The 288,358-nt window shown below is 42.9% G+C and overlaps 1 protein-coding gene and 1 pseudogene across 1 annotated transcript, besides 12 other annotated features; both read left to right on the top strand.

The window, feature by feature from the left end:
• Positions 69,906-70,618: an enhancer, noted in NCBI's record as "OCT4-NANOG-H3K27ac hESC enhancer chrX:132571583-132572295 (GRCh37/hg19 assembly coordinates)". NCBI's record gives its function as "activates a minimal SCP1, AML or CMV promoter by ChIP-STARR-seq in primed H9 embryonic stem cells {active_cell/tissue: H9 hESC(primed)}" and the evidence as "EXISTENCE:reporter gene assay evidence [ECO:0000049][PMID:30033119]".
• Positions 73,243-73,794: an enhancer, noted in NCBI's record as "NANOG hESC enhancer chrX:132568407-132568958 (GRCh37/hg19 assembly coordinates)". NCBI's record gives its function as "activates a minimal SCP1, AML or CMV promoter by ChIP-STARR-seq in naive H9 embryonic stem cells {active_cell/tissue: H9 hESC(naive)}" and the evidence as "EXISTENCE:reporter gene assay evidence [ECO:0000049][PMID:30033119]".
• Positions 90,283-90,822: an enhancer, noted in NCBI's record as "OCT4-NANOG hESC enhancer chrX:132551379-132551918 (GRCh37/hg19 assembly coordinates)". NCBI's record gives its function as "activates a minimal SCP1, AML or CMV promoter by ChIP-STARR-seq in naive H9 embryonic stem cells {active_cell/tissue: H9 hESC(naive)}" and the evidence as "EXISTENCE:reporter gene assay evidence [ECO:0000049][PMID:30033119]".
• Positions 91,945-92,445: an enhancer, noted in NCBI's record as "H3K27ac hESC enhancer chrX:132549756-132550256 (GRCh37/hg19 assembly coordinates)". NCBI's record gives its function as "activates a minimal SCP1, AML or CMV promoter by ChIP-STARR-seq in naive H9 embryonic stem cells {active_cell/tissue: H9 hESC(naive)}" and the evidence as "EXISTENCE:reporter gene assay evidence [ECO:0000049][PMID:30033119]".
• Positions 92,684-208,070, top strand: GPC4 (glypican 4). Its single transcript, NM_001448.3, has 9 exons — positions 92,684-93,367; positions 168,832-168,990; positions 183,637-184,028; positions 196,750-196,915; positions 202,019-202,149; positions 202,255-202,401; positions 203,312-203,448; positions 204,832-205,007; positions 205,104-208,070. Exons 1-9 carry the CDS (start codon positions 93,208-93,210, stop codon positions 205,304-205,306), a joined length of 1,671 nt encoding a protein of 556 aa, NP_001439.2. The 5' UTR covers positions 92,684-93,207; the 3' UTR covers positions 205,307-208,070.
• Positions 140,373-140,873: an enhancer, noted in NCBI's record as "H3K27ac hESC enhancer chrX:132501328-132501828 (GRCh37/hg19 assembly coordinates)". NCBI's record gives its function as "activates a minimal SCP1, AML or CMV promoter by ChIP-STARR-seq in primed H9 embryonic stem cells {active_cell/tissue: H9 hESC(primed)}" and the evidence as "EXISTENCE:reporter gene assay evidence [ECO:0000049][PMID:30033119]".
• Positions 156,862-157,363: an enhancer, noted in NCBI's record as "NANOG hESC enhancer chrX:132484838-132485339 (GRCh37/hg19 assembly coordinates)". NCBI's record gives its function as "activates a minimal SCP1, AML or CMV promoter by ChIP-STARR-seq in primed H9 embryonic stem cells {active_cell/tissue: H9 hESC(primed)}" and the evidence as "EXISTENCE:reporter gene assay evidence [ECO:0000049][PMID:30033119]".
• Positions 195,235-195,734: an enhancer, noted in NCBI's record as "H3K4me1 hESC enhancer chrX:132446467-132446966 (GRCh37/hg19 assembly coordinates)". NCBI's record gives its function as "activates a minimal SCP1, AML or CMV promoter by ChIP-STARR-seq in naive H9 embryonic stem cells {active_cell/tissue: H9 hESC(naive)}" and the evidence as "EXISTENCE:reporter gene assay evidence [ECO:0000049][PMID:30033119]".
• Positions 200,369-201,283: an enhancer, noted in NCBI's record as "OCT4-NANOG-H3K27ac-H3K4me1 hESC enhancer chrX:132440918-132441832 (GRCh37/hg19 assembly coordinates)". NCBI's record gives its function as "activates a minimal SCP1, AML or CMV promoter by ChIP-STARR-seq in naive and primed H9 embryonic stem cells {active_cell/tissue: H9 hESC(naive and primed)}" and the evidence as "EXISTENCE:reporter gene assay evidence [ECO:0000049][PMID:30033119]".
• Positions 202,297-202,797: an enhancer, noted in NCBI's record as "H3K4me1 hESC enhancer chrX:132439404-132439904 (GRCh37/hg19 assembly coordinates)". NCBI's record gives its function as "activates a minimal SCP1, AML or CMV promoter by ChIP-STARR-seq in primed H9 embryonic stem cells {active_cell/tissue: H9 hESC(primed)}" and the evidence as "EXISTENCE:reporter gene assay evidence [ECO:0000049][PMID:30033119]".
• Positions 242,560-243,083: an enhancer, noted in NCBI's record as "NANOG-H3K27ac-H3K4me1 hESC enhancer chrX:132399118-132399641 (GRCh37/hg19 assembly coordinates)". NCBI's record gives its function as "activates a minimal SCP1, AML or CMV promoter by ChIP-STARR-seq in naive H9 embryonic stem cells {active_cell/tissue: H9 hESC(naive)}" and the evidence as "EXISTENCE:reporter gene assay evidence [ECO:0000049][PMID:30033119]".
• Positions 257,132-257,715: an enhancer, noted in NCBI's record as "NANOG hESC enhancer chrX:132384486-132385069 (GRCh37/hg19 assembly coordinates)". NCBI's record gives its function as "activates a minimal SCP1, AML or CMV promoter by ChIP-STARR-seq in primed H9 embryonic stem cells {active_cell/tissue: H9 hESC(primed)}" and the evidence as "EXISTENCE:reporter gene assay evidence [ECO:0000049][PMID:30033119]".
• Positions 269,357-269,516, top strand: RNU1-115P (RNA, U1 small nuclear 115, pseudogene; annotated as a pseudogene).
• Positions 271,627-272,452: an enhancer, noted in NCBI's record as "OCT4-NANOG hESC enhancer chrX:132369749-132370574 (GRCh37/hg19 assembly coordinates)". NCBI's record gives its function as "activates a minimal SCP1, AML or CMV promoter by ChIP-STARR-seq in naive H9 embryonic stem cells {active_cell/tissue: H9 hESC(naive)}" and the evidence as "EXISTENCE:reporter gene assay evidence [ECO:0000049][PMID:30033119]".

Below are 288,358 nucleotides of genomic sequence, written 5' to 3'. Positions count from 1 at the left end.
TAAACCTTTTAGTATATACAATTCAGTGTTTTTTTTGTATATTGACCAGGTTGTAAAACCATCAGCATTAAGTCTAGAACCTTTTTGCCAACCCCTATGAGAAACTCTGTACCTGTTAGTAGTTGCTCCCCATTGGCCCCTGACCCCCATCACTTTGCCAACTATTAATCTGCTTTCTGTCTTTATGGATTTGACTATTCTGGATATTTCATATTAATGGAGTCATATGACATGTAACATTTCGTGTCTGACTTTTTTCACTTAGGGATAATGTTTTCAAAGTTCATCCACACTGGGCCAGGTGGGTGGCTAATGCCTGTAATCCTAGCACTTTGGGAGGCCGAGGAGGGTGGATCATTTGAGGGCAGGAGTTCGAGACCAGCCTGGCCAACATGGTGAAACCTAGTCTCTACTAAAAATACAAAAATTAGCTGGGCATGGTGGTGGGCACCTGTAATCCCAGCTACTCGGGCAGCTGAGGCAGGAGAACCACTTGAACCTGGGAGACGGAGGTGGCAGTGAGCCCAGATTGTACCACTGCACTCCAGCCTGGGCGACAGAGTGAGGCTCTGACTCATAAAAAATAAATAAAAACAAGGTTCGTCCATGCTGTAGGATGTATCAGTACTTCATTCTTTGTATGGCTGAATAATATTCTATTATATGGATATAAATGTTGTTTATCCATTCATCTGTTGATGAATACTTGGGTTGCTTCCATCTTTTGGATATTGGGAACAGTGCTGCTATGAATATTTATATACACATTTTTGTTTGAACACCTGTTTTAAGCACTGTTGGGTATATGCCTAGGAGAAGAATTGCAAGGTCGCTTGGTAATTCTATGTTTAACTTATTGAGGAACCACCAAATTGTTTTCTGTGGTGACTACACCACTTCACACTCCCACCAGCAATGTATGAGGGTTCCAGTTTCTCCACATCTTGGCCAACACTTGTTTATTTTGTTTGTTTGGTTGGTTTGTTTGTTTCGTTTTTTGAGACAGGGTCTTGCTCTGTCACCCAGGCTGGAGTGCAGTGGTGCAATCAAACTCACTGCAGCCTTGACTTCCCAGGCCCAAGTTATCCTCCCACCTCAGCCTTCTGGGTATCTGGGACTACAGGCATGCACCACTATGCACAACTAGTTTTTGTATTTTTAGTAGAGACGGGGTTGTGCCATGTTGCCTAGGCTGGTCTTGAACTCTTGGGCTCAAGTGATCCACCCGCCTCAACCTCACAAAGTGCTGGGATTACAGCCATGTGTCATAGCACACAGCCTAACACTTGTTATTTTCCATTTTAAAAGTTCTAGCCATCCTAGTGAGTGTGAAGTAGTGTGGCATTATGGTTTTGATTTGCATTTCCCTAATGACTTATAATGTTGAGCATCTTTTCCCATGCTTTTTGGCCATTTGCATCTCTTCTTTGGAGTAGCCCTATTTCTTCATGAAACTCCTCTCTGTCTCCTTGTTTTTCTCTTACCACTCTCTTGCCCACCCCATCTTCTTACTTCCCTTCTTCTTAGTCTCCTTCATGGGCTCTTTGTACTCTGCTCACCCCTCAAATTTGATCTCCCTTGGAGTCCTCTCCTAAGTGGTTTTTTGTCCTCACTTCACACACTGTCTCCAGGTGATCTCATCTTCCCCATGGCTTCATCTCTGTCTCCAAGTTGGCAACTCCCAGATCTTCATCTTCAGATCATTTTCCTGGGCTCCGGGCCCATATATCCAGTTGCCTCCCAGATGGCTCCGCTTGGGTGTCTCACAGCACCTCACACAATCAATGTGCCCAGACAGTACTTACCCCACTCCCACAAGTCCAGACCCACTCCTCTCCTACTCAGTCACACAGGCCCCAAACTCTGGAATCTTCTTTGGCTCCTCATTCCATATTTCTAGTCAGTCACAACAGCCTATAGATTCTGCTTTGGATGTTTCCAAATAGACCATAGGCCCAACAAAGGCTTAAAACATTGAATTATTTTCTGGCCTAGCACTCTAGGCAATAAAACACTCAAATAGAGCACGGTCATAAAATATTTGCAACTTGCCCAAGTGCTTGACTTCCTAGGTCATGTAGGGAGGTAGAGACCCTGTTTCTGGGCTCACTTTCACTTTTCTCCATGCCTGCTATCTCTTCCCTGGTCCATGCCCTCATTATCTCTCACCTAGACAACTACAAGACCAATTAGGAGAGTCTCATAGTTGTCTAGACAACTACAAGACCAATTAGGAGAGTCTCATAGTTGTCTAGGTGAGAGATAATGAGGGCATGGACCAGGGAAGAGATAGCAGGAACGCTGTCTCCTAACTGTCTCCCTTGGTCCTGAAATCTATTCTCTATACTGACAACAGGATAACCTTCCAGAAGCATAGCGCTGATTATGTTGTACACATTTTTGAAACCCTTCGATGATTCCCCTTTGACTATACCTACTGGCCAAATCTAAACTCATAGGCAAGTATTGAAGGCCCTTCATGATCGGGCCCATACCTACTCTTCCAGACTCTTTTCTAGTGCTTCCAGCCATGTTAAACTACCTGCCATGCTGAGAATATACTAAACTTTGTTGCCCTCTGACCCTTTGCTCATGCTCTTGTTCCATCTGTCTAGGAAGAGCCAGCCTTCCCGATATAGTTTGAATATTTGTCCCCGCCCATATCTCATGTTGCAGTGTAATCCCCAGTGTTGGAGGTGATTGGATCATGGGGGCAGATTCCTTATGAATGGCTTGGGCCATCCACTTGGTGACAAGTGAGCTCTCGCTCTGAGTTCACACAAGATCTGGTCGTTTAAAAGTGTGTGGCACCTCCCTATCCACTCTCTTGCTTCTGCCCTGGCCAAGTAACATGCCTGCACCCACTTTGCCTTCCACCATGATTGTAAGCTTCCTGAAGCCTCCCCAGAAGCTGAACAGATGTCAGCATTATGCTTCCTATAAAGCTTGCAGAACTATGAGCCAATTAAACATCTTTTATTTATAAATCACCCAGTCTCTGGTATTTCCTTATAGCAATGCAAGAATGGCCTAATAGACTTCCCTTGTTCCCTTCCTGTCCCACTGCTCCAACAACTAACAAATGTTTCATCTCCAATATCCAGTATAAATATAATCTCTGTGAACCTGGATTGAATTTTCCTGGACAGAGGTGGTCACTCAGTTCCATTTAGTTCAGCTAGAATGTCCTCACCTCCTGTTACATGTCATGCAATATTCAGTATGAGGGTACAATAATGATAAAGTATACAGGCCCTGCCCTGAAGGAGCTCACAGTACAGTGGGGGAGGCTGCATTAAGAAAAAAATAACACCCAGGAGTGGTGGCTCATGCCTGTAATCCCAGCACTGTGGGAGGCCGAGGCAGGTGGATCATTTGAGGTCAGGAGTTTGACACCAGCCTGGCCAACATGGTGAAACCCCACCACTACTAAAAATACAAAAATTAGCCGGGCATGGTGGCTGAGCCAGGAGAATCACTTGAACCCGGGAGGCGGAGGTTGCAGTTAGCCAAGATGGTGCCACTGCACTCAGCCTGGGTGACAGAATGACACTCTGTCTCAAAAAAAAAAAAAAAAAAAATCACAGGGCAGTGTGCTGTGATAAAGACTTGTATAAAAGGCAATGGAAACACCTAGAAGGGGGCCAATAAATCCGCCCAGAGGGGTCAGAAAAGGTACAATGGAGAGAGGAAATGTGATCTGTATCTCAAAAGAAATTTTAAAATGACATAGACAATGCAAAAGGAAAGAGCTTTAGAAGGAAAATCCTGACTTTGATTTGAGACACGTTCAGTTTGACGGACCTTTGGAACATCCAGAAGATGTTGAGTAGACAGTTGGCAACACTAGGGCCTGGAACTGAGGAAAGCGTTGTGAACTGAAATATAGATTAGTGAGATGTGCTTACATCTCGCTAATCTCATGGAAGTAGAAGCCTCAGGTGTGGAGGGAAGGAAGTCTTGGGGAGGAGGTTGATCGCATAGATGGCCCCTTTAGCCTGGTCTGTTGCAGCCTTACCTCTCATTCCCTCTTTGTGTAGCTCAACAACTAGGTTGAGCACAATTCAAAGGCAGAGACTAATGATTGCTCGCATCAGCATTTCTTCATCTCCCCCAGCACCTTATTTACTGTCTGGCACAGAGTAGATGCTCAATACCCATTGGTTGAATATTTGAAAAATAGTCACTAGCCCAACATTGTGGCACACACCTGTAGTCCCAGCTACTTGAGAGACTGAGGCAGGAGGACCGCTTGAGTCCCAGAGTTTGAGACCAGCCTGGGCAACATAACAATACTCTCATCTCAAAAAAAAAAGGGGAAAAAGGAAAAGAAAAATAGTTGCTGAGGTGAGGTGAGCTGAGCTGAGGTGGAGGGGTATGTCAAGTGGCTACAGCTGTAGGAAAGGAAGGCCAGGCCCTAAGATGATAATATTAGTAGTTGATTTTGATAGTACTATTAAGTGTCTCAGAACCTTTGGGATGGGACACAGAAGAGGTTTGAGGGAAAGGGCTCAGTGGAGAGAGGAGGCATCAGGAAACAGAGGTGGAAGTTCCAGTCAAAAAGCTTCACAGGTCAGGCGCAGTGGCTCACACCTGTAATCTCAGTTCTTTAGGAGGTCGGGGCAGGAGGATCATTTGAGGCCAGGACTTTGAGACCAACCTGGGCAACAAGGTGAAACCCTGTCTCTAAAAAAAAATTTAAAAATTAGCCAGACAAGGTGGCACATGCCTGTAGTCCCAACTACTTGGGAAGCTGAGCTGGGAAGATCACTTGAGCCTGGGAGGTTGAGGGTTGAGGCTGCAGTGAGCCATGATCATGCCACTGTACTATAGCCTGGGTGACAGAGCCATACCCTGTCTCCCCTTACCCCCTGCAAAAAATAAATAAATAACCTGAAATTTGGATTTTTTTTTTAACCAAGTCCAAGTGCCCTTCCTTCCCAGTTTCAGGGATTCCGAAGAGTCTGATTGTTATACAAGGGGTTCTGTCTTAGAAAAACCTGAAGGCTGACATGTGTCTAAGGTCTGCACTTTCTATAGCAAGCAAGGCACTCCCTTCTCTCCTCACAGACTCATCAAGTCCCAAGCAACACATAAGATGCCCCCACCCAAGCCAGCTATTTTTAACAATGTCCTGTCCACAGCCTGAGCTAACCAAGTGGATCAGATGCTACAGCTAAGGGCAGGGGAACCTCTCCTCCGTGGTGGCCACTGATCCACTAAACAAATGCCAATTACAGGTCACTTGCGATTATCAAAAGTGACTTCTATTGGCAGTGACTGCTTCTCAAGGAAGGGCAAGGTGTGGGGCCCTATTATTACCTCTCAGCAACACACACTGGATCATTAAGAAAGTGGACCATGACAATTTACTGAAAAACGTGTTCTATTTTACAAATTTGCTTCATTCCTTCTGCTGGCTATTTAAGCAAGAAAGGGAGGACATGCAAGAGAGTCGGAATGGGGGTATAAAAAAAGACAATTGGAAGGAAAAAATAAGATAGAAGGCAATTGAGAAAGACAGAAGGGGCCAGGTGTGGTGGCTCACATCTGTAATCCCAGCACTTTGGGAGGCTGAGGTGGGTGGATTGCTTGAGGTCAGGAGTTTGAGACCAGCCTGGCCAACATGGTGAAACTCTGTCTCTGCTATATATATATAAAAAAAAAATAGCTGGTGGCATGTGCCTGTAGTCCTAGGTACTCGGGAGGCTGAGGTGGGAGGATTACTTGAGGCCGGGAGTTCCATTTCAGCTGGAGCAACATAGCAAGACCCTGTCCTTAAAAAGAAGGGTGGGGAGTGGGGAGAAAGACAGGGGTTAGGCCACAAGGGATGACTGAAAGGGAGAAAGAAATCAAAATGGAAGGTAGAAAGGTAAATGGGTGTAGTAGAGAAAAGGAGATAGAAAGATATAAAAAAGGAAAAGGGGAAAGGATGCAACAGAAAATCAGAGTATCAGCCATGCCAACATCCTAATTTAATTGAGGGGGAAATTGAGGCCCAGAGAGGGGAAGTGATTTGGCCAAAGTTTTGCTGCTGGTTAATGCTTGAGCTAAGGCTAGACCTCAGGTCAACAGACTCCCAGGCCAGGAGTATGTCCATCAAAGCACAGTCAGCCTACACTCCAGACTTTCTGGGCTAATTCTGACATCATTTCTCCAGGCCCGATGTTGTATGATAAATCTGAATGTAAGAAGGAAAGCAGAAAGCCCCAGACCCCACCAGACCAAGTCCAGGCAATTGAGAGACAGCATAATCAGAAGCGGAAACCTCAGGTCCATGAGGTACTGAAGAACAGTGGGGTGCCTAGAAGGGGCTTGCTGGAGTCCCCAGGTATACCCAGGCAAAGGGACTTAGCCCCTGAGGTTGTCCAAGGATCTCTTAGCCAGAAAAAGGAAGCTAAACCACAAGCTGGATATCTGTTCTTCCTGAGAGCAGACCTACACATCCACTCCCAGTTCCAAGCACAGACACAGAAATCAGAAAATGCTAAAGGTTCCTGGGAAATCAGAGGCAAGATGGGTAAAGTCTCCCCAACCTTAAGCTGACCCTTGGCTCACTCTGGGCGGGGCTTTTCACTCTGCCAACTCTGGACTAAAAGAGAGATCCAGGCCACTTCAGGTTTGTCTTTTTTGTCAGGGCCCCTCAAACCTGATTGCTGCAGAAAGTATTATACTTCATGGTTGCCCCAAAGTACTTGGCCATCCACTAGGAAGCCCAGCCTTAACTGTGCCCCTCCCACAGATTCTCAAACTTGTGACTGAACTTTGCCAGGACTGGATATAATTAGGCACCGAACCAGAGGTTCCCAAAGCCTGCCATATGCCTACATATATACCCACACACACGTGTCAAAATGCTTTTGATCCACAAATCTGATATAGAAAATCTGCTTATAATGAAGTTTCTTAAAAAGCCCTATTCTAAGAAGCATTTATCTTCTTCAGTGGTAAATCTGGATTTAATTCCCATTCAGCCTCATCAAACCATATAAGCAAGTTTCCACAGTCTCCTATTGTTCTGGTCTAAGGACCCTATGTGTCTCCCTTTAGTTCAATCCCAACCCCTGGGCTTAGAGTGGGATGCTCTGGGGAGGTCATTGTAAATGTGTTTTAAAGGGTCACCTGACAAAAAGGAAGTGCTGTGAATAAGCACTGAAGTGGGCTAGGCACAGTGGCTCACACCTATAACCCCAGTACTTTGGGAGGCAGAGGCAGGAGGATCACTTGAGGCCAAGGCAGGAGGGTCACTGGAGGCCAGCCTGGGCAGCATAGTGAGACCCAGTCTCTAAAAAACAAACAAACAAACAAACAAACAAACAAAAAATTTAAATTAGCCAGGTGTGGTGGTGCATGCCTGTGTTCCCAGCTACTCCAGAGGCTGAAGTGGGAGACTCACTTGACCCTGAGAGGTTGAGGCTGCAGTGAGCCATGACTGCACTCCAGCCTAGGTGACAGAATGAGACCTTGTCTCAAAAAACAATAAAATACAATAAAAAATAAAAAAAATAAAAAAGTACTGAAATGTCCTAGGTGGAAGAAATATCTGAGTGCAAGTCTAGTATAGTGACTAGCTCACAATACATGCTCAATAAATATTTACTGAGTAAGCTGTAAGGGTTCTTTGTTATGAATTAGCCCAACATCATTTTGCCAAAACACAGAGAGAGGAAGTGACGTGTCCAGGATTATATAGCTGGCCAGCAACAGAGCCTTCACTAGGTCATGGGTTGTTCATATAAACAAGGAGTTTAAAACAGGACCCTTCTAGAATTGTAGTCTCTTAGAATTGTCAAAGTGCTCTCCTTGGACCTGTTGTCCAACAAGCTGAAACAGACCTGCTCATAACTGCCACCCACTGGTTTTAGTCCTGCCCTCTGGGACAAGACAGAAAATGCCAAATCCTTCTCTTTGATAAGGATTTGATAACAGTCAACATAGCCTCTCCAAATAAATCCCTGGTTGCTTCAAGAGTTCTCCATGTGACACTCCTCTGGATTTCTCAAGGTCTCTCTGATAGATGCCTCTCTGCCAGCCTCTGGAGACAACTTCCCTTGCCAGTGCAGGGACATGATGGACTCCTTTCCTCCTTCCTTTAAATGTTATTTAAACATGTTGGCTGTTTTAGCAGTCACGTGGCACTGTCCACCCTTATTTAGCCCGTCTGTGGTCAGTTCAAACTCCCAAGGTTTTTTTTTTTTTTTTTTTTTTTGACAGGATCTCACTCTGTCACCCAGGCTTTAGTGCAGTGGTGCTATCGCAGCTCACTGCAGCCTCGACCTCCCGGGCTCAAGCCATCCTCCCACCTCAGCCTCTTGAGTACCTGGGACTACAGATGCTCGCCACCATGGCCAGCTAATTTTTGTATGTTTTGTAGAGATAGGGTTTTGCCATGTTGGCCAGACTGCTCTCGAACTCCTGGGCTCAAGCAACCCGCCCACCTTGGGCTCCCAAAGTGCTGGGATTATAGGCATGAGCCACCGCACTCAGCCGCCAAAGTCTTTTTCATATGAACTGTTATCAAACTGTGTCTCTCTCATCTGGTCTTTGCACAACCAAGTATGTGTAAACTATGCAGACTACTTTGTGTTCTACTTTCAAAGTTTCGGTCACTGAAGTAAAATGCCATCAAACTCCTCTGGGCCAGAAAGCCTAGATCTAAATGTTGAACCTCGAGTTCAATGTTCTTCCTCATTAGCTTTTTTCTACCTTATGTATTTTGATCTATACAAAAAGTTGAATATGGATAATTTCTACAAACTGCTGGAGCTTAATGGTTTAAAAGGTAGCATAAGCCCGGCACAGTAGTTCAAGTCTACAATCCGAACACTTTGGGAGGCTGAGACAAGTGGATTGCTTAAGCCCAGGGGTTTAAGACCAGCCTGGGCAACATGGTGAAACCCCTTCTCTACAAAAAATGCAAAAAATTAGCCAGGCGTGGTGGTGCATGCCTGTAGTCCCAGCTACTTGGGAGGACTGAGGTGGGATAATCACCTGAGCCTAGAAAGTTGAGGCTGCAGTGAGCTGTGATCACACCACTGCACTCCTTCCTGGGTGACAGAGTGAGACCCTGTCCAAAAAAAAAAGAAAGAAAGAAAGAGAAAGAAAGAAAGAAAGAAAGAAAGAAAGAAAGAAAGAAAGAAAGAGAGAAAGAGAGAAAGAAAGAAGAAAAGAAAAGAAAAGAAAAGAAAAGAAAAGAAAAGAAAAAAAGAGCATGGTGTGTTGGAGCATGTGAGTGTTGGGATTGGGATACCTGTATGCCAGGCATTGTGAAGTGCTTTATATACATTAGCTCCTTCTCTCCAATAGAGGTAGTATTATTATCCCTAGTTTCTGAACAAAGAAACTGAGGCTTAAGACGTTCCACTGTTATTAAGGGGCAGAGGCAGGATTTGAACCTAGTTCTGACCAACACCAAGGGTCAAGTTCTTTTCATCATACTAGTGGTTCTTAACCTTGACTGCCTTGACTGCACATTAGAATCACCTGGGGAGCTTTAAAGCATCCCAATGCCCAGGGCCCATCCCCAGCCAATTAAAACAGAGTCCCTGGAGGTAAGGTCTGAGTATGAGTAGGTTTTAATAGCTCCCCAGGTGATTCTAATATACAGCAGTAAAACCCTACTTTATACCATGCAATTTCCTAGGTACATTAGTCTGGCATAGATGTGAATGCAACTATTAGGCTCTATATTTTTAGCACTGGTTGCTTCAAAAGACAAGGCTGAAGTTATTTAAGGCACTAACATCAAACAAATGGTGATGGCGAGACCTCAACCTGCTGCTCCCTGTTCTGATAGGGGAGTGAGGGCAGCCACTCCGTTCTAACTTCTACCCCTGGAAACTTCCACTGTTCATTTCCCTGAATCATGTGCTTTCCCCCTGACCATTTTGAGTTCCAAAAGACAGGCCTGCCATGCACGGTGGCTCACGCCTGTAATCCCAGCACTTTGGGAGGCTGAGGCGGGCGGATCACCTGAGGTTGGGAGTTTGAGACCAGCCTGACCAACATGGAGAAAGCTTGTCTCTACTAAAAATACAAAATTAGCCCAGCATGGTGGCGCATGTCTGTAATTCCAGCTACTCGGGAGACTGAGGCAGGAGAATCGCTTGAACCCGAGATTGTCCCATTGCACTCCAGCCTGGGCAACAAGAGGGAAACTCTGTCTCAAAAAAAAAAAAAAAAAAAAAAAAAAAAGACAGTTCTGGCCTAACTTATACAGGGTGAGCAGACTACAAGTGGGCCCTAAAGATTCTTAGCTGCGTTCCTTTGACTTATGACAAAAGCCTTAGGATTTACCTTCTGAGCAAGCTGCACAAGGTGGTGTCCGAGAGGTTTCCCTGGGGAACTGAGGCTCCGTATAAGTTCCTTCCTGTATTCCTCTGGCTGGCCCTTATATGGGAGAGCTCCTTATAAAATGTCTTAAAAATTAGAAACGGACATGATGCAACTGAGAAAATAATTTGTATATTAGCAGGAGGTGCAAATCCCCGAAGAGCCCATTGAAAAAATAAGAAACTCCGAGTCAATGGGAAGTTGTAAAACCTAGCACTGTGAGAACAAAGAGCCCTAGCCATATGGAATAGCTTATCAGAGGCAGGGCAACGGAGCCCGCGTGAGAACGGCTCAGGCTCCAGAGAGGGACACCTAGATCTGTTCAAGGAGGCGTCAGGAAGTGTCGGGGATGGTGAAAGAGCTGAAAGATGTGATTAAAGTAAATCCTCCAAAGATGGGAAAGTTCGGCTAAATGGCTTCTTCCTGTTCTTAATATGCTTTCTATTTTTCCTGGAGGCAGGAGGGGGGCACTCTGGGTAATTTGCTGATTGCCCATGGCTCCCTGTCCTCCCTCCAAGGCTGGAGTGGATTCTTTTGTCTGCAAATCCTGGATGTGTGCTTCCCCTATTACAAGCAGTAAGGGCTATGTGAATAAAATATGTGTCTCTTAGAAACCATAATATGATCCTAGAATCAAAAAGAGCCTCTTCTCACAGCTTTCCCAGAGCTTCAACAGTCATAACCACTAAGCAGAAAGGGCTTCACTGGGGCTGTATCCACACATAGATCAAGCACTGAGGAGAGTGAAAGCAGTTAGATGCCTAATGTAGGCTAAATACACGTAGTCCCTTGGAAGACTGTGGAAGAAATATGGGACCATATTTCTTTTCTTTTTTCTTTCTTTCATCTTTCCTTCTTTTTCTTTATTTTTTTTTACCTTTCCTTCTTTTACTTTTTTTTAAATCTTGAGACAGAGTTTTGCTCTCTTGAAATTTACTTCTTTTTCCCATTTATTACAAGCCTCTTATTCTTTTTTCTCTCTAGTTTCGTTAGGCATTTTATTTTATTTTATTTATTTGAGACAGAGTCTCACTCACTTTGTCACCCAGGCTGGAGTGCACTGGCATGATCTCAGCTCACTGCAACCTCCACCTCCCAGGTTCAAGCGATTCTCCTGCCTCAGCTTCCCAAGTAGCTGAGATTACAGGCGCCCGCCACCACTCCCGGCTAATTTTTTGTATTTTAGTAGAGACAGGGTTTCACCATGTTGGTCAGGCTGGTCTCAAACTTCTGACCTCAAATGATTGCCTGCCTCGGCCTCCCAAAGTGCTGGGATTACGGGTGTGAGCCACCGCACCCAGCCTCTATCTTTCCTTCTTTTTCTTTTCTTTTTCTTTCTTTCCTTCCTTTTATTTCTTTTTCTTTTCTTTTGTCTTTCCTTCCTTCCTTCTCTCTCTCTCTCTCTCTCTCTCTCTCTCAGCCTGAAGGAGTCATCTAATCCCCACAGACCTCCATTTCTCCTCACTCTGCGTGGGCAGACGCCACCTAAGAGAGTCTTGAAAGATAAACATAATGTGTCAACACACTCAAAATGTTTCCCTCACATGGAACTCATCTCACGCTTCTCTCTAGCACTGGAGCCATGCGGCATTTCCATGGGAAGAAAGTCTCAAAATAGCAAGTAATAAACAGAGCCAGGGAGCCTGATGCAGCTCTACCCTGTGCCAGCCCTCAGCCTGCTCCCTCCAGAAGGAGCCGACTCTTTCCATCCCGGTAGAGCCAAGCCAGGCTACAGGGCCAGATAATCAACGGCAGGTGTCACACCCCATAATAAACCTCAAGGAAACAAAGACGATCATAGAGAAAACTTAAGGTTCGATTGCTCAAGGAGCACTGTTGGCTGGCACGTTACAAAGAAGCCCCACACGTGGGACTGGATTGTTAAGTCCCAAGTGCCCTTGGATTGGCAAGGAAGGTGAGAGTCAGAACGGAAGGGGCCCCAGGAACTGGTAGATCAGAGAGGCTCCAGCCAGGAGGGACTGGGCTGAGGCAAATGCTATGTTTATTCAGCTTACAGCTTTCATTTTTCCTAAGTGATTTAAATGAGTTAAAGAAAAAAAAAAATCATTCTACTGGATTGAGTCCATCTCTAAATATTTGGGACACACGCTGAAAGGTTAGAAGCAAACTCCTGCAAAGAAATGATTGCTGGAATGAGGGAGTTGGCTACCAGAGGAGGCCTGGGACGAAGGCCAACAATGACCCGAGAGAGAATCCAGAGCAGCGAAATGATCCATGAAGTTTCTTGGCATTTTTAAGCACTCCTGGAAAGAGAGAAGCTCATCAACTTCACTGAAGAATCTCCAAACAAATAGCTCAACTGTCTCTGTGTTTCCCAGCCTCAGAACTGGGCTGGAAAATTCAACTGCCAGTATTGAAATGCATATTTCAAGGCTGGGGCTTTGTTCTGTGGTTTGGGGTGCTTCAAACAGTTTGACCTAATCTTCAAGGTTACAGGAGTGCCAGGCATTGTCTGAGGAGTACAGTTTTTCTCGGCCCTACCTGTACCTACATTCTCCCTCAGCCTACATTGTTGTGTAGAACTGGATTTGAGTCAATTATCTGTCTCCTCTGTCTCAAAAACAGAATGGAACAAAGCAAACAGAACAAGACAAAACAAAAATCCTATCGAAAATACTCAAATTAGGGATTGACTGATTTTCTAGCAGATGCTTCACAAGGAAAAGAGGGTAGGGGGAGGAAGAGGAAGAAACAGTACATTCAGCAACTGACTAGAAGCTCAAAGATAGAAAATGTATCAAGAGCTCATTTGCAGCAAGAGTGATGACTCACACTTGTAATCCCAGTGCTTTTAGAGGCTGAAGTGGGAGGATCACTTGAAGTCAGGAGTTTGAGACCAGCATAGGCAAAAAATTAGTGGGTATAGTGGTGCACGTCTGTAGTCCTAGCTACTTGGGAGGCTGAGGAGGGAGGATCACGTGAGCCCAGAAGGTGAGGTTACCGTGACCTATGATGGTGCCATCGCACTCCAGTCTGGACAACACAGTGAGACCCTGTGAAGGAAAAGAGAGAGAGAGAGAGAGAGAGAAAGGAAGGAGGGAAGGAAGGAAGGAAGGGAGGGAGGGAGGGAGGGAGGGAGGAAGGGAGGGAGGGAAAGGAAAGAAAGAGAGAGGGAAAAAGAAAGAAAGAAAGAGAGAGAGAGAGAGAAAGGAAAGGAAAGGAAAGAAAGGGGAAAGAAAAGAAAAAGCAAATTTGCTATTTTGGAGACCTTGGACCACTCGTTCACTTCATTATAGGAAACCTGGTGTTCAAGTGGAGACCCAGACTGAGGCCAGCTGGAGAAAGAGGTGAAGACAGTGATGGGAATTATTTTCCTATAATTAGGGGCCCAGATGCTGACCTAGGATCCTGTTCTGGGAGTCAGGGCCGAGTTGAGCACAAGGAATGAAGTGGAGCTGGTACAAAAAGGAAAACAAAGAAGGGGGCTCAGGAATGAAGACAGAGCTGGACCCCCACTGCAAATCAGTGTACAAGTCAGAAGGTCTGTGAAAAGTAAAATTGGTGGGATTGCAGAGATGCAGAGAGATTGGCCTCTGCAGACAAGGCTCTGCTTCCATGGCCCCTACCCATGTCCAAGGATAAAAGTGCTGTGAAGGATACACTGGTTATGATAGTAACATCAGCCACATATGTTATTACATGTTGTATATACTGAAGTTTATACTCCCAACCCCCCAGAGAGAGATCACAGTCCAATCTGGGGGAGAAGTGCAATTCCAAAAGCATCTAACATAAGACTAGGAATGGAGGGGCAGGCATGAAGGCCTACTCACCACCATTTCCTAGAATAAAGCAAAGCATTACTCTGGGGCTATTTTTATGGCAAGAGGCTCATGCGCACCTTTAATCCTTGAAGGAGCAAGATGAAACACCTTTCACTCTGTGTTCCAAAGCCATGCTTAAAAATTACTTTAAATCTTTTATGAAAAAGGATACAGAGTCTTACTTAGTGCACTTTCTAAATATTTCTTCTACTGAAGTAATTTGTAAATGTTGCAGGGTGTTAGAAGAATAGGCTTTAACGAAGAAAATAAATTGTGTTTTTAAATCCCAAGGAGCATGGAGCTTGCAGGCACCACTGGAAATATCTGATGGGAAGGGAAAGTTGCTCACTTCTTCCAGGCTAACCAAGAGTTTGCCACTTCAGATTGGGAAACCTTTGGCCACAGGGTTTTGGGTTTCATCTCCAAAGCCTCTAGGGGAGACAAATGCCTCTCTTTGGGGTTCAACTGTGTGTTAACAAGGAGCAGGTGAGAGAATGACTCACATAGCCGAGTGCAATCAGCCGGCTCTCCACTCTGCCTTCTCTGGATCACAGTATCTGTCTGTGTAGACTGAGAGAATCAGACTAGAGCAGGGCTCAGCAAACCCTTCCAGAAGGAAGGAAATCGCACAGGTAATACAGACCACAGACATCCCAGCATATTCTTCGTTACCTCTTCATTTGTTAACAGCCTTATTGGAGATAGAATTTGCATATTGTAGTGCACCCATTGGCGTTTTTGTATATTCATTATGTTGTGCAACCATTCCCACATGAATTTTAGATTTTCATCACCACGCAGACCAAACCAAACAAAATCCTACACCCATTAGCTGTCACTCCCATTTTCTCCTATCACCCCCAGCCCTAGGCAACCTATAATCTACTTTCTAGGTTTTATTTATTTATTTATTTATTTATTTATTTATTTATTTATTTATTGAGACAGAGTCTCGCTCTGTCACCCAGGCTGGAGTGCAGTGGTGTGATCATGGCTCAACCTCCCAGGCCCAAGCGATCCTCCTACCTCAACCTCCCGAGTTGCTGGGACTACAGGTACACACCATCATGGCCAGCTAATTTTTTTTTTTTTTTTTTTTTTTGGTAGAGACTGGGTTTTGCCATATTGTCCAGGCTGGTCTTGAAATCCTGGGCTCAAGCGACTCGCCTGCCTTGGCCTCCTGAAGTGCTGGGATTATAGGCATGAGCCACCATGCCCGGCCCTCACTGAGGTTTTGATTTGAATTCCCATAATGATTCATGATGCTGAGCATCTTTTCATGTATTTATTGACAACTTGTTTATCTTCTTTGAAGAAATGTCTATTCAAATCCTTTGCCCATTTTAAGACTGGATTATTTGTCTTTTTAATGTTGAGTTGCAATTTTTTTTTTTTTTTTTTTTGAGACGGAGTCTCACTCTGTCACCCAGGCTGGAGTGTAGTGGCGCAATCTCGGCTCGCTGCAACCTCTGCCTCAGCCTCCCAAGTAGCTGGGATTACAGGCATGCTAATTTTTGTATTTTTAGAAGAGATGGGGTTTCACCATATTGGCCAGGCTGGTCTCAAACTCCTGACTTCAGGTGATCCACCCACCTCAGCCTTTCAAAGTGTTGGGATTACAGGCGTGAGCCACTGTGCCCGGCTGTAAGTGTTCTTTATTTACTCTGGATTAAAATCCCTTATCAAACATATGATTTGTAAATATTTTGTCCCATTTTTGGGTATTTAAAAAATCCTTTAAAATGTTAAAAATCAGGCCAGCTGTGGTGGTATGTGCCTGTAGTACCAGCTACTTGGGAGGCTGAAGTGAGAGATTAGCCTGAGCCCAGGAGTTTGAGTCCAGACTGGGCAACATAACAAGACCCCTGCTTTTTGGAAAAAATGTAAAAACCATTCTTAGTGCACAGGTCTACAAAAACTGGCCACTGGCTAGATTTGACCCATAGGCTATAGTTTGCTAAGTTCTGGTCTAGATCATGGGTTTTCAATTTATTTTTTAGTGATTTTAGCAAACACCTGTTGTTTTACCTGACTAGGTTCCCCTTTTCCTGGTAAACAAAACAGAACAAAACCTTGCATTTTCTTTTGGGAAGCAGCTTCTCCCCCATTTCATGGTGTCTTGGTGGGACTGTCAATTGATGATTTCTTGTCTTTCTCTGGCCAAAAGTGAACAGCTGAACTAAGATAAGCCATTCTCTCTCCAGGGATAGTAAATGTCTAGCAAAGTAAAGTTGCAAAGGGGGCAGGAGCAGTTGAAGCTGATTAATATCAGCAGGAGTGGCCTAATGAATCTGTCACTGAGTTCCCACAACTGAGATCCCCAGAGCTGCCCCATTCCTACTTTTTTTTCTGAGACCAAGTAGTCTACTTTTCCCTTCAACTACTCCCATTTCCTTCTAATAGTATATTTCCCCCATTCCCTTTGCTTGTTATCCAGAGTAAATTTCTATTGCTTGTACCTGTAAGAAACAGAAATCAGCCCCTTCTCCCAGCAAGACCCTACATTGAGCCCCAATCTATACAAGACGGAAAAGTTGGGTAGCTTTGGTTGAACAGGGGTGGGGGCCCAAATACCTTCCTGCTATGCCCCCCATTGTGATCCCTGAGGCATCTCCATGTTACTATGGAGCAGTTTGAAAACCTCTGGACAAGTTGCCACGAAGTTATCTTCCAAATCTGGTACATTAAGATTTGATGAGTCTAAGAAGTCAATGACAGACAAGAAATTGGAAGGCAAAATATGTCTTCTGATTAGTCGGGAGCAGTTCTACTAATGGATCTCATAAAAGAGGAAAAGTCAGAAATGCAGAGACAGGCTGGGTCAGAGGGCTTTTAAGTAAAATGAAGCTGCTGAAGGAGGAAACTATGAACAAGTTAAATTTTAATCCAAAAGGAAGCAGGTAAGAATATGAGCTAAGGGTTTCTCTTTAGGGGGCAATAAAGGAAAACACAAGCAATCCAAAGAAGTATGTACTTGTTAGTAGGGAAAAACTACCAAACTAGACCTTAAGTCTACCTGTCTCTTTACTGATTGTTATATAGAAGTATCATCTTTGCCCAGAAATAAAACCTCACATATACAGTCAATTGATGTTGGACAAGGGTGATAAGCCCATTTGATGAAGAAAGAATCATCTCTTCAACAAATGGCACTGGGAAAACTAGATATCCACAGGCAAAAGAATGAAGTTGGACCCTTATCTTTCATCATATACAAAAATTAACTTAGGGTTGAGTGAGCTGGCTCACACCTATAATTCCAGCATTTTGAGAGGCCAAGACGGGCACATCGGTTGAGCCCAGGAGTTTGAGACCAGCCTGGGCAACATGGCAATACCCTATCTCAACAAAAAACACAAAAATTAGCCTGGCATGTTGGCGCACTCCTGTAGTCCCAGCTACTCAGGAGGCTGAGGTGAGAGGATTGCTTGAGCCCAGGAGGCAGAGGTTGGAGTGAGCCAAGATTGCACCACTGCATTCCAGCCTGGGTGACAGAGTGAGACCCTGTCTCAAAAAATAAATAAATAAGTAAATAATAAAATAATAATTAAAAAATTAACTTAGATCAAAGACCTCAATTTAATAGCTAAAGCTAAAAATAACTCTTAGAAAAACACGTAGGGGAAATCTGCGTAACTTTGTTGGTTTCTTTTAAAATGACATCAAGAGCACAGACAGCAGCAATGAATTAAACTTTACCAAAATTATAACATTTGTGCACCAAAAGACTCTATCAAGACAGTAAAAAAATGACCCAGAGATGAGAGAAAGTATTTGTGAATCATCAGATGGGGGTTTAATATCTAGAATATATAAATAATTATAACTCAAAAACAAGAAGACAAGGCTGGACGCAGTGGCTCACACCTATAATCCCAGCACTTTTTGGGAGGCCAAGGCAGGTTGATCACCTGAGGTCAAGAGTTTGAGACAAGCCTGACCAACACGGCAAAACTCCATCTCTACTAAAAATACAAAAATTAGCTGGGCATGGTGGCACATGCCTGTAATCCCAGCTACTAGGCGGGCTGAGGCAGGAGGATCGCTTGAACCTGGGAGGCAGAGGTTGCAGTGAGCTGAGATCATGTCATTGCACTCCAGCCTGGGCAATAGAGCAAGACTCCATTAAAAAAAAAAAAGGACAAATAGTCCAATTAAAATGTGCAAAGGACTTGAATAGACCTTTCTCAAAAAAAATATGCAAATGGTTATAAGTATATGAAAAGATACTCAACATCATGAGTCATCAAAGAAATGTGAATACAAACCGCAAGGACACAGCACATCACACCCACTAGTATGGCTATAATCAAAAAAAGAGAAAATAATAAGTGTTGGTGAGGGTATGGAGAAATTGTAACCTTCTTACGTTGTTGATGGGAAAGTAAAATTGTGCAGCTACTGTGGAAAATAGTTTGGTGGTTCTTCAATGTTAAACATAGAATTACCATATGATCCTGCAATTCCACTGCCAGATATATACCCTCTCCAAAATTGAAAACAACGACTTAAGCAGGTATTGACATAGCAGTGTTAGTTGCAGCATTATTCACAATAGCCTAAGAATGGGAACAACCTGAGTGCCCACCAAGAGATGAATGAATAAAGAAAATGTGGTATACACATACAATGGAACATTATTCAGCACTAAAAAGGAATAAAGTTTTATTTTATTTTATTTTTGAGACAAGGTCTCTCTCTGTCGCCCAGGCTGGAGTGCAGCGGCATGATCTAGGATCACTGCAGCCTCAACCTCCCTGGCTCAGGCCATCTTCCTGCCTCAGCCTCCCAAGTAGCTGAGACCACAGGCACATGCCACCACGTCTGGCTAATTTCTGTATTTTTTTTTTTTCTGTAGAGATGGAGTTTCACCATGTTGTCCAGGCTTCCAGGCTTGTCTTGAACTCCTGAGCCCAAGCAATCTGGCCGCCTCGGCCTCCCAAAGTGCTGGGATTACAGGGGTGAGCCACCGCACCCAGCCGAAAGTTTTAATATATGCTGCAACATGGATGAGTCTTAAAAACATTAGGCTAAGTGGGCCAGGTGCGGTGGCTCATGCCTGTAATCCCAGCACTTTGGGAGGCTGAGGCGGGTGGATCACGAGGTCAGGTGATTGAGACCATCCTGGTTAACATGGTGAAACCCCGTCTCTACTAAAAATACAAAAAATTAGCCTGCCCTGGTGGCGGGCCCCTGTAGTCCCAGCTACTTGGGAGGCTGAGGCAAGAGAATGGCATGAACCCGGGAGGCGGAGGTTGCAGTGAGCCGAGATCAAGCCACTGCACTCCAGCCTGGGCGACAGAGCAAGACTCCATCTCAAAAACAAAACAAAACAAAACAAAAAAACAAAAAAAATTAGGCTAAGTGTAATAAGTCAGATATAAAAGGCCACATATTGCATAATTCCACTTATGTGTAATATCTAAAATACTAGAATAGGCAAATTCATAAAGACAGAAATTAGATTACAGATGTCCAGGGGCTAGAGGGAGCAAGGAATGAATTATTGCTTAATGAGTACAGAGCTGCTGTTCGGGATGATAAAAATATTTTGGAAATGACAATGGTAATATTTGCACAACATTGTGAATGCAATTAATGCCACTAAATTGTGCACTTAAAGTGGCTAAAATGGCAACATTTATGCTATGTATTAATATTTTTATCACAATAAAAGAAAATGAAGAGGAGTCCTCTTTAACCCACATGTAGTGAATGTAATGGTGAAGAGGACTTGGGGGGTTAACGAGCAAGTTCCTAGGTCAATTGGATTAAGAATTTCTAAATAAAGAAAAGAGAGGAGCCAGGTGAGGTGACTCATGCCTGTAATACTAGCACTTTGGGAGGCCGAGGTGGGTGGATCACCTGAGGTCAGGAGTTCGAGACCAGCCTGGGCAATGTGGTGAAACCCCGTCTCTACTAAAAAATACAAAAATTAGCTGGGCATAGTGGCGGGCGCCTGTAATCCCAGCTACTTGGTAGGCTGAGGCAGGAGAATCTCTTGAATCTGGGAGGTGGAGGTTGCAGTGAGCTGAGATAGTGCCATTGCACTCCAGCCTGGGTGAAAAGAGTGAAACGCCATCTCAAAACAAAAAACAGAAAAGAAAGTAAGGTGATGCTGATTATGAGGCATATACATCAGAAAAACAAGAATTCCATCTGCAGAAAGAAAGAACAGAAGACCCATGGCATGTCTGGGACCCCCACTAACCATCAGTCTGGAGGCAGTATTTCCAGTACAACAAACCCAGCATGAGGTCCCTCAAGTGCTCCTAGTCCAGTCTCTGGAGAACTTGCCCTAAGTTCTTTTGACAGAGGGACACTGTAAAACTTAAAAGGTAAAGCTACTGGCCGGGCTCGGTGGCTCACGCCTGTAATCCCAGCACTTTGAGAGGTGGGCGGATCACTTGAGCTCAGGACTTTGAGACCAGCCTGGGCAACACGGCAAAACCCTGTCTCTACCAAAAATACAAAAATTAGCTGGGAGTGGTGGCACACACCTGTAATCCCAGCTACTTGGGGGGCTGAGGCAGGAGAATCGCTTGAACCTGGGAGGCAGAGGTTGCAGTGAGCCGAAGTTGTGCCACTGCACTCCAGCCTGGGCAATAGAGCAAGACTTTGTTGAAAAAAAAAAAAAAAGCTACCATTAAACTCAGACAAGACCTGTGAGACCAGACCAGTAAAAGGTGGCAGAAAGCTCTCGATCATCAGTTGGGGAATCCACTCTTATCTGATCTCAGGAGCATCACAAGAAGGCATTGGCAGGACATATCGTGAGACCACAGAACTGCTGTGGCGCCAAATTTCATGGCCTCCAAAGGGGAATGCGAGCCACTCAGGGTCCATGGGAAAGTGACAAGCCCAGGAGTTGACCTTCCAGATATGAGACTGGGTGGGGCTCAGAGCCATATGCCCTAAGCATGGATTGAGTCTGTATATTAGACAAGCCAGCACCTTTGCCAGTAGGGATGCTGTGAACATGTTTAACACTCAGGTCCTGGACTGTCCCATGGTCTTAGATGCCCTGGACAAAATGAATTACTGTTGGGGAAGCAGGGGATGAGTGCGGTGGCTCACACCTGTAATCCCAGCACTTTGGGAGGCTGTGATGGTTAATACTGAGTGTCAACTTGATTGGATTGAAGGATGCAAAGTATTGATCCTGGGTGTGTCTGTGAGGGTGTTGCCAAAAATAGATTAACACTGGAGTCAGTGGGCTGGGAAAGGCAGACCCATCCTTAATGTGGGTGGGCACCATCTAATCAGCAGCCAGTGCAGCTAGAATATATAGCAGGCAGAAAAAAAAAATGTGAAAAGGCTAGGCTGGCCTAGCCTCGTGGCCTACATCTTTCTCCCATGCTGAATGCTTCCTGCCCTTGAACATCAGACTCCAAGTTCTTCAGTTTTGGGACTTGGACTGGCTCTCCTTGCTCCTCAGTTTGCAGATGGCCTATTGTGGGACCTTGTGATCATATGAGTTAATACTTAATAAACTCCCGTATGTGTGTGTGTGTATGTGTATATATATATATATATATATATATATGTGTGTGTGTGTGTGTGTGTATATATATATATGTGTATATATATATGTGTGTGTATATATATATGTGTATATATATATGTGTATATATATATGTGTATATATATATGTGTATATATATATGTGTATATATATATATGTGTATATATATATGTGTATATATATATATGTGTATATATATATGTGTATATATATATATGTGTATATATATATGTGTATATATATATATGTGTGTGTATATATATATATATATATATATATATATATATATATATCCTGTTAGTTTTGTCCCTCTAGAGGACCCTGACTAAAACAGAGGCTGAAGCAGGCAGATCACTTGAGCTCAGGAGTTCAAGATAGGCCTGGGCAACATGGTGAAACCCCGTCCCTACAAAAAATACAAAACTTAGCATGTGCCTCTTTTTTTTATTATAGCCATACTAGTCCCAGCTACTGGGGAGGCTAAGGTGGGAGGATCACCTGAGTCCGGGAGGTGGAGGCTGCAGTGAGCCATGATAATGCCACTGCATTCCAGCCTGGGCAACAGAGCAAGACCCTGTCTCAAAATAAAAAAGAGTTACAGTTAAATATTTACTTAAAAATATTCATTTTAATCTGTATCTCGCATGAAACACACACTGTTACATATGGCTCACAAGACCAAGTGAATCAGTCAGTAGCTATTCGGCTCCCTGCCCCCTCAGTTTCCCCTTCAGCCAGGGTCCACCACTTAGCTATTCACACCTACCTGTGCTGGGCTGTCCACAGCCTGTGACTGGTTCTTGTAATACCAAGGAGTATAACAAACTTTTAGACAAACCTAACATTTGGTCTAAGTTCTCTAGGTCTTCTCATTGGAGTCTTGTGTTTCCTGACCTTCTACTGTGTCCCACCCCTGGTCCCCGCCCATAAAGCTACTTCCCATTTAGCATATTCTTTTCAGTTTGGAGGATGGTTCCCATATGCCCACCTGCTTTCAGTCTCACTGCTCACCCTCACCACCAGGGCTTGTGTAGCCCTTGATTTGGGCCTGCTGGGCTTTGCTCTACTGCCTTATGTACCCATATTGCTCTGCATCTTAGCTCTAATCTACCCACTTGCCTGAGGTCCCCAGATCCAATGTGACGAAGTTTCATCTCTCCCAACCCATCCTATGATCAACAGTTGCGTACTGCCTCAGCTCTGATAAAAGATACCTTCTGATTTCTAATGGAAATGAAATCAAACTGTAAGCTCAGTCCTTTCAAGTAGAAAATAGATCGCTTAAAGGTTGTTCCAGGAAGCTTAAACTTATAAAATGATCATGAACATCCCCAGAATACATTTTATGCCCAGTTACTTTTGGAGCTAAATGGGGTCGCAAAATGTTCACTGACAACAGTAATGACTTATCCCAATAGACAGATTCAACCCATGCTTAGGGTTCCTGCAAAGCACAGACACCCCCTTTGCTTTGAAAGCACCCCAAAAAAGTAGTTGAAAGCACTTCTGATTTGGTTGCTCAAAAATACAATTGAGGCAGGGCACGGTGGCTCACACCTTTAATCCCAGCACTTTGGAAGGCCAAGGCAGGTGGATCACCTGAGGTCAGGAATTTAAGACCAGCCTGGCCAACATGGTGAAATGCTGTCTCTACTAAAAATACAAAAATTAGCCAGGTGTGGTGAAAGGCTTCTGTAATCCCAGCTACTTGGGAGGCTGAGGCAGGAGAATCCTTTGAACCTGACAGGTGGAGGTTGCAGTGAGCTGAGATTGCACCACTGCACCACAGCATGGGTGACAGATTGAGACTCTGTCTCAAAAAAAAAAAAAATGGCTCTCCCTCTCCCTCTCCCTCTCCCCCTCCCCCTCCCCCTCCCCCTCTCCCTCTTTGCACAGTCTCCCTCTGATGCGAGCCGAGGCTGGACTGTACTGCCGCCATCTCGACTCACTGCAACCTCCCTGCCTGATTCTCCTGCCTCAGCCTGCCGAGTGCCTGGGATTGCAGGCGCGCACCACCACGCCTGACTGCTTTTCGTATTTTTTGGTGGAGACGGGGTTTCACCATGTTGGCTAGGCTGGTCTCCAGCTCCTGACCGAGAGTGATCTGCCAGCCTCGGCCTCCCGAGGTGCCGGGATTGCAGACGGAGTCTCGCTCACTCAGTGCTCAATGTTGCCCAGGCTGGAGTGCAGTGGCGTGATCTCGGCTCGCTACAACCTCCACCTCCCAGCCGCCTGCCTTGGCCTCCCAAAGTGCCGAGATTGCAGCCTCTGCCGGGCCGCCACCCTATCTAGGAAGTGAGGAACATCTCTGCCTGGCCGCCCATCATCTGGGATGTGAAGGAGCCCCTCTGCCCGGCCGCCCAGTCTGGGAAGTGAGGAGCGCCTCTTCCCGGCCGTCATCCCGTCTAGGAAGTGAGGAGCGTCTCTGCCCGGCCTCCCATCGTCTGGGATGTGGGGAGCGCCTCTGCCCCGCCACCCCGTCTGAGATGTGAAGAGCGCCTCTGCCCGACCGCGACCCTGTCTGGGAACTGAGGAGTGTCTCTGCCCCGCCGCCAACCCGTCTGGGAGGTGAGGAGCGTCTCTGACGGGCCGCCCCCTCTGAGAAGTGAGGAGCCCCTCCGCCCGGCAGCCGCCCCATCTGGGAAGTGAGGAGCGTCTCCGCCCGGCAGCCGCCCAGTCCGGGAGGTGGGGGGCAGCCCCCGTCCGGCTGCCGCCCCGTCTGGGAGGTGGGGGGCACCTCTGCCCGGCCGCCCTGTCTGGGAAGTGAGGAGACCCTCTGCCCGGCTGCCACCCCGTCTGGGAGGTGTACCCAACAGCTCATTGAGAACGGGCCATGATGATGATGGCGGTTTTGTCCAATAGAAAAGGGGGAAATGTGGGGAAAAGAAAGAGAGATCAGATTGTTACTGTGTCTGTGTAGAGAGAAGTAGACATAGGAGACTCCATTTTGTTCTGTACTAAGAAAAATTCTTCTGCCTTGTGATCCTGTTGATCGGTGACCCTAACCCCAACCCCGTGCTCTCTGAAACATGTGCTGTGTCCACTCAGGGTTAAATGGATTAAGGGCGGTGCAAGATGTGCTTTGTTAAACAGATGCTTGAAGGCAGCATGCTCGTTAAGAGTCATCACCAATCCCTAATCTCAACTACCCAGGGACACAAAACACTGTGGAAGGCGGCAGGGCCCTCTGCCTAGGAAAACCAGAGACCCTTGTTCACATGTTTATCTGCTGACCCTCCCTCCACTATTGTCCTATGACCCTGCCAAATCCCCCTCTCCGAGAAACACCCAAGAATGATCAATAAATACTAAAAAAATTAAAAAAAAAATGAAGCAATCATTATGGGAAAACCAGGAATTTGTTGCACTTATTTTCAGTTTAATGTTGCTTTTAGTTGATTTACACAGACTGTCAGGAGACATCATAATCTCCTCCATATCTGGGGTCTCTGAAGGTTTTTATAAGATACTGGATGGCCACTTACAGAGCCCTATGGATTTCCCATAGTCTTTTTGGAGGCCACTTAGACAATGGGGACAAGGGAGAAAAAAACTGAGTTCAAAAATGGGTGAGGTCCAGGTTGGGACATTTGCTTTAGGCCTTCTCTTGGGTAACATGGCTGAATCATTTAAATTCAAAGCTAAAGCTAAGGCTAAGACTAACAGACATCCAGGTTCAGGTTTCAGCGAGTCACAGACAGGCAACTTCAGTTCAAAGAAAAGGCATTTGGCTCTATTTTTTTTCTTTCTATAAAGAGCTCTTATGAAGAGAAAGTTAATTTCTGTGACTCATAAACAGAAGATTTCCAAAGCTCCATAAGGTTTCTATGCAATTAGGTCAGGATAACTTGATGAGAAAATAAATAATTCCATGTTTCCTACGAGTGTATCCATGTACATAATGTACACTCCGTAAGAGCAGGGTTCAGGAACAGTGCTGGTTGGCAAGGAAAGAAGAGCGCTCATTCTGATTAATAACTAGAGCATCTCCATGTGTACCAGGGCACCCAAACTAGACTTTGTCGGGGATTGGCTGCTGGCCACATGGCAAGAGCATTTGTGATATTGCCACACACCCAGGAAACAGCAGCTCCTTCTCCAATCCATAGGCACCAAGTTGGGCTGCTAAAAATATATGGAGTTAAGCAATCTGGAAGTTTCTGGGTATGGAAAAACCGAGAGACCCTTTGCATTAGGAATAGCAAAGAGCAGATAGTGCCCTCTGGGCCCTCACAACATCAGGATAGAAAATGGAGAATCAGAAAGAAACACTCAGGCAAACATCCAAGAAAGGCTCCAGTATTTACACACTGTTTTACTTGACTTCTACATGTTGCTACAGCATCATAGGGGAAGAAATCCTTTCTGCAAACATGAGAAATGTGACCTCCAAAGAAGATGTTAATTGTACACATTGGTTCAAAGAAAACTCTAATTGCAGCATCCCCGGTACTTTCTTCTTATAAGTTGTTTCTGAAGATGATGCCAATAGACAGTGACCCTGAAAGCTCTGGGGTGACTGCACCCAGTCTCCACTCAGCTCAGGAGTTCAGCCTGCTCCTTATCTCTGCTGCTACTCTCCTAGGACTTCTAAGGAAAAGTACATGAGAGGCACCCAGAGTTGCCTAACTCTGGGTGCCCAAAGAAAGACTAGCACAGAGAGACTAGGAGCTGAGGAAGACAGGACAGCAAAGGGAGGAGGAAGCATAGCTTTATCCACTAAGGATGGATCCCACACCCAAGTCCTGCCCCAGGCCTGAGAACAGAGGTATAGGAGGAGAAGTCCAAGCGGTCTAGGGCTCTGCCTCCACATAGCCACCTGAGCCTCTACCATTGATCAGTCAAAGGTCCACTCAGGCCTCTCCTCTGAATTCCAAGCTCACCTATCCAACCACCTAATCAATGTTTCCATACAAATATCAGATAAGGTCCTCAAACATAACGCATCAAAAACCAAACTTTTTTCCATTAAGAGACAGAGTCTCACTATGTTGCACAGGCTGGTCTCAAACTCCTGGGCTCAAGCAGTCCTACCACCTCAGCCTCCCAAAGTGCTTGGATTACAGGTGTGAACCACTGTGCCCAGGCTAAAAACCAAATTCTTGACTTTTGTCTACCTCCTTCCCTAACCCCATCCACCATCTTCTCAATCACTCTTAATGTGACTCTATTCTTCCACTTGTATAGATCAAAGACATGAGCTCATCCTGGACTCCTGATTTTCTCTCAAATCTTACATTCAATCATCAGCAAATACTGTTGGTTCCATTTTCTTTTCTTTTCTTTCTTTTTTTTTTTTTTTTTGAGATGGAGTCTCATTCTGCTGCCCAGGCTGGAGTGCAGTGGCACAATCTCAGCTCACTGCAACCTCTGCTCCCCAGGTTCAAGTGATTCTCCTTCCTCAGCCTCCCAAGCAGCTGGGATTACAGGTGCCTGCCACCGCACCTGGCTAATTTTTGTATTTTTAGTAGAGACAGGGTTTCACCATCTTGGCCAGGCCGGTCTTGAACTCCTGACCTCGTGATCCACCTGCCTCGGCTTCCCAAAGTGCTAGGATTACAGCTGTGAGCCACCACACCCAGCCGGTTCCACTTTCAAATGATCTCCAGAATCTGACTACTTCTCATCTCCTCCCCCTCTACCACCCTGGCCTGAGCCATCATCAGCTCTAGCCTGCATTATGGCACTAGCGCGCTCTGAGCTTCCACCTTTATTCTCGTACACTCTATTCTCCATGCAGCAGCCAGCCCGATCCATGTGAATTGTAGAGCAGGGCATGTCACTCTTCTGCTCAGCACCTTCTTATGTCTTCTCATTCCATTCAGTCAAAGCCAAAGTCCTTACCATGGTCAACAACCTCCCCCGCCCCAATCTGACCTCCCATAGTGCCATCTTATACTGCTTTCCACCTCACCCATTACATTTCAGCCACAACTTCCATATTATTCCTCAAAAATGAGGCCAGGTGTGGTGGTGCCAACCTGTAGTCCCAGCTACTTGGGAGGCTGAGGCAGGAGAATAGATTGAACCCAGGAGGTAGAAGTTGCAGTGAGCTGAGATTAAGCCACTGCACTCCAATCTGGGCAACACAGCGAGACACTGTTTCAAAAAAAAAAAAAAATTGCCTAGCACACTTACTTTAGGGCCTTCGCTCAGGCTGTTTTCTCTTCCTGGAATGCTCTTCCCCACTCCAGATCTCCTAGGCTGACCCCTTCTCCTCCTTCTGGTCTTCATTCAAATAGTGCCTTGTGTAAATGACTCCCTGACTCCCCTAATTGAATTTGCAACCCTTTCCCCAAGTCTCCCTTTCCCTTCTCCCTGCTTCATTTTTCTCCATAGTGATGATAATTTATCATTTAGTTAGTTTATTATCTGCCAGAATGTAAGCTTCACGAGGACAGAGGTTGTTACATGTTTACTGTGGTATCATCTAGCACAGAGTTTGGCACAGAGGAGTCACTCAGTATTAGTTGAATGACTGATAGAACCTAGCCTCCTTCTCCCTCCTCTTCCCTGCTTGCATCCAGCTCCTCCTTGGTAAAGCTTTTATTCCTCCGGTCTGTTTGGGCCTTGAGACGGGAAAAGTAAGGCTTTCTTCTCTGCAAAAAAAATATTTCTGGCCACGTGAAATAAGGGAAGGGAAACCCATCTTTCCCCCTGAAATACTCCTCATTATCTTCCTGCAAAGCCAGCCCTGACAAGAAACTTGGGTGGGATGGTCACCATTATTTAGGACAAACCATACCTGGGAAGGGCTGAGATGAGCAACTTCTGGGACTCCATTCAGAGGGTTCTAGGTTTGGGAAAGCCAGCTCTGAATTCCCACACCATTTTCCCACTCCCAAATCTCCCTCACTGCCTATTGCCATGAGTCTGTAAATTCTCTTAGAGAATGATCCTTCTCTGTTTTGTTCACTGCTGTGTCCCTAGTGCTTAGAGCACTGCTTAGAGCATAGTAGATGCTCACCGGACGTGGTGGCTCACGCCTGTAATCCCAGCACTTTGGGAGGCTTAGGCGGGCGGATCACAAGGTCAGGAGATCAAGACCATCCTGGCTAACACAGTGAAACCCCATCTGTACTACAAATACAAAAAAATAGCCGGAAGTGGTGGTGGGCACCTGTAGTCCCAGCTACTCGGGAGTCTGAGGCAGGAGAATGGCGTGAACCCGGGAGGCGGAGCTTGCAGTGAGCCGAGATCACGCCACTGCAGTCCAGCCTGGGTGACTAGGCGAGACTCCATCTCAAAAAAAAAAAAAAAAAAAAAAAAAAAGAACATAGTAGATGCTCAGTAAATATTTCTTGGATGGATGAATGAATGAATGAACTGTGAAATGACCAAGTATATAGGGGTTAACTCGCTACCTGCCTGACACCTAATCACAGCTCTTCCTACCCTTTTCTCTCCCATCCTGTAGGTAATCTGCCTTGGCTCCCTTAATTCTCTTCTGTTTGTGTTCTGCCTTGTACTACACCATTTCCATGTCTCCTTCCTATTCCTAGTCCCCGCCACAATCCCTGCCTGGACTTCCAACACAGTTGGCAGTGGCCTTGAGATATCTTTCCTTGCTCTTTCTGTAAGTGGGACAGATCTTGCTTCCTTGAGTGCGTACTATGTGCCAGGTGCCCTACTGAGTGCATTAAACTCATTTTCTTTAATCCATAGAACAACGATGGATAGATGTCTCTAAACAACATCAGCTCCCTTCCAAATGACAGAGGATCTGTGCCTGCTCTCTGATTGGGCCTCATCCTTCAGGACAAAGGAAGAGATGCTTTCTCTGCGCTTTGCACAATGAATGTTGACTTAGCCCACCGTCAACACAATCCCACTTAGTGCCTTCAAGAGAAGTCTCTCAGAGTCCCATTCACTCTACTCAGGGTAAGGCCCAAGTACTGACTTCCCAGGATGCCTTGCGCTGAGCACACCTGAATGATGACCCACAGAAGAGCTGAGGCCTGGGTTTCAGCTGCCAATTGTAGCAAATTTCTCCAGAACCCAAACTCTCACCTTGCCCTCTGACAATCAGGCCCGAGAGACCTACATCATTGTACAGTGCATGGTCTGTATATTTTGTCTCAAAGCAAGCATTTAAAAATCCTCGCCTGGGAATGGAGTGAAAAGCATTTATGGAAATATTCAAAACATGCATCTCTGTTCCTCAATGAGAACCAATGCTGAGGATGTGACGTTTATAGGACATGTCAGTAGAAAAGATTACTTTTCTTAAAATACATTTGTTAAATGATAGGTCAAACAGCAAACGGATGGGAACCTACAACTGGGAGACATCACGGGAAGAGGGAAATATGATTTTTATTATAAACATATGCATTTTATTATTTCTCCCAGTGAGGATCAGGATTGGGAATCTGCAGCTGTGAAAGGGCAAAAAGAGAGCAGTATTTTTAGACCTGTCACTTTAAAATATACCTTCTCCTGCTTTGCTGCAGCACTTCTCTAAACAAGGCCCTTTAGGAGCCTGAACATTGCGAGAAGGAATACACATATAAAACAAACAGCTGGGAGGCAGTTCCTCTTGCCCTCAAAAACACCGTCTAAAATAGAGCTTGGTTTATCACCACCCCCACCCAGGCCCAGCTCAATTCCCAGGCTCAGGCCGTTGGGCCACTGTCCTCCCCATTTTGAACCATGGCAATCATCAGTGTCTCCCCCATCTCCGGCAATTGCAGTCCTCCCTGGCACTAGATCCTGTTGGTTCTTTCTCAGGAAGTCTCTTTGAATGAGCCTAAACATGAGAAGCTACTGCTTCGTGGGGCCTCCTAGGTGCCTTAGACACACTTCCTTCCAGGTCACTTTTACCTTCTTAAACTTGTGGCTAGCTTCTCTCACCTTGCTTTAGCTCTGGGGATCCAGTGGCTTCCCTAGGAGGCAAGCAAGAGGGTTAGCCCCAGTTTAGAGGGAAGGAAACAGAGGCTTCTTGCTCAAGGTTACACAGCTCATAAGTGGTAGGTACATGGGGTGGTGGAGGGAATTTGAATCCAGGTGTGTCTGGTTCCAAAGCCCTTGCTTGTGCCATAGGCTGTGCTGGTTCTCCATTCTCCCAGCCCTAGCCTTGGCCAAGCACTGACCACCGTGGGTCTGCATGGCTGCAAAACCCTCCACTCAACTCCTCCAAGTCTTGCACATAAAGCCACAGGCATCTGCCTAAAAGGCTTCTTTCTTTACATCCCTGTCATTCTGCAGGGTCTTCTGTATTGCTCGGGGATCACATTCCAAAGTCCTCATCCTGCCATATAAAACCCTCCCTGACCCACTCTTATCTCCAACTTTTCTCCAACAATTCCCCTCTCACTTCACCCTCTTTGACCTGGCCAGGCCACAGAGTCTGGCCCACACTGGTCATGCTCATTCCTGCCCTGCCATCTTTGTGCTGTAATCGTCTGCCTGGAATGCCTTTTACTCTCTTTATCGCCTTCCCAAACCTTCACAAATGACTCCAAAAAGATGAGAGCCCTCTCGCACCATATAATCCACTGCTTGGGCCTGTGCAGTGTTACAACATCCTTCTAGTTGTGTTGTATGTCTCTCTTCTTTCCCCAACAGACTGGTGTACTGCTTTTCCTCATGTCTGGCACCATATTGGGCACAGAATGGATGCCTAGTATTTTCTGGCCTGTTTTGGCTTGATTCGATAAAGTGCCATGTTAAAAAGGGTATCTCCAAGGAGGAGGGTTTATGGGAAGGGTTGTGACCTGTATGAAAGCAACTCCTTTGTTTGCAGTCAGAGTTGGCTATTAGAGAACTGAAAGCACTGGATCAGGCCTTTGTTTTTCTTTTCTTTTCTTTTCTTTTCTTTTCTTTTCTTTTCTTTTCTTTTCTTTTCTTTTCTTTTCTTTTCTTTTCTTTTTTTTGAGACAGGGTCTCGCTCTGTCACCCAGGCTGGAGTGCAGTGGTGCGATCTCAGCCCACTGCAACCTCCACCTCCCAGGTTCAAGCGATTCTCGTGACTCAGCCTCCTGAGTAGCTGGGATTACAGGCACGTGCCACCATGCCTGGCTCATTTTTGTATTTTTAGTAGAGACGGGGTTTCACCATGTTGGCCAGGCTGGTCTTGAACTCCTGGCCTGAAGCGATCCACTTGTCTCGACCTCCCAAAATGCTAGGATTACAGGCGTGAGCCACCATGCCTGGCCTCAACCCTTTCAATCAAGTGATTTGGTCTGTTTGGTCCCTTAAGTCAAGCAGTGGCTTCTTCCCTGTGGCATCCAGAACCAAATCCTGGAGCAAGTGGGAGAGACAGGCACTTTATTAATGGCATGTCATCGCCTGCATGGGACTGCTCTGCCAGCAAGAATGCAATTTCTCCAGCCACTTTGCAAATGACCAAATGATGGGTTTACTCAATCTTTCATGCTGCCAGGCTCAACATTTTCATTTACTTCTTTCATTACCCTTGGCATGGTTTCCATACTGGGGAAGGCAGAACTCTCCCAGGCTCACATCTCCCTAGGGGCTCTAAAAAATACTTTGCCTTAAAATTAAGATCTTTGGTTCCTAGGAATCTCTACCCTTACCCCTGCCCACCCACCCAGGGCACTGGCAGGGGTCTCAGGCCTGTGGAGAACATTGAAGTCCACATTCACATTTTGGTCCTTGTTTTTCAACCATTTCCTAGTGAAATACTATCATTTGGAGAAACAGTTCTGTCAGGAAGTCATTGCAGGCAAAAATCAAATCCACAGCACTCCACACAAAAACAAACAGCCTGCAAAGCCCTTCAGTGGGACTCCAAGAACTGCCATTTGGAAGGGAGGTCAGGAAGTGGAGCGTAAACATCTGGTGTTCTAAAGCACTGGCCTGGGGGCTGTGTGCAGATGTGAGAAGCCATGGGCTCCATGGTTTGGCCTCTGAGTACCTTCTCTTTACTTTTTCTCAGGACAGATTTTTGGCCACCAGGGCACTGAGTCACCCAGACCTCAATTAACACTGGAAATGCTACTCAAACAGATGGACTATTTATCAAGGTGATGGTCCATTTTCACTGACTACTTCTAACATTTCTTTTTAAATTAGCCAACTTGCTAATTGGCTTAGCATTTCTTGGCATAATTGGTGCTAGAAGGTCTTTGGCTCTTTGGAAGGTCTTTTCTTTAAGTCATTTTTCAATTCACGCTGGCTCCATGGGCATTTTGCAAGAATGGATTAACTTGGTACAGTCGACACCTTTTTTTCATGAAACTAGTGTGAAAACAAGCACTTTGGCTCCTGGAGTGTCTCAAAAAGAAGATGATGTTAACAATAGTAGATTTTCTCAAAACACCTTTCATTGAAAGGCCTTGGCATGTTTTACAAAAGTTAACTACTTACATCTCCCAACACACCTGCATCCTAAATCAGAGCCATCCAGATAGCTCTCCCTGGATGAAATGTAGTCCCATGTAGAGTCAAATTCCCAAGTGGAATCTGTAATTGCTGGAGTTGCAAGTTGATGGACAGTTTTTGGTTAACATCCAAAATGTTGCTAACACTGTAATGGGATCTTCACTGGGGGTCCCATTGGATCACAACCTCCCCCTTTCCCCCATCTAATTGGAAAGATGATGCTTCTAGGCCTGTGTGTCTCAAGTGTAATCTATGGTCAATAAGGTACCATCACTTTTTCACTGGCTGGGTTAACATACAAAACAGGACGCTGACCTGATGGCTGAGTGAGGATATTGGCCAGCACAAAAAGCAGATAGAAGGTAGAAATGAAGGCTGACGGAAATCATCCTGACTCAGCTGCTAAAATTTCCCCAGATGTTAACTAACAGAACTGGGAGTTCTACTCTACCATACTGCCAGCAGAAAGGAAGTGGCTGGATCCCAAGAGCTAAAGCAAGCTGAGAGGCTGGGTGCGGCAGCTCACTCCTGTAATCCCAGCATTTTGGGAGGCCAAGGTAAGAAGATCACTTGAGCCCAGGAGGTCGAGACCAGCCTGGGAAACATAGGAAGACCCCCATCTTTACAAAAAAAAAAATTTGGCAGTGTGGTGCACCTGTGGTCCCAGCTACTTGGAAGGCTGAGGTGGGAGGATCACTTGAGCCTGGGTGATCAAGGCTGCAGTGAGCTATGATCATGCCACTGCACTCCAGCCTGGGAGACAGGGCAAGACCCTATCTCAAAAATTAATTAATTAATTAAGCAAACTGACAGAAGCCAGCCACAAATATAAGAAGATAAAAGTGACCAGAGGAGAGGCAAATGAGAAACCTGGCTGAAGGACATCCATACCTCACATGGCCTCATTCCCTCTTCCCATCATTTTATTTTTTTATTTATTTTATTTTATTTTATTTTATTTTATTTATTTTATTTTATTTTATTTTATTTTTGAGACGAAGTCTTGCTCTGTCGCCCAGACTGGAGTGCAGTGGCACAATCTCAGTTCACTGCAACCTCTGTCTCCTGGGTTCAAGCAATTCTCCTGCCCCAGCCTTCTGAGTAGCTGGGATTACAGGCATGCACCACCATTCCTTGCTAATTTTTGTATTTTTAGTACAGACGAAGTTTTACCATGTTGGCCAGGCTGGTCTTGAACCCCTGACCTCAAGTGATCTGCCTGCCTCAGCCTCCCAAAGTGCTGGGATTATAGGCATGAGCCACCGTACCCAGCCCCATCATTCAATTTAATAATACACCGGGAATTCTCTGAGTCCACTTTACTCTCCACCTAAAGGTGCTTTCCCTGTCACCCCTTTAACAAAATTGTAAGGCTCAGGAAGTTCAGCATGAAGTGAATTCCTAAAATGCTGGCCCAACAGGAGTTGCTAGATTTGCTTGCTTATTTGTTTATTTGTTTGTTTTTACCATGGCTTTCTCTCCCAGTAGGAATCTTGACTTACTTGGTAGCTGACCTCAGTAATGCCTTCAATGCTGCTCTGCAATTTTTTTTTTTTTGTCCCTAGTCTATGCCTCCCATTAACCACAGTGACTAATCCAAGCTTTACTCTTCTTCAAGTCCCCAGCCCCACCTCTGTCTTCCTCACTCTTAGCAGATTGACTTGTCCTTGCAGGGAAAACACATGCCATCCAGTGTGAACTTTTTCCTTCCTTTCCCCTGAGTATCAGCAAGGAGGGTCCCTCTTCAGCTCCAGAGTCTTGATGTCAATCCTTTCCTCTTCCTGGGACTTTGTTACAATCACCCATCGTGTTTACCTCCTGTGTCTTCAAGCTTTCCCTCTCTGCTTGCTTTCTCCCTCAGCCTATAATTATGCTGAAGCCTCAATTTGGGAAAGGTCAGCTTTTTCCACATGCCCTTTATTTTTATTTATTTATTTTTTTGAGACTGTGTCTCACTCTGTCACCCAGGCTGGAGTGCAGTGGTGCAATCTCGGCTTGCTGCAACCTCTACTTCCTGGGTTCAAGCGATCCTCTCACCTCAGCCTCCCAAGTAGCTGGGATTACAGGTGTGAACCACCAACGCCTGGCTAATTTTTGTAGAGATGGGTTTTCGCCATGTTGGCCAGGCTGGCCTCGAATCCCTGAGCTCAAAGCGATCCACCCACCTCGGCCTCCCAAAGTATTGGGATTTCAGATTTGAGCCCCTGCACCCAGCCTCCACATGCCCTTTAAATGAGGGGTTCCACAGGGTTCTAGCCTAAGCTTGCTCACAATATCCTTATTGATTTTCCTCCACTCCCACTTTTCAAATGTCTCCAACACACCAAATAGCCCTCAAGTATTATGAGCTCCAGACCTATCTTGCCAAATGTCTACTGATGATAGCTCCACCTAGATATCCCACAGGCCCTTCAAATTCAGGCTGCCCAACTTGAAGACATCTTTCCCACCTTCCACTCTCACCCTGTTTCTTTATCTGTTTTCCCTCTCTCAACTGCTGACACCAGCATCCATCCAGGCACGTGAGTCTAAAACCTGGGCGTTATCTTTAATACCTCTCTGCTTTTCCACATTTCATTGGATGCCTAGACTTGTCTATTCTATGCCCTCAATATCACCATCTGCCAAGTCCACTCTCTCTCTACATTTTAGTAGCCATTTGGTTATGTCAAGTCTACCTGCTTAACAACTCCAGTAGCTTTGTTCTATATTCACCTCCCAATTGCACTATTTTAACAGTCACCTAAGTGGCCTCCTTGCTTCCTATAGATCCCTCCAATTTGTGTTCTATACTGTAGCCAGAGCAAGCTTCTCCTTTCCCTGGACTAACCTAACATTATCTTCCCTGTACTATAAGTCATGACTTATAATAGCACATATTATAAGTTATAAACATCTGTTGTTTATATGTAAATGAGTCCCCCCCCAGGTTGTGAGCTACCTGAGGAAAGCCTTGCTCTTTAATTTGACTCACCTTTAATTCGAGTAAATGAATGTGTACAATTCTGTTTGGCTACATCTGGTGGAAGGACAGCCGTAGACACTGTTGCCATACCTACCAGAATGGCTAAAATTTTCAAAGCAGACAATACCAATTGTTGGAATAAATGAAATATCTTCCATTGCTAAGCAGAGGATAAATTGTTACAAACACATTGGAAAACTACTTAGCAGTTGTATATATCCCATGGACAAGAAAGTTCACTCCTAGGTATATTGCCAACATAAATATATACACATTTGTACCAAAAAGATACATAAAAAACGTTCTTATAGTACTATGAATAACAGTTTTCAACTAGAAAAGACTCAAATGACTATTGCCAACAGGATGAATGCTATATACCACTGAGGAGGAAATTACAATTTCTATAAACAAAAAATAGAAAAATCTCACAAATATAATGTTAAATGAAAGAAGCCAGACACAAAAGAATATACACTATAGGATTCCATTCATATATGGCTTAAAGATGGGCAAAATTAATCTATGGTGTTAGCAAAGAAGGGAACAACAGACACTGGGGTCTACTTGAGAGTGGAGGGTGGGAATAGGGAGAAGAGCAGAAAAAAAATAACTATTGGGTACTAGGCTTAGTACCTGGGTGATGAAATAATCTGTACACCAAACCCCTGTGACATGAGTTTACCTATATAACAAACCTGCACATGTACCCCAGAACCTAGAATAAAAGTTAAAAAAATTAAAAATAAAAGACAAACCTCAGCAAAAAAAAAAAAAGGTTAAAAAATTCTATGATGTTAGATGTCAGGTTAGTGACCACCTTTGGAGGGGAGTAAGTGACTGACGGGAAATTATGGGAACTGCTGGGATGCGGGTAGTGTTCTGTTTCTTTATCTAGGTGATAGCTACAAAGGTGTGTTCGGATGTGAAAATTCATCAAGCTGACACTGAGGATTAGTATACTTTTGTGTGTATGTTACAGCTCATTAAAAAGTTTTAGCCAGGTGCAGTGGCTCACGCCTGTAATCCCAGCACTTTTGGAGGCTGAGGCGGGCGGATCATGAGGTCAGGAGTTCGAGACCAGCCTGACCAACATGGTGAAACCCCATCTCTACTAAAAATACAAAAATTAGCCGGGTGTGGTGTCACGCACCTGTAATCCCAGCTACTCAGGAGGCTGAGGCAGGGGAAGCACTTGAAACTGGGAGACAGGAGAATTGCTTAAAACCGGAAGGCAGAGATTGCAGTGAGCCGAGATCACGCCACTGCACTCCAGCCTGGGCGAAAGAGCAAAACACTGTCTCAAAAAAAAAAAAAGTTTTAAAAAGTGTACCCTGAGCAGCCGACCATGGTGGCTCACACCTATAATCCCAGCACTTTGGGAGACCGAGGCGGGCAGATCACGAGGTCAGGAGATCGTGTCCATCCTGGCTAACACGGTGAAACCCCGTCTCTACTAAAAATACAAAAAAAATTAGCTGGGCATGGTGGCGGGCGCCTGTAGTCCCAGCTACTCTACTCAGGAGGCTGAGGCAGGAGAATGGTGTGAACCCGGGAGGCGGAGCTTACAGTGAGCCGAGATTGAGCCACAGCACTCCAGCCTGGGCGACAGAGCGAGACTCTATCTCAAAAAGAAAAAAAAAAAAAAAGTGTACCTGAGCAACATTAACCATGCTCCAACTTTTTTTTTTTTTTTTTTTTTTTTTAATGGAGATGTGATCTCACTATGTTGCCCAGGCTGGTCTTGAACTCCTGGGGTCTAGTGATCCTCCAGCCTCAGCCTCCCAAGTAGCTGGGACTACAGGCATGCACCACTACACCCAAAGAAACTACTTTTTTTTTAAGTTCTTGATAACATTCTGCTTCTTGAGAAGGTTAAACCAGCCCTATCCTTCAACTTATTTTTTATTTGTATATATTTTTGTGACAGTGTCTTGTTCTGTCACCTAGGCTGGAGTGCAGTGGCACCATCATGGCTCACAGCTCCCTCGACCTCCTGGGCTCAAGTGAGGCTAATTTAAAAAAAAACAATTGTGTAGGCCAGGCATGGTGGCTCATGTCTATAATCCCAGAATTCTGGGAGGCCAAGGTGGGTGTATCACTTGAGCCTAGGAGTTCAAGACCAGCCTGGCCAACACAGTGAAACCCCGTTTCTACTAAAAACACAAAAATTAGTTGGGCATGGTGGTGTGTGCCTGTAATCCCAGCTACTCAGGAGGCTGAGGCACAAGAATCACTTAAACCTGAGAGGCAGAGGTTGCAGTGAGCCCAGATCGCGCCACTGCACTCCAGCCTGGGCAACACAGTGAAACTTGGTCTCAAAAAAAATTTTTTTTTTGTAGCGACAGGTCTCCCTATGTTGCCTAGGCTGGTCTCAAACTCCTGGGCTCAAGGAATCCTCCCGCCTTGGCCTCCCAAATTGCTGGGATTACAGGCATGAGCCACTGTACCTGGCCGCCTTCAACTTCAGAGGAGGAACAGAGGAACTTCAAAAGTCCCTCTGTTTTGAAAACTTTTATGTATTCCTTTTATGAGTTGTCTCTTGAAATCCTCTCTTCCATTTCACAACTACTGCTTTCATCTTTTGTATGGTATATTGCTGTTCTCCAAACTGTTCTCTCTGCCTCACATTTGTTTCTTTCCCTCAACACTCAGTTTATCCTCTGTACTAAAGCCCACATCTGATCACATCCTACTTCTCTGCTCAAAATCCTTTAGTGGCTCCCCTTCACAGAACAAGTCACAACTGATCAGAAGATGGAGGCCTGAGAAAGGGACGAGTCAGTGAGAATTCTTTGCAACTCCATGACCTTGGGGGATGGTGATATTCTGAACAAAAATATGAAAGGCATCCTAGCTACTCAGGAGGCTGAGGCAGGACAGTCGCTTGAGCACTGAATGTTCAGGCTGCAGTGGGCTATGATTGTGCCACTGAACTCCAGCCTGGGCAACAGAGCAAGACCCCATCTCCAAATATGGTGTGTATATATATATTTAGAGATATTTATATATATATTTGATATATATATATATATTTAGAGATATTTGTTATTTTAAATAGGCAAAGACATGAACATATACTTCTCAAAAGAAGACACATAAGAGGCCAATAAACATATGAAAAAATGCTCCACACCAGGCACGGTGGCTCATGCCTATAATCCCAGTACTTTGGGAGGCCGAGGTGGGCCAATCACTTGAGGTCAGGAGTTTGAGACCAGCCTGGCCAACATGGGGAAACCCTGTGTCTACTAAAAATACAAAAATTAGCCAGGCATGGTGGTGCATACTTGTAATTCCAGCTACTTGGAAGGCTGAGGCAGAAGAGTCGCTTGGACCAGGGAGGCGGATGTTGAAGTCAGCCAGGATTGCGCCACTGCACTCCAGCCTGAGTGACAGAGTGAGACTCTGTCTCAAAAAAAAAAAAGAAAAAGAAAAGAAAAGAAAAGAAAAAATGTTTCACATCACCACAATGAGATACCATCTCACACCAGACAGAATGGCTATTAATAATATATATATATATATATATATATATATATATATATATATATATATACACATATATATATATGAGGCAAAAAGATGAGCTCAAACATACCAAGTTAGACGTTGGTGGCTCACAAAATTGAGTGGAGAATCCAGGTCTAAATATCTGATCAAAGAGTCACCATTTGAAGCAAATGGATAGGTAGGGAAGAACAGTGAATACCTTAGGTCAAATCTATCCAAGGCGAGACTTCTGAAGAACAGGAAGTGGAATTCTAATCAGGTAATGTGACTCTGAAGGAAGTTATCCCCGGCGATGATTGATAGACCCTGAAAAGTCAGGTCAATGTAGCAAACATTAGCTGTGCTCTCCTCACTCAGTGCTCCACCCTTCACCTCTTCAGGACCAACAGCTGGTGGGGCCACCTAGGAGCCACAGTGACACCCAGTGTCCTGCAGAGCTGCCTGTGTGGCCTGCCTAGTCCACCGCAGACTCCAGGGCTGGTACTTCTTCCCATTAGTCTCTAATAGCCAGGAGTCAGCAAAAGAAACCACAGCTCAATGCCAAACCCTCAGCTCCTCCCCAGGTGGTTAGGACTGATAAAAAGATACTGTTCCCTCTATTCTATTATGCCAGCAAGGGCAGGGGACTGAGGCCCTTCTGTGGATCTGGCCCTCAGAAGTAGCACCTCTCAGCACCATTCCCTTTTAGATCAAAAGTCTCACTTTTCAATTTGTCTTCTGTAAGCTCTCTAACCCTTTATTCTTAAACCCAGAATAGCCCTTTTTCAATGTTTATTATATATTGCTAAATGGAGGGAGTGAAGTAGGTTACAACATAATATCTATAGTGTGCTCCTCTTTTATTAATAGTATGAGAAATATTTATTTCTATGCTTATATAAGTACATTTGAATATGTACACAAGAAAAAAAACTAGAAAGTGGCCAGGTGCAGTGTCTTTACTGTAATTCCAGCACTTTGGGAGGCTGAGGAGAGCAGATAACTTGAGGTCAGGAGTTCGAGTCCAGCCTGGCCAACATGGCAAAACCCCATCTCTACTAAAAATAAGAAAATTAGCCAGGTGTGGTGGCACACACCTGTAGTCCCAGCTACTCAGGAGGCTGAGGTACAAGAATCACTTGAACCCAAGAGGCAGAGGTTGCAGTAAGCCAAGATCACACTACTGTCCTTCAGCCTGGGAGACAGAGAGAGATTGTCTCAAAACAAAACAAAACAAAAAACTAGAAGGTATCTTTTAATAATGAGATTATGGTTGGGCACTACTCTTGAGGCTGAGGCAGGAGGATCACTTGAGCCCAGAAGTTCGAGATCAGCCTGGGCAATATAGCAAGACCCTAACAAAAAAAGAGAGTAAAGTTTCAAGATACAAAGTCAATGTATAAAAATCAGTAGCATTTCTGCACACCAATAACATTCAAACTGAGACCCACATGAAGAACACAATCCCGTTCACAATAGTTGCAAAAAAAGTAATATACCTAGGAATACATCTAACCAAGGAGGTGAAAGATCTCTACAAGAAGAACTACAAAACACTGCAGAAAGAAATCATAGATGATGCAAAGAAATGACAAAACATTCCATGCTGGCTGGGTGTGGTGGCTCACTTCTGTAATCCCAGCACTTTGGGAGGCCAATGCAGGCAGATCACTTGAGGTCAGGAGTTTGAGACCAGCCTGGACAACATGGCAAAATCCCATCTCTACTAAAAATAGCAAAATTAGCTGGACATGGTTGCATGCGCCTGTAATCCCAGCTACTCGGGAGGCTGAGGCACAAGAATTGCCTGAACTAGGGAGGCGGAGGTTGCAGTGAGCCAAGATCGCGCCACTGCACTCCAGCCTGGGTGACAGAGTGAGATTTTGTCACAAACAAACAAACAAACAACAACAAAAACAAAAAACAAACAAACAAACAAACAAACAAAACCAGAAAACATTCCATGCTCATGGATTGGAAGAATTAGTATTGATGTAATGGCCATACCTCCCAAAGCAATCTACAGATTCAATGCTAGTCCTATCAAACTACCAACATTGTTTTCCACAAAATTAGAAAAAAAGTATTCTAAAATTCATGTGGAACCAAAAAAGAGCTCGAATAGACAAAGCAATCCTAAGCAAAAAGAACAAAGCCAAAGGTGTTACATTACCCAACTTCAAACTACACTATATGGCTACAGTAACCAAAGCAGCATGGTACTGGCAGCAAAACAGATACATAGACCAATGGAACAGATTGGAGTCCCCAGAAATAAAGCCATGCACCTACAGTTATCTGATCTTTGACAAAGTCAATAAAAAGCAATGGGGGAAAGGACTCCTTATTCAATAAATGGTACTGGGATAGCTAGCTAGCTATATGCAGAAGAATAAAACAGGACCCCTACCTATCACCATATAAAAAAAAAACTAACTCAAGAATGTTTAAAGACTTAAATATAATACCTCAAAGTATAAGAATCCTAGAAGCAAACCTAGGAAACACCATTCTGGACATTGGCCTTGGGAAAGAATTTATAAGTCCTCAAAAGCAATTGTAACAAAAACAAAAACTGCCAAGTGGGACCTAAATTAAACTAAGGAGCTTCTGCACAGCAAGAGAAACTATCAACAGGGTAAACAGACAACCTACAGAATGGGAGAAAATATTCACAAACTATGCATCCGACAAAGCTCTAATATCCAGAATCTATAAGGAACTTAAACAATTAAACAAACAATAAGCAAACAACCTTATTTTAAAAATAGGCAAAGACATGAGCAGACACTTCTCAAAAGAAGACATACAACCAGCCAACAAACATTTGAAAAAATCCTCCATATCACTAATCATCAGAGGGATGCAAATTAAAACCACAATGAGATACCAACTCACACCAGTCAGAATGGCTATTAATAAAATGTAAAAACAAACAAACAAACAAACAGATGGTGGCTAGGCTGTCGAGAAAAGGGAATGCTTATACACCATTGGTGGGAATGTAAATTAGTGCAGCCCTCGTGGAAAGCAGTTTGGAAATTTCTCAGAGAACTTAGAACTACCATTTGACCCAGCAATCTCATTACTGGCTATATATTGAAAAGAAAATAAATCACTCTACCAAAAAGACACATGCACTCATATGTTCATCACAGCACTATTCACAATAGCAATGACATGGAATCAACCTAGGTGCCCATCAGTGGCGGATTGGATAAAAAATGTGAGACACATACACCATGGAATACTATACAGCCATAAAAAGGAAGAGAATCAGGTCCTTTACACCAACATGTATGCAGCTGGAGGCCATTATCCTAAGCAAGCTCATGCCAGAACAGAAAACCAAATACTGCATGTTCTCATGTATAAGTGGGAGTTAAACAATGGGTACTCATGGGCATAAAGGTAGCAACAATAGACACTGGGGACTGCTAGAGAGAGGTTGGAGGGAGGGGCAAGTTTTTCAACTAACTATTGGGTACTATGCTCAATATCTGGGTGGCAGGATCAATCATACCCCAAACCTTAGCATCACGCAATATACCCAGGTAACAAGCCTGCACATGTACCCCCTGAATCTAAATTAAAAGTGGAAATCATTTTAGAAATAAATAATAAAATAATACTGCAAAAAATTTTTTTAATGTAAAAAGAGAAGAAAAATGAGATTATGGATAGTTTTATGTTCTTCTCTGCATATTTCTATGTTGTATGATTTTTAAATGGGTATATATTAATTTTATGACCAGGAGTAAATCCCCCAAGGTCATTTTCATTCAAAAATTGAAGAATTTTCACCTTCAGTATGGAGGAATATGCTGGTAACAGAGCAAGCCTTCTGCAGATCGATAACAACTCAAACTTTGAAGAAAATATAAAAAGAAAACAAAGAAAGAAACCTAGAGATTCTGAAGAATGAGAGAAAAAAACAGCCTTTCGATGGGAGCTGAAACTGACAAGAAAGGACTGGCATGGGGTGGGTTTCCCTTTGTATGGCCTTTAGCTTAAGTGCAGACTACATGGCACAACACAGCTAAAATTCTAACAGAAAATCTACCATCTTTCTAGCCTAAAGAACCAGATAACAGAATCTAAGGTAACTATAGCCACTTGAACTATGCTGGGGGAATCCTAGAAAGGAAAGAGACAGAACAAGAAAGGCCCATATCCTGTGCATAAACTCTGCCAAGGTGTTTGGCTGACCCCTTCTTTTTTGAGCTATACACGCCTGGAGCAGACTCAGATCATCACACAGCTAAGGCTAAAAGATTTAATAATTGAGCTGATGTCCACCACAGGTGAGACAGTTTGCAGTCTCAGAGTAAAAAAGTTCGTTGCTTTTAAAAACAAACAAAAAAAATCAACATTTTTGGAGGAATATGACTAGAATCCAGAGTCTCAAGCTAGCAATTACTATGTCCAACATGCAAAAAGAAATTGACATTAAAAAAAAGGAAAATGTGACTCACCGTTCTCAAGAGAAAAAACAATCAGTTAAGATCAACTCTGAGATGACCCAGATATTGGAATTATCAGTCAGGGTCTTTAAAGAAATTATTGTAGGCCAGACGCATTGGCTCACGCCTATAATCCCAGCACTTTGGGAGGCCGAGGCAGGTAGATCACTTGAGGTCAGCAGTTTGAGACAGCCTGGCCAACATGGCAAAACCCTGTCTCTACAAAAAATACAAAAACATTAGCCAGTCATGGTGGCACATACCTGTAATCCCAGCTACTCGGGAGGCATGGGAATCACTTGAACCTGAGAGGCGAAGGTAATAGTGAGCCAAGATTGCGTCACTGCACTCCAGCCTGGGTAATGGAGTGAGACACTGTCTCAAAAAAAAAAAAAAAAGTTATTGTAACTATGATCAATGAGATAAAGAATAACATGCCTGATTGTGCCACTGCACTCCAGCATAGGTAACAGAGCAAGACTCTGTCTCAAAAAATAATAACACACTTGGACCTTCCTATCAGGGACCATGCTTATTACCTGGGTGACAAAATAATCTGTGCACCAAACTCCTGTGACACGTAATTTACCTATACATAAAACCTGCACATGTACCCCCAAAACTAAAAGTGTTTTTTTTTTTTAAGATTAAAGGCATGGAGCTGATGATTCATAATGCACTAATTCATAATAGTGTATTGGTATTTTGATTAAAATAAAATACTTGGCCAGGAGTCATGGCTCATGCTTGTAAGCCCAGCACTTTGGGAGGCCGAGGTGGATGGATCACGTGAAGTCAGGAGTTCAAGACCAGCCTGGCCAACATGGTGAAACCCTGTCTCTATTAAAAATACAAAAATTAGCTGGGCATGGTGGCATGTGCCTATAATATCAGCTACTTGGGAGGCTGAGGCACGAGAATCACTTGAACCTGGGAGGCAGAAGTTGCAGTGAGCTGAGATCACGCCAGTGCACTCCAGCCTTGGTGACAGAGTGAGACTCTGTCTCAAAAATATAAATAAATAAATAAATAAAATACCTAATTAAACTAGAGAGAAAAAAGAATAAGAGGCTTGTAATTAATTGGAAAAAGAAGTAAATCTCAAGACAGAAAATAGGAATAAAAAATTAACCAAATTCTAGAACTGAAAAATACAGTGTTTAGGTGGGGGTGGGGGAGACACTAAATTGACTTAATGGCAGAATGGAAAAGATAAAGGGTCAGTGAACATGAAGATAGATTAATAGAAATTCTCTCATCTGAATCTGAAAAGGGGGAATAAAGATTAGAAAAATAAAATGAGCAGTGCTCAGATCTTACATATGGCTGGGCAGGGTGGCTCCCGCCTTTAATACCAGCACTTTGGGAGGCCAAAGCAGGAGGATGGCTTGAGCCCAGGAGTTCAAGACCAGCCTGGGAAACATAGTGAGAGACCCAGTCTTTACAAAAAAAAAAAAAAAATTAGCCTGGCATGGTGGTGTGCTCCTGTAGTCCCAGCTAAATGGGAAGCTGAGATGGGAGGATCACTTGAGACTGGGAGTTCAAGGCTGCAGTGAGACATGATCATGCCACTGCACTCCAGCCTTGGGTGACACTGAGAGACCCTGTCTCAAAAAACAAAAATTAATCTTGCAAGTAGCAGAGAAACAAAATATATGCCAGGAAATAATGATTCAAATGACAATGGTCTCCTTATCAGAAACCATGAAGACTGGAAGACAGTGGAACAACACCTTTAAAGTGCTGAAAGAAAAATTATCAACCCAGAATTCTATAACCAGTGAAATTCTATAACCAGTGAAATTCAAGAGTGAGTCCTTCAAAGATGTGAAGCAGGTTCACTGTGCCCTGATTACCACTTGTCTGAGTCTGGTGAGACAGAACATCCACACGTGCAGCAAGTTACAGGAAGAGTATTTATTACTTACAGATGAGCAGCAAGTGACAACAGAAACCTAAGTTTCATTGAGATCTGGCTCCCCAAGGCTCAGGAAGGCCACTCAAGGTAGATGGAGTCTCAACTGCATGTGCCCCACTAACACTGCAGCTGAGGGACCCCAGAAAGCATCCCACCCTGGGTTTTATAACCCGGGGTATCGTGACACACTAAAGTGTTGAAGGCCATCTTGTTTATAAAGGGGACTGGAACAGAGCCCTGGCTGTTCTGGCCAGCCCCCTTTATGGCAGGACACTGCATTCCTAGCACATTTTACAGTTATTCTTGAGAACTAGAAGCAAGAGAAAAGGGAGAACTGGGAATTATCTAAAGAACTTCCTAGTTTTACCGGGCGCAGTGGCTCACGCCTGTAATCCCAGCACTTTGGGAGGTCCGAGGTGGGTGGATCATGAGGTCAGGAGATGGAGACCATCCTGGCCAACATGGTGAAACCCCGTCTCTGCTAAAAATACAAAAATTAGCCAGGCATGGTGGCGCATGCCTGTAGTCCCAGCTATTCGGGGGGCTGAGGCAGGAGAATCACTTGAACCCGGGAGGCATAGAGGTTGCAGTGAACCAAGATCACGCCACTGTACTCCAGTCTGGGCGATAGAGCGAGACTCCATCAAAAAAAAAAAAAAAAAAAAAAAAAAAAAAAAAAAAAGAACTTCCTAGTTTTTTAGATGAAGGAAATATCAGAGGGAAACTCACACATTCAGGAAGGAATAAAGAACATCAACAGCATCCAAATATAAACTCTGTAGTCAGAAAGTATTTATTTAGTCAAGTGTCTAGATATAAAATGCTGGAAGGGGTTTAAAGGACTTAAAGAAGGAATCAAAAGAATTTATCAAAAAGACAGGGCTCACACGATATCAGTAAAACCACAAGCAGTTTCCTGATATAGAAGACAGAATATCTCTGTCTTCACTGTTAATATGTGGAGGCTTAAACCAGTGTGGCTGAAGGAGACTTCTTAAAGCTCGTCCAGAAGGGATTCTTTCATACATGCCTCAGGGAGGCCTTGCCTCATGATATGTGGTCTGTACTGGGATAGCTACTTCTCTCTTCAGGGTCATTTGTTTCCTAAACATTAAATTTTGCTCTTGCACTTGTCTTCATGGGATATACATGCACCCCTACTAACACCCATAAACCTCTGGATATATCTAGGTTTTAAAGTGTAAATTACATATAGAACTCAAATTATTAATAAATATAGTCATTAGCTGGGTGCAGTGGTGCATGCCTATAATCACAGCTACTCAGGAGGCTGAGGCAGAAGGAAAGTTTGATGCCAGAAATTCAAGGCTCTGGTAAGCAATGATCATGCCTGTGAATAGCCGCCGCACTTGAGCCTGAGCAACATAGCAAGATCCTGTCTCTAAATAAATAAGTAAAGTGTTTGTCTCACTCTTGGAAATTTCATTCATTGAAAAAAACTAACAAGAAGCCCTGTGTATGAGGGTATTCAGTTTGGTATTATTCTGAGTAGTGTGAAGCTGAAAACAAGCATTCCCAATAAGAAGAGAATGATTAAGCAAACGACTGTCCATTAATGGAATAGAAGATTAGGACACTATCAAATATATGTGAAAAATTAGTAACAATGTATAAAAACGTGCATAATCTTTTTTTTTTTTTTTTTTTTAGACGGAGTCTCACTCTGTTGCCCAGGCTGGAGTGCAATCGCATGATCTTGGCTTACTGCAACCTCTGCCTCCCGGGTTCAAGCAATTCTCTGCCTCAGCCTCCCAAGTAGCTGGGATTACAGGCGCCTGCCACCATGCCTGGCTAATTTTTTGTATTTTTAGTAGAGACAGGGTTTCCCCATCTTGGCCAGGCTGTTTTTGAACTCCTGACCTTGTGATCCACCCGCCTCGGCCTCCCAAAGTGCTGGGAATACAGGCGCGAGCAACCGCACCAGGCCAAAAACGTGTGTACTCTGATGTTCATTAACAGAAGCAAATTACAAAATTACATGTCTATCATGATCATGACTATGCACATACAAGCATTCATTCATTTGAGAAATCTTACTGAACATTTAATGTGTACCAGGTGTTGTGCTATGTGTAGGAGATATAAAGCTGAGAAGACATGGTCCCCTTCCTCAAGGAGGTTCAGTCTAAGTGGAAGACAGTCATGGAAACAAACTGAAAGGTGTTCTCATTCACAAAATGCTTTTGGAGGGTGGAAGGAACATTAAATTCTGCTGAAGAAGTAAGTGAAAACTTCACAAAGTTGGTACGACATCTGCGGACAAGAATGACAAGGAATATGAAGAAAAGAAATCAGTTGTATTAGGGTGGTAAGGTGATGTGTCATTTATTTTTCAAATTCTTTATAATGTTAAATGTTTTTATAATTTTAAAATATTTTTAAATGAAACATTCTATAATATATCTGGCCACCATGGAAAAGCTTTATGTTTAAATAAACCTCAATTATATTGTAAAAGAAAATAGTTTTTTTGTTTGTTTTTGTTTTGTTTTTGTTTTTGTTTTTGAGACAGAGTCTTGCTCTGTCGCCTAGGCTGTAGTGCAGTGGCACGATCTCGACTCACTGACTTCCACTTCCTGGGTTCAAGTGATTCTCCTGCCTCAATCTCCCAAATAGCTGGGATTACAGGCATGTGCCACCACACCCGGCTAATTTTTTGTATTTTTAGTATAGATGGGGTTTCACCATGTCGGCCAGGTTGGTTTCTAACTCCTGATCTCAAGTGATCTGCCTGCCTTGGCCTCCCAAAGTGCTGGGATTACAGGCGTGAGCCATCATGCCCAGGCAGAAAATAGACTTTAAAAGAAAATTTAGAAATGTTCTCTAGAGGGGCTGGGCGCAGTGGCTCATGACTGTAATCCCAGCACTTTGAGAGGCTGAGGCGGGTGGATCATGAGGTCAAGAGATTGAGACCCTACTGGCCAACATGGTGAAACCCTGTCTCTATTAAAAATACAAAAATTAGCTGGGTGTGGTGGCGCACACCTGTAATCCCAGCTACTTGGGAGGCTGAGGCAGGAGAATTGCTCGAACCCAGGAGGCGGAGGTTGTAGTCAGCCGAGATCACACCCACTGCACTCCAGCCTGGTGACAGAGCGAGATTCCATCTCAAAAAAAAAAAAAAAAGAGAGAAAGAAAAGAAAAAGAAAGAAAGAAAGAAATGTTCTCTAGACATCCTCCCTGCCCCCCTTAGTGGGCAGCAGTATCGCCAGCTCCCCAGCATGACACCACACCTAAAAGAAACACCCTAGGCTGGATGCAGTGGCTCACGCCTGCAATCACAGCACTTTGGGGGGGCCAAGGCAGGAGGATCGCTTGGGGGGCCAAGGCAGGAGGATCGCTTGAGCTCAGGCATTTGAGACCAACCTAGGCAACATAGCGAGACCCTTGTCTTGACAAAAATTTTTCAAAAATCATTTAATTAGCCAAGAGTGGTGGTGTGCACCTGTAGTCCCACCTACTCAGGAGGCTGAAGTGGGAGGATCACTTGAGCCCAGGAAGCCAAGGCTGCAGTGAGCTAAGATTGTACCACTATACTCTAGCCTGGGCCACAGAGTAATACCCTGTCTCAAAAAGAAAATAAAATAAACACCCTAGATGGCAGCAGATTTAACTCCTTGCACTGGGGTTACTACTGATATTATGGAGTCCTTGTGCTTTTGTTTTTTACCTGAAGCTAGGAAGTAGCTATGCCAGCAGAACTCTTCAGATTCCCATGGGAGAATACCAGTTTAGTGGATTAAATGGTGTTTCCCCCCCAAAAAAAACATCTCTATGTCCCAACTCCTAGAACCTGTGAATGTGATCTTATTTCAAAAATGGGTCTTTGCACATGTACTTAAGCTAAGGATCTTGAGTTGAGATCATCTTAGATTTAGGGTAGGCCCTAAATCCAATGACAAGTGGCCTTATAAGAGAAAGGCGGAGGGATATTTGGGACACAGACACACAGGGGGAAAGGCCATGCGAAGATGGAGGCAGACATTGGAATCATGCAGCTCCAAAGCAAAGAATGACTGAAGCCACCAGAAGCTGAAAAAAATCAAGAAAGGTGTGATAGTTAATTTTATATGTCAACTTGGCTAAGGCAGAGGGTGCCCAGATATTTGTTTAAACATTATTCTGGGTGTTTCTTTGGGGTATTTTGGATGAGGCTAATGTTTACATTGGTGAACTTTGAGTAAGGCAGATTACCCTCTATAATGTGGGTGGGCTCAGCCAGTCAATTGAAGGCGTCAGTAGAACAACAAAAAATGGCCTCCCTGAACAAGAGGAAACTCTCCAGAAGGCTGACTTCTGACTTTGTCTGCATCATCAGCTATTCCTGGTTTTACAGAAGACTGCCTTCAGACTCAAACTAAAACATCACCGGGGCTGGGCACGGTGGCTAACGTCTATAATGTCAACATTTTGGGAGGCCAGGGCGAGGGATTGCTTGAGCCCAGGAGTTAAAGACCAGCCTGGGAACCATAGTGAGACTTTCTCTTTACTAAAAATAAAATTAAAAAAAAATTAGTCGAGTGTGGTCGTGCACACCTGTGATCCCAGCTACTCAGGAGACTGAGATGGGAGGATCACTTGAGCCCAGTAGGTCAAGGCTGCAGTGAGCCATGATGGCACCACTGCACTCCAGCCCAGGCTACAGAGTGAGACCCTGTCTCAAAAAAACAAAACAAAACAAAAACATGCATGACTCCTATTGGTTCTGTTTCTCTGGAGAACCCTGACTATACAGAAGAATTCTTCCCCTAGAGACATCTGAGGGAACCACATCCCTACCCACACCTGAATTTCAGATTCCTGGCTTCTAGAACTGTGAGAAAATACATTTGCATTGTTTTAAGCCATCCAGTTTGTGAGAATTTGTCATGACAGCCCTAGCAAACTAGTATAGCTATCACGGCCTCTGACTTTTCAAGGATCCAGACCAGATGACTTTTGGAACCTGTTTAGAAACATGGACTTCCCTGGGTATTTTTAAACCCAACATATCAGTCAGGGACACGTTTAGGAGTGAGACAGCATGATGTCATGCAAATACCCGCATAGACCTAGGCTCAAATTCTGGTGCCAGCACTCCCCAGTTGGGTGGGCTTAAGAATGTTACTTGAAAAAAATAACCCCATCAAAAAGTAGGTGAAGGACATGAACAGACACTTCTCAAAAGAAGACAGAAGACATTTATGCGTCCAATAAACATATGAAAAAAAGCTCATCATTACTGGTCATTAGAGAAATGCAAATCAAAACCACAATGAGATACCATCTCATGCCAGTAAGAAAGGCAATTATTAAAAAGTTAAGAAACAACAGATGCTGCAGAGGATGTGGAGAAATAGGAATGCTTTTACACTGTTGGTGAGGGTGTAAATTACTTCAACCATTGTGGAAGAACAGTGTGGCGACTCCTCAAGGATCAGGAACCAGAAATACCATTTGACCCAGCAATCCCATTTCTGGGTATATGCCCAAAGGATTTAAATCATTCTACTATAAAGACACATGCACACGTATGTTTATTGCAGCACTATTCACAATAGCAAAGATTTGGAACCAACCCAAATGCCCATCAATGATAGACTGGATAAAGAAAATGTGGCACATATACACCATGGAATACTATGCAGCCATAAGAAAGAATGAGTTCATGTCCTTTGCAGGGACATGGATGAAGCTGGCAACTATCATTCTCAGCAAACTAACACAGGAACAGAAAACCAAACACTGCATGTTCTCACTCATAAGTGGGAATTTAACAATGAGAACACATGGACACAGGGAGGGAAACATCAAACACTGGGGCCTGTCGGGAGGTGGGGGGCAAGGGGAGGGAGAGCATTAGGACAAATACCTAATTCATGTGGGGCTTAAAACCCAGATGATGGGTTGATAGGTGTAGCAAACCACCATGGCACATGTATACCTATGTAACAAACCTGCACGTTCTGCGCATGTATCCCGGAACTTAAAAAAATAAAAATAAAAATAAAGGATGTTACTTAACTTTTTTGAAACAACTTCCTCATCTAAGCAACAAGGATACTCCTAATTTGGGGGGTCTTATAAGAAATAGAATGAGCCCGGCACAATGGCTCAAGCCTGTAATCCCAGCACTTTGGGAGGCCAAGGTGGGCAGATCACCTGAGGTCAGGAGTTCTAGACCAGCCTGGCCAACATGGTGAAAACCCTGTCTCTACTAAAAATACAAAATGAGCTGGGCGTGGTGGCTGAGGCAAGCAAATGGCTTGAACCCAGGAGGCAGGGGTTGCAGTGAGCGGAGATGTGCCACTGCACTCCAGCCTGGGCCACAGAGCCAGACTCCATCTCAAGGAAAAAAGAAAGAGAGAGAGAGAAATAGAGAGAATGTAGATAAAGTGCCTGGCTCATAGAAGTGATGATAAATGATGCCCCTTTCTCTTCTTTTTCCCCCTCCTCTTCCTCCTCCCCTTCTTCTCTCATATGAAAGCTCTGTAGACAGTGCTTCTTCCAACCCCATCCAGCCTGATGTCCCTTGACTCCAACCAGAATGCCTTAATCCATGGTTCCTAGCATGTGTAGTGAGCACCTCATTCCTGCCTCTGCATTTTGCAAGCTTTTATCCCACCTACCCAAATCCTCATTCTCCTTAAGGGCCCAGCTCATGTCTCCCTGCTCTCCAAAGTTTTCGGTTGACACTCAGCCCATAGTTCTCCCTCCTTGCTCTAAACTCCAAAAGTACACATTTTCTGAACAATTCCTTTGACTCTCAGTGAGTACTACCTTACGTGGCTTCTCTTCCTCTCTGTGCAGCCAGTTCCCAGCATGCAATTAGGCACTGTTTGGGAATTGGAAACCATTTCCCACAGAAACAATGTTATCGATAGTGGTCAGGCTAGCAAAAAGCATGCTCGATAATCTATTGGGCTTTGAGCTTCTGGAAAACAGGCCCCACAGACATTCCAAGTATTCTAATCATGATCCATTATGCATAAAGAGAAGCAATAGAGACGGAGACGGTGGCCCACTGTCCTGGCTGCACCATCTGGCATAGCTGCCTCTGTCTTCTGCTGCCAGGCAGGTCCAGGACAAGACGCCCCAGATGGGTGGCTAAAGGTGTCTAGAGAAAGGGAGGCCACCAGCTCTGCTAGGATACTGGCCCAGGATTGACCCAGCCTGACAGACAGGAAGGGCTCCCCCAGCTCCCAAGGGAAGCGTTGGGCCTCCTCACCCTTGTGTGGCCTGGAGGTCTTGGGGCAGACTGCAGAGGGACTCACTCACATTAGGCCAAAGTGAGCCCGGGTGTCTTCCCTGGACAGAGCTGCCATTTCGCTGCTGACATGAGTGGGCAATCACTGCCCTTTCAATTGGATGAGGCTTAGTGACTGGCGATCCTTCCTGGTACAGTTCAGGGTTCTATGCTCTTCCTCTAGCCCACAGGAAATAAGGAGCAGCCCAGCACTTTGCCTGGAGCCAGATAGACTGAGGTTTTAGTCTGGGCTAACCCATTTAACTACTTAGTGCCTGCTACCCAATCCTCAAACTAGTCACATGAGCATCACCTGGGAGTTTTGTAGAAAAGCAGAATCTCAGCTCCCACCTTTACACCTACTCATTCAGAATCTGCATTTTAATAAGATCCCCAGGTGATTCGTATGTGCATTAAAGTTTGAGAAGCAATGTCTTAGTTGCTGAAAGCAGGGTGGAATGAAGCCTAGATTTGCAATCCAAAGACTCGGGACAACAACAGTGGATTCCAGCCTTGGTCCAAGCATTAAAAAAACCCAGAAGCAAAGCTGGTGTGAATAAAAGCCAAGTTTCCTGCAGCCCAGCCCGGCCTCCTAGAAATCCCAAGAGATGGAGTTTCCAGCTGGGATACGCGAAATACTTCCATCTGTAATGTGTATCCATAAACCAACAACTGCCTGTATTTGTATTTTTATTTATCTCACCTTCTCAACTAGACCGTAAGGCTGAAAAGCCAGGAATCATATTGCATGTGTATGACTGTATGTATAATGGAAGAAAAATGGAATATAATTAATGAGCACAGGCTCTGATGTAGGCAGACCTGCCTCCTGAACCCAGCATTTCCACTGACTTAATGTGTAGGCTTAATGATGCTACTGGTCTCTCTGAGCCTCAGTTTCCTCATCTGTGCTACTACTACAGTGATAACCTACCTCTCAGGATGGTTGGATAATGAAATGAGTCAACATCCAAAATATACCTGGTAAATAACAGGCACTCAGTAAATGGTCACCCCTTGTCCTTTGAGTCTCCCCACCCACCACATTGCAGGCCAGCATATTTTACATATTCAATAAACACCTGATAGAAAGGCATACGGAGTGGTATAATGGATATTGGAGATGCAGAAGAGGGTAGGGTTGGAGGAGGTTGAGGGATGAAAAACTACCTATTGGGGGCAGGGCGCGGTGGCTCACGCCTGTAATCCCAGCACTTTCGGAGGCCGAGGCGGGCGGATCACGAGGTCAGGAGATCGAGACCACCATCCTGGCTAACATAGTGAAACCGCGTCTCTACTAAAAATACAAGAAATTAGCCGGGCGAGGTGGCAGGCGCCTGTAGTCCGAGCTACTCGGGAGGCTGAGGCAGGAGAATGGTGTGAACGTGAACCCGGGAGGCAGAGCTTGCAGTGAGCCAAGATCGCGCCACTGCACTCCAGCCTGGGTGACAGCGAGACTCCGCTCAAAAAAAAAAAAAAGAAAAAGAAAAAGAAAAACTACCTATTGGGTACAATGTACACTATTCGGGTGACAGGTGCACTAAAATCCTAGACTTGACCACTATACAATTCATCCATGCAACCAAAAACCCCTTGTATCCCTAAAGCTATTGAAATAAAAGAGATTTTTTAAAGATACCTGTAATTAATTTTGAGGGCATCAGATTGTTGATCAGTTATTCCAATGCTGTTTATTGAAATTTTCCGTGGCGAGGTGCAGTGGCTCACTCCTGTAATCCCAACACTTTGGGAGACGCAGGTGGACAGATCGCTTGAGTTGGGGAGGTCAAGGCTGCAGTGAGCTGAGATGGGTCCATTGGACTCTAGCCTGGGCGACAAAACGAGACACTCTGTCAAGAAAGAAAGAAAGAAACAGAGAGAGAGAGAGAGAGAGAGAGAAAGGAAAAAAAGAAAGACAAATTTCCCCTTCCTCTCTGTCCGCTATTTTTTTTTTTTTCTTTTAGACAGAGTCTCGCTCTGTCTCCTAGGTTGGAGTACAGTGTTGTGATCCTGGCTCACTGCAACCTCCGCCTCCCAGGTTCAAGGGATTCTCCTGCCTCAGCCTCCTGAGTAGCTGGGATTACAGGCACACACCACCACGCCCGGCTAATTTTTATATTGTTAGTAGAGTCAGGGTTTCACCATGTTGGCCAAGGTGGTCTTGAACTCCTGACCTCAGGTGATCGGCCCGCCTCAGCCTCCCAAAGTGCTAGGATTACAGGTGTGAGCCACTGCGCCTGGCCTCCATCCTCTACTATTAAACTAATTTTTTATCCTTTTTTTTTTTCAAGACAGGGTCTCGCTCTGTGACACCATTGCCTTGGTGCGATCGTGGCTCACTGCAGCCTTGAACTCCAGTGCTAAAGTGATACTCCCACCTCAGCCTCCCAAGTAGCTGGGTCTACAGTGTGCCCCAATATGCCTGGTTAACTTCTGTATTTTTGTAGAGAAGATGTTTCGCCAAGTTGCTCAGGCTGGTCTCAAACTCCTGGACTCAAGCGATCCTTCTGCCTCGGCCTCTCAAAGTGCTGTGAATACAGGCATAAGCCACCACACCTGGCCTAAATTATTTTTATTATATTAGATTTACTTTTGAGTCAATCTATCATGTAGTTGTTTGCCAGGTCTGTTTCTAAATTCATACTCTTTTAACTAGTTTGTTTGCAAATAAAAAATCCAGAAAATTAAATTTATTTAGAAAATTTTTAAAAATTAAATCTGTTTATTATTGCTGATGAAATATGGAATCATTTTGTTGAGTTCCAAAAGTCTTGTGGGATTTTTATTGTCATTTCTAGTAACCTTATACATTTTGGAACGTTTGCCAGTGTTACAATATTTTAGTGTCTTATACTGTGTTACAATATGTACCTCTCTTATTATTTTTATGTAGATCACATAATTTTCTCATTAAAATATTTCCTAGGTGTTTTTACATATTGATGCTATTGTGAATGAAATCTCGTTTTATATTTTCTAAACCATTACTGTTTGGCTATTATAAGAGCTTCATAGATTTCATATACACAGCTCGTTTCACATAAAAACAATTTTATTTTGAGAAACTTAGCAATTTTAAAGTTATTTGATTTACCAGTGTTAAAAAGAATAAAAGAAAATAAACACTTGCTAAGTGATTGATCACATGAATGGTCCTAAATAAAACTAAACTAAATAAATAACTCTTACTATTAAAAAAAAAAAAAAAAAAAAAAAAAAAAGGCTGGGCACGGTGGCTCACGCCTGTAATCCCAGCACTTTGGGAGGCAGAGGTGGGCGGATCGCCTGAGGTCAGGAGTTCGACACCAGCCCGGCCAACATGGCGAAACCCCCGTCTCTACTAAAAATACAAAAATCAGCCGGGCGTGGTGGTGTGCGCCTGTAATCCCAGCTACCCAGGAGTCTGAGGCAGGAGAATCACTGGAACCCAGGAGGCAGAGGCTGCAGTGAGCCGAGATTGTGCTACTGCACTCCAGCCTGGGCGACAGAGCAAGACTCTATCTCAAAAAACAAACAAACAAACAAAAAACCTTAGCTAAATTAAATTTAACAGAGTTAGGCTGGGCATGGTGGCTCACGCCTGCAATCCCAGCACTTTGAGAGGCTGAAGCAGGGGGATGGCTTGAGTCCAGGAGTTTGAGACCAGCCTAGGCAACTTGGCAAAACCCTGTCTCTACAAAAAATACAAAAAAATGAGCCAGGTGTAGGCCGGGTGCAGTGGCTCACACCTGTAATCCCAGCACTTTGGGAGGCTGAGGTTGATGGATCACCTGAGGTCGGGAGTTCGAGACCAGCTTGGCCAACATAGTGAAACCCGGTCTCTACTAAAAAAAAATACAAACATTAGCCGGGCTTGGTGGCCGACGCCTGTAATCCCAGCTACTCAGGAGGCTGAGGTAGGAGAATTGCTTGAACCCGGGAGGTGGAGGTTGTGGTAAGCTGAGACCCTGCCATTGCACTCCAGCCTGGGCAACAAGGGCAAAACTCTGTCTCAATAAATAAATAAATAAATAAAAATAAAAATAAATAAATACATAAATACATAAATAATTTAAAAATGAGCCAGGTGTGGCGGCATGCACTTGTAGTCCCAGCCACTCAGGAGGCTGAAGTGGGAGGATCTCTTCAGCCTGGGAATTTGAGGCTGCAGTGAGTTGTGATCATGCCACTACACTCTAGCCTGGGTAACAGAGCAAGACCCTGTCTCAAAATAAACAAATAAAAATTAACAGAGTTTAATTGAGCAAAGAACCATTCATAAATTGGGCAGCTTCCTGAGCTAGAGAAGGCTCAGAGACACTCCAGTGCAGCTATGTGGTGGAAGAAGATTTACAGATAGAAAGAGGAAAGTGGCTGGGCACGGTGGCTCATGCCCGTAATCCCAGCACTTTGGGAGGCTGAGGTGGGGGGATCACGAGGTCAAGAGATCGAGACCATCCTGGCCAACATGGTGAAACCTCGTCTCTAGTAAAAATAAAAAAAATTAGCTGGGCATGGTGGCATGTGCCTGTAGTCAGTCCCAGCTACTCGGGAGGCTGAGGCAGGAGAATCGCTTGAACCCAGGAAGCAGAGGTTGCAGGGAGCCGAGATCGTGCCACTGCACTCCAGCCTTCCAGCCTGGTGACAGGGCGAGACTCTGTCTCAAAAAAAAAAAAAAAAAAAAAAAAAAAGAGGAAAGTGACATACAGAAAACAGAAGTGAGGTACAGAAACAATTGGATTGGTTATAGCTCAGTGTTTATCTTATTTGAACATGGTTTGGACAGTTGGACCCCTTTGGCCAAAACTTGGTGACTGGCACAAGAGTAGGTTACAGTCTAGTTACAGTTTTATTTAGGTTATAATTTATTATGAGCAGAGAAACCTTTAGGCTGAACTTAAAATACGTAAGGAGGCAGCTTTAGGCTAAACTTGATTAACATTGGTTTCTTACTGTTTTTCCAACTATCAAAGTTAAATCATTTTTGTTATGGATACTTCTGAAAAACACAAGAAAGTATAGTGAAAAATCCTTAAAATGTGATATAATACCACTACCCAGGAACATAACATGTTGATGCTAATGTTTTGGAGTATTTCCTTCCAAATTCTTTATTTTTTATTTTTATTCTTATTTTATTATTATTATTTGAGACAGAGTTTCACTCTTGTTGCTCAGGCTAGAGTACAATGGCATGATCCTGGCTCACTGAAACCTCCGCCTCCTGAGTTCAAGCAATTCTCCTGCTTCAGCCTCCCAAGTAGCTGGGATTGCAGGCGCCTGCCACCACACCTAGCTAATTTTTTTGTGTTTTTAGTAGAGGCGGGGTTTCACCATGTTGGCCAGGCTGGTCTTGAACTCCCAACCTCAGGTGATCTGCCTGCTTTGACCTCCCAAAGTGCTGGGATTACAAGCATGAGCCACTGCGCCCGGCTTTTTTTTTTTTTTTTTTTTTGAGAAAAGGTCTCACTCTGTCACCCAGGCTGGAGTACAATGGCATGATCAGGGCTCACTGCAGCCTCGACCTCCTAGGCTCAATTGGTTCTCACACCTCAGCCTCCCTAGTAGCTGGGACTACAGATACATGCCACTGCACCCAGATAATTTTTGTATTTTTTAGTAGAGACGGGGTTTCACCCTGTTGCCCGAGCTGGTCTGGAACTTGTGGATTCAAGCAATTTACCTGCCTTGGCTTCCCAAAGTTCTGGGATTACAGGTGTGAACCACCGTGCCTGTCGCAGATAAATATATACGTGAAATAGAAAGAATATGAATATGAAGGTAATAATAACTGTTATAAGTAGCATTTCACACAAAAACGTGGTCTCTGAATAAAATGGGCTTTCCTTGCTGAGCGCTGATGAGTGTGGGGGTTCTGGAAATCCAGGCCTTGACACCAGTTAGGCTGAGACATTTCCCTGATTCCATGGGTAGCCTCTGTTACTCAAATCTCCAAGTGATGCCCGTGCTTCACAGCAGTACTTTCAAAGACTATACACAGAATAAAAAGTGGTGACATCAGAAGACATTTGAGTTGGTGACCAGTCAAACACAATCTGTTTCAAACCCAATGGCATTTTTTTTAGGGAAATAATGAGGAATTGAAACGAGGGGTTAGGAGGCAAGTGCCTTTGAAACCTTAACTCTGGCTTTGTCGGCCACAGACTCTCTAAACCGGCCAGAGTTTCCACTTTAACTGGGAGAGAGAGAGGAGGCACTTGAAATTGAGTAAGAGACACATTCTTTCATTGATCTAGGGGAGGGTAAAGCATGTTTAGGCAAACAGAAAGCTGCAATCTCACATTCATTATACTGGTCCTAAGAGGAGTTGGCATCCTGAATGAGGTTTTGGCAAAGCTCTAAGACACCAGGTCTTCAAACAGCTGAGGATTTAGACATCAGAATCTTAGTGAGGCCTTGCTCAGCAGCCTTTAGGGACAATCCATTCAGATTCCAGCTGGGATTATGGCAGCCCCCAGCCCCCATTCCCACAGGAATGTGGAATGTGGGCCACTCTTTTCTGTGGTCTTTCTCTGCCCAGGCCTGATCCCCAGAGTTTCATCATATGAATAAGTGCGGGTTCCCTTTCCTCCTTTGTCCAAATCTTGTTCTTGATTCCAGGGGTGCTTAGGATTGAAGTAGAAAGGCATGGTTTCAAATCCTAACTTCTGCCACTTGTAGTCTATATGAGGCCTTGGCCGTGACACTAAACCTCTCTCTGCTCCTGTTTCCACATCTGTAAAATAGGAATAACAACAGTAATTCTCTTCTTGGGTTATTGTGAGAATTCATTAAGATAGCATCCAGGGGCCTGGTGCTTTTAATACCAGCAGTTTGGGAGGCCGAGATGGGAGGCTGGCTTGAGCCCAGGATTTTGAGAGCAGCCTGGGCAACATAGCAAGACCCTCTATCTAAAAAAAAAAAAAAAAAAAATGTAATTAGCCAGGTGTTGTGGTGTGCACCTGAAGTCCCAACTACTTGGGGGGCTGATGCAAGAGGATTGCTTGAGACCAGGAGTTCCAGGCTTCAGTGAGCTATGATCATGCCACTGCATCCAGCCTGGGTGACAGAGTGATACTGTGTCAAAAAAAAAAAAAAAAAAAAAGCCTCTATAAAGTACCTGGGCATGGGGAAGGTGATCAATAAATGAGAGTTAGATTGGAGTGATCCCTTCCCCCTGAACCCGATACAGACCCTGTCCTTTCTTTAACAAATCTGAAATTCACTTTTTCATCTCTTTGCCAAATCCTTGATACTGATTTCATGTCTGGACCCCAGCCTCTTTTGCTTCCAATTTCTCCAAGCAGCTGCTTCTAGATACAACTTTCTCACACCTGCAGCTTGGACCACATCAAGGGGCTAGGCTCCATCATGGGCCCCTCCCAAACCCATCTCCTCCTCTGTCCTGTTCATTCACTCCATCTGCTTTGCCATTCCTCCTTTAACATCATTACTGGGAAAAACTCCCAGTTTTTAGTCACTGAGACTTCTTTCTTCATTCAAATCCCACTCACTCGTGTCAAGAAACTTGCTTACAAAACGAAAACAGAAAAAAAAAAAAAACTGTAATAAAACTCAAGGGGGGTGGGGGGGGCATTCCTCTCACAGAAAATGAAAAGTTACCCTGAAAAAAAAAAACGAGCCAGGTGTGGTGGCTCACGCCTGTAATCCCAACACTTTGGGAGGCCGAGGCAGGTGGATCACCTGAGGTCAGGAGTTCGAGACCAACCTGGCCAACATGGTGAAACCCCGTCTCTACTAAAAAATACAAAAATTAGCCGGGCACGGTGGCGGATGCCTGTAATCCCAGCTACTGGGGAGGCTAAGGCAAGAAAATCACTTGAACCCAGGAGGCAGAGGTTGCAGTGAGCCAAGATCATGCCACTGCACTCCAGCCTGGGCAACAGAACGAGACTCCATCTCAAAAAAAATAAATAAATAAAAATAAATAAAATAAACTCTTTTTTTTTTTTGAGATGGAGTCACGCTCCACCGTGCCCAGCTAATTTTTGTATTTTTTTTTTTTAGTAGAAATGGGGTTTCACCATGTTGGCCAGGCTGGTCTCGAACTCCTGACCTTGTGATCCGCCCGCCTCGACCTCACAAAGTTCTGGGATTACAGGCTTGAGCCATCGTGCCTGGCCAACAATGAACATTTATAAGGAAAAGATAGCCTGTGCTAGGAAGTATGTGATTAAAGGATACTCTCAACCACTGGAGATAAGAGGATATATTGGCTCCACTCTTTGGAAGGCATTTGGGCATGATTTATGGAATGATAAACACGTACTGTCTGGGTGGGGAGGCTCACATCTGTAATCCCAGCACTTTGGGAGGCCAAGGGGGGAGGATGCCTTGAGCCCAGTATTTTGAGGCTGCAGTAAGCTGTGATGGTGCCACTGCACTCCAGCCTGGGTGACACAGGGAGATGCTGTCTCTAAAATCTTAAAAAAAAAAAAAAAAAAAAAAAATTCCTACCCGTTTAAAACCAAATCTCAATTCCTAGGAGGCAACTTTAAGGAAATAATAAGAAATTTGAGTGAAAAGCTTTACGCTAATATATATTCATTGTAGTTATGATAGAAAACATTAGAAACCATCTAAAAGACCGACAACAAAAAAACTGTAAAATAAATGATACTGAATCTACTAGGTGTAGTCTGTAGATACTAAAATAATAATATGGCATGAGCCTGGAGTTCCAGCTACTCATGAGGCTGTGCCCGGGAGGATGGCTTGAGCCTGGGAGGTTGAGGCTACTGCACTCCAGCTGGGGCAACACAGCGAGACTCTATCTAAAAAAAATAAGTACATCAAATAATAGTAACTATGAAGCCACTACATAGAAAAGTTTATAATAATTGTGAAAAGCAAGGTACAAAAAAGTGTGTGTGTGTGTGTGTGTGTGCATGTCTACACATTGGGAAAGGACTTAAAAAAAAAAAACAGCAAAATACTACCAGTGTCTGTGTTTAGGAGTTGTAATTATGAATAGGGAGGGTTTTTCTTTTCTTTTTCTCTGCTTTTCAAAGTTTCTGTAATGTGGTTATATTCCTGTTATAAATATATATATAAATTATATGTTACTTTTATAAATACATATATCTGAAACCTCCCTGGAATTAAGGAGTTCTGAGCAAGGAGTTCCTTTCCCAAAGAAGGACCACCACGCAGCAGTTCTCTATCCATGCCAAGTTAGTCAAACCACCAAGGAACTAACCGCCAAAGGGATCCTATTTTTGAATCCACTAGTCTCAAAGCCAGAGACTGGAAGGTGGGCAGGGTCTGTGCCCTTCTTACCTGGGAAACACTAGCTAACTCTTGGGCTTGCAATGAAACACCTGGAGGGGCGGAAATGAGAGGCCAAGAGGAGCTCTGTCCCCGGGGCAGCCCTGCGGCTGGTGGCTGCAAAGGAAAGACCAGGCAGTCTCTTTTGCCTTAAGACTCGCTCCATGGCCGCCTTGAAAAAGGGAAGTTTATGTAAAGTTAGGGAAGAAAAAACTGTGTAGATAGGTTCTTTAAGAGATAGCGAATGGGGGCAAATACTTCCCAGGAAGAAAGTTTCAGTGGCAATTTGGAGAAATGAAAGAGACAATTCAGGTGTGTGTGTGTGCTCTTGCCGCGATTGGGAATTAGAGATCTTTCTAAGCTTTGGACTGGATTTCGTAGACAAAGGAACTGGATTGGGACTAGCGTGTTTTAGAGCTGGAACAGATTTAAAGAGGAAGTTGGCAAGAAACTAAAGTTTCCTGAGTGCTGCCTACTATGTGCCAGACGCTTTAAAAACATTATCCCTTTTCATCCTCAGGGTAGCTTAATCCGGAAGATACTATTGTCCTTGATTTACAGGGGGAAGAAATTGAGGCTCAGAGAATAATTGTCCGAGGTTACACAGGGGAGAGTGGTAGAGCCAGGAGGGAGACCTCCCGCTGTCTTGACACCAGAGCCCAAGCCCTTTCCTCTAGGTCTAGGCCAACTCCTTTCTTTGGATTTGAGGAAACTGAAAGCCAGGGAGAGTGAGTGATTACACCTTCCTGTACAACTCATCAGAGAAAAGGAAGGTCTTGAAGCCAAGTCCTCTGATCCCCAGCGCCATGCTTTTTCCACTACTCCACAGGGCCAACCACCCACCATTGCCGGGAGGCTTCTGTCTCACCTGCTGCATCTGTTGGATTATCCTTTCTGGGACAACTCCTGGATGATTGGGAAGCCCAGGTTGATGTCTCTCTGGGTTCGTTGCTATTTGAGGCTTTATTGTTATTAACATCAGTTTTATTTTTATTTCATTTGATTGTTCACTTCTGTATTTCCTCCCAGGCGGTTAATATTTGTTGAAAAACATTATCTGTGAAATAAAGAACATGTAACTGAATACATAAAAGCTGTTTGCCCCGGGGCTTTATGTTTGAAACTGAAGTCTGCACAACCATTGAGTGTATTATCTGGATGATATCTAATACCACCACTTTAGAGTGTGAGAATGAAACCTTTTCTTAAAAGGAAAAAATTAGAAAAGAATATTGACCTTCCTAATGTTTCCCAGCACAAAGAAATCCATCTACTGTAGATTCCAAGACAGACCAGACCAATATGTTGACATGCTGGGCTCAGATTTCATTCCTGAAAATCTGGAACCTTATGCTATATAAATAACATGATCTTTTCCTTCGTTCAAATCAAGAGGAGAAACAATTGCTGGCAGATCTCAGGGTTTGCCCTCCCCCTAACTGTCCCCACAAGTCCTAGCTTGCTACCCACAAGTCATGACTCGCATATTTTCATTTGACGAGTTTTGAAACATTCTGGAAATCATAGGGAGAAAGAGAACCAGATCCTCCTGAGAAACAAAGGGGAAAAAATGGAAACAAAAAAGAGCATAAAGGAAAATGTCTTACATATATAAGTTTATATTGAAATAGTTAATGGGACTTGAAAGTAAATTTTCTAGGGTATATAGCCTTGTCAGCTATAGAAGCACTGTTAGATCCGTCTTCATTTTTCAGAAGAACAAACTGTTATAGAGAAGTTATGTGCCCAAGGCCATAGAAGGAACTGGCTAACATGAACTTCTGGTCAAGTTCTTACTTCTCTGGGTCAATCAGGTGATCTAAATACCACATTTTGGCCGGGCATGGTGGCTCACGCCTGTAATCCCAGCACTTTGGGAGGCTGAGGCAGGCGGATCACCTGAGGTCAGGAGTTTGAGACCCCAACTCTACTAAAAAAAAAAAAAAAAAAAAAGCTAGACGTGGTGATACGTGCCCGTAATCCCAGCTACTCAGGAGGCTGAGGCAGGAGAACTGCTTGAACCTGGGAGGCACAGGTTGCAGTGAGCCGAGATTGCGCCACTGCCCTCTAGCCTGGGCAACAGAGCAAGACTACGTCTCAAAAAAAAAAAAAAAATCAAATAAATAAATGCCACATTTTAATCTTAGTAGAATTTTTTTTTAATTTTAATTTAAATTTTTTTTTTTTGAGATGGAGTCTTGCTCTGTCGCCCAGGCTGGAGTGCAGTGGTGCCATCTCGGCTCACTGCAAGCTCCACCTCCCAAGTTCACGCAATTCTCCTGCCTCAGCCTCCCGAGTAGCTGGGACTACAGGCACCCGCCACCACGCCCAGCTAATTTTTTGTATTTTTAGTACAGACGGGATTTCACCATGTTGGCCAGGATGGTCTTGATCTATTGACCTCGTGATCCACCCGCCTCGGCCTCCCAAAGTGCTGGGATTACAGGTGTGAGCTACCATGCCTGGCCCCTGATCTCCTTATAAGGAGTATTGGTTTTCATTTCCCAGGAGCATTAGGATAATAGTCAAAGGCCATTGTTGCCTGGGCTTGTCCCTCATTCCCACCCCTCTACTTCACTTCCACTCCGCCTCATGCTCCCACTTCCCAATATAAGGCCTAGTTTTCCATGAGTTATGAGAGCAACAACTAACTGAAATTCTCTCAGGCATTTCAAGATATACTAGGAGATCCTACCTATCCTGCAAAAATAGCAGCTTTTAAATGGACTAGTTTTCTTACAGAATGACAGGAAAAGCTGGGATCCAGAAAGATGCATCAAGTCAATCACAACCTTAAAAGTAGTAAGATTATGTTTTCAAGAAATACAATTTTATTACTTTCAATCATGCAGTAATAGTAACAACTAACAAAGTACTGCCCAAAGAGCTTGGATTTACCTCTTTGAATGGATATAAGAAAATAATATGGAATATTCACATTACTGTAAGCACAGATTTCCAGGTAGGAGACTTAAAGACATTTGGTCTCTTTAGTAAGGCCAACACACTTTTTTTTTTTTTTTAAGAGATAAGTCTCATTGTGTTGCCCAGGCTATGTTGCCCAGGCTGGTTTTGAACTCCTGGGCTCAAGCAAGCCTCCCACTTCAACCTCCTGAGTAGCTGGGACTACAGGGAAGTATCACCGGGCCCAGCTTGTTAACACACACATAATAGAACATTGCTTTTTTTTTTTATTTTTTATTTTATTTTTTTTTTTGAGACAGTCTGGCTCTGTCACCCAGGCTGGAGTACAGTGCTGCATCATCATAGCTCACTGCAACTTCAAACTCCTGGGCACAAGTGATCCTCGCTCACTACAGCCTCCCAAGTAATTGGGACTACAGGCATATGCCGTCGTGCCCACCTAATACTTTTATGTTTTGTAGAGATGGGGTCTCAAACTCCTGGGCTCAAGCAATCCTCCCACCTCAGTCTCCCAAAGCGCTGAGATTATAGGTGTGAGCCACTGTGTCTAGCCAAACTTTGCTTTTCAAAACTATTTTCATGGATATCCCAAAGCAGCACTATCCAGTAGAACTTTCTAAGACCATGGAAATATCCCATATTTGTGCTGTCCAATATGGCAGTTACTAGCCACTTGTAGCTGCTAAGCACTTGAAATGTGGCTAGTCAACTGAAAAGCTGAATTTTTTTATTTTGCTTAATTTTACTTAAATTAAATAGCTACATGTGGCTACTGGTTAGCTTATTGGACAGTTCAATTCCAAAGTAAACCTCGGCCCAGTCAAGGCTTTAGTCACCCTGCCACCTAACGATAGTGACCCCTGGAAAGCCTCCTTTTAGCAAAGCAGTGTTCAAAAAGATTAATATAACCACTTTCCTGAAAAGTTTGAAAATAAGAGAAAGGGAAAATAATCCACCATCCCTAATCTCAGGATTACAACTCCCATGGATACACTTTGGTGCATTTGTCTCCCAGCTATGCCCAGCTTACTCATTAGGATCTTGAGCGTTTTGTCAGTCAGAAGGACTTCACAGGGCAACAATAGACTTGTACTCTTCACTGGGCCCCGGTTCTCCTCAGGGGCAGCCATGGCTGGTTAGCTGTGGCCTCCTAAGAGTGCTTCAGGAGTGCTGAGCAGTGGGGCAGCCACCATGGCATCCCAGTTTTGACTCACCAGTGGAAAGGGTCCTCTGTGTGTTCCAGTCTCATGTCCTGTCCTACCTTCTAACTTCCAGAAACTCTCCTGAGGAGATGAATTCTAAAATTGTGGAGCTAGAAAAGTTTCTAGCAATGAGCTCATTCAACCCACTTAGAGGACAGATGAAGACACATGGCCAGAACCTGAAAGAGATTGGATGTCTGACTCTTGACTCCCAGTCCAGTGCTCCTTCCACTCAACCACAGATCCTTTCAGCAGTCTCCCAGGTCCAGTGGCTGGGGCCCACACCTCCTGACACTGCCATGGCACAGCTGCCAAGGGGCGAAAGGAGAGGGGCAGCATGTAATGCCATTATTCTCTCCCAAACATTCTCCCTGCTCCATTTGCTCAGCAAAGAGCCAGTGCCCCACAGCTGTACCTAGCCTATGTCCCCCAAGAAGCCCCAGCCAGATAGCAAGGCCACCATTGTCTCTCCCCACCACCCACAGCCATGATGAAAGGCTCTGTCTGCTTGTGTCCGCCGTTCCCTTCTTTCTGGCTTTCTCAGAATGGCCAGGCGGAAAATCTGATCCTAGTTCTTTCCCACACAGGAAAGAAAGGCTCCCACAATGGACGCAGCCTCCTTATAGGGTGCCCATGGCATGCCAAAGGGAGGACCATGCTCCTCCAGGATGCCGGCTCTAGCCCTCGGTCATTTGCCCACACTCTCCTGACCCTTTGGGGGATTCCTCTGGCTAGGGCACACGTGCATGACTCTCCTCCCTATCCCCTCCTGCTTTCTCTAAGAGCCCTGGTCGTCACGTGGCCTCCAGTAATTTGGAAGTCAGGACCCTATTGCTACCTTCCAAATCCCCTAGCCCCATTTGCTCCCAGTAAATTTAAACAACTGCATGAGTGGGTCTAAACTCCCCTTTGTGCTATAATTAGGCTGGAACAAGGCTCACCCCAGGACAGAAATACTGTACGGGGCGGGTTATAGACTGCTGCTGGTCCCCACAGTAGGGAAGAAGCGACCTTTTGAATAGGAGGATTAACACATTAGCACATAGATTCCTGCTTCCGGGGAAGGCTGAATTCTAGGATAAGAGCTCCAGCTTTTATGTGAGCAGGGAGGAAGGGGGGAGCAATGCACACTAAAGACTTTGTGTATTCCTGGGTTATCTGGGGGGTAAACACAAGAAGAATCCGACAGGCACCATCCAGAGGGGCAGGGCAGCTCAAGACCCTCCCAGGCTCAATGTTGTGAATGGTGATGATAGGAACCCTGGAACGAAAAGCATCTCCCGTTGTCTCCTTGTTCGTTCCTGACAGGCAGTGCTGGACACCTGGAATGCTGTGGCGAAGCCCAGAGAACATGGGCACTAAAGTTAGACACACAGGAGTACCTGGAAAACCAGCTGCGTGACCTTGGGCTGGTGCCTGCCCCTCTCAGGGTGCCTCTGTTTCTTCCTCTTTACAATAGGGGATAGTAACTCTATCTCATAAGGTTGTTAAAGAGGATTAAATGAGATAGCATAAGAAAGCACCTAGAAACAAACAAGTAACACCTGGCAGGCCCTCAACAGATGGTAATGCCTCGCCCTCAAACATACTCTCTGCCACCCCCATTGGCAATGATTTCATCAGTAAATTCCCCCACTGAATCACATCTTTGACTCTATTTCCAGCTACACCCCAGGACAGTTGTCCTATTACTCTCCCCTCTTTGTGCATTAGTTATACGAGGCAGAGTAGAAGTGACTGTAGCCACCAATCCTCCAGTTTTCCTTCAAAGGGCTCAGCCTTGGAGCATGGTTGGGCTAAGCTGGTGATCATCTCAGCCCTGCCACTCTCAGAGGAACACATGAAGAAGTCCTTCAAGTCCTCAAGGGCCATAGGGGAGGTGGTAGCTGGAAGGGGATCCATGCGGCAGCCCCTGCCCTGTGTACCCCATCATAGAAGCTAATTGACATGGGCCCTGAGCCAGCAAGAGAGGAAATAAACAATCAAGGGGCCGGGCGTGGTGGCTCATGCCTGTAATCCCAGCACTTTGGGAGGCCGAGGCAGGCGGATCACGAAGTAAGAAGATGGAGACCATCCTGGCCAACATGGTGAAACCCCGTCTCTACTAAAATTAGCCAGGCGTGGTGGTGCATGCCTGTAGTCCCAGCTACTCGGGAGGCTGAGGCAGGGGAATTGCTTGAACCGGGGAGGCAGAGGTTGCAGTGAGCCGAGATCATGCCACTGCACTCCAGCCTGGCGACAGAGCAAGACTCCGTCAAAAAAAAAAAACAAAAACAAAAAACAAACAAAAAACAAAACAGCTTTAAAAGTATTCCCTCTTTTATTTTTTATTTTTTTAATTTTTTTTTTTTAGACAGGGTCTCACTCTATCACCCAGGCTGGAGTGCAGGGGCACAATCGACCATAGCCCACTGCAGCCTCAAACTCCCAGGCTCAAGTGATCCTCCCACTCAGCTTTCTAAGTAGCTGGGACCACAGGTGCATGACAGAGTTAATTTTTGTATTTTTTTATAGAGACAGGGTCTTGCTCTGTTGCCCAGGTTGGTCTGGAACTCCCAGTCTCAAGCAATCCTCCTGCCTCAGCCTCCAAAATGCTGGGATTACAGGCATGAGCCACGGCACCTGGCCTTTCCCTCTCTTACAAGAGAAGGAGAAAGAGGAAGAGAAATCTTAAAAAAAAAAAACAAAAAAAAAAAACTTTAAAAAACTTTGAAAGCAAAAGAGAACCTGATAATAATAAAGTCTTTCTCAAATCTAACAAAACATCAGACTCAAGAAAGTATCTGGGTTTTTGAGTTACTAAAATCATAAAGACCGATCCTGCACCTCTGGGTTAAGATTTGGAGGTGGAAGAAGACATTCAGACCCCAAACCTCCAGGACAGTCACACCTCTGTGGCTTTTTAGAGATCAGGCAGTGTGCAAAACCATATGAAAGTATTGGAGAGAAGCCTCCCTTACCCCCCATAACAGATCTTCCTTACACAGAACAGCACAGGAGGCCAGTTCATTTTTATGGCTTCTGCTTTCTGTTTAGCTCAAGATTAGCAGATAAGGTGAGAGGACAAGTCATGAACATCTGTAGGCCTCAGTTTCTTCATCTGTAAACTGAAGGTGGGTAACAATACCTGCTCTGGCCACACTCCAAGGGGACAGTGCCATCTAAGATTTCTGTTGAAATCTTAACATTTAGCCAGGCTTAGCTAGCACAGTGGCTCACGCTGTAATCCTAGCACTTTGGGGGGCTGAGGCTAGGGCAGGTCGCTTGAGTCCAGGAGTTCAAGACCAGCTTGGGCAACATGGAGAAACCCTGCCTCTACAAAAAAATACAAAATAATTAGCTGGGTGTGGTGGTACACGCCTGTAGTCCCAGCCACTCAGGAGGCTGAGGTGGGAGGATCACCTGAGCCTGGGGAGGTCGAGGCTGCAGTGAGCCATGATTGTGCCACTGCATTCCAGCCTGGGTGACAGAGTGGGACTCTGTCTCCAAAAACAAACAAAAAAAAAGAAAGAAAGAAAGAGAAAGAAAGAAAAAAAATTCTTGTTTTTTTCTTAGAACAAGAAAGAAATCTTAATATTCATTGAGCACTTATGTTCCAGGGGTGTGCTGAGTCTTGCTGCTTTGATTTTGGTCCAGGTTCTTGAAAAGGCTTTGCAAATTGTAAATAGATTACTCCTCCCCTCCCCCAAGGTAAAGTATTATTATTGAAAGTAGTATTCAAAAGTCCTGAACGCTTTCTTTGTAATGAATACTCATTTGAAGGCTGAATACATTTAAAGCTTAGATGGAACACAGGATAGCTCTAAATCTGCCTCTTTAAACGCACATGTCCAGGTTGTGTCAATCAGGAGGGAATGGCTGAATTCTGCTTTGTGAATAGCCACTCTTTCTAGGGAATGATGATTTGTGTGGGGTCACAGGTCAAGAATGCTAATTTCATGTCTTTTGCTCTTACAGTACCTTTAGGGGACTGGCAAGCTAGTGAAAAATGGTTTGTAGTTTTGTAAACATGTTGTATTTCCTTGCCAAGCTTGCTTGGTGGCAGATCTTCCTTGGGGCAGAGGAATGGACTTGCCTTGGAGAGTTGCTGAACAGATGGAATGCAGGGCCTGCCTGGCACCCGGAAAGTCCAACACCAGAAGGAAGGGCCAACACCTGGAGTGTCCAATTCCCTGAGGGCCAAAGCAGGAACATCTTAACTTACTCCAGGAAGTGCTGGGACGGGAGCCACGCCCCAAGCAGGAGACCAGCTTGGGGGCTCCTACTTTGATTTCTAGAGAAAGAAATCCACATACGAGAGCAGGGTCTGGCAGTGGCCCTGGAGCCAAAAGCCACTGAGCTTAGGATGTCAGGGTCTCACATGTAGTCGCTTTGAATCATGAGCAGTCGGGGCTTTGGTTTCGCAAATTTTGGCAAAGAAGCAGGATATGTGGTTAGAGAGACTAAATCAGAAACTTAAACAATTCCCTGCTTGGAGAACTCATTACCTTAGCAGGCAGCCTATTTAAATTGTAACGGCTCTAATGGGTTCGAAAGCTCTTTCTTAGATAGAGGTGAAATCCGCCTCCTTGGACCTTCTCCCCTTTGTTCCCAGCTCCGCCTTTAGGAACCACACGGATTAAATCTGTTTCCTCTTCCCCCAACAGACCTCAGCAATGTTGTTTTCCCACTCTCAGATTTGGTTGGGCACCTGCTATGGTCATATTCAGTTGGTTAGATGTCTTTCCATCCTTAGGATTCTATGTAGGGAGGTAAGTGATCCTAAGCGGGATATGACAGTCCCTAAGTCACATAGTATCCCAGTGGCTCTACTAGGAATGCCTCCTTACTCCAAGTATGCCCTCTTCTATCCCCTGCAGACAAAAAGGCTGCCCTGAATTTCCATTATCCACCAGACAGACAGTTGTGCTTTTTTTTTTCCTTGAGTCGAAGCCTCCCTCTGTCGCCCAGGCTGGAGTGCAATGACACGATCTCAGCTCACTGCAACTTTCGCCTCCCGCATTCAAGCGATTCTCCTGCTTCAGCCTCCTTAGTAGCTGGGATTACAGGCGTGTGCCACCATGCCCGGCTAATTTTTTGTATTTTTAGTAGAGACAGGGTTTCACCATGTTGGCCAGGCTGGTCTCGAACTCCTGACTTTAAGTGATCTACCTGCCCCGGCCTCCCAAAGTGCTGGGATTACAGGCGTGAGCCACTGTGCCTGATCGACAGTTGTGCTTTGGCTAACCTGGGAAATGAATCCCTAGCCAACAGAGGCAAATATCATATAAAACCCCATAGAGTCAGTGCCTCTGCTGTGGCGGTAGGAGCAGTAATCAAAAGGTGTTTACAGTATTACATGCATTTTAAAAGGTCGAGTTTTTCAAAATATACACCCACCCTCCATCTGCTTCACCCTCACTCCCTTTGGCTCCCATCACTCTTAACAGGCAGTTTGCTGTCAATTGCACAGAAGGTAATCTGAGCACATGCTGTAGAGGCAATTACATGTAATCTACTGGTGGAGATGACTGAGCCACCCCCGGTGCCACCTCCCCCAAACCCCCATCTCCTCACTGCCTGGCTTTCCCTCCTGAACTGCCCTTGGCAGCCTTGGATTCCGGTTTCTTTGGCTCTGTCTGCACCAGCCAGCCAGCCAACCAGCCAGCCACAGTCATCAGTGAATGCCACTTAATACAACTTAAGCTGGAGCTTCTAACTAGCCTGTTGACCATGTCTCCAAGGTCAGCCAGCAACTTCTGTTGAGGCCCTGCCCTGTGCTAGTCTCTGTGAGAGCGAGAGGGAAACAAAAGAAATCAAAGCCAGGGGCCCTTGTCTCCCATGAGTTTACAGGCCTAATTAGCGATCTCCAAGCGGCTCTCTTGAGAAAAGCCTTAAGGACACTTACAAAACAACTTACAAGTGGGTATAATAGGGAGGGGAGTGAGCCTAGGGGAGAGTCTAAGTTCCTTGAGGGGAGGGCCCGGCCTTTGTGTCCTCCAGGGAAGGGCCTCTCCACTTCCTCATTAACCTTTTGTCTGGAGCAATTACAAAGAACTTTAGACTGGCCAGTCACTTTCTCTTTCTCTCTGGTCTCAGGCTCAAGGATCAAGTTGACAAATATGGGGACTTCATTGACTTCAGATGGGGGAATTTCAAAATCTCGCCAAGATGACTGAACAGGCCTTTGATGTAATGTATATCCATTTGGAGCTCAGCATTCCAGTCAAGGGGAGGAAGGATAAAGCTTTCCTCTTGAGCGTCCTCCCCCATCATCTTCTGCTTTAATATAATAATAGAAGTACTCATAATAATAGCAGCTGCTAGGCTAGGTATGGTGGCTCATGCCTGTAATCCCAGCACTTTAGGAGGCTGAGGTGGGAGGATTGCTTGAGCTCACAAGTTCCAGACCAGCTTGGGCAACATAGCGAGACATCATCTCTACTAAAAACAAAAATAAAAATAAATAGCTGGGTGTGGTGGTGTGCTTCTGTAGTCTCAGCTACTCAGAAGGCTGAGGCGGAAGGATTGTTTGAGCCTGGGAAATCAAGGCTGCAGTGAGCTGAGATTGTGCCACTGCACTCCAGCCTGCTGGGTGACAGAGCAAGACCCTGTCACAAAAAAAAAAAAAAAAATTTTATATCTATACATACGCTTCTAATTATTGTATACCTATTCCATGTCGGGCACTTTACCTATATTATCTCACTTAATACAACTTCACATATCATTATTCCAATATAATTTTTTTAAGTTAAATGACAATATTCATTATTTTTATTCTTTTTTGAGACAGGGTCTCACTCTTACCCAGGCTAGAGTGCGGTGACATGATGTCGGTTCACTGCAGCCTCAACCTCCTGAGCTCAAGCAATCCTCCCACTTCTGCCTCCAGCCTGTAGCCTGAGACTGAGGCAGGAGATTAGGGTCTGGAGGCAGAGAACCTAAGGCCGTTTCACACTGACTTCCTAGAACAATTTAGTTAGAAAGGAAAACCCTAACTATCCACTCCTGAGTAACAAAAGGACCAGAGGCTACTCTCTTTGCAAAGCCCCGCCTTTTCTGCACTGGCAGATGGGAAATTGAAAGAAACTTTGTAACTTCACTTCAGCCTCTGATTGATTGCTGTATCCAACCAATCACACTGATTGCAGGCCAAGAATTCATTTGCATAGAAGTGCAACGTTGTAACTTCACTTTAGCCTCTGATTGGTTGCTTCCTGCAACCAATCAGATGTTTGCATAGGAGTGTGTCCTTTGTAACTTCACTTCAGCAGAAAGCAGAATGTAGAAAGCAGCCAATCAGAATGATTGCAGGCCACCACTTCATTTACATGGAGTGAACACCAGGTGGCCAATGGGAAACCTCTAGGGGGTATTTGTACCCGAGAAGATTCTGTATCTGGGGCCCTTAAGCAGCTGCTCTGGCCTGCTCCCACCCTGTGGAGTGTACTTTCATTTTCAATCAATCTCTGCTTTTGTTGCTTCATTCTTTTCTTGCTTTGTTTGTGCATTCTCTCCACTTCTTTGTTCAAAACGCCAAGAACCTGGACACCCTCCACCGGTAACAGGACTACAGGTCATCTGATTTTTGTTGAGAAAAGGGGATTCGCCATGTTGCCCAGGCTGAGATATTGATTATTTTCAAATACAAAATGTTCATTATGTTAAATGAACATTTTGTATTTGTTCAAAAACAATAATCTGCAAAAACAAGAAGGCATTCTTCCACTTGGCTTGGCAGTGATGAAAACTTACCCAGTGTTCTGAGTCCAATCTGGAGCCCTTCTGTGAGGTGGTGAAAAGAAATTCGAAGAGGGCCCTGAAGAAAACACCAAAGGCATGAAAAGTTCTGAATATACCAGTGAGATCCTGCTGTAAGACTTCTCATCACAGCCCCATTTCCCTATAGCAAAATGCTGTCTAAACCTCTAGGCAGTGGCACGTTTATTTAAAGCAATGTTTAGATCAACAGAAATTGAGATAGTCCCTGCATGTTTTTTCAAAAAAAAATCTGTATGACCCATTAGGGTAAAAAAAAAAAAAGTGGCGTAAGCTAATATTTACTAATATTTATCATCTGTACACTATGTTCAAGATACCTTTAATCTTCACAGCCAACTTTTGAGGAAGATATTATTATTATTATTATTATTATTATTATTATTATTATTATGAGATGGAGTCCCACTCTGTTGCCCAGGCTGGAGTGCAGTGGCTCAATCTCAGCTCACTGCAACCTCCACCTCCCAGGTTCAAGCAATTCTCCTGTCTCAGCCTCCTGAGTAGCTAGGATTACAGGTGTGCACCACCATGCCCAGCTAATTTTTTTTTTTTGTAATTTTAGTAGAGGTGGGGTTTCAAGATGTTGGCCAGGCTGGTCTTCAGCTCCTGACCTCTGAATGCTGGGCTTACAGGCGTGAGCCACCACACCCAGCTGGAAGAAGATGCTATTTTTATTCTCATTTTACAACTGAGGAAACTGAAGCCTAGAAAGGTTAAGTAACTTTCCCAAGGTCACATCTGGACAAAATGGCAGAGCAAGGATTCAAACACAAGTTTGTCCAATCTCAAATCGAATGTCCTTTCCATTACATCACATTGCCCCCTTTCAGTTAATGAGAAAACCCAGACTAGGAGAGAACTGAGGGCCAATCTCAGTTTATCCAGCCTATCCTCCATCTGTCGAGCCCCAGGCAGAGTACTGAGCTGCTCCTTATCTCCTGTGGGCCAGTGGAAGAGCCCACGGTCCTAAACTGCAATAGGAAGACTCTTCAGTCACTAAGCTTCACCCCATTGAAAGGGCAGTGGTTACCCAGGCTTGAATTGGCACTGAAACAGCAGCCCTGTCCAGGCAAGACACCTGGGCTCACTTTGGCCTAATGTGGGCGAGTCCCTCTGCAGCTTGCTGCCACGAACTCCAGGCCACACACAAGGGTGAGGAGGCCCACCCTCCCCCGGCAAACCCCGTGGAAGCTGGGGGAGCCCTTCCTGCCTGTCAGGCTGGGTGAACCCCAGGCCAAGTTCCCAGCAGGGCTGGTAGCCTCTCCCTCTCTAGGAACCTCTAGCCACCTGTTTGAGGTGTCTTGTCCTGGACCTGCCTGGCAGCATAAGACTGGATCTGGCAACTCCCTGAAGCCCCTTGCAGTGCAGTGAGACAGCTCCCAGAAAGCTCCATGGCCCTGAGGGCCAGGTAGCCTCGCTAGGGCCAGAGAGGAAGCTGAGGCTGGTCCATATGATATTCAGCCCAGGAGGCAGCTATGCCAGACGGTGCAGCCAGAACAGTGGGCCACCGTCTCTGTCTCTATTGCTTCTCTTTATGCATAATGGATCATGATTAGAATACTTGGAATGTCTGTGGGGCCTGTTTTCCAGAAGCTCAAAGCCCAATAGAGTACTTGAGTTTCTCAGTCAGTCTCACACACAGAGGCACACACACACTTTAAAGAGCAGGCCAAAAAGTGTTATAAATAAAATTCTAGAACATGAGTGGGAGGAATAAACAGGAGAATTTCACTGTAAGAGATGAAAATGCACCAACTCCTTGTGGATGGCTTCCCTCTGACAACCCACAATTGTGCTATTAATCTGAAACAGGCCTAGATATATTGTTGCTTTGCTCAGGTTTCTCCTTCTTCTCCCTGTCAATACATGTGTTAAAGATGGTGTAAATACAGTTAGTTTTCCAGATAAAGCTAACCGTAAGAGAAAGAACGTAGTCTTCATTGGCACAGTAAGAATATAACCCAACTGGTCACACATCATCAAGCCTGCTTTCCTTCCAACCACACAGGGTTCTACGCTGCCAACCCCTAGGTTCTGCTCACTTCCTCCTCTCACTCCCTCTGTGTCCACTCTTCCTCCAAGCTAAAGTGTCTCCCAGTCTCCTCTCTCTGCCCATCCTCAAATGTTCCTCATCCTCTAGGCCAGGAATGTTCAATCTTTTTGCTTCTCTGGGCCATATTGGAAGAAGAATTGTCTTCGACCATGCATAAAATACACTAACACTAACGGTAGCTGATGCACTTAAAAGTTTTTTCAAAAAAAATCGCATAATGTTTTAAGAAAGTTTATGAATTTGTGTTGGGCCGCAAAGCCTCCGTGGGCTGCGAATTGGACAAACTTGCTCTAGACCTTTATTCAAGGCATTCTATTTATCTGGTATGCCCTCAGCCCTCTTCCTACCCCTTCGAGGCCTCTCTGGTATGAATAACTCCCCTTGCCTGAGCCCATCCACAGAAAGCCCAATGACCTCACCCCTCCTCTGACCATGAGGACCACTGGCTATCTGAATCTAACACACACTGCCTGCCTTGTGAATTAATGTTTAGGTCTCCACAAATAGTGGATGCTCTTGCAGTACAGGCCAGGGCTGGGTTTTTTTCCCTAATCATAGTATATGCTTGTGACGTGACTTTTTTTCAAAACTTCAAAAGCAAGGTGTTGTCCAGGAGTTGATTCTGGTTTTGATGACTTTAACTGAAACATCATTTGTCTTACTAAATGGCTGTGTACATGATTCATAACTCCTGTGACAATTCCTATATCAGTTTATTCCTCCCTCCTTCTTCTCTCCTCCTTCCCACCTCCCACCCCCAGTTTTTTGGCTAGTGTTCATGGTGGGCTAAATGATTCCTATTTTTCAGGCCAAGGTAGCATTTTCTAAAATAACACAAGAGCCAGCTCCATAGCTCTAGAACTTCTTTCAACTCTTATGTTCCCCAAGCTAGGAAATACACAGAGAGGTTGCTAGCAAGTAGAAAGATGTTTTAGTTAGGAATCCACAAATTAGAAATAAAAGAGTTCATGGAAAAAGACTGGTTCTGGAAGGCTCAGAAGAACTCTTAGAGAATCTGTTAAATCATATTTTTGTCTGCTGTTTGTAAATGTGACTCGCTTTGAAACCATCTGTTATGCAGTCCTTTGGAGAGAGCTGAGAAGTATTTAAATCTGGGAAAATGAGTATATTTTTGTATCTACCAAAGAAATGTTTTAATGGGTCCCTGCTGCATGTTGTCCGGTGCATTCTTTGAAATGTGATTTTATCCAATTGTCAAGTAACATTTAGAATGGAATTCAAGGAGGGGATGTGGCAGTACACAGTGCACAGAGGGGCTGCTGCAGTTTGCAGTGTAGTATGCTTTCACGGAATGAACAGAGGGCCTGCAAGGCAGGTGGTACAGCAGTGTTTCTTCACGGGTGCAGAGTGGGGTCAAAGCTTTTGCTGCTGCTCTCTCAGTTTAGGGAAGCAGCCATTCCCCAGGTTGGGGGAGGACCTAGGACAGCTGCTCCTTAACCCCTAGCAAACAGTTAGCTTTGTGCAGCCAAAATTGGGCATTGCTGACAGCTCCGCAATTCAACCTTTATAACATTTCTGTTTTCACTACTGCCTTCGGTCCCTATGGCTAATATCACCAACTGAGCAGTGCCCAAGACGTCTAAATTACTGGTGTAGCAGCAGCTGTTACAGTAAGGAATTCGAAAATCATCGAAAAGGCTTCCTCATGTTGTATGGAGAAGGTAGACTCAAAGAAAAACTCCTTTTTCCAAACACCTGTAAGATTAATTTACTGGTGTTGCACACATGCTGTTGTGGACCATCAATTGTCTCTTGGTGGGGCATGTCTTGGCTGCCCAGTAAAATTGTAAGCCTTTTGAGGGCCAGGATCATGTCTAGTGCAAAAATTGAGTGTCAGAGCTGGACAGAACTTCCAGAGTTCAAATACCAGAGATGAGAAAATTGGGGACAAGAAAGTGGTAAGTGGCAGAGTTAGAACTGAATTGGAAGCCATAGGACTCACAGCCCAATAATTTCACATCATGCCAACCTCCAACATTTGCTACTGACAGACTACTCAATGACTGCCCCACAGAGGGAAACAGGATAGAACTTTCACTTATAACACCCAGACACAATCCATGAGAAAGAAAGTGTGTCAGTCATGCACAGTGGCTCACACCTGCAATCCCAGCCCTTTGGGAGGCGGAGGCAGGAGGATCGCTGGAGTCCAGGAGTTTGAGACCAATCTAGGCAACATGGGGAGACCCTATCCTTACAAAAATAAAATAATAAAAATTAAAAAAATTAGCCGAGCATGGTGGTGCATGTCTGTAGTCCCAGCTACTCAAGAGGCTGAGGTGAGAGGATCACTTGAGCCCAGGAGTATGAGGCTGCAGTGAATTATGATTGTGCCACTGCACTCTAGCCTGGGTGACAGAGACAGACTGTGTCTTTCACTATTTTAAAAAAAGTATATCAACAGGCCAGGCACAGTGGCTCATGCCTATAATCCCAGCACTTTGAGAGGCCGAGGTGGAAGGATTGCTGAGGTCAGGAGTTCAAGACCAGCCTGGGCAACATAGTGAGACACTGTGTCTACCAAAAAAAAAAAAAAAAGATCTGCACGTGGTGGCATGCACCTGTGGTCCCAGTTACTCTGAAGGATGAGGTGGGAAGATCACTTGAGCCCAGGAGGTTGAGGCTGCAGGGAGCCATGATCCTACCACTGCACTCCAGACTGGGTGACAGAGTGAGATCCTGTCTCCCCCTGTCAAACAATGTATGCTAACACAGGGCACGGTGGCTCACACCTGTAATCCTAGTACTTTGGGAGGCTGAGGCGGGCAAATCACCTGAGGTCAGGAGTTCAAGACCAGCATGGCCAACATGGTGAAACCCCATCTCTACCAAAAATATAAAAATTAGCTGGGCATGGTGGTGGGTGCCTCTAATCCCAGCTACTTGGGAGGCTGAGGCAGGAGAATCACTTGAAGCCAGAAGGCGGAGGTTGCAATGAGCCAAGGTTGTACCACTGCACTCCAGCCTGGGCGACAGAGTGAGACTCCATCTGAAGAAAAAAATAAAACAAAAGAAAGTATGCTAATACTACAAATAATTGAAAATTGATACTCAAACAATACACATGCACAAATGTTCACAGCAGCTTTATTCACAATAATCAAAAGGTGGAAAATAGCCCAAATGTCCATCAATGGATGACTGGGTAAATAAAGTATGGTATTTCCATCCATACAATGGAATATTATTCAGCTATAAAAAAGAATAAAGTATTGATTCATGCTACAACTTGGATGAACCCCAAAACATTATGCTAAATGAAAGAAGCCAGACACAAAAGGTCAATATTGTATGACTTCACTATTATGAAACGCCTAGAATAGGCAAATTGATAGACATAGAAAGTAGATTAGAGGTTACCAAGGGTTGGTAAGAGAAGGAAATGGGGAGTTATTGTTTAATGGGAACCACATTTTTGTTTAGGGTGATGGAAATGTTTTGGAACTAATTAGAGGTAGCAGTTGTACAACATTGTGAATGCACAAAACACTCCTCAATTGTTCACTTCGAAATGGTAAATTTTAGGCCCCACAGAGGGAAACGGGTAAATTTCACCTAATTTTTTTTTTTTTTTTTTTTGAGATGGAGTTTCACTCTTGTTGCCCAGGCTGGAGTGCAATGGCACAATCTTGGCTCACTGCAACCTCCGCCACCCAGGTTCAAGTGATTCTCCTGCCTTAGCCTCCCGAGTAGCTGGAATTACAGGCATGTGCCACCACGCCTGGCTAATTTTTTGTATTTTTAGTAGAGACGGGGTTTCACCATGTTGGCCAGGCTGGTCTCAAACTCCTGACCTCAGGTGATCCACCCACCTCGGCCTCCCAAAGTGCTGGGATTATAGGTGTGAGCCACTGTGCCTGGTCTTCACCTCAATTTTTTAAAAAGAAAGAAAATATTTTAGCACCTTAGTTCATTGGTCTAGGCCATGACAACTGCTGATTGCCTCAAATGAAACAGGGTCTTACTGGGATGCAAATAGTGTTGGAAAGCTGATGGTCAGAGTACAGGCTTTAATATCAGAACTGGGCACAACTCTCAGCCCTGCCACTGACCATCTGGGTGCCTATGGCTAGGGATTTAGTCTCCCTGATCCTCAGTTTCCTCCTCTGTGAAATGGGGACCACTTTAGAACTTACTCAGGGGGAAGTCACAAAGATTAAATAATGCATGGCAAGTGTTCAAAAGGGGATACATAATATTTTTAGGGAAGTGTATAGCTGACAAGAGTTCAATAAAGAATAGCTATTATTAAGGGCCGGGCGCGGTGGCTCACGCCTGTAATCCCAACACTTTGGGAGGCCAAGGCAGGCGGATCACAAGGTCAGGAGATCGAGACCATCCTGGCTAACACGGTGAAACCCCGTCTCTACTAAAAATACAAAAAATTAGCTGGGCGTGGTGGTGGGCACCTGTAGTCCCAGCTACTCGGGAGGCTGAGGCAGGAGAATGGCGTGAACCTGGGAGGCAGAGCTTGCAGTGAGCCGAGATCATGCCACTGCACTCCAGCCTCAGCGACAGAGTGAGACTCTGTCTCAAAAAAAAAAAAAAAAAAAAAAAGAATAGCTATTATCTATTATCTAGGGTCTAGCAGCAACCTCTTATACCAGCCTTAAGGAAACATCAAAGGAGTCAAGCCAGTATTGGGCCTTCACAGTGCAACAACTAACAGGAATCAGCTCAGAGTAGAGAACCACCTCAATCAGTTACCTTTAAGCAGTCTGACAGCCAGGCACCCAGCTTCTTCTGACTAGTAAAGATGGGCCACGCCCCCAACAGGATGTGTAGCTGTCATCCCTGACTTTCCTCTCTAGTTCCCAATTAAGGTTTTGTTGTTGTTGTTGTTGTTGTCGTAAATGGAGTCTTGCTCTGTCACCCAGGCGGGAGTGCAGTGGTGCGATCTCGGCTCACTGCAACTTCCACCTCCTGGGTTTAAGTGATTCTTTTGCCCCAGCCTCCAGAGTAGCTGGGCTTACAGGCCTGCACCATGACGCCTGTATAATTTTGAGAACAGGCTGGTCTGAAACTCCTGACCTCAAGTGATCTACCTGCCTTGGCCTCCCAAAGTGCTGGGATTACAGGTGTGAGCCACTGAGCCCAAGCCTAATCAAGTTCTACATTTACCCAATTTCCACTTGGTTCTGCATTCTTGGCTCTGTAGCTGGTAATGTCACCAGTTCCATTCCATGATGCTGTGTACATACAGTCACTTCTCATTATTGATCCTCAGCTCTCCCTCCAGAACTTGATTGCATTCACTCTTCCAGCTCTTCTAGCTTCTGAGCATCCTGCGCAGGCTTTGATAACTCAGCACTGTGTTCTAGTCATCACCCATTACCCGCACTCGCTTGAAAGTCCCGAGATGACAGATGTAGAGAGCAGCTGCTTTGGTAAATGTTTGAGAATTACACAAGAAGAAAGAAGACTTTTGTTTAAGTGAGTTGAGATATGATGCAGGTAAAAGACAGGAAACTTTAGGCACGTAAGAAGAAAGCAAGTAAAAAAAATGATGGCCAGGTGCAGTGGTTCGTGCCTGCGATCCCACACTTTGGGAGACTGAGGCAGGAGGATCGATTGAGCTCAGGAGTTCAAGACCAGCCTGGGAAACTTAGTGAGACCCTGCCTCTACTAAAAGTCAAAAAAAAAAAAAAAAAAAAAGCCCGGTGTGGTGGTGCCCACCTGTGGTCACAGGTACTTGGGAGGGAGACTGAGGTGGGAGGGTCGCTTGAGCCTGGGAGGCTGAGGTTGCTGTGAACTGTGATCACACCACTGCATTACAGTCTGGGTGACAGAATGAGACCCTGTCTCTATAAAAAAGAAGAAAAAGAAGAAAAGTGAGAGCTTTCACTGTCCTGGTAAGCTGGCTAAATTTCGTATTTTTAGTAGAGACGAGGTTTCACCATATTGGTCAGGCTGGTCTTGAACTCCTGACCTTGTGATCCGCCCGCCTTGGACTCCCAAAGTGCTGGGATTACAGGCATGAGCCACCGCGCCAGGCCCTCTGAGAATTATTAAGAAAATGTTGGATAGAATTATCATCGAAAGTCAGACTGGGTGAGAAAAGCTTGCATATATTAGTAGACAGGGACATGGGAAAAGCCAACTCCCTCGTGCTGGTGTACAGCTTGGATTCAGCTACACTCTTGGAATGTCTATCCAGGTTTCATAGTTTCCTTCCTCATTTGAATGCGTTATTGTTGTAGCAGCAGTAACAGCAGCAGTTCCGCAGACATTGCCCATCAGTGTTAGAAAATGACAAATGTCAAACCATGGCTGACCCTCTCTCCAACTCTTTTTATCTGCGGTATCTCTTTGGAATAAAAATGCCTGCTCCCTGCTGGGTCTTCTTAAAAATGCATATTGTCTCTTCACATAAAGGCAAGGATGATGGTGCTATGAAAAAGTAAGAAAAAGAAGAGGAGGAGGAGAAAAGAAGAAAAGGAATTCATTCCAACTCCCCAGGTTTGAAGTGCAAGTCCAAAAAAACCTGTTGGGCTTAATTGGCACTTCATTAAGAACATTTTCATGTCCATTTAAAAAATTCTGTTGCTTTCTGTTTTTGTAACTCAGTTTTCTGATCCTCACTGAAGAGGAGCAAGTTTCATGAAGTTCAGGGCCAGAGTTGGGGGAGGGTGCCCTTTGGCTCCCTGGAGCCCTGGGAGAGTGAAGCTGACACCAGACAGCTTGTCCGCTTTTCCAAATGGGGTAGAGAATGAATATAAAATGCAATGTGCACTACCACATGTCACTAGGCATCCTTTGCAATCTTGAGCCATAAATGTGCCTGATACCTGGGAGCCCTTATTCTCATATGAAATCCAAGTAGAAGAAGCAAGGTTGGAAAACACCATTGCTACAGCAACTGCTTGAGTCAGACCTCGTGCTTTGCCTCTGACAGCCCTTTACAGGCTTGAGATTTTGAAAAACAAAAAAGGAAAGGTCAAGTTTGAGGTGGATTGACTAGAATGCCAAGGCCCCTTCCAGATCTCATATTCCCATAGCCTCTGCTGTAATAATGTAAACTCCCTGCCTCCATCCTGTCTCTTTTTGCCTGTGCAATTTTCTCATCAGCCAGGTGAGATGTGGAAGAGTAATAGAAACACGTTTGAAAAATGAATGTTCCAGAAGTGACTTCAACAATCTAAGAGCCAATTCGAAGTGTCAGTGTTTTTATTTAATCAAAAGAATATGGCCGGGCGTGGTGGCTCATGCCTGTAATCCCAGCACTTTGGGAGGCCGAGGTGGGTGGATCACTTGAGGTCAGGAGTTTGAGACCAGCCTGACCAACATGGTGACACCCTGTCTCTACTAAAAATACAAAAATTTAGCCAGGTGTTGTGGCGGGCACCTGTAATCCCAGCAACTTGGAACGCTGAGGCATGAGAATCACCTGAACCCAGGAGGTGGAGGTTGCAGTGAGCTGAGATTGCGCCACTGAACTCCAGCCTGGGTGACAGAGCCAGACCCTGTCTCAAAAAAAAAAAAAGAAAAAAAAATTAGTTGGGCGTGGTGGTGGGCACCTGTAATCCCAGCTACTCTGGAGGCTGAGGCACGAGAATCGCTTGAACCGGGGAGACGGAGATTGCAGTGAGCCAAGATGGCACCATTGCACTCTAGCCTGGGCGACAGGCAAAACTCTGTCTAAAAAAAAAAAAGAAAGAAATAATTTTATTTCCATGAATGAACCATTTATGTCCAGTGGGCAAATTAGAGAAGGAACTCTCCCCCAATTACACTGAAATGCGCTGCGATCTAATCATGTACAACAAGCTAGAGTAATGAATATCTATGGCAACCATTCTGCCATCACATGGAAGTGTACTCACTGAAAAGTGGGTTTTTTTTTTCAGTAATTAGAAATGCTCTTTATAAATCAGACTATAAATTATAGCTTAGGTGCAGGGAACATTAGCCAGCTCTCTTCCTATACTGCCTTTGGTCTTTGTTCTCCTATGAGCATGGGGCATGAGATGTAAATTTTATAAAAGCTGCATACTTCATGCAACCTTTGTCCCTGTAGTAAAGTATAAAATAATATCACTTATATTATTATCACAAATAATAATGCAAATACTAATCACTTATATGATTATTACATAAGAATGGCCATGTTACTCTTTGGGCCTCAGTTATCTTGTCAGGAAAATGGGAATAATAAGAAACACCTTCTCTGTAGTGAGAAGGTCATATTGTATGAAAGCAATTGAAATCCCTTTCTGTTCTACAACACAATAATTAATAATTCAATGCTAATTATGGACCAATACAGATGTAATTCAGGAGCCCTGATACAAAATTATTAGATCAATTTACTATCATACTAAATAGCATTTAGTGCTGGCAGGGCTGGGTGTGAGCAAAATGCGAAGTACGTGGAATTTATAACAACCATAATAATAATAATAGTAGCTACTATGTATTGAGCGCCCGCTTTTAGGCCCCATGAGAGACAGGATTTTGTTTTATTCATAACTATATCTCCAAAGCCTAAAACAGTGGCAATCCTCAGTAAATACTTGTTGAGTGAAGGAACGAGTAATGGATAAATAAATGAATGCTTTGTATCAGGCAGTGTGCTAATTGCTTTCCAATTACTTCGAGGTATATGTATTTTCTACTCTGTGCCCGGTGCTGAGGGTACAAAAATGAGTTAGGCATGCTTTGGGCCAAGAGGGATGCCCTATATATGTATCTATCGCTCTATCTTTCTATATTTTTAATCCTGATAGTGTAGGTGTGACACACGAGAAAAATAAGGCTCAGGGAGGGTGTTACTTATCTAAGGACACACAGACAGTAAATGGCAGAACCAGGATTTAACTCTGTTTGCTTGGCCCCATAGCCTCTTTCATTGGGTAACACTGCCTTTCTTCTTTCCTTCTTTTTTTTTCTTTTCTTTTTTTTTTTTTTGAGACAAGGTTTTGCTCTGTTGCCCAGGCTGGAGTGCAATGGTGCAATCTCAGCTCATTGCAGCCTCAAACTCCAGGCTCAAGCAATCCTCCCACCTCTCGAGTAACTGTGACTACAGTCAGGTGCCACCATGCCCAGCTAATTTTTTCTTTATTTTTTGTAGAAACAAGGTTTCACCATGTTGCCTCTGCTGGTCTTGAACTCCTGAGCTCAAGTGATCCGCCCACCTCAGCCTCTCAAAGTGCTGGGATTACAGGCATGAGCCCTTGTGCCTGGCCGTATTTATTTTTTGCTCTTCATACAGAATCCCTGGATGAGGAAATGTTGGGCCTTCGTCTCTTTCTTGAGGAGACTGCAACTTGCCACTTTTCAATCCATCCTATGCCTCCCGCCCCTTCAGATCATTCTTTCCAATGTACTACTTTGATATCTCCCTCTCTGCTTATAAATCTTCAGTGTCGATAGGCTCAAGATGGCACTGTGACCCCAGGATAATGTGCCTCCATTATCTGGCAACTTACTTCATCATAGTCTCCCAGATGAACCTGTACTCACTCAAGATAATGCCTTCACGGGCCTCTGCTGGCCTCCCGTTCCCCACCCTGGCTCTCTGCCTAGGTGGACTCCCCTTCATCCCACAAGGCCTCAAGGGGTTCCTACCATCTCCAGTCTTGTATCCACCAGCCTTGTACTGAGTTTGATGTTTTCCTGGGCAAGTTTTGGGCTTCGGGTATAGTATAAAATGGCTGTTTCATCAAACTGGGACTCAGAGGATTTCAATTTAAATTTCTGAATGTGTTTCCTCATCCATAAATTAGGGAAAATATGACATACTTCACAGATAATACATGTGAAAGCAATTCATAAACTCCACAGTACTAAACCAATATCAGTTATTATTGTGATATTGTCTTCCCATGAAATACTTTTTAACCAAGGAGTATGATGCTTATAAATGTTATAGGAAGATGGATTTGGGGATTCTCCCTCGGTGGATGGATGCAGAGGAGCATTGGAGGCCAGATGATCTGTTAGGAGGGTGGCTCTACAGTCTAGACAAGAGGTAATGGAAGCTGGATAGGGGTTGATGGTTGTGGAATGGAAAGGAGGATGCAATAGATCCAAGTGATTGAGACAGTTAGGCAACTACAGCACTGGGAGCCACTGCACAGGCACAAAAACAAAAGTAGGGTGCTGGGGACCTACAGTTGGTGGTTAAATCTGTAAACACGAAGGAGCTCTCTGAGGGAGAAGGAAAGCTAGAGCAAATTTCAGGCAGTAAAGAAAGAATACTGAAGGGATATATGGAATTGGGAGACAGGAATGAATTTACTCACATCAACTCCTTCCAGGTGGCTGATCCTTTAATTACTGGCACTTCTGTAAAAATGTCCAGAGTGACCAAGAAAGAAACCAGCCTTCATAAAAAAGAGCAAACTGGGATTGTTACCAGTGAAGGGTGTCCAGATTCTTGGTGTCTTGAACAAAGAATTAGACAAAACACACAAACAAAGCAAGGAAAGAATGAAGCAACAAAAGCAGACATTTATTGAAAATGAAAGTACACTCCACAAGGTGGGAGCGGGCCTGAGCTTAAGGGCTCAAGAGCTTAGTTACAGAATTTTCTGGGGTTTAAATACCGTCTAGAAGTTTCCCATTGGCCACTTGGTGTACACCCCATGGAAATGAAGTAATGGCCAGCAATCAGAGGCTGAAGGGGAGTTACAAAGATTACACCCTATGCAAACGTCCATTTGGTTGTGGAAAGCAACCAATCAGAGGCTAAAATAATGTTACAAAGTTACACTTCTATGCAAATGAAGAGTTGGCCCCCAATCAGAGGCTGAAGTGAAGTTACAAAGGTTACACCCTATGCAAAAGTCTGATTTGTTGTGGAACGCAACCGATCAGAGGCTGAAGCAAAGTTACAAAGTTACACTCCTATGCAAATGTCTGATTGGTTTCAAAAAGCAACCAATCAGAGGTACTTTCAATTTTCCATCTGCTACATAGAAAAAAGGAAGGGGACTTGCAAAAGGTGTAGCTTCTGGTCCTTTTGTTACTTAGGTGTGGAAAGTTGGGTTTTTCCTTTTGACTTGGTTCTAGGAAGTCAGAGTGATTCAGCCTTAGGTTCCCTGCTTCCAGACCCTATTCTCCTGTCTCAGGATGACTGGCATACATGCATTGCCTTATATTTGCCAGTGTCTTTCTCCATGTATATATGGGTCCTACCTCCCTAAACAGGCTGTCAGATCCTCAAAGGCATCTATCATTTAAGTTTCTGGAACCTTCACAGAACCAACCTTTGTACAAAGTAAACAGAAGATACTGCTTGGTTGCTTGAAAGACAGGCATGGGGCGAGGGAGGAAAGCTACTGGGTGAAATCTGGGCTGAATCTGTCAAACAAACTTTTAAGAGTTCTGAAGCAGTCACTAACATTTAAAAATCAGGAGGTTTCAAATACAAATGTAGGTCTTTTATTCCCCAGGGAAACTGCCCATCTGGTGAACCTGTACTCTTTTAGGCAATAGGCATGCAAATAAAAATAAAGCCTAAGGCCAGGCGTGGTGGCTCAAGCCTGTAATCCCAGCACTTTGGGAAGCCTAGATGGGCAGATTGCTTGAGTCCAAGAGTTTGAGACCAGCCTGGGCAACATGGCAAAACCCTGTCTCTACAAAAATATAAAAATTAGTGCAGTGGTGTGTACCTGTGATCCCAGCCACTTGGGAGGCTGAGGTGGGACCATTGCTTGAGCCTGGTAGACGGAGGTTGCAGTAAGCCGAGATTGCACCACTGCACTTCAGCCTGGGCAACAGAGCAAGGCTCTGTCTCAAAAATAAATAAATAAATAAATAAATAAATAAATAAAGCAAGGCTAGAAGACATCTTGGAGGCTGGTAGTGGAGGAACTCTCAAAGAAAATGTGGCCTCTGCTAAGGAGCAAGTGTTGTAGTCATTTTATGCAGACAGTGCTTTGGAGGCCTAAAAGGAGGAGGAGGGGCTAGCTCTGCTTGGAGGAATCCAGGAAAGCTTTCCAGAAGATGTGACTTCTCAGCTGAGTCTTGAAGGATGAGTATGAAAGAATTGTCCAGGAAATGGAGGGGAATGAAAGGATAGCATAAGAAGGGGCAGGGTACAGGTAGAGAAATCCATGCAGGACGGAGAATGATGACACATTCTTGTGGGGCCAGAGCACAGGATACAGGATAGGGAAGGGCCAGTAAGAAAGTTGGAAATGTAGCCTGAGCAAAATGGTGACACCCTGTCTCTACAAAATACAAAAAAAAAAAAAAAATTAGCTGGGCATGGTGGCATGTGTCTGTAGTCCCAGCTACTCGGGAGGCTGAGCTGGGAGGATCGCTTGAGCCCAGGAAGGTGGAAGCTATACTCTAGCCTAGGCGACAGAGCCTGCATCAAAAAAAAAAAAAAAGAAAAAAGAAAAAGAAAAAAAGGTGGGGGGGCAGGCACAGTGGTTCGCACCTATAATCCTAACACTTTGGGAAGCCGAGGTGGGAGGATCACTTGAGCCTGGGAGTTCAAGACCAGCCTGGGCAACATGACAAAACGTCTCTACAAAAATCAGCCAGAAGGACATTGTCCAGAAGATGTTGTCAAAGCCTCACTCTGATGGCTGTGTGGGGAATGGGCTGGATACAGGGAAAGACTAGAGGGCTGCAGGCCAACATCTTACCCTAACTAAGGGAGGGAGCTCCCTTCCTTCCTTCTTTTCTTCCCTCCCTTCCCTTCCCCTCCCCTTCCCTCCCCTCCCCTCCCCTCTCCTCTCCTCTCTTCCCTTCTCTCTTTCCTGAAACACGGTCTCATGCTGTCACCCAGGCTGTGGTGCAGTGGCGTGATCACAGTTTACTTCAGCCTCTACCTCCCAGGCTCAAGCAATCCTCCTGCCTCAGCCTCCCAAGTAGCTGGGACCACAGGTGTGCACCACCATGCCTGGATACTTTTTATTTTGTTGTAGAGACAGTCTCACTATGTTGCCTAGGCTGGTCTTGAACTCCTAGGCTCAAGCAATCCCCTTGCCTCGGCCTCCTAACAGATATGAGCCACTGTGTCCAGGCTTGGTTCTTCCCAGCCCCATATTTGGAAATCAGGGTAGCTCCCCAGCAGGCCATGAGAAGTGTCCTCAAAGCTGAGAGAGTAGACCTGGCTCAACCAGTTCTCTTGGATTGGAGGACAGAAGCATGGGAATGCATTCTTTGTTCTCTCTGCCCACCAGCAAATGTACCCTCCCCCTCCCAGTGTCATATCAGGGGAAACTCCTGACCTGGGAAAAACAAGTATACCATTAGTGCATTCTATCTAAGCAAGCCTTTGCACACCGTTTATAAAACTGTAAACTCCTTTTGGCTTATACATCTTCCCTTCCTCTAGGACTGAACATTGTCAGGCACATAGGAGGTGTTCAATGAACATTTATCAATCTAAAACAAAGATACTTCCACAGGACCTTGGCAGTTGTACATTCACTGCTGACAGTAAAAGAGACCCAGAGCACTGTGTTCTCTGACCAACAACAACAACCACAACAAAAATAGCATGGGATTTGGTCAGAGGCCTTAGATTTCAGTCTTGGTTTAGCCACCCAAGAGCTCTGTGGCTGTGGAGAAGCCACAGAACCTTGCTGAGACTTGGTTTGCTTATCAATTAAAAACAAACAAACAAAAAACAAAATATTCTAAGATATGAGGGTGCACCTGGAAGCACTGTGCAAACTTGTAAAGTGCTATATGAACAAAATGTGGTATATCCGTAAATGGAACATTATTCAGTCATAAAAAGGAATGAAGTACTGATACATGTTACCATATGGATGGACCTTGAAAACATGATGCTAAGTGGAAGAAGTCAGACACAAAAGCCCTGTATTGTATGATTCCATTTCTACAAAATGTCTGGAACAGGCAAATCCATAGAGACAAAGCAAATTAGTGGTTTGTAGGGACTGGAAGGAGAAGAGAATGAACTTTGAGTGCTTAATGGGTATGTGGTCTCCTTTTGGAGTGATGAAAATGTTCTGTAACTAGTGGTGATGATTGTACATTATGATTGTACTAAATGCCACTGAAGTGTGCATTTCAAAATGGTTAAAATGATACCAAATTGCGTATGTGTGTGCTTTTTACCACAATTCTAAAAAGCAAAAAAAAAAAAAAGTTATATGACGGTTAATCAGCCTGAGAAGTCATCGATTTTTGCAGTCAACATGCAGTCTCTATTTTTTGGCGTTGAGAGAACTTACAAGGAGTAGGTGCATCTCCACTAAGAAGCCTCTTCTGAAGACAGCAGGGATGGGAGTGGGAGAGGGAAGAAGGAGTTCTGGCCCATCTGAAAAGAAAGCTTCCCTTCTGGATGGTATTTGTTTCGTAGATTGCCAGTTGTTCACCCTGTTTGTATTTAAATGAAAGGAGGCTTTGAAGTGGGAGCCGCCTCTGAGCACGGCTTGGGGTTCCTGCCTCCCTTGGTAAAGTTCAGACTTGTCCAGATCTGTTTGTAGCCAGAGGTTACTGTTTCTGGTGGAAAAGGCTCAAGTTTGGGTTAATAATACATTATGAGGAAGAGCAGGAGTAAACCTGGGGAGGGCGGGGGCGGCGGGGGGGAGCGGCGGCAACGAATGAGTTCCTCCCAGCCTTGGTGTGAGAAGTAGCTTTCTGATTTGGCCTTCATGGTTCAGGAGTATCATTTTCTCTCTTACGGTCACTGGCTTCCATTTTATAATAATGCTCGTTGCATCTCAGAGCATATTCTCCTTGGTGAAGAACATCTTTAAGTAAATGTATCAATCAATGAAAATTAAAAGTGCTCAGCTAAGCCCTAGCAATGCCTTCAGGACTTGATGGTTACCAGTTTAAGGAAAGTCTTGAAAATGGCAGGAAATTCAATTGTAGTTGAGTTTGCACATTAAAAAAATTGCTCTCCTAGTTTCAGAGTTAAATATTCAGCCAGCCCACAGAAATTGGAAGTCACAGTTATAGACGGGTCACAGTCTGTTCATGTTGATAGTCTGTTAACAAAATGTAGAAGAGTCTGCAAGCAGGTATTCAAAATAACAGCTCCTCATAGCCAGCCATGTCAACGTGGTTTACAAACAACAGTGGAGAAAGTCTCAACAAACCCTCTGAGGGTGATAACTGTAATGATGGTTCGTATCTTTGCCCTATGTAATTTTATGGGAATTGAGAGTCTAGCCAAATAATAAGTTCCAGCCCTTTTTATCTGCCCAGTTCCCAGCACACTCCCGAGGTGTCTGAGGCACTTCTCAACCCAACCTCTTAAAGCAGATTGTAACAATAACAACGGTAATGACAAGTTCCCGAGCTGCACAGTTCCCTTCATTTAAGGAGCGCTGGGAGCTTCAAAAAAACACTCATTAATGGAATCTGACAAAGCTTGCAAGATGGGAAGTCTCTCCCATTTCCAGTTTTCTGGTGGAAAAGTGGGGACTGAGTCCCAGAGGGGTGTCAGTCTCTCTCAAGGGGCTTGAGGGGGTAGGGGGTTTGGGAGTCCTGGGCTACCATTATTCCATGAAATTCGAGAGTCAAGAGTCCCGGGTTCTGGACGCCCCCTTCCCCGGCGTGCTATTTACCAAGTCGCTTCCCATTTCTGGGCCCCAGTTCCCTTAATAGAAGGAAGGGTTGGGCCAAATGGTCTCCAAGATCTCTGCGGTCAACCCTGTCTTTGCCCCCTCACCTCGCGGTTGGGGGTTTCTCCCGCTTCAGAGTTCGGTTAGACTTGTAGTAGAACCGGGTCGGGGGTGGGAGTGGCGTCGAGGGGTTGGAGTGTTGCGGATGCGGGAAGGAGGATGCCTGATGGGGTCCTGGACAAACTGGTGTTTCACGAGTACCGTCCTATGGGAAGCAGGTCTGGGGAGACCAGGTGAGGCTCTAGGACGAGCTCGGAGCCCCAAATCCCCCTGCTGCCTGCAGCGAAACAATGCGAGTAATGTGCCTTCCCCGCCCAGCCCGGGAGCTGCGCGGATAGGAGCGTCCGCGGGTGCGGGATGGCAGCGGGGAGGCGGATATCGCGGCGGGAGGGCTCCGCGCGGCTTTTGCCCATAGGCGGCGGGTCAGGTGGCCGCGCGCAAGAAGGCCTGGGGCTCAGACATGGGCTTCGGGACAAGTCCCAGGCCGTCCCGTTCCCCAGAACCTGGGCCCTTCAGCCCGGAGTAGTTGGCCTTCCCTTTGTGGTTGGGGGGCGGTGGGCTGGCTCCCCGCCTCCGAGGAGGAGGGGAGGAAGGAGGAGCCGGGTGGGGCGTGTCACGCGAAGGAGCGCCGGGCGCCCGGTGCGGCCCCCTAGGAAGTGGATTTGGCCGCTCCGGATCCAACCCGGCTTCCAGGTTTTCTCCCGGCCCGGCCCAGCGTGCTCCCGCCTGTCTCCGGCCCCCCCACGACGCCCGCCCCCTCCCCCCGAGTGCCGCCCGCTTGGCCAAGTTTGCGGAGCGTCGCCGCGCACGCCGGCCAGTCAATCAGCGGCAGAGCTGAGAAGGGCACAGCCGCGCGGCGGAGGGCAGAGTCAGCCGAGCCGAGTCCAGCCGGACGAGCGGACCAGCGCAGGGCAGCCCAAGCAGCGCGCAGCGAACGCCCGCCGCCGCCCACACCCTCTGCGGTCCCCGCGGCGCCTGCCACCCTTCCCTCCTTCCCCGCGTCCCCGCCTCGCCGGCCAGTCAGCTTGCCGGGTTCGCTGCCCCGCGAAACCCCGAGGTCACCAGCCCGCGCCTCTGCTTCCCTGGGCCGCGCGCCGCCTCCACGCCCTCCTTCTCCCCTGGCCCGGCGCCTGGCACCGGGGACCGTTGCCTGACGCGAGGCCCAGCTCTACTTTTCGCCCCGCGTCTCCTCCGCCTGCTCGCCTCTTCCACCAACTCCAACTCCTTCTCCCTCCAGCTCCACTCGCTAGTCCCCGACTCCGCCAGCCCTCGGCCCGCTGCCGTAGCGCCGCTTCCCGTCCGGTCCCAAAGGTGGGAACGCGTCCGCCCCGGCCCGCACCATGGCACGGTTCGGCTTGCCCGCGCTTCTCTGCACCCTGGCAGTGCTCAGCGCCGCGCTGCTGGCTGCCGAGCTCAAGTCGAAAAGTTGCTCGGAAGTGCGACGTCTTTACGTGTCCAAAGGCTTCAACAAGAACGATGCCCCCCTCCACGAGATCAACGGTAGGTGGGCACACCCGGGAGGTGGGCGCAGAGACCGACACTTCGGGAAGGGAGGCTGCAACTCCCTTCCCCCGCCCCGCCGCCCCCTGCGCCGGACGCAGGTACACTAGAGGGAGAAATGGGCAGTCGAGAGGGCAGGAGCGAGCGAGCGAGAGAGCCAGGCAGCCCGGGCGCAGGACGTTCCCCGCGGGCGCAGCGCTCCCCCCTTCCCAGCACTGCGAGCGGAGGGGCGCCGCCGGGTTGCCCAGTGCGACTGTCGCGCTCCGCTCCCCGCCTCCGCTCCTCCTCTCCCCCCTGCATTATTCGCCGTCCCGGGAAGCCCCTGAGGACTGTGGCCCTCAAAGTGCGTGTCACCGGCTACTTCTCCTTTTCCGGGTTGAACTCCTTATAGGACGCCCCGCTTTGTTGTATGGGTGAGGAGAGGCCGGGTGGGGGTGGGGGTCGCCAGTGGGGTGTGGTGGAGGGAAACGTCCCGGAGCTTGCTAGATTCTGGGGGTCGCAAAACGTGGAACTTGAATTGATGTTTCATTGATGTTCTTTTAAAACTCTCTCCCCGCCTCTCTTGCACCGCTGACAAGGATTAGGAGTTTTAGTAGCCGCAACCGCTTCAGAAGTCGCCTTTAAAAAGCAAACGACTACCCCCACTCTCCACCCCTCCAAACCCTGACTTTTGGGAACTCTCCTACTTTCCGGAAGGTATCAGACCAGAGGAGTATTTTTCCCCTCTTTCTTTTTTCTTACCTCATTTTAAGGGTTAATTGCACTTTCAATTACAGACCTTTGAAAGGACTGATTACAGGAAACCTGAATCTCAGTTTGGAGATGGTTATGCAAATAGAGACGGCTTAGCCTGTGAGAAAGTTCACCGGATTTTGGCGCCGGTGGGGTGGGATGGGGGGTGTATGGGGGTATTTGTGAAAGCCCCTCTCGGAGCGCTGGGGAGGCAGCGTTCGGCGGGTGCCCTGCGTCCCTCCCAGCGAAGCTGGCGGCGGTGTCCGGCCGGGTCCCCTCCGGGTCGCACTGTCTTCTTAGCAGCGGCCAACTGTTGCGCGCAGCCCCGCCGGCCGCGCAGGTAGCCCGTTCGCCCTGGGGGCTCAGAAAGCACCACGAATCTAGCTGGCTGGTGGCCAGCGTAATCTAACGGAGGAGTGAGAGATTCGAGCCCGGGGGGGGGGCTGAGCCTCCACTCCGAACCTTTCATGGAAGTGAGTGGAGCGCGCCTTTGCCTTGCCGTGCTGGTCTCCGGGTGGGGCGGGCAGGGGGCCGGCAGCCAGCAAAGGAAATACTGTAATTTCAACCAGGCGCTTCCAAAGGCTTAGGAAGATTTGGGGGTCATTTTTTGGAAGGGCTATTAATAACCTTGGAGATTAAGTGCAGTCATCAATTACATATTAATTACAAAGGTAATTGAGGGAAGTTGCTGGGCACTTTTGGAGTGTAACTGGCGTCTGTCTAGAAATAGAAGCGAAGAAATTGTTGGAGCAGCCCAGGCGCCCACTGCACCTTGGCAGTTACCAAATAACATGCTCACTACTGATTAGACACTGTTTGCCCTTCAGCTGCCTGTCTTTTGGGGAGCTCAAGTATGTCCTCAAAGCGGCACGATTTTATTGGTTGTAGAGCCCTGAAAAGCCCTCTTTCTTTCCCTTCCTCCTGCCCCGCCAGAAAAAAAATGAAGTGAACCACCAGCCGCTGAAGCTTGGGGACTCTGCAGGTCAAACCTGGGGTCTTTGTGCCCTGCACAGTTTAGGCCTGGGCACAGCGGAGATGATTGGCGTGAAGGTTACAGTTGTCATTCCCACATTTTGAAGGGGTAGATGCAGCTCTGCACTTAATGGGAATGTGACAAGGTTTCATCTTCTGCTCATGCAAACAATATGTGCCTTTGATATTGACTGCAGGCATTCAGCGAGTGGGGTTGTGAAACTGCCCTCCCCAGTTTCCCCAACTTTGCTCTGTGCAGTCTTTCGCTGTGGCAGGGCATCTTCCCCAGCCAGCATCTCAGGAAAAAGGAAGCTTGAAGGGTGCTCAGAGACTCTGTGCTAGGTGTTCCCTTTGATTGTCATCATCCCCAGAAATCACCTGAGGGATATTTTGCGTATATGTCTATCTGGACATTCCCCCATGCCAAAGATAGGGGAGTTATTAGTGACCAGCAGCAGGAAATGGAAGCTAATGTGCTCACACCCAAAACATTTTATTCTTTTTGTCTTGTCCTTCATCTCCCTCCCTGGGCTGCTGCTTTTATTTCCCCTTTTGAATGACCTACTGGACTGCATTCTCCTGAGGAACAAAGGAAGTGCCTTTTTAGCTGGAATCCTTGGAAGACCACCAAGGACTTTAGCTCATGCAGTGCAATTTCGCACCACTTTCAACAATAACAAAAATGCATGACTGAATGGCTCAAAAATGTGGAGTGTTAGAGGCATTCATTTGAGTCTAGGACACTGTCACAACACAGACAGACCCAAGTAAATACCTTTAGACGGCCAGTATAGAAACAGGCGTAATCTTTACCATCACCCTGGCCTCTCCAGATGCATACATTAGCCTTGTCTTCTCTGAGCTACACTCAGATAATTTTGGTCATTTTTTAAGGGGGATAGTCAATATAGTGACTTGTATTCAGCCTAGGTCTGGATGGATTAATTGCCAGGCACTTTGCCTGGGATGGGGAATGTGCTTTTTTCAGTGCAAAACACCCAGGATCATTTTCCAGGTGAAGTATCACAAAGTCTGGGTACCTAGCTCATTGAGCCCCAGGCTCAGCCCAAGTTTAATGTTTTATTCCAGATGGCCTTGCACTTGCCTTCTAGAGGTTTGAACAGGCTTTAAGAATACTCCATGTTCTGGAGGAGTCTCAGTCTTTATAGATCATAGTTAGGATCATCTGATGTGCTCTCAAGGGTGTCAGGGAGTACATCATGCTGACAGGGCTTCCAACTGAGGTCCTGCATTGCCTGTCTGCTTGACCCCTGTACTTTTCAAATAATGCTGAGTCCAGGTGCCATGATCAAAAGGGATCTTTAACACAAAGATTATGTTTTTGTTCAGCTTTCAATGGCCATGTACTTTTGGAGCGCCCACTATGTGCAGTATCCTCTGCTCAGCATTGTGGAGACAGCAAGAAAGGCAGGAGGGGCTTCTGCCACCAGGACCTTTCCTATTAGTAAGGAGATAAGCCACGCACACACAAAATTAGAATACAACACAGTGGTGATAAGTGCCATACAAGCGATACAGATGACGAGAAGGGAGTGCCCAGGCATTTCAAAGAGAGAAGGGATTTAGGACTCTAATACTATAGAATATTAACTGGGTAAAGCTAGTTCACTAGTAAAAATGAAAATACTAATGAAGATAAGTTTAAAAATCTAACCATTTTCATTATGCCTCCCTCCATAAAGACAAAGGTAAAGGGTATGCAACAATGGGCATTTTATTACTCATCTATGTTGAAATTGTTTTTAAGAGTGAGGCAGTGGGTTAGAAGCATTCATGAACTTGCCAAAGGTCCTCTTCACAATGACATTGAATGATACTCAGAACTTTGTGCCCTAGTTGCAGTTTTGGAGTTTTTATTTCTTGTTCCCTTCTGTGTTCATGAGCAATGCACCTATGATCATGTGCTCACACACACATACATATGTACATGCACAAAGGATTCCAGGACTCCTATAAGCTGTTATGACTACGTGGAAAAAAAGTACGTGTGTATGTGTGTTGGAGAGGTAGCAATACTTTCTAATAGTGAGTTGATTATATATGACACACAGCATGTGTCTTTAAGATTTGTATTCCGCCTTCCCCACCGTAAGTAATGTGTTGGATTTTGCAATGAATCTGTGATCTCCTGTTTTGTTGGAATCATCAATTTGGCTCTGTGTTTCACTTGGGGAGGGTCGAATTGAGCCACAGGGCCTATCACTGTAGAAATTGTCCCAAGTAGTTTACAGGAGGTATCTTCTGGACATGTTCAAAAAAGAATTTAGTTAAAGTTCTGGCTTATGCAGCTCAGTCTCTGGTTAGAACATATAAATATAAAATGTCTGATTCAGCATAATTACTGTTTTCCTTTTTTATTTGATTCACGTTGGGTTGCATGCAATTTCAGGATTAACTGGAGACTAGACTGAGGAATGAAAAAGGAAGTTTTTTGTTATGTGTACAAGGGAAACAACATTGGCGTTAATCTGAGGCAGTTGGAAGTGAGTCTCTCTGGCTCCCCAATGACATTAACTGTTTTAGCACTGAGGTTTTTTTCTTATTTATGTTTTTAAAAATGTATTTTGGCCTCATGATAAGAGTTCGTAGCTATTGAATGCTTTCTCTGGGCCTGGCCCTATACCAAGGAACTTACATGATTGTCTCATTTAAAACCCACAACAACCATATGACATCAGAATTATCATCTCCATTTTATAGACAAGAAAACAAATTCAAAGGGATTATGAAATATGTTCACAATCTTATAGCTAATGAATAACAGAGGTGGGATTTGAACCCAGGTCTTATCTGTTCTAGAGTATAGTTCATGCTATGTTGTACAGATAGTAAGACAAGAAAGTACCTTCTCTATTCCCATAGAGGTTGTTGAGATATAAAGTATGGGAGGACCCTCAGCTAACTAGTAACAGACCATCATCAAAACGGCACAATTTTCGTGTTATAGTGGAGAGGATCCAGTCACATCTTTTGTAGACAAAATGTCAAACCCAGACATAGACAATCTAGTGTTAATGGTAGAAGGAATATAAATTGTATTTCCTGGACAATACAATTGAGCCAATGAGGGTTTCTGAGGGAGGGGAATGTCGTCAGTCAAGCTGTTTTAGGAAGATAACTAGTGGCTCTTTGGGTTAAGGGTTGGCGAGGCAAGAGATAAAGACAGGGAGGTCTGTCAGCAGACTCTTTTTAAATAGTTCTTAACTGGTCTACCTGCCTCTTGTCTGTCCCCCCCTCCTAAATCCCTGTTCTATCCTGAACATCGCCAGCTTAATTTCCTTACATCACTGCTTTGATTAGAGTTATTCCTGTGCTTTGAGCTTCAGTGGCTCCAAGCATCTCAAATGATACTTCTTTCATTGAGTCACTTCTGAACTCTCCAGGGTTATGTGCCCACTTCTTCCTAATTCCCTGTTGGAACCAGTCCATGGTCTTTGTACATAACTGCCTTGTATTATAGTTAACTGTGTGTGCAGGTACGTGTTTGTCTTCTCAACTGGAAGCAACTTGAGGGCAAAGATGACAACTCCTCGTCTTGTCTGTGGGTAGCAGTACCAAGTGTGGTAGGTCAGTGCAATATTTGTTAAACAAGTGGGAGAATAACATAGCCAATTCTATTGTGTTCTCTGTCAGACACTAGTGCTACAATGAGATTATACTGCCTTGATGATAGATTGTCATTCCATGGTCTGTTGATCTCCTAGGAATCTTTTGGATCTAAACACTTTTTTTTTTTTTTTTTTTTTTTTTTTTTTTTTTTAAGGCAGGGTCTCACTGTTGCCCAGACTGGAGTGCAGTGGCGTGATCTTGCCTCATCGCAACCTCTGCCTCCCAGGCTCAAGCAATTCTCCTGCCTCAGCCTCCAGAGTAGCTGGGATTATAGGCATGAGCCACTACCGCCTGGCTAATTTTTTTTTTTTTTTTCCAAGATGAAGTTTCGCTCTGTTGCCCAGGCTGGATTGCAGTCGCGTGATCTCGGCTCACTGCAATCTCCACCTCCTGGGTTCAAAGGATTCTCTTGCCTCAGCCTCCCGAGTAGCTGGGATTATAGGCGTGTGCCACCATACCCGGCTAATTTTTGTATTTTTAGTAGAGACGTGGTTTCACCATGTTGGCCAGGCTGGTCTAGAACTCCTGACCTCAAATGATCCAGCCTCCCAAAGTGCTGGAATTACAGGCATGAACCACCATTCCAGGCCTGTATCTAAACACTTTGAAGTGAAATAAATTTAAAGTAAATATGCATATGTTGGTATAGCTTGGAGAACGTTTTTATTCTTTTGGGGGAGTACTTGTCTTTACCACTTCATTAATAACTGAATGCTTATAGGATTTTTTTTTATTTTTTGAAACAGAGTTTCGCTCTTGTTGCCCAGGCTGGAGTGCAATGGCACGATCTCAGCTCTCCGCAACCTCCGCCTCTGGTTCAAGCCATTCTCCTGCCTCAGCCTCCAGAGTAGCTGGGATTACAGGCATGCACCACCATGCCCGGCTAATTTTGTATTTTTAGTAGAGATGGAGTTTTTCCATGTTAGTCAGGCTGGTCTTGAACTCCTGACCTCAGGTGATCCACCTCGGCCTCCCAAAGTGCTGGGATTACAGGCATGAGCTACTGCACTGGCCAGGAATTTTTCAGAAAGATTCAGAATTGTTTTTCTTAATGCCTTGAGATACACTTCTTTAAAGAATGAACAGTTGAGACTGTTGTGATTAGGCAATTTAGAGCAAATTTACCACATGCAACTGTTCAGTGTGCATCAGTTACCTTTTAACATAAAAAAACTCAAGTTTATTGTCTTTACCAAGAAGAACACAAGCTTTGAAGGGTATCAGAATATTTTATATAAATAAACAGACATACTAAAATACAAACAGGTAAAAACTAGCATTTTCAAATCTACTTGGTTAAACATCTGTTGCTTACTATAGAGAACATGAAAGTGCAGAAAATGCATGAAGCGATTCCATCCTGGAGGTAATTTGAAATATTATGTTTAAGTTCTGATGCATTTAATTCAGCAATCTGGTGGGAGAGAAAAATCAAAGAGCTGCATCAGCCAGGTATTCAACTTTTGAGAAAGAAACTCTAACAAATGTTAGAAATTAGGGGAAAAAACTGAATGGGAGAGTTAAAAAAGTCAATAACCTCCAGGAAGCCTGGAAACTATGTAAAAACATCTTATTGGAAGCCCAGATAAATGTGTGCCAGACATCAAAAAGACCAACTGCTCGGGGGAAGAAAAAAAGAACCCGGCATGACTAACTGGCAGAGTAAAAGAGGCTGCTTCAGGGAAAAAGGCATCTTTCACAAAATACAAAGAGTTTAAGCCAGAAGAGGGAAGTCCACTAGGTTTCACAAGGCCCAGGTACAAACTAGAAATTAAGTGGGCTGACAGAGAATTGAAGTTGAATCTTGCAAGGGATTTGAAAGATGGCATGTGTGATAATAATGGTGAAAAGGGTGGGTTGAGTCCAACCTATCTAGGGAGAAGCAATATGGCTTCTTTAAGGGTAAACCATGCCTGATTGATCTCTCGGGATTCTTTGTGTGGAAAAAAAAGCATGAGGATACAGGGAAGCAGACATACATCATTTAGGTTTTTAAAAATTATGCAATGGGATTCTAAGGCAAAGAATATTCAGAAAATATATTTACTTTGAGATAGGTGGGGATAGTTGGACAGAGAGGGAGAGTGAGGGAGGGAAGAGACTCCACTGTTGTAGATGGAGTAGTTTACATGGAGAAGACATGGCTTGTTAGGATGAGTAGTTCTAGCCTAACTCTGGCAAATTTGTTGTCAAATACCTTTGGTGAGGTTCTTCCCTCTTTGAAAAATGGGGTGAAATTGAACCACCTGGCACCTGAGGAGCTTTTAAAATATACTAATGCCTGGGTACCACCCCATACCAATGAAATAATACTTTTTTCAGGAAGGACTAGGCCATGATGGATGGATGGATGGATGGATGAATGTGTGTGTGTGTGTGTGTATTTTTTTTTTTTGAGATGGAGTCTTGCTCTTGTCACCCAGGCTGGCGTGCAATGGCGTGATCTCAACTTACTACAGCCTCCACTTCCTGGGTTCAAGCGATCCTTCTGCCTCAGCTTCCCGAGTAGCTGGGACTACAGGTGTGTGCTGCCACACCCGGCTGGTTTTTTGTATGTTTAGTAGAGATGGGGATTCACCATGTTGGCCAGGCTGGTCTTGAACTCCTGGCCTCAAGTGATCCACCCACCTTGGCCTCCCAAAGTATTGGTATTACAGGCGTGAGCCACTGTGCCTGGCCCATGGTAGTTTTTTTTAATTTTCTTTTTTTTTTTTTTTTTTTTTTGAGACGAAGTCTTGCTCTGTTGCCAAGGCTGGGTGCAATGGCATGATCTCCACTCACTGCAACCTCCGCCTCCTGGGTTCAAGTGATTCTCCTGCTTCAGCCTCCTGAGTAGCTGGAATTACAGGAGCACACCACCACTCCTGGCTAATTTTTTATATTTTTAGTAGAGACAGGGTTTCACCATGTTGGCCAGGCTGGTCTCGAACTCCTGACCTCGTGATCCGCCCGCCTCGGCCTCCCAAAGTGCTGGGATTACAGGCGTGAGCCAGCATGCCTGGCCTAGGTCCCTTCCATCTCTGAGATTCTATTATTCTAAATTTTCCAATGAGATTCATCACAAAATGTTGTTTGAGATAAAGCCTTTAGTTTAGAATCAGTGCATGGTTGTTTTAATTTTGGCTAACTTGGATTTAAGAGAAAGGTGTGTCAAACATGGAGGAAAATGTTTTCAATCAAGATATAAGTGTGAACCACAACTGAGTGCTGCTTTGCTGCAGGTAGAGACATAAGACAAGCACAATGAGAATACTTTGGAAAGAATTAGAACAGAATCCAGCCTTGCTGTCATTTATTGATTAAGTGTCAACATGCTAGGTGATATTTCTTCCCTTTTTCTTTATTGGTAAAATTAAAATAAATCTCTTTATCCCTTACTTTAATGTCCTCTTTGCCATGTGTTTATTCTCTTCAAGTATCTTATCAAGAAATAGAAGTACAGTAAATCCCTAGGCTTCTAGCTGGTGCAACCATCCAGAACACAGCTGGGAATGTGGAAGTAAGCAGAAAAGCCAAATGATGGAAACAGCTGTCATAAAGCCCATGCATTCTATGTGGAGAAAAGGCCTTCAGAAATTTATTATCAGCAATCATTGAATGGCTCCTGTATCCAGAGCAGTATGCTGGGTGCAGGGGATTCCAAGAGGTGTCAAGCAGGAATCAAGCTTTTGAGGAACTTGCATTCAAATTAGGTAGATAGGGTTTATACGTGAGAAGATAAAATGCTTTGGTTATCCAGTTTCCCAGTCTATGGCAGATTAGAAGTAGCAAATGGTATTGGTTGGGGGCCGATGGGAATCACAGGAAGGGATCGTGTTAGAGGCAGGTAAGACTTGACATCTGGAAGAAGTGAGAGAGGACAGTTGGAGGGTGACCAGAAGCTGAATGGGAGAGCCAGAACTTGCTGATCTTGGCAGTTTGAGATCTCCTAGAATGGGCGAATGCTCAAAGCCACCTTTGTAACCATAATCATCGAGGGCACTAGTATATTTCATTACAGTATTAAATAATGGTGTTTGGCTTATTCTGATTTAAAAGTTCAGAAAGTACATTTTAGAAAGAGTTCCATTACTGGGCACGGTGGCTCACGCCTGTAATCCCAGCACTTTGGGAGGCCAAGGTGGGCGGATCACCTGAGGTTGGGAGACCAGCCTGACCAACATGGAGAAACCCCGTCTCTACTAAAAATGCCAAAATTAGCCAGGCGTGGTGGCACATGCTTGTAATCCCAGCTACTCGGGAGGCTGAGGCAGGAGAATTAGTTGAACCCGGGAGGTGGAGGTTGCAGTGAGCCGAGATTGAGCCATTGCACTCTAGCTTGGGCAACAAGAGTGAAACTCTGTCTCAAAAAAAAAAAAAAAAAAAAAGAGTTCTATTGGAAATATTCAAAATATGAAAACTACCCTTAAGGGGGAAATTTAGTTAACTTACACATTTACCTATCTAGAGCACCCAGTTTCCCAACAGTGCTGGATCAACAAGGAGTCAATCTACGTGTCACTTTGTCTTTTTATTTTAAAAAATGTGTTAAAAATTGTATATTATTAATTCAGTGGCTTTTTCACCTCAGAGCTTGTGGTTTATGATTTTGTTCCTCTGCACCTTTTTTTTTTTTTTTTTGAGACAGGGTCTCACTCTTTTGTCCAGGCTGGAATGCAGTGGCATGATCTCTGCTCACTGCAACCTCTGCCACCCAGGTTCAAGAGATTATCCCTCAGCCTTCCAAGTAGCTGTGATTATAGGCATGCACCACCACGTCCAGCTAATTTGTATATTTTTAGTAGAGATGGGCTTTCACCATGTTGGCCAGGCTGGTCTCGAACTCCTGGCCTTAAGTGATTCTGCCTTGGCCTCCCAAAGTGCTGGGACAGGCGTGAGCCACCACGCCCGGCCCCTCTGCACCTTCTTTTTTTTTTTTTTTTTTTGAGGCAGAGTCTTGCTCTATTGCCCAGGCTGGAGTGCAATGGCGCATTCTCCACTCACTGCAACCTCCGCCTCCCGGGTTCAAGCGATTCTTCTGCCTTAGCTTCCTGAGCAGCTGAGATTACAGGTGTGCCCCACCACGCCTAGCTAATTTTTGTATTTTTTAGTAGAGACGGGGTTTCTCCATGTTGGTCATGCTGGTCTTGAACTCCTGACCTCATGATCCGCCCACCTTGGCCTCCCAAAGTGCTGGGGTTACAGGCGTGAGCCACCACACCTGGCCCCTCTGCACCTTCTTTTGAAAGCCCTCTAGAACATCTAGGTTCAACTTAGTTTCTGATACTGTACTACCTGCTGTGGTCAGTTTAGGGAACTGAGTTTTGACCTGAAGTCAACAACAGTTGGTTCCTCGTTAAGGGTGACACATTTGAATACTGGTTTCCCTTGTAAACATTTACCAAACTAGGTAAATGTATAATCATAAGAAACACTAGAAGTTAAGGATAGTGTCTGACTATGTAGCTATTTGAACCTTAAAAAAAAGCAAAGCTTGGCTGGGCATGGTGGCTCTCGCCTGTAATCCCATCACTTTGGGAGGTCGAGGCAGGCAGATCACTTGAGGCCAGGAGTTCAAGACCAGCCTGGCCAACATGGTGAAACCCCTTCTCGACTAAAAACACAAAAATTAGCTGGGGTGTGGTGGTATGCACCTGTAATCCCAGCTACTCGGGAGGCTGAGGCACAAGGATTGTTTGAACTTGGGAGGCAGAGATTGCAGCAAGCCAAGATCACACCACTACACCCCAGCTTGGGCGACAGAGTGAGACTCTGTCAAAAAAAAAAAAAGGCAGCTCTATGTGCCCTATCATGCCAGATCTGAGAAACCATGTATCCCCAGTTCCTAACATACTGCATGGCATGTGGTAGGTGCTCAGGAACGTTAAGCATGACTTTTTGTTTCTGTACTCATTCCAGGACGAGATATTTTTATTCATATCTGCTGTGCTCTTACTCTATTCTTCTAAAATTCATATGTTGAAATCCTAACCCTCAAGGTGATGGTATTAGGAGGTGGAGTCTCTGGGAGGTAAACCCTCATGAATGTGATTAGTGCCCTTATAAAAGAGGCCCCAGAGAAAACCGTTAACACTTGCGCCACATGAAATTACGGTGAGAAGATGGCCCTCTATGAGGAAGCATGCCCTTACCAGAACCCAATCTACCAGCATCTTGATCTTGGACTTCCTGGCCTCCAGAACTGCAAGCAATAAATTTCTGTTGTTTAGAAGCCACCCAATCTTTGGTATTTTGTTTTAGCAGCCCAAACAGGCTAAGATAACCCTTTTTAAATCTAATTATTTTAAGCTATCTCATTTATTTTTAACTTTTGCATACATTCAGTCCTAGATGCCTAAGTAAGGAAAGGAAAAGGAAAACATGTTTTTTTACCCCTTAACCTAGAGCGTGGTGCTCTTTCTTGGCTTGCTTGGAGGTGGGCGCTTAGTATTTCATGTGGTTTGTTTTAATCCCGGTAGACAAATGGTTGCTACTTCTTACGCTGTCTGTTCCAGACATTAGCAGGAACTTGGCTGTGCCTGCAGAGGTGCTTTTTCTTTCTTTCTTTTTTTTTTTTTTTTTTCCTTTTGAGACGTAGTTTCACTCTTGTTGCCCAGGCTGGAGTGCAATGGCATAATCTCAGCTCACTGCAACCTCTGCCTCCTGGGTTCAAGTGATTCTCCTGCCCCAGCCTCCTGTGCAGCTGGGACTACAGGCACCCGCCACCATGCTCGGCTAATTTTGGTATTTTTAGTAGAGACGGGTTTCACCGTGTTAGCCAGGCTGGTCTCGAACCCCTGACCTCAGGTGATCTGCCTGCCTCGGCCTCCCAAAGTGCTGGGATTACAGGCATGAGCCCCCACACCTGGCCTCAGAGGTGCTTTTAGAAGAGGCTACCTTTGCCCCTTTTTGTTGCATCAGCCTTTCTACTAGGTGCTCACTTCCGTCTTCTTCTCCTGGAGGTTTGGGTCAGGACTTGATCTCTGCATCATCGCAACCATTCTTTTCATGCTAGTCCTTTCTTTGCAAAGCCACTTTGTTAGTTTGGCTTTTGCAGGCCTCTTAAAGCCTGTCTTCTTTCTTCTGTTCACCTTCTGCCTACCAGAGCAGGCTGGAAGTGGTTTCTTTTGGACTGTAGACATTTCCTTAGTTCACCAAACCCTTGACGTCATCATCCCAGCAAGCATTAAGCCACCAGAATATTTTTTTTTCCTTCAGTTATTGTTTCTATTTCACCACACATTTGTCTCCATTGAGTTTTCGGTCTGGTGTTTGGTCAGAGATGAAAACAAAGCACTGTGTCCTTGCAAACTGCAGTGTAAAGCATGTGGTTAGCAGTTACTACTTGCAGTGGTCCAGTCTGAGTGGGAGTATCATTTTTCTTGGCAGTGACTTCACAGAAAGTCCTGTTTTTTGGTGCCAGAGTAAGCAGTCATTACATTCCTTACAATTTATAGTCAAATTATTATCTACTATTGTTTAAATTGCCTTAATTATAGAAGATTTCCCTGTGCTAAGATTTTAAAAAGCAAAATAAGACAACTTTTTACCAATGTACTTTAGAAATGGTCCTTAAACATCACCTGTCACCAGGATGTTGGAGGCTATGGTAAGGATTAGTTCTTTGTGTTTATGGGGAGATTTTTTTTAAAGGGGAGTAGTGAAATGAGTTCACTTTAAACTGAATTTGAATTAAATGCCCCCAGCTGGCTGGTTGGTTAATGTTCTGCCTTGTTGTTTACCCACAGTTTGGAACTAACTTTTCTTTCTGCCCTCTCAGATCTGATGGGCCTGGACACATTCTGGGAGGCTCTTCTGGTATGAGGTCAATGGATTATTAAGCAGTGAGGCAGTCTTAGAAGATGTTCGTGTATTCTTTAGGTTGGAGAGCAAATGATGAAATAACAACCTTCCACAATAAGGGACTGCATCAATTTTCTTGTAATCTGAATAAAGATTTAGGTGACTGGATGGGATATGTTTCAGCTTAGCTAATGTTTCATAATCTCTACCTTTGGGCTCTGCTTTCAAGATATATGTAAAATTTGTCATCTTACCATCTCAGTGACTACTATCCTGGTCTCACCCCTCATTACCTCTTGCCTGGATTATTGCAGTCGCCCATATCAGTTCCCCTGCTCTAGCTCTCTGGCTCTGGCTCTCCCCAGCCTGTGTTCTCAGCATAGCAACCAGTGTGATGGTATTCTCTTAAACTTAGATCGTATCACTCCTTTGCTCAGAATGCTCCAATGGTTCCCCATGCCAGCTAGAGTGAAAATCAAGGCTTATGAGCACATCTGCCTTCTCCTGTGCCAGCCCACGAGGTCTTCTCTTCTCAGGCTTTATCTTTATCCAGGTCCCATCCCACTCTAGCCATGTTGGTCTCTCTGTTTTCCTTCAAGCACACCAGGCACGTTCAGGGGCCTTTGCACTTCTTATTTTCAGTGCCTTGAACACCCTGCTGCCAGATAGCAGCATGGTTCACTCCCTCACATGTTTCAGGGCTTTGATTACCTATCACCTTAATAGAGAAGCTTTTCCTGGTCTCTGTATAAAATAGGATACTCCCACCCCCCCACCCCCTGCAGACACACACATATATTCATATACTTCGTCCTTCTTCCTCTCTGCTTTCTTCTTCTTAGTTATCACCACCTGACCTGTGGGCAGGGGCTTTGCCTCTTTTATTCACTGCCCTATACCCAATGCCTACCACATTGGCTAATACTCAAAAATGTTTGTTGAATGAATACATGAATGAGTACTCCTTGCAAATAGGTTGCTCTTAGGAAAAAAGCTTTCAGAGGGCATAGTTGACTCTTTAGGACTTGTGAATATGAGATTATACATATGAACTCCCATCTGTAGAAAGGGGGTGCCTAAACTGGATTCATTCATTCAGCAGATATTTAGCAAGTGCCTATTAATTGCTAGGCGCTGGGGATAGAACAGTGAATAAAAAGGATACAAGCCAGGTCTCACACTTATGGAGCTCACAGTCTAAATGGTGAGGCAGACATTGATTCAATAATTCTGAAAATTGGTAATTAGTTACAGTTGTGATAACTACTTCCAAGGAAAAGCCCTTGGTCTTGGATGTGGGGTAAGGGAATGGCAATCAGGGCAAAGCATAGTTTTCTTGAACATTATGGGCCTATAAGGCCTTCTCATTTTCTAGGAGTAGTGCTTTTTACATCATCACAAGCTCCCGCCCCCAGTGAATGGCCAGGGTTTGTGTTTCTGGCAGTGGATCCTGAGATGAGTCCTAGAGCACTTGTGCAGTAGTGCAGGGAAGATAGGCCCGAGTTATCTTGGCTTACATGGAACACTTTCTCTGGTTGCATATTGTGAACAAAAGTTCTCTGAAAAGGAATTTGGAGGAAAAAGACTTCATTCCAGTGAACAGTTTGTAAACTGGGGAGACACATCCTTCAGTGTAAAACAAAAGTGCACATTCCAGAGACCAAAGAGAGGATTCTGGTTTCTGGTTGTTTTTGTTTTGGGACAGAGTCTTGCTCTGTCGCCCAGGCTGGAGTGCAGTGGTGTGATCTTGGCTCACTGCAGCCTCTGCCTCCCAGGTTCAAACAATTCTCCCAACTCAGCCTCCCAAGTAGCTGGAACTACAGGTGCACACCACCACTCCCTGCTAATTTTTGTAGAGATGGGGTTTTGCCATGTTGGCCAGGCTGGGCTCAGACTCCTGGCCCCAAGTGATCTGCCCACCTTGGGCTCCCAAAGTGTTGGGATTACAGGCGTGAGCCACCGAGCCTGGCTGGATTCTGGTTTTAGTGCAAAAGTTCCCACCTAGGTTCCTAAGCAAGTGTTATGCAAATGAAAGACTGAAATTTGCTTAATTCCAATTGGTTGACTCAGCTGGGCCCTGATTGGTTGATACAAGTGAGCCCTGATTGGTTGGTACAGGTGAGCTCTGATTGGTTGCTTCAGGGGAGTTCTGAAAGTCCCAAAGTTAAACGGAGGTGGGTGTTTTCAGGAAACTCAGAGGAAGTATGTCACCTTTAGCTAGCAAATGACCACTTGATTCTATTTTAAATTTAGGCCTAGTTAACCACTTGGGATCCACCTTGAAGGATTGGCTCTTTCAGGTTCACATTTGTTTACAATACTGTGGCCATCATTTTAAGGATTGGGTTTACAGGGGCACTGGAAAATGCAAAGTTAACGCTTGTGTCACTTTGCACTGTTGTTTTCTGTCCTCTAGGTGGTCTGCAAAGGTACCAGACAATTAGTGCTAAAGCCTTTAGGCTTTTATGAAAGGTCTGAGTCCGCTCTCATTTTCATAGAGACCACAGAAATACTGTCATTTGATTGGTGGGTGGCTCAAGATGAAGCCCCCTGGCCTTGCAATAGTAAAACTCTGGTTTAGCAAAATATGGATGGAATGCATCTGTCAATTGGTGACAAGATTCCTTCCCTTGCCAAGCCTTTATCAATGGTGACCGAGTGGGCAGGTTGTCTCAAGGAGAGGAGGGTCCTGGCTGTGCAGGGAGCAAGTGCATAGGCTGGCCAGGGAGATTAGGATTGTAAGCAAATGCAGCCTGAGTGATAAGTCTTAGCAGTTATCAAAACAGGATGGGAAGGAGCCTTCCTTGCCACATGCTGCTGCTCTGAGAACAGAGTCTTCCGTATTTCAAGAAAGATTGTTTTTTCAGAATTTTAGATGAACACTGTGAGATAGGTCCCTATTTCTTTTTTTTTTTTTTCTCTGAGACAGAGTCTCAGTCTGTCACCCAGGCTAAAGTGCAGTGGCACAATCTTGTCTCACTGCAACTTCCACCTCCCGGGTTCAAGTGATTCTCCTGCCTCAGCCTCCCGAGTAACTGGGATTACAGGTGCTTGCCACCACACCTGGCTAATTTTGTATTTTTAGTAGAGGAAGGGTTTTACCATGTTGGCCAGGCTGGTCTTGAACTCCTGACCTCAGGTGAACTCACCCGCTTCAACCTCCCAAAATGCTGGGATTACAGGCGTGAGCCACGGGGCCTGGCCAGTAGATCCCTATTTCTTAGTTTGTTCAGAAATTCAAAGTCCTAATGAGGAACCCTGAGGCTGGGGTATGTATAGAGACACTAGCTCGGATGCCTGACAATTTTACCTAGAGGTACATGAGTAGCTGTGACATCCCAGTGTTTCTGGGTTACAAGCAAGTATTTTTAGCTATTTTCTAATGTGGACCCCTCTTCTGAAGGGCATACTACATAGCCATGACAAAGGCTGAAGTCCCAAGCTCTCCATTTAATGCAGTGAACTGACTGCATTGTTGTAAATTGGGAGCAAGTTTGTAGGCAAGGGGCAAGTTTGCTTAAATATGAAGACTAAGGTGAGCCCTACTTTAAATATGAATTTAAATATGAAGATTATGGTATATGCCCTATTTTAAATAGTATAGGCTTACTATATTTTGTTTGTTTGAGACCGAGTCTCTCTCTGTCACCCAGGCTGGAGTGCGATGGGGCAATCTCAGCTCACAGCAGCTTGTGCATCCTGGGTTCAAGTGATTCTCCTGCCTCAGCCTCCCAAGTAGCTGGGATTACAGGTGTGAGCCACCACCACGCCCAGCTAATTTTTGGATTTTTAGTAGAGACAGGGATTCACCATGTTGCTCAGGCTGGTCTCGAACTCCTGAGCTCAGGTGATCTGCCCGCCTTGGCCTCCCAAAGTGCTGGGATTACAGGCGTGAGCCACTGTGCCCAGCCTCAGCCTACTATTATTATAAGGGTAAGTTTTCTGATTAAGAATATAAGTGTTTAATTTCTCTTACAATGGCTCTAATGATCCATATGCTAGGAGGCACTCAGGGTGTGGGCTGAGCTGCATGAGCTTATGATAGGGCAAACCAATCTTTATCTAAACTTAGCTTTAAGTTTATGGGTATGTGATTGTCTCTGCTTTATTTTTATTTTTACTTTTTTTTTTTTGAGACAAGGTCTTACTCTGTCACCCACCCTGGAGGGCAGTGGTGTGATCACGGCTCACTGCAGCCTCAACCTCCCAGCCTTAGATGATCCTCCCACCTCACCCTCCCAAGTAGCTGAGATCACAAGCACACACCACCATGCCTGGCTAATTATATATTTTTTGTAGGAGGGAGTTTTGCCATATCGCCCAGGCCAGTCTCGAACTCCCAGCGCAAGTGATCTGCCTGCCTCGGCTTCCCAAAGCGCTGGGACTAGAGGCGTGTGCCACCACACCTGGCTAATTTCTGTATTTTTTGTAGAGATGGGGTTTTGCCATGTTGCCCAGGCTGGTCTCGAGCTTCTGGGCTCAAGTGATCTGCCTGCCTTGGCCTCCCAAAGTGCTGGGATTACAGGTGTGAGCTGCTGTGCCCGGCCTCTGCTTTAGTTTAGAAACAGATAAAGCATTTGCCATTTTTTTACCAGTAATCTTTTAGTGTTTCTCTTGGAGTGCTGAGATTTTCTTGGTTGCTTCTAAGCTCAAGAGTGAAGTAATATACAATGAGATTCTGGGGATAAGCATGCTTCTCTCTCTGCTGGGTCTGTAATGAAAGGTTTGTTAAGCAAATAAATGGTGTAAATATTATATCAGGAAATGATTAACACCTACATAGGGAAAGAGACTATTCCCAAACACCTCAGGAACAACCATTGTAATCAAAACCATTGTGTTAATTACAAAAATATCTGTTTATTAAAGTAGGTCTTTAAGTTGCTTTAGTTGCCAATACTTCCTGCGGTCACTTTGTGTTTGAAAGTGATAAGTTCGTGTTTCTTTAAAAATACTGTATAATTCAGCCCATATTCCCTCCAATAAGTCAAATTTATAGAAGACATTTCTGTAATCGACCATATTAACGAGAGACTAATGGCAACTCGGCTGTTAGGACAGGATATTTGTTTTTCTTCTTGAAGTCCTAGCAGCTGTTTTATCCTCATATTTTGCAGAAAGGAAAAACAACTAAAAAAATGAGATGTGTTTTTAATGTGAGGGGAATGCAAGCTGATCACTAAGAATAAAGAGAAATGATTGCATTTGGCGCAGTTATTGATTTCAGAAATGTCTTTGAATCATGTTATATGCATGAGTGTTATGCCAATGCTTTGTGGCTTCCTGGGGTGACATTTAGGGAATGTAGATTTAGATCCTACATTTTGCCAAATATAAATTGCCTCAAGTATTAAGTCGTTTTCTGAACAAAAATTGATGGTAAAGGAATTTATCGCTATTTTCAACAGTTACTAGATGTGTGATCAGAGAGTTGTGTCAAACCTTGAATTTTTCTAATGTTGTATATTTAGTAGTGTATGCTGTTGTTGAAAGTATAACCTCAACTGCAGGCAGTTTCCTAGGGACCATTAATTTGTTCTTAAAGTATTTCAGTCGTGATAGTCATTTTCTTTTGAAATGAAGGAAAATTTTGATCATTAAGAAAGAATAACAGCATTTTACACTAAATAAATGTAAAGTATTGGAGATTTCTTCTAATACCATATAACTTAGGTTTCTTAGTTATATTGAATTCTGTCCACTGAAGCAATTGACTTTGTGCCAGTGTTCCTTTTCAAACAATTTATTATAAACTTGACCTGTCCTTTCTCATCTCATATCTCTCTTCTTTTCCTAATATTTGTTTTCTTTTAATCAGTCAATATTGATTTTTTTTCATTAAGAACATAAGGGGCTAACATGATTTCATCAGCCCGCTAATTGCTTTAGTAATAGAAATCTGTTGGTCCCTCAAACATCAGGGGTGCAGTTTTAAAAAGAAGTGGTAACTGATTCTTGAACCATATGTCTTTAATTTTTACAAAAAGTCTAGCAGGGCCTGAAACTTTAAAAAAATTCGTACCATTCTCTTCCAAGGTTTAAAAAAAATTTCATTTTTTTATTTTTGAGATGGAGTCTCACTCTGTTGCCCAGGCTGGAGTGCAGTGGCATGATCTTGGCTCATTGCAACCTCTGCCTCCAGGGTTCAAGCAATTCTCCTGCCTCAGCCTCCCAAGTAGCTGGGATTACAGGCATGCACCACCATACCTGGCTAATTTTGTATTTTTTTAGTAGAGACAGGGTTTCACCGTGTTGGTCAGGCTGGTCTTGAACTCCTCACCTCAGGTAATACACCCACCTTGGCCTCCCAAAATGCTGAGATTACAGGCGTGAGCCACCATGCCTGGCCATAAATTTTTAATTATAATATAAACCCTATCTACTTAAAATTATTTGATCATATTCAATAGGATTCGTACAATCATGGTGATAATTGTTATTAATTATTAATTTAATAACAATAGGTAACAACTACTGAGCACTCACTATGGGCCTATTTTGAACGCATCATGTAGATTAACCCATTTAATGTAAACAGAAAATAAAAAAGATGGAGGATGGAGTGGAGAATTTTAAATGGAGTAAAGAATTTTGAAAGGCTATTACAGTGAATGAACTGTGGGCTTGCGGGTAGCTGGGGGTAAAATAGGAACACCAACTGGTTATGCATTTTTTGTTTATCTGATAAAAAGAAACATGAGAGCTCTTCAGGCAAGGTATTTTCTTGTTGTTGCTCAATCTAGAAAGAATGTATTATGGAGGCTGTTACGTAAATGACACTAAACAGCTTAATAATCAGTGTTGTCAACATAATTTCACATGGCTGTTTCTTCTACTGATCTTCCAATAGAAGATCAACCAAAACAACAGGTGAGAAAGTCAGGATTTTAGGTCCATGGTGTTGTCTTGGGTCTTTAGACTAAAGAATCAAACTCTTCCTGTCTTTAGTGGTAACTGCTTCTTTCTTGTGTATGAGTTCATATCTCTTAGTCTCTGAGTCAGGGTTCTCCTGATGAGTAGCTACCAACACCATGATGACAATAATAAATACAGCCACCTCCAGTGGCCAGAAACCTGGAAAAAGTTGCACACTGGGGAAGCAAGAACCTGTGTACTGAAGCCACTTTAGAACTTGGAAGTGAAATAATTGGGGTGAGCTGGACAGCATCTTCTCTTCTTCTTCAGCCCCTCTTTTCTCCTTGCCCTGATCAACTCTGCTCTCAGGACTTTGTACCTGGCACTGAGAGTTGTCATACTGTCATAAGACCTCCAGAGATTATGGTTTATCATAGGATAAATGTTTTCCAGTTGAAGAGATGATAGAATAACAGTAGTGATAAGAGTAACTTAGGTATGTTTTACATATCACGATCCAGTCTTATTCACCTGCATATATACATATATATATATATTTTTTTTTGAGACAGAATCTTGCTCTGTCACCCAGGCTGGAGTGAAGTGGCGCAGTCTCGGCTCACTGCAACCTCCACCTCCCGATTCAAGCGATTCTCCTGCCTCAGCCTCCCATGTATGTGGGATTAAAGGCACCCGCTACCATGCCTGACTAATTTTTGTATTTTTAGTAGAGACAGGGTTTCACCATGTTGGCCAGGCTGGTCTCCAACTCCTGACCTCAAGTTATCTGCCCACCTTGGCCTCCCTAAGTGCTGGGATTACAGGTGTGAGCCTCTGTGCCCGGTGTGCATATGTTTTTATATGGCTTAAATTGTGGTATGTATTACTGGGTGTATCTCCTGTTTTTAATATAACAACTGTAAAAATGCTTTTGTGGTTTTATACAGTTAAAAATTGCAAATGACTGAATAATATTCCCTTAAGTTAATGTACTGTAATCTATTATATGTACCACAAATGGATATTTAGATTATTTTTGGTGTTTTGAATGTGTGTTTTTTTGTGTTTGGTTTTATATTCGAATACAGCAATGATCATTCCTGTGTGTTTGGCTTCTGTTGAATAACTTCCTTAAGTTCAATTTTATGATACATTTCTTTTTTTTTCTTTCTTTCAGAAGGTTGAAAGGAAGGAAACTTTACCCTTATGCCTAAAGTCTAGTCTAACATCAGCACATGCCAAATTCCTCTGCTTACAGGTGTGTAGGGGAGGGAAGGAAATACGAAGTTGAACCCAGGGCATTAGTTCTGAGAGTTCAGGTTTTGTTTTTTTTTTTTTTCTCTCTCTAAGCACTTCCCAAATTCACCCTTTTTCTTAGTTCTGGCCAGGAACCTGCATCTACTCTGGTTTTTAAAAACCTAGTTCAGCAACATTCCCAGAAACAGCTAAACTGTTGGCTGGTGGGAGAGTGGGTTAAACCTGAACTACAAATTAGTTGCTTGAAGGGTAGTGCCTTTTCTTGTGGTTCTTCTGTCCTTTTGATTGGAAGAGGGTTTCCCACATGTCTGTGTGTCTCACTTTTAAAAATAAAACAAAGGAAAGAAACCCCAAACAAAACCCTTCCTAAAACATTTGTCATCTGAACAGAACTTCCTAGAAAGCAGTGTCATTGTTTCTAAAAGGAGGAGCTCGTAATAACCCTCCATTCTCCCTCCTCTCCCACTTTTTTACAATGAAATGATTCTATGACTATTAGTTGTGAAATGGCTTAATTCAGTTTCTTATTCTTTATTGAAAATAACTTTGCTATGCCTAGTGTCTGTCTCTGGTCAAAGGGCGTTTCCTGTGTCATTGGCTTCCACGGTTTGTCTGCTTTCAGCTTTGTGATCCGGAGGGTACAGTCTCGCCTTTTAAATTGTCTGCCTCATCTTTTATCTTTCAACGGGTCCTGGAAAGAAATCATCCAACGGCTTCTTTCCAGTGTCAGTTTTTGAAAGATCCATGGCTTGCTTTATTTTGACAGGTGGTTGGTGAAAGAGGTGCTCAAAGGGTGGGGTAAAGGAGGAGGGCTATATAAGCGGAAGGAGAGGAAAGAGTTTAGCCGCTTCTTTTGGGGCTGTCTGACAAATGGCAAGTGATTATTATGCTCTCCTTTTTTTTTTTTTTTTGTTTTGTTTTTGAAAAGGAGTTTGCCAATAAAGCCTGAAGTTGGGTGACAGCTGTATCCTTTTTAGGACCATTTCTATGTCTTTCTTTACCTTAAAAGGCTGGGGCATCCCCAATGGAAACACAATTGGGACATACAAGATGCAGCTGTATAGATTAATTTCCTGTAATGAACAAGAGTGATAAGTCATTGAAAAGCTAGGTGTCCTTATCAGTAGGAGCTGTCTCATTGGATAAGCCACAGGGTCCACGCCAGTGTGGTTATCTCAGATGGTCCCAGGGTGTTCAGGGATATCTCCCAGTAGCCCTGATTTGCTTTAGCCATGCTTTCTTTAGTTTATCCCACCTCTAGGAATAACAGATTGACTGTTGACTGGCTACTAGATATAAGATAGTGCCTCTCTTTATTGTACGTTAATATTTATTTATTTATTTTGAGACAGAATCTTGCTCTGTCTCCCAGGCTGGAGTGTAGTGGTGCAATCTCGGCTCACTGCAGCCTTTGCCTCCCGGGTTTAAGCAATTCTCATGCCTTAGCCTCCTGAGTAACTGGGATTACAGGCATGCACCACCACGCCCAGCTAATGTTTGTATTTTTAGTAGAGACGGGGTTTCACCATGTTGCCCAGGCTGGTCTCGAACTCCTGACCTCAGGTGATCCACCAGCCTTGGCCTCCCAAAGTGCTGGGATTACAGGCATGAGCCACCATGCTGGACCTATTGTAAGTGAATACAACTCCTCACCTCTTCTAACCTTTGGTAGCTTCCCTAGATTGTCGTTTGTAGAGTTAATGGGCCTTTATTATGCCACAGGAGTGAGAATGATGAATGTTTCCCTTTAAGTCTTCTTTCTGTACCAGACTCTCCTCACTTCTTATCCCACCCTTTCCCTGACTCTGCAATAACGTCAGCTGCCCTCAGCTGAGCCCTCAGTTCAGCTTATATCTTGCTTGATGTGCACAGCCCAGAATTATACAATAATGTTCCAGGTGCTTTGCAGAAAGGTAGTAGAATGTATTCTTTTCTGATTCCCATGCCCTCCTTGTGTTCACGAAGCAATTTTTTTGGGTATTGTTGACTGCAGTACATTTAACAGATTAAAGCCTGTTAATAATTAAGAACAATATGTAAGGTCCAAATCGATTTACAAAATTAACCAGCAGAAAACCACAGAAGCTCCAACAATACAGAACTAAAAGGATTTGGGATCCAGGCCATTCTTTTCCAGACCTTCTCTTCTTGTTCTATCCCAGTCCTGGTTTACAAGTGGCCTCTTGGGAGGAAAGGAAGCGATCAGTAAGGGTGGAAACCAGGAGCAAAAAGCAGCCCACATTGCCTTTTTGTACTAGAACTGTTGTTAACAAAGACTGCTTGGAAAGAGGGCCATCTGCTGAGGCAGAGAAAGCTTTCTGTTATGAAGGGATGTTTGTTGCATGGCCTTTTAGGGATTCACTGTAACTTAGAGCCCTCATTAGGGAAGGTGTCTCAAACTCATAAGCGTAGGCAGATGATAACAACAACAGCAATAATCAAAATTTGATTCGGGATGGGTTTCTAGAAACTTGACAGTATACATAGCTTTTAATTCCTTTTACTGACCTTTTCAGAAGTTCTAAAATATTTTCTTTCCGGTCTGATGTTATCAAATTTCAATATTTACACTAGACTGTAGGCTGATTTCTTTTTTCCTATTCTAAGTGGACACAGCTATAACATGAGCACATAAACATCACTGCCAGGCGGGAGAAAGAGCCTTTGGGGATCAGGAAGCCTGGATGCTAGTCCCTGCCTTGCTGCTGACCAGCTGGGGGATGGGCATTCAGCAAGTGAGCACATCAAGGTCTTGTTCCCGGTGTTCATGAAAGGAGGGCGTTAAACTTGATTATATTACTAGGATCCTTTCCAGCTATAATAGTCTGTGTTTCACTGCAAATGCGTTGAGAGCTGATGAGATGATCTGGAAAGATAAGGGGAATAAGAGGAAAGCTCTTTCCTCATTGCATATGTATTCTTGAATATAATAAAACCTTGAAATGAGCAGTTCTGGGTAACTGAGCTTTCTGAATGGTTTTTGTCTCCTTCCTTGCTGTCAGCTGTCATTCTGTACTGCTGTTAGCTTGCTCGCTTTTAGCAACTCCTGTCCCTCCTTGGAAACTTCCCTTGTGCTCTTTGGAACTATAGCGTTAAGCTCATCAAAACTCTATGCCAAGTCAGTATACATAAAGCTGTGAGGGGAGGGCTTCTCCTATGGCTGTGGTGCATGGATTTTTGGCTGATGAAACCCTTTGGGGGCTTATATTTAGGTTCCAGATAGGTAATGTGTTACTATGTTCCCATTTGTCTTAGGCTAGACATTAGTTAATACGCTAATTCATTATGAAAGATGAGTAGGTGGGTGAGAGGAGGAAAGGGAGGCAAGTTATGTGTACATCAGAAGAGACCTCATTTTAGAAAAGATCAAAAAAAGCAGTTTGAGGTGAAGAAGTAGGCTGTGGAGCTTTTTTGAGACAGCTGGAGTTCGACCGGTAGCTTAGATCATAACGAGAACGCTGGCTTGGGTGTGCCTCTCTCACTTCAAGCTTCTCTGCTTGAAGTTGCGCACTGGGAAGAACATGCTGCCTCAGCCAGTGCCTGGAATGTTGTGCATGAACTTCTGAAAGACTGGAGACCCTCCTCCCCTTATGTGAGTGCATAGTCGCTGAGTGTGAATTTGAACCCAGCAGTTCTTCCTTCAGAAGGTTAAATGTCAAGGCATTAACATTCAGATAAGTCGTCTTACTCAAAATTTGCTTTAGGATGCTCCTGCCCGAAATCTAACACCCATGAGTGCTCATTATGTTCAGAAGAGTCTTTCAGGCTATCAGGTCCAACAGCAGTATGTACCCACGGTCCGTGGTGCTGGCCACATGTATATTTCATGGTCACAACAGAGTCATCTTGGGTAGAGACCCTGGGTAATTTCCATCCCATCTTTCTACCTTTCCCAATTTGATGTCCCCCTCTTCCCACTCCCTGTACTCTACATATAGTGAAACCAGATGAGCTGTTTCCCCAAAACAGCCGGGACTGTCTTCTCGTCTCGCCCGCAGGCCTTTATACACGTGTTCTTCCTTTAGCCTAAATTTTGCCCTCCCTAATTCTGCTGATTAACAGTCCTTCTCATCTCTTGTAGATCTTTGCATCTGTTTTCTCAGATGCCCATCTGGAAATTGCTTTTGACCCATAGCATTTTGCCATGAATGAATGAATGGACATTAGAATGATGAATTGTTCATTCATTTATTCTGTAAGCATTTATCAAATATCTCCTGTGTGCCCAGCTAGGTGTCAGTTATTAGGGATATAAGAGAGAGTAAGACAGACGCAGTTCCAGTCTTCAAGGCAATATTCTACCTTATATTAAAATTGGCAGCTGGGTGTGGTGGTTCATGCCTGTAATCCCAGCAGTTTGGAAGGCTGAAGTGGGTGGATCACTTGAATTCAGGAGTTCGAGACCAGCCTGGGCAACATCATGAAACCCTGTCTCTACTGAGAATACAAAAAAATTGGCTGGGTATAGTGGCGCACGCCTGTAGTTCCAGGTATTCAGGAGGCTGAGGTGGGAGGATGGCTTCAGCCCAGGAGATGGAGGTGGCAGTGAGCTCAGATTGTGCCACTGCACTTCAGTCTGGGTGACAGACTCGTACCCTGTCTCAAAAAAAAAAAAAAAAAAAAAAGGCTATGGGTAGCTGTGCTGGTGCTGAGGCAGAAGGATCACTTGAGCCCAGGAGTTTGGGGTTATAGTGTGCTAGTATTGTGCCTTTGAATAGCCACTGCACTCCAGCCTGAGCAACATAGTGAGAGTCCATCTCTTAAAAAGAGTTGGCTGGCTGGGCGCGGTGGCTCATGCCTGTAATCCCAGCACTTTGGGAGGCCGAGGCAGGTGGATCACGAGGTCAGGAGATGGAGATCAAGACCATCCTGGCTAACACGGTGATACCCCGTCTCTACTAAAAATACAAAAACTTAGCCAGGCATAGTGGTGGGCACCTGTGTGAACCCAAGAGGCGGAGCTTGCCGTGAGCCGAGATCATACCACTGCACTCCAGCCTGGGCAACAGAGCAAGACTCCGTTTCAAAAAAAAAAAAAGGAGTTGGCTGTTGGTTTTATTACTTCTACAGGGATGTAAGCTCCTTGAAGCCGTCAGGCATTATATCTTGTTCAGCTTTATAATCCCCTATCATGCCTTACATATAGTACAGGGGCTCAGTAAGTGTTACTAACTCAGTTTGGAAAATGCCCAGTTTCCTTTCCGTTAAGAAAAGTCATACATGTCCAGAAGCCTATTCCAAGGCATCATCTTTGTTGTAGCACTTTGATATAACAACAGTGGTTATGTTAGGCTTTGAAGCACATTTTTCCCTCAACATCAAGTGGACTAAAAACACAGAAGGTTAAGACCGGTCACTGACAGGTACGTAAAGGGTCTTTTCACCGTGAAGCTTTTAAAGTAAGGGCTTTGCCCATTTGTGGTCCCAGGTAGGTGTATATTCTAGCCTGCCACCTACCTTATGGCCAGCATTGCTAAAGTCCCTTTAGCAACAAATCTGTGTATCTATCTATTGAAAAGATTTGTTGTCATCTATGGCATAGAAGAGCCTTGCAGAATACTTGTCCCATAAGGCTTTTAGACAACACAAAGTTGTGGGAAAAACAGTTCCTGATCCACCTAGTTTTGAGCTTAAGTCTTAACATGAAAATAATATAGCTAGGGATGATTTACTCTGAGCTGGATGGATACTTAATGTTAGAAACTGAAGAAGCTATTGGGGAACTCAATTCAAGCATTTGAGCCCTATCGGTGCTGCACTAGAGTTAGGAAAATAAAAAGCTATGACCTCAGAAGTCCAATGTACCATGTAATTAATAATCAACAAACATTTCGAAGTATGATTATGAAATGAAATCTAGCGCTCATTTACAGGAAACACTGCCTCTATTACAAATGATAGACTTATTGGGTTTATCTGGCATTGCCTGTCCTTTAAGTCCTATATAATTATTCCTAAACCTTTCAGGAAAGAATTTGAGCATAATATCTTAAACTCATAAGCTATAATTCACTAACAAGGTTGAAATGAAAATCTCATTTAGTTTTCTGTGCACTTTTCCTTCTTTTTTTCTCCTTCCTTCTTTCCTTTTTTTCTGTTTTCTTCTTTTTTCTTTTCTTTTCTCTCTCTCTCTTCTTTTCTTCCTTTTTCTGTCATTGCTTTTCTTTGGTGAAATGCTTCCAATTCTCTACTGTTTACATTCTGGCAGACAACTATAAATAAGAAGGAATTAATATCCCTGCAAAATGCTTTGGGACATTATTCGCAGCATATAATTGAAACCCACTGTTTTCTTTCATGCAGCATTACTACAATAACAGGAAATACTGGGAGACCAAAGTAGAGCCTCTCAGCCCACCCTAAGGATATCTGTAGGCCTTTGTCCATAAAGCCACTTTGCTCTTGTGAACTGAGGCTGATATGCTATAGCCAAGTAAGATTTAGTGGATGTATGTGAAAACAGGATCCTGTCGGGGTACAGTTGAATCCCATGTCAGCACAGGTTGAAACAGCCAGCTTGCTAGCGGTGTAGGTATTCCTTTTTTTATGTAGTGAAGATTCCAACTTCTTCTGACACCAGCATGTCAGGTCGCATGAAACTTCCTGATTCAACACTCAGAGGGAGGGACTATGGGCTTCTGGCTGCCTCCTCCTTCAAGTATTAAGACAGAACCTTCCCTCTAATGACCATGAGAATTAGCTTGGTGTCCAAAAGCATTGGGTGGATTAGCATGTGGGTTATTTTTTCCCAAAATCTAATTCTGCATAAAATTGGCTTTTGTCTCAAAACCATAAACTAAAGGGATTAGAAACTGGGGGTGGGGTAGTAGTCTTTGTACTCAGAGAATAGATACTTTTAGTTCAAGTATGTCAGAGCGAATTAGGACTATTAATGCTCTAACAAAACTGCTAGTTATTGAGATGGTCCTTAAAACAAGGGAGGCCAGGGGGCATCTGAATAGACAGATTTCTGACTTAATAGCCATGTCTCAGGTTGTTCTTTAGTCTCCGAGAATATGCACCTGCCTCCCATTTCCATTAATGTCATTAGGAGCTGCATATTGTATATAATACAGGGTCATCAGGGTCTTTATTGCTGTTCTTTGAAACAGAATAAAATCATGTCCCTTTCATTCTATCTGAAACATTTTGTATTAAAATTAAGATCCCTTAGGCTTTGCCCAATTACTTTTCAGATAAAGTTTCCTGATAATGTGCCTAGAGCAGTTTTAATTTAAACAAGCAAATATGTATTCTTTGTTTAAACATTTTCCTATTCCATTTGTGTCCCTGGTAGAATCATCTGAAAGAACTGCTTAGAATCTTTTTTTTTTTTTTTTTTTGAGACAGGGTCTCTTTCTGTCACCCAGGCTGGACTGCAGTGGTACAATCATAGCTCACTGCAACCTTGACCTCCTTGGCTCAAGCGATCCTCCCACCTCAGTCTCCCAAAGTGCTGAGATTACAGGCATGAACCACTGTGCTGGGCCAGAGTTTTTTTAAATTTTATTTTTATTTTTTATTTATTTTATTTATTTTTATTTTTTGAGTTAAAATGGACTCCAGTGCTTACTGTTAAAGCTATTTAAAAGCCCCCTCCTCCCTAGGCCCCCACATAGGAAAGTTGCTGCACAGAAAACAAATATCAGCAAAGCCTCGATCCCAGTCCTGTCCCCTTGCCTAGCTGGTATTTTGGGGCTGTCCTTTCATTTTAGCATTAGCCTAATAATATGTACACATGTATAATACACCCACAAATCAAACGTTAGTTTTGGCTGCCTCACTGTTGGGGTGGTGATGTGGGAAAGGAATAAAAGCTCAGCAATTAGATGACTTGCATTTTAACTAGTATTGGAATGCCTGTTCTGGGTTAAGCTTGGGGCCAGGAACTTTAAGTACTTAATTTTGATGAATCTGTTATTAACTTCACAAGCATCTCAGAGAGGAGTATTTTTATCTTCATTATTCTGATCAGAAACTGAACCTAAGTTTCTGTAACTGTAAAATAGGATAATGCCTTCAAGAGTTATGGTGCAGACAAAATAAAATGATAATATACGTGAAGATGCTTTAAGCACCATATGTATGTGAGGCATTGCCATTATTATGACAATTACTTCTATTCTGATGATAAATACTTTCAAGTAAAAATCAAAAGCAAATTAGCCAGACTTTTTGACTGTTCCCGATGTTTAACAACTGAATTCTTCGGTGTTTCTTACATTTCTTCTAAGACCATGTAGATCATGAACACTTTTATGCTCTTTTCCCCATGTCCCCCAACCTGACAACCCATAAAAATTGCCTTGAAGAGTATATGGCTTGCAAATGTCACTGCAAGTCACCCTGTTTGCAATCCCAAGCAATACTGAGTCCTTGAACTGAATGCTCTACAACAAATCAAAAAGAATGCCTTCCTGTGAGATAGAGGCTGTGTTGTACTTAAATATACTTACTTTATTCACTCACAGCTGGAAAGGTGCAGGACAGTGATAACGAGGTAATCCTAGACTCTTGGGGACATCAGTTAGTTACCTGTATTAAGATGCATTTTAATATTTTTGTACAAACAGATGTGAGTTCATTATGAGTCCTGATTTAGGGTTCTCTGGCTGTGACCTGAGGCCTGTGGAAGTTTCAGAGGGCTTCTGCAGAGATCCCAAAAGGCAGTGCTTTCCTGCTGGGTTAGAGACTATGCAGAGAGAGTGTTTAAACAGAGTCCAGCTTGACAGCTAGCACAGATACTCTTTCTGTTGTGTTGGGAGCCAGTGGTAGGTCAGAAAAGGGAACACTGGCTATTAAGAGATTTGCAGGAGGCGTAAGGGAAGGGTTTGCCTGAGATCTGACTGTCTTGGTAGCTTCTCAGCACTCCTTTTTACCCTTGAGGTCTTTGATGACACCCTTGGGAAATGATGCCCGACCTGGGACCTTTCATGGTTCCTGCTTGTACCTGTCACGCTATAGCCCGGGGCCTGAGCCTTCTGGAGCCTTCCAGAAATGCTTCACAGAAATGCTCCACATGTACCAGGACAATGCTCAGAGTCTGCTTTTGGATTGGGCTCTCACTCCTACTCAGGTAATTGTGCATCCTTACGTAACCTTTCAAACCGAAGACTGAGACATTTATAGCAACCCTAAAGTTCCTCTCATCTCCTCTTTCCTCTTTCAAAGTTTGAACTTTGAGATTCTCAGGGGAAACAACTTTTTTTTTTTTAAGAAATGACTTTAATTCACTGCAGGTTTTAACAACAGGGTATGGCCACTCTCCTGTTTTCATCTGAAGGAAATGGCTTTGTTTGACAGAGATCCTTAAAACTTATTAACTTTTGAAAAATCAATAGCACTATTCCTTCCAGGAAAAAAGAAAAAGAAAAAGGCTGTATGGCTCCTTTTTACAAAGGAGTTAAAATTGTCAGAATTTGTTAGGCCTTTTACATTTTTATCTTGCGCATAGCCATTTGCTCTGGGTAGTGGGGATTGTCTAGTTCATTTGGACACATTAAAGTGTATGTCTCTGTGCATTTCCAGTTCCCTGAAGAAAATTCTCGAGTTGTATTGTTACAATAGTACAGAGAGTTTTCATGTACCTTCTACCCCAACACATGCATAGCCTCCCCCGTGATTACCATTCCCCACCACAGTGGTGCATTTGTTACAGTCAGTGAACCTACATTGACTCATCATCATCACCCAAAGTCTGTAAGTTTACAGTAGGGTTCACTCATTGTTTTTTGAGATAGTCTTGCTTTGCCCCTTAGGCTGGAGTGCAGTGGTGTGATCTTGGCTCACTGCAACCTTAGCCTCCCGGGCTCAAGCAATTCTTCTGCCTCAGCCTCCTGAGTAGCTGGAATTACAGGCATGCACCACAACACCTGGCTAGTTTTTAAAATATTTTTAGTAGAGACGGGGTTTCCATGTTGCCCAGGCTAGTCTCGATCTCCTGGCCTCAAGAGATCCGCCTGCCTCCACCTCCCAAAGTGCTGGGATTACAGGTGTGAGCCCATGTGTCCAGGCAACAGTAGGGTTCACTCTTGATGTTGTATATTCTGTAGGCTTGGACAAACATATAGTGACATGCATCCATCATTATTGTATCAGACAGGGTAGTTTCACTGCCCTAAAATTCCTCTGTGCTCCACCTATTCATCCCTTCCTTCCATCAACTCCTGGCAACCACTCATCTTTTTGACTGTCTCTATAGTTATGTCCTTTCCAGAATGTCATATAGTTGGAATCTGTATGACATTCCATATGTCATATAGTTGGAAACAGTACGTAGCCTTTTCAGATTGACTTCTTTCACTTAATAATATGCATTTAAGGTTTCTTTATGTCTTTTCTTGGCTTGATAGTTCATTTCATTTTAGTACCAAAATTCTCTTGTCTGGATGAACCACAGATTCACCTACTGAAGGACATCTTAGTTGCTTCCAAGTTTTGGCAAATTTTGGCAATTAGGAATAAGCTGCTATAAACATCTGTGTGCAAGGTTTTGTGTGAATATGTTTTCAGCTCATTTGAATAAATACCAAGGAGAGTAGTTGCTAGATCATATGATAAGGGTGTGTTTAGTTTTGTTAGAAACTGCCAAACTGCCTTCAAATGGCTGTACCATGTTACATTCCCACCAACAATGAGAGTTTCTCTTGCGCTATAACCTTGCCAGCATTTGGAGTTGTGAGATACCATTACATGCCTCACTGTTGTTTTCATTTGCAATTCCCTAATGACATATGATGTTGAACATATTTTCACATGCTTATTTACCATGTATATATCTTCAGTGACGAGTTCGCTGAGACCTTTTGCCTGTTTTTTTGTTTGTTTGTTTGTTTGTTTGTTTTTGAGACGGAGTCTCGCTCTGTCTGTCGCCCAGGCTGGAGTGCAGTGGCGCGATCTCAGCTCACTGCAAGCTCCACCTCCTGGGTTCACGCCATTCTCCTGCCTCAGCCTCCCAAGTAGCTGGGACTACAGGTGCCCGCCACCACGCCTGGCTAATTTTTTTGTATTTTTAGTAGAGACGGGGTTTCACCGTGTTAGCCAGGATGGTCTTGATCTCCTGACCTGGTGATCCACCCGCCTTGGCCTCCCAAAGTGCTGCAATTACAGGCGTGAGCCACTGTGCCCGGCCTTTTTTTTTTTTTTTTTTTTTTGAGACGGAGTCTCCTCTGTCACACAGGCTGGAGTGCAGTGGCACGATCTTAGCTCACTGCAAGCTCCACCTCCTGGGTTCACGCCATTCTCCTGCCTCAGCCTCCCAAGTAGCTGGGACTACAGGCGCCCACCACCACGCCCAGCTATTTTGTATTTTTTAGTAGAAACAAGGTTTCACCATGTTAGCCAGGATGGTCTCGATCTCCTGACCTCGTGATCCACCTGCCTTGGCCTCCCAAAGTGCTGGGAATACAAGCATGAGCCACCGCACCCGACCCACCTTTTGCCTGTTTTGTAATCAAGTTGTTTTCTTATGATCTTAATACTTTTTCATCCTATGACAAGTGTTAATTTGGTTAGCTGGACATTTTGGTTTTGATTACATATTCCATTTAGATATGTAGGGCTTAAGTCAGATTATGCCAGGTATATGTTCCCTTGGGCTTGCTGAAGGATTCACTTTTATTAACTTGATTCTGGTGAAAGGGCGTGTAAAAAGTGAGACTGATCAACTAAATGTGCCATTTAACCCACTGAATGCACAAACCTTGCAGGAAAGTATAGTCAGTTCACTATAACACAACATAGTCATTTCTAAAAATCACCATGCTATGCCAAATTGTGTGGTAAGACAACAGTAGGCGTTATGGGAAAATTGGGGTTAGGGCACAACACTAACAAACTTATCCACTGACACATTAAAAAAGTAAAAAGGAACCAAAGAAACTTAGGAGCACAGTTTCACACATGCTAAATGGTTAAGAAATACACAAATATTGCCATACATATGGCATGTGACCTTGAAGACATCTGAAGTTTAACTGTGGACAGGGAAGTCAGAAGGGTTCCAGCTTGTGTGAGTTATTATGAAGTGGTGGATGGAGAGTTATCTGAAATCTGATGGAAAGCTGTAGCACTAACTGTGGAGATAGGGGTGGCTCATACCACTGGACTGAGGGAGCTGGTGGATGTTTAATATATGTGTTTTGCGTATTTCTACATGGCTGGGTACAGCTGGTTGCGGTTTCCTGCATTCACCTCCTATTTCTGGAAGACAAGCTCACGCATAAGGAAACGTGAAATTTTCATTATGCTCAACTTCTTCCTTAATATATCAATTGCATTGAAACAAATTCACATTTTCAAAATAAATGTGATAGCATAATAGACTGTAACTAATATCCTTTGTTGCATTCTTGAGCATATGTTCCTTTCATCCTCATAGTAGCTGCTCACGTATGATCTCCTTTGTATGTGCTGCCCAGAAGTGTTGGTATCTGGGGCCCACTGACCCCGGTTCTTTTATCACCTGTCCATTTTTTCTACCATGTGCCTCTTGTGCTGCTTAGGAGGGCCAGTTAGTATGCAAAGAGTAGACTTCTGGTTCTATGTTGAGGGAGGAGTGCAGGGCTGGTAAGAGCTATTGCTTACTAAAAATTGCTGGTGTGGATGAGGCATCCGCCAGGGCTGAGCTCTAGAAGGATTATCTGGAGCTTGTCTAACTAGGGCTCACTGCATATTTGAGCCCTCGAATGGACTGTCTTCATAAAGTAATTAAAAGCATATTGGAAGCACATCTTCTTTCTAATCTCTGGCATTGGATCTTAGCAGGACTGTATTCAGTTGTGTCTACATCTGTTTTGTGTGCAATTTGCCTCTCACGGATTATGGAAACCATCTCTTGCTGGGGAAGCTTTCAGTCGTGTTAAAGACTCATTTACCAAGGGAAAACAACACCTTAGAAAGGAATTTATTTTCAAAAATAGACATCCACATTGCATATAAATGTATATAGATAAGTGTTTCAACAACAACAACAAAATGCTGCCCTTCTGTTCCAGGAAATAAATACCTTATATTCAGTTTGGCGGGAGGGATTCTTCTCAAACTAAAACTGTTCTCCTCTATGTATATCATTTCCTGTAATTCCCTCACTAAAGACGCTTTGGATTCAGAGGGGCTATATTATTCTTGGAAAGTTTTGGAGTTTTCCAAAGATTGACTGAGATAGATCCTTAGCCTTACAACTTCTTGCCATCCAGGAACTGCATCACTTTTTTGGGGGGTGGGGGTGGGGGTGGTGCGGGCAGACAGAGTCTTGATCTGTCGCCCAGGCTGGAGTGCAGTGATGCGATCTCGGCTCACTGCAACCTCCGCCTCCTGGGTTCAAGTGATTCTCCCACCTCAGCCTCCCGAGTAGCTGGGATTACAGGCACCCACCACCACGCTTGGCTAATATTTGTACCTTTAATAGAGATGGGGTTTTGCCGTCTTAGCCAGGCTGGTCTCAAACTCCTGGCCTCAAATGATCCTCCCACCTTGGCCTCCCAAAGTGCTGGGATTACAGGTGTGAGCCACCACGCCCGGCCCACATCACATGTATAAGACTCCACTGCTTGATTAGGAATGGGACCTTGGAGTTAGGATCTGGCACTTTCGAAGTTTTTGTAAAGAAAATTCAGGACTCCTCAGTCTCCAGGTCAACGAAGTCCAGTTTTCATGTTATTCTGTTATTGTTTGCTATTTAGGATTGCTGTAGTCTACAGAGATGTAACTGTTTGAGGTGGAAAATAGAACATATGGTATTTTTGCCTAGAGAGCGAGGGCAGTGGTTTTTATTCTTGGCTGACCAATTGTTTCTCTTTCTTAAGCACTTTCTATGTGCCAGCATTGTGATTTTTATGGGTTATCTCCTTTAATCCTCACAAAACCCTGTAAAATGACCCCTCCCTCACTTTCCATATAATGGAACTAAGACTTCTCTAAGTCACTTGCACAGGATCAGTCAGCATGGATTTGAACCCAGATCTTTCATTTTTAAACGATTTCATTTTTTTTGTTGAAACTCACATAACATAAAATTCACCATTTCAACCAACTTAAAGTATCAGTGGCATTTAGTATATAAACAGTGTCATCCAACCATTAAGACTATCTAGTTCTAGAACATTTTCGTGACTTCAAAAGTAAAATTCTGTACCCATTAAGACACCACTTCTCATTCCTGCCTCCCCCCAGCCCCTGGCAACCACTAATCTGCTTTCAGTCTCTCTGGATTTGCTCATTCTAGACATTTCATATAAATGGAATCATACAATATATGACTTTTGTGTCTAGTTTCTTTCACTTAGCGTAATCTACTGGCACTTTATTCCCTTCATGGTGGCTGAAGAATATTGCACTGTATGGACACACCATAATTTCATTATCCATTCATCAGTTGATGGGTGCTTAGGTTGCTTCTGCCTTTTGGCTATGGTGAATAGTGCTGCTGTGAATGTTTGTATACAGCTTTGTATGTGAACACCTGTTTTCAGTTTTCTTAGATTGGAATTATTGGGCCATATGGTAATTCTGTGTTTTACCTTTTGAGGAAATGCCAAAGCATTTTCCATGGTGGCAACTACAGTTTACATTCCCACCAGCAGTGTATGAAGTGAACCCACGTCTTTCTGACTCCAAAGTCTGTGCTCATTTTCTTAGGCCATGCCATCTCCTCATTACTTCTCAAGGGCCCTAGCAATTGCCTGCCAAGCCACACCTCCAGCCAACAACAGAAGCATGCTGCAGGGTGTCTCATGTTGTGAGGGGATGGTGTTGGTAATAGGGCTTTTTGGCTTGGTGAAAGAACATGTGTCAGAGATTTGTCAGTGGACAACCTCCTCTTCCTCTGTGTCAGGTAATAGTTAAGAGTATGGGCTCTGGAACCACATTTTATATGATTCCAATTCTTTGAAATGTCCAGCATAAGGAAATCCATAGGCAGTAGGATCAGTGGCTGTCTAAAATTTAGGGAGTGATGGTTAAGTTATGGGATTTCTTTTTTTTTTTTTTTCTTTTTTTTTTTTGAAATGGAGTCTCGCACTGTCGCCCAGGCTGGAGTGCAGTGGTGTGATCTCTGCTCACTGCAAGCTCCACCTCCAGGGTTCACACCATTCTCCTGCCTCAGCCTCCCGAGTAGAGTAGCTGGGACTACAGGCACCCGCCACCACGCCCAGCTAGTTTTTTTTGTATTTTTTTAGTAGAGATGGGGTTTCACCGTGTTAGCCAGGATGGTCTTGATCTCCTGACCTCGTGATCCACCCACCTCGGCCTCTCAAAGTGCTGGGATTACAGGCATCAACCACCGTGCCCGGCCCCCGGGATTTCTTTTTAGTGTAATAAAAATGTTCTATTAACGCTTGTGGTGATGGCTGAAGAGATGGTTCAACTTTGAATACACTAAAAACCATTGCATGGGCTGGGCATGATGGCTCATGCCTGTAATCCCAGTATTTTGGGAGGCCAAGGTGGGCAGATCACTTGAGCCCAGGAGTTTGAGACCAGCATGGGCAATGTGACAAAACCCTGTCTCTACAAAAATTAGCTGGGTGTGGTGGTGCACACCTGTAGTCCCAGCTACTCTGGAAGCTGAGGTCGGAGGGTCGCGTGAACCCGGGAGGTTAAAGCTGCGGTGAGCCATGGTCACACCACTGCACTCCAGCCAGGGTGACAGAGCGAGAGCCTGAATCAAAAGCAAAAAAAAAAAAAAAAAGAAAAAAAAAAAGAAAAAGAAAAGTATGGTATACTTTAAACAGATGAATTGTATGGTATGTGAATTATATCTCATGAAAGAATTTTTTAAAGTGTAGTCTCTAGAGCCTCACTGCCACTTATTAGCTCTGAACTTGGACAGGTTCCTTAGTGACTCTGTTCCAGGATTCATGTTTAAAGGGGGGGAGGATAAGATAATAGTTCTGTACCTACCTCATTGAGTTGTGAAGATCAAAGGAGCTAATATAGATAATATAGTGCTTGGCATGGTGCCTGACACATAACAAATGCTCAATGCATGTTGTTAACTATTAATATAAGCATCATAAAATATTTTTTTGAAGTTCCAACTGATGGATGGTGTTCATGATAGGGCAGCAAAGACTGGAAACACATAGCATTCCTCTTAAAATTTAAATTCTTTGTTCAACCCTGCTGCCAAGGGAAATGAGCACTATAGGACAATGTAATGGGACAATAATTTGGGTAGTACTGGGAGATGAGGTCATATGGGAGTGGGTGTTGGGTACACTTAAGGGCTGAAAAAAGAACTGGTGCTGTTGCATGTGAGGAAATTGTATTAAAAAGGCTGCTCTACCCTCACTGACAACAGATGTTGGGAGGTCTTAGGCTCTGGGCTCCAGGGCCTCTGACCCCCTTGAAATTCTCTCCAGGTTCTTTGGAGGTCATGATCCCACAGTTGGCAGAGCCCTGGTGTAGATTAGCTTCCTTGGATATGTTTTCCTCTCTCTTTCCCTAATGCCTCCCATCCCGAGGGTCTCGAGGAACTAGAGGGAGGTGCTTATGCTAGTAAAGAAACTAGCACCTTTTCAAGGAAAATGAAGGAAAAAGCTGGGACAGTAGGGAAGGCAGGAGTCTGACCCATGGATCTAGGAGTGGAAAAAGAAGAACAAAACACCAAGCTGTTCTGCTTGTCCAGTTGCTCTGAGGTTGAAGGCCTTCCAGGAGAAGCGTCCTCACTGTTGTCTGTGTCCATGTTTGCAGGCCACAGACATTGACTATCTGCCCGGTGCCTCCTTGTCAATGTCCCATGTGGGGGAGAGACAAAAGCAAAGACAGCCAGCCTTCCCAGTTCCTTCAGGAGACAGAACCCGAAAGCCAACACATGAAGGCATGGAAGAACACTTCCAGAGAACCAGCTCACAAGTGCAAGGGGATGGGGCTGTCGACCCCGTGTGTATAGTGCCAAGGCAATCCAGGTCATGGTTGCAGAGTGCTTTACTGCCATTTTTATTGCCTCCTTTCAATAAACCACTGCAGTGCATGAACTGGTTGTGTTTTATAGCTAGGAAAACTCTGAGCTACCAACACATTAAGTTACTTGACACTGAGAGAACCCTCAACATGAATGTCTTATATCTGCAAGGATATTTGTGTTAGATTCCATCATGGAGGTAGGAATGCTTATATCAGACAAAGATGCATATGCACACATGCACACACAAGCACACATATGCATGCACACATGCCAGGGGATAATGATGTCAGATATGGGGACTTAATTGCTGGAAGCGAGTGTAAAATGCCATTGGTGAGGGCTGGGGGACAGAGAGAGCAGCCCTGTGGCCCTGGGTGGCAGGGGAGAGCCCGGGGTAGGTTGTGTGCCTCCCTCCCCAACATACACAGTGCCCTTCTCAGCCTGCTGTCTGTCCATTAGCTGCACGGCTGCTGGCCTGAGCACACGGGCTCTTCTTGGCTTTGAGCCAGTGGCGAGCTGGGAGCCTGTGACTTTGAGACTTGGCCCTTTTCAGTTTTCTTTGTTCAGAAAAAAGTTTCATCCTGGCTGTCTTCAGTGGCTGCCGAGGATTAGGAGAACCCTGGGGAGACTTGGCTATAGGACGGCTCTCAAAGCTGTGCTGGGAAATTTGAAGAGGGCCCATTTCTCTCTGTCTTATTTCAAGTTACATTCTTCTCTCCCTTCCTAAACGAGTTTTTACTGTTGCAAACCCTACTGCATAATCCCCTAGTGTACTTTTGTGATTCTGCTGCTATGGAAGGGATTAGACCAGTATCAGGACCAGTAACATATTTTAAGGACTGTTGAAATGGACAGTATGAAGTAAGGTTCAAATTTGGATACTCATTTTAAATAGTTGCACAAGTTAGAGGCACCACATGCTTTCCTGGGTTAGCATTTGTCATTCTTAAAAAAAGAAAAAGTATGCTTTTCAGTGGCTGGAAAGAAAAAGAAAGGAGGAGGCTTGGCTCCTCTGAGCAGAGCATGAGAATTGGATTTCTAAATGGCCAGAGACTATGGTATTCCCAAGTACAAGTGGTTTGTTTTCAAAAATTTGTAACTACTTGCAGTTTTGCTTGTTTAATATTGTTAAGAAATGGAAATTGCCTCAGTTGTAAAGTGGTTTTCCCATTAAGGATTTTTTCTTTTTAGTTTTGATGGTTTTTACCTTTTAAAAATAGTATTTATTTCATGATTATGAACAAATTGTTTTTGCAAATCTGATTGTATTACAGTAGATAGGTAGATGTTTGCATTTTTCATAAGCTACCCATTAGTGTAAATGTACAAAAAAATGCCTTTATACATCTTTTTACCATGTTTCTTGTGGTACTTGGGGAGGACTTAACTCTGAACTGCCTCCATTAGCATTGTTTCCCAGAGGACACATTAACAGATCAAAAAGCTATAGACTACTACATATACACATACCAGGAGTACGTAGTTCAGTTTCTGTAATCCCACAGTACGCAAATGTTGGCAGAATTTCAATGATTGTATTAATCCTGTGAGATACTTTGTCATGCATGATAGATGATATTTACAAATTGAGGTCTGAAATGGTCAGAAGCTTTGAAGATGCTTTATTGTGCAGTATGTGGAAGTGGAAGTGTTTATATTGTTTTAGACCATATTGGCCAACCAGGCAGCAAAAAATATACAGTCTCATAATAGAGTACAACAATTTCATAACAAACCTGAAGGTTGCTGGGGAGTTTTTCCAGCCTAAACCAACAAGGTTCATCAAAAGTTTTGCCAAGGTCTTAAAACCCTATGGATAATTGGAGCGTTTGGATATCTCATGTGAAACACAAATCCATTTAAATGCCATCCACATACCTGTGAAATGACTTTCTTAATACATTTCTGTATTGTAGACTCAGAGCAGAATATGATAGCCCTGCTATGAGGAGCTCCTGGTTCTTTAAGGGCTCCACTTGATTAATCAGAGAGGATCTGAGCATAATTAAGAATCACATTGTATTTGAAGACTGGGAAGTGGGAGCCCAAGAAGGGTCACTGATTTTTTCTCAAGGTCATACAGTCAGATCAACTCACGAGGTCTTGTTTCCTCTCTACATGTATAACAGACTGTAGGTTGCTTTTGCCCCTTTCACCCCCAACTCCTGCGATTTAACACTTTTAAATTTTGAAAGGTTTCCTTACTTAAAGAAGTTCTTGGTTCACCCTGGCCCTACTCTTTGTGACTTTGCACATTTCCTTTCTCTTTCCCTACCTACCTTCCACCTTTAGTCTGTTCCTCCCACTGGGCTTCTCCCTTCCTATTCCTTTAATTTTTGCTGCCCTTCTCTAAAACTTTTCTTCATAGTGTTCATGAGTTTGAGAATAGCACATGTCACTCTAGGCACAAGCAAATTACTCTTTTGTATAAAGAGCAGGCTTGTTTCATCCCTTTGGTGGCTATGGGTTTTCTCAGACTCTCCCCCACGTTGCCAAACACTTGCAGCTCAGCACTATCATGGATTGGTGTCTTTCCCCCAGCTTTACTGATATATAATTCATATACTATAAAACTCACCTCATTAAAGTGTACAATTCAGTGGTTTTTAGTATATTCATGGAGTTGTGCAACCATTACCTCAGTCTATTTAGAACATTTTTATCACCCCCCCAAATTAACTGTGTACCATTAGCAGTCACCCCTCATCTCCCTCCCTCTCTTTCTGCCCTAGGCAACCATTAATCTGCTTTCTGTCTATGGAGTGATGTTTTGAGGGCCCAGTCTACAATCACTTCCCTGTGATAAGAGGAGTCATGTGGCTACTCACTTGCTCACCTTGACAGTGGCCTGCCTGATGTTTGCTCATTTTCCTCCATTAATTTGACATGTCACTAATTACTTTAGTGTCAAAGTTGGAGATAGTTTACCTCTCCTTTCCTATTCTAGAGACTCCAGAAAGGGACCTTGGACAACCTTGAAGTGAATTGCCTTTCTGATCTCTGACTTTCTACAACCCCGTTTTTGGCAGATCATCAACTACCCTTTGCCCCTGAGCCCTGGTGATGGGAAACCCCAAGAACTGGAAGTTCCCTTGAGGTTGGGATTTTGTAACCTCAGCGCTGAGCCTGATGCCTGCCTGCCTGCCACATAGACACTCAGTGTCACTGAATGAATGAACTTAAGCAATACTGTTAAGATGGAATTACCATACCTTTTTGACACATCTGTCACTATGAACTAATTGAGCTTATTTATGCTCTGTGTGTGTGTGTGTGTGTGTGTCTTCAATAACCCAACTGTAGAATCATTTTAAAAATAGCAAGTAAAGCTGATCTCAGAATAAATTCTAGGTGCATCCCATCTTGTGTACGTAGCAGAAATGGATGCATTTCTCCCTACCTTCTGTTTCTTGTGTTGTATGTTCGATTCCTATCCAGGAGAAAACAAGATGAGGCTTTATGTTTTAGGGAAGAAAATGGAAGGTTTAGAGAACATGTTTTTATTTATTGTTTTCTAAAAATGCTATAGAAAACAGTACTCCAAGTAGCTGTTTTGATTCTCTTTAATTCCTTTCTTCTTCATCTGAGGATGAACATCTGGTAGGGAGTGCTTTTACTTGCAATCCAGTACACTCCTATTGTCAGTCCAAAAATATGTGGAAGTAAAGAGATTCCATCTCAGACCCCTCCAATTGCCATAACAGTGGGCCTGATATAGAAGTTGAGAAGGTGTCAATAAAGTGTTAATGGAGATACTCAAGGAATTCAGAGCATTTCAAGGCACAGCATATGTTCACATCCCTCTGGTATCAGCAAAAACTCAAAAGTGAAACCTGTAGGGTCATTTGGCTTTCATGCTGTCCAACAATAGGACTTTAAAAGCCACACACTAAGGAGCAGAATATTGAAAATTACTTTGAACTTTCAAAGCTAACTATCTAAAATATCCTAGCAACTTTCAAAAAGTGTGATAAGCAGGAAGTGCAGCACTTTGTAAGACACGTGCATGCTCTTAAGCAGAAGCCTAAAATGCTCCTAATTTGTACCAGAGACCTTATCAAAGGGCTTCGCAAAATTCCAGTTCAGCAATTATGAGGTATTAGTTGAGTTTAACCTCTGAATCATAGGGTGGGGAGTGGAGAATTGTCATTTCATTCTACTTTCAACTATCAAGGCAGATGGACCTTTCTAAAAGATGGTGGTGGGTGAGTAGAAAAGGAATTGATAAGAAAAAGGAGGGACTTTGAAAGGGCTTCTCTTTTCAGAGCTGGCATGACTGTCTCTCCAGTACTCTCCCTACTACACATATTTCTGTTTTGTAAGGAGCCCCTAAGGATACATATACAGATATCCTTGGGGGCTCCTTGCAAAACAGAAATACCTTTGGAAAGTTAAAAGAAAAAATGGGGTTTCCTATAACCTCTTTTTTTTTTTTTTTTTTTTTTTTAAAGACGGAGTCGCTGTGTCGCCCAGGCTGGAGTGCAGTGGCACAATCTTGGCTCACAGCAACCTCCACCTCTCAGGTTCAAGCGATCCTCAGCCTCCTGAGTAGCTGGGATTACAAGTGCCTGCCACCACACCCAGCTAATTTTGTATTTTTAGTAGAGATGTGGTTTCACCATGTTGGCCAGGCTGGTCTCAAACTTCTGACCTCAGGTAATCTGCCCACCTCGGCCTCCTAAAGTGCTGGAATTACAGATGTGAGCCACCGCGCCCGGCCTTCCATACCTCTTTTAAGCTGTTGTCCCAGGGTCTGGGTGGAGTGGCTTGTGTTTGGGATAGGAGCAGCACTCATTTCAATGAAATCACCTGCAGACCTTGGCTCCATTTTAGAATGACTTAGAACGTCCTGAGAAGTAAATTGCTTATCTTGGGGCCTCAGTTTCTGTTGGATAAGTTAATTGCCTCTCCCTATGAAAAACATTTTAAGTGGTATAATGGCCTAAGGTTTGTTATATTTATATTAACGAATTTGGACAAAGAGAAATCAACTCAAGCAATTTTTTTTTCTGTCAAAGAAATGCTATACCCATTAAGGACAAATTTTGTGTATAAAGATGGCTTTATTTATATTTAGAAATGATGGCTGCAGGCTTTTATTTGATGAGTTTGTTTAGATTACAAAACCTGAGCATATTTTAGCATCAGGGCAGGGGGGCTGCTGATCTCTCCAAAAAGACAACAGTGATTTGAGTAAAGCAAGAGTTTGTAGTAATATATGTGTATGTGAGTTTTTAAGTTCTGAAATGGATAGTAATTTAAAATAATGAACACCAGAATTCAAAGGACTACATATTTGCCTTAAGAAAATAACACAGAGCAAATTGCCTCTTAGCGATTTATAGTTTTATACTTTGTCTTGTTTGTTCCACTGGTCATGGCAAACTCTGGGAAGAGATTTTGAGGCTAGTCTGAGCCCTAGAAGTCAAGAATAAAAGTAGACTTTTAGTTAACAGTTTAAAACTTTGCCATAGTTTCCAATTACATTTATATTTGAACAGGAAGGAGTCTTAGGACTTTTCTTCATTTCTTAATGGTGCTCATAAAACATAGTGAATGGGAATTTGCTTTAAGACTAATTGTATGTGTGTGTACGGGTGTGTGTCTGGGTGTATACACACCCACAGAGACGCGCATATTAACTAAGTTGGGATGCCATAGTTGGATGAGTTTTCAAATATTTTAGCAAAGGTTTCTGAGCACTCATGAAACAAAAGCATTAAGGATTGCTTGTCATAGCTAATAAAGTTTTCTTGGATCTCACTTAATTTTTCTGCTTCACTTCACAGAGTAATTGAAACTTCCTTTTTGCTTTGAGTTCCCCTCACCCCACCCCCAAGAGCTACAGTCTTAAAAGGACATCTCTTTTGGTTAGCAGTTCTATGGATTTTTTTCTGAATGTAGAACTAGGTCCTCAAATAGTTATTGAGCTAGTGGTCATTCAATCCTTAGAAGGGAAATTAGTTAAATCTGTAAGTGGCTTCTGGAGGTTGAAGAACATCCAAGGAGAATAAAGGCTTATTACAACTGGAGCATTTCAAGCATCTGTTGTGTAAGCCTGGAAATGTGATCCAGGTTGAAAAGTAGAGATGATGGAACTGTTCCATTGGAACAGTGAAGGTATGAAAAAATAAGCTCCAATCTCAAAAACAAACAAACAAAAACCCTGAAGAACTTTATAAGTATAGGAATTATCAGTTGATGCAGATTAGCCAAAATGATGAGGTTTTCCTGTGCTCCATCAATAGTTATTTGCTTCTTTATTTCAAATCATTCTCTAGAAAATTGTCTTTCTCCATCAAATGAAATAACCTTGGAAGTCTTAACCAATTCTTGCAAAATGGCTCCCCTCTGTCTTCCCTCCAGCCATGTTTTGTTTTGGGTTAACAGTAAAAGACAAAACAGATTGTTGACTTTTTGCCAGAAAATTTTGGGGACAGATTTTGCTGCTGTTGCTTCTGACGTGAACAAAAACCTCAGATTGCATATCTTCTATTCTCAGGGCAAAAACTTATTTTTGAAGCAATGTGGGTGGGTTTTGAGGCGTGCTCTTCTGTTTTTGTTTTAAAGCATTTGGTAAGAAGACACTTGACTTTGAAATTTTATTTTCATATGTACTGGCTTGAGAGAGCTGACCTCCCACCTCCACTCCATCTACCTTGTCAACTTTGATTTTTAACGAAGTAATCAACTAGTTGATGTAACATGCTTATTTTAAAAGCAATCATATGGGAGTGATTTAACCTTTTTTTTTATCAAGTTGAGTGTTAATTATTTTGATCTGCCTCTTGAATGGTGGGTTGTTAATAGTAATATTAGTCACAGCTGGTATGTGAGTACTCAACTCCAGATTCCTTGGTTCAATATTTCATAGGTCATTAAACAATTTTCTGATGAAAATGATTTATTTAAACTCCAATTCTCAACCTCTTGCTTTTCACAATCCCTTAGGATAATTAAATGCCCAGTACTGCACCCCTAACTAGTTACTTACTTTTCAAGAATCCTCACTTAAATAATCATATCATATGCAGAAATAATTATCCTGCAAAGAAAGCTTTGTGAATACTTCGGTGTTTAATTCAGTTTAAATTCATTTAGGAGAGAGTAGTACAAAATGGCTGCATTATAATTCACATTGTGAGCAAAGTATTTTTAAAATATTTTGACATTCTTGACTAGGTTTTCATGTCACTCTTTATCAAATGCATCGTACTACTATATTAGGTTTCTTTGCTTAACTCACACTGTCTAATGGGAAAAAGTTCAATATCATTTAAGACAGACTCTAGTTATCTCATTTGAGCGACAATTGTTCTGGGGGAACTGTAACTTAACAGAAATATAAGAAAAACAGGAACTAGGGTCAAAAGCCCCACAGGGTATAAAAGGGTCATAACCTCTCTCAGAGGAGGCAAATGTAACTGATATACTAGTTTTTAAAGGGCACTTGATTGCATGAAGGAATGCAGTAACAGGATTTAAAGCAAACATACAGCACTAACAAAGATTAAATTAATGGTGTGCCCTGCTCTGGGGGGATTAAAAGAGGTAGTTTTATATAAAATTATTGTGAGTAGACTAAGATTAATTTCCTGATTTTGCATATCATAAGATACTGTAATTTATGATATCTGCTGTGATTCTTACGTTTAAAGTAGTACCTAGACTTTGATATGCGAACAAAATTAAGAAACCATGTCAAAGTATAAAAATAATGTTACTCGGTCGGGCGTGGTGGCTCAGGTCTGTAATCCCAGCACGTTGGGAGGCCAAGGCAGGCAGATCACCTGAGGTCAGGAGTTTGAGACCAGCCTGACCAACATGGTGAAACCTCGTCTCTACTAAAAATACAAAAAATTAGCTGGGTGTGGTGGCGGGCACCTGTAGTCCCAGCTACTCAGGAGGCTGAGGCAGGAGAATGTCTTGAACCCGGTAGGCAGAGGTTGCAGTGAGCCAAGATTGCGCCACTGCACTCCAGCCTGGGCAACAGAGCTAGACTTTGTCTAAAATAATAATAATAATAATGTTACTCAATGTTATATTGAAGTAATTTTTCTTTATATTCTTAGATGGTAAAATTACCATGCTCTTAAAAAAACCTTAAAAGTGAAGTTCTAAGTGAATCAACACAATTTTTAGATGATATGTCATGAGAACACAAAACACATAGAAAAATGGTAAATTTTATTAACAGTGCTTTTATGAATTGAAAACCTTCCCTTAGTGTTGGATACGGAGGCTAGAATGAATTCCACAATCACCGTGGATGTTTGGAGTCCTGGGAAATGTGCTGCAGAGCTGTGTAAATGAAGTGTTGCTGCCTCCAAGGTGTCTTGGGCCTAGGTTGGCTATCCACATAATTGAAATTAAAGTAAAACTTCATATGCTGCCAAGAAGACAACAACACATCCAGTTAATCTCCAATAGTGTTTTAAGATGATTCACAATTGGAAGATAGGTAACATGGTGTTTAACAGGTATGCCATGTTTTTTGTCATTTTATTCAAAAGAATCTCAGCAAATAGATAATTTTCTTTTTACATTTTTAAAAAAGAGATGGGGTCTCACTTTGTCACCTAGGCTGGAGTGCAGTGGCACTGTCATAGCTTGCTGCAGCCTAAAACTCCTGGCCTCAAGCAGTCCTCCTGCCTCTGCCTCTCAAAGTGCTGGGCCACTGTGCCTGCCACTTTTCTTGAAAAATTATAGGTAAGGAAAGGGGCTCATTGTTCCAGTTTCGCCTAGCACAGTTCAGCTTTACACCTGCTGTCCTAGCATAGTTGTTATTGTTCTTGTTTGGAGACAGAGTCTGGTCTGGCTTTGTCAACTTACCCGGAGTGCAGTGGCACAATCATGGCTCGCTGCAGCCTGAACCTCCTGGGCTCAGGTGATCCTCTCACTTCAGCCTCCCAAGTAGCTGGGACTACAGGCAGGCACCACTATGCCCAGGTAATTTTTTAATTTTTTGTAGAGACTGGGCCTTGCTATGTTGCCCAGGCTGGTCTCAAACTCCCGGGCTCAAGCATTCTCCCGCCTTGGCCTCCCAAAGTGCTGGGATTACAGGCATTAGCCACCGCACCCAGCCCTCAGTATAATTGTTAGTGGCACCTTCTTTCACTCTCCCATGTGTCCTGGTTTGGCCTATAATTTGTGGTCACCCTAAGAACAGGAAACAGTATATTCACAGAAAGAACTTGCTAATTAAAAATGATTTAAAATAGTTTTGCTTAGGAAGAAAACATTATGAGAACTTTACATTTTTTCCTAGACATAACTTAGCCTAAGGTTGAGGAAGGAGACACCATCAAGTCGATCTCCTGGCTAAGCAGGTTACATATACATCGCAAGAGCACTTTACAAAGAGGCAAGAAAGCCCTATACCCCAATGTCTGAAAAGGATCACACAGAGTAGAATTTAATCTGATTTTGATGGTGTTACCAATGGAGGGTATTGACTGCAAGTTGTCTGAGTTCTTGGCGTTTTGAACAAAGGATTGGACAAAACTCACAGCAAAGCAAGGAATAAAAGAAGCAATGAAAGCAGAGATTTATTGAAAATTAAAGTATACTTCACAGGGTGGGAGCCACCTGAGCAGCAGCTTAAGGGCCCTGGTTACAGAATCTTCTGGAGTCCAGATACCCCCTAGAGGTTTCTTACTGGCCACTTGGTGTACACCCCATGTAAATAAAGTAGTGGCTGGCAATCAGAGGCTGAAGTGAAGTTACAAAGGTTACACCCTATACAACCAATCAGAGGCTAAAGTGAAGTTACAAGGTTATACTCCTATGCAAATGAAGACTTGGCTTGCAATCTGATTGATTGTGGAAAGCAACCAATCAGAGGTACTTTCAATTTTCCATCTGCCACTCTGTAAGGGATGGGGGTTTGCAAAGGGAGTAGCCTCTCTGGTCCTTTTGTTACTTAGGTGTGGAAAGTTGGGGTTTTCCTTTCAATTCACCGTGAATTGGCCTTAGGTTCCCTGCCTCCAGACCCTATTCTCCTGCCTCAGTGGCACCTCAGGGCCATCATTTCGAATATCACTTACTTCTACCCTGGCTACACACACAGATGCAGTAAGAGGCCAGGCCCACAGTCTAGAAGGAATTGTTCACCATCCTATTATAAATCATTTTGATAATTTTTCTTAAGTGCACTGGCTTACTGAGGTTTACCTGCCACTTTTTCTGCCCACAGAGTCTCACAAGCTGGCCTGTGTTCTGTTCTCTGAAGATCCCATGCACTGTAGTGCTTAGTGCTGGCTGTAGTGGAGCCCAACCTTTTGTAGTCTGAGAAAACCAGTGGTGTGCTCTATAAGTGAGACAGTATTCAGTGTGCAGAAGGTACTTGGCAGAACTATAAATCCATAGACTTTTGGAAATATCTCTAAGATCCATAGGCTGGGAATCACAGAACTGAACCATTGAAAACATGTGTGTGCCATTATGTAATAACATTTGGAGCTTTGGTCTTGGAACTTGATATTATGATCTGACATGCTTTTACACTTGAATCATCTCAGTGCATACCTGATTCATGCCTTCATTACATACTTTTGACCTCTGAAATCCATGAAGCTGATAAGGACTTGGGAAGGCTGCTCTCATAGCATGTAAACACTTGGAAGGCTGATGAATGTTCTGCTGTAGTGTTATATCCTTTCTGTCCAGCTCTTGAGGGATTGCTTATTAACATTTCATTATCCAGTCATCTGCCATTTCTGTTCTTACTGACTAAAAAATGTGCCCTGTAACCTAACATCCAGTATAGGACGTTGCTCCATCTTTTTGCAAAGAAAAGTATGTGAAACAACTGTAACTATTTAGGAAAGATGTGTAATGCAGAAAATAGTGCATATTTGTAGGTTTTAACAGGCTTATTTCCTCTTCTACCAAAAACTAAAGAGAAATCAGTCTGCAGGTTTAGATCTTTGAAAATAAATGCATTCTAACTTTTATATCTTTAATAGAGATTCCTAAGATGTTAGTGTTCTGAAGCATCTTTACTATCATTGTTTGCATCCAGCATCAGATTAAAAATCAAATAATTTGAGTGTGATAGAGCTGTTCGTTGGAGGGTCTGCTTGAGGGTAGGGAGGCTCAAGAGACCCAGATCTGAAACTCAGCAGCCTCTCAAATAGGTAGTTTTGACTTGGGGGCTTGGCAAAATATTGTCATAACTGCAATGGAAATGGAAGTGAGAAGAGGTGGATTTATGGCATGATCCACATTAGACTCTGAGCTCCCTGAGGGCAGAGAATGTGCTCATTTTTATCTTTAGCATTTTGCACTGTACCTGATGTATTCTAGTTACTCAATAAATGTTGGTTGAGTGACTAGAGAAAGAAAAGAAAGTTGGTGAAGGTCGAGGCAAAGCAAACACTGTAGTGGTGAACGGTTGATGAAATTGTCATAAAAAGATGAAGTTTTAAAAATTAGGTGGAAACCACAGGGTGTGTCTACAGGCAGCCACCAAAACTGCAGTTGCAATAAAATAAAACATTAAGAAAAAAAAATTGAGAAGCTTTAACAAAAAAAACTTACTTGGCTTTGGAGCTAAAATTCCACAGCTGTAATCAGGGAAAATGCTCTGCCCAGCAGCCTGAGTAATGAATAAAAAGAATTTTCAGAGAGAAAAGAAATCAACAAGCTCTGTGACTCCCCCCAGAAAGGCCAATTGCTGCCTCCCACCATCTTTTGACAAGAATGACATTTTACCCACCCATGCCAGGCTTCTAAAATAAGTTGATAATGTTTGCACTCGCTGTATTAGTAGAACATCTTGATATAGAATGAAACAGTCTTAAATTTCTTAGCTACTAGGAAGCACGTTTTTTAGCTGTGTTTGGAACAGTGAGTATTCTTAGATTTTCAGCAGCATTCGTGTCTAGATATCTTTGGAATAATTTGTTGTGTTCTGATCCTGAGAGTTGATTATGTGTTCTCTTTACCATTTCTGAAAGATGTAATTCACATGAAAGTTATTAAACAGAAGGTTATCTGATTCTTATTTACTATTTCATTCTACTTTTACAATTATGTGTGTATATTGAAGTTCAGAATGCCCTGTCTAAATTTTAGGTTGAAAACAGGAAGTAGTGACTAAATTTAAGTGTGTTTTCTTATTTGAGGGATTAAAACCCTTGTTTTGGAGTTTGTTTTGTTTTGTTTTGGTCATCACTTCCAATTTAAATGCTATTGTTGTTTCTGGTTGCCTGAGCAGTATGAAACATCAGCTTGTGGAGACCAATAACTTGTGTTAAGCTTAAATTTGAGGCCAGTCCAGATGGAATTCTTCACTCCAGAATGTCTGTGAATGGCATTTCCTCAGAAAGTGTAACAGAATTTTTGGTCCGTATGACCAAGCAATTCCATTGCTAGGTATAAACCCAAGAGAATTGAAACCCTATACTGGGGTGGGGGTTGGGACTCATTCTAACTTTGGAAATTCTTGAGATTTTAGTGTTCTAAAAGGGTTTCTATATCAAATATATACAGCATCAGAATAAAAATCAAATAATATAGACATGTTGGTAGCAGCATTAGTCACAGTTGCCAAAAGGTGGAAACAACCTAAATATCAATATCAACTGTTGAATAGATAAACAAAATGTGGCATACCCATGAAATGGAATATTATACAACCATAAATAAGAATGAAGTACTGATACATGCTACAACATGGATGAACCTTGGAACACTATGTTTTATGAAAAAAGCCAGTTCAGAAAGATTACAATATGCATGAATCTTTTTATGTGAAATGTACAAAATAGGCAAATTCATAGAGACAGAAAATAGATTATGCTTGCCCAGGGCTGGTGTGTGTGTTGGGGAAGGGTTGGAGGGGTGACTGCTGATAGGCACAGGATTTCTTTTTGGTGTAATGGAAATGTTCTGGGATTAGATAGTGGTGATGGTTGCACAGCCCTGTGAATATACTAAAACTCAATGAAGTGTACACTTTAAATGAGTGTATTGTACAATATGTGAATTAAATTTTAAAACATGATGGGGGGGCAATTTCTGGAGAGGGGAGCAAGCAACATGCCCAGCAGGACATTATTCACTTGAGTTTCAGATTTGTAGTACTCTAATGCTAACAGCATGGTTTGCCTAGCTGATGAGGGTTGGGGAAAAAGAAAATCAAAAGCTGGACCACAGGAGACCAGGGTTCTCGTCCTGATCAAATGCATTTCTACTGTGCAACCTTGTAGATAGATGTTGGGAAGAGAGGAATGAGAAAAACTGTATATCCTTTTCATAATTAAATGATTGAGAGTGTTTGGGGAAGGACAAGAGAAAAAAGAGCTGTATGTTTAAAAACAGAAATAGGCCAGGCAGGTGTGGTGGTTCATGCCCGTAATCCCAGCACTTTAGGGTGACTGAGGCAGGTGGATCACTTGAGCCCAGGAATTCTAGACCAGCCTGGGCAACATAGTGAGACCTCATTCCTGCAAAAAACAAAACAAAACAAAAGAAAACAAAAGCACTAAAAATAACTAAAAAATGATAATAATAAAAGATTTTAAAACACAGAAATAAACATTCCTCAGGGCGAGGATGTGCATGTGTGGTTAATTCCTAATACTGAACAAGGCAGGGTTTTGACTACAGCTTAGCCAGACACTCCTTGGCCTCTCTGCCATGGCATTCCCAGCTCTCTGTCAGAATAGCAAATCGTAGCTGACATTTGCTTTTCCAGAAGGAACACCCTTTTGCCCCATTCTACCGTCAGCCTGGCTTTTTTGTCCGGATTTACCTGTTCTTTGTAGTGGGAGACAGCTGTGCAATGGATGGGAGCTTGAGGGAGCCCAGAAACCTCTTCTAGGACCACAGCAGCACTCATTCATCACTCAGAGAGGAAACAAGTAGTTTACGAGCTTTCACTGAAAAGTCATCATTGTGTAGGTTTTCATGAAATAAAGATTGTGTGAGCCATCACACAGGGCTGTTTTCAGGACAACTCTGACAGAGGATGTTTGTTCCTTCCAGAAATGCTGGCAATATTGTAAGCTTTTCATCCCTTTACCAGGGCATTACTCTGGTGCTGTTAGTGTCTGATTCTGCTAAGAAGTAGGAAATGTTAAGAAGGCATTGTTCTAAAGAAATGATCCCCAAATATCAGTGCTAAGTGCCATCTATGACCACACACATGTCCATTTATAAAATGCCTTATAAACTGGGAGCAGTGCTGGGTTTATATCAAAGTTCAATCTCAAAATCAATGCCATTTAAAATTGTAAAACCATTCTTAACTTGTTCTTTCAAATGTAGAACATTTGTATTATGTTTATGTTACATGTAGGGCACAGATATGGCATGTGACATTTGGTACATTGACATTTTTAGAACAAAAATGAGTGACCCACTGTTTTTCCTTGCCTCTTCTGTTCCCTTCTCTGTCTGTATTTTTCCTTCCTCTCCTCTCCTCCCCTTTCCTTCCTTTCTTTTTTTTTTTGAGACAGAGTCTTACTCTGTCACCCAGGCTGGAGTGCAGTGGCTCAATTACAGCTCACTGAAGCCTCGACCTCCTGGGCTCAAGTGATCCTCCTGCCTCAGTCTCCTATGTAACTGAGACCACAGGCGCACCCCACCATGCCCAGCTAATTTTTAAGTTTTATATAGAGACGAGGTCTCAATCTGTTGCCCAGGCTGGTCTTGAACTCTTGAGCTCAAGCAATCCTCCCGCCTCAGACTCCCCAAAGTGCTGGGATTACAGGTATGAGCCATTGCATTGGGCCTTGTCTATATTTTTCAAGCTCTTTGCTTCTATTATTGTATTTAATTTGTTTTGGAGTTTTTTTCTTACTCAGAATCCTGCCTCCTCATTCTTTCTCTTTTTGAGAGAAGAGCAACTTTTGCTTTCGGGCACTCTAATTTACAGGAAAATGAACGATACAATTTATGCAGTTTTGTGTTCTAGAAAATTTATTATTTCAGCCTTCAGGGTTACCCAGGTTTTGTATCATTTCATTTCCCTGGAGCACTTTACACATTTAATGGCAAAGACCAGCAATGGTGCTTTTCTGGTGTATGCAGCAGCTTGTTCTAAGGCATGTGGTTTGAGAGTTGGCGCTACTTAATCATCTTGTTTTTTTTTTTTTCTTGAGTGTTTTGGATCTATTTCCTCCATTGAGTCCAAGTTGTCTTGAGAGAACTCAAGAATGGTGTGAAGTGTATTTAGCAGAATCTCTCTTCCCAAATGGCAAACTGTGTTTCAAGAAATAAATAAGCCCATTCTAAGATATAAACCCTATTTTCATGTTTACTTAGCTCTTTTCTTCTATATCTTCTGGGATTGATATTTTTAGTAATATGAACCAGCTATTTGATGCCCTTTGAAAGTAACAGCCTTGCTGCATGGGTCAGTTTTCTGGTAGCGTATCACCAGCAAGGACATCACACTCAGGTAGAAGAAAAATGAATGTTCTTTTTTGGAATATTTCAAAGGTTATAAATGTATATCAAACAAACCAGTTTTCCTTAATAAATCACCTCTTAGGTCTGTTTTCTCTAACATCTAGAACTTTTGTGAAGCTGTTAAGTTGCAGCCTATACCAACTGTTGACCTTTTGCTTATAGCTTTAAAATAATGTCTTAGTTATCTTACTTCATATGAAAAGAAAATGTTATGAGTAAGAGATTTTTCCCTTACCTATCAAACTGTCTTTTAAACATGTTTTAAATATTTCAATGAAAATATTTCTAAAGTATTTATTCTCCTAACTTATTAAACAGAAGGATAAAAACCGTAATCAGTTAAAAAACACTCAGGGTCACCATTATGAGAATCATTTAATAAATGATGCTCTAATGCAGCAATGTCCTTAGGGCTCTTTGAAGTATGAGGAACTATTTGCCCCTAAGCTAAATGGCCCCAGACTGTTCTGCTGCAGTTGCTTCTGCCTTCCTTTTCAGCTGTCACTTCTGCTGTCATTGATTTGGGTTCACTCTTTGACCCTTTTTAACCCAGTGCAGAACTGAATGTCTAGAAATCAGACAGTAGAGTTGGTTAAATGTGCAACTGGAGTATTTGTGTACAAAATAAAGGCTATGTTCCAGAGGGTGGCTTCAGTCTCCTACAGTAAATTTCACAGACTTTGAATATTTCTTCTTCTTCTTCTTCTTTTTTTTTTTCGGCAAACCCAAGGCTTCCCTTGCTTAGTGGGTCATCCCACAATTTGAAGTAATGTATAAGCAAGCCATTGCTATACTTCTAGGGTTGTTTATTGAATAAATTTAGTATATCAATAGGTGATAAAAGAGACAACCATTTTAAAGCCTCTCCATATGTTTGATTAAAAGAAATAATATTCCTGTCTTTGCACACTGAACCTTAATCTATTTTCATTTGTCTTCATAACCTCTTATAAAGCAAATAATTGCCCTGACCTTTTTATCTAACATCTGAATTTTCCTTATCTCATTTGTGTGTGTCCTTTAAGATTCAATGACAATGCACAGTAATGTAGATAACGTGATAATACTTTCTGTTGTGTTTTTAGCACGCTTTGTATAAATCATATCCTCAGGGTCCCCTTTATTCATATATTCTACTTGCACCACCCACCCCAAGAGTCCTGGTTTATTAGATTTTTCTCCTTTGCCAAAATATTTGGGTTTTCTCTCCCCCCCCAGCATAGGCCTTATTTTCATAAATGTGTAGTGATTTCACCTTTCCCGTAAAGTTGGCCAGCCTGCTTGATTATGGAAATTAGATTTACTGGTTTCTACTTCCCAGGGTCCCTTCTAGAACCCCGCTTATGAATAGGAATTACATTGACAAGCACCAGTCTCGGGCACAGTGGCTGTTTGTAAAGACAGCCTACACATGTTGGCCAAAACAGTTTCACCCTTGAGTTACTTCAAAACTGGCTGGTGGATACCATCTGGTCCCAGTGATTTATCTACTCCTGGTTTGTTGATTAGATGCAGGGCATCATGTTTACCACTATTTGATCTAGTACCTCTGACCTGCCGAGTTCAGTGTTCTGGTTTGGAAATGCGCATCTCCTTACAAGACAAAGAATTCATTCAGTCTCTCCACCATCTCCATTTTAGCCCTGTGACTGTGATTAAGTGGTTCCTCTAACTGGCTTCCTCCCTTTGATAGAGCAAAAGAGCCTCTTACTATAGCCTTTGCAATCTCTTGCAAGTTGCTCCTGCCTAGATTTTATTTTGTGTTTAACCTGCTGTGCCTTACAGGATTTTCTCTATTCCTTCTCTGGACTATTTTTTTTTCTTTAATCACCACTGCTTTTTCTTCTGCCTTTTAACCACAAGGAAGGTTCTCTTCTCTCTCCAGTCCCCACCACCTCCCCCGCCAATATAAGTAATTATTCTGGGGCGACTATAAGTAAGTTTTTTTCTTTCCCCTTTTTAAACCAGTCTCCAGGCATCTTGAGGGTTGTTTACTTTCCGAACTCCCTCAGTAATGCCCTGCTTTTGTCACAGATTCTTACTCTAATATAGCAAAAACTATGTAATGGGGTTTGTACTTTTCCTCTCCCATCAAGTTGTTAAATTTAATATTGCTGTGTGGTCACCAGTACACATTTGTTTATCCACACTTACTTGGTGTCCTAAGTCCTATGTACTACTCAAGACCAAGGCCAGGTATCTCTTGGGACCTTTCTTCCCTTCCCCCCTCCATCCCTCATACTCCTGTTCTAGAAGCACTTGTTCAGGAAGTAATCATTTTTCGTGTCTCCAGATCTTGGCTGTAGATCTTGGCAGGTAAGTATTATGCTGATGATTTTTTTTTTCATTCATGTCTGTGAATCTTCACACACAAATGTAAGAGGATAATGGAGGGAAATCTATGGTACCAATCTAAAGCTGAGTAGAGGAAGACCTATTTGACAGAAATATTTAAGACATAAAGAGAGTATAAGGGAGGTGATCCGGTGATAAACTGACAGACGCTCTAAGGTCGATATACTGTCATCAGCAACATAAAAAAAATCAGCACTTAAATGCATCACAATGGTACAGAGAGCTGTCATTTCCATCTTTGTTCTCCCTTCCTTTGATGTGATAGGGAGCCAACTCCCTTCATCTCCGGGTGGAATTTTTGTTTGTTTGTTTTTATTTGACATACATTTATCCTTAGACAGTCTAAATTTCCAAAGCATCTGCCTTTATTTCATAGAGCGGAGAGTTCTTTCAACAAAATGATTGGCTATTAGGAAGAAATTGATCATTTGTCAGGATAGTGCAGCAGACACAGTGCATATTCTGGGCACACAATATTTTTGTAAAGTCAGATGCATATCTACTCAAGCAAATAGTGTCTTGTCTTAATCTTTTGAATTTTATTCATGAGTTAGATATTCTAGGATGCAAATGAATCATATTTATCTGTAGAAACCTTTGGATATTGTTGCTAAGTTGATTCCCCAAAATATTCAGTCAGACTATGTGAAATTGCTGATATTTGACCTATTTGGCCTAAAATAATGGCACTCTCATAAGAATCAACCTTTAATATTTTGTTTTTCTTTAATCTCTCAAAGCTCATAACAGAACCATTTCAAAAGCTAAAGAAAAGATTCTGTAGCTCATAATCCTAGAGCAGTATTGCAGGTTGTAGCCTGAATTTTTATCAAGGGACTGTTTTGTCTTTCTGCTAAATAAAGCTAAATTTCCATTTGGTCTGTAATTTTTAGAAATAAATATTTCCAAAGACTAAAAATAATAGTAATGATAACAATAGAAACAACAAGAAAACAAACACTCCCCCATTGGTTAAACATAGCTGAACTCTGAAACATAGAAAGAATCCCCTTTCTGAGAAATATATAGCATCTTCTGATATCAGTGTTCATAATAATAGCTGCTATTGATTGAGGTATACTGTATAATTTTAATGCTTCTAACAACTCTCTGAGGTAGGTTCTGCTCTTGTCCTCCTTTTACAGAAGATGAACTAGTCTCAGAGAAGTTAGGAGGGTGGCTCAAAATTGCACAGTTGGTAAGCAACAGAACTGAGCCTAAGCTGGGCATGGTGACGTGGGCCTATCATCCCAGCCACCATGAGGTGGCTCGTGCTTGAGGTCAGGAGTTTCAGACTAGCCCGAGCAACACAGTGAGACCCTGTCTCTTAAAAAACGAAAAAAATACCAGATGTGATGGTGCATACCTGTAGTCCTAACTGTTCAGGAGGCTGAGGTGGGAGGATCATTTGAACACAGGAGTTTGAGGGTACAGTGAGCTATGATGATGCCACTGCACTCCAGCGTGGGTGACAGAGACGCCATCTCTAAAAAAAAAAATTTTTTTTTTTTTTTTGAGAGAGTCTTCCTCTGTCACCCAGGCTGGAGTGCAGTGGTGCTATCTTGGTTCACTGCACCCTCCACCTCCCAGGCTCAGGCAATTCTTCTGCCTCAGCCTCCCGAGTAGCTGGAACTACAGGCATGCACCACTGTGCCTGGCTAGTTTTTGTACTTTTAGTAGAGACAGGGTTTTGCCATGTTGCCCAGACTGGTCTCGAACTCCTGGCCTCAAGTAATCCACCTGCCTCGGCCTCCCAAAGTGCTGGGATTACAGGCATGACCCACTGCACCTGGCCCTAAAAATTATTTTTTTAATTAAGAAAGAACTTAGCCTGAACTTGGGCTTATTTACCTTTGAAGCTGTTATGCTTTCCATATAACATGATGCCTCCCTACCTCAGAGACTCAGAACAGAGAGTCCAGTCAAAACATTTATAGCTAATTTCCCACACTGTTCTGACATACATACTATACAGTATGTAGTTAGATAGTAAATCATGCTCCAGACAAGCTTTTCTGTTCTCTTGAGTTTCCCACTTGTTGTGATTTATCCATTTGTTTTTTACTGAACTGTTCTGATTGAGGATCCTTGGTGATGTGGAGTGTCTTAGTCCATTTGTGTTGCTATGAAGGAATACCTGAGGCTGGGTAATTTATAAAGAAAAGAGATTTATTTGGCTCATGGTTCTGCAGGCTGTACAAGAAGCATATTGTCAGTATCTGCTTCTGGTGAGGGCCTCAGGAAGCGTTCACTCATGGTGGAAGGGGAAGGGGAGCAGGCATCACATGGTGAGAGAGGAGGTGCCAAGCTCTTTGCCAACAGTTCTCTCTTAGGAACTAAGTAAGAATTCACTGCCAGGTGTGGTGGCTCACACCTGTAATTCCAGCACTTTGGGAGGCTGAGGTGAGTAGATCACCTGAGGTCAGGAGTTTGAAACCAGCCTGGCCAACATGGTGAAACCCTGTCTCTACTAAAAATACAAAAATTAGTCGGGTGTAGTGGCAGGTGTCTGTAATCCCAGCTACTTGGGAGGCTGGGGCAGGAGAATCACTTGAACCCAGGAGGTGGAGGTTGCAGTGAGCTGAGATTGCGCCACTGCACTCCAGTCTGGGCGACAGAGCAAGACTTCATCTCTAATAAAAAAAGAATTCGCTGCTGCGAGATCCAGGCCATTCACTAAGTATCTGCCCTCCACAATCCAAACATCTCCTGCCAGGCCCCACCTCCAACACTGGGGATTAGATTTCAACATGAAACTTGAAGGGGCCATACAAACCATATCTATGCCATCGCACAGAATAACCTAAAATTCTTGGTTCTTGAAGTGCCTGACTGTTACGCCATTTTTGCATCACTATAAAGACATACTGGAGGCTGGGTAAGTTATAAAGAAAAGAGGTTTAATTGGCTCATGGTTCTGCAGTTTGTACAAGCATGGCTCCAGCATCTGCTTCTGATGAGGCCTCAGGGAGCTTTCAATCATGGTGGAAGGGAAAGTAGGAGACAGCATGTCACATGGTGATAGCGGGATTAAGAGAGAAAGAGTGGGGAGGTGCCATACTCTCTTAACCAACCAGGTCTCATGGGAACTCAGAGCAAGAACTCACTTTTCTCCCGGGGGATGGTGCTAAGCCATTCATGAGGGATCCACCCACACAACCCAGTCACCTCCCACTAGGACCCATCTCCAACACTGGGAGTCACTTTTCAACATGCAATTTGGATGGTGCACACATCCAAAACATTTTCATTGACCCTTCTTGTTCTAAGTTGCTGCTTACTGCTACTTACTGGTGGAATAAAAAGAAGTTTGGGTTCTGTATGCGGTCCCAAGGCTACCAAGTGTGTCAGTGCTGTTAGAAGAGTTTTAAACCAATAAGCAAAATGCATCATGACTATTTCTTAATATAGGCTCATTTTGTAATAGTGTGTTATGTTTGTAGCCACAAATCATGGAGCTATGAAGGTTCATCTCATAATAACGAAACAATGCTTTTTTATAAGAGTATATTTTCTACTTGCCCATACCACCAAGTCATTCGGCCAAATGGAAGCTCAGACTTGGTGCTACTGAGCACCTTTTCCTATGTATATTTATGAAACTCGAGATTGAACTATTGTTCTTTTTCAAGCTCATGCAGTTCTAGTATAGTCATTCTGCATGACTGAACTTAACTCTAGTCAAGTAAATTTGGGTTAGGTTAGTTGGTCTTTGTACTGGCCTATGTTAATTGTCATATATAAAAAATATTAATAGAAACACTCATGGGCAAAAACATAAGCATGCTTTCTGGATAGCCTGGTAGAACTCATTCTTATTTAGGCAGTTCATTTGGAAAAATCAGGTCTTATAATGCTGGACATTTAATTTGGCTTCAGCCTTTGAAAGGCCGTTCTTCCCCACATTGAAACTGATTTCAGAATATGATTTAATGTATGTGCTGCTGTAGCATTGCATACAATTTAGGATTATGCTGTCTTGACTCAGAGTTAAAACATAAGAGTAGCTAGATTAAAAAAATAAAACATGGCCGGGCGCGGTGGCTCACGCCTGTAATCCCAGCACTTTGGGAGGCTGAGGCGGGTGGATCATGAGGTCAGGAGATCGAGACCATCCTGGCTAACAAGGTGAAACCCCGTCTCTACTAAAAATACAAAAAATTAGCCGGGCGCGGTGGCGGGCGCCTGTAGTCCCAGCTACTCGGGAGGCTGAGGCAGGAGAATGGCGTGAACCCGGGAAGCGGAGCTTGCAGTGAGCCGAGATTGCGCCACTGCAGTCCGCAGTCTGGCCTGGGCGACAGAGCGAGACTCCGTCTCAAAAAAAAAAATAAATAAATAAATAAATAAATAAATAAAACATGACCTTGCATGGTTTATGATCCAGTGAAAGATAAAGAGAACAAAGTGGGCTGTTCTCTGTTCTTTCATACTTCTGGTACTGATACTTTTTAAAGTACACTACAGTGTTTACTATTTCAAACCGATAAGCACAGCACTGCTGCCAAGTATTATCTTTAAAACAAGACCGACATTTAATTCAGTTGTCATATTTGTTCTCATCCTTGAAGGCAGTTTAAAAAACAGTTGCCTCTCATTGGTTACTGTGGGATCAGGAAAAACTAGGAGCTTATGTAAATATGCGTGTATCTGAAAGGAGAAGGTTTATTTTTTTATTTTCCTTTGAAGTACCTTTAAGTGTACTCTTAAAGTATATCCCGAACTGCATACCATTATGTGTTTTCCACATAGGATGAAACATCCTCAAGGAGAGGGGCTAAAAATAAGTATATTAAAGTAACTTACTCTTTGCTGGCAGAAGGTCCTGGTACAAAATTAGGTCCTTGAATTTTCCAAATGAGGTTGTATTTATTGCCCTTCTTTTCTAAGAAAGGCTATTTTAATAATTTTTGCTATCACATCAAAGACTTTTCATGATAATTATAGTCAATAATTGCAGTAGTAATGCTGCGTGCCATCTGCAGGCTCTGTGTAATGGAAACTAGGGAGAAAAACGTGTCCCTGTGCTTGATGGGAGTTACCACAGAACGAAAGACCCTGGTGCCTGATCACCACTTGCATCAGTTGTAGGTGACTCTCCCACTCCTGGGCCCTTGGTCATATATACTGTCTTTTTTTTCTCCCTTTCTCCTTTGACCCATTTCCTTCCATTTCTTTTTCTCTCACTCCTTCAGGCCTCTAATGTGCAGGAGTAAGAGAGAAAGAACTTCCCCATCCCCCATGTTTGTTGCTCATCCTAAAGTAGCTGACAGGCCACATTCTAGGAGTAGAGGAGTAATTGGAACTTCTTTGGGATCAAGTGTTTGACCAAATCAATTGGTTTATGAGTGAGCAGTTGGCCCATTACCAAAAAGAGTTAGAGAGGGCAAGCTAGACATTGAAGTAACGGAATGAGCACCCACTCACCCAGTTGCACCAGGTCAGAGAAAGCTGTCTGATACTTTCAATTTGTGAGCATCCGGTCTCAAGCTTGTCTGTGGGCCAGATTTCTGAAGTGCTGATGTTTCTCTTAGGTCCTGTGACAGGCATTACATTGTATAGTAACTCCAATATCAGCCCCATGGAAGCAACCCTAAGTTCTTACAGGCTCAAATTAGAGTGGCTCCTATCCTTTCATTCATACCCAAAGCAAAAATGGTAAGATGCAGCCGTTTCATTCTTGGTTAGTTCTGCAGTAAAGAAGTCCAGGACACTTGCAGCGCACTTTCTGGAGCATTTGTATCTATCTCTTTGGCCCAGTGGTGCCTAAGAGGGCCCTGGTATGGTTAGGGTTATCTGAAGATGACTAGGAATTGAACAGGCCTTACTTGAATGTGTAGTAAATGACTGGTTTCTCTCTTTTCTGTGTCACTTGCTGACAAAGAGGCAATAACTTTTCCATCTTCTTCTCTAAGGAAGTAAATTTTTTTATGTCATAAGTAGACACATTAATACTTTAATATAGCACCTAAGATCTGGCTTTATTTTTCCTTCCCTGTGGTACTTAAGAAACCAGAGGAAAATGGCGGGTGGCTGGATGGCAGCCCAGTTGAAGAATTGGCTAATCAATACCTTGCCTTTGAGTTCAGGCACCTTTTTATCAGGGTTTTTTAGAGCCTAGAAAAAAACAGGGATTATTCCTAGTGTGTGGAGAGGCACTGGGTGGTATCTCAAATTGTTCGTTGTTGAGTATATATCAGTCACTTGAGGGCATAGAAGCTCTCCTCTGGTGAGACCTCTACTACAAAAATTGAACGGAGCTATGCCAATAATTTATTGACTATCCAAATATAAGTTTAGGGAAGCTTGTTATCAAGTGACCAGGTTAGGGCCTTTAAAAATCAAAGCACTAACATTGTCTGAGTTTTTTTTTTTTTTCTTAAAAGGAGATTTGAATGTTTAGTGACTTCTGATTTGTCAAACCAAGGAAATGAAACAGCATGTGTGTGGGAAGTCTTTGTTCTGCCGATTTTGCTTTGTTGACCAAGAAAGGCAGCAGAACTAGGTCCCCAAGGAGTTTTATTCACCCTTGCCTTGTCAGATTTTGCTCTGAGTCCGAGATAATGCCTTCAGTAGTTTTGGTTGTCTCAAAAATGGACATAGTATATATGGCAATGTATAGGTTATATCTGAGTGTGTGACTCTCTCCTACTTTGTCCAAAGGCACCTCCTATGGCACATCTGTTGAAGTTCCAAAGTGAGAAGAAACATGGGTTGAGTTGATTTGCCTGATTTAGCATCATCTCTCCTGTCTTTTGGACTTGAGTTGTTCCAAGATAAGATTAGAGGACCTCAGAGATCTTGTGGTGGGGAGGGGGTTGGAGGAATTCACATTATAGAGTAAGAAGGAGAGAGAAAAAGCCTAGAGAACAACAATAAAATCCATGTCTGTTCATCTTGTAATTTTCAAGAGGGCGGAGACCAAGCCATTTGTATTTTCTGCACTGATGGATGGCATCTGGCACATAAGAGTCACTTGATAAATACTGCATTAAGCACCAACAATGTTTTTGTGTTGCCAAATCGGGTCAAAGGTTAGTTTGGGAGAAGTGAATCAAATCTTTGACTTAGACTTGGGGAAAATGTTAGGGCAGAGTTCCATTCCCAGATAATCTCTTGCAGTGGTCTAGTTGAAGTAACTAGTTCACGAAGTGGTAAATATAGTGGATTTTCTAATCATAATGAATAAATCAAATGTAGTTAATTAACAGGTCTGATTCTAAAGGAAAGGTTCTGAAAGGTGAGATTGGAGAATCAAATGGTGTTAAGAAGCCACTAGGATAAGTCCCAGTCAGACCTGGGGTGCCTCACTAATAAAGGCAAGCTGGTAGAGTCTATAATAAAGGCTGAGGACATTGAAAACTTAAGCAAACTCAGTCTTCCAGGAAAGGCAACTTCGTTAAATAAGGGGAATCTGTGCTTTGCTAGTGACCTTGTGTTTCTCAGGTGGCTAATGCATATGTAGAGAATGGAAAACCATTGCACGTGATCTATTTAGGTTTTCAAAAAGCTTTCTTGGTGGCGGGGGGCAGTTGATGGGGGGGTTCACACCAAGCCAAGGAAACTCAAAGTAACTGGCACACCATGGAATTGTGGGACTGTTTCGTCAAATATTATGATTGACTTTGAGGCAGGAAACAAAGGGTAAGGGATAAACACAGGTAATTCTCTGAATAGCAACATAGTGGCTTTCACTCCAAAATTAGGACTGAGACAAGTTTTACTTAAAGCTCCAGGAACTGACCTGGAAGAGGAAGTACACATTGAAATCTTTACATTTGTCAACAAAACTTTTCTAAATAACAAAGAGCCTATTAAATGGTAATAAATTGTAGGGCATGTGGCCCAGGTGCTAGGGCTTTAGATAATGGGTGAGGAGGAGTTTTTGTTTTTGTTTTGCTTTTACTGAAAATGGCATGCTTCATATTGCATAACATGCTGCTTGAAGACTTCATGGCCAGTTGCCAGGGTTGGGGAAACTCAGCCTTGCAAAACGATGGGGAGTATGAGGAGGGCTCTGCCTCTCCCTCATCTGCCCATTCCAAGGTTCAGAAGAATTTTTCTCTCATGTTATAAAATTAACCCCTGGTCAACTGTGGCTCATGTCCATATCCATAGGAACTGGGACTTATTAACAGTCCTTCAGTGCAGATCTGTATCAGAGTAAGCCGTAACTTAACTATGACTTTTAGCAAGAATTTTGTGAAGTGGGTTTTAAAGGATGTAATTAAGCACAGACATTAAAAATGTAAATCTTACTTTCCTCTGCACCATTTTATTGATGCCTAGCTAGAATTTTGAGGAATGGTTTGCATGGATCACTGTTTTTTGTTTTTTGTTGTTGTTGTTTGTTTGTTTTGTTTTGTTTGCAGAATGAAACATTCCCCCCCACCCCACTCCAAGGCTTGAGTGCAGTGGCATGATCATGGCTCACTACAGCCTCAGCCTCCTGGGCTCAGGCGATTCTCCCACCTCAGCCTGCCTGACTAGCTGGGACTACAGGTGTGCGCCACCATGCCTGGCTAATTTTTAAATTTTTTGTAGAGACACGGTCTCACTATGTTGCCCACGCTGATCTTGAATTCATGGGCTGAAGCGATCCTCCCACTTTGACCTCCCAAAGTGCTAGGATTACAGGCATGAGCCACTGTGCCCATCCCAGAATCATTTTTCTTTATGTGAGGAAGTGGACTTTGCCATTGGTGGGTTTACATAAAGGCTTTCTAGATAGCCATTTGGAGAAATATCTTTTGGAGAATTAATGATGAATGAATATGTTATTCTTCTGGTATATTTTTTCTAGACAGTAAATTTACTGAAAACCTCTTACCACGCTGTATTTTGAGGGGAGAAATTTTGGGTATATTGTGAAAAGGAGGGTTAAGAGAAGCTAAAGACAGCTTTTACCTTCCCTTTTGTTTAAGCTGAAAGCAATTACTAAAAAAGAGAAAATAATTTGATGTTAAAAATTGTCATGACTCAGCCGAGTGCAGTGGCTCATGCCTGTAATCTCAGCACTTTGGGAGGCTGAGGGGGAGGATTGCATGAGCCAGGAGTTCGAGACCAGCCTGGGCAATGTAGTGAAACCCCATCTCTACAAAAAATACAAAAATTAACCGGGTGTGGTATCACATCCCTGTAGTCCCAGCTACTCGAGAGGCTGAGGTGGGAAGATCACTTGAGCCCAGGAGGTCGAGACTGCAGTGAGCTATGTTCACGCCACTGCGCTCCATCCTGGGTGACAAAGCGAGACCCTGTGTCTCAACAACAACAACAAATTGTTATGACTCACACAATCCATGAAATGTACGTAAGAAGGCAGACTTTAATCATTCAATTAGAGCAGGTGTCTGAAATGTCTGATATCTGTGAGCCTCCCCACTCACCAACTGTATTTTCTTCTACACTTGCAGCAAATTCAGCTGTTAACCATTTCGGATATTCCTGTGAATTCTAAATGGCTGTGGCAGGCTATCTGAGAATGAGATTCCCAGGATCTTCTTTAGAGATTATTTGGAAATAATATGGAAAATCATCTGCTGTTGGAAGTCAGTGTTGATTCAGCCCCTAGGGGAGGAGGAAAGGGGTGTGTCTGATGTCTTCCTGAGGATACCTTCTTCCTTTTGCTTTCTCCGAGGTCTTCTGTGATGGTGTGCAGGAGACTGCCCACTGGGGCAGTCACTGGAGATGCAAAGAAAGGGCAAAGTGCTGGCGGCTAGCCCTCCCCTACTCTGAGAATCACCATGACCTTCCAAGCCAGGTCTGATCAGCTGTCTCAGAGATGGCCCTGCTAAGGCCTTGGTCTACCAGCTATTATGATGTGTGGCTTGGGGATACAGGTTCCAGAGGGAAAAAAAGTCCTCACCAATGGCGTTTTCTGTCTAGGCTGCTTTTTATTCATAGCTGAATGTATCACTGGGGCTCTAACAGACGTGATCAACCCTGGGAATCTCAGTCTCCATACAGTCTCTCATCTCACTCTCTGTAAAAAGAAAACCTCAGAGTTAGGGGAGTGGGAGTATGAGAAAAATTCACCAATAAAACAAGAAGGACTTTGAGGAGAGTTGTGGAAATCTTAATTTCATAGGCACTATGTAACAAACACCTTCAAAGTCTGTGTATTTGTTTTTCTCTTAAAGAGCTTGAAACTCACATGTGACTCCTTCATATCACTTGAATGAGTATGAAATCCGTAGAGGCATTTGGAATCATTTATTTATCCCTAGGCCTTCTGTTAAATTATGAGCCTAGTGAAAATCATAATTGCTACTTAAGAGAAATTCTCAAACGATGCTACCAAGATATGTGCACCTGAATTATTGACAGAAAAGATCTCCTTTGTTAGTTGCAAAACAAGTAAGAGAGCTCCATCTTTTCCTGTCTGCTCCTTGCTATCCCGCAAGGTCCCCCAGCACACTTCTGTGAGCCTTTTATTAGCACTGCTTAGAAAGTATTTACAGGAGCCTCAGAATTTTTGGAGAGTTTTGGGTTAATCACTAGTAGTATTACTATTCCTTTTGAGTCCTGGAGGTAGTGGTTGTAAATGTGCAAAATAGATGCAGTTGCTTCAGCTGCTCAGAAGTGATGGCAACACAAGGTCAAAGTGTGCATTTCAGGCCATTCACTCAGTTTGGTTTGGTGTGCCTTAATAAACCTTTGGTATAGTTAAAATGGGGATCTAAGATTGTCAGATATTAACCTTGGTTGACAATTTGCTTATCATTTGAAAAGCAGTAAGAAGCCTTGGTTGATTTCTGTCTGGAGTGCAGTTTAAAGCTATTATAAGCTCATTGAAATGAAGTGTAGAGTTTTAAAGTAGCAACCCTAACTCTTCCAACTACACTTACATAAAGTTATTCTTAGAAAAATATAATAAAACTGATTATTGAATGTATGTGTTTCTGACTGGCCTTCTCTATACTACCTTGCAGGATTAGTGGACCTAGAAATAATTGGCAGTCTTAAGCCCTCCAGAGCTATATTTTGGCAAGGTTTTGCAAAATGCTAACTGGCTGCATTTCTCCTACTGATTAGTAGGTGATCTCAAATCATACATCTGCATAATGACTGTAATTTACGTGCTTTGTTATTAAGGTCAGATGACTCCAGGCTTTGGATGCACATAGCACATTTTATGCAGTAATTTCACTCCTTTTTGGAAGGAGGGAGGATGGATTAATGTACACGTCCCCCCACCTCCCTGGAGTTATTAAAAACCTTTAGAGATTTTCTTTCTTTGTTCCCATGAAGCAGAGCATTGTATGTTCCTCATGGGGTCTTAGGTAGCTTAGAGGGGCTGGAGTTATATAGCAACCTGCATTTTAGTTCACTTTGTGGCTACATGAATTTAGATCTAAGAAATGAACAGAAACTATTTTGGTAATGCTTTAGACCAACAGCAAGGAATTATTTTACGTTTAGAACAATAAAAATTAGAAAAAGAGTAAAGTAGCAATTGAGGGATTAGGAAAATTGCTCCAGCAAATAATAGCTTAATACAGCTCCCCAATATTAGAATTACATCAAGTATTTATATTTTTGAAAGCATGATGAAAGTTTTTCCCCGCTGGCCACATGTATTTATGCTTTTTAATTTGAAAGCCAAGACTTGCTTTTCTTAAAAAAAAAAAAAAAAAAAAAAAAAAAAAAAACTTCTAATAGAAGAGTTTTAGATTTACAGAAGTTGGGAAGATAGCACATAGACTTTCCTATATCTCACCCCCAGTATCCCGTTATTAACATCTTACATTAGGGTGGGTATATTTCTCATGATTGATGAACCAATATTGATGCATAATTACGAACTAAAGCCTACACTTAATTCTGATTTCCTGAGTTTTTTGGTAACTGTCTTATTGGGATATAGTTAATATAACAAATAATTCACCTATTTGAAGTGTACAGTGACTTTTAGTATATCTACAAGGTTGTACCTCCATCACCAAAATCAATTTTTCATCACCCCCGAAAGAAACCCCGTACCTTTTAGCTGGCATCCTCACTTTCATTCTTTCCCCTCTCCCCCAGCCCTGGGCAACCAAGAATCTACATTCTATCTCTAGATTTGCTTATGCTGGACATTTTATATAAATGTGGATTTTTTTCACTTAGCAGTGTTTTTGAGATTCATCCATGTTGTAACATGTATCCGAATTTCCTTCCTTCCAATGGCTGAGTAATATTCTATTTACAGATACAGTAGACCACATTTTGTTTATCCATTCATTTGCTGATGGAAATTTGGCTATTATGAATAATGCTGCTATGAACATTTGCATACACCTTTTTGTTTGATTTCCTTAGTTTTTTTCCCCACAATGTACTTATTCTGTTCCAGGATCCCATCCAGGATATCACATTATATTTCCTCATCATGTCTCCTTAAGCTCCTGTGGCTTCGCTTTTGATGGCCCTTTGAATCCCTTGGTTGATGGCTTGGTCACCATCAGTTCACCATCACATATGCATGCCGTTCAGCTCCTTGATGTGCCCTATTTCCACATCTTTCTGAACTAGCTAGAAAAGAAAAGTTTGTTAAAAGAAAAACTTTGGACATGAGGCAGGAGAATAGGGTCTGGAGGCAGGGAACCTGAGGCTGATTCATGCTGACTTCCTATAACTAAATTGAAAGGAAAACCCCAACTTTCCACGCTTAAGTGACAAAAGGACCAGAGGCTACTTCCTTTGCAACACCATGCCCCGCCCCGCCTTCCCCCTTTTTCTGCATGGCAGGAGGAAAATTGAAAGTACCTCTGATTGGTTGCTTTCCCAATCAGACATTTGCATAGGAGTGTAACTTTGTAACTTCATTTTAGCCTCTGATTGCAGGCCACTACTTCATTTGCATGGGGTAAACACCAAGTGGCCAATAGAAACCTCTAGGGGGTATTTGGACCCCAGAAGATTCTGTAACTGGGGCCCATGAGCCACTGCTTGGTTGGCTCCCACCCTGTGGAGTGTACTTTAATTTTCTGTAAATCTCTGCTTTTGTTGTTTCATTCTTTCCTTGCTTTGCTGTGCATTTTGTCCAATTATTTGTTCAAAACACCAAGAACCTGGACAACTTGCAGTCAAGACCCTCTACTGGTAACAGACAAATTAATTTTAACAGAATTTAACTGAGCAAAGAATGATTTGCAAATTGATCACCCCTCCCCACAACCAGAATATGTTCAGAGGGATTCCAGTACTGCCATGTAGTTGGAGAGGATTTATGGACAGAAAAGGAAAAGTGATGTACAGGAAACGGAAGTGAGGTACAGAAACAGCTGAGTTGGTTACAGCTCAGTGATTTCCTTATTTGAACATGGTTTGAACCGTTGGCCACCTGTGATTGGTGCAAGAGCAAGTTACAGTCTGTTTACACACCCAGTTTAGGTTACAGTTCACTGTGTACGGGGAAACCTTTAAACCAAACTTTAAATGTGTAAGGAGGCAGCTTTAGGCTGAACTTAACAAGGTGCTGCTTTTCTGGCGCCCCTCCCTCACCTAGTACAAGTTGTCAGAAATGGTTCTTAACACGAAACTTCAGTAGCTTATCAGAGCATAAGAGATGTTCATTTCTTTCTTTGTTTTGCAATTGTACTGTCTTACATTTACATAATGCCTCCTTGTTTTCAAAGGGCTTTTTTCGTTTTAAGGTTCCAGTGGATAACTGACTTTCCCAAGAGTCTTTACCAAAAGCTTCCCAATCATGTAGAGCTGGGCTTCAAACCCATATTCCTGACTTCTAGATAAAACTTAATTATCCCTAGACTGCTGCTGTTATCTCTGCAGAATAAAAGAACCAAGTAGTTTTAAATATTTGGAACCTTTTAAATTCACTCCTTAAAAAAACCCCTTGTAAAGAGCTAAGTTTTCTTCATAACTCAAGTGAGGCACTCTTCTAGAAAGGCCAATGCAAAATCATAGTCTCTTATGTTTGCAGTTTTCATAGTGCTTTCCAGTCTGTTCTTCTCAAATGTTCCTCACTGCGGTCCTTACCCTTAAGGAACAGTTTGTCTCTCTTATTTACCATAGGCATTTGGTTGCTTTATTGGTAAAATTAGTCCGAGTACCAAGAGTGTCTGCCTTAAAAATCCCACTGGTGCAGGCAAAGCCTGGGTTCTCTACCAGTGTCTTGCAATGTTTTCTGGCTCTGTTTTCTCCATTTAGGACACTGGGGGAGTAAACACTAGAGATTTTCTTTATTTCCCGCAGGTACAGAAAGAAAGCTGACCCCTAAGTGGTAACTACCGGTATTCCTCTATTACTGCCCCACCTCCCAAAAAAGTGGGGAGAATTGGAGAGACACTTTCTTGGCATCTAGTTGGATTTCTAAATGTATTTTCTGAGAGAGATATAGAAAATGGTTGTTAGACATAGTTGAAAATAGTCACCGGGCGTGGTGGCTCACACCTGTAATCCCAGCACTTTGGGAGGCTGAGGCGGGCAGATTACCTGAGGTTGGGAGTTTGAGGCCAGCCTGACCAACAGGGAGAAACCCCGTCTCTACTAAAAATAAAAAATTAGCCGGGTGTGGTGGCGCATGCCTGTAATCCTAGCTACTCAAGAGGCTGAGGCAGGAGAATTGCTTGAACCCGGGAGGCAGAGGTTGCGGTGAGCTGAGATCACGCCATTGCACTCCAGCCTGGGCAACAGGAGCGAAACTCCATCAAAAAAAAAAAAAAAAAAAAAAAAAAAAAAAAAAAAAAAAAAAAAAAAAAAAACCAGAAAGAAAGAAAGAAAATAAAGAAAGAAAGAAAGAGAAAATAGTCAAGTTAGTAGTAAATAAGCTGAGGGCTGGCCTGAGCACCTATCTACCATTTATAACATTTTCTATGGGAAGCTGAGTTATGAGCAACTGAAAATAAACGAACATTAGCCGCACCCCATTTGTACATCAGAGGCAGCCTTTGGTGAGAGGAGTAAATGAGATAAAATGAGAAAGCACAGTTTCACAGATTGCCTCAGAGCGCTGTTAAATGATGGAATAGATTCCTCATATTCAATGCCTACTTCTTTAACCATTGATTTGAAGTGCCTCAAAAAAAAAGAACCAATACACACTCAGCAGGATTGAGAGTAATTTATTGTGATTGTCTTTGTTCAGCTTTGAAAACTAAGGCATTGATATTAAGACTAAAGAGAAATTACATAGAGCTGGTGTGATTGAAAAAAGTTTGGCTCTTTCGAGTGATTTTTTTTGTTTTGTTTTTAATGCCAGAGAGTTAAGCTTTAAAAGCACGCTTCATTGAATCCCATCCAAGCCTCCTAGGACAGGGCTGGGGGACCTTTTTTCTATTGAGGGCCACTGACCCACAAAGAAAAAAACTAATCAAGGGCCATGTACAAAAAGCAACTTAATTTAGGTGCTTCCTTGGAAAACCATAAAGCATTGAATTCACCTGCTTTTTAAATTAAGAACAAGGAATTCTCAACAAGTACAACAAATAAAAAAACCCTTCAGTTTCATATTATGCACCACTTAAGAGGTGGGGTGGGATAAGAGAGAACTACATGGTTAGAGTGAAAAGAGAGTGGAAAGCAGACAGGAGAGTCTTAATGGACTAGAAGCGATACATGAAGAAGAAACTGTATGTCAAGAGCCATGGAAGCAGGAGATTGAATTAGGGAAATAGGGGAGAGAAATGGCAGTTGTAGATCATAATCTACTATTCACTAAGGTAGTAGACTAACTGGTTAACTGCTATACTCAGCTGTTCCACAGCTGGAATTCAGAAGCCTTTCTGACAACAATTCTTAAGGAAGGGTCAGAATCACCTAGAGCCCTTGTTAAAAAGTGCAAGTGTCCAATGCTACCCCCACAGTGGCTGTCTACCTGTCCCATCTTTATTCTGTTGTCCTCGTGTTCAGCTCTCTCAGCCTAAAGGAAAAATTGTGGCATCTTTCTTCAGTGAGAAGAATATAAGATCACCGGGCTTAGAAAGGAAATCTCCAGAAAGAAAAGATTTCTCACTCAGGCACAGCATTTTAGAAGCAGTCTCAAACACATAAGACAGAATGCCTTTCAAATAATATGCACGCCCTAGCCTTCAAAATAAACCATTTTGGGTGCTTAAAGTAGAAATATTCAAGTTAAAAAAAAAAACTTAATTAGTTGCTCAAGTCTTCAAAGATTTTTTACCAGAACATGGAGCTATAATTTCATTTTCAAATGTACCCAGACTTGTCCTCCTTTTCCTCCCTGTGCTTCTCATTAGCACTAACTAGTTGTGGCACCGAATCCCCAGTAGCCCAAGAATGTCTTGGGGTTTAATTCACAAGTGTGTCTTGGACTACGTGTGTCACAGGGCTTTTGGCAAGAATGTCAAATTACATTTTCAAGTAACGCTTTTTAGAAATGCAGACAGGATAAGTGGTGCATTCGGGGCTATATGGCCCAAAGTGTGAACTTTGCACTGAGGGGCAGACGACTTTGCCAGCAGAAACATTAGCCAAGTATCTACCCTGTTGTTGTCCTTTACATAAGGCAAGCCTTTCACCATTAGACAAAATCTTCCCGGAAAGATCTCTCTGAGATGAAAGTGCACTATTTTTTTCTTTTTAAAATTAGATATTGCAGGCCGGGCATGGTGGCTCGCGCCTGTAATCCCAGCACTTTGGGAGGCCGAGGCGGGTGGATCACCTGAGGTCAGGAGTTCGAGACCAGCCTAGCCAACATGGTGAAACCCTGTCTTTACTAAAAGTACAAAAATTAGCCAGGCATGGTGGTGCACGCCTGTAATCCCAGTTACTTGGGAGGCTGAGGCACGAGAATCCCTTGAACCCAGGAGGCGGAGGTTGCATTGAGCCGAGATCACGACACTGCACTCCAGCCTGGGCAGTAGAGTGAGACTCTGTCTCAAAAAAAAAAAAAAAAAAAAAATAGTGCCAAAACAAAGACGTGCCCCAGTGTTCCAGTATCAGCAAGTCTCGATAAGGTTCTGCTTGAGGGTCACTGGTGGAGATGAGATGGGTGGAGTGCATGGGCCACTCTGGGCCTTTTATGTGTGGCAGTGTAAATGGTGCCATCCACTCGGACCAGGTTACTAGGAAAACTTTTATTGCTGCTACCCGTTTTTGAAGGGTGTATCCTTAGTATAAATTCCCTGTGGGTGAGTTTAAACCTGTCAACATCTAGCACCTTCTTCAACAGAGAAAATTATTATTTCCTGCTGTCTCTTAGTATTTTCTTGCTTTGAGGTGTATGTGTGTGTGTACGCATGTGTTTGTGCATGTACCCATGTACACTGGGGGCAGGGAAAAATGATGGGTACTTTTCTGTGAACTTAGAAACCTATTTTGATAGGATCCAGTAAGTGACCCTTTATTAGGTGTGAACCCTGTTAACATTAGGTGAGTATAGTTTATTTTCCAAACTGACAAGTTATTTTGCCTTGAAAATTCATGCATACCACAATGGAATCTTTGCAGGTGCTTGAAAAAACAGCCTATCCTATGATGAATTTTAGCTTATAGCAATCTTTAAAAATTTTATTTAAAGTCTTTATTATGAAGTAATTCATTTAAATCACCCTATGTGGGTTCTCATTCTGAGCATTCCAATTCATTTTCTACAGGGGGTATGAATATAATATGTATTATTTAATATAGTGACAGCACTGTACTATTTGGGGGCCTTCATATTGTTTTATGTGTTTAGATTGTAATGGAGGGAACCCTTACCTCAACACTGAAACCAGGAGACAACTGAATCTTTCTGTGTTAATTATGTGTCCCAGTACCGAAGGCCTGCTGTGAACTTGTTAAGCCAGTGAAGAGGGAGTTTTGTTTTTGGTTGTAACAAAGGTGTTTCCATAAAACCGAGCCTTAGCAACCCCTCTTCTGTCACTAATGAGATCTAAGATATTCTGCAGACTCACAGCTCTAAACTTGATTACACAACCTTTTTTTTCCCTTTTTTTTCTGTTAGTAGAATTATTTATTGACCAAGGTTTTCAGAAATGCCAAAATAAACTTTTAGCAGTTTCTGGATGAGGAAGTTATTTGAAGATTGTTGCTCTTTCTGCCTTCCTTACATGGTCCTTTAATGCTGCATACTCCCCTTTTTTGGGGGCACTAACATTCTCCCTACTTTTTAACTGCCAGGAAGGAAGAATGATCGGGAACATATATGATTATATAATTATTTGCATATGTGCAGTTGACAATCTAGTGTTAGTCAAATAAATTGCCAGCTCAATTTTATCTGAAATACCCTGCTACCCTAAAGCTGCTTTGATATCTCCATTAGGTGAAGCCCTATTTCCTGTAAGTACACATGGCCAAGAAGCAGCAATGGCCAGCTCATGGACCATTTCGTTTTCCATGATTAGTGTTGTTTGAATGATTAGCTTTTAATTCCCCATCCCTTTGTTGATTGGTCACACTTACCATTGACAGGTTCACATGTCTTCAGTATACTCATTCCTGAGTTCCTCAGATCATCTCTCTTTTCAGACCCCTTTTGACTTGCATAGAACATGGACAGCAATAGCAGAAGGAACAGTGAGAGTCAATCCTTGTAAACGTGTACAAAATTATACCACACCAATTAATATTGGAGAGACTGAAGTGATAGTAGCTAGTGGGGTTTATTTTTGAGTGGCATTGCATCTTGTGGTCATTATAAGAGAAGAGACATCGTCTCTTCAAAGCACAATTTTGTTCTGTGACAGAGGAGAACAAGGGGGGGAACTCTGGGGCATATAGAAAAAACCCCCCGCCCAACCCTCACCTCCAAACTGCAAGCCAAATGCAGTTGGTATAAGGGAGGGAGATACTTCGTGGGTTGGGTTGCTGTGGAGTGATGTGTCTTTGACATTTCCCTTGACTCTTGGGGCTGCATCACTACATAAAGGTGTTTATTGGAAGTTGTTGGTCTATACTGAGATGATGCTACATACACAGAATCATAGGGTAGATATAGTCTCTGACATCTGCACAGAATACATTGGATAAAAAAAATCTTAAACTCAAGGATTGAGGATTACCATCACCCCTTTGTGATTTATCATAGGCTCAGATTATCCAGCATAAACCCCTATAGTTTCCTCTTTGCTGGCAACCCTTGAAATGCACAAATCCCTTTGTTTCCCCACAGTGTAACTATTGCACATGTATTTGCTCAGTTTTTGGCTGTTGTCACATATTTTATAAACCATTCGTCATTAAGGACAGTCTCTCTTGGAGTGTAAACTCCCAAATCTGGAAAAACTGTGTCTCGTTTGCATGACTTCTGCAGTATTTAGCATAGAATATGAGAATCTCTGGGAATTTATAAAAGAGACTTTAGTTGACATGGAATATTATATTGTTTATTGACTACACCAGTTTTCCTGTTGGTTTAGCCATCTCTCTGATTGGAAAGTTCTTTTGCTTTTTGGAGAGGGCTTTATTATTTTATTTTCTCAAAAAGGGAATGAATATTTTTAGACTTCCTGGAACTTGTTAGATACACATGTTGCCTGGGCCTTTGCAGGAGCCTCACAGGTTGAAATGAACCTAAATCAAACCTTTCCCTCTTGGACTTCATGAATGATGATAGACATTGACTGTCTTACTTTTTATCTTGCAGGTGATCATTTGAAGATCTGTCCCCAGGGTTCTACCTGCTGCTCTCAAGAGATGGAGGAGAAGTACAGCCTGCAAAGTAAAGATGATTTCAAAAGTGTGGTCAGCGAACAGTGCAATCATTTGCAAGCTGTCTTTGCTTCACGTTACAAGAAGTTTGATGGTATGTTATTCAAGTCATATGTAAGAACCGGCAGTTAGGTCTGTACTGTAGCTTTTTCACAGCTCCTCTGCTCCCTCAGTGCTTAAGTTTTCTCCCAAGATGTTGTCCTTGTTGGATACCAGAGACGAGTTTACCCTGTAGCTTTATGGCTAGAATACTTCCGGATGCACTGGAATCTGTATGGTAGGCATTATGGAAATATGGTCACAAGGAGACAAAAAATAGATTAGTTTAACTTAAATGCTTTGATTTATTTTCTTGGGTGAACACAGAATAGTGTTGTTGACGCAAGTCCCTTTAAAAAAAAAAAGACCTCATAATAAAAAGCAGGCATCTGAAAACTGTCTTAGTCAAAATAAAGAGAATTTACAGATGCTGGACTTCAAATTAAATTTCAAAATGGATCCCCAAAGACAACTAGAATTCCTAAAAGTTTTGCAGAACACAGGCAGGATTAAAGTTCTTGAGTTTCCATGCAGCAGAGACCCAAAAGTAGCCATTTTACTATAGTCTTCATTAAGCTGGGCTCCATCCAACCTCACATTAGCTGAAGCTCTGGCATAGTCTTTCCATGTAAAAGCCACGACAGAACCCATTCTAATCACCTATGCCAGACGTGGCTTCTTGCAGGCACACTTTCTCTTAATATTGAAGAAATAGCCAATATGAGCCAATTGAAAGTGTACTTTGATCCTATCTGAACAATGGTACAGATAACAGACTTTAAAAAATAGAATATGGAGTCCAAAACACCTCAGGATTCTTTTCCCTGGTGCTGTTCACTCAGTTTGAAGATTTTTATGAAGTAGATTTAGTTTTAAGAGGATTGATTTCCTTTGTGCCTGTTTTAAAGGCCATTCTAATTACATAGTACCTTTGAAGCATGCTTTTCTTGACATTATGTGTGGTGAAGAAGTACAAGACAAATTTTCTAGATATGAAATGTCTTTGAGTATTTCTGCAAAGGGCTTGTTACCATGGTGAGAAAGTTAGACTAAATTAGATTTGATATAGCTGATAAGGCAGTCCTCAGTTAAAGAACAGGTTGTATTTCAAATGTTGGCTTTGAGATGTGTTATTTCAAACTTATAACCAATTTAATAAGTGTTAGGTTCCCAGGTGAGACCACAAAAGCATATTTAATCTATAATGTAGTTGAACTAAAACACTGTCTATGTAGTATGCCGTTGATCCTACCCATTTTTTCAAACACGCTATGTGCAAAATTATGTCTTAGTTCTATCACCTTTCCCTGGATGAATGGGAACAATTTATATATCTGTATATCCTTCTTATTACCCATATCCCCCTACATATATGCTGTAGCTGTTAAAAGTATTTAACAATATGTTAATACCATGTGAAAATGGGTGTTATTGGCAAAATCTATCATTAGACCTCCTCTGTCTCTCCTGATCACTGAATTATTATTATTGAAAAGAATGGTGTTTTCCTGACCATGGCATTTCTCATTCAAGATAATAACCTAAGCCTTTTCTTTTACTTTGGGGAGAAAACTTAGAAAGCTAATTAAATGGTCATTTTTGAAAACTTAAGATGTTGATATTTAAAAATCACCACTTAGGGGCTTCATAATGGAATTTAGAAGGAAAAAAAAATCTGCTCTTTAGAAATGACTCTCCCGTTGGCAGCACAATGTAGTGGAGATAAAGTTGTTTCCAAGTTCCAAGGCCTTCTACTGCAAGTCACCTCATTTCTTGTTAGACTTGTATCTTCCTGGCAGGGAGCCCACAGTCATTGCCTATGGGCCTACTGGTTTAGCTATTCTTTTCCCTTCTCGCTCCCCATGGTTTTATAGCACTACTATGATTCCAATGTGTAGTGTTTTGTTGTTGTTGTTGTTTTCTTCTTAAACCATACAGAGAAACTTTATCAGTAAGTGTTAACATGTGTTTTTTAAAAAGGATAGAAAGTTTTTCTTGCTCTTCCCTACCAGGCTTCACATTCAATAAATATGTTAACACTGTGCCTTGATCAGTTTCAAAACTTTAATGATTATGAAACTCCAGTGTTTTTTCTGACTTCAAATTAAAATATGGCATAGGCTGGGCATGGTGGTTCATGCCTGTAATCCCAGCACTTTGGGAGGCCACGGCGGGCAGATTGCTTGAGCCCAGGAGTTCGAGACCAGCCTGAGCAATGTGGTGAAACCCTGTCTCTACTAAAAATATGAAAATTAGCCAGGAGTGGTGGTGTGCGCCTATGGTCCCAGCTACTTGAGAGGTTGAGGTGAGAGGATCACTTGAGCCTGGGAGTTCAAGGCTGCAGTGAGCCAAGATTGCGCCACTGCACTCCAGCCTAGGCAACAGAACAAGACCCTGTCTCAAAACAAATAAATAAAATAATATAATATAACATAAAATATGGCATAGACAATAAAGTTAGGGAACATAGATACAAGGTTTTTTTTTAATGGGTAGTAGCTGAAATGTACTTGATCTGGAGATCAATATACTGGAATGCTGGAATACTGGAATGCCAGAATACTTTGCACATTTTCTCCATGTTAGGTTACAGAAACAATGAGATAATTTTATATGGTAAAACCTTAGTTGACTGGTACCCACCAAATCATAGTCCCCTAGTGGGTGCTGCATTGATTGATTAATTTTTTGTTTGTTTGTTTTGAGATGGAGCCTTGCTCTGTTGTCCAGGCTGGAGTGCAGTGGCGCAATCTCGGCTCACTGCAACCTCTGCCTCCTGGGTTCAAGCGATTCTCCTGTCTCAGCCTCCCAAGTAGCTGGGATTACAGGAACACACCACCACGCCCAGCTAATTTTTGTATTTTTAGTAGAGACGGGGTTTCACCATGTTGGCCAGGCTAGTCTCGAACTCCTGACCTCAGGTGATCCGCCCACCTCAGCCTCCCAAAGTGCTGGGATTACAGGCATGAGCCACCGCGCCTGGCGATGATTGACTAATTTTTAAGGCTGTCAATTAGGACTTGCCAGTAATTCTCAATGCCTGCCGATCCAAGGGCATTGATTAACAGGCTATAGGATATGTCTTGACTCTCAGAAATTCAAGGGTGGATGCTTTGGCCAAAGAATTATCCAAACTATTATAATAGCTAAACCCTGGCTCTTGGTGTGAATTGAAGAGAGAAAGTTGGGCAGACTAAAAAGATGGTGGTAGGGAACCAAGATGGAGCAGTGAAGTTGCACAGAGACAGCTGGGGACATATAGTAAGGAAATAGTAAAAGGACACATGGAAATATTATGGGTCAGGCAACTTCAAGGGAGTACCTTTTGTCATCTGCAAGCTTACAGTGTAAATTCAAAGTGGTGACCTTGACCCCAGACAACTTTGTCTATCATCAAAACCTGTCTATGTCTATGAGATACCACTTCTTTCTAAGGTAGAAATAATTACTTTTAAAGTAATTATTGAAAAAAAACCTTTTCAACAAAAATAAAGTTTGGGGGCTTGTAGAGAGTTAGCCTTCTGTTACCAGAAATCATCTCATTATCCCAGTTTTCCATCATTCTTCCTCAATTGACCCTGGTCAGGGTTCTAGTGCCAGTTCTGACATTTTTATAGTCATTGGATTTGAGAGATGAGTCCCTTCTCCAGTTCCCTTACCTCTAAGGCCCTTTTTTATTCTGTACTTTTAATTTCCTATCGTTTGCACATCTCAAGAGACTGTACGGTCTATATCAGTTTTTAAGATATAAACTCGTGTGTGTGCGTGTGTGTGTGTGTATGTGTGTGTGTGTTCGGATTTGGGTGACGTACAAGAGAACACTTCCTCCCCCTCAAAAATCATCAGATTTCTTATATTTTAAATCTATATCACTGAGTTTAAAGACTGGCCTCTGTGTTTTTCTATGCTATCATTTTTTAAACCCACTTTTTAACTTAGGATGTTTAATACCAGAAATCTGTATTCTGCTGGAGACATAGAGCCAGATTGTGGTAGTGACAGAGCTAGCTGCTCCCCCTCTTGGCCAATTCTGGGAATTTTTTGATAGTAGAGCTGCTAATTAACTTAGCTGAATCAGTCATCTCATGAATATGCTAATCACATACTTAATTCAGGAGGGAGTTAGGGAAAATTGCTTGGCAAAGGGAATAGAAATAGAAGTGGGGCATAATCCGTGTTTTGGGACCACAGCATAAAGACCCGCCCCCAAATGCCTGGCATTTTGTGAGAAAATAGTTGTTTTTAAAAGAAGCATAGTTAAAATCCCAAATAGGTTAAGGTGATTACAGCTGCCATGTTAAATGTATTTCTGAATTACATAGTAAAAATGATGTTACAGCTATGAAGTAATGTCATTGCTACATAACTGCCTGTATCAAACTGTAGATATTCTGCATGTTTAAATAACTAAGGAAATGGTTGTTGTCTGATGCTAGTCTATTGGGAAAACTCCTTTAATTTGTCATTTTCAGAGCAAATTTAATAACTTTGGATGGGAGGCAGTGCACAGTGAATTATCATCCTAGTTCTGCAGTGAACCCACTGTGACTGTGACCTGGGGCAATTAAATGAGTCTCAGTTTTCCCATCCATAAAATGAGGGGGTTGAGCTAGATGCTCTCTAAAACCCTTTTCAATCCTACCAATTCTGTGAATCTTTTAAACATGTGACTAGACCAGCTGCTTTAGTGAAAGGCCTTACAAGATGTTAATTAGCCGTCTGTATGGTACCCTCTATTTTCCCTCTATCATTTTTTAACTCTCAGCTACTTTCACCAGGTCTTTGAAAAACCCTCCCATGAGCCTGAAGCTTGTTAACTTGAATAATAGTAGAAATTTTCTGAATTAGCTTAAAATGCACACAAAAGAAATAATTGTCTGTCCCATCTATCTGCATGGGCCAAGTGTAAACCAAGCAGTTACCCTTCCCTTAAGCCCTAAGGCCCCTTGTTTCCTATCACTTCACAGAGGCAGGGCACGAAGCACTCTTCAGACTTAGCAGAATCTGCATTTTAATCACCAACTGCAAATTTTCTGTAGTTCATATTAGCCATTAACCAGTGCAGAGGATCAGTGAGTAGGAGGCATTAAAATTTATATGCCCGTGAAAGGCATGACCTCAGTGGAAGCGAGCTATCTGCTAACCTTAAAAGACAAATATGTCCAGATAAGCTTCATGGCCATTGACTAAGCTGAAATTTCTGGAATTTTCCTGACCCCTGACTTTAACTATTTTCTACCTATATAGATAATTGTCGTTTATATAGCCACACTTACTAAAGATCCCCTGAGAGGGTTTTACATTGGAAAAAGTCTAAAACACCCTCAAAGTAAGTGTGTCATAGATATGCATAGCATAATATACAACATTGATTGGTTTTTAATCCTCACCTCACATTTCATTAAGACATTAAAAAAATCATTGCTTTCTAAAACCTCTGCTGTAGTACAGCGGGCAACATTTCATAGGCTGAGTAGCCTCGAAAGTACGGAGAAAGACATGAGGCCTTCTGGCCTTCCTGCAAATGCAGTGTTTCTTCCAGATTATGCCAGTGGTCTCCGATTTAGTTTGAAAGCACTGCTACTCTTTCCTTTATGATTCTATTTTCTTTTCTTTCCATATGAAAGAGACTAAAAAGCCAGCTACTTTTGCTAATTCTTTTATAATCTCTCTGTGAAACTTGACCAGAATGAGCCACTGCCAGCTTACTGTAATCAAATCAAAAGCTCAGACAAAATGCACACATTTCTCTATTGACAAAGGTTTTCTGCCTTTTGAGTTGTTATCTGAAGTGTGACCAATTGTGACTTTAGCATTGGCTATCTCATCGGATTGAAAATGCATGTGCAGCTTTACGAGCCCAAAGCACTTTAACTTTGGGCCTCTCCTCTTAGCTTTGACTTCTTCAGAAGGCATGACATCAGCAAGAAGCAATGGATCTGTCTGGAGGGAAGTAAATACATAGAAGAGCTTCAGATGAACTGCTTTTATCAACTCTGTTGGTTCATTGCTCTTTGGGCCTGGGAGTTTGGAATGTTGTTCATCACTGCCTGCTCTACTTCTATGTGTCTGTCTGTCCAGGCAAAGAACAGGGCTTAGTTGATCTAGCACTGACTCCAACCGATTGATTGAGAGAATTCCCTGTGCAGGCAGGCTTCAGCCCTTTCTTGTTCATTGTCCACACCCATCTTCATCACCCTCTCTCGAAAGAATTAGCAGAGCAATGGAAACTCTTGTAATAAATATGACTCTAACAGCAAGGATGGTACATGGACACACCCTTTCTGCAGATAGATTTGGCAGTGTGTCAGCAGTTTTGAATATGTTCATACTCATTGATTTAGTAATTCCACTTCTGGATGTGCATCCCAAGGAAAGAAAGATCTGCATAAACACTTATGTACGATGTTAATAGGATGTTCATCACAGCATTATTTCTAGTGGTAGGAAATTGGAAATAAGCTTGCATGCCCCACAATGATTACACTATTCTCCGTCCATGTGGTGTCATTGTATGCAGCCATTAAAAATGATGGTTCTGCTGGGTGCAGTGGCTCACGCCTGTCATCCTAGCAGTTTGGGAGGCCAAAATGGGTGGATCACTTGAGGTCAGGAGTTTGAGACGAGCCTGGCCAACATGGTGAAACACCATCTCTACTAAAATACAAAAATTAGCCAGATGTGGTGGTGCACGCCTGTAATCCCAGCTACTCGGGAGGCTGAGGCAGGAGACTCACTTGAACCAGAGAGGTGGAGATTGCAGTGATTTGAGATTGCACCACTGCACTCCAGCCTGGGTGACAGAGCAAGACTCTGTCTCGAAAAAAAAAATGATGCTTCTGAAGAAGTTTTAATCACATAGAAAATGCTAACCATATAGTGTTACATAAGAACACGGTGTAAATACATTTTATTTCAACCACGTAGCAACATGTATTTCATAGGAAAAAGGGAGGAAGGAAATTTGATAAGCCATTGTTACTGTCTTTTAGCAGTGGGGATTATATTTATATTTTCTTCTTACCTGTCCATATTTTTCAAGTTGCTATAATGAGGAATACTATTTAGGAAAAAATTATATATTTCTTTATGAAAAATATGGAAACTGCTTTGGTGAAGTTTTAAAATAATGTTTTTCTTTTTATTAAGTATTACAGTGCTCACTGTAGAAAATTTGGAAAAGTAGAAAAATACATCAAATCCTCCAGTGGTTAAATAGAATGAAGGGAATAAAGGGAAATAGTTACTTTTGAAAGCATGAAGGTATATCACTTTTCTGATTATAAAATGTCACTGAAATATCTGGGGGAACAAAATCAAGAAAGATAGAATGAAAAAAATTACCCTTGATCCCCAGCACCCAACCGTCACTCTTGTATTTACCTAATCTTTTTGTGTACGTAGATAATGCATATACATACATGCAAATTGGTATCATAATGATTTGCTATTTCATGTTCTGAATTTTTTTTTTTTTTTTAGACAGTCTCACTCTGTTGGCCAGGCTGGAGTGCAGTGGCTCAATCTTGGCTCACTTCAACCACTTCAAGTGATTCTCATGCCTCAGCCTCCCAAGTAGCTGTGATTAAAGGCTCATGCCACCACACCTGGCTAATTTTTGTATTTTTAGTAGAGACAGAGTTTCACCATATTGGTCAGGCTGGTCTCGAACTCCTGACCTCAGGTGATCTGCCCACCTTGGCCTCTCAAAGTGCTGGGATGACAGGCGTGAGCCACTGTGCCTGGCCTGATTTTTCTCTTGACATTAGATTATTAACAGATAGACTCTATTATGAGATGTGTGTTTGAAGCTATATGGTACCTCTCTGACTGATCCACATAGAGGTTAGTACATGGAACACTTGCAATGGCTCCTCCAGCTCCCTAGCTTACTTATACGTGTCTGAAACCTTCTCTGGGCATTTCCGAATGCACAGAACTCTGGGCATGCTAAAGCCAATTGCCTAGCTGGTACTGAGAGTGCCCTTAGTAGAAATGGAATGATGCCCAGCAAAAGGGACCTTACAATACTGAGCCTGTGTCCCTGGCCACATTAGCCAAAGATGGGGGCCATCAGTAAACATTGTATTTATTCCCTTGGAGCCTTAGCATTCAAAATGTGTTCACGAATAAAAGCAACTTTGGGAAGAAAGGCTGATCTTATTTTGGCAGAATCCCCTAGTACTCTGTGATATGCTAATAGCTCCTAATAAGAGCTACAGCTGGTGATTGGCCTGTCCACCAAGGAGCAGCCTGTTTTTTGTTTGTTTGTTTGTTCGTTTGTTTGTTTTGCTTAGACTTAGGGTCTCACTCTGTTGCCCAGGCTGGAGTGCAGTGGTGTAATCATAGCTCACTGCAGCCTGAACTCCTGGGCTTAAGCGATTCTCCCATCTCAGCCTCCCTAGTAGCTAGGACTACAGGCATGCAGCACCATGCCTGGCTAAGTTTTTAAATTTTTGTAGAGATGGGGTCTCACTTTTCAGGGTAGTCTAAAACTCCTAGCTTCAAGCAGTCCTCCCGCCTTGGGCTCCTAAAGTTTTGGGATTACAGGTGTGAGCTGCTGCACCTGGCCAAGGAGCAGCATATTGATTTGCTATCAATTGATAAACATAAGTTGAGTATATGATCTTTTGGTACACTAGCCTTAGCAGGTACTCTTTAGAAGAGTGAGATTATGCCGTGCTCGAGAAAAAAATGCCTGTTTAAAAAAACAAACAAAAAAACATATGCAGACTTTATCAAAAAAGCAAAACAGGAGGAGATAGTGATAAATCAAATTTCAGGTTGTCAGTAAAATGCTTGATGCTTTTCCTTTTTTTCCTTACATTTTTATATGCTTATGTTTGCTGTTCTTCATTAATTACTTGATCTTAGGTGAAAGAGTCGATGGGTGTAACTCTTTAAATTTTCTTAGAAGTTTGAAAGGTATGATTTGTAGCATTTACAAGGAGGCTTCTTTTTTCAGCACTTCTGTTGATCTAGTAACTTAATGTTTGCATGCCACACCAGGGGTATGAAATACAGCATTTATAGTAAGAGAAAAATCAATCCTTATATGTAAAAGGCAGCTTCCTAATAATGTAAATACCAGGTGGTAATTTATAGCACCAAAAAAAATGGATCAAATGAAAAGGGCCCCAATCTCTTAAGGTTATGGGTTAATTCTAGAATGCATTAATCAATAGCCAGTTGATTGTTTATAAAGGAGTAACTAATGTGGCATTTAGTAGCAGAACTGGAGGTTCTTTGGCCTATTTCAAGAATTTTGAATGTTTATTTGATGCAAGACAAGTAGCTGGGGATAGAAGTTCCAGAAGTACATGGTGTTCTTCTCTTTTTTAAAAGACAGGATATTTACATAGAAAACATTTATATGGAAAAGTTTTGTCTTTTCACTCTAGTTTTTCCCATGTTAAATTAGTACTACTTGCATTTAGAATGATTAGATTTTAGAACTGGAAAGTACTTACACTTCCCTAGCTCAATCCTTATACCAAGTGGACTTCTGGCAAAGAAGGTAGTATGCAAATGAAATACATGGGTGGGGGGTGTCGACCTGCTGATTTATTCTTATTTTTTATATGTGTGTGGTGTGTGTATGGTATTCTCTTGTTTAATGTAATGTAAGCTCTCTTCTCAAGGGTGAGGTTTCCCCATTCCCTATTTTTCACCCAGCAGTCACTCCCACCCTCATAGATGTCTGGGACGTTTCACAACCTTTAAAGGTAGAACCATTAAGCATTTCCCTTAGGATAAACAGTTCCCAATTTTATAAGGCCTTGCGTCTTCTTAGAAGACCTCCAGCAGCTTTGGCTTCATTTATGTCCCCTCAGATGGATAATGTTTGACTCCACTAGGAAAGATAAAAACCAGTCTTTAAAGATTTTTTTTAAAGGATTGTAGATACAAAGAAACTCTAAGAGTGACAACACTATCATCTCACATATTAGTAATAATGTTTATTTGTTGAGCATCTACTTTATGCCAAGCATTATCCATATGAGGTGAGTGATAATAGCCCCATTTTATGGATGGGATAAAAGAGGCTCAGAGAGATTAGGCCTTTTGCCCAAGCAAGGTCATACAGTCCCCAAATGAGAGATCTCCTGTTTTTCCCACTGTGTCCTCCTGCTTTAGATTCATAGCATGTTACAGTGTTTATTTCCATCCTGTGTTGAGTGGCCATTCATGAGCTCAAGGAGTAGCAGCTGCTTTATCTTTAGAATGTATATACTTAAGCCTTCAAACTGAAAATTGAAGGGGAAATAAACGCTGATCACAGACACTATATTTCAAATCCTTGCAAACCACCACCTCTCAAACTTTCTTTCAGACACCAGTAGCTTTACTTAAAACAGATTCCCTGAGCAGCATTTTTACATGAATACAAGCAATTGCTGCACAGATCTAACTTCCAATTTGCTTGGCTTTTGATCGTTGTGGAATCCTGGTTTACATTGCTCTTGGCTGGTTCTCTCTTAGTCACCAAGTGTATTGTAATTAGTTTCAGGCATAATGATTATGAGCAATGATTGCTAGGTGTCTAGGGCCTGTACAGCTCTTCTTCAGCAGTTAAGATCTGACCCTGATTCTGAGTTCTGAGAATGATTGAAAAAAAAATGGAGATGAACATTGCAGCGATTACTGAAGTTGCTATTGATGGCTGTGGACCAGGATCTGAATGGCTAATTTATGCTTCATTCCTCATTGTAGAAGTAAATGTCATGGGAATAGAAAGGAGGATTGGGGATGTGAAAGAATTATGCAAGAACATGCGAGCTGCTAGTTTAATAGGAGGAACAGATGCAAAAGGATTTTTTCTCCTTCTTTCTAATAGCAAATTATTATGCTTTGGTTGATATTGTACCCAATTGCTATGGATTTTAGAATTTAAATGATGTCTGCCATCCTTATGAGGTCCCTTTGAGGCAAAAGGCATAGGTAGAATAGTCCCAAGCAACAGGGCTAGTAAGAATCCATCTAAAAAGAAATGAGTCTGGGTCTTCTGGATCCCCTGATTTTTGTCTGGTTGACTCTCATAGATTAAATATATGAATATTTAGGAACTTTTTGTATGTAGTGAGGGATTAACAATTTTATAGATGTTTAAAAAAATCTCTGGTATTCTCATAAAACCGTATGTGGAGAGTGGCAGTGTATGGTAAAGGTGAATTGGATGGGGGAAATTTGTCTTACCAGAAATTTTCATTATGGTCTGATTGTGCAAGAAGAAGGTTAAGATGCATGGCAAAACACCATGTGCTTTGATTTGAGCCCATAAGAGCCACTCAGTACATACTTGTCAAATTGCATACCCATTTGGAGAAATTATGACGTTTTAACTCATTATTATCAGTTTTATAGAATTTCTCAAGCATTTATTAACCATATGCTCACCCAAATGGTCTTCATATTTGCAACTTATATAGCCACATTAAAGAGTCTTTTAAAATGTGAAGGAAAGAAAATAAATTTTCTGAATGATGAAATGAATTAGGATTTAGTATGTATATAGCACCAACCTAGGCTCTTAAAGTACACGCTAGCATAAACACACACACACACACACACACACACACACACACACACACACACACACACTTTCCTGGACAGAATGTGAGTCATGGAAACCAAAGTATGGTCCATGGTGGGTGTCGGACAGGGGCATGTCAGTTTCAAATCATTCTCCTCTTCATTAGGCCATTTCTCTTGTACTCCAAAGTAGCTATGTTATATATGGCTGCATCCACCCATAAGCTCTTGACCTGAATGAGGAACTCCAAGATTGATAATATTTTACTTTTTCTGTAAAGTGTTCAGTGATTTAGTGTTTGTTTGACTTGCAGCACTTTGTCAAAAGGCTAAACTTTGACATTTATTAGAAGTTTTAAATTAAAACTAAGCTTGAAATGTCACACCGCACCTCGCCCCACCCCTAAAAACCAACATGACTCTAGGTGACGTTCCTTAAAAATGCAAGTGAGTTTTGAGAATTACTTACTAAATGAGTCTGAAAGCACAACTCAAATAATTCTGAATGTCCAATTTCTGCTGATATGTGCCAATTTTATGAGCAATATAATAAAAATTCAATATAAGGAAGGACATGTGGTAGCTGTTGGAATCCACTCTTTTTGGTCATGAAATATTAATAGCACTGGATTGACACACAAGGCTTGCATATTGTTCTCAATGATGGCAAAGCTTTGTTTTTCCAATATGTGATAGCTATGTGTGCAACACACTGGTCATATAATAACGCAATCCACGTGTGCCTTTTATGCCCTCCATGAGCAATCACCACTTGGCAAGGATGCTAGCAAAATTCAAGCATGGTGTGGGACATGGACCAGATGACATTTAAGGTCCCTTCTCAACTTTGAACTCTAGAAAAGTACTGCATACATTTAATCATCTATGTTAACACTTAGTTGAGAGAGTTCCACACAAGAAAATTTGTCCCCAAGACAATAAAAAAGTCATTCCTAGGAATGCAATAAATTTATTTAAAAACACAATTCATTGGAAAGACATTTTCTCTTAATTAAAACATTAATGCTTGTCCTGACTGCTTCATACTCAACACAGCCCCTGAGTTGTTGGTGATTGCAACTGATAGGTGAAATGGGAGAAGTTTCAGCAGCTAGAGCAGTTGTTTTCCAACTTTAGGGTATATCAGAATCACAGATAGCTGAAAATTTTGGCCTGTCCACCAAGCCATTTGGCCTGTGGACAAGTCAGTTGGCTAGCTGGTGCTGAGAGTGCCCATAGTAAAAATGGAATGATGCCCAGCAAAAGGGACCCTCCAGGGTTTCTGATTCAGTAACTCTGGGGTGGGGCCAAGAATTTGCATTTATAGCAAGTGTCCAAGTGATGCTGATCCTGCTGGTCCCAGGCCCACACTTTGAGAACCACTCAGGGGATTTTGGAGAAAATAAAAGGCCATCCCAGGTAGCTGATTGGTATGCTTCTTATATTGTTCACCTAACTCTTTGTGCAGTTTCTGCCCTCTCACTTTCAGGGAGAGAGCTTTGGTAAAAATGTCAGGCTGCACACTTGTAATGGGGATGAGTTGACCTGCCTATTTGTTTACTATGCAGAGGAAGTCCATTTCCCTTTCTTTCTCTGAAGAAAGCCCAGTAAATAAAAGGCAAGCAATAGAAGGGAAAAGAACTAGATAAAAGGAAAAGGAGAGAAGCAAAGAAAAAAAAAAAACACAAGCCATACCTACAATGTTTGAAAAGCTGGAACCAGGGAGGACTGTGGACTTCATCCTCAGGCCTCAAGGAATAACTAAGTGATGAGTTAGGGGCTGAGAGACATAGGTATAGAATCTCTTGGCATGTCAGGAGAGTCACACACATACATCTCCCTGCAAAAGTATTCAGTTTCCTCAGTCCAGGTTTTGAAAAGCTATTTGGTATTAGTGGCCAGTCTCTGAGTTGCCCACCCAATGTGAGAAGAGAATGGTTTTGTAGAACTATTGCATTTTGATAAGCTCACCAATGTTCTGGCTTTGAAGTAGGTGTCATATTTTCTTTTCTGTTCCATATTTACTCAGAGGCAGTTTCTTATTTGATGTGGTCCTTATATTTTGCTTTGGTATTTGTTATATTTCCTGCTTATAAACTTGATATCATGAGGTGTTTATTTTTATACCAGGCAAGAGATTCTTTAAGAATGATTAATGTTACAAATACACTTTTGGCTTGTTTTTTCATTGAAGTTCCTGAGGAAAGCTTCAGAAGAAAACTAGTTTGCCATTTGTAGTTAAGAGATTAAAATCTCTAACCTTAGGCTGTGGCTGTATGGTGGCCAAAAAGTAAATCTGAAATAACCAGGTATTCTCATTTACATTTTTCAGTTTTTTTCATGTTGTCTCATAAATATGCTATATTTATTATTAAGTCCATTATGCATGTGCTCTCTCTCTCTCTGTCTCTCTCTCTCACACACACACACTCACACACACACTATCAGAAGGAACATTGAAAAGAGTCTCATGATGTTATTGTATAAATCCTTTAGAAACCCAGGATCAAGCTGGATACTCCCAATTTGTACTACTGTCACAGAGAAACACCCAGGAACTTATTTTCAGAAAACTTATGTGCTTGCTTGTAGGGGTGTTTGATTATGTTTTTTGGCCTCAACCATTTTCCAGGCAGCTATAGTGCATGATCATATAGATAAGTGAAAAGGAGAAATGAAAAAAAAATTCAGGCCCAAGTAAAATAACGACTTTTGAAAACACCTGTCCTGCTCTTAGGTTACAATTAGAAGGCATGGTTAACTTTGGCTTAGATTCTTAAGTAAAAAGTTGAGGGAAATCTCATGTTTTAGACTTCATGTGCACATTTTTTCCAGTTTTTCTTTATTCACCTATGACAGAGAGAAAGTGAGAGAGAGAATGAGAGCATGTGTGTATTGTACTGACTCCTGAGAAGCTGTTGGTTTAAATTTTCATTTTTTTCCTCTCTCAGACACCTATGTAAGTGACTTTGTGACACAGCTTTCCTTTCATTGGCAAATGATCTGAGATGCCACATTCCCCAAAAGAAATTCACCCTATATACAAACACGTTTTCCAATTTAATTGTGTTTTTTTTCCAGTTTTCAAATTTACTGGAAAAGCAGTTATTTAAACACTGAAAACTCTCGTTTTTCCTTTTTTTTTTTTTTTTTTTGGTGTTGGTTTCAGAATTCTTCAAAGAACTACTTGAAAATGCAGAGAAATCCCTGAATGATATGTTTGTGAAGACATATGGCCATTTATACATGCAAAATTCTGAGCTATTTAAAGATCTCTTCGTAGAGTTGAAACGTTACTACGTGGTGGGAAATGTGAACCTGGAAGAAATGCTAAATGACTTCTGGGCTCGCCTCCTGGAGCGGATGTTCCGCCTGGTGAACTCCCAGTACCACTTTACAGATGAGTATCTGGAATGTGTGAGCAAGTATACGGAGCAGCTGAAGCCCTTCGGAGATGTCCCTCGCAAATTGAAGCTCCAGGTTACTCGTGCTTTTGTAGCAGCCCGTACTTTCGCTCAAGGCTTAGCGGTTGCGGGAGATGTCGTGAGCAAGGTCTCCGTGGTAAGTACTCCTTGTCTTCTCTGTTTTGTTTTTGTTTTGTTTTCTTTCATGTTAAAAGAATGTTTGGGAAAGGTAGAAAAATAAATCACCAAAATTCTGTTGGTTCAATGGCAGCCTTTTCTTCCTCTCTTACCTCTTCTCTCCCACACACTGTCCTTACACGTGTACATTTTAGAGTTACTAAACAATACTGTGATCAGAATCTTCACCTATCATTATTATTGTGGGGTTTTTTTGTAGCTATTCTTAGAAGGGGGAATATATGTTTACTCAGGAATCTTAATTTTTAAAGTAGGTTAATACTGCCATACCCATTTTAGCTCTTATTCTACTTCCTTTCTGCACAAACAAACATACACACACAGGCTCCACATTTGGTTGTTTTGTGTGACTGTCAGCCTACTAGTCATAGTCTAGGAAAGCATTTAATCTCTGTGAGCATATGTTTCCTTGTTAGAAAGTGTACTCAGAGCTCTTTGGAAGACAGGTTTCTACGACAATTAGTGTGGACTACACTGCTGTTGACTCATGACTCTGCAGAATTACCAATACAGAAAGTGAAATTGTAGTATGTGATCAGGAGCTGATGAAATGAACCTGTTTCCTCATTGGGAAATTCAGCGAATTGGACTAGATAGACTGTGTTCTTTTTTTTTGGGAGGTGGGGACAGGGTCTTGTTCTGCTGCCCAGGCCAGAGTGCAGTGGCAGGATCTCGGCTCACTTGCAACCTCCACCTCCGGGGCTCAAGCAATTCTCCTGCCTCAGCCTCCCTAGTAGCTGGGATTGCAGGCGTGTGCCAGCACGCCTGGCTAATTTTTTGTATTTGTAGTAGAGACGGGGTTTCACCATGTTGTTCAGGCTGGTCTCGAACTCCTGGCCTCAAATGATTCACCTGTCTTGGCCTCTCAGAGTGCTGGGATTACAGGTGAGAGCCACCATGCCTGGCCGATAGACTCTGTTCTTGAGCAGGATATTGCTTTAGGGGCCTCATTGAGCAGAAGCAACAGAGAAGGAAGTCTTTTGTGGGTGAGACCGTGCAACTGTGCCTTTATCTCCCAGTTCCACCAGAGAATCTTTGCTTTCTTTGACTTCACACAGCAGGGATCTGAGCAAGATTTCAAGGGGAAAGGGGTTCCACTGCTCCTTCACTGCCACTCCCCTCCCCCAAATGAAATCTGAAAACTTCTTGAAGACCCCACCACCTCTACCTTTCCATGAGTCAATACCAGGGAAGAAACATAAATATACTGGGGCAAAGTGATCTTTGCAAGGCTGATCTTAGTGCTGTCAACTTTAGGCCCTCAAAGGGAAAGCCAAATTGTAGGCCATTGCTAAAAAGCCTGGATGCACAACAACAGCAGATTCTGCTGAGGCCATTTGGTTGTTTTGAGGACTGGAAGAATGGACAGCATAAAAACTGGACAGCACTACAAACATGAAAATAGACACCTGATTGCCTCTCACAGTTTATCTACAGTTAGGGTGACCATATAATTTTTTATCCAAACAGGACACTTACTGTCTAAATCGGGAGGTGCTTATTAACAAATTATTCACAGACAACAGGTGTCACTTTTTTTTTTTTTGATAGAGTCTCACTCTGTCGCCCAGGCTTGAGTGCAGTGGCGAGATCTCCGCTCACTGCAACCTCCACTTCCCAGGCTCAGACGACAACAGGTGTCACTAATTTTTTTTTTTTTTTTTTGGAATCTCGCTCTGTCACCCAGGCTTGAGTGCAGTGGCGAGATCTCTGCTCACCGCAACCTCCACCTCCCAGGCTCAGACGATTCTCCTGCCTCAGCCTCCCTAGTAGCTGGGATTACAGGCATGTGCCACCACACTCAGCTAATTTTTGTATTTTTAGTAGAGATGGGGTTTCACCATGTTGGCCAGGCTGGTCTTGAACTCCTGACCTCAGGTGATCTGACTGCCTCTGCCTCCCAAAGTGCTGGGATTACAGGCATGAGCCACCGTGCTGGCCAGGTGTCACTAATTGTTAGTAAGCAACCAGGACTGTCGTGGACTGGCCAGGATACACGGGTCACTCTAGTTGGAGAGAAAACTTATATTCACCAGAGTGAGGATAAAGATTCTAAAGAATGGTTTATTATGAAAAATAGGTGCTCATGGGATTTTTCATATTAGAATTGGGTGATAATAAGGATTAATTGATTGATTGCATTCATTATGTTGTTTGTTCTCTCTCTCATCTCCAGGCCATAAACTGTCAGGAAACAATTCTTTCTAGTATGTTTTTGTTCACTCCTTCTTTGATATTTTCATCGTAAATTGCAAATATTTATTGGGGCATATGAGGGTGGAGTTGAGGGTAAGTGGGGAGATGATTGTTATAATTAAAGGAATAATATCTGATTCTTGAACTTCTGCCAACCCCAGCAACCATTATTAATCTTGGACATACTTTTGTCAGAGTCCCTAAAACAGTGCACAGTGAATCAGATCAAAGTTATTTGCATTGTGGTACACCCAGCACATTTGCCCTCCTTCAACAATTCCTCATGTTCATCCTCCACTGAAAGGGCAGAAAGACACTGCTGTGTGATTTGGACATCTGTGCATGCATGTGCATGTGCGTGTACACTTGTGCCAAAGAGAAAGAGAGTCAAGAGCCCTTTGCTAGTTTGAAAAGTACTTTCTTTATGTTAACCCTCTCCCCTTCCTTTGAGTTTCAGTGTTGATTCTTGGAGAAAAAGGGCCAGACAGCAGACTCAAGCCTGCCTTGGTGTTAGCCTCACTTTGCAAGGTTGGAGCTATTTTAGAGAACTGAACCTACAAACATGGATGGGGAGGGTAGCCAAACTGAGAAGTTTAGAGACAATTGATTGCAGGTTAGAGGATTGAAGGCTAGAAAAGGCTTGCCTTTGTTCTGCGTCTCCCTACCTCCCAGGTTACGGGGAAGTAAGCAGTTGTGCCTTCCCTGTGTTGCATTCTTCTGGACGTCGTTCTCAGAATTAACCATGGGAAACCAAGAAGCTTGACTTTGATATTTAAGATTCAGACACCCTTACTTATGCAACAAAGGTATGTGACCCAATGTGAAATAGTCACAATCACTTTTTCTTTCTCCTTTCTTTTTTAAAAGAGGCAGGATCTTGCTCTTTCACCCAGGCTGGAGCGCAGTGGCACAATCATAGCTCACTGCAGCCTTGATCTCCTGGGCTCCAGCAATCCTCCTGCCTCAGCCTCCCGAGTGAGTAGCTGGGACCACAGGCATGCGCCATCATGCCTGGGTAATTTTTGGGTTTTTGTTGTTGTTGTTGGTTGGTTGTTTGTTTTTTGTAGAGACAGAGTCGCGCTGTGTTGCTCAGGCTGGTCTTGAACTCCTGGCCTCAAGCGATCCTCCCACCTCAGCTTCCCAAAGCACTGGGATTACAGACAATCACTTTCTGATGTTGCTTTTGGTGTGAATTTTTCTTAATAGAAAAAAAAAGATCCCCTGTCTACCTTAGTATTGTTAAATTCTTTGAGAAATTTACTTTTTTTTTTTTTTTTTTTTTTGAGACAGAGTTTTGCTCTTGCTGCCCAGGCTGGAGTGCAATGGCGCAATCTCGACTCACTGCAACCTCCATCTCCTGGGTTCAAGCAGTTCTCCTGCCTCAGCCTCCCAAGTAGCTGGGATTACAGGCATGCGCCCATACCCGACTAATTTTGTATTTTTAGTAGAGATGGGGTTTCTCCATGTTGGTCAGGTTAGTCTTGAACTCCCGACCTCAGGTGATTCGCCCACCTCGGCCTCCCAAAGTGCTGGAATTATAGGCATGAGCCACCACATCTGGCCTTGAGAAATTTACTTTCTAAATATAACCCTAACAATTTTTGTTTTTAGACTTGATCTCTATTCTATAGTCATTGTATTCTCATGTTAGCCTAAGAGATAATTGTGTAGTTGTATGGGAAGACCGTGAATAGGAGCAATATGCCTGAATTTACATAGAGTGAAACATAACTTGCCAATTGTTTAGCTGAAAATAAAGTTTTGTGGCTACTTTAAGTATTGTGGTCACAATTGGGAATGCCTAAAAAAGACAATGTTTTTGCTTTACAACTGAGCTTCTAAATTTAAGGACTGACTTGAAATCAAACCCTTTAATTAAATTAATTATATTATCTAAATGAATAAAGCATATAGGCATCAAGTCAGTTTCTAAAGGCGCTGAAACAAGAATTCTATAAATATCTACCATCTGTGGAATGCATCTGCATACAAGCATGCAAGGCATACTTGCATACCTGAGAAAATATTTATTACATTAATTTTTGGAGTATGACAGCCAGTTAAAAAATTTGAGATACAGTGGTATTGGAAAGACAATAAAGGATCTGGCTATCAAAAACAGTTCAAAATGAACATGTTGAAAAATTCATTTGATTAATTTATAAATAAGATTCTCTACCAGTTTGGATACCCAAGTAATGTTTTTTATATATATGGGTTCCCACCTCTGCTAACTCCTGCCCAAGAAGCACAGTTTGCAGGTGGATCTAGAACAACCCAAGAAATGAACATTTCTTCTTTTGGTGCCCAGTAATATTAATTGCTTCGGGCCTGAAAAAAAGACCTTTCAAAGTAAGGGATGTGTTCCCTAATTGAAGAGAGCCACCCCATCAGCCACCTCGTCTACAAAGAGGTCTTTCTTTCTTTCCTTCTTTCTTTTTTTTTTTTTTTTTTTTTTTTTTTTGACATAGGGTCTTGCTCTGTCACCCAGGCTGGAGTGCAGTGGCGTGATCATGGCTCACTGCAGCCTCAATCTCTGGGACTGAAGCAATCCTCCTGCCTCAGCCTCCCAAATAGCTAGCACTACAGGCACGTGCCACCACACCCAGCTAATTTTTTATTTTTTGTAGAGATGGGGGTCTCGTTATGTTGCCCAGGCTGGTCTCGAATTCCTGGGCTCAAGTGATCCTCTCACCTTAGCTTCCCAAAGTGCTGGGATTACAGGCATAAGCCACTGCGCCCGGCCTACAAAGAGGTCTTTAAAGTGAAATATGAAAAGCATCATGGTCTTGTTTGCATACTTAGAGATGTTCCCACTTTCTCTTCGTGAGTGGATGTCCAGTTTACTTTTGCAGCAAAGGGGTTGCAGTTAAAAGTTGAGCAATGATTTGATTATCACTGAACCTTTGCAAGGCCATTAGCACCAGCAAGCTTAAGTTACTTCAAGAGAAAGACACTTCATAGTTGAAGTACACTTGCCTTGCTTTTGTTTTTTCTGGGCCCACATCTCCAGTGATTTCAGCTCACTCCATTGAGCTTTACAATTCAAACTTCCCAAAAGCCCCTTTAATTAGTAACAGGTGGTTCAAGAGTACCCTCGTACTACACATCTTTGTATTACTTATTCCATCGTTATTTGTCATGGTTCATGATACATTTCTTATTTACCTGCTTGTAGCAGCAGTTTTGCCTGGAAGGATGAAGTCTGTTGTGGTCTTTCAGAAATGCACAAGTGGTTACATGCATCATGAAAATTAATAGCTCCTATGCCAAAGAGAGTTGCATTCTCATGGTTTCAGTTAACACTGACATAATGGGACTATGTCTACACCTACACCCCACCCCAAACTACAGAAGCTATAATTAGAAATCAGTGCCTCACCATTGGGATGTCTAAATGACTGTCCTGCCTTGAAAACAATTTTCATTGCTCCCTCTTTATTTCTATTTGCCTTAGTTTTGCATCTCCCCACCTCCCAGGTTAAGGGGATGTAAGCAGTTGTGCCTTCCCCGTGTTGCATTCTTCTGGACATCATTCTCAGAATTAACTGTGGGAAACCAAGAAGCCTACAAGAGTACTAAACAAACTATTTTACCACTTCCCAAAATCATTATAAATACAAATTTAAAAAATAGTCAATACAAAAAGCTTTTAAGAAGCAAAGTGTAGACACATATTCAACTCTCAATATTCTTTTTCACTCACAATATTAAAATCTAGAATTGCAAAGAGGAAGATGGGACTCAAGCTATGGAGTGGGGAAGGGGTGAGGATGGTAGGAGTACAGGAGGTGTCAAATTGAATACATTGAGTTTACATACTCACAAAACAAAAATAGAGCCCTTTTCAAGGGGGTTGACTTATAAGTGTTAACTGAGTCTAATCATTTGAAACAAAGACAAGACACATTTCAAGTATTTATGAAGCTTCAATTTTATCTACAACATCTCCAGAAATATTCCTGACTGAATATTTTGTTATGCTTTTTAGATTTTGTTATTAGAGGAATCATTAGGAACTTCTCATCCTCCTTTCTTTGTGTATATGCATTGAATTCAAAACTGGTTAGGAAATTGTTGAAGAAACTCATCACATCCCATGGCAAGTGTGGGTTCCCTATCACTCTTACCGTAATTCTGGGAATAGTTCTGTTATTTCTATTGGGTGCTTTTGTTACCAAGCAACAGATAAAATCTAGACCTTTTCTGCTTGCTTGCTACTATTGGCTGTGCAAAAAACAAAAACAAAAAAATAGTGCAATGAATGTATGTTAGGAGGTGAAATAAACTAAAAGGAAATGCATTTCTAGCTTCAGTACAGCGTGTTGACTGTCATCACTGTGTAATGTGGCTTAAGGCTCGTTCTGAATTACTGAAATGAAATCCAGGCTGTGTGAAGAGTTCTGTTCCAGCATTTTTTTTTTCAGGCTGCTTGCAGTAGTTTTTAATGTGGTGTTTGGAAAATGCAGGTTATTGGGTAGAAAGTCTCAATGTATATGAAAAGAGTCTTTGCAGAAAAGGCTTTTTATAGCAGATATGGCATGCAGATGTCATGATAAATGTATATATCCTGAGGAAGGCAGGAATGAGTATTTTTAAAAGAGTTTTAATAAGTTGAGAAGGAAATGAGGCATCTTCCCCCCCACATACACACTGACTTTTATCATGAAACATAGATTGGCTCCTAAAATCTTAAATTTTAAGGTACCTCCTACAGTTACCTTATCATTAAGAAAGACCTCTGTCAGTCTTGAAGGATTTTATAGGCTTGGAAATTTGGTATCAATGTATTGTCATTATGGGTCAATAACTCAGATTGATTTTGATATATGAGTTAATATGGAAGTACTCAGTCCAGATGATATTCCCTTTCTATCATACCACCCCACAAAAGCAAATGAAGCAAACCTAATTCTTATGTAAATAATGTAGAAATCTTTTTATTTTTATGCACATTACGTACCGTTTTATAGTAGGAATTGATCATCTCTGCTACATTAGTATAGTTCTTTCAAAACATTAAAATTGGTAAAATATGTAATTGTTTTCTGGTTGGTTTTGTTCAAGTGAACTTTTTTCTCTTCACATCCAGCAGTGTTTTCTTGAGCCTTTGAATTCTTTGTGAGCAGGGACTGATGAGTAATACACATATATTCATATCATTTTTCTCACCTGCGGCACCTTGAATAGTTCTAAATACATAGCACTGGCTCAGTAAGTCATTATTGTTTTACTAAACAATGTTATCTCATCCAAGTATCTAGTGAGATATTGCTCCATGTAGAACAGTTGCATCCTAAATTACCCTCCAACATAAAAATTGATTCATTTGGTCAATAAACATTGAAAACTGAAAATTGTCACTAGAAAACATCCAGCTCCATAGTGGAGTGTACATTGTACATGGAGATACTGTACTAGTTCTAGGAGCTCTGGTGAAAGGATTAGGCTTATGTACTGCCATCAAGGTTCCTATAGTCTGTTACTCAAAAGAAGCCATTTAGGTACATAGCATGGAAGTCAAGTACACCTACTCTGGAACCAAATTGCCTAGATTCAAATCCTGGTTTGGCCATTTACTGGAAGACCTTGTGTGAGTCCCTTAATCTCTTTGGGGCTCCACTTCCTCATCTGTGAAATGAGATAATACTCATGTTATGTGATTATTTTGAGGCTTAAATGAGTTAATACATGTAGAGTACTGAGAATAGAACCTGGCACATACTAAATACTGTGTAAATGTATCATAGAAACCAATAAAATCCAGTAAAATCTATCAGTAGTAACTCTGCCATAGAACAGAAAAATTTTCTCTTGAATCTTGACATCAAAACCCTCATGACCACGAAACCATAAAAGCTAAATAAGCATTTTCTTTAAGAGATCATTAAACCATTCTTTTTATTTAAAGGGGGAAGGGAGGAGTGTACAGTTTTTCTTTTCCCATTTCTTCATATGATTTTAATAAATAACTATTAAATCATTAAGAGAGGTCTGAAAAATGTGACTTTCGTAAAAAGTAGTCATAACTCCTACCCCTGCTCTTACCCCAGCCCCAAGGATTCTGGAACTTACTAATATCTAGGCTCAACCAACCCTTCTAAATAAAAGAAAAAAACATATCAAATGTTAGTCAAGAGCTGTGCCCCAAGGTAGCAATCAAATTGAACAATTTAAGTGGCACACCATGCCATGCCATGGAGAATAAATACATAACTGAAGATTAAAGGAAGACCTTTTCGTTAATCCCTGTGTGGCATGATCTACTGCTTGGTTTTGGGTCTTACGGAATAAATCTACTTCAGCAAATAAGTTTTGGAAGACTCAAAAGAAGTAATTGATTTTGAGGGTTACCAGGGAGTAGAATGTTGAATGAACTTGAATTTCTATTCAAAATGAATAAAGCCCCAGAACAAAGTCTGACTTAGTCCACTGTTATGTTTGCTTAAGGGTGAGAGATTTGCCCCTAATAGTGTGGAGAGACCATTGAGAGCTAATGAAAGAGCCCCCAGCAGTGCCTGGTATATTACCATGTGACAGTAAGTGCCACCACTGGATCCAGAAGATCTTGGACTTTCACCAGAAGCTCCACGAGAGAACTTAAATTAAAGTTGCAGATTGAACATGCCAAATCTGAAAATTTAAGATCCGAAATGCTCTAAATCTGAAACTTTTTGAATACCAACCTGATGCTTAAAGAAATGCTCACTGGAGCATTTCAGATTTTGGGTGTTCGGTTTAGGGATGCTCAAACCATAATTATAATGCAAATATTCCAAAATCCAAAAAAAAAAAAAAACCCAAACACTTCTTGTCCCAAGCACTTTTGATAAAGGCTACTCAACATGTGCCATATACTGTGTAGCTTTTTCTTCCATGGTGGTGGCATACTTTTGGCTCTTAAAGACTCCAAAAGAGAGGCAACCATTTTGTTTACTCACTAGGGTAGTCCAGAGTCCTTGACACTCTGGGCTCACTGTTCTGAGCCTGGGCAGGTCGACAAGGGTGGGGACCAAAGGCCTGGGCAGTGCTAGCATTATTGCTGTTTCTTCTAGGGGGATGAGACTTTGCAGGGGAGACCTGTTTCTTTAGGTCTCGTGACTGTTTTAAAACTCTTCCCTTTATATTAGGGCCTCATCCCACTAAAACGGATTTGCTTCCCAGATTCTGAATTCCCTTCATGTGAAATAGTGCATGGTGGTCTGACTAGTGGTTATGAGACAAAAGACAGATTTTTTTTCCTAACTTTGATATTTTATATGTCCTTTCTCTTTCCATTTTTCTTATAACTTCCTCATCTCTCTTTTCAGTTCTGGTATTATTTAGTGTTTCCCTAGCATGTTGTAGCTGAGTTGCCTGTGACCATTTTTAGTAGTTACACAACAAATCATGTACAGAGCATGAGCCAGCACTTAGCCAAATAATGAAATGGAAGAACTCTGCCAAACTCAGCATCATAATTTCCCTTAATAAAACTCTACTGTGTCATTTAGTTTGGTCTCTTTTTAAAACTTGAGCCTCCATCAGCCTATTTTAGGGGAGGGTACTACAAGGTCTGTTGCATAAATGATTTGACTTGCAATTGAACTAAGAATACAATGAACCACTTCCTAGAGTTATTTTTTAAAAGAATGAGAAAGGACTTCTTTGAAAAAAGAAGTGTTTTCTGAATATAACTATTTTGGGTCTAAAATTTTTGCTCATTTCCTAAAGTCCTGTACCACATTGGAATTGCTTTGTATTTTGTAGAACAGGTTTTGTATTCTAATATAGAAATTCTTAACTTGCCTTGTTACCTAAATTCAAATGCATTCCAGAATAATCCCTGGCACATAGTAGGTGCTCAGTAACTATTTGTTGACCCCTTAGCTTTCTACGTTTCTTCTTACGAGGGCATTGTCTCCTCTTAAGCATAATATTCAACAAATGCCACGTGCTATTCAGTGATTTTTCATTTCATAGCCACTTGCATAACTTTTACCTCTTTAAAATCTAGCCATTTTGCAGTCTCATCAATGTGGAACCCAACTAAAACTAAAGTAGGAAATAACCAGTGCCTAAGATTACAGTTTCCTGTCATCTGGCAGGGAAACGTGATACATCTGGGAAATCTTTTCATCACAAATGCTTGATAAGGTATAGTACTGGAATCCGATGTTGTGAGGTGACTGTCAGCAAGTTGCTTAATCTCTTTGGCTTTGGCTTGGTTTTTCTTATCTATCAAATGTGAGAGCAACACTCAGTGATCTCTCTGGTCCCTTCCAACTCTAAGACTTCTGTGATCCTATGCTTCTCAGGCCACCTCCCCCCTCCAGTCCTGTTTGCTCCTTTACAAAAGGAGAGGGGGACATGTAGGGAAGTCTTAACAATCTGTGACTTTAAAGGAATGAACTTTCAGCTGTCCAGCAAATCTGGCTATCCAGAAAAGGCCATTCCTCCAGGGTATATTGGTTAGCCAAAATTTTACTGTACATTAATACATAGTTAGGACTAATTTAGTGCCTAGGAAAACATTTGGGAATGGTTAAAACTGTGGAAAAATCTTAATTCTTGGTAGGGCAGTGTATACAATTACCATTTTATTGTTACACGTATTCCCCCCTTTTAGGCTAGAGCCTTGTTTGGGATGAGGGGAATGGATGTGCACATGCATCACGTAGGAGCCTGACTGTTTTTTTTCTCCTGACACCACTAATCCCCTGTTCCTGTTCCTAAGGGCACTGCTGATAAGTGATATCCAAAGTAACACTCCAGAGCAGGTGAAGTGCATTGCCGGGCTGCCCTGCATCCCAGCATCTCTTCCCTGTGGTGGTATCTGCCTCCAAAAGTCTGTGTTAGCAGAACTGGTGGGTACTTACACAGAAGAATGCACTAATCCTCTGATACTGACTCCAAAAGAGGAGGGTGGGGCAGAGAGAAAGAGGAGACAGGAACTTTTAATTAGCTGCTAGAATGCTATACCTAGCCCCAATCCTTTCTAAGCATTGAGGAAAACAAGTGACCGGATGGAATCAGCTCTTCTACACCCCAAATAATTTCACTTTATAAAACTAGATGAAATGAAGTCCCATTTCTCTGGAGAGGACAGCCAGCCCAATCTGACTTGGGTAATGTTTCTGTCTTTCTTCCTTTCCTTCCTCACAAACTTCCAGTCATAGCCCCATGTGTCCTGCCATATGGTGTCCCTGTTTGTTTGTTTCTCCTTTCTTCCTTTCTTTCTTTTTCTTTCTTCCTTTCCTTTCCTTTCCTTCTTCCTTTCTTCCTTTCTTTCTTTCTTTTGAGACAGAGTCTCACTCTGTCACACAGGCTGGAGTGTAGTGGTGAGATCTCGGCTCGCTGCAACCTCCGTCTCCCAGGTTCAAGCAATTCTTCTGCCTCAGCCTCCTGAGTAGCTGGGACTACAGGCACACACCACCATGCCCGGCTAATTTTTGTATTTTTAGTAGAAACGGGGTTTCACCATGCTGGCAAGGCTGGTCTCGAACTCCTGACCTTGTGATCCGCCCACTTCGGCCTCCCAAAATGCTGAGATTACAGGCGTGAGCCACCGTGCCTGGCAACTGGTATCCCAGTTTCTGCCTGATGTTTAAGCCCCTCTAAATTCTGGCCACACGCATACTCCTGTGCACCTGACCTTATTTCCCGCAATTCCCCAACCCCATTCTGAGATGCAGTGACATGTCCTGTACTCTCCTACAGGTTTTGTTCATTTCATTGAACTTAACTCAGGATGCTCTCCCTTTGTTTGACCACTTAAGTCCAGCCCCTTTCTCGAAAATTTAACCAAAGCCCCACCTCTTTCATCAAGTGTTCTGTGAACACTCTGTGCTTTAGTACTCCCAAGCCTTGGAAAACCTTCACACACCCCCTAAGTTTAAGATTACTCATATTCTGCCTTGTAGAATATATTAACTTTGCCTTCTGCACAGCTCTTGGCACAGAACAGAAGACACCGTAGGTACCCTTCTAAACCTTAATTTGGGGTTAGGGTTCAAAGGACAGCCTTGTAGTCAATGTAATGCAGAAGAAGATGTGCTTCTGTTCCAGTCTGGCAAAGACAAACACTGATGGTTGAGGCTATTAGCAGGACGTGCATGGTGGGCACATGAAGATAGTCTCCTCCACTGCATCTCATGGCTCACCCTGCATAGTTATTTGTAAAAGGATTTTGAGATAATTGAGCAATTTATGTGTGTGTGAGAGAGAGACTCCAGGAGGGAAGGGGGTGGGGGAGGAATGGGTGTTTACAGGGTGGGAGTTGGTGCACCTTGTTTGTTTTGGGTCATCTCCCTCCTCTCCCCTGTCCCAACATGTATCTTTTATCTAATCTATGTCTTCAGGAGGCAGTCCAGGCTTACTAATTGTGATCAATCACAACTCATTCTTAAGTTCATGGCCAAGCCTTCAGTGTCAATGTGATAGAAGCAATTTCTGTCTCTATTTTAGCCCCGCCACTACTGTCTTTTTTTCTTTTCACACATTAGGTAAACCCCACAGCCCAGTGTACCCATGCCCTGTTGAAGATGATCTACTGCTCCCACTGCCGGGGTCTCGTGACTGTGAAGCCATGTTACAACTACTGCTCAAACATCATGAGAGGCTGTTTGGCCAACCAAGGGGATCTCGATTTTGAATGGAACAATTTCATAGGTGAGCAAGTGGTTAACATATTTGTGTTGCTGGAGATAGCTTAGCTTCCAGTCACAAGGAATGTTGTAATTGGCAGCTATGAAATTTGTTTGTTTAAGTGTTTGCTATTTAGTGTTTGTCAGAATCCTGACTACGCTCAACTACTTTGAGAATAGTAAAAACATTACTGCAAGTGAATGTTCCCTCAAACTAATGGTGGCATTTCTGAAGGTAATAGATACAGTGGCTGCCAGGTTTTAATAATGAGAAAATGCCTTTTTCTTGGAGACAGAGTCTCTTTCTGTCACCTAGGCTGGAGTATAGCAGCACAATCATAGCTCTGTGTAACCTGAAACTCCTGGGTTCAAGCGATCCTCTCACCCTCAGCCCCCCAAAAGCCCTGGGATTATAGGCATGAGCCACTCACTGAGAAAGTGTCTTTTTGATATTTCCCGCCTGAAAGTCAGTTGTGTTTATGATTATAGGCTTGTATCCATGTAAATGCTGGAGTACAGTCCTCATGGAGTTGTAAAAGTGGCTTTTAAAATGTTATATCTATTACACTGCAACTAAATCTTCTGCAAACCGGCCAGATACGCATTTGTTATTTGGATCAGGTGAAATCTGATTGAGAAATTCAGGGATTCTGTTTCTGTACACCATTTAGCAGTAGTAGTCTGCTCTGGTGAGAGTGGAAGGACTTTAGCCCTGAGAATTTAAGGGATACATATTCCTGCATATATATTCCACCTAGAAAACCATTCTCAGAACCCAGACAGCAATGTAAATGAAGTGGCCAATTGCAGAGAGGGTTAGTTATGATTTTGGGGAAAGGACAAATTAAGGAGAATTTAAATGTCCAGTTGTCAATTACCTTGATGCCTGAAGCAACAGTAACCAGTGTTGAAGTTCCTTATGCTGAGTATTAGTAGGACCGCACACACATACTAACAGCTCACAAAAAGAAACTCACATTTTTCCCCACCCTAGTCACCTTTGCATAATTGCCGAATTTGAGTGTCTTTATAAGCACCTGTTTTTCACTTATTTGTCCAAATCATGGGAACATGTATGCAGTATTCTGGCTTGGTTTTTTGGGGGGAGGTGAGGGGTGTTAATGTTGGGGAATGCTTTTTAGTCTGTGTGAGAGCTAATTACCATATTAACTCCGTTTGAAAGTGCATCAATAAATTGGCTCCAACAGATTCTTAAGAACACTGACACAGGGGGATAAAAAAAGATGTGAATATTAAGCACTTCAGCACAATTGTAGCCTAAATAGCTCAAAGCTAGAAGACCTGAAAAAATCTTCTACACACAGAAAAGCAGAATCTCATGAAAGGGAAGGCATAAGACCAGCAAAGACATACAGGCCAAATGGCACATCATGCCCAGAATGAAGCCATGGGAGAAATTGTTGATTCAAAATATTTCTCATGGAAGTAAAAACCCATAGAATTTCCAGATCTAAAGTCGCTGTTTTTGTTTTCTCTCTCTCTCTTTAATCCCACACTCATCCCCACACCCAAATGTCAAGTTTGCAGTTCACTTTTGCAAAATTGAATTTTTAAAGAAAGTTGGTGATCCTTTTCAATTGCCCCTATAATTCACTGTTTCTCCAGGCAAGGTAGTAGAATTTGCCATATGGTACAAAAAAGTGTATGGTGACAGTGATCGAATTCTGCTGACTTTTCTACAGACACATTGGGAATGGAATGCAGAAGGGCATGGCCCTTGCCACTATTTTGATACTCTAACATGTCTAGCAGCAACTATAACTAAACTCATATCCTTATATTAAAATACAAATGCTCCTACGTGTTTTTCCTGGAGTTTACAGGTCCATATCAAATCAAAACCACACTCTGGCTTTCTTTATTGATGTTTTAAATCAGTTACTCGAAAACAAAGAGGACTTAAGTTGCTGTTGTTGTTCTTGTTGGGCATTTTTAAAATTACATTTGTTATCTTTGAAGAAACAAACCCAAGTAGAAGTTGATAGGATTTCTGAATCGATTTTTCCCTAGTTATTTTAAGTGATAACTTTTTGGAGGGATGAGGTATATAATTGTATCTAAACTTTGTTTTTAATGGGTATACTATTCTTTATTTCTAATAAGCAGATATAAAAGACCAGGAGTAATAGACATTGTTAATCTCCAGTGCTTTTTCATGAATTTTTCACAAGGGTTTAATTAATCTGCTTTGTGGTTGTAGAATTCAGTCCCAATTTACATGCCTCTGCTGTAAATTCTTTTTTTATTTCTTGTCTCTCTCTCTTTTTTTTTTTTTCTGTTTGCAAGGAATTTTTCTTTCCCCTTTAAATGACTGCAGCTAATGAATGGTCAAGGGCTTTTTCCCCCTTCTTTAAATCAGATCTTGGGGTTAAGTCGGGAAACTGCCTTTTGTTCTTCCAGTCAGGTCGGGAGGCTGAAGATGTGGGTTTCTGATTATTGGCAGCACAATGCAAAAGGAATCGCTTTCCCTAGTGAGAAGGGGATGCTTTGTTGCTGGGGGTATGGGGGGAAACTCAGTGCCAGTGTCTTGAGCACTGAAATAATGCAGTTGGACTAGACCCTTTAAGAGACTAAGGATGAACTGGTTTTCCAAATCCGTCTTCTTGTTGCCATGCTCTTCCTCTCCTCTCTTAACTGCATCTGCAACTGGCCATGAATTGAGACCCTTTAGTAAATGTTGAAGTCTTGTCAGCCTTTTATCAGGATGGATCCAAATAGTTAAAACACCTTAGAACTTGGTTTTATAAGACGCTGGTTTATATGAAACCTTCACTTGGAAATATAAACCAAATACCTCCCTTGCCCCCACCAACAAAAGTCAGTTTCTGGAGAATCATAAATTATGCTATGCAACTTGTTCTCCATCACATACTGTAGCTGTGTTAACACTCATTTGACTCAGGGCCAACCCTATTAATGTCGCATGTTGCTGCCAGTGGGAATTTAGTATTGGGATTGCTGGCGGGGACACCAGCCAGGTCCTGGCAGGAGGCAGGAGCCAGTCAGATATCCCGCAAACAAGGGCCTCCGTGGCTCGTATCAGCCAGAAGAAAACCCAAACTCCAAACCAATCATCTTTGGCTTTCTCTTGAGGCTTCTTATCAGGGCTGGCTGCTGTTACAGAAGAGCCAATTGATAGCCAATCATGACTTCCTCCAGGGGTTAGAGGCAGCTTTGGCTCCCGGGCTGCAGAGTGCAGGCAGAATGCTCTTCAGTTGCATTCTTCAGCTGCGCAACACACAACACCATGGCACCGGCCCCAACAAAGGCCCAGCTTCCCCCTCCATTCCCAGGCTCTTGTGTATAGCCGGCTGGCTCAGAGTTTACAAAGACGCCAAACAGCCAGAAGAATTGGGGTTTATGTTTCCTTTCAGTCTTTCACAAACACATTAGTGATCTGGCCATTCCTTGCCACTAGGGGAATAAGGAGTTACAAAATGCACTGGGTTTTGTTGTTGTTGTTGTTGTTGTTATTTAAACGTCTGCATTTTAGATGTTTATTTTCTGTCTATTCATAATATTTTTATTGGGAGCAGGTGATTTCTTCTCAGCTTACGAAGGAATGTGCTTTCTGTACGTGGCAGCCCTGATGATTTGACAATGATGAACACATTTAAGTTGTGCTCCACTTGTTTACAAAAGTCTCCTTTTGCTAGCACATCAAAAGCATTTTTTTTCTCTCCTGTAGTACAATGGTATATTCATGCTTTCAGCCCTTACTTAGAGTTAGAAGCATCACTTGATTGGCGCTTACCACAATGCATTCTGAAACTTCATTTGTTATTACTGTTTTAAAAATTGCATTTCATGGAAATCTATTTGTGGTTTGTGACATCGGAATTGTAGTTTAGAGAAATGACCCCGTGCATTAAAATGTTGTGTAGCATTTGTTCTAGGTTGAAGGTGAAAGCTTGATGACTAGATTTGGTTTCATTGATATGCTGATGCCTATGCTGCTTTCCACTAGAAAGCTTAGATAGAAGCTCAGCTGGGGGCTGCAATTGTCAGCTGTGTTCTTTGGGTAGGACACAATCTTCCGGGAACTAGCTCTTCTTTCAAGTAACCATCCTTGCACTACCTGAAGATGATAGATAATGTGGGTCTAACTCCTTTCTTGCCATGCACTAAGCACTAGAGTGTAAAGGGGGGATAAACAAGTTTAAAAGTTCACTGTTTGTCGTTAATGAAGCATCCTTTTTGTCATTTGGGGTTTTCATTTCCAAGTTCTTCTAATTTTGTAAAACAGGTAGCAGGCAAAAATACTAAGCCTCATAATCCTAAGAAACATATATGGCAAGAAAACAAAGACAATGTATTTTATTGAAGCGATTCAGTGCTTACTGGAAAATGCCATGCTACTCCAGAGTCTAAAGCAGGATAATCGGTGAAGATATATACTGTGAGCCCACTAATTTTGTGTACTGTATCTTGTGTCATCTTCTCACTTGCAAAAAAAAGGAGGTACATGCCTTAAGATAAATTGAAGCCATTGTATTTGCAATGAGAAGTTTTTCTTAATACAAAAATTGGATTATTCAAAGTTTTAGTATTTGAAAAGTCATTAGAATTCCTAGGAACCCTTTCATTTGTATTATCCAACGGTGCACTCAAGGATCTGAGGGGTTTTGTTTTTAAAAACAAAAGAAAAGAATTAATATGCCAGCATCTTAACTGATTTATGTTTTTGACTCTTGTAAATGGAATGTGAAACGAGAAGATCCTAGGGAAGTCTCTGGGAGAGCTGGCATGTTATTTTGTCTCCAGCCTTAGGTTTGTCATCTGGGAGCTAACTAAGAGCCTTACAGTGACAGTGGCTGACACACGAATAATCAGTATTGAGGAAAGTTCCTGATTGGGTTTCCTTGCTGTAGAACTAAGCCTTCATCTGGCCATTTCACACTTTAGAGAGCTAGTGATACATAGTGACTAAATGCAGTTTGGTGTAAGGGAAATAGACATAAAAACAAGAATTCATTATGATCCATGCCTTACTTCCCCTGCCCCCATGCAGGAAACAGACAGAAAAAAAAATCAGATTGATTTACCCAAGGCCAAACTAATGATTGACTTTTTATGCTGTATTGTTCTTCCCCAAACCTCATATTAGATGCTATGCTGATGGTGGCAGAGAGGCTAGAGGGTCCTTTCAACATTGAATCGGTCATGGATCCCATCGATGTGAAGATTTCTGATGCTATTATGAACATGCAGGATAATAGTGTTCAAGTGTCTCAGAAGGTAATGAAGGCAGGATGCTGGAAAGGGGAGCTAGGGACCTCCCCCGCCTCCGCCTCCCGCCTTGGGAGTGACTTCCCTAACATGACGACACTTACTCTAATGCAGGTTTTCCAGGGATGTGGACCCCCCAAGCCCCTCCCAGCTGGACGAATTTCTCGTTCCATCTCTGAAAGTGCCTTCAGTGCTCGCTTCAGACCACATCACCCCGAGGAACGCCCAACCACAGCAGCTGGCACTAGTTTGGACCGACTGGTGAGCGTTTTGGCAGGAAGGGCCGTGTTTAATGACAAAGAACTGAAAACTCTTGCTCAAAATGAATTTTTAGCTGGAAGGCTAACAAGTGTGGGTCTTTCAGGTGTCACTTTTCAAGCAAATAGGATGTGGATGTCAGTCAATCTGCCTGTCCCATTTTCTAGCCCAGAAAGTTCTTGGGTAGCCAAGGAGTTATGATGCAATAAGTCTTGTCTCAAAATTTCTCTTTAGATTCACCATGCATTTATTGAACATCTACTATGTGCCCATCACTGTGCTAGGCATAGAGAAGCTCAGAGAAATAAGGCAGATCCTTGTTCTCAAAAGGCACCAACAAGGAGGCAAAGAGGGAGAAGTAGATGTTCCAGGCTTATTAACATAAAATGATGTTTAGTAAAAGCTGAGATGGGAGAAAAGTGAGTAACTGTAGGCAAATTGCTTTATCCACAGTAATATGCTACAAAAATGTAAGAAACTATTCCTACAGTAGTAGGAACACAGAAGAGGGAGCCTGAGGAGACAGGGATGGAGAGAAAGAGCAATAGCAGCTATGTTTCACAGAGTGCATAATATACATGCTTGATCCTGACTCTAAAAGCCTTAGGAGAAGAGACTGCATGTTATCTTTGTGCCTACAGGGCATGGAGACTGGTAGGCCTCAGATGGTACTTACAATGAGGTGGGCAAGGGGTCTAGGCCACTCCTTTGGAGCTTGCATTTCAACTATTATTTGAGTGGTTTTGTACTTCTAAGATATAAATTGGAGTTGCATCTTCCTCTTCTAATTAAAGTTGAAAATGAATTGCATATCACTCTGGAGATACTTTGGAAATGGCCAGAAGGCACACTTGTAGGTAGTTTTGTCTTGTCTTACAATGATCTTTTTTTGTTGTTGTTGTTTCATAATTAGGTTACTGATGTCAAGGAGAAACTGAAACAGGCCAAGAAATTCTGGTCCTCCCTTCCGAGCAACGTTTGCAACGATGAGAGGATGGCTGCAGGAAACGGCAATGAGGATGACTGTTGGAATGGGAAAGGCAAAAGCAGGTTAGTGTCTGTTGAATGAATTTGAAGTTTCTCCCTTCCTAGATGCCTGGGTGACCTTCAGAGAGGGTTCTCTCAATTGTCAACCGAGGCATCAGGAAGCAATTCACAGTAGGTAGCAACAACATGGAAGGCTTCTAGGTGTTCTTAGGAACAGGCTTTGCACTAGGAGTGTTGAGAAGGCACCCAGTTACTTACAAAGAGTGCTGAGTCAAAAGTTTGACAGTAGTTATAGTCTCGTATTAGGGCTGTTCCAATAGTGTCATTATTTTTAAAATATTTAATGCCTGTGGCTCTTTGTCCAATGGCCTAGCCTCATAAATAACCAGTTCTCAAAGGTTCCATTCTCTGACTTGATGCCCTGTGTCCCTCCCTTAGACGCTCAGTAACTTAGAGAAGTACCCATACTTTTTTTTGTTTGCTTGTTTGAGATGGAGTCTCGCTCTTTTGCCCAAGCTGGAGTGTAGTGGCACAATCTCGGCTCACTGCAACCTCCACCTCCCGGGTTCAAGTGATTCTCCTGCCTCAGTCTCCTGAGTAGCTAGGACTACAGGTGCCTGCCACCATGCCTGGCTAATTTTTTTTTTTTTGTATTTTTAGTAGTGACAGGGTTTCACCATGTTAGCCAGGATGGTCTTGATCTCCTGACCTTGTGATCCGCCTGCCTCAGCCTCCCAAAGTGCTGGGATTACAGGTGTGAGCCACCGCACCCAGCCAGTACCCATACTTCTTTACTTCAACCCACCATCCTCCTCAAGAGGGATAGCTAGCTTCCTTCCTTCCTTCCTTCCTTCCTTCCTTCCTTCCTTCCTTCCTTCCTTCCTCCAACAGAGTATCACTGTCACCCTGCTAGAATTCAGTGGCACAATCTTGGCTCATTGCAACCTCACTGCAATCTCAGCTGCTGGAATGCAGTGGTGCAACCTTGGCTCACTGCAACCTTCGCCTCCTGGGTTCAAGTGATTCTCCTGTGTCAGCTTCCTGAGTATCTGGGATTACAGGCACACACCACCACACCCGGCTCATTTTCATATTTTTAGTAGAGACAGGGTTTCGCTATGTTGGCCAGGTTGGTCTCGAATGCCTGACCTCAAGTGATCCACCCACCTTAGCCTCCAAAAGTGCTGTGATAGCTTTGAAGAAGGTTTCCATCAAATTGGAGAAATGAGGAATCCACAGGAACAAGAAAGATTAGAGTTCATTAGGAATTAAAGAACTTCCATCTAATTTTGCTTAGTGGAAATACTAGAATCTAGCAGAAGTATTTGATAACCTCTTGTATAATCTTCATAATCTTCACGCCTGTAATCCCAGCACTTTGGGAGGCAGACAGATAAAATCTTTTCGCTTTACGAATCATCTTACTGGGGTCATTTTACATTCCAGGTACCTGTTTGCAGTGACAGGAAATGGATTAGCCAACCAGGGCAACAACCCAGAGGTCCAGGTTGACACCAGCAAACCAGACATACTGATCCTTCGTCAAATCATGGCTCTTCGAGTGATGACCAGCAAGATGAAGAATGCATACAATGGGAACGACGTGGACTTCTTTGATATCAGTAAGCATTTGTGGTTTGAAAGTACGAATTGCTCTTGTATGTCTTCTGATGAGAACAAGTGGAATGAAATTTCTATTCCATTTTTTTTTAAACTAGGTGATGAAAGTAGTGGAGAAGGAAGTGGAAGTGGCTGTGAGTATCAGCAGTGCCCTTCAGAGTTTGACTACAATGCCACTGACCATGCTGGGAAGAGTGCCAATGAGAAAGCCGACAGTGCTGGTGTCCGTCCTGGGGCACAGGCCTACCTCCTCACTGTCTTCTGCATCTTGTTCCTGGTTATGCAGAGAGAGTGGAGATAATTCTCAAACTCTGAGAAAAAGTGTTCATCAAAAAGTTAAAAGGCACCAGTTATCACTTTTCTACCATCCTAGTGACTTTGCTTTTTAAATGAATGGACAACAATGTACAGTTTTTACTATGTGGCCACTGGTTTAAGAAGTGCTGACTTTGTTTTCTCATTCAGTTTTGGGAGGAAAAGGGACTGTGCATTGAGTTGGTTCCTGCTCCCCCAAACCATGTTAAACGTGGCTAACAGTGTAGGTACAGAACTATAGTTAGTTGTGCATTTGTGATTTTATCACTCTATTATTTGTTTGTATGTTTTTTTCTCATTTCGTTTGTGGGTTTTTTTTTCCAACTGTGATCTCGCCTTGTTTCTTACAAGCAAACCAGGGTCCCTTCTTGGCACGTAACATGTACGTATTTCTGAAATATTAAATAGCTGTACAGAAGCAGGTTTTATTTATCATGTTATCTTATTAAAAGAAAAAGCCCAAAAAGCAGTAAAATTTCCATTTCTCCCTGTTATTTTAGTTGCCTTATCTGGAGAGACGTGGAGGTGATTTTCTTTTTTTTAAATTATTATTAAGACAGAATGTGAGGGCACAAGCAGGCTTCTGAGCCACTTGTCAGATTGTATTCAAAGCATCAATCCAAGAAGGAGGTTATGTGTACTTCATTTATTGGTGATAGTTGGAAGAGACTGCAGACTACTGCTTTGAATGAGTTGAATTACATAAGCTAAGATCACTATAGGTCCATTTCTTGAACCCACTTATACATAAAATGTAACCCATTTAGAAAAAGATTCTGGATATCATCCCCCTTGAAAGATAGAAAGCATTCAGGATGTCCCAGTTATCACATGTTCACACTTGGGTTTAGGGGTGTTTTTTTTTAAAACCAGGCAGGTTAGCTAGCCCACCCTGTGCTAGTTTTCATGTTCACACTGACCCTATTTGAATTAATATCCTTTGTTAGAGTGGTCGAGATTTCAAACCCAATTATGTACAGGGAGCTGTCTGAGAGCTAGCCAGAACTGGGGTACAGCCTGGGCTCAGGGAATAGCTGTCAACACTCGGGCAAAGTTTTTGTCTGTGCATGTGTATCTCCATTTGTTTTGGGATCCCAGTTTTTGTTTTAAGAGAGTATAAGGTGTCTCATTTGAGTCTTTTTCTTACCTAGCCCCCTCTTATCAGTAAAACAAAGGACTTGCCATGGTTCACAGCAATGTGCTACGATCCAAGATATCAGCCAAGGAGCCCACTTAGGGGAGAACTAGGTGTCCAGATTTTTGTATGTGTTGTTTTTCTTGGGGGATGGGGTGGGGTGGGAGTAGGTAGAGCTGAGAATACTACATCTTAGTGGTGACCTTTAGCCACGTGGGTGAAGTGGCAAAGGCCATGGCCATATCTGTTGTCCCAGGCCAAAGACTAACAACTGCCTTGGGAATCCCTTCCTTGTGTCCTTACCAAATGATAGCTCATAAAACTCTGATAATGTAACAAATCACTTTCAAAGGAGTTCCCAGAAGTCTTCAGAAAGACTAAAATTCTGTCTCTTCCTGCTTTAGACAGCCATTAAGATCCCAACTAATTTTACCGAACCTAAAACCCACAAAGAGGTTGTTTGTGTTATTGTTCAATCTTCAGTTGTAAGAGTAATTCTCTATTTTTATATTGAAACATAATTACTTGATAGCTCAGGGTCTACATTTCATTCAACTTTTTACACCAAATTCTGCAGAGTGGTCAAAATGGAATATTGGGGGCTGTTGTAAACAGAGGCTTAATTTTATTAGAAGTAGCCAGTTATTTATTAAAGCATGATGTTAATAAAATAGGCATATTCTGGCTGGTGTGTATAAGTGGTTTTTTTTTTAAAACAAATCAGAAGACATAAAATTGAAAAGGCACTCCATTTATATATAAGGGAAAATAGATTGTAAATAGCTAAGGGGCCTTGTGAGAACTTGGAAAATGTGCTGATACTTAGTAACTACCTCAGTTGTGAGGAATTTCCTTTTTAGCTTAGACTGCTATTACTTTTACTTGGTAGAAATGAATCTGGTCTCCAAAATATGGCTCAGAGAGTTATCCCCATAGACCTTGTTAGATTGTTTTTAATTTAAAACCTTGAACTCTGCCCAGCTGTTTTCTTCCAGTCAAATTCTCTAAACCAATAACATTTTCCAAATTAAGTATTCTTGAAGGTTCTTCTGAACTCTTACTGATTTGTTTTCTTTCTTTGCATTTTTTCCTGTTACTCTTTTATTATTTAAATTGTCTCTTGCTTTTGAACTTCAACTATGAAATAAACAAATCATAGATTTTTCCATTCAGGTCTGACTGGATAACTCTTGGCTTCTAAGCAGCTGGCAAGCTCACCCCCACTCCCCAAAAAAGAAGAAAGGCAAGTTGAATATTTTAAAACCTTAAGAGTTTGGAGTATGAAGTAGAATAAAAGCCTTGTTAGGAGAAGACCTGACTTTTCCAAAGTTAACAGCATGTGAAGGGCTTGTGTTTTACAAAGTCATTTATAAATTATTTTTCTTTAAAACACATCACCTACTCTGTACCTTAAAGATTTTACAACTCTTAGATTTATATTTTATTTCAAAAATCGTAACTAGCACCTGTTATTTTGATTAAAAGACACTGCGAAGAATTGACGTAAATTTCTAAAGTTTAGTTACTGAGTGTTCAAAACCTAACAGTTCACATGAAGTAAAAATTGTCATTTGTGATTACAGAATCAAAATAAAAATAGGTATGAATGGTGCTACACAAATTTCTGCTTCCCCTTTGTTAGCAGAATATGTCTATTTACATAGCTAAAGGGTAGTAGGTTATTAGGTTAGTGCAAAAGTAACTGCAGTTTTTGCCATTACTTTCAATGGCAAAATACTAACAGTTATCTACTAGAGGAGGGTGTGTGTGTGTGTGTGTGCGTGTGCACGCACACGCGCATGCACATGTAATGTCACTGCTAAGCCAAATGTAACTTTCTACCTTTTTTGAAACAACAACAAAGTACTCAAAATTCTTCTGACTTTGAACTTCATGGGAAAAAATATAACTGCATACCGTGATACACTTCACAAACTCAGTTTCTAATTTTTGACTCCTAAAATTCTTCTAAAATTCCTTTTTATATATGTGAAAAATACCTGAGAGATGACATTTGGTAACAGGAATTCTATTCTATCAATGAGCCAAATGCCAAGTAATATTTACTTGTGTACTTAGTTTTTAATTAGGTAATATATTGACAGGGTTTAAAAAACAGAACATACATCAAGAGACTGAGTGAATTTTCCTCCCATTCCTGCTTCCATCTGCCAAGTTGTCCCCACACCTCAAGTAAGCTCTTACTATTTACTTATGTATGTCTTCTTCCAAAGTTTATTTATGCATATACAAGCGAATATGAATAGAAGTTTACTCCTTTTTGTCATATAAAAGGTAGCGTTTTTGTTTGATTTTTGTTTGTTTGTGGGGTTTTTTTTGTTTTGTTTTGCTTTGTTTTTTGTTTTTTGAGACGGAGGCTCCCTGTGTCCCCTAGGCTAGAGTGCAGTGGCGCAATCTCAGCTCACCGCAACCTCCGCCTTCCGGCTCAAGCAATCCTCCCACCTCAGCCTCATGAGTAGCTGGGATTACAGGTGTGCACCACCACATCCAGCTAATTTTGTATTTTTAGTAGAGACAGGATTTCACCATGTTGGCCAGGCTGGTCTCAAACTCCTGGGCTCAAGTGATCTTCCCACCTCGGCCTCCCAAAGTGCTGGAATTGCAGGCATGAGCCACTGCGCCCATCAAAAAGGTAGCATTTTATGCTTATAATGTCCTATTTCTTTAGGTTAATTTTTTGAATATTGAGAATAGGAGACTCTAAGGATACGGCTCTGTAATTAAGTTTAGGATTCCTATTCTAAAGGCATGGCTTCTCAGTGGTAGCACATGTTGTGTTTTACTGTATTTTGGCCCAGATTAATTTAAGTAGTTTTTCAAGAAACAAACATTGAATAGAGTGAGGAATAGTTTGGCATTATAGCACTATAACCCCAGAGTGTACAATTTGGATGCTTTCTGTTTTTGTTAAGGTTTATTTTTGGTAGTTTGTTTTCATATCATCACCAGTGCAGAAGACATTAGCCAAAGCAGTTCGGAAGATCCTCTCAGAACACAGCACATTAATACCACTGTTCATGCTTAGGAATGGTTCACAGGAGCTGTTGTGACCTGGAATTTACTCATATTCTATTAGAATAAAGTATTCATTTTTTTGAGACAGGATATTACTCTGTCACCCGGGCTGGAGTGCAGTGGCATCATCAGAGCTCACTGCAACCTTGGACTCCTGTGCTTGAGTGATCCTCCCACCTCAGGCTCCTAAGTAGCTGGGACTACAGGCACACACCACCATACTCAGCTTTTTTTTTTTTTTTTTTGTAAAGACAGGGTATTGCCATGTTGCCCAAGCTGGTCTTCAATTCCTGGCTTCAAGTAGTTCTCCTGCCTTGGCCTCCCACGGTGCTGGGATTACAGGCATGAGCCACCACACTGGCCTTGAAGTACTTTTAATGCTTTCAAAAGTCCAGATGCCTTGAAGCAGCATCAACCACCACACAGAATGGAGATGAGGATACTAGGAAAATGTGTAACTACACCTTGGTTACTGCATCCAATGGTTCAGTCATTAGAATATGCAAATAAATTGTTCCAACTTCAGTTTTCTTGTAAAGTTGAATTTTTAATGAATCAGTGTTTGAGAGACTTCTGAGTTCAGTAAAATCTAAAGAAATGCATTCCTCAGCATGAGCGTCCACATGTGCAATTAAATGTACATTCCACTCTACTTTTGACATTTCTTAAATGTTAGGAATTCTGAAAAAAAGCACAGGGTTGTTGCAAAGACAAAGATCTTCACACATCAATCCTACTAGGTAAAAGCTAATGAAAGATAACAAGTGTGCTTAAAGAGTTAAGATAAAAGTATATGTGTGATGACCCCAGGAGGCTTTTATGATCCTGTTCTCTGGTCTTTGGGGAGGCCTTTGGCAGCAACTTTGTTGCCACTCCATGTTATTCTTAATTCCTGTGTTTCTTGCATAGTAGGATTAGAAGACCTGTGTGTGTGTGCGTGTGTGTGTGTGTGTGTGTGTGTGTGTATGTGTACACAAACCTACACACAGATTTATTAAGTGATTGTGTATTTTCAAACACTAAATACCAGGTAGATCTTACCCTGTCACTTAAGGGCTGCCTTCCTATGGCTGTCAGAGGGGTGTGCTTGGGGAATGTGGACTCATTTTAATAATAGCCTAAGGGAAACATAATTAAGAAGGTAAGTCTCCTGCCAAGAAAAAGAAAATACACATATATAAAATGCATACCAGAGACCAAATAGAATTTCTTAGATTTACCACTGCCTGTGTGTGCTTTTCTGCATCACCACAGATAACCTAAAGCTGACTGTAACCCGCTGTTCATGGTGACTCACTGCACAGAGCATTTTGGTGCCAGGTCAGCCAAAAAGAAATAATCACAGCCAGTGGGTGGTTTTCTGAACACACACATTAGGATCTCTCTGTCCTCTTTCAGTGCATTTGTCTTTAAAGGTCTTTACTGCCCCCACCCTCACCTTTCTTTTAAAATGTGCATAACAAATGGTTTTTACTCTGCTGTTTCAGTTCGGAACACTTTGCAACAGGATCTGGCAGCGGTAATGAACATTTAGACATTATTTAAAAAGAAACTAGTTATTTGCTGTTTATTTACTTATAACTTCCTGACTGAGAAGCGAGGCAGGGGCTGGGCCTGGTGGCTGACACATGTGATACCAACATTTTGGGAGGCCGAGGCAGGCAGATCACTTGATGTCAGGAGTTCAAGACCAGCCTGGCCAACATGGTGAAACCCCGTCTCTACCAAAAATACAAAAATTAGCCAGGTGTGGTGGTGGGCAACTATAATCCCAGCTACTTGGGAGGCTGAGGCAGGAGAATCACTTGAACCTGGGAGTTGGAGGTTGCTGTGAGCTGAGATCGCACCACTGCACTCCACCCTGGGCAACAGAGCAAGACTCCATCTTAAAAAAAAAAAAAAAAAAAAAAAAGGTGAGGCAGGAAGAACCTGTGTGCCCGGCACTAAGGCTGGGCCACATCAATTCTGTTACAGAATTCTGCAGAGTAGAAGTCAGTCCATTTCATAGATGAGTCAAAGGATGCAAAGAAGTCGGGTAACTTGGCCAAGGGTGACACCCACATAAGAAATGCAAGAACCAGATTTGAAGCATCGGTGGGTCTGCCATCAGGCCGAGCCTGCTCAAGTGCTACTTTTCCTTCGATTGCTGCTTTTCCCTTACCCTACATTGTCTGAATCATTAGGAAAGGACAAGGCTTGTCAAGCTTACCATATGTAGAGCTGCCCTGCCCCTGAGGAAGGGTCGGGTTAATGGCCATAGGAGGCACTGATTAACTTGGCTGACCTGAGTATGGGCCAAGGAGTCCAGGGCCACCTGGAGGCAAATCTTGATGATGAAGAGGGTTTTTGACTTCACACAGTGGCTCCTTGCTCTGTGGACTTCAAAGCAGAAAGAACTCCAGTGCATCCGGATTATGTGCCATCATTGATGTGCTGGTTCTTGAAGAACGATTTTATTTTATTTTATTTTATTATTTTATTTTATTTTAGTATTCGACGCAGAATCTCACTCTGTCGCCCAGGCTGGAGTGAAGTGGCACGACCTTGGCTCACTGCAAACTCTGCCTCCCCTGTTCAAGTGATTCTCGTGCCTCAGCCTCCCGAGTAGCTGGGATTACAGGCATTCGCCACCATGCCCAGCTAATTTTCGTATTTGTAGTGTAGAGACAAGGTTTCACCATGTAGGCCAGGCTGTTCCTGAACTCCTGATCTCAAGTGATCTGCCCGCCTCTGCCTCCCAAAGTGCTGGGATTACAGGCGTGAGCCACTGCGCCCAGCCTGAAGAAATAATTATTAACTCGAGGTATCTTGTCTACCCTTTCCAGGACAGCCTGTGAATGTGAAATTACCCATTCACAGGCTGTGGGAATGGTTCTGGGGGTGCCCTTGCAGCGACAGTGCTGAGAAGGCTGAACACTTAAGGAAATACAGTTTGTTGAGGAAAATATCATGGTTTACATAGGAAAAATTCATACCTGCTTAATCAGCTGGGGCTCTGTGTGGGAGGTAAACACATCTTGGGATAAGTAGGGGCCAGTGAACATCATCTGGGTTTCTTAAAGAGCCCTTGACAAGACTCCGTCTTAAAGTTTACACCTGGGTCACAGATTAGACCCAAAGAACAGGGATGAACAGGCACTATTCTAGAGGGGGAGTGTAATAGGTTTTTCCTGCAGGACTGGTCTTAGTGCACATTAGAAAAGACATCTACAGACAAAATCTGTGTGTTAGGAAGGAGAGATTTTAACTTCTCACTTCCTACCTAGGAAAGAAATCCAGACCTCTTGTTGATTGTGTGCTGATCATGTGTCCCAGCATCCCCACAGGGCAGTATGTGCAGAACAGAATGGGAAAGATCCTGACCTAGGTGTGCTTTGTACTCTGGGTTTGACCTCCACCTTGATAGAAGGTCCAGAGATGAGCAGCAAAATCAGCAGGGACTGAGGGCTTTACCTCCAAGTGAATGACAAGTGATGCCTCACTGGTCTGCAGAGACAGAGACTCAAACCTATAGAATTGGGGCTGTGGGGAAGGTGAATTCCTAGAACTAAAGGCACGCTACCCTCTCAGAACGAGTAAACGATCCATTTTGAAAAAAAAAAAAAGGAATTCTTTCTTACTCAATGAGCAGTGATTTATGTAATTGCTCAAATTAAAGATGCTGGCCAGGCATGGTGGCTCACACCTGTAATCCCAGCACTTTTGGAGACTGAAGTGGGTGGATCACTTAAGGTCAGGAGTTTGACATCAGCCTGGGCAACATGGTGAAACCCTGTCTCTACCAAAAATACAAAAATCAGCCGGGTGGGGAGGTGCACACCTGTAATCCCAGCTACTCGGGAGGCTGAGGCAGGAGAATCGCTTGAACCCAGGAGGCAGAGGTTGCAGTGAGCCGAGATCATGCTACTGCACTCCAGCCTGGGCAACAGAGTGAGACTCCGTATCAAAAAAAAAGAAAAGAAAAATGTTTAATACTCTAGGCTGCTGGTGATCAGCTGATGCTGAACAAAATCCCTGGAGCCAAAAGGTGAATCAGAGTGGGATGGGGAGAGGGCAGCACTATCTGAGGTGGCCATTGGAGCTAGGTATTCATTACTCTTCAACCCACCCTTTGGACCATCAGCCTGTACCTAAGTCAGGGCTGGATGAACCCCTGTGTGACCCACATTGCACAGTTTGTCAACCAGGTTCCTTTTGGGGAGTTGTAATTTATATCCAACTGAAGAATTTGAAGGTGCTTGTCATGTTGAAACAGGGACTCCAAAAATAAAGTGTCCAGAGAGGCCAGCCCTTGGCTAGCAGTCATGTGGCTCTGGATGTCTGGCCTCCAAAACCACAAGGAATTTGAGGCAATCATATGATTTATGACAGGTCTGGCCCTGGCCTTTGAATAGGAGGGCAGGAGGAAAACTTGACATAGGATGGGGCCTCTGTCTCCATTGGGGAGACAAGACTCCTCAGGAAACATGCCAGTGAAATCACGAGCTCTGAGCTGTCTTGCAGGTCAAGGGAGAGGGGTGCACATTGGAAAGTTCAGGGTGACTTCCTGGGGAGGCAGGGCTAGAATCGGGCATGGTTGGAGGGGAGAATTTGACTAGGCAGGGAAGAGAGGGGAGGAAATTCTCCTAGGAGCTCTCGTGAGCAGGACCCATCATTAGTTCTTACTATTCCTTGGATGCTACAGGTTGCCTTCCACACTCAGTAAAGCACTGGCTGGTTTGGATTGTAAGAGTAAGGGCAGGGAGGTGGGACAAAGTGTGGTCTGGGGGTGGTGGTGGGATGGGTGTGGGGAGTGAGGAAGCAGAAGAGAAATGTGTCTGAAAGGCAGAGGTGATGGGTTTCCTAGTACAAGACTGGTGAAGGATGGGATGAGACTGTGAAGCCCTCAAAAGCCAGGCAAGGTAATTTAGCATTCAAGTGGGCAGGCCCTAACACAGTTTCTTGAGTAGGACGAGACGTGATGCACAGGATATGTAAAGAAGAACTAGGTAGGAGTGTGTAGCATGGATTCAGTGGAGTCATCCTTGGGCTTGACACTGTGCTCAGTGCTGTACTATGCAACCCGTGGGGGTTCAACTCCCTTTACACCTAATACACACCAGCCTCCCCCCAACAATTTTGATTTGGAGCTTTCCAGTGAAGATATTCCAGTTCAATTCAAGGGATACTTTTTGGATGTCCAGGTTTGGAATGTAGTAAGACATATTTTAAGTGGTCCTCCCCATTTCCCACCCCGTCACACCTTTGAATTCTGGCCAGTCACATGCACATATCTTTGCCACATCTTCAAACATTGCTTCTAGGTGCCCCACCCTCACCCCTACTGCCAGAGTCATTCCAGAGATCCCAGATGTCTTAGGCCACTCTATTCTGCTCTGGCCTCCTAGCTGGAAAGAAACACAAGAGGTATCCCTGGGGTCTACTTCCCCAGACATCATCCTGCAGGGACCTGGGATTATATGGGAGTTGGAAAACCTCTTCGGGCATTAGGCAGCCAGCTGGTGGGTTGAGGGCACCAAGTATAAATCAGGTTAAGGAGGAGCCACTCTGGTGAGGTGTGAGAGGGACAGACACCTGCCTACTTGCCTCTCCCCACCCCAAGTGGCTTATGTCAAGTTACCACTTGTGTACCCTAGATCACAGTTGGAAAACTACAAAGCAACTGTTTAACTTTGGGGGCTTTTCTCTTAAGGGCCCTGCCTACTGCTGGGATTGTTATAAGGAGATACTGGGAAGATGCACACATACAATGGTGTTCCAAGGTTGGGAGTGCCCTTCCAGGGGCTAAGGTGACAGGAGGTGCTCCATCACAGGCCTTCGCCCAGAGCAGTGGCTATTTTACAGTGCCTTGCTCACCAGGCTCAATGGCCACTTGGGCCCTTGGATGAGGGCTAGCTGCATTTATGAGACCTGGCCACTGAGCCCCACCTCCTGCAGTGGGCACAGGTTGGAGCCTGGGCAGGGAAGAGCTCCTGATGCGGGGACTCTGAGATGGATCTCAGCCCATCTGCATTATTGATGCCCTCTCTGTGGGCTATGCACTGTAAACATGTAGAATGGAGCTTTCCTGCAAAGGCTGTGTCTCTGTATGCCTGCCATTGCCAAGTGATACCAGGAAGGGCTCCATTTAGATGAAATTGCATGGCTGAGGTTCTACAGAAAATGAGCAGATGGGAGTGTAAAGCCTGGTTCTTCCTAGCAAGAAAAGATTCTAAATCTCCAATAATTACATATTCTGCTTTTAGGGATTTCAAATAGGAAAAGCTCCCAATGGTACCTTTACCTGGCCTTTTCACCTTCCTCCATCCTTAACACGTGTCCCTTTCTACTCTTTTCTATCAATACAACTAGAGGAAAAGAATTCCACACATAAAACTCTTCCCTAGAAGGCAGGCAGGGTGCTCAGAAGAGCACCTCTCAGTTGCCCATCCTCAACCCCATCCCTCCTGCCAATTTCCTAAGACTCTGAGGTCCTGGGGAGGTGCCATCCCTTCTGTAAATTAAAGCTGTTAAATCTCCTGGTTACATAGCAAAGCTGCACCAGCTCCTCTGGTTCCAGAGTTGACAGGGAGAAAGGAGAAAGCTATGCAGAAGTGTTTCCTAGTACCTAATTCCAATCTGTTTTTCCCCCAAATTCCATGTGGTCTTGGAAGGGCGTGGGGGGTGGGTGAGTAGAGGTGGATTGGTGCCAACAAAAGGCCCTCTTGGACCCTTTAGGCACTATGCATGTTTCTTCTTAGACTGGCCCTTGGGTCTTTAGTGTTCTTCAGAGTCAAGTCTTTTGCAAAAACAAAGGAAAGTGTCCCTCAGGACACAGTCTATAATGGACAGTGGCCAGTACCCATGGCTTCTTAGCATGACAGTTGTCTAAGTGGAAGTCACATTCTGGAATAATTTGAAGTTGTCTTCATTTTGAGTTCAAATTGAGAAAACCTGCAAGTCAATTTATCAGTTGTACGCAGCTTGGACAGTGCTATGGTTTGGCTATGGTTTTGGTTTTACCAAAACTTATGTTGAAACTTAATTGCCATTATAAGAATGTTAAGAGGTGGGACCCTTAGGAAGTGATCAATGCCTATATTGCAGGAACGAGTTAATTATCACAGGAGTTGACTCCTGATAAAAAGGATTAAGTTTGGCCTCCATCTTGCTCTCTCCATCTCATGTGCTCACTTCTGCCTTCTGCCCTTCCACCATGGGATGGCCTTTGCTAGATGCTGGTAGCTGCTTTTGGGTTTCCCAGCCTCTGAAACTGTCAAAAATAGATGTTTTTTCTTTTCTTTTCTTTTTTTGAGACATGTCACTCTGGGTCACTCTGTCACCCAGGCTGGAGTGCAGTGACACAATCATGGCTCACTGCAGCCTCAACCTCTTGGGCTCAAGCGATTCTCCCACCTCATCCTCTCAAGTAGCTGGAACTACAGTCATGCACCATCACACCAAGCTAATATTTGTATTTTTTGTAGAGACAGGGTTTCACCATGTTGCCCGAGGTGGTCTCAAACTTCTGGACTCAAGCGATCCATCCGCCTCAGCCTCCCAAAGTGCTGGGATTACAGGTGTGAGCCACCACGCCTGGCCAATACATTTCTTTTTTTTGTACATTACCCAGTTTGTTGTATTTTGTTATGGCAGCAGAAAATGGACTAAGACAAAGAAAACGTATTATACAACTTGGAACATTTTAACTAGATAATTACCTTAGGAATTTGCTGAATGTAGTACAGAACAAAATATGCCACCCAGCAATTTGTGTGGCCCATGAGGGCCCTTCTTAACCCATTCCACAAACGTTGGTTGAGTACATGCTATGTGCCAGGTATTGTGCTAGGCACTGGGAATACAGTAATGAAGAAAAACAGACTTGGTGTCCATTCCGATGGAACTCACCACTAGTGCAAAAGATAGACAATCAAATAATGAGCAATGAAAGTATAATTATAGAGTCAGGACGGGCGTGGTGGCTCATGTCTATAATCCCAGCACTTTGGGAGGCCAAGGTGGGTAGATCACTTAAGGCCAGGAGTTTGAGACCAGCCTGGCCAACATGGTGAAAACCCCATCTCTACTAAAAATACAAAAATTAGCTGGGTGCGGTGGTGCGCACCTGTAATCCCAGCTACTCAGGAGGCTGAGGCAAGAGAATCGCTTGAACCCAGGAGGCGGAGGTTGCAGTGAGTTGAGATCATGCCACTGCACTGCAGCCTGAGTGACAGAGCGGGACTCTTCTGTCTCAAAAAAATAAAAAAGAGAGTTAGGTGGGACTCTCTCAATGCAAAATAATCAAGTTAGAGCCCTGGGAAGCTTTCACACTTCCAGTTATGAGTCATGGCAGTAGCCAAAGTCTATGACAGTATCCTGGAGGGCTTGATAAGACGGTTAGCCAGGCCCCATCCGCAGAGGTTGTGATTCAGTAGGTCTGGGATAGGACTCAAGAATTTGCATTTCTACCAAGTTTCCATGTGATGCCGCTGGTCCAGTGACTACCCTTTGAAAACCATTGGCCTAAGGAAAGGGATTTTGAGCCTGGCCTTTGATGGAGGACACATAGCCCTATTGGGCAGTCAATCAGGGTGCATCCAGAGAAATACTGGGAAGAAAGGAATCAGGTGAATTGCTTCAGACTGCAATGATCCCGTCACACTGACTGGTTGGGCTTTAGTTAGGAGTATTCCTAAATAGAACCTGAGGATCCAGAAAAGGTCAAGCAAGTGTGGAGGGTGTGGCCAGGCGCGGTCCACCATACCCCAGGATCCAGAAAAGGTCAAGCAAAAGTGGAGGGTGTGGCCGGGCGCGGTGGCTCGTGCCTGTAATCCCAGCACTTTGGGAGGCCAAGGTGGGCGGACCACCCGAGGTCAGGAGTTCGAGACCAGCCTGGCCAACATGGCGAAACCTTGTCTCTACTAAAAATACAAAAATTATCTGGGCATGGTGGTGCATGCCTGCAGTCCCAGCTACTTGGGATGCCAAGTCAGGAGAATTGCTTGAACCCTGGAGGCAGAGGTTGCAGTAAGCCGAGATCACACCACTGCACTCCAACCTAGGAGACAGAGCAAGATTCCGTCTCACAAAAAAAAAAAAAAAGGGGGGGTGTGGAGGGTGTTATTTTCTAAGAAATCAAGGAGTCACTCTGAGCATGATCACTCCTCAAGGGAAATCAAGGGAAAATCAGGTGAGGATATAGAGGTTATGGGGATGCTTATAGATCAGAGTTGAAGGGAAAGGGGATTTTTGAGTACTTCCCTTGTCCATTTAAAAAATAATCTTCTGGCCCAGATCCCACAGATTAGAAGAGTTGTTTCAGAACAAGATTGCTTCAAAGACTGTAGTATTAGTTACAATGCTCTTGGCTGCAAGCAATGATGACTCCAACTCAAAATGATTCAAACCATAAGGGACTTATTGTCTCACATAACAAAAAGCCATGATGTAGAGAAGCTTCAGGGATGGTTAATTCTCAATGTAGTTATCAAGGATCAAGGTTTTTTCCATCTTTCAGCTCTGCCAATTTCAGCATGTTGAAGCTCCTCATGGCTGCAAGATGGCTGAAACAGTTCTAGTGAGAACACATCTCCACATACCACTTTCTGCTGGTAGCAATAAAAGACTATTTCCCTCAAGTTTCGTTTGAAAAGCTAAACAATCTTTCCCAGTACATACCTTCTTCCAGCAGATGTCCCCTCACCTCTTGGTGCTTAGAATCAGCTCACGTGCCCTAAACTGCAGAGTATAAATATGATCCAAGTTTTGTGCCAGGTACTGAGGCCAGTCCTACCTAATAGACATGGCTGCAGGAAGGAGGATGAACACTGAACACATCAGAAGATAACTGACAAGGTATAAGGGAGGAATGGCTATAAGGTAGGCAGATAACTGGGTTGGCTACACCTGTGTACTACCAGAGGGTAACACTAGTAGGAATTTAGGGCACTCTTGCTACATCTGGGATGGAGAAATGGAGCACTACATCAGTGCATTAGCCATCGGCAACTTTGGTATGAATAGGAAACTTCATTGAGCTTCAGGGATTCCGGAAGGTAGAGCTATATGGAAATCATTATATCACTTTCTAGACACACACCAGCTCAATTCAACTCCCACAGTCCTTTAAAGGTCATCCAAGTCAATCTTGAATCCTTTTTTTTTTTTTTTTTTTGGAGACAAGGTCTCACTCTGTCACCCAGGCTGGAGTGTAGTGGTGTGAATATGGCTTGTTGCAACCTCAACCTCCTGGGTTCAAGGGTTCCTCCCACATTAGCCTCTCAAATAGCTAGAACTACAGGCCTATACCACCACGCCCAGCTTGTTTTTTTTTGTTTATGTTTTTGTAGAGACAGGGTATCACTAGGTTGCCCAGGCTGGGCTCAAGTGAGCCTCCCTTCGTGGCCTCCTAAAGTGCTGGGATTACAGGCTTGAGCCACCTTGGTCAGCCAATCTTGAATCCTTAATAATTGGTTGTCCTCTACGAAAGTCCTGTCAAGTGGTTGCCCAATCAGTGCTTGAACACTTCCAGTGACAGGGATCTCATTACTTCCAATGATGCTCTATCTTTGGGCAGCTCTCAATATTAGAAAGGTTTCTCTGCAGACTCCAAAGTGTACACAAATGTACTGTTTGCTCAGTGATTAGGTGGAAAAGCCTTTGAAGTTTCCATCAGTATTTCCACTGGAAATGGATGTTTTCAGAAATTGCTAACAAAAAGGTCCTTGCAGAATCATATGTGTTGCCAAGAGATACTTAAAACAAATAAACAACCAAATAATTTTAGGAAAAAAACTGGCTCTTCTGTGTTAAGATCTGTAGATATTTTTCATACTCCAAACCCATTAGTTTGAACGCTTTAAATTTTAACAAGAGATTAGAGCATAGCCTAACCTAATAACTAACATTTTGGGAGGAAATGTTTTCAGGAAATGCCTTGTGGCATTAGCCTTGAAAGTAGTGATTGTATGTTGGCCCCACATGGCCTCCTCTCCAATTACAATGGAGAAGCCTAGCTGAATTCCTGGTTGTCTCTATGGCAGGAGGGAAGCACTTCCCTTGGTGCCACCAAACACAGTGAGAGTTGGATGGTGTATTTGGTGTGTTCACATGAATTCAGGTGAATGGAGAATAACAATGGTTCCCAACCTTGGCCAAGACTGTTCAGGGGTTGGTAGTATCGACTGTCGTGTGCTGTCATGGGTTGGGGGTTGGTGGCGGTACCCAAGGGAAGGCTTGGGGTAGAGATCAGGCCACCATTTGTGCTCCAGTGATTCTGTTCTTCTCTGGCTATGTGGCTCATCACTGCCTGGCCAGACCAGAGAGAGGAGCCCAGATTCACCAGAGTCATGGATTCTAGTCAATTGTTTTCAAATATCAGTATGTTGCTATGGAAAGATTTGTTCTATTTCCAGCTGGGATGAGTGCCCTTAATTATGCCTGCATTGTCAGGGCACTTTCTTTCAAAGGACATAATATTACTTCCCCCCGTCCTTTTTTTTTTTTCTCGAGACAGAATCTAGCTCTTTTGCCCAGGCCAGAGTGCAGTGGTGCAATCTTGGTTCACTGCAACCTCCTCCTCCTGGGTTCAAGTGATTCTCCTGCCTCAGCTTCCTCAGTAGCTGGGGTCACAGGCACATGCCACCACGCCTGGCTAATCTTTGTATTTTTAGTAGAGATGGGGTTTCACCATGTTGGCCAGGCTGGTCTTGAACTTCTAACCTCAAGTGATCGACCCACCTCGGCCTCCCAAAGTTCCGGGATAATAGGCATGAGCCACCATGCATAGCCAAAGGACATAATATTACTTTTGATTTCAAGATTGATTCCGTCTATGATGATACTCGTCTCCTCACCACCCTCCTTGATGCGTGTCTCTTTCTCCACTACCAACCCTGAAGCCACTGTCCTTACAGCAGCTCTACTCCTTCCATCCACCTCCCTTCTTCAGGCCTAGTTGTCCTATGTTCAGACATGGCCTTTGAATTTGGTTTTTGGCTTTGTCAAAATATGGTTAATGCAGACTCATCCTTCTCTAGCTGTGGCCAAGAGCTTGATGTAACTGTAGACTCTCCCTTCCTTCAGACAATTGCTCTCAGTTCCTAATAGTCACATTTAGCTGGGCACACTGGCTCATGCTTGTAATCCCAGGATTTTGGGAGGCCAAGGCGGGTGGATTGCTTGAGCTCAGGAGTACGAGACCAGCCTGGGCAACATGCAAAGTCCAGTCTTTAGAAAAAATAGAAAAACTTAGCTAGGCTTGGTGGCATGCACCTGTAGTCCCAGCTACTTGGGAGGCCAAAGTGGGAGGATTGCTTGAGCCCAGGAGTTCAAGACCAGCTTGGGCAACATAGTGAGACCGTGTCTCTAAAAAAAAATAAATAAATAAATAAAAATAGAAAAACAGCCGGGCGTGGTGGCATGTGCCTCTAGTCCCAGCTACTTGGGAGACCAAGGTGGGAGGATCGCTTGAGCTTGGTTGAGGCTGCAATGACCTGAGATGGTGCCACTGCACTCCAGCCTGGGTGACAGAGTGAGACTCTGTCTCAAAATATAATCATCATCATCATCATCATCATCATCACACTTGGTCTTTCTTCTCCTTTAACAAATAAGACTTCACTTTTCAAGTAGTGTCTTTTTAGGTCATCCCCTCAAGAGGTTAGCCACTGTTCCTGCAACTCAGTGGGGAATGCCTTCCCACCTTGCAGCACACTTGGAGTAACCCCCACCTTGGGGCATATCTTCAGCCTCTGATGAGGGATATGATTATTTAAATAGCCAAAAGTTAGTAAAGGCCAATCCCAGAGCATTGGCCAAATGGTTCTTTCATCAACCGGATCCTTTTGTATGTAATCTAGATGTCAGGGAAGCCAAGACGTTACAGGTTTCCCTCAGTCTCCAGGTGAGCAATTTTGCTGAGAAATGGGATGTGACTAGGAAAGAAAAAGAGAGATTTTTCTCACGTGGCTCAGAATGGGTTCCAAAGGCAGGTCTTGAAGCAGTGCTTCAAGTCACATGAGTGTGGCCATATGGCTGGAGCCAGGCGATGGCCTCCCAAGGAACCTCTGTCCTTAGAAGAAGCCAGTATTCCTTGAAGGTGCCAGTTCTGCTCTTTTGTCAAAAGTCATCGGTCTCCTGACTGTATGGACACATAGTGGCTGACGCAAGGCTGTGACAGGAAGTCCTGTCAGCTTGGTGGTAACCAGCATCATTAGCTCTTATCCAGCTTCCTTAAAGGTTGGACTGTGTCATCTTGTCACCCATGTCATACTTCTCTGGCAGTCACCGCTGGCATGGCCAGACTAATCATAATGAAATCTGCACAATCTCGGACTTACAGATTCTGACAGAGTTCAAAAAATAAAACCATTTTTCTAGTCAGCATAGAGTGGAAAGGATGAGAAGTGTGCTTTGAATTAATATTTGGGCTTGTGTGTACCTTTTCCATTAAGGACTTAGACCTAACTTGCCAGTGGACTTCCACTGCCATTTCGGTCCTGAGGGAGAGAAAAAGGAAATGAATGTGATTATACACCAGCAGTTGAGCATCAGATGCACAAATAATAATGATTTTTTTTCTTTTTTTAAAATTATACTTTAAGTTCTGGCATACATGTGCAGAACGTGCAGGTTTGTTACATAGCTATACATGTGCCACGGTGGTTTGCTGCACCCATCAACCTGTCATCTCCATTAAACATTTCTCCTAATGCCATCCCTCCCCAAGCCCACCACCCCCCAACAGGTCCCAGTGTGTGATATTTCCCTCCCTCTGTCCATGTATTCTCATCGTTCAACTACCAGTTATGAGTGAGAACATGTGGTGTTTGGTTTTCTGTTCCTGTGTTAGTTTGCTGAGAATGATGATTTCCAGCTTCATCCATGTCCTTGCAAAGGACATGAACTCATCCTTTTTTTATAGCTGCATAGTATTCCATGGTGTATATGTGCCACATTTTCTTCATCCAGTATATCATTGATGGGCATTTGGGTTGGTTCCAAGTCTTTGCTATTGGGAACAGTGCTGCAATAAACATGCATGTGCATGTGTCTTTATAGTAGAATGATTTCTAACCCTTTGGGTATATACCCAGTAATGGGATTGCTGGGTCAAATGGTATTTCTGGTTCTAGATCCTTGAGGAATCGCCACACTGTCTTCCACAATGGTTGAGCTAATTTACACTCCCACCAACAGTGTAAAACTGTCCCTATTTCTCCACATCCTCTCCAGCATCTGTTGTTTCCTGACTTTTTAATGATCGCCATTCTAACTGGTGTGAGATGGTATCTCATTGTGGTTTTGATTTGCATTTCTCTAATGACCAGTGATGATGAGCATTTTTTTCATATGTCTGTTGGCTGCATAAATGTCTTCTTTTGAGAAGTGTCTGTTCATAGCATTGCCCACTTTTTGATGGGGTTGTTTGTTTTTTTCTTGTAAATTTGTTTAAGTTCTTTGTAGATTCTGGATATTAGCCCTTTGTCAGATGGATAGATTGGAAAAATTTTCTCCCATTCTGTAGGTTGCCTGTTCACTCTGATGATAGTTTCTTTTACTATGCAGAAGCTCTTTAGTTTAATTAGATACCATTTGTCAATTTTGGCTTTTGTTGCCATTGCTTTTGGTGTTTTACTCATGAAGTCTTTGCCCATGCCTATGTCCTGAATGGTATTGCCTAGGTTTTCTTCTAGGGTTTTGATGGTTTTAGGTCTTACATTTAACTCTTTAATCCATCTTGAGTTAATTTTTGTATAAGGTGTAAGGAAGGGGCCCAGTCTCATTTTTCTGCATATGGCTAGCCAGTTTTCCCAACACCATTTGTTAAATAGGGAATCCTTTCCCCATTGCTTGTTTTTGTCAGGTTTGTCAAAGATCAGATGGTTGTAAATGTGTGGCGTTATTTCTGAGGCCTCTGTTCTGTTCGATTCATCTATATATCTGTTTTGGTAATAGTGTCATGGTGTTTTGGTTACCGTGGCCTTGTAGTATAGTTTGAAGTCAGGTAGTGTGATGCCTCCAGCTTTGTTCTTTTTGCTTAGGATTGTCTTGGCTATACGGACTCTTTTTTGGTTCTATATGAAATTTAAAGTAGCCTTTTCTAATTCTGTGAAGAAAGTCAATGGTAGCTTGATGAGCATAGCATTGAATCTATAAATTATTTTGGAAAGTATGGCCATTTTCATGTTATTGATTCTTCTTATCCATGCGCATGGAATATTTTTCCATTTCTTTGTGTCCTCTCTTATTTCCTTGAGCAGTGGTTTGTAGTTCTCCTTGAAGAAGTCCTTCACATTCCTTGTAAGTTGTATTCCTAAGTATTTTAATCTCTTTGTAGTAATTGTGAATGGGAGTCCACTCATGATTTGGCTTTCTGTCTATTATTGGTGTATAGGAATGCTTGTGATTTTTGCACATTGATTTTGTATCCTGAGACTTTGCTGAAGTTGCTTATCAGCTTAAAGAGATTTGAGGCTGAGATGATGGGGTTTTCTAAATATACAATCATGTCATCTGCAGAGACAATTTGACTTCCTCTCTTCCTATTTGAATACCCTTTATTTCTTTCTCTTGCCTGATTATCCTGGCCAGAACTTCCAATACTATGTTGGATAGGAGTAGTGAGAGAGGACATCCTTGTTTTGTGCTGGTTTTCAAAGGGAATTATTCCAGCTTTTGCCCATTCAGTATGATATTGGCTGTGGGTTTGCCATAAACAACTCTTATTATTTTGAGATACATTCCATCAATACCTAGTTTATTGAGAGTTTTTAGCAAGATGGGGTGTTGAATTTTACTGAAGGCCTTTTCTGCATCTATTGAGATAATCATGTGGTTTTTGTCATTGGTTCTGTTAATGTGATGGATTACATTTACTGATTTGGGTATGTTGAACCAGCCTTGCATCCCAGGGGTGAAGCTAACTTGATCATGGTGGATAAGCCTTTTGATGTGCTGCTGAATTCGGTTTGCTGGTATTTTATAGAGGATTTTCACATGGATGTTCATCAGGGATATTGGCCTGAAATTTTCTTTTTTTGTTGTGTCTCTGCCAGGTTTTGGTGTCAGGATGATGCTGGCCTCATAAAATGAGTTAGGGAGGAGTCCCTCTTTTTTATTGTTTGGAATAGTTTCAGAAGGAATGGTACCAGCTCTTCTCTGTACCTCTGGTAGAATTTGGCCGTGAATCCGTCTGGTCCTGGACTTTTTTTGGTTGGTAGGCTATTAATTACTGCCTCAATTTCAGAACTTGTTATTGGTCTATTCAGGGATTCAACTTCTTCCTCTTTTAGACTTGGGAGGGTATATGTGTCCAGGAATTTATCCATTTCTTCTAGATTTTCTAGTTTATTTGCATAGTGGTGTTTATAGTATCCTCTGATGGTAGTTTGTATTTCTGTGGCATCTGTAGTGATATCCCCTTTATCATTTTTTATTGTGTCTATTTGATTCTTTTTTTTCTTCTTTATTAGTCTGGCTAGCAGTCTATTTTGTTAATCTTTAAAAAAACAAAAAACAAAAAAAAAACAGCTCCTGGATTCATTGATTTTTTTTGAAGGGTTTTTCGTGTCTCCATCTCCTTCATTTCTGCTCTGATCTTAGTTATTTATTGTCTTCTGCTAGGTTTTGAGTTTGTTTGCTCTTGCTTCTCTAGTTCTTTAATTTTGATTAAGGCATCGATTTTAGATCTTTACCACTTTCTCCTTTGGGCATTTAGTGCTATAATTTTCCCTCTAAATACTGCTTTAGCTGTGTCCCAGAGATTCTGGTATGTTATGTCTTTGTTCTCATTGGTTTCAAAGAACTTATTTATTTCTGCCTTAACTTCGTTATGTACCCAGTAGTCATTCATGAGCAGGTTGTTTAGTTTCCATGTAGTTGTGTAGTTTGAGTGAGTTTCTTAATCCTGAGTTCTAATGTGATTGCACTGTGGTCTGAGAGACTGTTTGTTATGATTTCCTTTCTTTTGCATTTGCTGAGGAGTGTTTTACTTTCAATTATGTGGTCAATTTTAGAATAAGTGCAATGTGGTGCTGAGAAGAATGTATATTCTGTTGATTTGGGGTGGAGAGTTCTGTAGATATCTATTAGGTCTGCTGGGTCCAGAGCTGAGTTCAAGTCCTGAATATCCTTGTTAATTTTCTGTCTTGTTGATCTGTCTAATATTGACAGTGGAGTGTTAAAGTCTCCCACTATTATTGTGTCGGAGTCTAAGTCTCTTTGTAAGTCCCTAAGAACTTGCTTTATGAATCTGGGTGCTCCTGTATTGGGTGTATATATATTTAGGATAGTTAGCTCTTCTTGTTGCATTGATCCATTTACCATTATGTAGTGCCCTTCTTTGTCTTGTTTCGTCTTTGTTGGTTTAAAGTCTGTTTTACCAGAGATTAGGATTGCAACTCCTGCTTTTTTTTTTTTTTTTTTTTTTTGGCTTTCCATTTGTTTGGTAAATATTCCTCCATCCCTTTGTTTTGAGCTTATGTGTGTCTTTGCACATGAGATGGGACTCCTGAATACAGCACACCAATGGGTCTTGACTCTTTATCCAATTTGCCAGTCTGTGTCTTTTAATTGGTGCATTTAGCCCATTTACATTTATGGTTAATATTGTTATGTGTGAATCTGATCCTGTCATTATGATGCTAGCTGGTTATTTTGCCCGTTAGTTGATGCAGTTTCTTCATAGTGTCAATGGTCTTTAAAATTTGGTATCTTATTGCAGTGGCTGGTACTGGTTTTTGCTTTCCATGTTTAGTGCTTCCTTCAGGACCTCTTGTAAGACAGGCCTGGTGGTGACAGAATCTCTCAGCATTTGCTTGTCTATAAAGGGTTTTCTTTCTCCTTCACTTATGAAGCTTAGTTTGGCTGGATATGAAATTCTGGGTTGAAAATTCTTTTCTTTAAGAATGTTGAATATTGGCCCCCACACTGTTCTGGCTTGTAGAGTTTCTGCAGAGAGATTCACTGTTAGTCTGATGGGCTTCCCTTTGTGGGTAACCCAGCCTTTCTCTCTGGCTGCCCTTAACATTTTTTCCTTCATTTCAACCTTGGTGAATCTGATTATTATGTGCCTTGGGGTTGCTCTTCTCAGCAAGTATCTTAGTGGTGTTCTCTGTATTTCCTGAATTTGAATGTTGGCCTGTCTTGCTAGGTTGGGGAAGTTCTCCTGGATAATATCCTGAAGAGTGTTTTCCAACTTGGTTCCATTCTCCCCATCACTTTCAAGTACACCAATCAAACATAGGTTTGGTCTTTTCACATAGTCCCATATTTCTCGGAAGCTTTGTTTGTTCCTTTTCATTCTTCTTTTTTTTCTAATCTTGTCTTCCCACTGTATTTCATGAAGTTGATCTTTGATCTCTGATATCCTTTCTTCTGCTTGATTGATTTGGCTATTGATACTTGTGTATGCTTCACAAAGATCTCATGCTTGTTTTTCAGCTCCATTAGGTCATTTATGTTCTTCTCTAAACTGCTTATTCTAGTTAGCAATTCCTCTAACCTTTTTTCAAGGTTCTTAACTTTCTTGCATTGGGTTAGAGCATGCTCCTTTAGCTCAGAGAAATTTGTTATTACCCACCTTCTGGAGCCTACTTCTCTCAATTTGCCAAACTCATTCTCTGTCCAGTTTTTTTCCCTTGCTGGTGAGGAGTTATGATCCTTTGGAGGAGAAGAGGCTTTCTGGTTTTTGGAATTTTCAGCCTTTTTGCACTGGTTTTTCCTCATCTTTGTGGAATTATCTACCTTTGGTCTTTGATGTTGGTGACCTTCGGATAGGGTTTCTGTGTGGATGTCCTTTTTGTTGATGTTGATGCTATTCCTTTCCTTTTGTTAGTTTTACTTCCAACCATCAGCCCCCTCAGCTGCAGGTCTGGTGGAGTTTGCTGGAGAGCCACTCCAGACCCTGTTGGCCTGGGTATCACCAGAGGAGGCTGCAGAACAGCAAAGATTGCTGCCTGTTCCTTCCTCTGGAAGCTTCCTCCCAAAGGGGCACCTGCCAGATGCCAGCCAGAGCTCTCTTGTATGAAGTGTCTGTCAACCCCTGCTGGGAGGTGTCTCCTGGTCAGGAGGCCCCGGCGTCAGGAACTGACTTGAGGAGGCAGTCTCTCCCTTAGCAGAGCTCGAGTGCTGTGCTGGGAGATCTGCCACTCTCTTCAGAGCTGGCAGGCAGGAACGTTTAAGTCTGCCGAAGCTGAGCCCACAGCCGCCCCTTCCCCCAAGTGCTCTGTCCCAGGGAGATGGGAGTTTTAGCTCTAAGCCCCTGAATGGGGCTGCTGCCTTTGTTTCAGAGATGCCCTGCCCAGAAAGGAGGAATCTAGAGAGGCAGTCTTACTACAGCAGCTTTGTGGAGCTGCGGTGGGCTCCACCCAGTCCAAACTTCCCTGAGGCTTTGTTTACACTGTGAGGGGAAAACCGCCTACTCCAGCCTCACTAATGGTGGACTTCAGACTGCTGTGCTCACAGCAAAAATTTCAAGCCAGTGGACCTTAGCTTGCTGGGCTCCATGGGGGTGGGATCCACTGAGCTAGACCACTTTGCTCCCTGGCTTCAGCCCCCTTTCCAGATTGGCGTTCCAGGTGTCACTGGGGTATGAAAAAACTCATGCAGCTAGCTCAGTGTCTGCCCAAACAGCTGCCCAGTTTTGTGCTTGAAACCCAGGACCCTGGTGGCGCAGGAACCCGAGGGAATCTCCTGGTCTGTGGCTTGCAAAGACCATGGGAAAAGCATAGTATCTGGGCCTCAGTGCACTGTTCCTCATGGCACAGTCCCTCAGGGCTTCCCCTGGCTAGAGGAGGGAGTTCCCCCACCCCCTGCACTTCCCAGGTGAGGTGACATCCCACCCTGCTTCAGCTCACCCTCTGTGGGCTGCAACTGCTGTCTAACCAGTCCCAATGAGATGAGCCAGCTACCTTAGTTGGAAATGGAGAAATCACCTGACTTCTGTGTTGATCTCACTGGGAGCTGCAGACCGGTGCTGTTCCTATTCCGCCATCTTGCCTGTCACCTTTTTTTTTGTTTGTTTTTGAGACAGGGTCTCATTGTGTCTCCCTGGCTGGAGTGCAGTAGCATGGTTATGGCTCACTGCAGCCTTGACCTCCTGGGCTCAAGCAATCCTCCCACCTCAGCTTCCTGAATCACTAGGACCACAAGTGTGTGCCACCAGGCCTGGCTAATTTTCTTAAAGAGATGGGGTCTCACTATGTTGCCAAGGCTGGCCTCGAACTCTTGGGCTCAAGTGATCCACCCTCTTTGGCCTCCCAGTGTGCTGGGATTATAATGAATTGATCACTACCTCTTAGTCCATACTTATCATGTACCAGCCACTGTGCTAACTAATATTATAATAAACACTATCATTTAATCCTTATAACAACCCTGTGAGACAGGGAATATAATCTTATTTTCCAGGTGAGGACACTGAGGCTCAGAGAATTTAATGACCTTTCCCAAGATTGCAAAGTTAGTAAGTTCTACATCCAGGGTTTGAAACCAGGGCTCTTTGAGTCTCCGTATACTAATAACTCTCCAATTTTCAATGTCACATCAAACATCTAGGAATCTTTTAAGATACAGATTCTGATTCAGTAAGTCTGGGGTGAAGCCTGAGGTTTCATACACCATAAGCTCCCAGCTGATGCCACTGCTGCTGGTCTGGGAACTTCACTTTGAGTGGCAATAATATATGCCACATTATAACAGGGTCACCAGCTGAAATTCCATTTGGAATTTTGTGAGTTGTGTGCAATTCAGAATTTGCTCTGGAAAAAAGTGTGAGGTGAGTCAAATTTGTTCCAGGCCCACTCAACCTCCCAGATATCAGCTCCTTTTTACCTGCGCCCCACAAGCCCCAGAGGTTCTGATGGTCTGCTTTCCCTCCTGGAGGATCTACATTTTCACAGAGAGCAAAGATTGGAGCTGAAACCATGACATTGTCATTTGGGGATTTGAGGCAATGGTGGAGAGGAAGGGATGAGTGTGGGTGGTTGCTTCCAAGTTTCTCATATCACTCATTAGCTCCAAAAAACACCAGCCACTGGCCAGTTTCACATCCTCAAGAGAACATGTCACTAAGATGGTTTATTAGTCCATTTTCATGCTGCTAATAAAGACATACCTGAGACTGGGCAATTTACAAAAGAAAGAGGTTTAATAAGTTCACGGTTCCATGTGGTTGGGGAGGCCTCACAATCATGGCAGAAGGTGAAAGGCACATCTCACATGGTGGCAGACAAGAGAAGAGAACTTGTGCAGGGAAACTCCCCTTTTAAAACCATCAGATCTCTTGAGACTTATTCACTATCAGGAGAACAGCATGGGAAAGACTCACCCCCATGATTCAATTATCTCCCACAAGGTCCCTCCCACAACATGTGGGAATTGTGGGAGCTATAATTCAAGATGAGATTTGGGTGAGGACACAGCCAAACCATATCAGATGTTCTTCAGAACCTTGTCATGACTAGCTGAGAGGAAGATGGTTTACATTTAGTCTATGCTTCTGGCTATTCCTCAGAGGGAAGATGTGGCTCATCCCATTCATTTATTTAATAACAGGCAAGAAGGAACCTGTCTGGTGATGTGGCCAGACTTGTCGGGCGTCTATTTGGATAGCAGATATGCTGAGTGAGCACTCAGGCTTGAGGGCACAATGAGTGGGTGCCAGCCAGACCACCATGGCCCAGGCAAGCTGATTATACAGGTGAATCCCTACTGCGGGGAGGGCTGGGCCGGTGGGGAACTGGAGGCTGGTTCAGCCTTTGGCCTAACTGGAGGCCTAAGTAAAAATGTGTGTTTGGTAATGGAGAAACTCATATTGAAAACAGGTGGTGTTTGGGCTTTTGCCTACTCCATAAACTGGCTCATCTGAGGCCTACAATACTTTCCTATCTCCAAAGTCTCAGCCCTGCTGTGAGATTGGGTCTCTAGTAAGGACAAGGCCTACCTGTCCTACCTTATGGAAGGTCACAAAGGACACGGAGTTGGTGTGGAGTTGCAGACCTCGCCTAGTGGTGAGGAGCAGGAAAAGAAAAGGGGGCTGCCTTTATGGGATCAGGAAGCTCACGTTCTGTCCCATCTGTCAACATATGGGCCCTACACTCAATGGGGAGAAGTTACTAAGCAGCTGCAAAAATTGCTATGAGCCCCAACTATATGCTAGGCACCATGTAGGCAGGTAGCAGAGATACAACTGGGCTCCCATGCTAATGCAATACATAAATGTGGCCGGGTGCAGTGGCTAACACCTGTAATCCTAGCACTTTGGGAGGCTGAGGCAGGCAGATCACTTGAGCCCAGGAGTTTGAGACCAGCCTGGCAACATCATGAGACCCTTTCTGTACTAAAAATTTAAAAAATTAGCCAAGCTTGGTGGTATGCACCTGTGATTCCAGCTATTTGGGGGGCTGAGGTGTGAGGATCGCTTGAGCCAAGGAGTTGGAGGCTGCAGTGAGCTGTGATTGCACCACTGCACTCCAGCTTGGGAGACAGAGTGAAAACCTTGTCTCGGAAAAAAACCCACATAAACGTACAAAAAATGTTAACGGTCAAATGTAACACAGCTACCAGCCAAATTGTACAGAGTAGAGTTTTCGTACTCTTCTTTAAAAGCTTGCTGTTGTGCAAGCTTGCTGTGGGGGGTGTTTTATAAGTAGAATTAATTCATTTGTTCATTCCTTAATGCTTGTATTCACTCATTCCATACACTCTTCCTCTATGGAGAGAGAGGCCAATCACATCGGTATGGGTTTGCTTGTTTTTCAAGTAAGGGCTGGTTATTATTTTTTTAAATACATTTTCTTTTTTTTCTCTCTGCAAACCACACTCTCGTTTTCACCACGTGGTTTATTTTCAAGTGCAGTTAACAATTAAGCCAAAAAGTGATTTGTTCAAGGATTGCTACCTATAAACAAAATTTATTCCATTTGTAAACCCAATAATCCACGATACTCTCTGCTAGCCTGAGTGACTTAATTTTTACTATTTGATCATTCTTGTTATTTAAGAAAAGCTAACACTAACCATTGGATTTTAATTATAACTGGTCACTGTAGGGCTTAATTGGAGTGTGTGTGGGTTAAAGCAGCTGGTGTGTTGATTCCAGGTATGTGGGAGTAGGGCTCAGAGAGGTTGACAGCAGGGAGTGGTGGTACTCCCTTCACCACCAGCCGCCACATCCCGCTCTGGAAACCTCATTTGGATCAAAAGAACTGCTGTATTTAGGAAATGCTTGGGTATTTGAATATAATCTCTAAAGTTCCTACCTACTCTAAATCTCAGTGAGTTGACAATCACTCAATGGATTACATTAGTTCTACACAGTTGAAGGGGATAGCCAGGGAGCTTAAGAGCAGACCTTATTGTTAGCATCACTTTTAATTGGGGCTTATTTTAAAAGGCTTTGAATAAAATGAAGAGAATAAATTTGCCATGAGATTTCTGAGTGTGTTGAGCCACGTTTAGCTATCTCTTGGGATTAATGGAATTACTGGGGAAATTACCTGCAAGATTTTTCATAGTTATAGGTCTCAAATGCTTACTAGAAGGCAGTGAATACAGAATCATTGACTTGTACAAATCCCGAGGAATTTGCAGGTGGATATCTGTGGGGTGTCCAGCAGCGAGCTAGGCAATTCTCTGCATTCAGTTCCAAAGCTGGGCAGTTCACCCCTAGCATTTTGTTTCACATAAAAATAGGGACAAACTCAGTGTGGCTTTCTAGTTCTCATCAGAATGCCCTGAAGCCTTTCTGCCTCTCTGCAGTGTGTAGGTCTGAGCCTGGAGTTGGATGATATTACTATATAGCCAAAGAGGATCTGAGATTGGACACCATTCAGTCTATGATCATTTTGGGGTCTTAAATGCCCATGAAATTGAATGGGTCTTTTTAATTTTGTTGCTGAGTTATTTGGATAATTGACTTAAAAATTCCATTTTGCTTTGGCTGGGGATTCATGCTTTTTTTGTTTGTTTCTTGAGGACTGTGCTTGATTTTCTCACTTAAATCCTATAAAGGTGTTCTTCACAGTGTCCCTCAGGGATTATTCTCTGGCCATGTTTTCTGAAACCCTGGTAAACAACGGAAAAGTCTTGTCCCTCATCAGTGACTGGAGAGTGGAGCCCTTTTGGTCACTGTCATGAATCTTGCAATTGACTCTCCTGTAAAGCTAACCCAAACTGGTTCCTGGAGAATACCCCCTTGTTAAGGGAGGACCAGAGATCTGAAGAGTCTATATTTTATGTGACCAGAGGGAGGAAAATATGGGAGGTGCTTCATATACCTTTTGGAAAGATTTCCTTTTGCAAATATGTGTGCGTAAATATACACATTGTGTAGTTAATGAGTACAATGTATGTTATTCTGGTGATGAATACCCTAAAAGCCCCGATTTGACCACTATACAATCTATGCATATAATAAAATTGCACATGTACTCCATAAATTTGCACAAATGTAAGTATAGATAGAGGGTTTGCCTTCTCTAGCATGAACTCACCTAAGTAACCTATGTAACGTACTACATAGAGACCATTTGAGACTTTTCATGGTGTCTTTACACTTTTTTTGAAATCTTCATATAATTAGACACACATTTTTTAATTCAGGAGAAGTTAGTCATATCTGTAGTTGAAAATTTTGAGAAATAACGAATAAAGAAAAACGGTGGCATAATAGCAGGTATAGGCACTGTGGGCACATTACATGTGTTTTAATTTTTTTTTTTTCCTGAGACTTTGAAAAGAGAAATGCAGAGTTGCATTTACTTCTGGTTTCAGAAGAGGGTAAACTAGGTTGTTCCTTCCCAGTTGTAAGTCAGAATTTAAACTAAGGCCTACCTTGTTTACTTGGACATAGAAAGTATTTTCCAGGCAGAGTATTTTAAGGCACAACTTTCCTTGTAACTGATCAGTATACACAAAAATGTTGTAACAAATGCCTTCCTCATCCCATGGCAAATAAGTTGCTGATAAAATACAGGAATAAAAATATTACCACCTCTTCAAAAAGGAGTTCCAGAAAAGAGAGGGGAGGAGAGAAAGACAGAGAGAGAGGGGGAATGTGTGCATCCGTGTGTCCTCAACCCAAGGACTTTCTAGACCAAATGAACTAAGTTACTAAAAGAAAAGTGGGTGGGTCCCGTTCAATATATTCAGAAAATTTGCTGCTTTCTTAGCAAGAGGTTGCAACCACACTGGGCAGTGCTCCTTGGTTTGGACAGGCATCGTTCATGGACTATTTTCCGAAAGCAAAGTGAATTCATGGACTATTTTCCAAAAGCAAAGTGAATGTGTTGCTTGAATGTTCTTTAAAAAGTGCTGAGTAGGCCAAAACTTCAAGGAACTTTATTAAGATACCCTCTAAAACTAAGAAGTGATGTTATATCTGAATTTTATAAATCTAGGGTGTTTGGGCTGGAAGGCAGCTGAAGGTCAGGCCATTTTAGAGAAGCCAGCATTGTTTGTTCACAGTTACTTTGTCCTTCTTTGCCTATATCCTCAGCGATGGATTTGTCAGTGACAAGATTGACCTAAAGAATATCCTGAGAACAATGTCTTGTTATTGAACAAATAATTATAGTAAGAATGCTAATATTCATGTTCAAATTGTATTTTGTTACACCAACTTCCTTTAGACCTAAAAGTGAGACTGGTATGTACAGCTTTAAAATGAAGTGAGCTCTACGAAGAATTTCATTTTCCCAGGATCTTCAAATGAAATCGATACCTATGTGGCATTGTTTTCTCCCAGGGCTTACTTGGAGTGAGAACAGAGGGGCTATAGAAGTGTGTATGCCTCCCTTTCTTTGCAGTAGAGATCAAGCAGATAAGAGCCAAGATCTGCAACCAGCAAGGACTCCCCTTCATAGCAGGAATTTGAGCAGGTCAATTCTTCCAGCTCTTGATATCCCAATGTCTCAGGTTAAGGGTATGGGTTAGGAGTTTGTGTGTATTTCTGTGAATAGATTTGGACAAGCTCTCCCTCTCCACTTGGGTCATGAGCAAATCTGATCAAGAGACTCTCTGCTTGCATCTTTCTTTGACAAGTAAATGTTCATCAGCACAGAGTTGGAGTTCCAGAGAGACCTACTCTTTGCTCCAGCTTTAAGCTACCATTGATGAATTCCCCAAGCACAATGTTCTTCTACTAGGTGCAAATCTCCCTCAATGTTATTATCTAGCCCAAGTGTCATCATTTTTTTTTTACAAGAGTACCATCAAAGACAACACAATGTAGAACACGCAGAAGATCAGCAGAACTTAGAATATGCAAGAAAAGAAGTGTACTTATTGGAACAGAAAATCTGGAGAAGGGGCTTCAACACTGTTTTGTGAGAAAGGAAATAGAGGTGTTAAGAAAGTAAACTGAAGCACAATAATATTTTAAAGAATGTATTTGAGCAAACAATTCCAGAAGTGGCTCAGGAGCTCCACCAAGGAAACACAAGAGGGAGGCTTTTATAGGACAAACCAAACACAGAAGTAAAGCAAAAAAAAAAAAAAAAATTGGTTGGTTACAATTATACAGTTGCCTTATTTGATCTATTGTGTTGGAAAAAATTCTAGTTATATAATTATGTGTGTTCACTTTTTTTTTTTTTTTTTTGGAGACAGTCTCACTTTGTTGTTCCTGGCTAATTTTTATATTTTTAGTAGAGATGGGATTTCACCATGTTGGCCAGGCTGGTCTCAAACTTCTGATCTACTGCCTGCCTCGGCCTCCCAAAGTGCTGGGATTACAGGCGTGAGCCACCGTGCCCAGTCTGACTTTCTTTTGTTTTCTTTTTGAGACAGAGTATCACTCTGTTGCCCAGGCTGGAGTACAGTGGCATGATCATGGCTTACTGCAGCCTCGACCTCCCAGAGCTCAAGCAATCCTCCCAGCTCAGCCTGCCAAGTAGCTGGGACTACAGGTGCATGCCACCAAGCCTGGCTAATGTTTTGTTTATTTTTTGTAGTGACGATGTCTCACTATGTTGTCCAGGCTGGTCTTGAACTCCTGGCCTCAAGAGATCTGCCTGTTTTAGCCTCCCAAAGTGCTGGCATTACAGGTGTGAGCCACCACATCCAGCCCAGTTTGTTGACTTTCTGATTGGTCTAGCTTACATTCTGGTTTTCTTTACTATAGGTATTTACAAGAGATAGCTCAAGTTTTGCTTACATCTGCAATTGTAGCAAGATTAAGGTCACTCATGAGCCCTAACCGGCTTTGTCTACTCAGGGATTCTTCAGGTCCAATCTCCATCTTAATTTACTTTAACAAAGGTGAGTATCAGCAACCCATTATAAAGTAGTCTAGCTTGTCATTTGCATTTTTGTACAGGTTTACCATTGCAAAATACAATCCATACTGTAGGTTGTCATTCTCGGGGCTTTTATTGTCTTTACGACGACCTGAATTTAAAACCTCCTCCAGGTGACAATAACTATGGCCCTTCCTGCTTCTCATTATCAAACATCCCTCCTTGACTGGAACTGCTCAGAGGTTTCCTCTTTAACCTTTTAAAGTCCAATAGTGTGTGGGCTCCACATTCTTTTCTAAATATGCAAAAGCCACCTGTTTGATCATATGGTCAAGAATTTTGCTGGGGCTCAACGTCAGGTGCACCGCCCGGCAGTTTCCGGAATCCAGCCATATGCACATTTATATTCGATTGCCACCATCAACATTTTCCATCTCTTACATGTTTAGCCAACTTTTGTGTGGGCTGTTGCTTTAACCTTGCAGTGAAGTTCTAAGCATGCATGGGACCCAAAAATAAATAATTAAAGAATCACCTGTTCACTGCAGTCAACAACCTCTTTGACCTATGTCATTTCAGCTATGGTTGGGACCCAAGTTAGGCATACTAGAGAGAGGAAGAGCTCCTCTCCTAATGTCTGATGGGCAGCAATGCCTTTTGGGTATACTGTTACCTGCAGCTTGGGGTTTTGCCCCTCCACAGAACTGTTCCCCTATAGATCCACAACAGAGCCCCATTCTCTCTGGGAGTGGTGCAGGCTGTGGGACTGGGGACTGGTTATGAAGGCCTGGGCCACAGCATTCAAGAAAAAGCCCAACCCTCTAGCTGTTTGAGTAGGATGGAGATTGGTGATAGGGTCTATTCCTGGGAGATGCAGAAGGGGGAGGAAATTACACTGTGTAGGTTTCTCTTGTTTAATAACTTCCTCCATCAAATCTGCTTAAAATGAATATCCAGGGCAGATTCGCAAAGAGAGGGGATGTCACAAAAAGTGAAGGGCAGGGGAATGTGATGAGAAGGGCCTGTGGATAATTCCATGACAGTAGAATTCTTGGCTTATGTACTTAGCTCTGCATATGGACGGCACTACGTTCATAAGCATCCAGTGCTAAAGCCCTGTTTAAGAGGCAGAGTAGGAGAGTGTGTAGTAAAGTCAGCCCTGTATTGTAAACTCTATAAGGAGGGGCCCGTGTCTGTCTTTTTCACAATTAATGCCCCAGTGAGTACCTAGAACCACACCAGACACACAGAAGGAGCTCAAGAAGTATGTGATGATGAATGAATGGTGGGAAGTTGAAGGAGAAGGGTGCAGCTTGACAAGCATGCAGGTGCTCAGGGACTGGCCAAAGCCACAGTGCAGCGGGACTAATTTTAGTCCCCGCCTGCTGGTGGAAATCAGGCTCCAAATATTCTCCAAATATTCTTGATTGAAATTGCATTTCAAAGCTGCAAAAAAGAGATGGGAAGTTTCGAGAAAGTAGAGACCATGTCTGCCTTATTCGCTATGCCTAGGAATAGGCTGAGACACATAGCAAGTGGTCTTAAATATTTGCTGAGCTGGGAGAGCTGGATTCTCACTCTATCTGTGCCATCAATTTGCTGTGAGATAGGCAAATAATTCCTTTTTCTTTGGGCTTTCATTTCTTCACAAGTGCAATGAAGAAGCTGAGCCCATTGCTAGCAAAACTGCTTCTAGTTCACATATTCTATGATTAGAGAAGAAGCACTTGATTTCCCAGAAATCGGACCAAGCTTAAACCTAGATCAATCTATGGGAAGTATTGAAGTAACATGAACACCATGACACTTCCTGCGTTACACCATTCAACATCTTCCTTGGCCACAGGAGAAAGCAAACAGCCTTTGTCCAATCATTCTGCACTGATGGGACTTGGGTTTTCTTGTGAATTTCAAATTTTCCTTCTGTTAATAGAAAAGGGGCCACATTGACCTAGAAGCATTTCAGTTTGTTTCCCTCCAGGGAACCGGCTGAGTGTTTGTGGAACTCCTACCTGCCAGGGTGCCAGGTTTACTGGCTGAAGCTCATTAAACCACAGGGTAGCCCTTCAGAGTTTCCTGAGCTGCAGAACAGCTGAGTGAGTTCATTCTGACCCAGGAAGCATGCTTATAGAGGTTTCCTATCCAAGCCTGAAGGTAAGTCTCACTCCGTACTCAGAAGCAGCTCCCTGGGCCTCCAATCAGAGGAGCTCCCAAGGAAGAGTAGGGACCACAGAGGCCTGGTTTTCCCATTTGTGTAAACAACTCCAAGTCCTCTGTCCTACCCTGCCAGCAGGTTACCAGCTTCTGGCTGCAGATTATTCACGGGCTGGGAGCAGGAGGAGGAGGGCACAGTGATCTGAGCAGACCCCTTGAGAAAGCAAAGCTACACTTTGGTGATGGTGGTTTAACTGCACCCCATGTGGAGGCTTAGTCAAGGTCAGTCATCAAGTGACCCAGAAAATAATATTTGTAACTTCCAAGGGTTCTGTTCAAGAATGTGCTGTGGGATCCCTCTGCACCAAGGCTTGGGGTGGCCACAGCCTGGTGAGTGGCCCAGAGGTGGATGCTGTTAGCATCGTTGAGAGTCAAGGGAAGTCAGAATTGTGAGTCTAAAAAGGAATATTAAAGTGGGAAAAGGTGTCACCCTGAGGTGGCCAAGTTCATTGGGAAGCTCATGCAAGATTAGGAGGGGAGAAATGTGAAATGTGCTTAGGAAGTGATTGATCCTGACTGACCCCACTTATTAGGGTGTAACTTTCATAAGGGTTACCTTTTGGTTTCGATGATGGAGTGTCACATTAATTTCTGAGTTGCGCTGGTTCCAAATTGAATTCTTGCCTAATTTGCTTATTTATCATTTGGTTTCTATGCTGTCTATCTGCCTCCCCTAAAGGATCAGAGGCAACTTTTATCCCTAGTTAATTTTCAAAGCAGGACCATTTTGAAAGACCTTTTCACACTGCTAGCAGCAGCAGGAGGCGGCCTGGCTGCAGGAGGAGGGCTGGGCCCCCAGTTCTGGTTACTGAACTATTCAATACGACAAGTATTTATGGGGCACCTGTGTGCATAGCTCTGTGGGGCTACAAAAGAGAGAGAAAGGCTGTCTCGGTCCTTTTTGCTGGGCCCACTCCACTCCCAGGGCCTTGGGAACTTTAAGGGGTAAGAGGGAGCAAAGGTGAGAACCTCAGAACAAAGGGGGACATGTGGCAATTAGGAACTCAGGAGCCTCCAATAGAAACTGCAAAATGGAAGGGCTCGTTTAGAGATCACCGCCTGTGTTTCCCAAACTGGGGTCTGCAGACCCCCAGGACAGTGTGCTGGCGGGGGGTGTGGGGCTTGAAATGACAGGAGAAATATTATTATGTCTTTTTACTTAAAGAGTTCAGTTGGAGAATGGAGGCAGGGAGAGAACCGGTGGTGTGTTTGTTTGTTTTGTTTGTTTATAATTTGGACCTGTTATTTTTGTAGCAAAACAATCACATAAGCATTTTAAAACTGAAAACATGAGATTTCAAAGGAACTTCATGCTTATGGCAGGCTGCTTCAGATTATGTTCTGAACCAGCCTTCCCTACCCGCTTCAGTGGTACTTGGGTAAGCTATTAGTGATTTTTCAATGGGGAAATTTAAGAAGCTCTAAGATGATTGCATAACCCAGTGCTGTCCAATAGAAATACAGTGCATACCACAAGTGTAATTTAAATTTTCCAGTAGCTAGGCTAAAAAGGGAAAAAGAAACAGGTGACGTTAATTTTAGTAACATATTTTCTTTAAGGCAATATATTCAAAATATTATAATTTCAACATGTAATCAATATTTTAATAATGAATACTGAGCTATTTGAAATTCTTTTGTTTATACTAACTCTGCAAAAACCAGTGTGTATTTTACACTTATCACACATCTCAATTCAGACGGGCCACATCGCAAGTGCTCAATAGCAACATGTGGCCGTGGCAACTGTGTTGGACAGCACTGGCCTCATCTGCTCATTTTACAAATGAGGAAATAAGGCTATGCCCTGAGGTTTCCATTTCAGGTCTGCCTTCTTAAACTTTCCTCCACAAAACTTCAGATTCTTATCCCAGCTTTTTCCTCTGTCCTTTCTTTATGGTGTGAACATTCTCATACTTTGACAGACAGACAGGCAGGCAGGCAGGCAGGCAGACAGGCACACGTGCACACAGAGCATTTGCTCATATGTTTTGCCTTTTACCTTCCACAGCCTTTTCAGAGCCACTTTCTGAGCCCTACACAAGCCAAAGTGCTCTATCCTGTGCCTCCTGCACCAGGGCCCAGTCTCCCAGGCTTGCAAACCAGACAAACTAATCCTTGGTCAGAAACTAATGGGTGCTGGCCGGGTGGGGTGGCTCATGCCTTCCCAGCACTTTGGGAGACCAAGGCAGGTGGATCACTTGAGGTCAGGAGTTCAAAACCAGCCTGGCCAACATGGCAAAGCCCATCTACTAAAAATACAAAAATTAGGCCTGGTGTGGTGGCTCACGCCTGTAATCCCAGCACTTTGGGAGGCCGAGGCAGGCGGACCACGAGGTCAGGAGATCGAGACCATCCTGGCTAACACGGTGAAACCCCATCTCTACTAAAAATACAAAAAATTAGCTGGGCGTGGTGGTGGGCACTTATAGTCCCAGCTACTCTGGAGGCTGAGGCAGGAGAACGGTGTGAACCCAGAAGGCGGAGCTTGCAGTGAGCCGAGATTGTGCCACTGCACTCCAGCCTGGGTGACAGAGGGAGACTCCATCTCAAAAAAAGAAAAAAATTAGCCAGGTGTGGTGGCGGAGGCCTGTAATTTCAGTTACTGGGGAGGCCAAGGCAGGAGAATTGCTTGAACCTGGGAGGTGGAGGTTGCAGTGAGCCGACATCACTCCCCTGCACTTCAGCCTGGGCGACAGAGGGAGACTTTCTCAAAAACAACAACAGCCCGGCTGCCGCCAGGTCTGGGAAGTGAGCAGCGCCTCTGCCCTGCTGCCTTCTGGTCTGGGAAGTGAGGAGCGCCTCTGCCCGGCCGCTGTGCAACCTTCTAAGTGTGAAGTGACAGCCTTGTGTGTGATCTTTTTGCCTTCCCCAAGTTTGCATTTTTGACGTTAAAGTTTACTTTTTAATTAAAAGTTAAAAACAACAACAACAAAACAAAAACAACAAAAAGAAACTAATGGTTGCTAATGGGTTCCTGTGCCACACCTCCCTCACTCCTCATCTGCACCCCAGCTCATTCCATACACATTTATGCGTTTTAAAAGAGGCCTTCTGGAGGTCGAACCCTTATCCCGACTTTTGCCTGTGGGAATTTTCTTTTTTTTTTCTTTTTCTTTTTTTTTTTGCAGACACAGTCTGCAGCAATGGGAAGGAGCTTTTAAGGGGAGGCTGTTAACTGACATCCCACAAGCAATGTGTAGGCATTGTTAAAATAAATGAGAAAATACAGGGAATGTAAGAAAGAAGAGGAAAGTCACCCATCATCTCTCTACCCAAATATAAGCACTGTTCTTACTATTTCCTTCCTGCCAGGGGCCTTTTGATGGCCATGAAACACTTACAAGGAGGTCCACCTGCAATCGGGACCACGGGGCAGTATTGTGCATGGCTCATCGCCCGGGGTTTTTTACAAGAGCTTCCTAAGGAAGGCTAACCCTTCCAGCCCCTTCCCAGAGGCCCCTCCTTAAAAACATGAAATAAAATAGGATTCTGTCCCTCTCTGTTTCCTTCTTGGCACCTCCAGTGCAGCCCGGGCTGTCCCCTCCTCCGCAGCCTGGGGGCCCCTCTCACTGGGTAGTTGAGCACCCACAAGACCAGGCTGCTAGAGCAGGAAGTGCCGCGGTGCGGGCTTGCATTGTCAGCCTAAGAGGCAGGGGCAGCCCGTGGAGGTTCCTTGACCCCAGTGGCCCCAGGCTGACCCCCTGCCAGAGGAAAGGAGCCGGACTGTCAAGAATGCAGTGGAATCCCGCTGAGGCTGGAGCCTCGGTCGAGAAAATGTGCGGAATGCCATTTGTTAAAACACACTGGCCTTTGCACAGAAAAGCTCTTTGCGCTTCAACAAAGGTAGGGCGCATTGTTTCAGGACTAAGGGTCTGATCCAAGTTCACTTCAGTCTGTCTCAAAAGGAGGACGCCAGCTCATTAAAAAGAGGGCAAAGCATTGGTGCTGCAGAGATGACTTGAACTTGACAAAGTTTCCACCCTGTCTCAGTTTTGAGTTGGATGTCAAATCTTATGTAAAATAACAGAAACCCTCAGCTGTTTACAAAATGGGTACTCTAAGGATAAGTCCACTGCAATATACAGTGTAAGCAAAGTATTTAGAAATTACCATTATTTAGAACAGTAATGTTTTTATTTAGAGGTTAGTATTAATTTTCATTAACTTCAGGAGATCCCATTTTGGTGATGGGGGTGCATTGCGGGTGGGAGGCATATGGTAAGTAAAATCAGAACGGGACTGTTGCTAAACTTTTTTGTTGTTGTTGTTGAGATACGGTCTCACTATGTTGCTCAGGCTGGCCTTGAACTCCTGAGCTCAAGAGATCCTCCGTCCTCGGTCCCCGGAGTAGCTGGGGCTACAGGTGTGTGCCACCACATCCAGCGCTAAATATTTCTAAATAACCATTTTTTTTTTTTTTACATTTTAAAATAAAGTGTAATCCTGGAGATTATCCTGAGAGGTTTGAACCATTATTACAGTGAAATGGGAAAAACAAGGCCAATAGGAGGAGAAGGGACTAGCCTGTGCCAACAAGGATTATATAGTAAAAATAATGCTTTTTAAATTATTTATTTATTTATTTACCTACTTATTAGATTCAGTGTCTTGCTCTGTTGCCCAGGCTGGAGTGCAGTGGTGCAGTCATAGCTCAGTGCAGCCTTGAACTCCTGGGCTCCAGTGATCCTCCTGCCTGAGCCTCCTGAGTAGCTAGAACTATAGGCACATGCCAACATGCCTGGCTAATTTATTAATTTTTGGTAAACATGGGGTCTTGCTATGTTGCCCAGGCTGGTCTCAAACTCCTGGCCTCAAGTGATTCTCCTGCCTGGGCCTCCCAAAGCCCTGGGATTATAGGCATGAGCCACCACTCGCAGCCAAAAATAATGTTAATCATAATAGCTGGCTGGGTATGGTGGCTCATGCCTATAATCCCAGCACTTTGGGTGGTTGAGGCGGGAGGATTGCTTGATCCCAGGGGTTTGAGACCAGCCTGGGCAACATAGCAAAACCCTGTCTCTACAAATACAAAAAAATTAGCCAGGCATGGTGACCTGCTCCTGTAGTCCCAACTACTTGAGAGGCAGAGGTAAGAGGATCACTTGAGCCTGGTAGATCAAGGCTGCAGTGAGCTGAGATCATGCTATTGTGTGCTAGCCTGGGCAACAGAGTGAGAAAGAAAAGAAAAACAATAATAGCAGACACATATAGTGCTTACTTAGTACCAGTTACTGTGCTAAAGGCTTTGAACATATCATGTCATTACACTAACTATAGTCATAAAGGAAGGTATTATTATTCTCATTTGACAAATGAGGAAACTACAGCACAGAGATGTTCAGTACCTGGCCTAAAATTCACAGCTAGTGTATGCCAGAGCACATATTTGAACCCAGACATCTCCAAGTCCGAATCCTGACTCTTGTCATCTTTTCTCCTTAGCAGAATGGAAAGAGCACTGGTCTCCTTGCTGTGCTATCATGTTTGACCCTAATACACATTAATTATTTCAGCACTTATTGAGTGACTACTATGTGTATGGCTGTGTGTGTGTGTGTGTGTGTGTGTGTGTATGTGTGTAGGGGAAACAGTAGTGGTGAGAAGTGAGAGGTGAGATCATCAAGAAATTTATATTTTTCCTGGCCTCGTGTGTATGTTCTAGGGTGATAGAGAAATGCATAAACATGTAATGAGGAGGAATGTAAAAAGGGCTCAAGGGAGGTTTTGGGAATCAGCTGGGGGATCTAGTACCTCAGTTTATTGCAGGAAGGGGAGGAAGGGAAGTAAACCTTCCCCTTGGGAACAGCCTAACCAAGCACCGGGGAGGGTGCATGGGACTACATACAGCATGATCACTGACATGGTTTGGCTGTGTCTCCACCCAAATCTCATTTTGAACTGTAGCTCCCATAATTCCCATGTGTTGTGGGAGGGACCCAGTGGGAGACAATTGAATCATGTGGGTGGTTTTCCCCATGCTGTTCTCGTGGTAGTGAATAAGTCTCATGAGATCTGATGGTTTTATAAGGACTCTCCCCTTTAGCATAGTTCTCATTCTCTCTTATCTGCTGCCATGAAAGGTGTGTCTTTTGCCTTCTGCCATGTTAGTGCGGCCTCCCCAGCCACGTGGAACTGTGAGTCCACTAAACCTCTTTTTCTTTATAAATTACCCAGTCTCGATATTTTTTTTTTTTTTTTTTGAGACGGAGTTTGCTCTTGTTGCCCAAGCTGGAGTGCGATGACACTATCTCAGCTCACTGCAACCTCTGCCTCCTGGGTTCAAGTGATTCTCCTGTCTCAGCCTCCCAAGTAGCTGGGATTAAAGGCGCCCACCACCACACCCAGCTAATTTTTGTATTTTTAGTAGAGACAGGGTTTCACCATGTTGGTTAGGCTGGTCTCGATCTCCTGACCTCAGGTGATCCAACCACCTCAGCCACCCAAAGTGCTGGGATTACAGGCGTGAACCACCACACCCAGCCAGTATGTCAGTATCAGCACTGTGAAAATGGACTAATACAATTGGGAGGAGCATGAAGCCACATGGATTGGAACATAAGGTGTGAGGAGGCTTGAAATGGTAAAAGTTGAATCTAGAAAACCAACAAGGAGGCTGGGCACAGTGGCTTATGCCTGCAATCCCAGCATTTTGGGAGGCCAAGGTGGGCAGATCACTTGAGGCTAGGAGTTCAAGATCAGCTTGGGCAACATAGTGGGATCCCTGTCTCTAAAAAAAATTAAAAAAAATTAGCCAGGCCTATAGTCCCAGCTACTCAGGAGGCTGAGGAAGGAGAATCGCTTGAATCTGGGAGGTGGAGGCTGCAGCGAACCGAGATTGCACCACTGCACTCCAGCCCAGGTGACAGAGCAAGACAAGAGAGAGAGAGAGAGGGAGAGAGAGAAAGAGAGAGAGAAAGAGAAGAAAAGAAACGCAACTAGGGCCACGTGTTTGAATGGAATGCTGAAGAGTTTGCTTTTTATCCTGTAGCCAATACAAGACCATCCAAGGATTTTGAAGAGAACAATGAGAGAATGATGTGATGTGTTATGCTTTTTAAGATTAAGTACAGGAGAGTATAGGAGAAAAGCAACTTCATTTGAAATGCTGAAAGATGGTCCTGAGTTCCAAACTGAATAAGAAACATCAGATATTTCCTATCAACTACAACATGTGCTTCCAGGCCACCACCTCTGCAATTCCAATTTGGAGAGGTAAAATCATGGAAATGATCGATTAACTTATTTCTTTTTAGAAATAAATGAAGAACTGTTAGATGGCATTCCTACCCTAGTTTCCTATTGTTGCTGTGAGAATTTACCACAACGTTAGTGGCCTAAAACAACACAGATTTATGATCGTACAATTCTAGAGGTTAGAAGTCCTAAAATCAAGATGTCAGCAGGACTGCAACACTTCTGGAAGCTGCACAGAGAATGTTTCCTTCCATTTTCCAGCTTCTAGAGGCTGCCTGCCTGCCTCGGTGGACAGATCCGTCCTCCCCCTTCAAAGCCAGCAGGGCAGCATCTTTAAATCTCACTCTGTCTCTGACTTCTGCCTCCATGGTCACATCTCCTTCTCTGACTCTGATCCTCTTTCTTCCCTCTTATAAACACCTCTGTGATGACATTGGGTCCACCTGGATCATGCAGGCTACTCTCCCCAAGTCAGGCTCCTTAACCTCATCACATCTGCAAAGTCCCTTTTGTCATGTAAAGTAACAGGTTCCGGGGACTAGGATGTGGGCATCTTTCGGGGGAGCATCATTCACCCTGCCATGCCTAGGCTTCTTCAACCCACCCACTTCTCAAGCATCTTACAGAAAAATGGGTGTCCATCAGCTGTAACTGTTTGGTTTTTCTTCCTGATACTGTAAGTACTTGGTGAAACTCTGGTGGAGACATCCTTTGGCCCATGATCCCCGCCTACTGTTCACAGAGGATCCTGACAATGAGACATGGTCATTGACTTCAGAAATGAGCCATTTGGGCCCTCTGGCTGGGACACCACTGAGCTCAGAATTAAAGGAAACTCAAAGGAGCTTAATTCAAAGACTTGTACTGAGCTGACACAATTTTTTTTGGCCAGGGACTATATCAGGTGCTACAGATATAACCAAGAATGACTTGGCCCTGCCCTCAAGATGCTTACAATCTTGGCGGAAGACAGATAGATTAACAATGCAACAGATTAACAATACCATGTGACAAATGTCCCCATGAATACGTAGCCACCAGAAGGTTGAAGATTACATGAGCCTTGGGGGAGGCCTGGAGGTGTTATGCTGACCCAATGAAAGGAAGAACCAATGAAGAGTTAGCATACATTTGCAGTTTATTTATTTATTTATTTTTATTTTAGAGATGGTGGTCTCAGTCACTCAGGCTGGAGTGCAATGGCATGATCTCAACTCACTGCAACCTCTGTTTCCTGGGCTCAAGCCATCCTTCCACCTCAGCCTCCCAAGTAGCTGGGACTACAGGCACATGCCACCATGCCTGGCTTATTTTTGTATTTTTAGTAGAGACAGGGTTTCACCATGTTGCCCAAGCTGGATGTATTGGCAGCTTTAAAATTAACCTAAGCATCTTACACATGTGAACTCATTTAACCTCACAATGATCATTACACCCATTTAACAGATGAGAAAACTGAGGCACAGAGAAGTTAAGTGACTCATCCAAGATCGTACAACTGGCAAGTGGCAGAGCTGGGATCCAAATCCAGGATGACTGGCTTCAAAGACCACACTTTTAACTACAGTGTTATACTACTTCCTAAAAGAAGATGCTACACTACACCTGAGTTGGCAGATTTCTGGACTAAAGTGGAGCTGCTACCCCTGACTTCAGAGTTTTGAACGATTTGTTCTTGGAAATGACCTTGCACTGTAGCCTGGGATCTGGCATTTTCTTGCCAGCCCTGGAGATGTGGGAGGCAGTAAGGAGCTAACAGGTTACTGTGAGCAATCGTAGCTGCAATGTGGTCCCTTGGGAAAGTTAGACCTCATAACCTGGCTATTTTTATCTGTTATTCTAGCCAGCCGAGGAACTCTGGACTGTGAACTGGTTTTCTTGTTTCACCTGAAGAAAACAAAATAGGAAAGGCAAATGGGATGATGAAAATAAAAATTCAATGTCAGTATCCCTGAAAGAAAGCAAAATGCTTTTGGCACTCTGTGAACACTACTCCTCTATTTAGGGTGCTAACTAAGAGTTGACTAGATAAATATCTTGATTGTATGGTGGACCCTCTCATTTAAACCCTACCCATTTGAATTTCAGACAACAGTTGAGTTAAAGCTTCTTTTGCTCTAGCCATGAATAAAATGGTTTGCTGAGCAAATTAATAGTGTAAGCTCAAATGCATGGAAGAATGAAAGAGAGCAAATGTCTTAATCCCCCTCAAGCACTGCAGATGTATATACAGACATTTAAAAAGCTTGCTGGTGGAAAATCATTCTTACTTACTTAGTGAATCCTCCAAGGAATTCTATGCAGTCATGTTGTTAGGCTAAACTGAACTGTATGAAATGATTGTGGGGTCTGGCATACCCCAACTCTGCTTTAGATCACTTTGTGTATGCATATAATAAGCTTTAGAGCTTTAGCATTTCTTGACATTAGTTTAGCTATTTTATCAAGTGTTTTCCAAAGGGGTCTTTAAGACTTCTTCCTCCCTCATATTTCATGGTATTATTTGAGCTAAGTGTGCTTTAGATATATTGCAGCTGAACCCCTGGAAATTGCAGTGGAAGGTTTTGAATGGTGTGCTCTCTAGAGCCTAGACTAACCTTCCCCCAGACAAATATCTACCTGTCTTTGGAGTCTGACACAAAATGACCACCGCCACCCCCATGAGTCCTTTTCTGCTGGCCCAGGAGGAACAAGTTTTCTGTCCCCCATATTCACTGCACCTGGTGCCACCACACTCCCCTGGCCCGTGCATGCTTTGTGTAGATGAATGTCTCTTTCACTAGACTCTAAATGCCTCCAGAGTAGGGTCCTTTTCTGATTTTTTTTTTCTAAAACTTTAAACAATGATTTCAATTACATAAGTAATAACTGAGAACAGTTTCAATGTTAAAAAAGAGAAAAAAATCAAAAGTTTTCCTCTGACTCCCCTGTTCCAGTTCCCTCTATATCTACCCCAATTTTTGTTTTGTTTGTAATTTTTATTTTAAATTGTGGTTACAAACACATGACATGAAATTTAGTATCTTAAGTGTGGAGTTGAGTAGTGTTAAGTATATACAATTTGTTATGCAACAGATCTCTAGAACTTTTTAATCTTGCAAAACTGAAACTCTATGCCCCTTAAACATCAATTCCCCCTTCTCCGTCCACCCAGACCTATTTTCTATTATTGTGATTTTGATATTTTTAGACACTTCATATAAGTGGAATTATGCATTATTTGTCTTCTGTGACTGGCTTTTTTCACTTACATAATGTCTTCAGGGTTTATCCACACTGTAGTATGTGTTAGAAGTCCTTTCCTTTTAAGGCTTTTAAGGCTTAAGGCTTTTTAGGCTGAGTAATGTTTTAAGGCTTTTAAGGCTTAGTAATGTTTTAAGGCTGAGTAATGTTTCATTGTGTGTATATACCACATTTTCTTTATCCATTCATCTGTCAGTGGACACTTGGGTTGTTTCCACCTCTTGGCTATTGTGAATAACACTGCAATGAACATGAGTGTGCAGATATCTCTTTGAGATACTGTTTTGAATTATTTTAGATGTATACCCAGAAGTAGGATTGCTGGTTCATATAGTCGTTCTATTTTTCATTTTTTGAGGAACCTTACTGTTGTTTTCCATAGCAGCTACACCATTTTACATTCCCACCAACAGTGTACAGGGTTCCCTTTACTCCACACTCATGCCAATGCCTGTTATCTTTTATTATTTTGATAATGGCCATCTTAAAAGGTATGAGGTGATATCTCATTGCGGTTTTGATTTGCATTTCCTGGATGATTAGTGATGTTGATCATCTTTTCATATTTCTGTTAGCTATTTGCATGTCTTTTTTGAGATATGTTTATTTAAGTCCTTTGCCCACTTTTAAATTGGGTTATTTATTCTTCTGTTATTAATTTGTAGGAGTTCCTTGTATATTTTGGAGATTAACCCCTTATCAGAAACATGGTTTACAAATATTTTCTCCCATCCTGTAGGTTGCCTTTTCACTCTGTTAATTGTTTCCTTTACTGTGCAGAGGCTTTTTAGTTTGATGTAGTTCCTCTTGTCTATGTTTGCTTTTGTCGCTTGTGCTACAAAAAAACAAACAAACAAACAAAAAAACACACAAAACACACAACTAATTTTTGCCTGTTGATTTTGCATCCTGCAATTTTGCTGAAATTCTTTATTAGTTGCAACAGATTTTTGTGTGTGTGTGTGTGAAATCTTTAGGGCTTTTTTCCATAAAGGATCGTGTCATCTGCAAACAGAGATAATTTTACTTATTCTTTTGCAATTTGAACACATTTTATTTCTTGCCTAATTGCTCTGGCCAGGGCTTCTTGTATTATGTTGAATAGAAGTGGCAAGAGTGGGCATCCTTGTCTTATTCCTGATCTTAGAGGAAAAGCTTCTAGTTGTTCATTACTGAATATGACAGTAGTTGTGGGCTTTCCATATATGGCCTGTCCTTCTATTCCAAGTTTCTTGAGTGTTTTTGTCATGAAAAAGTATTGAATTTTCATTTGAGTGATGCTTTCTCTTCATCAATTTAGATGATCATGTGGATTTTGTTCTTTACTTTGTTAACATGATTTATCACATTGATTAACTTTTTGAGATGGGGGTCTTGCTATATTGCCCCTGCTGGTCTCTAACTTCTGGGCTCCAGCAAACCTCCTGCCTCAGCCTCCTGAATAGCTGAGACCATAGGTATGTGCCACCACACCAGGCTTACATTGATTGATTTTTGTATGTTGAACTATCCTTGCATCCAGGTTGTATTAGTCCATTCTTGCACTGCTATAAAAAAACACCCAAGACTGGGTAATTTACAAAGAAAAGAGGTTTAATTGGCTCATGATTCTGCAGGCTGTACAGGAAGCATGGCAGCATCTGCTCAGTTTCTAGGGAGGCCTAAGGAAACCTACACTCATGGTGGAAGGCAAAAGGGGAAGCAGGCATGTCTTATGTGTCCGGAGCAGGAGGAAGACAGGGGAAAGGTACTACACACTTTTAAAACAACCAGATCTTGTGATAATTCATAAGGACAGCACTGAGGATATGGTGCTAAACCATTCATGATAACTTTCCTCCCATGATCCAGTCACCTCTCACCAGTCCCCGCCTCCAACACTGGGCTTACAATTTGACATGAGATTTGGGCAGGGACACAGATCACAACCACAGGTATAAATTCGACATAGTCATGGAGTAGAATCCTTTTAATGTGCTGTTAAATTCAGTTTGCTAATATTTTATTGAGTTTTTTAAATCCTTATTTATCAGGGACATTGGTCTGTAGTTTTCTTATTCTGTGTTTGTCTGGCTTTGGTATCAGAGTAATGCTGGCTTCACAGAATGAGTTTGGAAGTGTTCCCTCCTCTTTATCCAGACCCTTTTGATGCATTTACATAGGAATACGTATATACAGAAATCTACAGTTTGGTTTAGAGTGTTCTCTTGAAGCCTAAATGATATTAAACTAGGCAGATTTTTTGGCTTTTGTCACAAAACAGTCTCACTTGGAGAGTTTTCCATGGTGATACATATTGAGCCCTCCCCATTCTTTTAAGCTGCTGCACAATCTCTAATCAATATTTCTTACCTTTTCTATACAGGCTTTGTGCTAACCTCTAGGTTTCAGAAAGGAAAACATAGGTGTTGGAATATAGCTGTGGACAAGACAGCCAAGACCTCTGTCCTCAGGAAGCTTACATTCTGGTTGGAGGAGAGAGACAGTAACTCGATCCATAAGATAATTTCTGATTATGGTAAATGTCTTGAGGGAAATAAAAGGGTCACCCGATGGCAGGGCCGGAAGGTTGGTGGGTTCTTTAGGTGGTCAGAGAAGGTTCTTCTGAAACTGTGGCATTTCAGCTTAATCTTCAAGGAGCCATCCATGTGACATGTAAATGTTTGTTGAATAAATGAATGAATGAATGAAAGTAAAATATTGACAGAAAGAATAAATTCAACAAAGTCGATTTCTGGTATGAACATATATCTATGATTCCATAGTGCATATAGCTGTTTATGGCTATAGCTGTCTGTATTAGGCTGTTCTTGCATTGCTATAAAGAAATACCTGAGAATGGGTAATTTATTTTTAAAAAGAGGTTTAATTGGCTCATACAGGAAGTATGGTGCTGGTGAAGCCTCAGGGACCTTTCAATCATGGCAGAAGGTGAAGTGGGAGCAGGCACTTCACAGAGCAAAAGCAGGAGGAGGGGGATGTGTTACACACTTTTAAATGACCAAATCTCATGTGAACTCAGAGCGAGAGCTCACTTATCACCAAGGGGATGGCTGAAGCCATTCATGAGGGATCCACTCCAGATCCAGACACCTCTCACCAGGCCCTGCTTCCAACATTGGGGATTACATTTCAACATGAGATTTGGGTGGGGACAAATATCCAAACTATATTTCTGTTTATAGAGGGTTAACCATCCACCAAGTATCACAGAGTGGGTATTTCAGATGCCTCAAGGATAGATGCTGCTCTACCTAAAGAAGTAGCCCACTTGAGTCAACATTGAAGATCAAGATTTTTGGTATTGGGTAACTTGAGTCTGAAGCTCACAGGCAGGTGCTCTTCTCATCAGAGGAGGGTTTTAGAAATGGGGTACCATGAGTTTAGTGTGGGTATAATCATCTGATGTCCAACACCTGGCATCAGCAATTATAGGATGTATACCTGCAGAGAAGGTTGATCTGAGAAGGACATGTAAGTTGAAGGGTACAGGAGAAAGTTAGGAGGAGCTGGTGTAACATCAGACCTTCCCCAATAGGGCCACCAATGGAGATCATGATGTGAGCTCCCTTTCTCTATTTCATGCTGACAAGGTTGAGAAGTCCCTATTAAGCCTTCATCTCCTCCCTCACTGAGAAGGAGACAGAAAGGAGCAGGTCTGTCCGGAAGATCAGAGAGCTGGGGAAACCAGTGGAGACAGAGCTGATATCAGAGTCAGAGACGCCATCCTTAGTGGCACTATTGCCTTTTTGGTAGGCAACACAGATAGGATGGCTATGGGATTTGGGTGGGCATCCGAGAGAATATCCTGTGACTTTACCCCCAAAAGAGTGATACCAGTAGCTTTTGACCAGAGATAAAATGTGTTGTTTGTCAGGGACTTATGTAAAGAAGCTACAGTGCCCATGGTGATTTGGTTGGGTATTCATGAGTCACTAACCCAACAGGAAGTTCTGATGTTTTTTTCTTTTGATCCTAAGTGGAGATTACATGTCTATGGATATGTGTGTGTACACATATACACTCATGTTAGAAAATACATTGCATGACCGTGGCCCCTTAAATACATCCATTATCAGGCATAGATTCAAACCACTAAACCTTGTAATGCCGTTAAATAATTTGGATTGGGAGTTGGGAGTTTTGGGTCTCAGCCTGTGACATTTCACATGCCTCCCAGTTTCTCTGGACAGCAGTTTCATCTGTAAAATGATGAGGCTGGATGAGAATGATCTCAACTGCCCCTTTCAGCGTGAGTGTCAATGATTATGTGACTTTTGGAAATGTAGATCTTCTTCGGGGGCCCATGGTGATTTTGCATAAACCACAGAGGTCAAATGGGCCCAAGCCTCTTGGGTTTGGAGGAGGAAACACAGTGCATTATTTACAAGATTCCACCGATTCAGTAGTTGGGTTTGTCAAATATGCAATAAAGAAGGAAATTAAAAACACAAGATTAAATATGAAGGAAGAAGAAGAAAAGATCAAAGCCTTGGAGTTTTACTTCCAAGTTGCAAAGTGCAGCTGTCCGGACTTCCCCCTGACCTCCGGTCGCTCCTTGGAGACAGGGACTGAATGGGACTCTGAATAGGGCTGCAGAGCTGGGCCCTATTCAGTGGCCCTTCCCTACCCTTTAGCTTGGCGAGCAGTCATTCGGACCCTCGGACCTAAGTGAGTCTCCCATCCAATTGCTGCCTTTCCTTTCTCTGTCTCTGACTTTGGAGGACCAGCCTTCATTCTAGGCAAAACCCAGCAGAATAAGTCAGTGACACTACTTCAACTTTTGAAATATTTTAAGTTTTTCCATTTTTGACTCATTGGCTCCCAGTGGTGTGAAAATCTACTTTCAGCAAATTTTCCCTCAAATACTCTGTAGCAATAAGAGATGGCTGCAGAGTTGGATCTGTTTTTCTCCTCTCCAGATTAATCTAAGGTAACATTCGAGGAACAATTTTGTTAACACAACAGAGCAGAGAAACTAAAGGGATCTATTTCCCCCAAGCAGCCACTGAAGTTAAGAACAGGGAGTAGAAGTTTGGGAAATACTTTTTTAGAGGTTTTTAAACATTGCAGTATTTATTTATTTATTTATTTATTTATTTATTTATTTATTTATTTATTTTTAAAGAACAGCAGCTTGGAATGTTCTGCCTTTTTTTTTTTTTTTTTTTTTTTTTTGAGACAGAGTCTCACTGTGTCGCCCAGGCTGAAGTGCAGTGGTGCGATCTCGGCTCACTGCAACCTCTGCCTCCCAGGTTCAAGTGATTCTTCTGCCTCAGCCTCCTGAGTAGCTGGGATTACAGGTGCCCACCACCACGCCCAGCTACTTTTTGTACTTTTAGCAGAGACGGGGTTTCGGCATGTTGGCCAGGCTGATCTCAAACTCATGACCTCAGGTGATCCGCCCGCCTCCACCTCCCAAAGTGCTAGGATTACAAGTGTGAGCCACCACGCCCGGCCCAGAATGCTACTTTTTAGTCTGATGTCACTTAGTCCAGAGCAGGCAGTTAATGGTGGGGGCTCTTAGCAGGACCTGCATTCCATGTAGGCCACAGAGCCTATACTGTGAAATTGCGGAGGGGCTGCCAAAGCCCTGGGTTGTGGAGCTTCAAGTCTTGCTACTGCCAGAGTTGGGGGCCCAGACCCCAAGATCACACCGTGACTCAAAAGACTGGGTCCTGCTGAAGCCACTCTACTCACCAGAGCAAGCTCTCTTTAGGGGAGGCCCTGCTGTCTGGGGCATGGTGGCCACAGGAAAGGGGAGGCCAGGGGAAAGGAGTAGGTTGTCCTTCAAAGAAGCAGCTCTGAGGCTCAAGGACCCTGGCACCCCTGATTCCACAGCAATAAGGGAGCAGCTACTGGAAACTCCATGGATCAGAAAGTGCTTTTGGAGCTGCCAGATGAAAGAAAGGAAAAAAGACGAATAGATGCATGGAGAAGGCAGGTTAACAGAATGATAGAACAGGGGAAGGGGAAGAAGGAGATTCACAAAGAGAGAAAAAGAGAGTGAGACAGAAGACGGTGATATAGCTCAAAGAAATGAGAATATTTGCAGTAACAGAATACTCACTCATCTTTTTCCTTAGATCCTGCTGGGGAGACTTGATTGGCAGGTGTGGCTTGAAGGCCTGGGAGGCCTGGCAGATGACTCCCTCCTTCCCCATCTTGCTTGGGCCTGCCTTGACCCTGAGCCCGTGGTTGGAGGTCTCTCAGTTCTGACCTCTTGCTCTGGTGTCCTGTGTGCCCTTCCTCTGCCCTCCTCTGCTTCTGGCTAGCTCCCTCCCTCTCTCTTCCCTTCCTCTTCTCTTCCCTTCCCCCTCCCCTCCCCTCCCCTCTCCTCCCCTCTCCTCTTCTCTCCCCTCCCCTCTCCTCCCCTCCCCTCTCCTCTTCTCTCCCCTCCCCTCTCCTCCCCTCCCCTCTCCTCTTCTCTCCCCTCCCCTTCTTTCTTTTCTTTTCTCTTTTCTTTTAATGTCTTTTCTTCTTTTTCTTTCTTTCCTTTCTTCTCTCCTTTTGTCTTTCTTCTTTCTTTTCTTCTTTTTCTTCCTTTTTTTGTTCTCCTTCTCTTTTTTTCTTCCTTCCTTCCTTCTTTCTTTTCTCCTCCCTTCCTCTTCTCCTTTCTTTCTTTCCTTTTTTCCTTCCTACCTTCTAACAGAGTCTTGCTCTCTCATTCAGGCTGGAGTGCAGTGGTACAATCATAGCTTACTGTAGCCTAAAACTCCTGGGCTCAAGTGATCCTCCCACCTCAACCTCCTGAGTAGCTGGGACTACAGGCACACACCACCACACCTGGCTTTTTTTTTTAATCTTTATTTTTTGTAGAGACAGGTATCTCACTATGTTGCCCAGGCTAGTCTCAAACTCCTGGCCTCAACTTATCTTCCTGCCTCAGCCTCCTGAGTAGCTGGGACTACCAGCATTTGCCACCATGTCTGGCTATGTTTTCTACTTTTTATAGAGGTGGGGTCTCTGTATGTTGCCCAGGCTTGTCTTGAACTCCTAGGCTCAAATGATCCTCCGTCTTGGCCTCCCAAAACCCTGGGATTACAGCCGTAAGCCACCATGCCCAGCTCCTCTCTTTGTCTTTTTTCCCCACTTTGACAGCACCACCTCCCTTCCAGCTGGTCTGAGGTCCCCCATTTTTAATGCCTATAACAAAACCAAGGGTTAGGCGGGACCCAAGAGCTCCATGTTATGGTGACAGAGTTCCAATTAAGGACATCGGGTATGGTGTGTGGTCAGCAGGAACGTTGGCTTTTCTCTGCAGAACTGACAGGCGATTCAGAGCCTATGGAGTTTGTCAAATGCAGCTCTCACCTCCTGGAGATATCCTCTGGGGCCTTGCGTGGAGACACTTGTGATGACTGGTTCCCTGTCTCACTACAGATGTGGGTTTCAATAAGGTCATGTTAATAGTATTTCGTCTGTTGTAGTAAGATTTGCAAATTGCCCAGATTAGCATACACAGAAACAAAAAAAAAAAATTCAGATCCATTTTGTTTACTAGCCCAAAGTGAATGTGCTTTATAGGCTCCAAATGTGTAGATCAAGGTTGCCAGCTCTTCAAGCCCCCAGCTGACTTTGCAAGCCCTCACCCTATCAGCAACCTGTGGCCCTTCAGGCCCCGTGGGAAGTAATAACAGTAAGTGGGGAAGTTTGTCAAAGGGTGGCAGAAAGGGGCTTCCTCCTTATTAGACCGTGGCTCTAATGAGATGGTGAGCATATTTTCCAAGCAGCCACCTTAAAAAAAAAGAAAAGAAATCCATAATGTGACCAGGCCAAGTGTGCTTACGTGAACGACAAGGGAAACTATTTGAAACTGGAACTGTTGTATAAAATACAGGGCATGTGTTTGCCAGAATTATGACAACCACTACTTTCTGTAAACCCAGAAAAGGGCCACAGCAGGATTGCCAGGGTCCCTTTGGAAAACTGGACTTCATTCCTACAGCTCTGTTCCCTGCCCCCACACCCTCTCCAGCCCTAGCTCAGCTTGTGGTAGCATTTAGAAGGCCTTGGTAATTACTGAAGGCAAATGATAGAAGACACATTTTGAAAAGGACAGCTTCATTGTTGCTAACATCATGGGCATTGTTTGTAAGGGGTTTGTTGTTTTTGGAGGCGGGTAGGAAGAGGGAGGAGGAATTCAATCAAGCCCTTCCAGCTAGAGCTCTGTGAGCTGCACAACCTGGATCCTGCTGCTGGGCCAGCGCCTGCCAGAGATAAAACAGGCCCTTTCTTTCTTGTGCGTTCTCTGCCTACTGCTGCAGCCACAGAGAGAAACAGAGATTCTGAATGGTTTTCAGGCCCCTCCTGGCTTTCCTGTCATATATTTCAGATACTTTCAAAGAAAAAAATAAAGAGCAAAGTTGATGTTCCAGGGAGGCTGTTGTGAAACACTGCATTGTACACAAGGGTTTCCTGGCACAACAGTGGGCTGGGGTGTAAAGGTCTGGAATGTCCCTTCCACCATGACCATTCTAATGACCATTCTAGACTTCTTTGATGCCAGTAAGTCCTACAGACCAGGGGTGTCCAATCTTTTGGCTTCCCTGGGCCACATTGGAAGAAGAATTTTCTTGGGCCACACATAAAATACACTAACAATAGCTGATGAGCAAAAAAAAAAAAAAAAAAAAAAAAAAATTGCAAAAAATCTCATAATGTTTTAAGAAAGTTTATGAATTTGTGCTGGGCCACATTCAAAGCTGTCCCGAGCTGCATGCATGTGGCCCGTGGACTGTAGGTTGGACAAGCTTGCTATAGAAGAAAAAAAGTTAATGTTTTCTTCAGGGAGAAGAATTGGGTCATATGTGTTAGTGTTGAAGATCATCACAAACTTTTCAGTCAGTCGGGATGTCACACAGAGCATGTCTAACTGAGTTACTGCATGAACTTGAAGCCCTGCACAGGACTGGGGGACTTGCTAACAATCATCTGGTATTTCTTCAGATAAACACTAGGTGGCATGGAGAACTTAATAAATAGAAAACACTAATATCACAAATTGGAAAATAGAGGAGAACCTTCTTGTCTCACTTGCAGCAATTTTTAAATCTCCCGGTCAAAGTTCAATAGAAAACAACAGCAATATGGCTAACGTTGTTTATTGAGGCATTCACAAAGAGAACCAAGCTAGAGGAATTATTTCACAAAATCTCTCCTTCTAATCTTTTCTGGAATATCATTTTATAAACATGATGATAAATTCAAAAATAATTGTTCCCATGACCAAATTCCTTAATAGAAAACAGTCTATTTCTGTCAGTGTGGACGTGTTTTTCATTTGCAAAATCCTGACAAACTTTTCTTCCTCCCCCTTTTCCTGTAAGAAATGAGCCAAGGGGGTGGGGGTTGGGGGGAAACAAAGCTGACTGATCATTCTTCTCCAAACATCCCTTTGGATTAAAAGGCACAATTTCTCCTGCCATTTTGACATTCCCAACATGTTTGCTTTTCTGTGTTCAGGGCTAGAAAGAGGAGTGAGTATCTTTCCCATAATGCTGAGTACAAAAACCTAGGGAGCAGGTGTCCTAGTGTAACTGCCCAAGGGGTCCTTCCTGCCCACTGCACAAACAAAATCAATTCACAGAGACCATGTCATTGCAGTAAAGAAAGAGTTTAATTAACGCGAGGCTGGCCACACCATGCAGAAGATGGAGTTATTATTCAAATCAGTTTCATGGAAGGTTCAGATGTTAGGAGTTTTTCAGATAGTTTGCTGGACAGGGAGCTAAGGTATGGACAGTGCTGACTGTTTGGGTCAGAGATGAAATAATAGGGAGTTGAAGCTGTCCTCTTGGACTGATCGCTTCTGGGTGGGGCCACAGGAGCAGTTGGCAGGTCCAGGTGGAGCCTTCGGTCAGACATGCAAAAAACCTGAAACGATATCTCAAAAGGCCAGTCGTAGGTTCTACAATGGTGACGTTATCTGCAGGAGTAATTGGGAAAGTTGCATATCTTGTGACCTCCAGAATAATGGCTGGCAATCCTTGATATCTATACCTTAATGAAATTCAGGCTTTTCTATCCTCCTAGTCTGGTGGTTTCTCATTAGCTTTACAAAGGCAGTTGAGTTTTGGGAAAGGACTATTATCATTTAAACTATAAACTAAATGTCTCCCAAATAAGCCCAGGAATAATTAAGGGCAGCTTGAAGGCTAAAGGCAAGATGAGGGTTGGCCAGATCAGATCTCCTTCACTGCCATAATTTCTTCACTGTTAGGGTTTTTGTAAAGGCAGTTTCACTAGCTACAGTTCAATGACTAGATCATTTCTGACAATAATACATCCTCTCTTTTGCTTAGCAAATCCTGTAGGGAGAAGCAGAGCTGTATCACACAAAGGCATTCTTGACTCACCAGGTACTGATTATTAGAGCAAGGCCACTTAAGGGCCTCTTCTAGCCTTCTGGCAGTTGAAAGTCCTAAAACATACAAAGTTCGCAGCCCTGCCCCTGCAAGACAGACAACAGGCTAGTCTAGGCAGAAGCAAAAATTGTTGCCACTTAGAGTAACGGGAAGCTGTGCCTTCCAGGTGTCATTTCTAAGAATAAGAGTCAGGCAGAAAAGTTAGTACTTTGAAAGGCTTCAGCTGTCTTAAGGAATGCTGTCTTAGCATAGCTGAAACCTATGTTGGAATAGCTTGAAATCCTACACCTAATCACAGTACCTGAAGTCACCAAGACACTCAGGTTCAATCTCCATAGAGACAGCGATCAGGTGCCAAGCAATGGGAGTTTGTGGCCCAGCCCTAGCCTTTATGTGTGACCTCTCTGACTCTCCCTGAGTCTCTGTGTCTCCATCTGCGAGATGAGAATTACAATTGCCATTCAAACATTCAAATTCTCAGCGCTGTGTAGAGGAGCAAATCAAATGGGAAGGCGCTTTGTAGGCCAAGCCATACCCCAGTATCATGATTCCAAGCAGGAGAGAGAAAACCCAAACTGCACTTTTATTGCCTTATTTCACTACAGTCAGCAAGAACAGGACAGTCCAATTATGTAGACTCATTTCAGCAGCATGAACCTGAATGACCACCCTATCACCCCATATTTAGAAGGTGTCTCCTTACCTAATTTTTGTGGATCTGTTTTTGATCCCTCACTCTTGTTTCCTCATAAAGGAAACTCTGCACACAAGATCTCTGTTCACCCCCCTTTAACTCACAGATCTGTAATGGTGAAACAGCCTTTCTATCTGGGGTGCCACCCGAAGTTCTTTGTCTCATGGCCAAGGAAATCAAGGATGCAGACACTCCAAGGGTGAGGATAGAGCAGGACTTTAATAAGCAAAAGAAAGAGAGAAAGCCCTCTGCCATAGAGAGGGGTCCCCAAAAAAAATGTTGCCACTTCACAGTTGAATACAGAGGCTTTTATTAGAAACTGATGAGGGTTGGGTGTCTCATTTGCATGAGGTGCAAATTTATGGTAGCTCCACCCCATCCTCCTAGTACACATGTGGGCCCTTTGCTTGAGTTATTCCATATTGCTTTATTCCCCTTACTGCACATGTGTCAGGGGATGGAATTTTCCATTGCAGGGATGTCTAGGCAAGTCTCCTGTGTAGCTTTTCTTATCTATGTGGCTGTGGGCATACCTTAGGCAAGCACCTCTGTGCCAGTTCCCTTATCTGTGTCTGCAAGCTGTTCTTTATTTGAAAGAACTCAACTGAGGACCTACCCTAACTGCCTGCCTGACCAGTTTCTTCCTTCCTCCTCTTTCAGTGGTCTGCTTTTTGTTAAATAAATCATGTTAATTTCCACAGAATTTAAGACACATACACACATACACAGACCAACCCCCCCCCACACACTTAAGCAGATTTTAACATGCATTTTAAACTGAGGGAATATTTTCTTTCTTGAAGTTTTTGGGGACATTGTATTAAAAAAATTATAAACTGGTTACATTTGCACTGAAATTTTAGACATCTCTATGTTTTTCATGTTCCCTCTCTCCCTGGAAATGAAGAATCTGCTAATATAGTTTCAGCAAGGATGACATCCACTTCATTTGTGTACTGCACTCCTCAGAAGTGATGGGCTTGTTTAAAAGTTAATCAGGAAAATCCTTTTCTAGAAAAGTGTACCATGCCCTAAAAGATCACTTTTGCAAATGTGGATTTTTTTCTGAGGGAAGAATCTCTTGCCCCTCCACCCTTCTATTATGAAAAATTTTAAACATACAGTAAACTTAAATATTTTTAGTAAACATCCATGTACCTATCACCCAGATTTTGCCACCAATTTTTTGCTATACTTGTTTTATCACGTCTGTAGATCCATCCAACCCTGTATTGTCCACTACTCCATCTTATTTTCCTAATGCACAAATGTGGATTTTGGCTTACAGAATTTGCTTAAAATGATATCCACTGTTGGGGCTACTACAAAGCTTTCACTCTTTTCCTGTTTACTTGAAAAGAACAACCTATGTTCACCTAGAGACTTCATTTGCCCTGGTGAGCTTGCGCTGCCTCAGTCAAAGGATGAAGCATGGCTCTGCTGATGGACTGTTAGCCATGGCTCAGTGAACTCAAGGCCACACTGACTCAATCTTGTGCTGTGTCTGTGGCTCAGGCTAAATGTAAGGTGTTCTGGGGTCCTTGTGGCTTAGATCATCATGAGTGACTGGGAACCATTATGTGCACAGTGTCCTTTCCTCTCCTTCTACTCTGTTTTCCCTTAAGTCAAATTAATATTCAGTCCCATTGGCCAGGTGTGGTGGCTCGTACTTGTAATCCCAGCACTTTGAGAAGCTGGGATGGGAGGATCACTTGAGCCCAGGAGTTCAAGACCAGCCTGGGCAACATAGTGAGACCCAGTATCTACAAAAATAAAAATAAAAATAAAAAATAGCCAGGCATGGTGGTGCACACCTTAGTCCTAGCTACACAGGAGGTTGAGGTGGGAGGATCACTTGAGCTCAGGAGATCAAGGCTGCAGTGGGCCATGATTGTGCCACTGCACTCCAATCTTGGTGACAAACTGAGATCATGTGTCTGAAAAAAAACATGAAAAACAATTCAGTCCCACTGTCATTTCTCTAGATTAGGCATTGGCCACCCACAGCTAGCATACCAAAATTCAGGTCTTTATTATTTTTACTTGCCTACAGGAACAGCTGAGAACATATCCTGGGTCTTGTCGTGTCCTTCATCTTCGATTTTTGCACTTTGCTCCTGCTTCCTGGTGGCCCTTCTTTGCCTTACCCACAGAAACTCTATGATATCTCCCTCTGACTGTCCACTCCAAGCTGCCCTTCCCCAAAATATGCTAAACTTTAAAACTACTCTTACTCTTCAGTCAAAATGTTTATTCTTACATTATAACAGATCTCAGATGGGAGAACATGACTAAGGATTAACTAAAGACACTTACACTAAGGTATAAGTGGGTGATAGACCTTATCTTCAAAGAGATTACATTGTATTTATTTATATTTTTTTGAGACAGGGTCTCACTCTGTCACCCAGGCTGGAGTGCAGTGGCGCAATCTAGGCTCACTGCAACCCCCTACCTCCCAGGCTCAAACAATCCTCCTGCCCCAACCTCCCAAGTAGCTGGTACTACAGATACACGTCACCACAACCAGCTAATTTTTGTATTTTTTTGTGGAGGCCGGGTCTCACTATGTTGCCCAGGCTGGTCTCAGACTCCTGAGCTCAATTGATTCTCCCACCTTGGCCTCCCAGTGTTGGGATTACAGGCGTGAGCCACCACACCCAGCCTTAGACATTGCATTTTAAAAGAAAAAGGTGCTTATTAGCTCAAATGGATCTTAAAATGGTAGTATATGTGAGATATCACGAGGTAGGCCCATCTGGATTAGTGATCTTTGTCTACTTCCAGACCTGTGCTTGCTCTGTTCCCTTTACCCCAATGTAAGGAATTTGTTATGTCTGACTCTTCAGAGAAGTTGGCAACCCCTGCTCTGGATCTTCAGCACAAAAGGCATACTCCTTTTATTTGAGCTTGTTTCCCATGCCACTGTCTTGAGTAAATAACATCTTAAACTATCATAGGTAGTTTCTGGAAAGTTTAGGAGTTTTCTAAGCATGGGACACATGCACAGAACATCTGGGTGGTGGGCTTTTAGCAATGCTTCAAGGGTCCCAGTATCACTCAGAGCTGGGCACCATTTGTCAGGGTGGGCATTTGGAAGCTCCTAAAGTAAAAAAGTCTCTTTTATTATTGGCTTATCTCAAATGAGTTTTGGGGTCATAGACTGCCATATTGTGCCCAAACTTGCTGCCCAGATTTCCACATTTTTATAGTGTACTCAATGCTTGTTTTTTTTAAAAAAATATTTTTATATTAGAAATTGTTATTTAGGTTTTGTTGGCAACATAACCATAACATACCCTACAAAACCAAAGTAATCACAATAATTTCTTATACTTGTTATAAGTTATGATTTCCAAAGTACTTTTATGTATGCTATCTTATTTCATACAGCAGTGCTGACACATACGCAGGGCAGATATATAGATGCCCACTTTGTAGATGAGAAAATGGAGGTTCAGAGAAGTGAGATGATTTTCTCAGGGTCTAACAGCTAATGAGGGTCAGAACTCAATTTCCCATTTTCCAACTCCTAGATTATAGGACCACACTAATTGGGTTGATGAGAAAACCAACTTCTGAGAGGACTGATTGTATGAAATGGAAAGATCTGTGTTGGTATATGATCCCTAAGATTGAGCTTTGTATGGTGGCACTTCCGTTCTTCCTCAAGAACTGAGCTTAGTGATTATTCAAACTTGGTAAAATGCTCTGTAGCTAAGAATTATTATAGAAAGAGAGTGTGTTGAGCTCTGGGGCCAGCATGTTATATAAGATCTGGGTGGAATCTTTGTGCTGTCCATTCCTACAAAATAAGACTAATCCTACCCCAGCAGATGACTCACTACCACACATCTGAAGACAGCAAGAATTAATAGCAGTTCTAGCCACTTGGCCGAAGAAATCCCCACTTGGGTCACCTTGTGAATCTTTCAGACCAATCCCTCCACCCTTCTTAGCTGTCCCAAGGGTTCACATTCTTTCTGTCTTTGCCTCTATGAATAAGTGTCAACTCTGATCAGCAACAAAAGTTGGATGCTAAAAGCAAACTGGGGAAATGCCAATTTCTAAAGTCTTTGAAGACTGTGTTGCATCAAGCCTTCCCAAGAACCTCTCACCTGCATCCAAGCCAAACATTATATACAGGGCCTAGTGCAACACTGTGTTTTCTTTGGTTTTAAAAGAGAACTTTAAAACCAAATCCAATCTCTTATTGATGACCTTTGAACCATTAGCCACTGTTGGGTAGTCGAAGTGGAACAAGTACAAGTATTATTGCTTATCTTCAGGCTGGATCTACTCACCAAAATCATTGGTTGAAAAGTAAAAAAATAAAAAATACACAAGTCAGAGCAGTTTGTGGTGTCATGTAGACAAAAATGTGCAGAAACAGTGTATACCTGCACACAGAATTCAGGAAGCTGGTTTGTATCAAAAGATGAAGCCTAGTTTTAGAATGTGTGTAGTCCCTCACATAGGATGTTCAAAAGAAAGCTACTCTGGGGAGGGTCAGAGACAAATGATAGATCAAACTAAAGAGGCAGATTGCTTTTTAAAGAGATGGAGCCAGGCATGGTGGCTCATGCCTGTAATCCCAGCACTTTGGGAGGCCAAGGCAGGAGGACTGATTGAGCTCAGGAGTTAGAAACCAGCCTGGGCAACTTAGCAAGACCTTGTCTCTACTACAAGTCAAAAAAAAAAAAAAAAAAATCAGCTGGGCATGTTGGCTCACGCCTGCAGTCCCAGCTAATCAGGAGGCTGAGGTTGGAGGATCGCTTGAGCCCAGGATTACAAGGCTACAGTGAGCCTTGATTGTGCCACTGCACTCCAGCCTGGGCGACAGAGTGAGATCCTGTCGCAAAAGAATAAAACAAAATTTAAAGACATGGAGTTATCAAAGCTAATCAGAAGAAGAGATTTAAGCATCATGCTCAACTCTGAAACCTAACTTCTGTCACTTAGTATCAGTATCTGTCTTTGATACTGAAAATCCACATGATTGGAAACGATTCTGTCTTGGTGTTGAGTGGCTACCATCAAGTCAACCAGTGATCCAAATCATTCAGATACCGTGCAAGAAACTAGTCATGAGAAGCTTGATATTTTTTTTCATCAAAAATGTCTCAACCTCATTTGGACAGAAATGGAAAATGACATTTGAAACTTTAATCCGTTAATATGTAGTCTGGTTCTTTCCGAAGGTTGCAAGGTTTCCAAGTTCTGAAACTCATAACTAACTAACCATATGGAAACAGAATGTTCTACAAATCTTGGCTTCCCGAATATTGTCAGAGTATGAGTGACTCTCATTGACACTGTGCAGGAACATACATGGATGACTGCCTGCATGTATGTTCCTGCCAGGGCAAGCCCTTTCCTCTCATAAGACGAGTCTCCTTACCAGGACAAGACCATTGAATGTTAAATTTCCACCACCAAGCCTTTGCTCTTGCTGCTCCCTTACCCCATACAAAGTGCCAGCCTTGCTTATCCTTCAAGATCCATCTCTGATTCCACCTGATATGGTTTGAGTCTGTGTCCTTGCCCAAATCTCATGTTGAATTGTAATCCCCAGTGTTGGAGAAGGGGCCTGGTGGGAGGTGATTGGATCATGGGGGCGAATTTCCCCCTTGCTGTTCTTGTGATAGTGAGTTTTCATGAGATCTGGCTGTTTAAAGGTATGTAGCACCTCCCCCTTCGCTCTCTTCCTCCTGCTCCAAAAATGTAGGGACATGCCTGCTTCCCTGTTTTCTGGATGACAGAGCGAGACCCTATCTCTCTCTCTCTCTCTCTCTCTCTCTCTATATATATATATATATATATATACACACATACATATATATATACACATACATATATATATACACATACATATATATATACACATACATATATATACACATACATATATATATACACATACATATATATATACACATACATATATATATATACATACACACACACATATATATATATTCTAAATTATTCCTATGCTTTTATGCTGGTCAAATTCATTTCTGGTCAATACATAATACACCATGATTGTAAGTTTCCTGAGGCCTCCCCAGCCATGCTTTCTGTACAGCCTGCAGAACCATGAGTCAATTAAACCTCTTTTCTTCAAAAATTACCCAGTCTCACATAGTTCTTTATAGCAACGTAAGAATTGACTAAGACACCACCTTCCCATGAAACTTTCTGTGACTACTCCCCCAGTTGGGATCTCTGCAGTTTCTCATAGCCCATGGGACTTATCATTGATATAACACAAGTTGAGACTCTTTGTTTGTCTTGCTGTCCCCACTTACTACTCTGCTCTAGTCCATTCTCTAATCATATCCTAACTACCACAGCTCAACTCCCAAATGAGTGCCACAGAGAACAAGAGTGGGCTTGAAAGTCAGACAGATGTGTCTTCAGTGTGGAGCCCTTCTACTTTTTCTAGGTCTGAGAATGGTTGAAATACCCATTCAGAGCTTCTCTCAGTTTCTTCATCCACTAGGAACAATGGTACCCATATCACAGGGTTGTTGTGAGAGACATTTGTAATGTGACAATGGCACAAGGCATGGTACATACTAAGCAGGTTTAATAAATGGTAGATATATCTGTACTTCCCCATGTCCTGTGCAGGATACAGAATGGGTAATGGGTCATAATTTGAGTAATGAATATATTTTCAATGCAGCATCCCTGATCATTGGATTATAAAATAATAATTCTGGAGTTATAAGGCTGGGAAAGGTTATAAGGTATCATCTTACTATGATGTATTTATTAATATGGAAATGTGTTCACAAACTATCATTAAACCAAAAAGGTACTTTTTTAAATAGGAAACTTCGGGTCTGTATGCATTTGGCCACAAGTGTGTGCACCTTTGTGCGTAGGTAAAATATCTTTGTCTATACTTATATAGTTAGATTAAGAAGTACACACTAAACAGTGGCTAACCAAAATGTTAACAATGGTTATCTCTGATTAATAGGATTGTAGACCATTTATCTGTATTAATACATTAAATATTTATTATTATAAATAAGTACTATTTATAATATTGTATAATTGTTCTTATCTGTATTAATTTTTCTGTATTAAGTTTTTGTTATGAACATGTACTACTTGTGTAAACAAGGCATAATATATGATTTTTAAAATGCCATATATAAAATTAAAGTATGAATAGAGATAGGGGCTTGGAGGTAGGGAAAATGTAAAAATAAAAAAACAACTTTTTAGGATCATGGGATTAGGGGTGCTTTCTCAGCCCCCAAATTTTCTGTTTTGTTATCTTTCACTTGTTCTTCTTTCATGAACTTTGCAATAGCTTTTAGTTTATACAAATCATTTCCTAGTCCAGATGCAGTGGCTCATGCCTGCAATCCCAGCATTTTGGGAGGCTGAGGTGGGAGGATCACTTGAGCCCAGGAGTTCGAGACCAGCCTGTCCAACACGGTGAAACCCCGTCTTTACCAAAAAATACAAACATTAGCCAGGCGTGGTGGTGTATGCGTATAGTCCCAGCCACTTAGGGGACTGAGGTAGGAGAATCACCTGAGCCTGGGAGGTCGAGGCTGCAGTGAGCTGTGATCGTGCCACTACACTCCAGCCTGGGAAACAGAGTGAGACCCTGTCTCAAAAAAAAAATCATTTTCTAAATTATTCCTATGCTTTTATGCTGGCGAAATTAATTTCTGGTCAATACATAATCAGGCTGTTATTGACAAGGCAATATTCTAAGAAGGGAATCTTCTTCAACATCTAGAATTATCAAAATGTATAAAATAGACTGACTATGTCTTGACCAATCTGTTAACTGGCTTCTTTCTGGTGGACCCCAGTTATTTTGACTGTGGTACTCAGTGTCATGTGGATCCTGCCTAGAGTTTCCCAATTGTTCCACAGCTCTGGGAACTGAAAAGCTCTTGTGCTGGTGGCCAGGGAGGGAGAGAAGCCTCTGCATGTGTGCATCAGCCTATTGGAGTTGCCTTTTGTGAGGCTAGAAGCATGGTGCCTACCAGAGCTGTGAGTAGCCCTGGGATGCAGACTGTCCTTCCTTCCCATCTGCTCTGCCAGCAGTTGTCCTGTCCCAGTAAGTACCTTCCCCTCCATGCCACCCTGTCATGGTGGCCAGCTCAGGACTGGGATATGGAGCTCTTATTCACAACCCACATGAACACAACCTGGATTTGTAGCAGAGGTAGAGGAATAAACGGGGCCAAGGCCAGGGGACACAGGATAGAGTTGGAGAAGGTCTGTTCTTTTTTCTATTGACTTTAGGAACAGGTGACTGTATGGTTACAGTGGCTGCCTAGATTTTAAACTCAGTTTGTTTTACAGTTTCAACAACAAGATTAGAAAATATTTATTGAGTTCTTACTATTTGCTAGATACTTAGTGATATGGTTTGGCTGTTTCCCCACCCAAATCTTATCTTGAATTGTAATTCTCATAATCCCCACCTGTCATGGGAGGAACCTGGTGGGAGGTAACTGAATCATGGGGGCAGTTACCTCCATGCTATTCTCATGATAGTGAGTTCTCACGAGATCTGATGGTTTTATAAGGGGCTTTTCCCCCTTTTGCTTGTCACCTCTCTTCCTGCTGCCATGTGAAGAAGGGTATGTCTGCTTCCCCCTTTCCACCACGATTATAAGTTTCCTGAGGCCTTTCCAGTCACGCTAAACTGTAAGTCCATTAAATCTCTTTCCTTTACAAATTACCCAGTTAGCAGCATGAGAATGGACTAATACACTTAGCTATACTAAGGAGATACACTGGTGAACAAAACAGACAAAACTCCCTTCCCTCACTGACTTTACATTATACTGTTGTAGAGTTTCTCTCAAACCTGATGATGGCTTTCCAATTCCGATCGAAACAGAAAATAAGGTAATGAACTCTGGATTAAGAATCATCTGAGACACTTACCTGGCAGTGGAAATACCATGATCACGAAGGTGGTTTTTCCATGGCCAGCCTTATCCATTGCACTCAGATGTGTTGACCCCTGCAATTTCCCCAAATGTGAAAAACTTGACTGCATAATTTGTGATAGTAGGACTTTCATTCACACTTTCCCCAGGGGAAAAAGAAAAAGGAAATAGACGAGCACATTTGACATTTCTCAGTGGCGTGGCAGATCTCTAGGGCTTTATCTCCTTGTCTCATTCAGAGTGTGCCTCTTCCAGGAAATAGGCATTTACATTATGAACACTTACTTTGATCTATTCTGCATGATCTTTGATATCCTCTGTCATTTTGGAAAATAGCCCCAGAATCCAGACTTTCAGCTTTTGGGACAAGGTAAGCATAGGGAGTAGACAAAATTCCTTTCACCAAGAGGTGGAAAAAAGTGTAGTCTGTCTTACTACAAATAGATGTAATGAGGTGGAAGAAAGTGTAGTCTGTCTTACTACATATAAATGTAATGCTGGGAGTATAATTTTCTAATAACAGTAAAAGAGAAGGTCATAGAAGATACACAGCCTGCTAAAGAAGAATTATTTTATATAAAATGTAACTATGTCACAACATGATTTGTGTACAATGTTCTGATTATATTTATATCTTTGTTTTTGTTGCTGTTGTTGTTGTTTACTTGTTTTAGAGACAGGGTCTCACTCTGTCGCCCAGGCTGGAGTGCAATGGTGTAGTCATGGTTCACTGTAGCCTTGAACTCCTGGGCTCAAGTGACCCTCCCACCCTGGCTTCATAAGTAGCTAGGATTACAGGTATGTGCCACCATGCACAGATCATTTTTAATTTTTTTTATAGAGATGGAGTCTCACTATGTTGCCCAAGCTGGTATGGAACTCCTGGCCTCAAGTGATCCTCCTGCCTCAGTCTCCTAAATTGCTGGGATTACAGGCATGAGCCACTGTGCCCAGTCTGTCTTAATTTTAAGACTGCTAAAGAGTGAGACTTTTCGGCAAAATACTTAACTAAGATGTCCCATATTTAGCTTAGATCTTTCCCAGATTGGCTTGGAAAATATGAGTTTGTCCATTTGTCAGTTTTCTTTGGTGAAGAAGACTGTGTGTGTCTGTGTGTGTGTGTGTGTGTTGGGGGGGATATTCAAGAATATAGAGAGTTGTTTTGTTCAAAGAACATGGCCTGAAGCTTATGACAATGCTTTATCAAACCCCCTGGCACTGGAATCTAGCCACTGATTTTTATTAAACTTTGGAGCTTTTGCAATTCTCACTGAGCTGAGGTCAGAGCTGGTGAAGCGCTGCCCCACTGCATGCCCTGATAACCACAGCCTCTTGGTATATCATCTTAATGGCCAATGGAACCTCCTTCTCTTCCTCCCCACCGTGACTGACATTTTCAGAAATGCCCCAAAATGGCACTAAACGATGTGCAAACACACCAGATGGATTGCTAATCTCTTTTCGAGGCTTTCTTAATGGTGAATTCATAGCCCCTTGGAGCAAACTCAATTTCTCTCTGTGTACTCTATTTTCACTTTTACAATTTTAGAAGAAATCATTTTGGCAAACATATTTTGTGACTTGGATGAGAGGTAATTTATACAATTGCTTTATGTAGTACGACAACAAGCAGCAACTCCAGTCACAGGAGGATGGACGGCTATTCATCAATCACAACTGAGACACATAAATGGGTCTGGAGCCTTTTATGTGGCTGAAACCATGAACTTGGGGGCTACTTAAGGCAAATCTTGTTTCTTTGGGGGGAGGGCAGTGCAGATAAAAGCAAAAGTCAGCTCTTTGGATCTTCACCTTTATATTAATCACCAGATCTTAAGAGAGCCTCAAATGAGCCCAACAGAGAGGGTACAACTTTAATGGTACAAATGACACAGTGCTAAGGGTGGGCACCGCCAGGTCATCCATGCCAGGGATGCACCTGTGGCCCCAATCCTTGAGGGTGATTGGGCAACTGAGTGATACAACATGATCATTTCTCCCAATGGACCAGTCAGCCCACTGCATATTTTTCCTGGGAGTGCCTGTTGTCACCCCCAGTGAAATTCCCAAATCTGCCCAGAAGATGTTGCTTTACACCTCAGGCTCAGCAAAAACTTTAACATTTTTGAACACACATACACAGACACACACAATCACACAGAAAACACAACCTTGGATGGAGGAGCTCTTATCTATGGAGCTGCATGTGTTTCCTCTATACCATTGGTTTATAACTATGGCTGCACATTAAAATTACCTGGGAAGCTTTTAAAATTCTCAAATGTCCAGTCCCGCCACAGACCAATTGAATCACAATTGTTAGGGGTGGGACCCAGGAGCCAATATTTTTCTTGAGCTCACCATGTTATTCTGATTTGTGGCCAAGTCTGTGAACCACTGTTTTAAGCAGTTAAGGCCGATAAAGGAAATGGGTCTCTAACTTTAGTGCATACTGGAATCAACTAGGGAGCTTGTTAAAATGCAGATTCAGTAGGTCTGGGCTTGAGGCCTGAGATTCTATATTTTTAACAAGCTCCTTAGGCAATTTTGAGGATGGTGGTCCATGGACCACATGTTGAGAACCCTGGCTAGAGAATTCTACTCTGGAACTTGCATGTTTCTCAAGCCTCTTTTATTATTTAATTTCAAAATGGCCCTCTCCTCTCAAACAGCTTCCTCTTCTGCCAGTGCATATGTGGGAGGGTATAGTCCCTGGGGGGATAATCAGGTCAGTAAATTCAGACCATTCACCTTGTAGTATCCAGAAGAGCCAAGACAATACATCAAAGGGATGCGGAGGCATGGGGTTGGGTTTGGAGATGGACAGAGCAACAGGAAAGAGGAAGGGGGCTAGTTTTAGTCTAGTAGGTACTGGAGGCGGAATTCAGATTTGCAGTTAGAAAGTCACTCTGGGCGGGGTGCAGTGGCTGATGCCTGTAATCCCAACACTGTGGGAGGCCAAGGTGAGAGGATTGCTTGAGGCTAGGAGTTTGAGACAAGCCTGGGCAATGTAGTGAGACCCCATTTCTACAATTTTTTTTTAAATTAGGTGGGCATGGTGGTGTGTGCCTGTAGTCCCAGCTACTTGGGAGGCTGAGGTGGGAAGATTGCTCGAGGCCAGGAGTTCAAAGCTGCAGTTAGCTATAATCACACCACTGCACTCCAGCCTGGGCAACAGAGAGACCCTGTTCCAAAAAAGAAGAAGAAAAGAAAGAAAGAAAATAAGGAGAAGGAGAGGAAATAATCCCTGTCTTGGATAGTCAGAGTTGGGAAGATCAGTCCCTGCAGCACACCACCCAAAAGGTAAGATATACTCAACCTGGGCCTAGACAAAGACATCCTACCAAGGGTTCCGGAGGGTGCCTCCATAGTTACACCTCCTACCTATACAGCCCCCACCTGTACAGCATTGTTTCTTGTCCAGCTTTTCTGTTTTTGCTGAACCCCAGGAGAACATTGTGGGTATTGCTGCTGCTAAGCAACTATAAGATAAAGGGAAAGGGATGAAGTGGGGAGGGACCATAGCCATGAGAAAGAGATCTTAAGTGTATCTTGTAATTGCATATGCTCACTAGATAGTTATCCATTCTTCTGTGTATTTTGCTGCCCATTCCACAGACTCAACTGATGTGGAATTAGAGTGCACAGCCCTTAATGCCAGGTAACAAGCAAAATGCTACATGGAAAGAGTATGGATTTTGCAGGTAGACCAGGGCTTCCATCCCACCTCTGCCACTTAAAAATGGTGTGGCCTCCCCATGTCCCCCATATGATAGTAACACCTCTGTTGAGTCTCTCTGTTGGGGGTGGGAGAGCATGAAATTAGAAAAGGCTTCAGAGAGGAGGTCGAAGGTGGAGTAAGATTTCCACGGGCACAGATAGTAGGGAAGAACTTCCTAGGAGGAGGTAAGGATATGCAAAAGACTGGAAAGGATGGTTGCTGTACTGTTAGAATTTGTTACTGGAATCAATCCAGGTGGCTGCCATACAGTACTTTGTTGTTGTTTACCATATTTGTTTTCAACTTGTAGTTTGCATTTAGCTTGCTCTGACCAATCAGGAGACGGGTATGAGTTACTTTGTTATTTCTTTGCACTGGAATTTGCAGAACATTGGCAACCTAACAAGTGCAAACCCCCAAGTACAAATCTGGGGCCTTTCTACAACATCCAGCCCCATGCTAACTGATCCCGGTGTTTTCAACACTACATTGCACCCAACTCTAATGTTTTCCCATATTCCCCACCTGGTAGCAGCAAGAGAGCCCATTACCTGTTAGAGAGGGAAAGGATCAGTGAACACATGATCACTGATGATCGAGAAGGCTGCATTTGAGCGGGATCCTGACAGGTGGGCAGAGATGGAGGGAAAGGACATTCTAGTAAGAGGCTGATTACTCTTAAATAGTGGTCTATAGCACAGACATTGGTGCTAGAGGGTCATGGATTCAAACGCTAGTATGGCCATTTCCTAGTTCTACTCATGATCCCCTTCCTCAGTCCTCTCTCACCCCACATCCATTCTCCCAGTTGTATAAACACTCTCCTAACTGCCCATGCTCAGTTAGATCTTTGCCTATCCTGTGTATCTGATCTTCAATGCCTGCACAATCCCCTTCCTGTAACCCACTTATGGTACATGGTCAGAATAGTCAGGCCACGGCTTACTAGCTGTAAGATGCTGAGAAAGTTGCTTAACTGCTTAACTTCTATGAGCTTCAGTTTCTTTATTTGTAAAATGGGGATATTAAAAGCACTCCCTTAGCCAGGCATGGTGGCCTGCTCCTGTCATCCTAGCTACTCACAAGGCTGAGGTGGAAGGATTGCTTGAGCCCAGGAAGCAGAGGTTGCAGTGTGCTGAGATCACACCACTGCACTTCAGCCTGGAAAACAGAGACCCTGCCTCAAAACAAACAAACAAACAAAAAGCACTCCCTTACAGGATTGTTATAGGAATTAAATAAAATACCTTGTATAAAATTCTTAGCATCGTGCCTGGAACACAGTAAAGTTTTAGCATATTATTTAATAGCTCCTTATACTGGAGCTGTTACTATTACCCACTCCAAGAATTATGCTAAGTGTTGGGAATACAGTGAACAAGAAAGACAAAGTACCACCCTCCACCACATGGAGCTTACACTCTAAAAGCGGGAGACAGTCAATAATAAACAAGCCAGTAAATGTACATGAAGTCAAGTGGCGACAAGTTCTAAAGAAAAATTCAAGCAGGGTTGGTGGATGGGGACTTTTGGGACAGTGAGACATTGAGTGATCAGGGAAGACCTCACATAGGAAGTGTGTATTGAGCTGAGACCTGAAAACACAGGAAAGTAAGAGTGAGTCATGGAGAGATTTGAAGAAAAGAGCTTTCCCTGTAGAGGGAAGAGCAAGTGCAAAGACCCCAAGGCAGGAGAGTTCTTAATGTGTTTAGAATAGCAAGGATGGTTTATTTATTTAGTAAATGCAGGTGTTTGCTTAAAGGGATACATGGTTGTCCATATCTGTATGTTTATCTGAAAGTCCTACATACTGAAAGTCATGGAGAAGAAGGTAATTGTGAAATCTGATGGTCCTTCCTGGATCCTTGAATGCTGCTGCTCTCCTGTGCTGTGGACCTTTGGGTCATGCCTGCCTGTGCTATACATGTTTAGCTTAGAGTACCCAGAGAAGGGAAGAAGCCTTCCTTTGATTATCAGTATAAGGCTGAGAATAAGGTTCCAAATCCATATACTGGATTTTTATGGATCAATGACTCATCCTTTTTTCATTCTTCCACTCAACAAGCATTTATGACTTACTTTCTTTAGGTATAACTATGCTAAATTCTGTGAAAGATACAAATAATTCTAGGATAACAGGCCCAGCCATCTTGAAGCCTTTTTGGAAACATTCGGGATAAATCATAATTTGTAGAACTATACAATCTCAGTCTTTAAGAACTAGAAGTGAGAAGACATACATATATGAACAGCTAAGAAAATGGTGATTAGTGTTAATCGCAGTCCTAGACAGTTGTATAGAAATAGCACAATGTAGTGAATGTGAGATGAGTTATGCAAATAAGGAAAACTATAGCAGTTGGTCAGGAGAGGCATCCTGGAAGTAGAGAGGCTCAGGTTGGGCCTTAAAATCTATGCAGGGGCATAGAGGAAGAAAGAAAGAACAAGAGAGCAAAATGCCAACCGTTTTGAGATGACCACTCCTGAGAAAAACATATGCTAAATCAGTCATGCTAGCTAGCTAGCTCTCTGCCATTATGATTCATGATCCATCATCTGGAGTTGTCATAACTTGTAACACATCTGTTCTCTAAAATCCTATGTATTTATACATTCCACATGACAAGTGAACTCAAATTCATAAAATAATAGTATCCCTGATTTCCTGAGAACTTGGGCCTAAGGTAGCAATTGGTTTTAGACTTAATGTGCTTCTAGCTCATGCAAATGATTCCAAATTGCCATATGAAGATGGATGCCTTTTCCAACTTGGGTACACTTTGATAGCAGAGGTGACTAGGGCATCTTTTTCAAGTTCAGGCAGAAAAATACCTGCAAAGGCCCAGACACCTAGGCCAAATAACTTTGGTTGGCCTGATAAAGTTGTTTCTCTTGTGGGCTTCCAGGCTCAGTGGGTGTGGTGGCTGTATCCAGTGAGCTCAGCTCTGGCTGTTTTTTCATGTAGAACAGTGTAATCTAGTCTCTTGGACTGGGCTGGATCTTTGCTTTTAATTACAATGGCGTACTGAGAATGGACTGGGTTCTTACTTTTGTTCTTTACTTAGGTTAACTCAAATCATTCTTTTAGTTTCCTTCCTTCCTTCCTTCCTTCCTTCCTTCCTTCCTTCCTTCCTTCCTTCCTTCCTTCATTCCTCCCTCCCTCCCTTCCTCCCTCCCTCCCTTCCTCCCTCCCTTCCTCCCTCCTTCTCTTTTTTTTTCTCTCTCTCTCTCCCTCCTCCTACTTCTCCTTTCCTTTCTCCTTTTCTTCTTTCTTCCTTTCTTTCTCTTTCTCTCTCTCTCTGTCTCTCTCTTTCGGGGTCTTGCTCTGTCACCCAGGCTGGAGTGCAGTGGCACAATCACAGCTCACTGCACCTCTATTCCTGGGCTCAAGTGGCCCTCCCACCTTAGCCTCCCAAGTAGCTGTGACCACAGGTGCACATCACCATGCCTGGCTAGTTTTTTAAAATTTTTTGTGGAGATGGGAGTCTCACTATGTTTGTTGCTCAGGCTGGTCTCAAACTCCTGGGCTCGGGTGATCCTCCTGCCTCGGCCTCCCAAAGTGCTGGGATTACAGATGTGAGCCACCATGCCCGACGCTGCCTTGTTCTTCTTTTCTCCAGAAGATAATTTTGGAAATCCAAGTTCTTAAGATGGTGGCTAGGATAATAAAGTCCAGAGAGTGGAGGTAACTCATCTGCATTAGCACTGTTAGTATTTGTTCCAACTGGTTTGCAACTGCCCAACTTTGGTGACAGAGCCAGGATCTATTGATGACTTCTGAAGGTAGAAGCCATAAGGCCTAGTGGTGAAGTGTGTTTGACAGATGAATGAATAAAGAAAGTGGGGGATGTGTTCTTATATTTATAAAATGGAATATTATTTGGCCTTAAAAAATAAGGAAAGCCTGCCATTTTTGACAATATGGATGAACCTGGAAGACACTGTTAAGTGAAATAGGCCAGACACATAAAGACAAATACTGAATGATCTCATTTGTATATGGAATCTATAATAGTCAAACTCATAGAAGCAGAGAATATAATAGTGGTTGCCAGGGGCTGGGGCATGGGGAAAATGAGGAGTTCTTGTTCAATGGATATAGAATTTCAGTTATGCTAGATGAATAAATTGTAGAAATCTTCTGTACAACACCATGCCTATAATAACAATACAGTAGTGTATACTTGAAATTTGCTAAAAAGGTACATCTTTAGTGTTTTCATCACACAAAAAAGAAAGTGATAACTATGTATGGTGATGGATATGTTAATTAGCTTAATCGTGGTGATCACTTCCCAATGTATACATATATCAAAGCATCAAGTTGTGGGCCAGGCGCGGTGGCTCATACCTGTAATCCCAGCACTTTGGGTGGCTGAGGCAAGTGGATCATTCGAGGTCAAGAGTTTGAGACCAGTCTGGCTAACATGGTGAAACCCTGTCTCTGCTGAAAATACAAAAATTAGCTGGGTGGTAGTGGCACACGTCTGTCGTCCCAGCTACTCAGGAGGCTGAGGCCAGAGAATTGCTTGAGCCTGGGAGGCAGAGGTTGCAGTGAGCCAAGATCATGCCACTACACTCCAGTCTGGGTGACAGAGTGAGACCCTGTCTCAAAAAAAAAAAAAAAAAAAAATCAAGTCGTGCACCTTAAATACAATTTTTGTCAATTGTACTGCAACAAAGCTGAAAAAATAACACTGATGTTAGTTACCATGTATTGAGTGTTTATATGGTGCCAGGCAGTCTGCTAATCTGATCTTTCCAACAACTCTGTGAGGTAGGTACTATTATTTAATATCCTCTTTTTATAGATGGGGAAACTGAGGCTCAGGAAGACTAACTGACATGCCCAGGTTCTTGTTGCCAGTAAGCAGCAGTCCTTCTGGTGGTTGGTCAGATTTGGGGTGTTAGTCCTAGCTTAGTCTTTCTGATTTACTTAATATTTTCATCTGTTTTCTGCAAAATTGGATAATAAAAGCCCATACCTAACAGGGTGTCTGTGAAGATGGAATTAGATAACATCTACAAAGTGCTTCATGGGGCCTGGCATATAGTAAGTGCCTATAAATGGTAGCTGCTCTTGTTATTAACCTGGTCTCTGGGCTATGAGACCTAGAGCTGCATTGTCTCTGTTCTGGGCAATATGCAGGTTTTGCTGAGCTGCCAGAATACACATCCATTTGTATCTACCTCATTTGATGGAGCAGTGTGCATGTTCCAGTGCAAATACTGCAAAGGGTGCCAATTCTATTAGTTCAAGTAAATTGGGTGGGGAGCTCTTGACAATTTAAGGCATTCATGGAATATTCCTACTGGAATTTGCTGTGTGTTTGCAAATTAGTCCTGTGGAAACGTATCTTCAGAAATCCAGTGCTGATACAAAAGACACTGGGCCGTGAAGCGCATTTGGTGATTCATATTGCAGGCTAGAAAATCCTTGCAATGAGTCATAAACACCTTTATGTATATTGGGTCTGATTACTCTGATGGACAGCTCTTTGCTTCCATAGTATTAAGTCCTATGACTCACTCAGTATGAAAAACCTGTCATGTGGCATATGGCTCCAAATCCAGGCCCTGCAATAAGGAGCTAATGCAAAATCTAGTACATGGAAAACTGAATGATGACTCACAATCACTCTCTTTCTTCCGTCCAGCATTGAGATCTCACTTGATGAAAATCATAGAAGCAATGCATGACACCAGGGAAAGCAGAGCAAATCACTGAAACCTTCTGTTCCTGAACTCCTTGCCTCTAGTATCTCCTTTATGTCAAATACATCCTCCTAAAACACCTCATTTACCAAGTCACTCTTCTGCTCAAGAATTTTCAGTGACTGCCCGTTGCCTTTAGCACCAAGTCCAAACAAACACCTCAGTCTCTTTTTTTCGCAACTGCACTCCCCACATCACTGATTCATTTAATTTTTTCATACAGTTCGTGTTTATTGTGTACCTACTACGTGCTATGCATTGAGCTAGGTGCTGGGGACATGCCTGTGAACCAGTCAGATGCCCTTACAGACCCTCTGCATTCATCAAGCTCTTCTGCTTCCTGTCATTTGCCCAGAACATGTCCATTCTATTACTGCATCTGTACTGACTCCAGGTCTTCTATTTCAAACGTCTTCCCTTTTCCTCTCTTCCAAGGTATACCTCTCACCACCTCTAAAACCTAGATTAAAATGCAAGCTTTCCACACATGCCCCACACCTAGGAGCAATCAGAAACCCAGGAGAGCGTGCCTTGCTCAGAGGCTAGAAGATCTGTAGCAGCAACCATCTGTTTAAAGCCCTTGGATGCAAGTAAAAGGAAAAAAATTCCACAGACTTTACATGTGCCAATTGATTGCATAAAGGATCATAAAGTAGGAATGAGAAACCCAGTTCTAGGCTAGAACAATCCTTAAAGGTGATAAACAGAAAATAAAGCAAAACTTTTATCATGGATGTTTGTGTGTATCTGGGTGGTGGTGGTGGGAATAGGCAGGTTAGCTTGATTAACCAAAAATGTAGTCATCTTTAATATGTCATTATCAGTGACATGAATTACTCTGGAATAAGTGGATAGGACTTACTCATGCAATCACATTTAGAGCCAGTGATAGAAATGCAAATCTGAAATGAGAATAGCAGCCCATGCTATTCATTTAGCTAATTATGTATTGAGTAGCTACTACATGTCAGACAAGCCTGCCCATAATATATGTGGGGCCCAGGGCAAATGTACAAAGGGACTCAGTTCCACCTACCATATGTCTGAAGATTTGCAAGTTATAAATTAACAGCATTTAATAAAGTGTGTTCTGTTCTACCTTTACAAACAAAGCATATCTTATAATGATCTGAAAACCAGGATCAAGTTTTAAATTCTTGAATTTCTCAGAGTTTCATGCCAAAACATGACAGGACAGATGGGGTGGTCCTAGGCTCCCAGCTCCCAGCCTGACTTCCTGACCCCCTTCTCTTCCACTCCAACTCCATCTTGTACTATGAGGGGTCTCTCACACATGCACGTAAACACCCTGGTCCTCCTGTGCAAGGGGTTCCACCCTTGGGAGGATGGACTGGGGATAGAGACCCACACAGGCCCTGAAAGAAGGCACAAGGCCCTTTAGCCAGAGAATTCCCAGGACCTGGGCAGCCAGAGCATGCACTAGAAAGGAAGGGCATGGACTGTGGTTGGACACATTCTTTTGGTCCAGTGGATTCCTCTTCTATGAGGGCTACATCTAGGGAAGGGCCAGAGTAAGGTCTCTAAGATGTGGGACCAGGTATCTACCATGTACTGGGGATAAGATGATTATGATATGCTCCCTGTCCTCTAGGAACTTACAACCTGGTGAAGCAGACATACAGGTGCACAGCCCACACTACCATACTGGGATAAATAAATGCTGTCTTTGTTAGAACTCAGAACACAGAAAAGGATAAAATATGAGATGATGGATCTGAGGAATGACAAATAGGGGAAAAGGAGCCAAAGATGGAGATATCAAGTATGATGCCTTTTGTTCCTTTCGAAAAAATTTGAATTGTTGTTTATGGAGGTCCAGTTTGCATTCAGGCAAGTGCTCAAATTCCACCTTAAAGCTCCATGAATTGTGATAATTCCAGGAAATCACAGCCCCTCCATCCAGTCAACACACCATGCTCAAAGATAACCTCCATTCTGCCATCTACCACCAGAGATTAGTTCTGCCTTTTTTTGAACTCCACATAAATAGAATCATATAACATGTATCTTTGTGTCTTGTTTCTTCTACTCGACAGTATGTCTGTGAAATCCATCCACCTTCTGTAGCTGTACTTTTTTTTCACTGCCGTGAAAAAAAAGCATTCCATGTTATTGAAATGTGACACATTATTTTTCCATTTTACCGTTGATGGACATTCAGTTTGAGACTATTATGAACAGTGCTGCTATGAACTTGCTTGTTCATGTATTCTGATAAACATTTATGGCATTCTTTTATCAAATTGTATTTCGAAATAACTTCAGACTTAGATGCAAAAATATTTCAAATAATTCCTATATTCTTATTATGCAGCCATAAAAAGGAACGAGACCATGTCCTTTGCAAGGACATGGATGGAGCTGAAAGCCATTATCCTCAGGAAACTAACACAGGAAAAGAAAACCAAACACTGCATGTTCTCACTTATAAGGGGGAGATGAACAATGAGAACACATGGACACATGGACACAGGGAGGGGAACAACACACACTGGGGCCTGTCCGGAAGGTTGGGGGAGGGAGAGCATCAGGATAAATAGCTAATGCGTGCTGGGCTTAATATCTAGGTGATTGGTTGATAGGTGCAGCAAAACACCATGGTACACATTTACTTATGTAACAAACCTGCATGTCCTGCACATGTATCCTGGAACTTAAATTAAAACAGGCGGGGCATGGTGGCTCATGCCTGTAATCCCAGCACTTTGGGAGGCCAAGGCGGGTGGATTACCAGAGGTCAGGAGTTCAAGACCAGCCTGACCAACATGGTGAAACCCCATCTCTACTAAAAATACAAAAAATTAGCCAGGCGTGGTGGTGGGCACCTGTAATCCCAGCTACTCGGGAGGCTGAGACAGGAGAATCGCTTGAACCCAGGAGGCGGAGGTTGCAGTGAGCCAAGATTGCAGTGAGCCGGAGCAAAACTCCTTAAAAAAAAAATAAATACATAAAATAAAATTAAAACAACAACAGAGAATTCGTATATTTTTCACTCAGATTTTATTCTTTTTAAAAATAGCTATCTAGTATTCCATTATAAATACTTAAAAAATATTTACCTCTAATTTTGCCAAAATACTAAAAGCTTTTTAATTTTCCTGTTTTCTGCTATAGAAATTTAAGCAAAATATATACTTAACCTGTGATCTATATTTTTTCTTTGAATGAAAAGATACAGCCATCCTTCAAATCTTACATTTTATCAGCATCTTTAAAAAAATCTGTGGTCCATACTTTCCAAGTGCTTGACCGATTTTCAAAAAGAGTTACAGTTCCTTACAACTCAAATTGAATTTTCTTATGGAAATCCATTTTAGTCCTCTTAGATTCTGGAAACCAGTCTTCTTTCTGCTTTTTTGAAGTGTAGAAAAAACTATTTGATTTTTCCCAAGCCTGCCTCTGCTCCAGAGGTGGCCTGGATTTGGGTCTCCGTGAGCCTCTTTCCAAGTGAGCTGACGCTAGGACTGACAGTCTGGCTATAAGACTGACAACTTGTGGTTAGTGAAGGACTGTGTTTATAAACATCCATTGATGAGTGATCAGCCAACACACACATCCCCACACATACACATCCCTACATATGCATGCCTTGAGAGTTTGAACCAGCACTTTTTTTTTTTAAGAGACAGGGTCTCCCTCTGTCACTCAGGCTGGAGTACAGTGGCACAATCATAGCTCACTGCAGCCTCGAACTCCTGGGCTCAAGTGATGCTCTTGCCTAGGCCTCCCTGAGTGCTAGGACTACAGGCATGAGCCACCACACCCAGCCTTGAACAAGGCATCTCTAAGGCCTCTGATATAGCCACATTTTTGTTTTAGGTAACTTTAATGCAGAAATGGATTATTCATAGAAATTAATCAGAAAAGTCAATTAACAGTAAGCCATTTAATTGAGGGGTCCCTGTCCCTATATTTTCTGTACCTCCCACACCCACCCTTCCCACCTCAACCCTGTATTGTAATACTCAGTGGGCACAATGGAAGTTTTCTCTATTTCCCAGAAGACAATGGGGTTCACGGTTAATTGCAGTTTGGCTCCTTGATGTTCCTTGTAGTTGCATGTCATTAGACCAAGGTTAGCCCATAGGATATCTTCTTCAGCATAATATGACTATCTTACTGAAAACCGACTAATTTTTGGCTTGCTTTTTGTTAACTGCCACCCAACACAACAGGTGCTGAGAACACAATAGGCCCTCATTACAGAGTTCTTGCTTGATGGAGGCAAGAGAGCTAGGCTAGAGGGAAGACAGACTAGACAGTCAAACATTTAGAAATCTCTTCTATCCCATTATTCTAAGATTCTCTTATTGTTTGCCAATCCAACAGCATTCCAGGTTTTTGTATATCCAATCCATATGTTTCTGATGAATGTGTGTTTAAATTTCTAAAAGGCAGATTTAGAAAAGCAATTTATTGTCACAGATCCCTTAGGATCCATCTTCTTTAACTACAAACCAGATGTCTCATTTTCCCAGTAGGAAATAGACTTTGAACTTGGAAAGTTCACATTCTGTTTTCTACTCATCTCAACACAGTGAGAGGATTTCCAAATTGGTCAAGTGAGCCTCTTCTATCCCAGAGCAATGGAGCATGTTTTCCATTGTGAGGGCGGTCACTGGAGTTGGGTTGTGGGTCAGGAAACTTGTGTTCTGCTTGTAAGTCCCCCACAAATTCAGTATGACTCCCGGAAGTTACATCTTTTGGGGACCTTTGTTTCACAATCAGTAGAGAATCATGCCTTGCGTACAATGCCAAATGATAGGAAAGAGACGTGCAAAATGTTTTGAGCTTGCTGAAGGAAATACAGTGACATAATCCCAAAGTGGCATGCCATCGCAATAATCAGATTTTAAAATTCTGTAAAGTTAGTTGAGGCCCTATGAGATTGAGCCTACTTAAATTTGATGTTGTCCCATGCATGCATGGAGACCCCTATGGTGTTAGAAGATCTTTAGAAAGAACATTTATCCCAACTGTCCATCTGGCCAATAAAATTTTTGGTAGCATCCTAGCAGATAGACACATGGCATCTGCTTGAATACTACCTGCCCAGGGAGTTTACTACTGCCTGAATAGCCCTTTTCCTTGTTGAATCACTTAAGTCATTAGCAATGACTTTCTTAAATTGAGCTGGAACCAGCGTTTGTGTAACTTCTGCCTGCTGTTTCTAATTTTTTCCTCTGGAGTAGCAAAGATCAAGTTTGTGTTTTCTTTTACAGGATGGCTCTTTAGATATTTGAAGACAGCTCTCAACATGTCTCTCCTTCTCCAGAGAAAAATTATTTTTTGTAGCATCAAATTGTTTTCTTGAGACAGAGTCACTCTGTCATCCAGGCTGGAGTGCAGTGGTGCAATTTTGGCTCATTGCAACCTCCGCCTCCCAGGTTCAAGTGATTCTCCTGCCTCAGCCTACCGAATAGCTAGGACTGCAGATGCCCACCACCACGCCCAGCTACTTTTTGTATCTGTAGTAGAGATGGGGTTTCACCACGTTGGCCAGGCTGGTCTCAAACTCCTAACCTCAAATGATCTGCCCGCCTTCGCCTCCCAAAGTGTTGAGATTACAGGCATGAGTCACCACACCCAGGCTGTAGCATCAAATTCTTATCCCCTCCCTGCCTTGACCACCACCAATCCCAGAGACTCCTGGGACCATGGGCATATTTTCTAATATTGCCAAGTGGAGCTCAGGAATCTCATCCAAACAATACCGCATACAGGATCCTGGTCCAAGTGGCCCAGAAGTTGAAGCACCCAACAGACCCTTATTCAGCCCTCCCTCATGTACCCTGAAGGGCCAGGAGGGTTTTGTTTTGACAACTTGCATTCTATTTGAGCCATGTGGAATCTTGGAAGGTCTTGAAATTTCTCTAAAGAGAAGTTGATAACGGCAGATGTTAAAACGAAAGCTAAATTGATAACCAAATAATGCTCAAACTGTTTTATGCAAATGAAGGGGTGGATCTTTATTGAGCACCTGGAAGGCTTAACATTTTCTAAATGAAGATACTGAGGCACAGAAAGGTGTAGCAACTTTCCCCAAGCCACACAGCAAGGATTTGGCATTCATCTGGTTGGCAGGCCACCTTCTGACCCACTAGGACAAGCTACCTTCCCTTTTATTGGGCTAAAATGTGTGTGACTCCTTTGCCATGAGAGGTTAGGAAAAGTCTCCTCCTAAATCTGTCCTCCTTTCTTCTTCTAGGTACTGAGAGGTTGCTTTGCTCTGTAGGACTAGATGAACCTTTACTTTGCTGAGCCCTGGGCAAACTCCTGGGTGTTATTTTCATTCGTGGGTAGTTGTTAGATCATTGTTTTTGTGGGGCAAGGAGGGTTGGATTTCCTACTCTGCCATTTTGCTGATGTCATCCTACATTTTATTTTTTACTGATTTAGCTCAGGGGTATGGCCCACAAGTGGACTGCCTATTTTTATAAATAAAGTTTTATTGAAGCACAGCCACACTCATTTGTTTACGTGGTGAGTATTATAGCTTCTGTACAATGGCAGAGTGAGTAGTTGAAATAGAGACTGTACGGTGTCTGCAAAGCTTCAAATTTTTACTATCGATCTCTTAACAGAAAAAGTCTGCTGACCTCTGCTTTGGATCATGACTGAAAATTATACATTATGTGAAAATTTACTATTACAGCAATGAATAACTGATTTTTGCTGAAGGTGACAAAAATTAATTTTGTGGAATACAAAATAATTCCTGAAATATGTATGTCTTTACATTATTACTCATCCATATATTGCTAGCCCATAAGAACACTCAGACATGCAGAGTCATAATTAAACTCAGTCATCTTTGATATTTTGCTTTCAATAATATTAAAACCATCACTTTACACATATCGATTTTGCTTTTATAAAGGTATAGTTGTCAAAATAGAAGATAGAACATATTTAACAATTTTTTTTGCTTTGACTTATAATTTTTAATTATCAGGCATATGCTCTGTTTGTATTCTTGTTCTGGGCCTCTTAAATGTTAGAGTGGGAAGCCTGGATGAGGCCTGGTAAGCATGTCAACACTTAGATGTCAGGAGCCATTTTTTGCTCTGTTGGGGCCTTATGTTCTGAGCAAAGCCTCTGAGAAGTTCTACCAATGCTTAATGAGTTCAGCAAAGCCTACCTGTCTGCAGCTACCACAGGGCAGTGAGAAAAAAACCAGCAGAGCACCTGCTATGAACTAAATTGCATCCTCTGAAAATTCTTATGCTGAAACCCAAACACCCAATTTGACTATATTTGGAGATAGAGTCTTTAGGAGGTAATTAAAATTAAATGAAATCATAAGAGTGGAATCTTAATCTTATAGGACTATGTGTTTATAATAAGTGAAATCAATCTTTCTCTCTCTCTCTCTCCTTTCGCTTTTTCATGTGAGAAACACAGTGAAAAGGTAGCCATCTGCAAGATAGAAAGAGGGTGCTCACCAGAGACCAAATCCTGCTAGAACCTTGGTCTTAGACTTTCCTGCCTCCAGAACTGTGAGAAAATAAATGTATGCTGTTTAAGCCACCAGTCTACAGTATTTTGATATGGTAATCTAAATACAATAAGACAGATTTTGGTATTGAGAAGTGGGGTGCTGCTGTAAAAAATACCTAAAAATGTGGAAGTGGCTTTAGAACTGGGTAATGAGTAAAGGCTAGAGTCTTGCAGCACATCCTAGAAATATGGACATTTAGGGCAATCTTGGTAAGGTCTCACAGAGAAATAAAGAACAAGATACTGAAAACTGGAGGAAAGGTGATTTCTGTTATATGGTGGCAAAGAACTTGGCTGAACTGTGTCCTAGTGTTTTGCAGAAGTTAGAACATGAAAGTGAAGAAATTGGATATTTAACTAAGGAGATTTCTAAGCAAAGTGTTGAGGGATTGGCTTGGTTTCTCCTGACTAATTATAGTAAAATGCAAGAAGAGAGAGATGAATTAAAGAAGGAATTGTTAAGCAAAAAGGAACCAGAACTTAACAACTTGGAATATTCTCAGCCTATCCATATTGCAAAAAATGAAACTTGTCCTGAAGAGAACACTAACCCTACAGCTGGACAACCATTTGATGAAGAGATTGTGGGTGGGACTCATGAGTATAATCAGCCATCTCAGCGGAAGCCAGGAATAGAAGTGGGATTATATGAGCAAAAACACTAGTTTGAACTAAAGGAGACAGAGAAAGCTACACAGAATGAAGGAAGACTTTTGAAGTTCTTGGATTCTCAGGAGCAGACCATTTACCTATTTGGCTGCTAATTGCACTGTTATTCAAGGAAAAATAAGAATAACCATGAAGGCATTTATAGATAATCAGGGCTGACACTTCTACCACAGGCCCAGGGGGCAAGGCTGTTTCTACCTCAGTTTCAAAGGGTGATACCACCTCTCCAGTTTCAGTGGGCCAGGGTGACCCCGCCCTGTGCCTCAGGGGCAAGGCAGCCTTTATAGACAATCCTTTGGGCTGGACCCTCTCTGATAACTGAAGGGGCAGGGCCCTAGCAGAGCCATGAAAGTGACACTGCCACCCAAGTGGTGGGTAGAGTGTTTAACCAAAGAGGATTATTATTGAGCCTTAAGATCTCATGGAATTCGCCTTGCTAGGTTTTGGACTTGCTTGGGACTCACTACCCTTTCTTCCTTCTGATTTCTTTCTTTTGGAATGGGAATGTCTATCCTATGCCTCTGGCACCATTGTATTTTAGAAGCACATAACTAGTCTGGTTTCATAGGTTCACAGCTAGAGAGGAATTTTGTCTCTGGATGAATCTTACCTTAGTCTCACCAATATATAATTTACATGATATTTAGATGAGACTTTGGACTTCAGACTTTAAGAGTTGATGCTGGAAAGAGTGACGACTTTGGGGACTGTTGGAATGGAATGAATGCATTTTGCATGTGAGAAAACATAAATTTGGGGCGAACCAGAGGGGTTAAAACTCTCTCCTTAATTAAACTTTAGACAGGCTCTTCTAAGCCCTCTTTTTGACCTCATCCTTGCTAAGTCTAGTTTTAGCAGGAGTTTAGCTTAAGTCACTTTAGTGAGAATCCCCTGCTCTTGATATCCAATCACCTTCAATATCTGATCACACTCTTCTTCCCCACCCTTGATATCTGATCACCCCAGCCTACCTTTAGCAAGAATCTTGTTAAGTTGGTTTAACAAGAATTCATCTACCCTTGATGTATCTTCTTAGTAATTTTTCATCCACTGACCACTTTGCTCTGCTCCTTGGCTATAAATCCTCTTGCATTTACTGCATTTAGAATTGAGCCCAGACCAGGTGCAGTGGCTCACAGCCGGGCGTGGTGGCGGGAGCCTGTAATCCCAGCTATTCAGGAGGCTGAGGCAGGAGAATCACTTGAACCCAGGAGGCGGAGATTGCGGAGGTTGCAGTGAGCCTAGATCGTGCCACTGCACTCTAACCTGGGTGACAGAGTGAGACTCTGCCTTAAAAAAGAATTGAGCCCAGTTCTATCCTGAGGTCTTTTTGCCCCATTGCCATAGTTCCTGAATAATATCT

The sequence above is a fragment of the Homo sapiens genome, chromosome X, assembly GCF_000001405.40.
Source record: "Homo sapiens chromosome X, GRCh38.p14 Primary Assembly".
Taxonomy (NCBI): Eukaryota; Metazoa; Chordata; class Mammalia; order Primates; family Hominidae; genus Homo; species Homo sapiens.
The sequence above is the reverse complement of the archived record's forward strand: the minus strand, read 5'-3'. Positions and strand labels throughout refer to the sequence as shown.

Bases quoted from the DNA above. Each gene is read 5' to 3' on its own strand.
- GPC4 (NM_001448.3), top strand. From the start codon at position 93,208: ATGGCACGGTTCGGCTTGCCCGCGCTTCTCTGCACCCTGGCAGTGCTC. The intron at 93,368-168,831 runs GTAGGTGGGCAC...TTTATCTTGCAG, and splicing joins CCCCCTCCACGAGATCAACG to GTGATCATTTGAAGATCTGT. The intron at 203,449-204,831 runs GTTAGTGTCTGT...TTTACATTCCAG, and splicing joins AATGGGAAAGGCAAAAGCAG to GTACCTGTTTGCAGTGACAG.